Consider the following 288,358-nt stretch of genomic DNA (forward strand, 5'->3'; position numbering starts at 1 on the left):
CGGCAACAAAGAAAACATGCAGTAACTACAGCAACACTAAAAACTGAGAAAAATGGCTTCAAAATATTTTATATGACATACTTATTTTCTCTGAATCTGAAGATAGTTGAGCCAAATCCAACTGTCACAGGTCAGACCACTATAAAAACCTGTAACCTGCAATTGCATGTTAAATAATATTTTTGACTTCAATCAAACCAATTACCTGTAGCTTAGATGTTAGGACATGGAGCACATATTTAGTCTAAAGAGACCCAATTCCAGCAAGACACATACAAAAGCAGCTACAGGACTCTTTGAGAAACAAGATTTTCTGGTCTGATAAAACGTATATTGAACTGTTTGGCCTCAATTCAAACCGTCATGTCTGGAGAAAACTAGGCACCACTCATCATCTGCCCAGTACCATCCCAACAGTGAAACATGGTGATAGCATCATGCAGTGGGGGGGTATTTTTCAGTGGAAGGGGTTGGGGGACTGATCAGGGTTGAAGGAAATCTGAATGCAGCAAAATGCAGAGATATCCTTAATGGAAACCTGGTCCAGAGTGCTCAGGCCAAAGGTTCACCTTCCAACAGTACAATGACCCTAAGTACACATCCACAAAAAACACAAAAGTGGCTTAGGGACTACTCTGTGAATGTCCTTGAGTGGCCCAGCTAGAGCCTGGACTTGAACCCATCGAACATTTCTGGAGAGACCTGAAAATGGCTGTTCAATGTCAATGTTGATGTTTCCATTTTTTCTTTTTAATAAATTTGCAAAGTTTTCAAAAATCTGGTTCCCCTTCTGTCAATCACGCGATGTTGTGTCGATTGTAGTGACACAAGGGGTCTCTTCTGAGAGCCTCACGTACCTCTGAACTTGAACTTGAGTAAAGGCCAATGTCAAGTTGGCATACAGCATTTGCATGCTCTGCCCCGGACATACGGGTATAAAGGGAGCGGGCGAGCGAATGCCAGACAGATTTTTTTCCTCGGTGCCGAACGGTTGTGTGATCAGCGAGCTGTGTGACACACGACTGCTTTGCCCACAACTGCAAGAGAGCTTGCTGTTGGATCAGACGGCGCATTCCAGCGGCTTTCTCCTCTTTGCACGCCGTGCAGACTCTGCCCCTGGGCACTTTGACAGTGCTTCTTTTATAAAAGAGTTGACTTCTTTTATGTTATGTTTGTGTATGTTGCTCTTTTACAAGCGAGCGTTGAACGTCCTTTTCAGGACGTATTTTTTTAAAGATGCCCTTCCGCCTCTGTGTAGTTCCTGGATGCAGTCGATTTCTCTCCTCTTCTGATGGTCATACAAGCTGTCTCGTGTGCCTGGGCTGCGAACACACGCAGACAGCGTTTCATGAATGGTTTATGTTCTCAGTGCGAGAACATAGCCATGGCAACATTGCGGTCTCTGCTTTCTTTTCTCATGAGAGAGAGCCACTTCAGCCGCACCCTGTTTCGTTCCTTCTTCCCATGGGATTGAGGACGACCCGGCTGGCATTGAAGGCGATTCGGGGATGATGCCAGGCTCGGTTTTGCCGGGTAAAACCCCACGAACCGCCTGCCCCCCGGCACGCATGCTTGCTTCCGTACGAGCTCGGGATTAGTGCTGCTCGCCGGCATTCTCCTTCGAGCCCCCGGAATTGGATGACGATTTTGCCGCTGCATCGGAGAGCGTCACAGCGGCATCTGATGCTGATGACTCACCTGGGCTGCCACCTTCGGGTCCTGAAAACCTCTGCCACCCCTCACGGCTACTCGAAAGGTTCTGCGGGCCAGGGCACCACTCATAGCCGAGGAACAGGTCACCTTGGTGGCTCCTTATTGGCCCACCTGGACCTGGTTCTCGGATCTTACGCTCCTCGCGACAGCACCTCCCTGGCAAATTCCCCTGAGGAAGGACCTCCTTTCTCAGGGACGGGGTACCCTCTGGCACCCGCACCCAGACCTCTGGAATCTCCACGTCTGGCCGCAGATTAAGCGGAGGAATTCACAGCCAGACCCACCACTAATTGAGTGCTCCGTGTTGGGCTTGGGCTCCACAGGCATAATTCCCGCTTCAGGCAACTCCATGTGACGTATTATCTGCTGTACTGTCCCCCCACTGGCAGGACCCGCATCTCCCTGGGGCAGTCCTTGCTACCCCCGGTCGCCGTGTCTGTAGCAACTCCTCCCTTGTCAGGCAGGATCTACCAGCGCACCAGAAAACCACGGGTGGCTTGACTATATATATATATATATATATATATATATATATATATATATATATATATACTATATATATACATATATATATATATATATATATACATATATATATATATATATATATATACATATATATATATATATATATATATATATATATATATATATATATATATATATATATATATATATATATATATATATATATATATATATGTTACCAATTTCTATATACTGCATATCTAAAATAATTTAGTCAGGTATTGTGTTATGTTAAAATGTGCTTCATGTAGTAACATGTAAACTATCTGCTTTTTTAAATTAAAAATAATTGAATATGATCGAAATCAACCTGTTTACATTAAGTTATTCCAACAAAAGTATTTTTTAAGGTTAGATCAGGTAGAAATAGATCCTTAATTTAAAAAATTACCCCTTTTACAGTGCAGGCTATAGGAATTCTAATGCTTTCTGGTAAATTAAATTCTGTGTGCTCCCTTTGTAATTTGACCTAATATTTGGTATTGTAGCAGCATAAAGTTGATTCTGGACTTAATTATTATAAAAATATATATCTTATAAAGCTATGTTCATCTTGCACTAAACATTCTGTCCTCCTCACTTTTAAAATGATTGCTGCACCCCACAGACTAGACCACCATGGAAATACATGTTGGTTTGAACTATGACTTAAACTGTTAAATCTAAAATAAATATACATTTCTTATTTATGAGTATTTCTACCCTACAAGAGATTTGTATTGCATCAAACAGTAAATATACAGATGGACTGTCTTGAAGCAGATTGTCTGAGAAAACAAGCGATAATGCATCTTGTACTTGTCAAGGTACATGTGTAATTTTTCAGTGCAGCATGTTTACTTTCTTTCTGTCAACATAGATTGGCATGTAATCTATCATTTGTTTCACACTTCATCATTGGGCCACATTTCAGTATGTGTTCGCCAGACTTGTTCATTCTGTAGTACAGTGTGTATACTGTGGGACTTGAGGATGTTTGGCTCTAATCATTTCTTCACTTCACCAGTTTCTCTCAAAGGAATCACATTCTTTTCGAAGTTCAAGTGATTCAATGTGCCCAGATGTGGAATACCCAAGCAGCCTGCATCCTCTTGATAGATAAGCAGGTCACAAGCAGGTCACAAGATCTCCTGGTTTGTTATGCCCATTGGCTTTTTTGGACCTGATTTGCTTCCTGATTCAATGTTGGGAGTAACAAGTTACAAATGGAAAACACAGTAATGCAACATGTTACATTTGAACATTAAATGTATTTAATCTGATTACATTTAATTAAATGAATAAAATGACATTACTTGGATCACAAATGTATTGTTAAAACAATAATATTAATTAAGTTGAATGCATTTTAAAATGAACTATGTTCCTATAAGTAATTCTATTTGCATTGCAGTGCCAGCTAATGAGCATGTGCTCTAACGAACCACCGTGACAAGCAGATGTGTGCCTGTGCAGTACAAAATGTCATTTGCAAGGTAAATACCTTTCAGGATCAATGTTATGCTAATATGGATTGTGAACTTAAAAAGACATTTGAGTGTTTAGAGTATGTCTTTACAATCGCAGACAGTTGGACTAGTCATAATAAAAGCTTCCTTGGGATGACAGTCCACTGGATTAACCTAGTGATTTTTAGCCATGAAAAATGTGCCATAGCCTGTAAAATAATTAAGGGAAGGCATACATTTGATGTGATTGTAAGCAAAATAGAACAGATGCATTCAATATTTGGACTGTCAGGTAAAGTCACAGCGACAGTTACAGATAATAGATCAAATTTCATTAAAGCCTTCAGAATGCATAAATCTGCTGAAATTACAGAATCGGTTTATGATAACGAATCTGATAATGATTAAGGGACATCACAAATGTCATCCAGGCTCTTTTCTCTGATTCAGAATTACCCATCACCTGATCTGTGCTTCACACATGCTTAACGTGATTTTGCATTTTGATGTAGATAAATGGCTAATGGTCATTGTACTATAAAAGCACACTGTATCAGAACTAAAAACTTTCTCCTCACTGCAAAAAGAGCATTTGTTGAAACCAAACTGCCCAAATGAGTGGTTCTCTGCTTCCTCCACATTGTGATGTCACACTATGGTAGACATTTGCATCTGACCATTTCCACAACAACAAACCAATGCCTACTTTAACTTATCACTTCCGTAGCCTGCCCACCAACTGTGAGCGGTGAGATGGCAAATAGAAAGAGTTGGTAAGTCAAGAGCAGAGAGCCAATAATGACAGTGGGCATTTGTCAGGTCTTAGAGGAGAAGCAGCACCAAAACGGAGCCTGTGTTTCTGACACTGGGTGAACCTCAGGGAAAATAAATGTAAAAAAATATCATATCTGAAGATCTGAAGATACTTCACACACATCTGAATATACTACAGTTTTCATTGTTAGGCATGTTTCAGATATGAAAGTTAAGTTGCATTTTTAGAATGCGTTGGATCTTTCTTTAGTCAAGTTGATGACTTTGTCATGTTGCTGTAATTTTGTTGTTGTTTACAGTCGATACTAAAGTAGGCCACTTAAAGAACTAATAGAGTTTCACATTTGTATTTTTCGCAGGTTTGATGAATATTACAAAGTAACTAAAAATAATTAGTAATCTGATTATTATTATAAATCATATTATAAGATTAAATGTGTAATTTGGTCAAGATGACACTGTTTGTTTCTAGTTTAGTGAAAATGGTAAAACACACAACATTTTTTTTGCATTGTTTGTTATGAGTAGGGCTGGGAACCGAGAACCAGTTCTTCTTCAGAACCGGGTCCAATCTTTACAAAATACGATTATATTGTATTTATATATATATATTAGACCAAATAGTTTTTCTAAAAATTAATATCCACAGTGTCTTGCAATCAAATTGTTTATTATGTTTCCAGGAGTGTTGGTAATTCATGTTTTTGAGACCCTACAGACATTACATCAAAATTTTGCATAAATAATTCTGATTCAAAGTAATGGCCAGCATCATCAATCACTGCCAACCATGTTAAAATAAAATTATACATAATAAATTCTGAATCTATGAACTGATTGCCATTTTTTCTAATGTATGCCAAATACGTTAATCTGCAGCCTAAAAATGAACTTTTGACTGGATGTAGGAGTGAATGCTCTTGGCAGCATAGTAAAGTTCTAGGATGCTCTCTTGCTCCCTAATTAGAGAATGATTTACCCTCCAGTGTGTTGTCTATCTGCACTGGTTTCAGAACAGTTTGAAATGCTCCTGATTTTCATCTTTAATCCATATAAAGCCTCTGAAATCACAAGTTTCCAGCCTTTGAATGCATCCATTGATTCTCAATGTGATAATAAATGAGTCTATATTACACCTACGTGGTAATTGTGTTTAGCAGTGTGCCATTTTACGATTAATAGATAAAAAATTTTAAATGCCATATCAGATGAAACTAGAGACTCTACTCTTTTGACTCAAACGGGTTTAAATGTAAAAAATGTATGAGGTTTCTTACCAGATGTAGTTTTGTTGCCATTTCTCCAAAAGAATAACTGGTTTTGCACCATGTTGCTTACAGTCAAAAGTTGTATCCTTAAATGACAGCCTAGATTCTCCTTAACTAAGATGAAATTAAATTATGTAAGTCCACGCGTGAGACTAAGTAGAATTTTTTTTCAAATGAATTGTCTTTACTGTAATTCTTGATCAATTTAAAGCATCCACAGTGACTAAAATGTTCTTTATATAATAAAATATTCTATCCCAAACATAAACATTTCAGTGTTTCTAAACTTTAAATGGGTTTGCTTATGTAACCGGCTTAAAAATGCTAAAAAGTTAAAGCATGTATTGTTATGCCTTTCACCAAAATGAACGTTTTCATTATATATTTAATGACGTTTGGGGGACATCTGTTGGTAAGTTTATGTAATTAGTGGGTGATTCACCTTTAATATGAAGTCAGTCATCTCCTCCCAGCAAACAGATTGTTCTCATGCTGGGAGGAAAGAGATACATTTCCCGTGCTCTGGCAAATGTCGTTTTCTAATGACAAAAGTAATTTACAATTTTTTTTGTTACTGATGATTTCAGAATATATTGATGTTGTACAAAAATATACAAGTCGATTTTTATTCTATGTGACAAATTGTATTAGATATTAAAGAGTAATTCGCCCTCCATGTGCACAGATAGTCAGCCATACGGGCTAGCATATCATTCTACTACTTTTAATGAGTGACCCTTTTATGTGATTTTATATTTCTAGATGTTTGTGTGGATGCCCATGTGTCACCAATGTACAGAGGGACATGGTTTTATGTTTGTTTCAGATTAAAAGACACAATGCACGAGAATGCAGTTCCTCATCTCTGTCTGTTGATTTGAGCTCCACAAGATGAGGCGCTTTACACTTACTGTATGTGTAGTCTTATTAAACATTTTTCAAACAACCTTCACCCCTGGAATCTACGCCCCTGATCAACACCCTCACTACCAATTTCCTTGATCTATGACAACACCACATAATCCACATACACTTAACACACCCACATTATTTAGCTTTAATCTTCTTTTTGCTTAATGATATATATGGAGCTCAACAGTGACATTTTATCTTTAGTGCGGAAGAGTAAATTAATGTTTAACCAAAAATGTCTGCACACCTTAAAGCATTGTGTACTTTGTGTACCATTGTGTATATTTGTACATTTGAATGATTTTGATTACTTACATTTTAACCAAAGTGTAGTCTACAGGAAAGTGCACTTGGATTTGAGTGGCCTGCCCAATAGTGAGCATTTTGCCCCATTTGTCTGTTTATTTTATGTGTGTGTGTGTGTGTGTGTGTGTGTGTGTGTGTGTGTGTGTGTGTGTGTGTGTGTGTGTGTGTGTGTGTGTGCGTGTGTGCGTGTGTGTGTGTGTGTGACAGAGACAGAGGTTGATTAATTAGTGTAGAAGCTTTTGCTTACTTGACAAATTGTAATTACAATGTTCAAGTTTTAGAAGTCTAAGGACTTTTCTGGCTTTGCTGGACTGAAGGTCATAGTTCTTATCTTATATAACATCAGAATATGGCACTGACATATTAGACTAGCATGACGGAGATTACTTGGTTGTGACATTTTTGCATTATTCATGCACTTCAGTCAAAAATATAAATAAATAAAATTAAATTAAAAAATGCTGTAAATTTGCTGCAGGTGATTTCATTTGTGAATACAATGTGGGGCATCATCAAAGTTAATGGTTTAAATTAATAAACCTTTTACCTTGAGTGAAATTAACGCTGTGGTAGGGATAATTACATTTTACAACTTTCATTCAAGCAGCCTGGTATATTAATGGACAAAATAAAAATGTATGAGATTTTCATTGTTCTTTTGTCCTTGCCATTTAACCATAAATATATAATCTAAAGAGTGTGAAGGATTGAAAATTAAAAAAGAAACTAATTTCTGTGTTACAACCACTGATCTATATATATATACAGTATATAGATCAGTGGTTACAACCCTTATTCCTTTGTGAAAACAGTCATCTTACATTCCAGAGAGTGGAACTGGTTGAGGTGTTTGTGTACTGGGACAAATTGTATCAACTTGAATACAGTTAAAGGTCATCTGCTGATTGGTCAGTTTAAAAGATATCAGGTCTGTTGGTGGTCACATGGTCAAGGAAAGGATAAAATAGTTTTGTAACTTGTACTCTGAGCTTTATGCCTCTTCCTCTTTCTCTTTTCTCTGACTCTTCTCTCTGGGCTTTGTTCTTGGGTGACAGTTAAAAGCCATCCGGTCTAGACTTTAGCTCTCTCACTCTTTCTATCCTCCATTCTCTTACACTCAGGTACTGTGCATACGAGTTTCATATACATTTCTAATTTGTAACTATTATACCTAAATTGTAACCAACCTGTTACACATTTCCTTTTAATACATGTGTAGTTTTTCTCACTGTGTAGACTATATATTTTTAAGTGCTCCATATTGCATTACAATAAGGTAGTAGTAGGGTTCTAAACAACGCTCTCCCATATTATTACCTATTTTAACTGCACTTATTTCCATCATTGGTATAAGTAGCAGAAGGTGGTAATAGACAAGAAATGCAAAGTTTTATTCCATCTCGCTGTTAACATTTCTTCAGTCTCCTCAGCATTCCAACAGCTTGAACCACCGTAGTTTGAAAAACCCACCTTACAAGTGCAAAGCAGTGTTTTCCAAAACTGTACTACTAAATACAGTAGATGAACTTTAGTTTATTTTAGTTATCTCTAATTTATGCTGTTTCTCATATCACAAGTTCTCTGTGAGCAGTGTCATCTTTCAATATAGTTAATGTGTCTAAGTGTCTAACTGCTGTTCCATCTGCAAACATGCCCTGACTGCTGTTTTTCTGGTTCTTTAGCAGAGAGTGCAAGTGACATCACAGGGGGCTGAGAGTACATATGATGTCCTGGAGGACAGAGAAAGAGAGAGTGTTGTGAGCGCATGCAAGTTTACGTTCACATCTGCAGCCTCACTCTTGTCTAAGTGTCCAGACATGCCATTAGTGGCGGAAGCACAACTGATTAATTAAGTCATTAGGCAACTGCATGAAGGGATCTCCAGAAAACATTTAATTATGCTTTTTTTTCCCCCCCTTTCCTCACTGTAATATACAGGTGATTCTCATAAGTAGTAACAGATTACATGTAACCTGGATTACATAATCAGATTACAAAACATGTAATTCGATTAAATTACATTTTAAAGTACTCTTAATCAGATTAATGTAACTTCATTATGGATTAAATTATATTAATATTATTTATCAACAAAGGCATTCAATTGTTGAAAATGTATTGTTCCCTTTCATTTTTCTCCTTTTTAAAATTTTAATTATCCTACAGATGATATTCGTTCAGTATATCTTGAATTCTGAATTTAATTCTGGAATTCCACACATAGATTCTAACCACCAACCATCAATACACTTAAGATTTTATTTTTTTAAGCTAATTGCTTTTGTACTTGGCTTAAAAAATGTACATTAATGCTCTATGCTTTTAATGTTAGTTCAAAAATATTACTGGGCTTATCTGTTAACACACATAGATATCCAAAATTGCTGAACAAAGAACATGTTATGTTGGCAGGCCCAGTTCCAGATCAAAATCACTAAGGGTGCTTCTAAAAATAGTCGGGGTGTATATAAAGTGTAGATGTATCGTAAATATACATTTGTTAAATATACTAAATCATGTTTAAATGATACTAAAACAACGTAAATAAAAAAAATTTGTTAATGTACATAACGTCTAGGTTATGGATGTAACCTCCATTCCCTGATGGAGGGAACGAGACGTTGTGTTGGAGAAGCGACACTAGGGGTCTCTCTTGAGCACCGAATATGCCTCTGATCTATGAAAAAAGGCCAATGAGAAGTTGGAAGACAGTATTTGCTTACCCCGCCCCCGGACATACGGGTACAAAGGCGAGGATATACTATGAGTTCATTCAGGATTTTTCTGAGGAGCCGGAAATGGTCCGGCCACTACAGTGGCTCAGCTCAGCGACGTGGCCGGGAGGACACAACGTCTCGTTCCCTCCATCAGGGAACGGAGGTTACATCCGTAACCTACACGTTCCCTGTCTGTCGCTCTCTCGACGTTGTGTCGTAGAAGCGACACTAGGGGTCCAATTTAAATCATGCCATGCACTGAGCCGTGTACGTGTTCTGCTGACACAGGAGCGGGCAGGTATTTTACGTGCACAGGCAATCAGCTGTGTCAGACTGCAAGTACCCTTCCCCAATGCCCCAAAAAAGTAGTCGGAATCCTTCTGGTTACCCTAGACAGGGGAACAAGGCAACACTTGCCAACCTGGGAATGGGCCGAGCCTGGCTGGGATAGAGCAGTAAACGGCCAGGGCCCTTACATGCATCAAGGGAAGGGGGTTTTACCCAGTTTCCTATTGATACCCTGCAGAGACCACACCTGCCCGAAAGGGGAGGTAAGAGGGGTGAATACGTCACATGGGTTTTTAGGCGACATGTGGAAAGTGGTGCAGTGGTAGATCCAGCCTCAAGGAGGGGGGAGTTACTACAACATGGCAACCGGAGGGCAGCCGGGGACCGCCTAAGGAAAACGTGGGTCCAATTTTGTAAGGGGACCGTACCGCGGATAATACACACAGGGGGAGTCCACGTAGGAGTCCTTGACCTGTGGAGAACCTAATCCAGTACAGGCTAGCTTAAGTACACGTAGTGGAGTGGGTTGGCAAGTTCTTCCGCTGAACTGCAGACCCAAAAAGAATTTGGGAGGAATCGTCCAGGGATCCTAGTGAGTGGGATCTCCTGGGAGAGGAAGCGCACAGTTTTACCTCTGCCGAGGGAAAGGGAGCTGGGAGCAAGCGATCCACCTGGCCAGTTTGTCAGCGTGCCACGAAGTTCTACCGGCTCAGACCTGAGAAGACAGGGGACGAAACTGACTCAACCCGGAGATTGTAAAATCTCGCAAAGGTATTAGTTGTTGCCCAACCCGCAGCTCTGCATATGTCTGCCAGGGAGGTACCCCTGGCCAGTGCCCACGAGGACGCAACACTTCTTGTTGAGTGTGCTCGGACCCGCAAGGGGGGGGGGCACGGCCTGGGTGTGCTAGGCCAATGACATGGCATCCACGACCCAGTAGGAAAGCCTCTGTTTGGAGACAGCGTTCCCTTTCCGCTGTCCACCAAAGCAGACAAAGAGCTGCTCAGAGCATCTAAAGCTCTGCGTGCGGTCCAAATATGTGCGCAAGGCACGTACCGGACACAGCAACGAAGGGGCTGGGTCTGCCTCCTCCCGGGGAAGTGCTTGCAGGTTCACTACCTGGTCTCTAAAGGGTGTGGTAGGAACCTTGGGAACATAGCCTGGTCGCGGTCTTAGGATCACATATGTGTCTGCCGGACCGAACTCCAGGCAAATGTCGCTGACAGAGAACGCTTGCAGGTCAGCGCGATCAGCAGGGCCGTCTTTAGGGAGAGGGCCCTGAGTCCAGCAGATTCTAGCAGCTCGAAGGGGATCTCTGAAGACCGGCGAGGACCACCGAGAGATCCTAGGAGGGGAACAGGCTTGGCCAGGAGGGATTTAACCTCCGAGCGCCTCTTAGGAACCTGATGACTAAGTCGTGCTTACCCAGAGATTTGCCATCTACAGGGTCGTGGTGAGCTGCGATAGCGTCAACATACACCTTCAAGGTGTATGTAGGAATAAGAGCACTGACCTAACTGCGCACCTCTGTGGGTCTTCAGCCCGGGAAGAACACCAATTTGCGAACAGGCTCCAATTTAGGGCGTAAAGTTGCCTGGTAGAAGGGGCCCTGGCTTGGTTGATCGTGTCTACGACAGTAGGTGGTAGACCAGCTAGATCTTCCACGTCCCGTCCAGGGGCCAGACGTGGAGGTTCCAGAGGTTGCTCGTCTCGGGACTTGAGTCTGAAGCCAGTGCTGAAGCGGTCTCATATGCATCATATGAGTGGTGGTGGTGTAGTGGTCTAATCACATAACTTGTAATCTGATAATCAGAAGGACACTGGTTCAAGCCCCACAGCCACCACCATTGTGTCCTTGAGCAAGGCACTTAACTCCAGGTTGCTCCAGGGGGATTGTCCCTGTAATAAGTGCACTGTAAGTCGCTTTGGATAAAAGCGTCTGCCAAATGCATAAATGTAAATGTAATGTAAATGCATCAACCCCAACCGCGCGACCACCACAGAGGATGCCATATGCCCCAGGAGCCTCTGGAAGAGTTTTAAAGGGACCGTTGTGCCTGGCCTGAAATTGGCAAGGCATCTCAGCACTGACTGCACACATTTGTTTGTGAGGCATGCTGACATTGAGACTGAGTCTAACTCCATCCCGAGAAAAGAGATGCTCTGAACCGGGTCGAGCTTGCTCTTTTCGCAGTTGACCTGAAGCCCCAAGCGGCTGAGGTGCCTGAGCACCTGGTCTTTGTGAGCGCATAGTAGCTCTTGTGAGTGGGCCAGAATGAGCCAGTCATCGAGGTAACTGAGTATGCGGATGCCAGCCACTCGGAGCGGGGCAAGAGCTGCCTCTGCAACTTTCGTGAAGATGCAAGGGGACAGAGACATGCCGAAGGGTAGGACTTTGTACTGATACGCCTGGCCGTCGAACGCGAACCATAGAAAGGGTCAGTGTCCAGGTAGAATTGTGTCCTTCAGGTCTACCGCTGTGAACCAATCTAGATGCCGGACACAAGTTAAGATGTGTTTTTGCGTGAGCATTTTGAACGGGAGTTTGAGCAAAGCCCGGTTGAAAACTCGCAAGTCCAAGATCGGTCGTAAGCCTGTAGAAACCCTTCTTCATTTCAGTTGGAGGGACAGGCTCTATCGCGTCTTTGAGTAAAAGAGTAGCGATTTCCGCATGCAGGGATTTGGCATGTTCGCTGTGTAGTGCAGTAAAGCAGATGCCCGCGATGAGGGGGGCCTGGCAAACTTAATTGCGTTACCGAGTCAGATGGTCTGGGCCAGTCAGTGTGACGGGTTGTGATGTGAAAGCCACGCATCCAATCTCCGTGCTAGGGGCACCAAAGGGACGAGTATTTTTGACGTACCCTGCTGGGCTTCGCAGTGGGGCAGAGCAGGTAGTATGGCATCGGGAGGCAAGGGTGCGTCCCAAGGCTCTAGTGCTGAGAAAAGACTCAAAGCACTTACCTTGCTCCACACACCCGGTAGGGGGCGGGTTAGCGACTGATTAGGAGGTCCAGTGAACTCGTCGCAACCGTCCGGCCGGGGAACAGTCGTGGGGCTGAAGGCGGGAGGTCCGCTTCCAGCATGCCGGGACTGTTGAGATCTGGTGGCAGAGTGCCGTGAGAACGGCATTTGCGGGCCAGGTGACCCAGAGACAAAGGAAATAGCTCTATTATTGAGAATTTGGGTACCGCAGCCCCGTCTAGGAGGGTGGCAAATGAAATTAATTCAACAAAATTTTCTCCTCCCGGCCCTCCACTGGGGGATGGAGTGGTCTTAACATCTCCGGAGCTACTATCTCGGGCTCTGGGTCGAACATCTCAGGAGCGCTTGGGAGCCTTCCGGGTCCTCGAGGGGGTCGATGAGACGGGGGGCGTCTGCTTCCTGCTGGGCTCTCGACGCGTGGGCTGAGAGCTGGGCCCAGGTTGAGGCGCAGCAGACTTTCTTCGCAGGGGGACGCCCTCAGCGAGCAGACAGGGAAGCACATATAAGGAGAAAAGCTGAGACCCTAAAACTGATCCATGTGGCACTCCATACTTAACTTTTGTTTGATTCGACAATTTTTCATTTACACAGACAAAGTGGTAGCAGTCTGCTAAATAGGACCTATACCATGCTAATGCAAGTCCACAAATGCCAACATAATTCTCAAGCCTATTCAAGAGAATGTCATGATCTATGGTGTTGAAGGCAGCACTGAGATCTAAAAGCACTAGAAGAGAAATGCAGCCACAAACAGATGATTTGTAACTCCGATAAGTGCAGTCTCTGTACTGTTATAGGGCCTAAATCCTGAATGAAATTGTTCACATATTCAATTTCTCTGTAGAAATTAACATGGTTGGGAGGACACTACCTTTTCTAGTATTTTCAACATAAACGGGAGATTTGAAATTGGTCTATAATTAGCCAATTTGCCAGGATCAAGCTGTGGCTTCTTAATAAGCAGTTTGATGACCATTTGAAAGTTTGTCCTAACATGTCCTAAAGATAGCGAGGAGTTAATAATATTAAGAAGAGGTTCAAAGATTACAGGGAATACCTCTTTTAAGAGCATAGTTGGTATTGGATCTAACAGGATGTTGTGGCTTTTGATGTTTCAATAAGTTTGTTTACTCTTCATGATCCACGACAGCAAAGGATTGTAGTTGCTTGTGAGGAAAATTATGAGATACTGTTTTCTGTGCAACTGTGACAAACGATGCATAAATCCAATGTTGTTTCTGATTATTTCAATTTTATCAGTAAATAAATTAATGGAGTCATTACTATTGTGCTGCAATGGCTTTATGAGTGTAGAGTATCCAGGTCAGGTTTGGGGAATGTACAATTAATTTTAAATGATCGTAATCAATGATTAATCATACGGTGTGAACCAGATAACAATACATACAAAAACGCCCCAAAAAGGGCTTATATAATCCAAGAGTCTGCTTCAAATATATATAGATAATTAAACACAATGAATTATAATTAATTAGGAATATACATTATATGCAGACAGGCTGTATTAATTTTAATAACACCTTAATGGAATTGACCCGTGGGCTACCGCAATCAGTCAGTTCGTCCAGCGAACTGCTTTGCTAAATACTCCTGATCAATTCTCTTGAAGGTTTATTCTTAGTTATAAGCTAACTCATCAAAGCACGTTAACTTACTTTGATAATATCAGCTCGTAGCTTTAGATCGCACATTAAAGAGGCTTTGTTTTATGACCAACACACACAGACAACCAAGCGTATAATTGGGTTTAATACAAAGAACTAGGATATATCACAAACTTAACAAACATTTAACATATAATAAACATAAAATAAACAAAATAAACACAGTAAGGGAAATTAAAGAATTATTAGAGGTATGGCAAACTTATTTCAACAATTAACCCTTTGGAGCCAGCGAGGAAATTACACACTGTGATGCATTTGAATTTCAGTGGAATAATACTTGCAAAATGGACCTATGTGTGGCTGAGCAAGGCTGCGTGGATGTCGCGTCTCCGTGGCGTCCTTGAGATGGGCTTTTCTGTCGGTGTTTCCAGAGCGTGGATTTGAAACTCACTTGGAGAGAGAGTTGAAGGGTTGTTCCGAAAAGTTTGAAGCGTCTTAGGAGTAACTGTTGAATAGTTGACAAGTGTTCCGGAGGGTTGCAGAAGATCGGGGGAAGAGAGAAGTTGAAGTAAGAGGAAAGAGGGTAAGAAAAAAAAAGAAGTTGGGAGCAGCCAAGAAGAGGGAAGATAAGAGAGCGAAGGGCCAGTGTGGATGCAATTTATAACCTTAGAAAACGTGTCCCACCTCTCATTGGCTCGACCAATAAGAAGGGTGGAAGTTCCAGGCGGGAATTTGGTTTATTGCTCTTTGTTCTAAGGGTGCTCCTTGTTGTGCATCTTGGAGGGGTGGTAGCCAATGAAGAAACTAGGAAATATTCTTGTAATACTAATATGTTGTTGTTATCGACATATCATGTACACAGTCATTTCAATCTTCAAAATACCAAGTTATAGAGACCAAATATGCCACACATATGATTTCGGTTAACCATAGTATGCAAAGTCTGAAACATTAACCCATTAGAGTTTGCAAGAAAACATAGACCAAACAACATAAAGGGAAATCATGAGATGGAACATTAGATACATGTCAATACATTTATTACATGGATATATATATATAGAATATATAGGATTAAAAGGGTTCATTTCTCCTCAGTAAGAATTAAGTGAGAATCAGCAATCTCTGCACATTCCTTTGGAGGTCGTAAAAGTCTCGCTTATTTTGGGCATGAGATGGTCCCTTTGTCCCGTCAAGGCTCATTTGCATGACCGGGTCCGGCTTTGGCTTGAATAACTCAAAAGATGGTAAAACATAGCAGAATACAATTCTAAGGTAATCTTATATTTATATTCAGCTAGGACAAGTCGTAAGGTTTAATTTGATACCAAGAAATGTGTATTTAGTACACTTAAAAGTGGATGTACACTCTTAGGCTATTAAATATAAGGCCTCAGAGTTTAAACTATACAACAAAACAAATTTCAACTAGTTTTGATCTAACATCAGAAATACACAACATATTAAACATATTTTCTTCAAAATAAGCATTTCTGGGTTTTACATGAAAGACACAACTTTTTGTCACTTTTCACATGTCTTTTCTCACATGGTAAAACACAAGGATTTGGGGTGTCACATGTGCAGGGGTTTTTAGAAAGCACCACGAGGATTCTCTGTCCATAGCTGGAGTGTCTCTCTGTCAATAGCGCATTGTACTCAACAGACTAGCTGGTGCCATTTCAGTGATCTTACAGGGGGTTCTTTGTGTTCATGAATCTGATGGGTTAATGATTATCCTTCATACGCTACATGAGTTTGCTAAAATATGCTGACCATGCAGCTTTTAGTGCCTGTCTGTAGCTACAGACACTATACTTCCATGCACCGCGAAATACATCTAATGTTGTATTCTTCTACTTCCATTTTCCAAGCTGCTCTCTTGAGAACATGAGTGTGATAATTTTACCATGTTGAGGGACTTTTTCTTTATTTATTGTTTTAATCTAAGTAGGGAGACACTATCAAGAGTGCTAGAGAAGACTGCATTTATATTTTCTGTTATTACTTCAACTTCTAGACATTTTATGATTTACTAAGTATATGAGATAAATCTAGAAGATTATTAGTGAAGCTATCGTTAGTGGTCAAATAAATAGTTCTACCTGAATGATAGTGTGGTGTAGATTGAGCAACATTAGCTGATCGCAGCATACAAGAGACGAGGTAATTATCTGAGATGTCATCGCTCTTCGGCAGAATTTCTTTAGTATCAATATCAACTCCATATGACAGAATTGTTATGATTATGGAGATGAGTTGGTCCTGTCACATTTTGTCTGACTCCAAGAGAGTTGAGAATATTGATAAATGTTAATCCCAATGTGTCATTTTCATAATCTGTGTGAACATTGAATTCACCAACAATTAAAGCTCTATCTATATTAACTAATAGATATGATAGAAAATTTGCAAATTCACCAAGGAAATCCGAATACGGCCTGGGTGATCTATTTACTGTAGCAAGCAAGACAGACTACAAAGATTTTTTAATTGTATTTGACGGTGTCACATTAAGCATTATTAGTTCAAAAGACTTATATTCTGACCTCTGAGTAACACCAAAAACGTCACTGTAAATTGTAGCAACACCTTCTCCTCCACCCTTCAGATGAGGCTAGTGTTTATAACAATAACCTGGGGGAGTAGATTAATTTAAATGAATATATTAATCTGATTAAGCCAGGTTTTTGTCAAACAGAATGTATCCAAACTATGATCTGTACTAATTTAATTTAAATGTATCTACCTTTATACATCTTATATTTTATTATATTTTATTTTATTTTTTATTTTCAAGTTTTACCATAATAATTTTTTTTTCTATATTATTTACGGAAGGGTTTGTGTAATGAGGCTGTGTGAGGTGGTACATAAGAAAAAAGGTTAGGACACAGTAGCCACTTGTGACAATGGTCATAGATTATTTTATTTTTAGAGAGGGTGCCCATTTTTAGAGGTCGTGTTATTGACACTTAATGGTTTTCGAAGGCTCGATTTGCATCCACATCTACTGCTGATGTGTGTACTGTTCTTTTTTAATCTGCCAAGATAATAAATGTCACCAAAAGGATAAAACCACAGACATGTTTCACTTAAGCTCTCTCTCTCTCTCTCTCTCTCTCTCTCTCTCTCTCTCTCTCTCTCTCTCTCTCTCACACACACACACACACACACACACAAACACAAACACACACACACACACTCTCTCTCCTCTCCTGTGTGTGAAAGTAAGAGAGAGAGAGAATCTGAGCACTGGGCATTCCCTCGCATTCCACTTGACAGATCTTCACGGTGAAACATAGTGCTCCTTGTTGTGAGTGGACAAAATACATTTCTCCTCAGTGCTTGAGAAGGAAGGATTCATCACGAGACACAATGCAGGTGAGTAATCGATCTTATCACCTTTATTGTTAACGACTGTCTTTTTCTAAATAAAAAAAAAAAAAAAACATTGTGGCTTCAAGAATCATAACAAACGTTTGCATTTAAAAAGATAAGCTAAAAATAATTATTACTGTTTTCTATATCATCATTCGCACGGGACTGTACAGTATAGTTGTGATGAAGTTACATCATTTCAGTGGAATTGTAGATCGCGCTGATGCGCGCCAGTCCTTGGTGCGCGAGAGGTCGTCGTGTCAATATGGGTCATGTGTTATTATGTGTAATATACAGTGTACTGTATACAGTTTGGGCAGTGACGACTGACTCCATCCACTTAAAGACCTCCACAGAATAGTGATGTTTTGTGCTCTTTAAATAGTCTGCTGTAATACTCGTGGGTAAATAAAAAATAGAAATGACAGGGCAAGCTCTTTTAGTGAAGATAAAAAGAGAGTTAGAGACCAAAAGTTGCGAAACATACGACTAGGTCGAATAAGGGCGTGTAAATTTAGAGAGCATCCGCTCTCGAGCATGAAGATAAGAGGCTTATTCCCAAATTGTATGTTTTTTTTTTCCTGGGTTTTTTCTTATTTTCATCGCCTCTTAGATTTGGTAACCATATTGAACTTTCTAAGCCAATGGAGCAAACTGTACAGATTATGTTCCTCAGAGCTTTGGGCTTCATGTATTGGCTGATATGATGAATGGGTTGCTTCAAGTGTATTTATTAGCTGATGTGTTTTGAACCTTGCTGTGATGGCTTCTAACTGTGAGAATCCCTTGCATGGAATATTTGACATTTATATGGTTCAGTAATTTGTTTATATCAGCTTTTAAATAATTGTGAAGATTAAATCCTGTCCTTAGTTTGACAAATGAGCGTTGGTCTAATATGTAATAACTACATGTGCTCATTGTGCTCTGTTGATATTAAACACAGCACTTTTTTTTCTTTCTTTTTTTTTTTTTGTACTTTCTTTTTTATTTTATTTTTTGATTATTTGAAATAGCTCTGTTGTTTGGAGGGTACAGAAATGTTCATGCCATGTCATGGTTCAATGCCATGTTCACCAAACACCACTGTTCATGTTTTTTTTTTTTTTTTTTTGCTTTGTTCCTGTGTACAGTCAAGTTTCAGATTTGAGAATAAATAGAATTTTAGAGGTAAAACGACTGCAGTCATTGGTTAAAAATGTAATGCCTTTTTTAAATACAAAGTTTATGTGGCACTGTCAAAATAATATTAGTAATGACACAAAGGTTCTTGATAATCAAAACCTCTTTATTATGTGTCCGTAGATATCATCAAAGTGCATGTCATGGCCATGGTGTCTTCAATTACAGACTATGGAAAGCAAACACTTTTCAGCTATTCACACCAATCAATTGGTATAGATTAGTTTCTTTCATTAAGGGTAATTCAGTGTATATATATATATATATATATATATATATATATATATATATATATATATATATACATACACTGGTGGCCAAAGTTTTGGAATAATTTACAGATTTTGCTCTTATGGGAAGAAATTGGTACTCTATTCATCAAAGTGGCATTCAACTGATCACAATATATAGTTAGGACATTGATAACGTGAAAAATGGTCATTACAATTTGAAAAAAATTCAGAACTTCTTAAAATTCTTCAAACAGTTCTCATCAAAAATCCTCAATGTGCAGCAATGAAAGCTTTGTAGATCCTTGACATTCTAGCTGTGAGTTTGTCCAGATACTCAGGTGACATTTCACCTCACGTTTCCTGTAGCACTTGGTCCTGTCACATTTTGTCTGACTCCAAGAGAGTTGAGAATATTGATAAATGTTAATCCCAATGTGTCATTTTCATAATCTGTGTGAACATTGAATTCACCAACAATTAAAGCTCTATCTATATTAACTAATAGATATGATAGAAAATTTGCAAATTCACCAAGGAAATCCGAATACGGCCTGGGTGATCTATTTACTGTAGCAAGCAAGACAGACTACAAAGATTTTTTAATTGTATCTGACGGTGTCACATTAAGCATTATTAGTTCAAAAGACTTATATTCTGACCTCTGAGTAACACCAAAAACGTCACTGTAAATTGTAGCAACACCTTCTCCTCCACCCTTCAGATGAGGCTAGTGTTTATAACAATAACCTGGGGAGTAGATTAATTTAAATGAATATATTAATCTGATTAAGCCAGGTTTTTGTCAAACAGAATGTATCCAAACTATGATCTGTACTAATTTAATTTAAATGTATCTACCTTTATACATCTTATATTTTATTATATTTTATTTTATTTTTTATTTTCAAGTTTTACCATAATAATTTTTTTTTCTATATTATTTACGGAAGGGTTTGTGTTTGGTACTTGAGCCTTTAATGAGGCTGTGTGAGGTGGTACATAAGAAAAAGGTTAGGACACAGTAGCCAATTCCCGAGCAACAGGCCATGGAAAATTACATAAAAGAAGCCCTTAAACAGGGCTACATCTGCCCATCAACATCATAAGTCACATCCAGCTTCTTCTTTGTCGGTCCGACCTTGCATCGACTACCGTGCACTCAGTAATATCACCATGAAGTTCTGGTACCCATTGCCCTTTGTTCCTGTGGCCCTGGAACTACTTAGAGAGGCCAAAATCAAACTCAATCTTCGCTGTGCATATAACTCGATCCGTATCCGAGAAGGTGATGAGTGGAAAACGAATCGGTTACCTAACGTAACCTCGGTTCTCTCTAGATGAGGGAACGAGTATTGCGTAAGCTAGCTTACGCTACGGGAAAGATTCATCTTTTCTGAGATATTGAAGCCAAAAAATTATCCTTAATTTTGTATCATTTGTCAACGCAGTGCAGCAACTGCAGACCTTGAGCGGGCTAGCTAGCGAGCTCATTGGTTGCTCTGCGGCAACAGCTGCAGCCTATAGACGAACTTGGGCGAACTCGCGTCCAATGAGAGGCGTCCGCGCGCTCACTGCATCAAAGCCCGCCAAAATGGGCGTGACTTGAGTGCATATAAGCGTAGTTTGTAGGCTGGAACCCTGGTTTTCATTGACTGAAGCGAAAAGTCGCTCGTGGCGCGAGCACGGCCGGCTACGCAATACTCGTTCCCTCATCTAACCTACCTCACCGAGGTTACGTTAGGTAACCGATACGTTCTCTTACGAGAGGTTCTCTCGTATTGCGTAAGCTAGCTTACGCTACGGGAACCCATTGTCAACGCCGTGCGCGCCAAGCATCCACTGCATGAGCCCCGGGGTGGGGGACCCGGGGAGCCCTTGTGAGTGGGGAAATAATATTTGGCCGGCAAGAGTGCGGGCCAGTGTGTGTGTAATACATAAGCACATAGTGGGAAGGGAATGACAGAGCGGCGGTGCCGGTCTGTGTGGAATGAGTCCCATCAGTGCAGCTCACCAGGGGAGCTGTAGCGTATTAAACCGCTAGTAGTTTTGCCTGCAGGGCGGGCACTTCCAGATTGTAAAATCTGACAAAGGTGGAGGGGGAAGCCCAGCCCGCTGCCACACATATGTCGTGAATGGAAATCCCGCTGGACCATGCCCACGATTAGGCCATGCCTCTAGTGGAGTGAGCCCTAATGCCCAACGGGCATGGCAGGTCTTTTGACGCGTATGCGGCAGCAATAGCGTCCACTATCCATCTAGACAGTGTCTGTTTCGAGGCGGCGAGACCTTTGGTGTGCCCTCCGAACGAAACGAAAAGCTGCTCAGAGCGTCTGAAAGAGGCGGAGCGCGGAGTATACAATCTCAGTGCTCTGACTGGGCAAAGGAGATTGGCGTCGCGTTAAGCTATCGGATGCTGGCAGCGCCGATAGGGAAATGACCTGTGCTCTGAAAGGAGTACCGATCACCTTGGGAACATAGCCGTGTCTAGGCTTTAATATGACCTTGGAGTCACTTGGTCCGAACTCAAGACACGCAGCGCTGACAGACAGCGCGTGAAGGTCTCCACACGTTTGACTGATGACAGAGCAGTCAGAAAAGCGGTTTTGAGTGAAAGGTATTTCAAATCCACGGATTGAAGCGGTTCGAAAGGGGGCTTTCATAGTTTCGAGAACTATAGAAAGATCCCAGATAGGAACCGATGGGAGCGTGGGGTTCATCCTTCTAGCTCCCTTGAGGAAGCGGATGACCAGCTCGTTTTTTCCCAGTGACTGGCCGTGCAGGGGTTCGGCGAACGCCGCCACATACACTTTGAGCGTGGATGGGGATCTGCCCTTATCCAGCAGCTCTTGTAAAAACACGAGCAGCGACGACACCCCACATGTCCTTGGGTCCAGGTCTCTGTCGGTGCACCATTTTGAAAACACAGACCATTTTGACGCATAGAGTCTTCTCCTGGAAGGGGCTCTAGCGTGTATGATGGTGTTTATTACCCCTTCTGGCAGAGCAACGGGTAGTCGTTGATCACCCACGCATGCAGCGCCCAGCGCTCTGGGTGGGGATGCCAGATCGTGCCGCGAGCTTGAGAGAGGAGATCTGCTCTCACTGGGATGGGCCACGGCGCTGTCAGTGACAGCTGCGTAAGCTCCGGGAACCATGTCTGATTCTCCCAACGCGGGGCTATGAGGAGCACCGAGTGACACGTTTCCCTGATCCTCTGCATTACCTGTGGCAATAGCGAGATGGAAGGGAAGGCGTAAAGCGGGCGGTTGGGCCAGTCCTGGGCCAGCGCGTCCTCGCTCGAGAAAAATATTGGGCAGTGAGAGTTCTCTTCTGACGCAAAGAGGTCTATCTCTGCTCTGCCGAATATCGCCATAACTTCTGGACTGTTTGAGCGTGCAGGGACCATTCCCCTGGAGGAATTTTGTCTCTGGACAGTCTGTCTGGGCCATCGTTCAGGTGGCCTGGCACGTGCGTCGCCCTCAGCAAGCGCAGGTGGCACTGGGACCAACTCAGTATGCGTTTCGTCAGATGGAAGAGGTTCCTGGATCTGACACCGCCCTGACGGTTTAGGTAGGATACCACAGATCTGTTGTCCGAACGGACCAGGATGTGGTGACCCTGAATGACCGGGAGAAACGCGCTAGCGCTGCATCGACCGCTATCATTTCCAGACAATTTATGTGAAGGAGCTTTTCCTGAACTGACCATAGGCCGAAAACCGGAGAGCCCTCGCAGACCGCGCCCCAACCCGTGTTGGATGTGTCTGTTGAGATGACTTTTCGGCGAGATACAGCTCCCATCGTCACTCCCCGCTGATACCATTCGACCACTGTCCAGGGCTGCAGAGCTGAAATACAGGTCTGAGTCACCTTGATCGGCTGGCGGCCTGTGGCCCAAGCCCGGCGAGACGCGCGGGTGTTTAGCCAATGCTGAAGCGGGCGCATGCGCAGTAAACCCAGCTGAAGTACTGCTGCGGCTGAGACCATGTAACCTAGCACTCTCTGAACTTTTTTCAGAGGCATGAGGCTGTTCATCTGAAAGGACGCGGCTAGTCGCTGAACACGGCGTGCGCGCTGTGTAGATAAGCGAGCCGTCATTGCCACGGAGTCTAGTTCTATTCCAAGGAAGGAAATTGCCTGACTGGGCTGTAGTGAGCTCTTGGTCCAATTGTCTGGCTCCGGCGAGGCATTCGCTTCTATCACCGGTTCTGGCAGCCTTTGGGAGCGGCGCTTTTTCCTGCGCGGCGGAACGGAAGGCGGCGCGGCGGCTTCGGTTCTGAGCGCCTGAGTCGAGCCCGCAGGGTCGACATCGAAGCTCCTCGCAGAGGTCGCATCCGCCTTCAGCGAGGGCGAGCTCTGCATGCCCCAGTCCCAGGCAGAGAGCGCATATGATGTGGCGGTCTCCGGCGCTGAGAGGGGCGCGCATGAAGCGCTAAGTGGTGCGAGGCATCTTAAAAAGACGCTCATTACTCTTTTGTGAAGTTCGTTAAGAACTAGCTTGCTCTAAAAAAGGATACGTCGCCGGATGGCGTAGCTCGCAGGATGGCTGAAGGTGGCGGAGACGGCCGGCTTCTTCGAGCGCTGTCCAAGCTTGCTAGATGCCCCTCGAACGTCAACGTGGCTTCCAGTTCAGAGATGCGAAGAGCTTCGCTGAAGAGATGAAAATCAGGGTTCCAGACTACGAACTACGCTTATATGCACTCTAGCCATGCCCATTTTGGCGGGCTTTGATGCAGTGAGCGCGCGGACGCCTCTCATTGGACGCGAGTTCGCCCAAGTTGGTCTATAGGCTGCAGCAGTTGCCGCAGAGCAACCAATGAGCTCGCTAGCTAGCCCGCTCAAGGTCTGCAGTTGCTGCACTGCGTTGACAAATGATACAAAATTAAGGATAATTTTTTGGCTTCAATATCTCAGAAAAGATGAATCTTTCCCATAGCGTAAGCTAGCTTACGCAATACGAGAGAACCTCTCGTTAGAGAACCGCATTTATCACTTCCAGCAGCCACTACAAATATCAAGTTATGCCATATGGACTGGTAAATGCCCCCACAGTCTTCCAGTCCTACATGAACCAGATCTACAAGATGTTCTCCACCATTTAATCCTGGTGTACATTGACGATATACTCATCTACTCCCCATCTTTTGAGGAACATGTCCGTCATGTAAGGCTGGTCCTGCAATGCCTTCAAGATCATTCTCTGTACCTGAAACCTGAGAAGTGTCTCCTTCACCAACCATCCATTCAGTTTTTAGGATACATCAACGGTCCCAGTAGAAGTCGATGCCTCCACCACTTGAGTTGGAGCCGTACTTTCTCAGCATCAGGGTGACCCCCCCAAATTACATCCATGTGCATTCTATTGAAAGAAGATATCTCCAGCGGAAAGAAATTCCGATGTTGGTAATAGAGAATTGTGCCAAAAACAAAAAACATCCACTGAGCGGCAGTTCTGTGGACAGAAACGCCTTGTTGATGAGAGAGGTCAACAGAGAATGGCCAGACTGGTTCGAGCTGATAGAAGTTCTACGGTGACTCAGATAACTGCTCTGTACAATTGTAGTGAGCAAAATAGCATCTCAGAATGCACAACATGTTGAACCTTGAAGCACATGGATGGGCTACAACAGCACTAGACCACGTGGAGAATTTTATTTGGACCATAGTGTTCCTAATAAAGTGCTCAGTGAGTACATATAAACATATGTTATGTCAAAACTTCATTACAGCAGTACTTAATAAAAAAAAAAAATGTTTTTATGATCAACGTTCGTTTTTTTTTTTTATTATAAACATCTTGCATATTCTGCTAGGAGTACAATATGTAAATGTTTGAGCAGATCTGTATTGGTGAGTAGTGTTAATGTCATTGAGTCAGTCTCATGTTCTGGTCTTTTGATTCGGGCTCATAAACTAAGCAAACTTTCCTTTGGCCTACTTCACTCGTAACTGAATTGGCGAACTACAGCATACTGTTTGGCTTCGCTTCTCTGAGTTTTGATTAGGCTGTGGTTCTGAATTTTAAGCAAGTTTAAACCTAGAACCTGAATCAGCAGTACATGAAGCACTGAATTAAATTAGAAACATAAATCAGAAAAAGTAGACAGAATACTATGCATTCTGTGTAGGCTTGTGCAGTATAGGCCTGAGGGGTGAATTAATTAATGGGAATGTGTTTAATGTTTGAGTATTTGAGCAAATGAGGTACAATATCTCAGTAAAGGTTTTAATATACAACACATCCTTAATTGACAGAAATGTGCTTGCTTATTTCACATTCAGTGCTTTTTTTTTTTTTTTTTTAAGTTAATGCACTTGATACTCAATTATTAAACAAATGAATATTACAGATCTTGTTATCAAATGTCCCCAACCTCCTTTCTCTACCCCAGGTGGTCTGAGCTTGATGTTTCGTGACAGATATGGCACATGGCCTGGAGGACTTTGAGTTGGGCTTTACCAACCATGATTCACTAATTGTGATAAATATGGCACCGTACTTGGTTCAAACAAAGCAAATGTCACATATCTTCAAGTTACTGCAGAAATCTAAAGCTGAGGCAAATTGCAATGTGCCAATGACGAATATCTCCCCAAGCTTAATCCTCTGTGTGGAGTCTTTCAGTGTAGGAGGACTGACCTTCTGGCTGTTAGCAGCAGAAAAGAAATGGTGCGTGTTCTCCATTGACTCTAACCTGTCCCTGTACACCCATTATCTACAGACCTGTGTGTACAGTTGGGCAGAGAAAGCAAGCCAAAAACATTACTGAAACAGGTTTTTTTTTAGTGTGGCATTCAATAAATGGTGCCCCTCAGAGAGTAGCCATTTACTTTTCATCAGACATGCATAGAGTTCAAAGGGATGTCCGCAAGTGTATTTGCATGTATTCAAAGACATTCTGTCCAAGGGCATAGATTTGCCTTGAACACTGGTGGTATAAATAATGGTACTTGCTTGTTTTGATTATTGGGGGTTAGTATTTATCATTCATTCATTTTATAAAATAGCACTAATTATAACAAAACTCATAATGTTTGTCTTTAAATACACATTGAAATGTCAACATCAATCCAGTAATTACTCCAAATTCTTTGGTTCATTTTAATTTATGACATGACAAAATTAATGACTTGCGGGTCAGTAAGTTTTCGATTCTCTAGTAGAACAGCTTATAACCAGCAAAGTCATTAGTTTGGGAGGAAGTGCTGCATGTTTTGCGGTAGATTCAAAAGAAAAGACTTGTATGGAAATCACATTACACTGGATGTTTTGCACCTCTGATTAAATTGTGGTTTTGCAGTGTTAGCAGGAAAGTCTGTTAGAGTACTTGACAGAAAAATGCACGGTTGGGGACCATTACCAAAACTGAAAGTGATGGAAATCATTTTGGTGTTTATTAATAAAAAAATGGAATCAGTTCTGAATAAGAACTGTGTAAAGCAGTCAATGGAAAGGAGGCGAGAACTGGCTTGACAATATAAATAATAGTATTAATGATAAACTTAACAGACAAACACACACATGACGGACATGTCCGTAAACTATCTCTCTCTCCCGCACAATCCTCCGCAGTTGGCCTTTATCCCTCTCGGAGGCTGATAAGGGACCGGGTGTGTATGATCACGACCCGGCCCCGCCCTCCGCCCTGCCACATTCCTCCCTCGTTCTCTCAGGCAGGAGAGCCCCCGGCATGACGTACACCCCCCCCCCTCTTTCCCTGGGGAGGGGCGTGCCTCTTGCCCCGTCTGCCGGCAGGTCATCCTCGTCTACCTGGACAAGGGAGGGGACAAGGGGAGGGAAACAGAAATAATGAAATAGGGGGTGTACTTCCTGTAACAGTGTAGTACCCCCCAAAAAAAAACACTGTAAAATTTAAATGAGAGGGAAAAGGCCAACGTGGAGCGGCAGTGAGAGAGAGAGAGAGGAGAGAGAGATTTAAAAAAAAAAAAGTTACTCGCCAGTTCTCCGATACGCCGTAGCTTGTTCCTCGGCCACTCCTCCACCATCTAACGGACGACAGCCGCGCCTCTCTGGGCGGATCGGAGGCAGACCTCCAGCCCCTGGTGGACGGAACGACCCGCCGCATTCTTGGGGAACAGAAGGGGTCTACCCCGCCCCTGGCAGCGGTTCTCCCACTCCAGGCGGTCAGCGGCCGTCGTCCGCTTCCAGGCGGCCGGGCTCCTCATCCCCCGGCAGTTGGCCGCGGCTGCTCCGTTGGGGTGAACGGTAGTGGCAAGAACTCTAACACGGTGCATCCCTCCTCCTTCCCGGAATTCGGCACCGGTGTAAAGCAGTCAATGGAAAGGAGGAGGTGAGAACTGGCTTGACAATATAAATAATAGTTTTAATGATAAACTTAACAGACAAACACACACATGACGGACATGTCCGTAAACTATCTCTCTCTCCCGCACAATCCTCCGCAGTCGGCCTTTTTCCCTCTCGGAGGCTTGATTGGCCTGATAAGGGACCGGATGTGTATGATCATGACCCGGCCACGCACTCCGCCCTGCCACAAACTGGTTCTTGGTTCCCAAATCGAATTGCTATGCAATTGCTTGGATGTTCTGGAAGGTTTCTTAGGCATTGCTATGTGGTTGCTTACTGGCCCACATTAAAAGATCCCACCCCTAAGTATTTATGGTATTCTGGTCCATAAAAATGGCTTGGGTCCCTTCTTCAATTTACATCTATGGGATTTTCCCATCCATTTTATCATACGCCAAGACAAAATCACAAGTCTGATTTTCTTAGAAAATAAATAGTACACCTCTCCTTCACATGTCAAACAATTTGAGAGAACATTCATGCTTGTAGCACAAAGGGTGTGGGATGAGTTACACACTGAAATTTAACACTTGGGTTAAGGGATATGTACTCCCGGCCTGAGGCAAAGGTGGGAGGAGTGTGACTAAAAGGAGGGCCGTGTCGTGGCGTAATCAGCCGAGGAGAGTGATAAAGGCAGCCGGATGCAACAGTTTGGGAGGGAGAGAGCCACACGCAGCTGCCTTGTGTGTGTTTGTGTTTTGTCTTTATGTTTTAATTTTACATTAAACCTTTTACCATTTTAACTCTGTCACAGAGGCTGAGCGTATCCATCAGAGAAACGGTGAATCCTGCAGACATAGTTTCAGTCTCTCTGACTGCACAAAGACACACCACTTTCAGAATTTTTACTTATTTAGACAACCTGCTTCATCTTAATGAAATGAATGACATGATATGAATACACCAATAGTTAAATATAAATGTTGATACATGGATCTAAAGTATCGATACATTATTGTGAGATAAAGTGATATATTTAATTGTATCGACACAGCCCTAGGTTTGATAAATAAAAATAGTGACACTTGCCTAAATAAGCACAAGTAATAATTACATAAAAATGGAAGCCTTATCATGTTGGACATTTACTTGGATAAATAAATGGATGAAATCGTTTAGGCATAATAAATGCCTTAGAGCCATTTGTGCGTGCAAACAAGGCACACTAACCAGAACAATTGCTTTCAATGCCCCCCACTGTTTCCTGCAGCGCCTAACAACACAAACACATATACACACTCACACGCACTGTAATAAATACCCTAAATGTGCTCCCCTAGCAGATCTCCACCCTACCCAGACGGGCATATGGAGCTGCCTTCCACCCACTCACAGATGCACCAGCTACATAAAGCACTGAAAATCATGTGCTCTCTCCGCCTCACTCCACCACCACAGAGACAGGCAGCCACAAATAGCATCTCTCCACCTTAACATATTTAGGCAACAGAATGACTCTCCTACTGAATATCAAGGGTTACTGTAGACAAGATATTCCACTATTACTGGAATGTCAAGAAAGACCCTCACTGGAAAGGTCATTACTGCTTGTGTGTGTTAGGTTTGAACTATGGAGCCATTTCTCTTGAGGCAGGAGCAAGCTGAGGCACAAGAATGTTTGAATTTCCTGAAAGAGGAGAGGACACTTTGAAATAAATCCTTGTATCCACCCTCCCTCCTCTTTGTCCCTCTGTTCCCATCTCAGTCTTCTGAATCCTCACCTTGGGAATGGCAGAGCCTCTCTCTCTGTTTTCCATCCAACATTTCAATCAACCACTCATTAGGCTGGCAAAACAATGCCAGACGTCTCTCACTCCAATCAATCTCTGTGATCAGTCAGGATCAGATCTTCTGAAATTTGAAGTTAACCCACGGGATTTAGAGGTTTTCTGTGTTAATTAATTTTGTCTACTGTAATCCTAAAGGACAGGGGCAGAGCAAAATAGACACACACCAAATCAACAGAGTGACTGTTTCGTAAGGGGATTTCACAGGTTGAGAGTGCAGCTATATAACAGGGGAGTACAGTATCAAAACGGCTGATTCTGAGTTGTTTTTCCACCCAGCGCTTACATCTCTTTGGTATTGGAAATTCTGGGAAATAGTCTGAAAAATAAAAATGTTCAAAAGCAAAATTTATGATGACATTTTTTATCCAATTGTAGCCAAGTCAATAGGGGGCGCTGCTGAGGGTATCTGTAGAGGGTGTGATTTCCCTTTAAATATGTCACTTCCTGTGAGAGGAATGGTTGCAGTACCTGAATTGTTTGGCATGGTCACTGGAAGAACAAGCTCTGTTATTTGTTTTAGACGTGAGGTCTAAATGCCCTAATGCTGATAAAGTTTGGCTGGATGAGTGATGGATATTAACTGCTGCTGTACTTGCTGTGGCTTCTGAAGTTAGCCAAAAGGCAACTAAGAATTTGATTTGTCCTGTGCAACTGATCACTGTTTTCCCTACCTTATTTTTGTTATTCATGGTTTTGTGATTTTTTTCATTAATATTGTTTTGTTTAGTTGGCCCACGACTAATCAGTTGTACTTTTTATATGGTTTATTCTGTGAACTATAACCAGGTCATTATCTGTAGCTTTGAGTATAGTAACTGAGGAGGGGATATTCACTCTGATTCATATAAGGTTGGTGTGGAAAGAGATTTTGTGTGTATTTAGTGTGGCATGTAGAAACTTTATAATTTCTTTTGGGGTTTATTGTATTTATTCATTTGTGGTGTGCATTTTCTTTTGAAGTGTTATGTTACCTCCCATAGTTAATTAATTGTATTACCATCTCTCATGCTTACATTTGGCCAGCTTTGAGTGAAAGCAGATGGGACCAGGATCCTTGAATTTAATAAAAAGTGATGCTTTGATTTTATGGTAATGTTGCCTTAAGTTTATTAATTTAATTGGATAGCCGAGCAGGGAACCCTCTAGTGACTTGGGATCTCCTACCCAAACAAAATTGGAGTGGCATAGTCAAGTGCAGTTAAAGAGCGCCTTTATGTGCCTCATCACACAATTTTAATGGTGATTTGAATTGCAATGTAATTGAATTGTAAGCTTAACCAACAGTTCTCAATATTTTGTTCTTTCCGTTCCACGTTATGATGGGGGAGTCCAGGATCAAAATGCTCAGATACTGAGTTGCTTTTCCCACTGCACTCACATCTGATTGGTCCAGGGCATTCTAGGAAGCATTTCTACCTAGCAAAATGCATTTCTGCTAAAGATCTAACTCTTAAAAAGTAATCCCAGGAAAGAGGTTTTTGCATCTGTGTTTATGTTTACGCCTGTTATTGGTTGGGCGGTCCTGAGCCTGAATAGTTAGGATGGTTTACAGAATAGTGCGTGCATGGTATATTAGAAGGATTATATAAGAGAGCCTGGATGCAACAAGGCAAAACACACTTTTGCTTTTGATATCGAGAGAAACACTGTGTCGCTCTCAAGTGGTAACAGATCCCAAGTACAGAGAGTACCAGTGAGAGCAAGAGGAACTGGGAAAATGATATACAGAAAAGGAAACAGGGAGGTTGTTTTTAGGAAACGCACAATACAATGAGAAGGGGAATGAAGGAGAGATGAAGAGATATGGTATCAGACATCAGGCGTGGGAAGACAGGAAGCGAGCATGGGAAGGCAGAGATTGACAGGAAAAGATATTGAGCTAGAAAGGCAGATGGGTTCAGAGCAGGTATCAGGAGAAATGAAAGAGAGAAAAATGGATAGATAAACACAGCAGAAGATGAGATTATGAGATAGAGAGATTATGTGTAACTTTGAAAACGAGCACAAGATTTCAGATTTCAACACACTTGCTCTCAGTGGTGATATTAATGTGAAAAATGCAACTAAAATATTGATTCTTGATGTAAAATATTTGTGATGTAAAATATCGCAATACTTTGACATATTGATTTTTCTCCTGTCTCCGTTATAAAGCACTGGTTGAGCTGGAGAGACTGAAAGTGAAGATCGAGGAGCAGCAGGTGTGTGAGCTGATTGCTGGGTCTTTCTTTCGTCTCTCTGTCTCAGGGGAGAATGTGCACACGGTGGTCTCAGCTAAAAATAAACTCATCCGTTGTCTCTCTTTCTCTGTGTCTGTGGGACTCATTCGGTAGAGCAAGGGCCCATTGATGAAAGCTGCAATAAGTTAGGACTGGATACTATAAGAGACAGCATATGGCGTATATGGGCTACTCAATGAAAAATGGATGGGAGAAATCATAACACTCAATATGGTTTCTGTATGAAAAGAAGCCACATGTTTTTAGCAAAGAAGCAACATTTATGTAATGGTATCATATTTAATTGGTGATTTGGCATTAGAGTTGGGAACCAAGAATAGGTTCTTGTTCAGAATCGATCCATTTATAAAAAATAAAAAAAATTAAAAAACGTGAATTCAGTGATTTTCATGATTTTTGGATCAGTTTACAGTTGTTGAACTGTATGCGGACGTGGCACTGTGCTAAATTATAATGACTGTGGTAAAATATTATGACAGTGTTTCCTGCGCTACCACTGCCACTATGCTATTGAATCAGCAGTGCAAAACATATAGTTTGAGCAGTTTAGGCCGTTTAGGCCAGTTTAGTAATGACTCTTATGAGATGGTTCTTTTTAATCTACAGCGCTTCCTACTGAACAAATAAATTTTACCTGCTTGTTCTTTTTAGTGATTCTAGGACCCTGTTTACACCTGGTATTAAGATGCATTTGGGGTGATCTGTCACAGCGTTAAATACAGAATTAAATGGAGTGCAAAACGTGTGATCGGATCGCAAAAACATCATGCATGTGATCACATCATATTTGAGGTGTAATAAATTGGCTAATCCGTCCTGTATGCATCCCAGACAGCAGTGAAGCACCACCCTTCACCTTTCAGTCAACCACTGGGCTAAAAGACGAGTTTAAACTTTGCTTGTTACGAGCAGTTTTAAAAGGAAATAACCGTGAAATCTGAAAAAGCTAATACATATACAACCACTTCATGGATGTTCTACAGTATGTCTGAGATCAACATAAGAAAAGTTTCTTATGACTTTTTTACAGTGTATCATCATGCAGTAGCACACTGACATAGTGATTTATGTATTTCATCATGAAATCAAAGACTCTCACATTTAAGTGACCAGATGTGAACAGCGATGTGTCTCGTCTGAACACCCGAGACGCATCTTTATACCAGCTGTAAACAGTGTCTACAACGTACTGAACCACAAGTCATTAATTTCATCAGGTCTGACTTGAAATGAACCAAGAATTCAAAGAAATTATAAGATGGTTGTTGATATGGCGTGTGTTTAAAAATACACTTTATGAGTTTTGTTGTAATTAGTGATATTTTTTTTTTATTTATTAATGAATAAAATAATAGAAAGTCTAGAAAGAATCTATTCTTCAAAAATATGGAAGTATCTCATTTGTTAACAGACTGCTTAGGCCAGTAAAAGCAATAATAATTAGAAATTCTTATTTCTAATTATTTATTTTGAAATGAACTTAAGAAAATAGCTGCCTCGGGGCATTACCAAGATGCCCACAGAGGATACTTGTGTCTCTGCAGAATGCAGTGTCTCTTGCAGTTTCCCAATCGTGGAGTGTTTTCAAATGGGGATGAGTTTTTTCAACCGCTTTACATGATTTGCCTACATTGAGATTCCCTACTTTCATTGGATTGTTGAGAAACGGTCATCCTGGTTTGAAAACACCCACAGATTGGGAAATGTGTCCGACCAACATCCATGAATGAATTACATTGTCCAATGCTCAGAAGTTGACTTTTAAAGAAACAAAATGACAATACTCATGTTAGTGTTGCTGGTGTTCAATTGTCAAAAAATTAATCTCCTAGCAACACATTGTGGAGGATAAAAGATGCTATGCAATAGTAGCGTTTGTTTTGAAGTTGTACAATTATCAACAGAGAAGATTGTTTATCATGATTCACATACCTGATTTTGTTCATGTTCACTAAACAGGTGTAATTATCACAATATAATGTTGGAACTCAGTAATTCATTTAATTTGCTTAAAAGTGAATCATTAACTGTGTGCATCTCACTGGGTGCCACAGCTCTAAATTGACATCATACACCCACATTTCAGCTAAATCTGAGCTGTAGATTTTTTTTAATTAGAAGTCTGACTGTGGCATTTTATTAAAATTTTTCAAGTAGGAATTAGAAAATTCTGACTTTGTAAGTTAAATGAAACAGCATAATCAAACCATAACAAACCTCTCTGCCCGTCATGTTATTAAATGTTATCAAATTATATGACAATTATATGATTAGATCCTTTTAAAATAGTTAAGCTGAGGGACAAGCTCTTATATAACAGTACTGTAGATCAGAAAGCCCTTGACCTGTACTGAATAATTGATTCATCCAACAGCATTCCTTCCTCTATAACTCTCTCTTTTTCACTCTCTCAGACTCTCTTATCCTTTCTCAGTGGTTAAAGTGGAAGTCACAGCAGCCCTTTTAAAACTTTAGCCTAAGGCTGGTCTTGAGTTGAGGGGCTGTGGTGAGTTAAGATGGAACATAAAAGCCTACCTCATCTCACAAGCTACATTGACTGGTAACACCTGGTGGAATAGAGGTATCACTTCCCATCTTCCCTCCCACATTCTTGTCCCTCCTCACCCCATCTTTATTTTTTTTAAAAGCAAACTGACACATGGTTACTACGGATGGTTGGCATCTCCACTCAAGGACAAGGGTGCAGGGCACAAGATCCCTTAAATCCACATGCTATGACTGTAGATCTGTACTGGATGATTATATTCGACATAACACCTTACACAATATATTATACAGTATATATTAAGCTTGGGATCAATGCCTTTTACACACATCGATAATTTGAATATTTTCCAGATGATTAACGATGTATTTATGGATTTTCAGATATAAATAGGGCTGCACGTTGCAAAATAGTATTTATCTCTTCAGACATATTTTTCAACACAACTTTAATGAAGTGTGAGCGGCCGGGTAAATCAAAGTGGTCGCACACAGATGTGCATGGTGGACGACATGGTGTGGTATAAACGTAGAAAAATTTATAAAGTTCTACAAATATATGCACAAACCGCAAACGCTCAGCGTCAAAATTCTGTAGTGCCACGGAGCGCAACACACATAGTTTTCCATTAAATTAGACCCAAATCATTATAAAAGGACAAAGATTATTTACTCTAGCCATCACAGGATGATCTATTGTGAACATAAATCTTTCATATAGCCTACACAATGTATTTTCAGTTACAAGTATGTCATTTTGTGGTTTTACAGCTTGAATAAAAGACCTTTTCAAGGCTACATACAGAGAAATTGCTAAATTAACGTTGCCATTTAAAATCGTTCAGTTTGTGCAGTTACACAAGTTTCACTAAAGTGCAAACCATCACCATCACTTTGTTCATTCTTGAAGAAGTACCAACATTTGGACTACTGTCTCATGTGTAACTTCAGCTTGTAGAGTGTGTGTGCTTTAGTAAATGGTATATCACGCTCTTCTGGTCTCCCAACGCTATTAAACTTAAATTGAGGCCAACTGAGTTTATTGGAAAGAAAGCAAATTGGGCTTCTAATTTAAATGTCAGCTAATATTTAATATATCGATGCATCAAAAATATACAGATAAAATAACGTGCCGATCAATAATTAATGTTTCAATATTTTATGATATCCCTGATATATATATATATATATATATATATATATATATATATATATACAGTGCAGTATACACACAAGATATAGTCCCTGACATGTAAACCTAGCAAGTGCTAAGGTTCATAGTTGGTCTCTATTGGTGTACACAGGTGAACATGTGTTTTGTGTCATAGCTGTAACTGTATTGTGTATTTAAGCTTAGCTGGAATGCTGAATTGCATTCAATAGTCAGGATCTAAACTATCAATTTTATAATTTACTGTAACTCCAGGCAATGGACACATTCTCTATGGAAAGGGAAACCTTCCTTATGCTTCTCTAAGTCTTATCTGTAGTTCTTCTTGGAGAGGCAGACTCAAGGGCAGAGAGCTTTATGCATGTTTGATGGTGTTTTAGTGGAGCAGAAGGTCCTAGCATTTGGTTCTGCCTCCCCAGAACATGTGTGGCTCCATTCTCATTAATTATGCAGTCTTATTCAGTATTTAATCTATCTGTGATCAATACTAAGTACTGGTTACACCGGGAGGTTAAAGAGCATTGTGTGTGAGTTAGTCCTGGATTTTGAAATGTGTGGTTATGTTCAGAATACTGTACTACCATTCTATTTATACAGTTTGTAGCATGCAGTAGGTTTGCTGTAGACCATATCAACATTTACTTTATGAATGGAATACATGGATGACATTCACCATTTGCCACAATGAGCTGTGTACAACAGAGCTCACTGCTCACCCAACATTTCCAATGTAATGAATGAACCGGAAATAATATCAGACAAGAATTTTTTTTTAATCTTTTTTTTTTTTTTTTACTATTTGATCACTGCCAAGAGTTAAAGGGTTAGTTCATCCAAAACTGAAAATTCCTTAGCTCTGTAGGTCCATACAATGCAAGTGAATGGTGATCAGACCCTTGAAGCTCCAAAAATCACATAAAGGCCACATAAAAGTTATACATAAGACTTAAATGTATATCTTCAGAAGTGATATGACAGAAGTGGGTGAGAAACAGGTCAATATTTGAAATATCAAAGTGTGAAAGTGAAAGTGGAGATTGTGACAGGTTCTTAGCTCTCTAGTAAAGGAGGAAGGGGGAGCTGGATAAACAATCCACATGAGTCTTTATTTCTATTCACTACAGTATTTTCATCACTGTTTGCTTTTCAGCACAACATGCACACACCCAGTTTTGTGTGTCTCTCTCTGCTCCGGCAGACCGGACTTCACTTTTAAATCCCTCTCAGCTCTCACTGCAAACACAAACAGCTGTTAGAGATAATTTCCCACAGGTGTCAATCCTTACCGCTCTTCCTTTCCAGGCCTCGATCTCCACAGACATCGCTCAGCCACGGCCCATCACCACAAATATTTATAGCAAAATAGGACTTAAATATTCCCACTTATATTTCTCACCCAAACTTATAAACAAAAATCATGTAAAGTGGTGAGGTCATGTGACAACTGTGTAGCATACTACAGATTATCGTTACATAATGTTTACTGCTACACATTCTTTCTTTTTTTAAATAAGAGGCAGGGGTGGTTGATGCCGGGGCATTTTTAGCACATTGCTATGGTTACTAGGGTATTCGGAGTACTTGATAGGGAATTTTAAGGTGGTTGCTAGGGTGTTCTGGGGTTGCTAGGTTGTTTCTTACTGGACCAAGTCAGAAGGGCCCACTATCATGTCTCTATTTTATTTTGGTCCCTAGATACACCATGTGGCCAAAAGTTTGTAGACACCCAAATACCACACCTATATGTGCTTTTTTAGCATTTCATTTGGGTTTGGCTCACTGTCGGCTTTCCAGTTCATCTCAAAAGTGTTCAGTGCTTTTCAAATCTGGTGTTTGTGCAACTTTATCCATAACAGACTACGTAAACCATTTCTTTATGGACTGAAGTGACAATGAAACGGGCCCCGTCCCAAACTGTTGCCACAAAGTTGGAAACACAGTTCTCTAGAGTGTAAAGGAAATAAAGACCTAGCAAAACATTTCAGTTACAAGGGGGTGTCCACTTACTTTTGGCCATGCGGTGTATAGGGCTGGGTATCGAGTTCGATACATTTTAGGCACCGACCGAATTGCCTCTAAAATATCGAGTATCAAAAAATATCTTGTCTTTGGTAGCAAATTTCGATACCTAAGGGGTTAATCTCATCAACGTCAGTGATAAGCATGTAGCATGCTAGATGTGCCCAAATCTAAAAGTGCCGGTGATTGGCTGTGTTTAGGCATCAAGGAAAAACACTAGTTTTACGTCAGAGGGCTCACACGTGAAGTGGTAGTGTGTATGCGTCCCAAAACTCATAGATGTAAAAGATGTGGAAAAGATCAAAAGTGTGGCTACATTGCACCAGGATCGATGCCAACAGCGTGCGATGCAATATTTGCAACAAAATTATTGCTGCCAAGACCGGCAACGCGACAAATCTGATGAAGCACTTGACAGTGCATGGAATTAACTTAAGAGCATGTTACTCTTGGCTGGTAACGTGCATGTAAAATGGATAGAAATAGCATTTTAGCTTAGCGTAAAGCTAACAATTTACACAAGGTTTATTTCTATTTCTTCTGCTCCAAACTTACTTCAAACGTACTTCTCTGTCTGCTCGTATGAATGTAAAACATCATAAGAAAGTGTTTCACCACAGTTCAAATGCACTTTGGATCGCATCATTTATATGGATAAATGTTTTCCATCTGAAAGGACTAAATATTAAATGAAACGAAAGACAAAAAAATCCAAAGGAATCTCTTCAGTAATCAAAATACCTTTTGAATGTAACTGTATTATAATTACCAATTATTTAAATTGTAACTGTAGTGGACAATAGTTACTTATATTTTGTATTTTAAATACATAATCCCTTACATGTATTCTGTTACTCCCCAACCCTGCATGTACATTTAATTAGGATCTTCAAAGAGAGTTAACATTTTTTAAAAAGGAGTCACAGACAGAGCCTAGTAAAGTAAGGTGTAATAAACTCTTGAGGGACAAGCACACACTGAGAAAAATTGTTGCCAGTGAAAAGTACAAGGTACATTTACAGATGCAGATTCACCCTCTACTTCGCATTGATCTGTAAGGTAAGTATACGTCAATTACATTTTTGCTGGGAGGGGCTGTCCCATTTTCCACAGGCAGGAATCTGGTCACCCGATTATGTTGGCTCTACACTAACAGATTCAAAACAACCTGTTTTGGCCGAGGGTGTCACACATAATGGCTGTTTTGCTGAGATCTCTCTCTCTCTTCATTCAGAGGTATGACACACTTGCCTATTAAAAATGGTGGAAGGGTGACACACACATAACGACTCACCGCAACTATCTCTCTCTGCCAAAATAATGCTGCATTCCATTTGTCTCTGAAGTCAGAGCTTGCGACTCGGATCAACGTCATATCCCTTAAAGAAAATGATAAATCACAGTTGGATGTGTTCCATTTACACACAACACGGCAAGTCGGAAAAAAGTACAGAGAGCTACAAAATATTTATGCCCTTCACCTAAGAGACCTCGAGGAAGAAAACAGAAAGCAGAGAAGGTATGTTAATGTTTTCGCATATTTGATTGTATCAAAACATTTTAACCACGTTTTAACCAGCGGTGTCCTATGGAAGTTCAAATGTATAATTGCAATATAAACTTGCCTAACTGGGATTATGTGTAACATATATTTTAGTACACAATCACAAAACTTTACTATATTCCGAATTAATGTTCTCTAACGTTATGGATAACTTGTTAAATCATGATAACAGGAGTAAAGTAGCCCTTGACTTCTTAAACCAAAATGCTCGATAAATTGTTAAATCTTTAGATTTGTTAATAAAGCTGTGTAAGATAGTAACCTCCCTTTGTATAGCCCTTGGATCTGCTGAAATTGATAACAAAACAATAGTCTAACACCAAAAACTTTTGAATGTGTTTTCCGTTACAATTTCCTGCTCACATTTCTGCTCAGTTTGTAACGTTAGGCAGTGTTGTAGCAACATCAAAAATTGTTCTTGTAGCAGTAGCGATCGTTGTTGTTAGCAGCAGCGACCTAGCCAATTTTTTCTGTACCAGTTTATAAACGCATTACGCGCTAATTCGGGCATAACAGGATCGTAGCAGCATGCCTATAGGCAATGTATTGTGTATACGATTTACTATTTACTGGGCACAGAAAAGACAAAAGTGCTAAAAAACACTTTAAAACCACAGCATATTTACAGTTGATGCTCTTCACAGCCATCTTGCTTTCTGAACTCGGGGTCCCCTGAGTTCGTCCGAGTATCTGAGTAAGAATTCCAACATCGGGGGGGCTTTCCATTTGTCAGTTCTGGTCTCGGAACTCAGAAAATAACTCGTGGCTCTGACTTCGGAGACAAATGGAATGCACGATAACAACATGAGTGAAATTGCAATGCAATAAAGTGATTTGGGGCGATTTTGGGACCCGTAGCTTGCTTGATTATGAAACAGGCTAAAATAGTTACAATGCTGCACTTTCTTCATGGTTCGGTAGGCTTTCACAAGGTTATATTTTAAAATGCAACAAAATGGTAAAATGTCTGTCAAGTTTAGTTTTATTCATCATTAGTTGCTTTTGCTTTATTTCTGCAGAATGACAGAATCACTATGGATTTTAATCAGTGTTTGTGATTTATATGCTGCTGAGTGTGATAAAAAAAAAAAAGAAGTTAAGATCAGTTTGTCCAAAAAAAAAAAAACTTGTGTCTTTTCTGTGCTTGAGGCGATTACCTCAACAGGGAGTCAAATGACGGTCATGTGATTAACACCTCCCGCTGAGAGGTGCCAATGGGTGCTCTGTATCCCTCTGCCTGGCCGGTGATTATGTTCATGAAACTAAACTCAGCTAGTGTTAAGCCAGCTTTAGTCTGATCACTTAGAAAAGTGATAACTAGGGTCAGTCAATTAAAATGTTTTAATCAAATTAATTACATGGTATGCCGATTAATTAATCAAATTAATCACATACATAAATATTTGCTTAGAAAGCCCCTCAATTATTATTTAATAGATAATGATAAAAATATTTATAAATAGTTAGACAGATGTGACCTTCGGGAATATACGATTTTTCACGGATCACCGCATTGTTGTCGCATCTTTTAAGACCCATTTGAACTCTTCATGAATGAATCGCTCAAAAAATATGATCGCAGACCTAACCCTTGCGTTGAATTTCCAAACCGCTGTGTCAGTTATGAGGCAAATAAAGATCTACTGATTATTTTACAGCTTATGAACAAGACAACCATGAAAAATCTAACAGGATGAATGGGACCCCAGCTGTTTGTGAAACATAATGCATGCTTATAAACTTATGCTTTTGCATTTACTTTGAATGCAGTAAGTCACTTGTTCAATCGAAATTGACTGTAATTAAGTTTGAATAGGATGATATTTATTTAGTATGTGAACCAATAATTCAAATTCAAGGCAGCCCTGGCATGCCAAATAGCACTGAGCTGGCTCTGAGGAGGAAAAGAACAACACTGTGCTATGCGCTAATTTCTTTTTTATTATACATCCTCACCTTTACAAAAATGTATATATTTTGACAAAATGTCACAGTTTCACATGAAATAATCTAAAGGTTGAATCTATTAGACCTAATTTTATATCAACAGTGGCAGTTGTAGTTAAAGTTTCAAGATGTGTTTCAGCTAGTATTTCTTTTTTCATAAATATTATAATTTGTTGTTATTATTACTATTATTTAAGACTAGCTACACTGACCTAACCATGGTAATGAGGAGCCTTTCCTCCTTTGTAATATGTATAATCTGTTTGAATTATGTTTGAAATTAGGAAACAAATGGGATAATAATGGGCTCATATAAGTAAATATGCTCTTCAATTTGTAAAAGGGGGAGAGAAATCTTCCTGTAGATTTTGAGACATTTGATATTAACAAAAATAATGTCACTTGATGCATGTCCTTGTACTTGAAAACCGTGAACAAAACGGTTTTCAAGTACAACAAAAGGAAATGCAACCCACATTAAATACAGGCTACATTTTTACTATGGTCCTGAAGCAAAACCAGTTGAGAACCACTGCAATAGACTGTATACTCGGGTATACTTGGTGTACTCAAGGTTAACACCTTTGAATACTTGGCATTTAAATTGTCCCTCACCCCTTCTTGTAATTCTTGTTTACCGACCTGCATGACAGAAATGAATTAATTGTTGACTATTGTTTGTGCACTCTCCCCTGCTGTAATACTGCTTGGTGATTTTGCACAACATGTCAGTTTTCCCACGCACTCAGTGGTCACACTTTGGACCTGGTTTGTACCTCTGGCTTAAATGAGTTCACTGTCTCTGGTTCTCTTTTGGGTGTGTCCAATCACTCGTTTATTGAATTCAGGTGTAAATTACCCCTTTGCTTGCCAACTCAGAAAACTGCAATATCATTCAGAAATCTTAAGACTATTGATCAAAATTCTGCCTGCAAATACATAAGAATTCAAGGTCACTTAGGTCCTCTGATCAGATGATTTTGACCATTCACAAGTCTCAGTTAAAGCTAAGAGGTGATCATGTTTTTGCAGTTGCTGCCCCGAAGCTTTAGAACAGTTTGCCCCTGCACATAAGAATGGCTCCTCCTTTATCTATGTAAAGTTTTTAATTGTGCTTTATAAATACATTGTTGTTGTTGTTACTCCCCAGCATCACTGATCTTACCTGTCCCAATGAGATTCTTTCTAGTTATAACACAGACATCTACATTGCACTGAACTCTCATGCGCCCATCCCCGTGGTTTAATTCTGATCTCCATGCTCAAAAACAGCCTGTCATCGCCTTGAATGCCTCTACAGGAAAACTGGTCAAACTGTCCGTTCCATTGCCTACACTGACCGCCTTCAGATGTACAGAGCAGCATTAAACAATGCCTGCTCAGTATATTGGTCCTTAGTTATTCACAATTCTATTAATAGGCCTAAAGCAATATTTAACAAACTCAGCCTACCTCTGTTATTACTGGGTCTTCAGACCTTTGCACCTCTTTCCTGCACTTCTTTAAGAACAAAATTGACATCTATAAATTCTTTCTTTCTATACTGTAGTTCCTCTGCCTTTTTTCATTGACCTTCAAACTGATCTTCCTGCCACCACTTATTCCGACACCCACCACCCCATCAGCAATAAATGAATTAAACAAAAATTCTAACTCTCACTTTGACCCTGCTCCTATTTAACTGCTCAAACACTCTCTGTCTTTAACATCAACACCTATGTACCTCTCTCTTAATTAATATGAATTTCTGTATGGAACCCGTCTCGTTGCTGCTGCTGTCACTGCTGCTGTCACCCCAGTCCTAAAAAAACCTTGTCTGGACCCATCTGAAATCAATAACTACCACCCTTTCTCAAACCTCCCCTTCCTTTCCATATTGCTGGAAAAGCTATTGCTTCACAGTTACACTCCCACCTTACTACAAACAAAAAATCCATCCTTTACATAGCACAGAGACTGCACTAATTAAAGTTACTAATGACCTGCTAATTGTTGCTGATTCTGGTGAACTCATAATGCTTGTCCTATTATGGGGCTTTTCCACTGCACGGTACAACTCAACTCGACTCTGCTCACTTTTTGGGGGTATTCCACTATGGATAGTACCTGGTACCTGACACTTTTTTTAGTACCACCTTGGTTGAGGTTCCAAGCGAGCCGAGCCGATACTAAATGTGACGTCAAAATCCTGCAGATCACTGATTGGTCAGGGAGAATCATCACTGCCAGCATCACTGGATTTCTGAGACGCGACAGCAACCCGCTAGTTTTAAAGTTGGCAACAGCGATAACAGTATAATTTATTCACGCGACTTTCGAATTGTCTCAGCTGTTGGTTGCACAATACAAAATATTTTCTTAAATATTCGACCTAATTAACTACATATTTACATATTGTTTTTAAAATAATATTGTGCTGAAGAATCGTTTTCTTTTACATAATCTGCTTCCATAATCATTGAATTGTAAGTCAGGATTACAATGCTTTTGGGAAACGAGGCCCAGGTAAGTTGCTATACATATACTGACTTTTAATTTACTTGATCAGGAACATTCTCTTTCAACCGTTGCTCTGCCATGACAGTAGTTGACTTGAAAGAGAAAACTCATCGTAGAAGCAGACAGTAAGCACTAATTTCGCAATTGCGCCCCCTGTCATAATTATGAGAATGCAATGCGATGGTAAGAAGGTAGTCAGCACTTTTTGTCCTCAGGTAGTAGGAGGTAAGAATGAACAAACAGCTGAAGTCTCAGGAAAGGCAAGCATATTAAAAGGCATTTAATGGCTGTTATCTTCTTGAGAGAAACAAGGATGAATGTTCTCAAATGAAGAGAGTAAAAGAAGATAACAGTACATTGAGAACTTAACAAATTCCCTGTTGTTTACTATAGCATTTGCTATAAATTACCTTGTAATAAATTTGTGGAATCATTTCAGTCCTTCATCTTTCATTATTACTGAATTTCTCACTTTTCCCACTTTCTTTCTATCTCTGTATCTTTCTTTCTCTCCCTCCCCAAAACAGTGTACTCCTTGTTTTAGCATTTTAATTATTGTCATTCTTTGATAATTCCATTTATATATGTATATTTTTTAATGCTGAATGATGTTTTTAATAATTGGCATAACAAAAAACACAGTCTCTCTCTTTCTCTTCTTTCTCTCCCTCCAGAATGAATTGCACAGAAATAGCTATAAAAAAAATTTCCCTTTCCGAAGTGGTTTCATATCATCTCTATATATCCCAATAACCCTCCATTATCCCTGTCGTTTCCCCTCTCATTCATTTTCTTCACTCCTCTGCTCCTTCTTCCCTTTCTTTTATTGAATTTCTGTGCTCATTATGCTAATTGCCATCAATGTATCAAAGAACAAATCCAGTCCAGGATTTATTTTCTTTATTTTACTCCTTATACTTCTGCTCGTTCTCTCTCTCTCTCTCTCTCTCTCTCTCTCTCTCTCTCTCTCTCTCTCTCTCTCTTGCACGCTTTCTATTTACAGTTCAGCTTGGTGGGAGTGTTTGGTCAGACCATTTACACTACTCTATTTGCCCCCCCTGTATTTCTCATTCTTTGTTCCTGTCCTTTATTAAAAACAAACGTTGCTCAACCTCTCCTAGTCTCTTTTATCTTGTCCCTCGTTTACACGGGGATGTGTTCCGCATTCCGTCAGTATTCCGGGTGTCTTCAGAAGTGCATCAGAGCCGTCAGACACTGCTAGATCAATAATCATTGTGTAATTAAACAGTGCGTGTGCTTATGTGCAAACACGTAACTAGACACATGTCTTTGCATGATGGAATGAATGGATGTGTACAAACTGAACAGTGTGTGCGTTAGTTTTTGTGTGTGTGGGTGAGATGAAGAGCCAGAGTCAGACAGTGTTGGGTCAATTAGAGGGATATAGAGAGATTATCATTGGCAAGTAGTATTACTATTATCCCATGACTGAGGCATCATGGGAAGGGTTAGAAAAGAAAGGCCCACACATTTTTATGTGTTCACCTCCATTGACAATTTGGCTGATTTCAAATTCAAATGAGCTATATTGGCATGACTGTGTTGTAGCACAATGTTGCCAAAGCATAATAAATATGTAGTACAGTGGTTCATGGGTTGCTACTAGGAGTGTAAAAAGTATTGTATCATCTTGTATTGTCTGATATAATGCTCACAATTCAATACCATATGTATCGTAAGAGCAATATAGTGTAATTAAAACCAAGCAGCACAACATTGAGAGCTGCGAAAAAAAACCTCATCTGTCACTTGGTAGAAGCTAATTCAATTTGGCAAATGCGAACATGAACAGGTTGCCTGACATGACCTCATCCTGTTGTTGGGCCTGTCTGGGTTCATAAAGAAAAAACAGTTTAGACCTCTGATCAAGTTCACGCACATTAAAAAAAAACCTTATAATAATTTTTGGAGAATAAAGATAAATCAGTGTGTGCACACGTTTTCATGCTATCTGTAAGATTGGAAAGATCTCACGGGAAGGGAAACTTTCAAATCGTATTATTTGTTAATTCAGCAGAACAGATATGATGCAAATGTGCCACTTTATTCCAATTTGAAGACATTCTAATACCCAAATTACCATTTTTGTCAGACACCCAGACATTAATCTGAAAGACACTCTTAATTCCGACTTCATAGACCTTATGTGGTGGGAATTTAGCCGATTATGTTCACTGTCAAGATTGAAAGACTCCCCCACCCCCACCCCCTTTCCAACGTCTCACTGCAGCAGCTGGCTGATGTGTTATTTTTCCTGACAGTCCTTCTCTCACCTGGTATTTAGCTCTGCTTCTTGTGATTGTGTTTTGATCTGGCTAATGCTGCTTCGTATTTACAGCATAACCTAAACCAACCTCTCTTTTGTGTGCAATGTGTGTGCTTTCCACTGGAAAACCCTCTCAGACTGATGATGTGCTCTTTTGTAAGTTTATGGAGAACGAGGCAGCTCTCCAAACTCTACCTGCCATGCTTTTGTGTGTGCATGTAAAAGAGGCTTTTGTGTTATAATTTCCTGCTCTCTCTCTCTCTCTCTCTCTCTCTCAGACACACTCTCTCTCTTTCTGCTCCTGTGCCGATCTTTTATTGATGGAGTTTTTATAGAGTTGGAGGCTAAATAATTGAGTGCTGAGCAAGATGTATGAAAGGAGCTCTGCTGAGCGGGAATGAGGAAAAGTACAGTACGTGTCATGGGGATTCCTTTAGTAAAAAAAAGCCCTTCCTGTTTTTTAGAGCATGATGGTGACAGTTGTATTATTGTGTGGTAGTCTGCACTGCACACTCAGGTTGCATGAGAGGGGTTTTCGATTTAGACTGTTTTTTGGATTGCTGTATTGGGTTTGGAATAGAAACTGGAAGTGCCCTGATTGCCAAAATCTGCCATTCATAACTTTAAAGGCAATAGCTTTCAGACATACATATCTCTGGGCTTAAATCAAAGCAATTTTAAGACATAATTTTCAATAACTTTTTTAAATTATACCACTCAGTAAGACATTACAGCATCATTTTCTGTAAAGCTAGTTTGAAACAATGTGTTTTGTGCAAAGCACTGTACAAATAATAATTACTTTTCTTGACTTAAACATATAGAGAAGAATAGAACAGCTTAGAATAGAATAGATCAGAATAGAGCTAATAGAATATAATATAATTTGTATGGACTTAATGAAATGTAGTTCTGAAACAGAATAGAATAGGTGAGAATAGATCACAAAAAATTTTATAGAATATATCAGAATTCAACTGATATAATATATTAGAATAGAATAGATCAGAATAGAACTGACAGAGCAGCATATAAAAGAATAGAATATAACTAATAAAATAGAACAGATCAGAGCGGATTAAAATACAATAGATCTGAATATATTAGATCAGAATAGAGCTGATAGAGTAGAATAGAATAAAATAAAATAGAACAGAATGAATACTGTCAATTGATTAAGATATTAATTAAATTATTTTCCATGGTTAATCGCTATTAATCAGATTTTGAAAGTGCTGAAATTTGACATATGATATATATATATATATATATATATATATATATATATATATATATATATATATATATATATATATACTTCTTTTCCTGTCAAAAGGCATTTATATGTATGTTTTAGGAAAGAAAACAAACCATTATGTAACAATGTGATGCTTTATTAACATTTTCCAAACAAAGCGTTTCATAGTATAAAGACAGAAATGCACTAAAATATCACCAGTTCAAGTAACACTAAGCATTCCCCAAAGTGTAAGTGGTATGTTGACTAACTGACAAAATTAGACACCCATGCGTATTCACTGCAAGGGCCGCTAAATCTCTTAATCTCACATCCTCCACAATATTAATCATGGCCACCCACTTCGCTACAGCAATTGTGAAGGTGCATTTACATGATTCACCTTTTGAACTCCACATGAAAGCACTTGCAGAAAATGTCTTGTTTTCCTTTTAGCACTGGCACTGACCATGTAATGATTCTTTATCCAAATTGTCTGGTCAGCCTAGCAGGTCATGTGGATTCGGTAACATTTTTATGAATTGGTGGAAATATTATTCTGAATTATTTGATGAATTGTTCTTTATGGTATGATTTCTGGTCTCCAGGTGTCTTCGCCAAAATTCTTAGGTCAAATCCCTCTTCAACGTTTAGGTCATTCTCGTATAACTATATAATATATGCATAGTATATATGAATAATTTTTAACTGTCATAAGGAATGTTCCGGATTCAATACAAGTTAAGCTCAATTGAAAGCATTTGTGGCATAATGTTGATTACCACAAAAATGTATTTAGACTCCTTCCTCCTTTTCTTTAAAAAAAAAAGCTAAAATCTTGGTTTCAGTGAGGTTCATAAAATGGAAGTGAATGTTTTTACGTTAAAATACTCACTTTTTCAACAATATAACTACAAGACATAGAGGACATTAGTGTGATAAATTCGCTTACTTACCTTTTCTGTGTAAAGTTATAGACAATTTTACTACTTCATTACCATGATGATGTAATGTCCACAAACCCTAAAACCCTAAAACTAGAGTAAAAATGTACAGCTTATATAGTAACTTTACAGCTCAAATAATACACAAGTTTTAACAGAAGAATCAATGCAAGTATGCAGACGGATCATCTTGTGTCATACGTAACTGATTGTGTCATAGGCTGCCAGTGATGTGATGCTGTCAGTGTGGCTCTTCATCAAGTTTAGTTTTAAAGGGTAACTAAACCCCTGCTCAGAGTCTGACTCCACCCACTAGCAATATTTGAAAATATATTTCAAAATATTAGAGGGGATAGAGGGGACGAACCGCTGGGGCGGGTGCACCTGAGACCCGTAGTGACGGATTAATTGACAGCTGCTGTCAGACTCTAAAATGGAGAGTGACTGTAGTGACGCAAAGTAGCTTTGCCACGGAGCGGTCTTTTGAAGTCGAGGACTTTTCTCCCCACCTTCACCTGAAGTGGAGGAGGGTGAATTGTCTGTGGACACAGGGCCGGAGCCATATCAATTCGAGCCGCTGGCTCAAACTGCGGTTTTATCTCCCGCATCGCGATCGGCATCCGACGATGCTAGCGAAGCAGCCGCGCAAGGGAGAATGGGGTCAGTGTCTAGCTCGTACCAAGGGCGTGGTGAGCTGGAACCTGCTTACGTCAGCTCTCACCGCTTACGTCACGAACTACCGCAAACAGCCAATAGGAAAATTCAACTGCAGTAGCCACCGTTCAACCTGAAGAGGGCAGCACTCAGACGTTTTTACAACATATATTGTAGAATTAAAACACTTTATACACAAATGTCAAAAAAACTACTTGAATCAATGACCAGTACTAATAAAGCCCCATTCTTACAGATCATTAACTAAAAAAAGTTGGTTTAGGGTTTAGTTACCCTTTAAATTCTGATATGAAACACTTCTAGATGGTTGTTTTCATAAATACATATTTGAAGTTTTGTGAAAATATATAGGCTTATTTACCCTCATGATAATTTGTCATATTTTTTCCTTAAGAAAATGAAGGCTTATTTTATTCATATAAACAACCCGGGGACTATGCAAGCTAATTTTAGATTCATTGGCTGATGTAAACCACATTTATTCATTTTTCCAACACAACAGCACGAATAGCTAATGTAGATAAAAGTTATTTAAAAGTTATTTAAAAATTTATTTTTAATATGTACAGAACATTTGTGACATCATTCTGTTTATAAAACATTTGTTAGGACATTTGTGCCAAGTGTTGAGAGTGGTAACTAGAAAAATTGCAAGTTAATGTCATCCAAGTGTAAGTGATGTCATGAAAAAAACGACTCTTTTCACAGCAATACAATCTGAATTATTTACTATGTTTTGTCCATATATACTGTTTGTATTATTTACCATATGCAGTATTTAAATGTAATAATATTAGCAGGAAATGCTCTTTTATTTGATGATCTCATATTTTAACATGAACGTATAGCAAGATTGCATTAGCAAAGTGAAAGGAAATAAACTCTGACATGCTTTCCCTCTTTCTCCCAGGAGGATGGCAAGGTGGTGGATGGCAGTCTGTTGGGTGAGGCCAATGGGGTGGAGCCTGGCACAGGCCGACAGAAGGAGAGTGGCAAATGGCAGAAGCCACGCTTCACACGGAAAGCCCTCATGAGGTGCTGCCTGGTCAAATGGATTATCGCCAGCACCGGACCTAAAGAGCAAGGTGAGACAGGGAGAGGAGGAGAGCGTTTTAGAAACCCAAAGGAAAGTCCCACAGATGGAATGTTCAAAAAATAATAATCATTCTTCATTTGCAAGGTTTGCGCATATGTAGCGGGCATGTCTACATAATTGATTGTGTAGTTCCTCAAGAGCAGCTTGGGACTATATGCCTTACTCAAGGGCTACAATAAAAATAGGAGATCTCTGTAACACTCTAGCTTAGAGATCATATGATAATCATATATCCTTGTATGCATGTTTTAATTATCTGTAACTGCATTCATAGTTACGCTTTATACAGTTTAATTAGGCTAATGAAGAAGCAGGTTGTTTAACAAGCACAAACTCTGAAATCACTTATTTGTGTGACCAGATCTGCTTATACGAGGTGTTGTAGTAGACTAAACTGAAGCGAACTGCTTAAGATAGATTGTTTCAGGGCTGATTCCTGCAACTGCGCACATTTGGCGCAGTTACAAACAGGTTCAAATACTGATGCATTGCAATGTATTGAATCGTGACATGTAATGCATTGTTTTTATTGCACATCTATTGTAACGTATTTTGATGTAACCTGAATTAGGGTTTGAATTTACAAACCAAGATGCGTATCTACTACACTAAAACCATTCACTTAAAGGGATACTTCACCCATAAATTACATTTTTCTCATTTACTCACCTTCATGCCATCCCAGATGTTTATGACTTTCTTCTGCTGAACACAAACAAAGATGTTTTGAAGAATATCTCAGCTCTGTGTGCCCATACAATGCAAATTAATGGGTATAAAACTTTTCAACCTCCAAAAAGCACATAAAGGCGGCATAAAAGTAATCCATAAGACTCCAGTGGTTAAATCCATGTCTTCAGAATTGATAAGATAGGTGTGGGTGAGAAACTGATCAATATTTAAGTCCTTTTATACTATAAATTCCCCTCCATGCCTAGCAGGTGGTGATATACACAAATAATGTGAATCGCCAAAAACAAGAAGATTGTGAAAGTGGAGATTTATTGTAAAAAAGGAAAGAAAGTAAGAAAGTCATACACATATGGGATTGAATGAGGGTGAGTAAATGATGAGATCATTTTCATTTCCGTGAACTATCCCTTTAAGGTGGTATTTGTAAACAAGTTGTCAACCGTGGCCATGTGACCCCATAAGCATTATTCTATTGCTGAATAAGTTAAATTTAAGGGTGATTTTAAAACTAAGTGTTTGGGAAACAACTGCTATTCTTCATTTGTTGAAATGTTTTGAGTTTTGTTAAGAGTTGGTGTTAAAGGACAAATAAAAGCCGTGCAATAAATTGAATTACAGTCTGAGAGACATGCAAGTGACATATAGAGAAGGGAAAGCTTATTTTAAATGTAGAAGTGGGTAGCTTACTTTAAAATATACTGCCAAAATGTTGAAAAGACACAGCCTGTTTTTTCCTGGTTAGTGCTGGTCTGTTCAACAGGCCAAGCATCAGAAGAACTGGACACCACTACTGCTGGTCTGATCTTTTTTTTTTTTTTTTTTTTTTTTTTATTGCAAATTAACAAAAGAGTAACACATACAAGGGAGTGAGACACATATACAATACAGAAGAGAGAAAAGCACAAAAACAAAAACAACGAGATACAAAACAGCCCAACACAGTCATCGATAAAGTGATGTATGTAGACAGATGAGATCCTTTCTGTGACGCAAGTATAGAAGGTAGTATCAGTATATTTTTAGTGAGGGTATTAATCACCCCAACAATCACAACAATAACAGCAATATATTAATATTAGTGGTGATAGTAGTAATGATGACATTTATAATGATAATTCATGACAATAATAGGAGCATTAGCTCTAGCAATCTATAATAATAATAGTGACAATAGTATTAATAGTATTAATAACAATACATTTAGGTCAGTCAATAATGTCACCGTACCTGCTCTAAACTCTAGGTCAGGGGGCTGATCCACAACTGCCAGTGAGCTCCACACAGATACCGACACCTCTCCTCTATTCAATATTCCGATTCCCCCTCACCGCCGCCAGCGACACCCAACCCCCGTAGTTAAGCTTCTAGGCTCCATTGAGGTGTCCTCTTTATATAAAAAAAAAAAAAAAAAAGGCACGCCGGGGCACCATAACAGGCACCTCCACACCAAGCTCCCTTAGTCTGTTTGTGACCTGATGTAACCAAATGTTATAGGTGGTTGGCCCTCTTACCCCCTTCCTTTCTTTTTTTTTTTTTTTTTTCCCTTTTCTTTTTTCTTTTTTTTTTTTTCTTTTTTTCCTCTCTTTTCCTTTTCTTCTTTTTCCTTTTCCCTTTTTTCCCCTTCCATGGCTTTGAGCAAGGTGTGCACTGGTTAGCTCCCCAGCCAGAGACACCACATCCAACCCAGGTATCAAATCAATGATTCTTTAACACGAGGGTGGGATCTGGCCAGACGCAGTGAAAGGGAAGGGCCAGTCAGTCCAATCACTGATTCTGTAATGATTAGCCAACAGGATATGCCAGTTGCACCCACCAACAGCACCTAGAACAGACGCCCGACCCAGACCATTTATATTTCTAACAAAATTTTATACATATTTATACGTAATATTTTCTGAATTGTCATTTATATAGAAGAGAGAGGAAGGGAAGACTAATCATTCTATAATAATAATAATAATAATAATAATAGTATCAATATCATCATCCCTACTACCACCATCTTTGATAAAAAAAAAAAAAAAAAAAATAGCAATAGTATGCAGATTTTAAATAAAATAAAAGTACAATTTATCGAACATTATACATATACATGTATACATACATACATATGCACACACATACACATACAAGCATGTATACATACACACATACCTACATATACATACACACGCATACATACATCTACACACATATAAAAATATACATACACACACATACATACAAATAGATACATATACATATATATATAAAGTACATCTATACTGAATAATTGTAGTACTGTACAGTAATGATATTACTGTAATATCATCAGTAGTGTGGTTGGGAGAATGCGTTGGTCCGGTTCCAGGTTATTGATTTATATGAAGATGAGTTAGGAATGGTTTCCAGATATCAAGAAATGTAGATATAATATTCTTGTTAGTGTATGTTAGTTTTTCTAATGTGATGTACTCTATTAGAAGATTATTCCAGTGATTAATATGTATACAGTTTTTGGACTTCCAGTTTTGCAAAATTACTTTCTTGGCGATAGTTAGAGAGATGAGGAGGGGGTTTTTGTATTTGATTGGGAGATTATCAACTTCCATGCAGTTATTAAGTAAACAGAGTGACGGAGATGGAGGGATTCCACAACCCATGATAACTGAGAGGTTTGTGGTCACTGATATCCAAAATGAGTGAACTGATTGACAGGTCCATAGGGCATGAAAATAGTCATCTGTGCTCCCCAGTGTGCACTGTGAACAAATGTCTGTGTCCCTCAAGCCCATTATAAACATCTTTCTTTCGGTGATGTGAATCCTGTGAATAATCTTGAACTGTATGAGCTGTAGGTTAGTATTATTAGTCATTGAAAATGTGTTGTTACAGATTTCCTTCCAGAGGTCGGTGTTGGGTGAGAAGGCTAAGTCTTTTTCCCATTTATTCATGGGTATTATAATTGTCGTATCATTATTTAATATAAGTTTATGTAGTTTAGATATTAGTTTGTTGGTATTAGTGATTTTCATTAAGTCTTCCATTAACTGAGAGGGATGAAGTGGGTTATTAATTATGTTAATCTTGGATTTAACTATGGATTTAATTTGTTGATATTGTAGAAAATGTTCTCCCCAAGACCGTACCTCTGGACTAATATTTTAAATGATACTAATTGGTTGTTTTCAAATAAGTGATGGAGATGAGTGATTCCTTTTTGTTTCCAAGATGGAAAATTGATCGATTTATTGCATAATTGAAAATCAGGGTTGAACCAAATGGGGGTGTATCTACATGATGTTAGTGGTGAATTATTAATTTTGTTTACTTTCCACCAGGCTGTCAGAGTTGATGCAATTGTAATATTATTAAAATAGAGCATTTTCTTAATTGATTTTGGTAGAAAGGCAAGGTCTGAAACTGAAGTATCTTTGCAATGGTTTTGTTCTAATGGTCTGATCTAATACATGACGACCTCTCGTCACTAAATCAAAGCACCTCAATCTGTAAATGAGACCCCAGGCTGCGTGTAACTCCCTCTGTTGGGTCTTTACCTCAGGAGGGTGATATTGATCAAACAAGGAAGACATTGATAAAACAAGGAAGACATTTCTCTGTTTATCAATGACACGGCACAGGGAATAGATTTAGGTTGATTCAATTTTGGTCGATCAGTGTTGTCAATATCTTCTTGTAAGCTAACGCTATGCGGCTCCTTAATGTGATGCTATCAAAATAGAGAGGTTAAAGCCAAGCTTCTAGAAAGTATTCAGCTGTCTGTTTCAACTTTGTTTGCTTTTAATTACTGTAGCATTGTTGGCTCTGAATACCAACAGTAGTCTTGCTTTTGTAGGGTAACGGTGTCATGGCAGTTTAGGTAGGATATACCTGCTTATTTAAAGGAAAAGTTTTCTTCTTTCTTCATAATTTACTCACCCTCATGTATCCGGGTTTGACATTAGTAGTGCTCCATTGGTTCTCAAGGGTCTTGCAACCAAATATGGCATGGCAAGTTTGAATATGCGGAAGTGCGAATGAGATTTATACGATGCCCCTAGAGGACGTGGTGGGAGTGTTTTTCAGAAATAATGACACTTAATGCATTCCCTAACAATACGTTTTGCATTCCCTCGCAATACTTTCGTGTGCCCTCGCAATAGTTTGTGTTCCTTCGCAATATGTTTTGCATTCCCTCGCAATAACTTTTGCCTTTCCTTGCACGTTTTATGTGCCTTTGCAATATTTTGCATTCCTCACAATATTTTTGCCTGTCCTCACAATAGTTTTGTGTTCCCTCATGATATATTTACCACGGTTTTACAACAGTTACCATATTTTTACCTTGATATTCATAATAATACCATAGTAGTAATACAGGAAAACGAAAACTATGGAAATAAAAATATTTTGGTTATTATGTTTTTTACTACAAATATAAAACCACAACCACAAGACTAACCATGGTTACTATATGGATACAGTATACTACAGTAAAACCATGGTTTCTTCCAAAAATAATCAATCAATCTAAAAACATGGTTAGCCTACAACAGTCATGGTTACTGCAAATACTACAAATAGGTTACTACCAGGGTTGGGAGAGTTACTTTAAAATTAAACAGATTACCGAATACATGCTGTAAAATATAATTTTTAATATATTCCATTAGATTACTCATAGTCAGTAAAATAATCTATTTTAAATACTTTGGATTACTTCTTCAGCACTGGCAGATTCTATAAACATGTGAAAAACATGAAAAAACTCCCAATACAGTGAAACCAAAGACACTTATATAAAAATACATTCTAAAAATACAAGGCCTAAATATATTATGTAGTGTAGCTTCTCAAGTAAATTTATTTTAAAGATTTATATTACATTTATTTTTTACAGGGACAAAATAGAAAAATTGAGATGAAGAGTAATATTTTTGCACTAATATCAAAGGTCTTACTAGAGGATCTAAAGAGGATTTTCTTGATAGAATTCATTATAAAATATAACCGCGACTGGAAACAGGTGCATCTAATGGTTAAAAATAACATTTTAACTATGCTCAATGTTCACATGGCAATTTACACAATTAAAAGAGTGTCCACAACAATATCTTCTCCTGATCATTTGTGGATTCTGATCATAGATTGAGGCAGAAAACCTATTATTTGTAGCTTTCTATATGATGCTACAGGCTACATTGGTTAGTATTTCTCATATAAGAATCCTTTATTCTTGTAAAAATACCCAAACAGCACAGACAACCATATGGTCTTGTAATTGTGTACTGTTCTTATATTTTATCTGACAAAGCGTTTCTAACTATTTTTTGTGCTAGATTCTCTGGCGTCAGATCCACCTTTTCACTCATGAGAGCGCCTTCAGTCTTCTCGTATGAATGTAACACATCATAAGGAAAATGTTTCACTTTACCCACTCTTCAAATGCATCTCATTCATTTAAAAGCATTATTTCCATCTGAAAGGACTAAATATAAAATTAAACAAATGACAATTAAATGCAAAGTAATATCTTCAGTAATCAAAAACGTTTGAAAGTAACTGTATTCTGATTACCAGCGATATTGTAACTAGTGGAATACAGTTACTTATATTTTGTATTTTAAATGTATTAGCCGTTACATGTATTCCGTTACTCCCCAACCCTGGTTACTAAAGCCTACAATATTACCATAGTAAAACCATGTTTCAGCCAAACAAAAAAACATGGAACTGTCATGGTTATATATAGTAAAGCCATGCAGTCACCTTAATTATACTATGGTATTTGTATAGTAAAACCAGAATAACTACAAAATTATTATTTTTATTACCATAGTTTTTGTTTTCCTATACTTACACTATGGTTTCAAATATGGTTACTGTAGTAAAACCATGATACATTTATTTCAACGGTACTCAAAAATGATTTCCAGGGAATACAAAACGTATTATAAGGTTACGCAAACTATTGCGAGGGCACACATAACTATTTCAGAAAAATTATTTGTTTTGTGTCTTTAAAAGACAGTCAGTTCAGTGAAGTGATCTGGATATCACTGTATATTTACTCTCTGTAAAATGCATGACATTCATTTGTTTCATTATGTTCATCTGTTCCTTCATTAAATGTGAATGGCTTTTGCTAGGTTCTCTCAGAAGTAACTGATCATGAATTGTTAAAACTGTTAATGGCAATGATTCAGAGATGTTCAAACATTTCATAATATCTTCTGTCACCATTCTTTGACTACCTCCGTATGATAGTTGACATCCCTATGATAGTCAACCTGGGAAATCTTTGCTTTTTACAGTATTGAGCTGCTTCCATCTAGTGGTTAAATACAGAAACATCCATGTCTAATGCATTAGCTCATATGAAACAAAGGCATCAAGGTTGTAACATGTAACATTGTGCATATAAAATAAGAAAACATTTGGGAGAAGAATGATTTTCTCCATGTTGTATTAAGAATCTTTGAGCTTTATAGCTTATATTTTACATGATATGCATTTAACATTATGCTGTATTTAATAGAGAATGCTGAAAGAATGCAGAGAATCGCTGATGAGGGCTTTGGAAGATATGAGAAGAGAGACAGAGAGGATGTGACACTGAGTTCATGGCATCATTAAAAGAAAGTGGAAATCAGAGATTGTCTTGCAAACGGGAAATCAGAGAGGGGTGTATGATGAGTGAAACATGAGATGTAGGATGAGAATTGTCTCAGATTCTGTCTCAGAATGAGGCTGGTGACCTTATATCTACAGATATAGAGGTCTAGGATGATGTCTCCAATATGAGAAAAGAGATTCTTTGATTTATTGTGACTATATGTGCTAGTATCAGTAAACAAAACTACATGAAATCATTTTCAATAACTGAAATTAAAATAGAAAATAATATTACTGGAATATGGAAAGTAAAGTAACATACATTTCCATGACTCCAACGCTAACTACATAAAAGAATAATTACAACATATGAATTGTATTTCGTGATACACTGTATATTATAAAATTTGAAACAGCAAAGGGATAGTTCACCCAAAAATGAAAATGCTCTCATCATTTACTCCCCCTCATGCCATTCCAGATGTGTATGACTTTCTTCTGCTGAACACAAACAAAGATTTTAAGAAGAATTTCTCAGCTCTGTCCACACAATGCAAGGGAATGGTGTCCAAAACGTTGAAGCTCCAAAAAGCACATAAAGGCAGTATAAAAGTGGTCCATATTACTCCAGTGGTTTAATCCATGTCTTCTGAAGTGATCTAATTGGTTTTGGGTGAGAACAGATCAAAATGTGACTCGTTTTACACTATAAATCTTGACATCTGCAGTCTCTTTGGTGATCAAGATTTCAAACATTTCTAGCGCCATCTAGCTCTGTCCATGCTTCAAGCACTAGGAAGAGTAATCAAGCTTGAAATCATGATTGTGCCTATAGACTGCAAAGGAAAATTGTACAGTGAAATTTGTTTTATATTTTGGTCTGGTTTTACCCAGAACCAAATGGATCGCTTCAGAAGACATGGATTAAAACCCTGGAGTCTTATTAATTTTATGCTGCCTTTATGTGCTTTTTTGAAGCTTCAACGTTTTGGTCACCATTCTCTTGCATTGTATGGACCTACAGAGCTGAGAAATTCTTCTAAAAATCTTCATTTGTGCTCTGCAGAAGAAAGAAAGTCACACATCTGGGATACCATGAGGGTGAGTAAATGATGAGAGAATCATCATTTTTGGGTGAACAATCTCTTTAAATTTAAATTACATCAGTTAATATATTAAAATTTAGCAAGTCATAGTAAAACAAATGTGAGAATAAAACTTAATTTAAAGGTCAAATTGAAAATAAAATAGAAATACATTCAAATTTAAAAACTAAAATATGTAAAAACTATATAACTGTTCATGCATTATGTGAAACTTGAGCATTCTGCTTATTCACTTTTTCCTCTCTCCTCTCTTTGTCTCTTTTCCTCTCTCCCTCTCTTTGTCTCTTTTCTCTCTCTCTCTCTCTCTCTCTCTCTCTGACACACCAAATCATAGCTGACTAAAGTTCCTACAGTAGGTAGGTTTCAGGATATCATCAGATATACACAATTCTCTGTCAGAATCCTTTTTTTTTGTTTTTTTACCAGTTTTAAATGAGCTGAGAGAACCTCACTCACTGTTTGGTTTGGATTTCTATCCACGTCTGGATCGGCAGGTGTCGTATTATCCAGATAACAAATCAGCGGTGTGTTCTACATTCATTTACATTAAGCCTTGTTTGCCCTGTGCAAAAAACCCTCCATCTCTGGATGCAAGGATAGCTTAGTTTTGTTCGTTCTTCGACAAACAAAAGGATAAAGTCTAATAATCAGATGAATCACTGCCAGCAACCCCAAGGAAACTCCACATCTGAAGTGTGATACAGACGTCATGAATATTCAGGCTTGCATTTGAGCTTAATCCTTTTGTGATTTGGGTACTGACGGAAAATTTGTGGAAGACGTTTGGAGGACTCGCAGAGTGGCTGTCATTGTTTTCCAGAGAAGACGTCTTCTGAAGTGTTTAGTGTTCTGATGATAGTTTAAAGAGAGTGAGGTGCTCTAACAGATGTTTGTGTGAGTTAGTTTTGCTCGGCAGCAATAAAGTAAGACTTTTTGTTCGAGAGACAGTATTGAAGGACAGAAGTCATGGATGCAGTCAGCAACTGTAAGGATGAGTGTCAGAAGGAGTTGGCCAGCATGCTGAGCTGCTTTTTCGGCTTGGTCACCGGCTCTTTTGAACAAGGTACTGCCTTTGCTATCCAGCTTGCACACTCCCCATTCTTAAAAACATTACATTTATGACATTACTGCAAAAAAAGATAGATTTTTTCTAGAGACAGAAACACTGATTATCAATTGACTTTCACAAAACTCTGCTGATATTGCGATTTGTATTTCTTTTCTTCCATAGGCGAATGACTCTCTACAGTTATGCTGTAATGTTTCAATGTCACGCTGTGTCTATGAGTGTGTGTGTGTCTTTGAGTGTAACAAGAGCCCTTTAACTTTCACTATGTACCAAAACATTGCTCTGTCTCACTGATGGTCAAAGGACAGATTCATGTTTAAATGCTCAAGGCGAAGACTTCCATGTGAATAATTCAATCACTCATGTTCAGTTTGTCCTCTGTTTTTGTTGGCACTGCTGAGAAGATGGGTGTATCCGATTACAAAGTAATTAGTTACTGTAATCTAATTACATTGTATTCAAAAAAAGCAGTGTGACGCATAACAAAATTTAAACATTTTGTAATCAGATTACAGTTACTGGCTTTAGATTAATTACTTTTAAGTACATTACTTGTGCTAAAGTAATAGGTATAATACATTTAAAATATGAATTTGTAGAAAAACACTTTAATAGGAATAGTGATTTAGAAAGTAACTTAAAAGTTATATAATTAGTAATGTGATAACTTTTTAGATTAAGTAAAAGTAAAGTAAAAAAATAAAAATGAATTATTAACATTAAGCCAATTACATATGCATTTAAAATGACAGTCTTTCCCTTTTTTTGAGAGCGCCCCTCCCCCCAAAACAGCAAATCATATATGTTGTTCATGTCTCTGATATGGTATACTAAAGCCTATAGGCTATTTTAAAAAAGACAAACCTTTTTTAAGTCCTGCCAGAATGTTCTGTCTGTATAGGACATATATAAGCACAGGAATGAAAAAAAATTATTGGGTAATTCTATACGATAATTCTATACGATAATTCTATACGATATTATTCTTCCAAATATGTAAAAACGATATCTACATTATGGACAAAAATTTGAGACTCTGCTGATTTGTCTATTTCTCTTTCTCATTAATTCTTCACCAAACTCATTTTTTCCCTCTCTGTTTTGTGTTCCCTTTGGGACATGCCCTCTGCTTTCTGAACTCCCAATAGCAGTCTATCAAGTCAGAACTGTGATCATGTACTGATCCATTAGCTAAACATGATTATGTCTTCCATTGTTAGGCTACTGTGAGTGCCAATGTACACCAGAGAGTCTATTTCATTTACATTTTTGCTCATTTAAAGAGAAATATGAACTTTAGTTCAGGAGGGAATGAATCATTATTAACCTCCATAAAAGAACAGAGCAATCGTTCAACAGAAAATGTAAGTCACCTTTAAAATCGCACACCTTGGTGTTTCTGAGCTCTTTATAGGTCAGGATCATGAGTGGGAAAATCTCTGGCTTATTTAATTGGAAATAGCATACAAATGAAAACGGCTTTTAAAAGGCTTCTCCGGTGACATAAAGAGGTCCTAGTTTCATCTCAAGATTGTACTATAACATTTTACTCCAAAGGTACCAGAGTCATGGACAATGTCAAAAGGTTTTCTGGATCTGTTTGAAGGTGTTACAAGCTGTTTTACACTGATAAACTGCACACAAAATACTGTTAAATTGTGTTTATCTGCAAGTATCTGCTTGATAAACAGTATTCTCTTGACAGTATCCAGGTCGACAGGTTTATTTTAGGTTGAGGGGACAGGAAAGGAAATCGCAGTGTCAAGAGGGACGGTGCAGGTTATGCAGTATAATATGATCATAAGTCTGCTAAGCATTTATATATCCCTTAAATAGTCAGAACAATTTGATCTGTCCTCTCACATTTCAGTGGCCTTCAGCCAGGTCAGCCAACGAGGGCACAATGAGGAGAGAGACTTGTGACTGTTGTTAATGCATCGCAATTAGACATTGATGCACTAGCCTGTCGCTTAAAAGGGGAAAGTATCATCATTACATTGATTCCATGTGTTGTTTCATGTGTTGGCACTTGTGCTAGTAGTCTAATTTAAATTTGTTGACACACAGAAGAGTATGGTCATTTTATTTTATTAATCTTTTTTGTTTTATTTGATTGTATTGTATTTACTGTGGTATGGCACGCAACAATGTGTTTGTTTGCACAAATAATCACCTCAGTAATGTGCTTCAAACAATGCTTTTATATCTTTCAAAACTTCAGTTCCATGAACTTTGCAAACTTTGGCAAAAATTAAAGAATTATTTCTCATGGGTGCTCATTAGCCTGGTAACCTCTAAACCAGTGGTTCTCATCTGGTTTTGCTTCAGGACCCAAATTTTAGATTGGACATCAAGTTCAAGTGGCAACCCAACATTGCATTACATTTGTAAAAAGTCCTTAAGATCCTATATTAATTATTAGCATGAACTGCATAGGCCCAATATTCTACGGCATTGGAAATTGACAATGTCATATCTTTATTTTTTAAGAGCAAAGTTGCTAACATCTTTACTTGATCCTAACTCAAAGCTGACCTTGTTCAAAATGGCGCTCTCAATATGTATTTGCAGTCTTGTGGTTTTGAAGTCTAGAAATATCTTCTTTCCTGCTTGTGAATGGTGATGCAAGTTTAGCTCATGATCACTATCAGAACAGCAAACTCCACCATTAAATTCCAAAGAGTTCCTTTAAAGCTGCACTACACTAGATTTTTTTGGTTTGCAATTAATACAAGTTGATTATTGATTGACTACATAAAAAAATCAATGTTCAAAACCCTGTCCATTTCTTACCCCAATTCACTATGATGAACCTAAAATAACAGTTTTTTATTTTGGCATGAATTAAGGCATGAATTCGCAGGCTTATGTCATTCGTTCTTGCGTGTTTACATCATGTCCGGAAGCTCAAAAAATAAGTCTCGCTCGTGTTGGCTTTGGAAGCTTTGGTGGTTCAGTTATCTATTTGGTGAAGTTGTTTACTTGCTGTAATGCTTGGATGTGTTTTCTGGTAGGATTGTTCAAGGTTATATTTGTTGCCATGCCTTAATGAATCAAACATTATTTGGGGGATATTGTGTTTACTGATCACGATGCGTTTAATAGGCTACGATTACTGGTGAAGATACAGTAACATGTTTACTAATATTCATGACTTCTGAGTATTTTATAAAATTTTGTATGTTTACATGGACACATAAAGCAGCTTTTTGCAAGAAAGTAGCATTCCAGTTTACATGCACTGTATAAGTGGCATACTCTTTACTCCTGTATACATGCGGCTCAGTCTGTAAACTGCTTTCTCCACAGCAACGTAATTTCCCTACAACACTTGTGTAAATCACAAGCATGGTATCTGAGGAAGACTTCACTATTTTATTCCCTGTTGCTTTGCTTCATTTCCACAATTGTACCTGTTTTTCTTTCCATCGTGAGCTACAGTGGAATTGCGCTGCAATGGGGGGGTTCCCTCTTATGTCAAACTCTGGGATTCCCCAATGTACCAGCCCATATATGAGAACATGAGGGACCGTTGGTTTTTTACATTGGTGTGTATAAATGGATATAGTTTAAAGTGTATGTGCTATTCCTTCTGTACTTCATGCTTTGTTGACTTGTTGGGCTCATCCTATGACTTTGGTTCTCCAGTTTCTTCAGGCATATGCACACTCTTTAAAAATCTGTCAGAATCTGTCAGAATGCTGCTTTTTGCCTTTACATGACCACATTAAGCAATTAAACAATTGAATAATCATATAAAATAAATGAGAGCGTTGTTTATCTTCCACAAAGCAAGTCATATTTCAGTTATACTGTTTAAATGAATAACATAATATCAACATGAAAATAGCACATTATTGATTTGCTGGTGAAGATCAATGATTACAGGCAAAGCAGGAAATGTCAAACCATGAATTTCACCCGCCAGAAGAGCAATGCCGCGTAAACTGTTTTTTTCCAAGTTTCTTGCAACGTAGGTTTTAACCACAGATGTCACTAGACATCTAGCTAAAGAAGATCATTTTTTAGGGATAATTTTCAATCAGTCCACCAATAATTTGTGCAGTAAAGCTGCTTTGTAACGATGTGTGTTAAGAAAAGTGCTATACAAATAAAAATGACTTGCCTTGACCTGGCTAGAGAGCCCAAAGTTCGGTATTGCAGCTTTAACCCTTTCATATGTACCATCACACATATGTGACAATTAATAACTGGCCCCTGCAGAGTAGCGTCACACATATGTCAGATACAAGCTTTCTCTTGTTGCACTGAGAAAACATCATTCATATTTGCACAAATATTGAATCATACTGTCTTTTACATTTACATTTATGCATTTGGCAGATGCTTTTATCCAAATCGACTTACAGTGCACTTTTTACAGGGACAATCCCCCTGGAGCAACCTGGAGTTAAGTGCCTTGTTCAAGGACACAATGGTGGTGGCTGTGGGGATCGAACTGACAACCTTCTGCTTAACAGTTTAGTGCTTTAGCCCACTATGCCACCACCACTCCTTTTCAAGCATATGATACATTTATTTTATCCAAATGGTCACCAAAGAACCACAATAAAAAGTTTACTCCCAGTCAGCATGGTGCGGAGATATTCCTAACTATTACCTAGAAAAGATGTGGTTTCTACTCTTTTGTGTGAGGTAATGTCTCAGTGGTCTCAGTTATATGTGAATGTGTTGCTGGTGTGGTTCCTGTAGCAGGCTATAATGGGATGATGGCTACGCTCTCTTTTGAGGTGCGTCGGCGTTTTTCTCTTCCTGTCTGATTGTCGGCACAGCATGGCTCGCTATCATCGCTCAGGTAATGCAGAGCTCATCATAAACTTAAAGCTGTGTCTGCTGTCTGTACTTTGTCACTTTACTCATTTAAAACGGCTGTACTTACATGTAGAGCCTGCATCTTGAATTTGATGGGAAGCAACAAGCTAAAAGATAGCACTCACATTGGGCAGTTTACAGAATGTGTTTATTATTAGTTTACAATTGTTAATTCAATATATTATACAAATATATAGCTGAATTGCAAGTGCAAATTGATTATTCTTTATTTAGGCACTTTTGACTGCTTGAAATAAAAATAATTTAACTCCTTCAAATAGTGTTTAGCCTATGTATACCACATGTCCTGGAATAAAGAACTGATCATTGCCTTGATCAACCATAAGTCAATGTTTCTGAGTGATTATGTGGATTTGTTTTTTAGAGAAAAATTTGGGTAAGCCTTGGACTTCCTAACAGAGATGTCATTTTCTTTCTTTCCTCAGATTTTAATTGATACAGTTGTCTATAGAGACTATCTATTTTATGCATTTATTTATTAGAATTAATAGACTTGTCAGTTAAAAAACTAATAAATAAACAGGTATCCTGATATAGCTATTTAAATTGTATTACGTGTAATTTCCCGATTGTCCTGCAGGTGACTGTCACCTTAAAATGCTCTTAGCGCTTTACAATTACGTCGAGCACATGAAAATCTATGAACATATTCAAGTTCTACTTAAGTTAAAATGTCTCTAGGAAATGGGCCACAAAACAGAGATGTCAATTATATCAGCATAGCCTTATTATGCTTTTGAGGAACGAGGTAATGGTAATCACATAATAAAGGTACTCTTCTAGAATCTTGAAATTTGGGTTATTACATTTTTCAATCTTAAAACTGTCTCTCTACTGTACTATTAGATACTATCAATTGTTCTCTAAAATGCTTGGTGTAATGAGGACAGCAAATATTCGTTATATATTTGCAATATATATAGAAAATGTGGACATAAATACCAAATTAATTTAAAATATTACAAATGTAAACTCTAAACACTTAAAAATTAGGAAAAAGTTATTAAAAACACATTAAAATAGTTTGATGATATTAAAAACGTATCGGTTACCTAACGTAACCTCGGTTCTCTCTAGATGAGGGAACGAGTATTGCGTAAGCTAGCTTACGCTACGGGAAAGATTCATCTTTTCTGAGATATTGAAGCCAAAAAATTATCCTTAATTTTTGTATCCATTGTCAACGCAGTGCGGCAGCTGCAGACCTTGAGCGGGCTATGTAACGAGCTCATAGGTTGCTCTGCGGCAACTGCTGCAGCCTATAGACGAGCTTGGGCGAACTCGCATCCAATGAGAGGCGTCCGCGCGCTCACTGCATCAAAGCCCGCCAAAATGGGCGTGACTAGAGTGCATATAAGCGTAGTTCGTAGGCTGGAACCCTGGCCGACAGAGCGGCGGTGCCGGTCTGTGTGGAATGTGACCCATCAGTGCAGCTCACCAGGGGAGCTGTAGCTTATTAAACCGCTAGTAGTTTTGCCTGCAGAGCGGGCACTTCCATATTGTAAAATCTGACAAAGGTGGAGGGGGAAGTCCATTCCGCTGCCACACATATGTCGTGAATGGAAATCCCGCTGGACCATGCCCACGAGGATGCCATGCCTCTAGTGGAGTGAGCCCTAATGCCCAACGGGCATGGCAGGTCTTTGTGCGCGTATGCAGCAGCAATAGCGTCCACTATCCATCTAGATAGTGTCTGTTTCGAGGCGCGAGACCTTTGGTGCGCCCTCGAGCGAAACAAAAAGCTGCTCAAAGCGTCTGAAAGCGGCGGGCGCGCAGTATACAATCTCAGTGCTCTGACCGGGCAAAGGAGATTGGCATCGCGTTCAGCTATCGGTGCTGGCAGCGCCGATAGGAAACGACCTGTGCTCTGAAAGGAGTACCGATCACCTTGAGAACATAGCCGTGTCTAGGCTTTAAAATGACCTTGGAGTCACTTGGTCCAAACTCAAGACACGCAGCGCTGACAGACAGCGCGTGAAGGTCTCCCACACGTTTGACTGATGACAGGGCAGTCAGAAAAGCGGTTTTGAGTGAAAGGTATTTCAAATCCACGGATTGAAGTGGTTCGAAAGGGGGCTTTCATAGTTTGAGAACTATAGAAAGATCCCAGATAGGAACCGATGGGAGCGCGGGGTTCATCCTTCTAGCTCCCCTGAGGAAGCGGATGACCAGCTCGTTTTACCCCATGACTGGCCGTGCAGGGGTTCAGCGAGCGCCGCAACGGCCGCCACATACACTTTGAGCGTGGATGGGGATCTGCCCTTATCCAGCAGCTCTTGTAGGAATACTGAGCAGCGACGACACCCCACATGTCCGCGGGTCCAGGTCTCTGTCGGTGCACCATTTTGAGAACACAGACCATTTTGGCGCATAGAGTCTTCTTGTGGAAGGGGCTCTAGCGTGTATGATGGTGTTTATTACTCCTTCTGGCAGAGCGACGGGTAGTCGTTGATCACCCACGCATGCAGCCCAGTGCTCTGGGTGGGGATGCCAGATTGTGCCGCGAGCTTGAGAGAGGAGATCTGCTCTCACTGGGATGGGCCACGCGCTGTCAGTGACAGCTGCGTAAGCTCCGGGAACCATGTCTGATTCTCCCAACGCGGGGCTATGAGGAGCACCGAGTGGCGCGTTTCCCTGATCCTCTGCATTACCTGTGGCAATAGCGAGATGGGAGGGAAGGCGTAAAGCGGCGTCTGGGCCTGTCCTGGGCCAGCGCGTCCTCGCTTTCGAGAAAAATATTGTGCAGTGAGAGTTCTCTTTGGGCGCAAAGAGGTCTATCTCTGCTCTGCCGAATAGGTGCCATAACGTCTGGACTGTTTGGCGTGCAGGGACCATTCCCTGGGGAATATTGTCTCTGGACAGTCTGTCCGGGCCGTCGTTCAGGTGGCCTGGCGCGTCGCGTCGCCCTCAGCGGCGCAGGTGGCACTGGGACCAACTCAGTATGCGTTTAGATCAGATGGAAGAGGTTCCTGGATCTGACACCGCCCTGGCGGTTTAGGTAGGATACCACAGATCTGTTGTCCGAGCGGACCAGGGCGTGGTGACCCTGAATGACCGGGAGAAAGCGCCGCGGCGTGCTCGACCGCTATCATTTCCAGACAATTTATGTGAAGGAGCTTTTCCTGAACTGACCATAGGCCGAAACCGGAGAGCCCTCGCGGACCGCGCCCCAACCCGTGTTGGGCGGCGTCTGTCGAGATGACTTTCGGCGAGATACAGCTCCATTGTCACTCCCGCTGATACCATTCGGCCACTGTCCAGGGCTGCAGAGCTGATATACAGGTCTGAGTCACCTTGATGAGCTGGCGGCCTGTGGCCCAAGCCCGGCGAGCGCGGGTGTTTAGCCAATGCTGAAGCGGGCATGTGCAGTAAACCCAGCTGAAGTACTGCTGCGGCTGAGGCCATGTAACCTAGCACTCTCTGGAATTTCTTCAGAGCGTGAGGTTGTTCATCTGAAAAGATGCGACTAGTCAGCTGAACACGGCGGCTGTGTAGATAAGCGAGCCGTCATTGCCACGGAGTCTAGTTCTATTCCAAGGAAGGAAATTGTCTGACTGGGCTGTAGTGAGCTCTTGGTCCAATTGACTGCAAGACCCAAACTGTTCAGATGGCTGAGGAGAACTGCTCTGTGAGACAGAAGCTCCATATGTGACTGTGCCATAATCAGCCAGTCGTCCAAATAGTTCAAAATTCGCAAACCCTGACTCCACAGGGGTGCGGCGCCGCATCCATGCACTTCGTGAAAGTACGAGGTGCTAAGGACAGGCGAACAGGAGGACGGTGTATTGATAAACCTGGCCGTCGAGCGAATCTCAAGAATGGCCTGTGACGGGGATTTATCTGAATCTGAAAGTATGCATCTTTCAGATCGAGAGAAATAAACCAGTCCCTCTAGGCACATCTTGCGAGGAGTTTCCTGATTGTAAGCATTTTGAGCGGTCTTTTTGCAAGCACCTTGTTCAAAACCCTGAGATCTAATATGGGTCTGAGGCCGCCGTCTTTCTTGGGAACAAGAAAATAACGGCTGTAAAGCCCGACTTCAGCTCAGAGAGGGTGGCACTTTCTCTATGGCCCTTTTGCACAGAAGGCTTGCTATTTCTGAGCGAAGCATGCACGCTGCTTCCGTGTTCACAGTGGTTTCGAGCAGCTCTGAAGCGAGGAGGCGGCGATCGAACTGTAGCAAATAGCCCTGTTGTATTGTGCTTAACACCCACTTGGATATCCCTGGAATAGCTTCCCACGCTTTGAAGCGTAGCGCTAGAGGGTGAATGGCCAATTCAGCTCTGATTGCCGCACACAGAGCTGAACAAAATGTGTGGCGCGTTTAGTGTGTTCATGCATGATTGCTCGCAGACAGCATGAACAGGCTGTTTTGTGAGTGACTTCCGATTGGAATGAATGGGGAAAGAGTCACATCTGTTACGTGATCGCTAAGCATAGTCATGGGCACGGGACTTACACACAGAGGAATGTTTGCTGGCCGTGTAACAGAGCGGGCAGAGAATGGAGCGACGCTGCGTATTCGGTGAGCGCATTTATTGACTCTAGCGCTCGGCGGTTCAGTAACCGCTTTATGTGGCGTGCTCTGGTGGGGACACGAGACATGCAGTGCTTGTGTGCAGAAGTAAACGCTGGATTGTGGGCACATTTTCTACACATAGGGCTGGTGCGTGTGACAGAGCGGCCAGAGAATGGAGCGTACGACGCATTTGTGAGCGCCTTCATTGACTCTGGCGCTTCGGCGGTTCAGTAACAGCTTTATGAGGCGTGCTCTGATAGGGGCACGGGATGTGTTATGCTTGTGTGTAGAGGCGAACACTGGGTTGTGGGCACATTTTCTACACATAAGACATGTTTGCTCTTTACAAGATTTATTTGAATTGCCGTGAAAGCGGCGTTTGAGTCTGAGCAAGCGGGCAGTGTCACCGGCTTGTTGGCTGCTAAATTCACCACTGTAGTAGCCTGAGAGAAGGGGACTGACAGGGGCAAAGCTTTGACGGTGGTCCGGCCGGCGGGACTGAGCCGTCGTTTGTTCAACAAAGTTAGGAAGACTCGGTTGCTCTGGTTTCAGCGTTACCTTAAATCGAGGCCAGCGGGGCGGCGGTCTGCGGCGGCTGTCTGGCGCTGATCGAGGCGGCCGCCCTGTCGGCGCTGAGAAGTCTGAGATAGTTGAGCTGGGCGCTGTGAAGAGGCTCGTGCAGGAGGCTGATCACATGAGAGGCCTGCAGAGGAGCTAAGCGAACAAGGCAGAAAGAGATTCATGGCTTGTGTGGCTTTTGGACCTCTGAAAACCGGTCAATGATACCACTCACCGCGGAGCCGAAGAGACCGGATGGAGAGGCGGTGCGTTGAGGAACGTGAAGCTCTGCTTCTCCCATGTCGGCTAGCGTTAACCACAGATGTCTCTCGGTCACAGTCAGCTGGCCATGCACTTCCCTATAGTTTGGACTGCAGCTTTGGTAGCTGGAGGGCGAGGTCCGTAGCACTCCGTATGTCTGCAACCGCCTCTGGATGCCTACTTTCCTCATCCCACTCCCGCAGAAGGTCCGCTTGGAGGATCTGTAGGGCGGCCATAGAGTGCAGAGCAGATGCAGCTTGGCGGGCGGCGGAATAAGCGGCCAACACAGGCGGAAGTTGCTCTGCAGGCCTTAGGCGGGAGCACTGGTTTAGACCGCCATCTCGTGGAGGCGGGCAAAGGTGTGCTGCTACCGCATCCTCGACCGGAGGGATGGAAGCGTAGCCCTTCTCAGTGGTGCCGTCCACGAAGCAAGAGAGGTGGAGGCGTGGGATCGGACCCTGGCCGAGAAAGCGCGTTCCATGATTTGGAAGCTCGGCGTGGAGTTCGGCAGGAAGGGAGCGGCCGGGTAGCGATTGCTGCGTGGCGGCGGCTCTGTAGAAAGCAGCCGTCAAGTCTGTTGGGGGCCTGCTCAAGGGCGGTGACCACTCGAGCCCGAGGCGGTCGACGGCCTGTGTGAGGAGGCGTGTTAGTTCCCGCCGACTCGGCGCGGGTCCTGCTGGATTCCTGGGCCGAGGAGGAGCGTGTGAGCCTGACCACTCCTCGCTGTCGAAGCCATGATGGAACAGCCCTTATCCTCCGCTTCTTCGTCCGAGATGGCAGCAGAGCATGCTCGCGCTGCAAGGGCGATGCTTTCGAGGATGGGCTCGGCGAGGCAATCGCTTCTACCATTGTTTCCGGCAGCCTTTGAGGCGCGCTTTTTCTCTTGCGGCTGAACGGAAGGCGGGCGGCTTCGGTCCTGGCGCTGAGTCGAGCCCGCAGGGTCGACATCGGCAGCTCCTCGCAGAGATCGCATCCGCCGGCGGGCGAGCTCTGCATGCCCCAGTCCCAGGCAGAGGCGCCAGATGATGTGGCGGTCTCCGGTGCTGAGAGAGCGCGGCATGAGGCGCAAGTGGGCGAGGCATCTTAAAAAGACGCTTCGTACTCTTTTGTGAAGTTCTTAAGAACTAGCTTGCTTTTAAAAAGTATACGTCGCCGGATGGCGTAGCTCGCAGGACGGCTGAAGGTGGCTGAGGCGGCCGGCTTCTTCGAGCTGTCCACGCTTGCTTGATGCCCCTCGAGCGGCGCGCGCCTTCTAGTTCAGTGATGCGAAGAGCTTCGCTGAAGAGATGAAAATCAGGGTTCCAGCCTACGAACTACGCTTATATGCACTCTAGTCACGCCCATTTTGGCGGGCTTTGATGCAGTGAGCCTGGGCGCCTCTCATTGGATCTGAGTTAAGCCCAAGCTCGATCTATAGGCTGCAGCAGTTGCCGCAGAGCAACCTATGAGCTCAGCTAGATAGCCCGCTCAAGGTCTGCAGCTGCCGCACTGCGTTGACAATGGATACAAAAATTAAGGATAATTTTTTGGCTTCAATATCTCAGAAAAGATGAATCTTTCCCGTAGCGTAAGCTAGCTTACGCAATACGAGAGAACCTCTCGTAAGAGAACTATACTTTAAAAGTATAATTTTTTTTAAGCATTTTTTCTTTCAACTTATTATAAGGGTCAAAACGTCCCCCTACTTCACGAATCACCGCAAAAAGAAATTCATTTTTTTACCATTTTTAAATACAGATTTATGGGTCATAATAGATATTTGATTGGGTGATATCCAAGCTTGTGTTTGAAAGTGTTTGTGTCCTGAGGCTGTAAATACTTTAATAGATGGCTGGAAACTGAGTCCTCCCTTGATGGAGACTCTCATAGACTGACTGTCTGTCTGTGGCGGAGGGGTCTAGACCTTGGTAGATGGAGCTCATCCTAATACTGTCATTTTCTTGGAGGGGTGCTGAAGATGAGTCATGCCCAGCCTAAAAACGAGAGCTGAGTATCAGTTGACTGTAACAGATTTGAATACAGTAATACACAATTAATCCTTCAATTCCTTAAAGTTTCTAGCTTATGTAACCCTGGTGATTTTCCCCTAAAAGTTAAGCGGGAGTTATTTAAGACCCTTTCTAATAATGTTTTTTGGGTACTAAGTTAATATTTCTTTACAATGTGTAAATGGGATCTGCTCCCTAAGAGCTCAGGTACGTCATTTCTGAGAGGGAAGAGGGTGCTACATAAAGTGGTGGCCCGTACGGGGATTTTTCTTTTTCTTTCACCCTAGTTTTAATAGATAACCCAGAAACTCTCTTATTATATTAACATAGTTCTGTTTTAACCCTTCTTGAAGTGATGGATTTGAGTGGAAACCCTGAGCTTCGAACAGAACTGACCTCATGGTGCAAAGATGCTGTGGTGGATGAAACTCATGCCATTTTGCTGGTAGGGGTTCCTGCTGAAGCTGATGTAGCCTATATTGAGGATGTAGCTCAAACAGTGAAAGCTTGGGGAAGGGTAAGTGTAAGAGCTACCAAAGTAGGTGTTAGCCCAGATACTTTAAAAGTCTTATGTGAGTGTCGGGAAGCTGTTAACCCATTGACCGTCCCACCAGTATTGCTGCCTGATGAGGGGGGAGATCCCTGGAGGTTGGTAATAGTTCAGGAGTGTGACACATCTCCTGCAAAGTTTGCAGAAAAGATGGCAGGATTTGCAATCCTTAGTTTCTCCTTCCAGTCACAGTGCTGGTTCTCCTGAGTTGATAATTCGGGCTGTGGGGGACCTGTTGGACAAAATGGGCAGACAGACCACTACAGTAGTGCATATAGACGATTACGTACTTTTTCTGGTTCTGTTCCAACACCGTCAGGAGAGGAAAATATGGAGAACTGGATGGACCAAGCTCGCATGATGATCACAGAGTGCGAGTGTTCTGAGAAAGAGAAGAGAAGAAGAATAGTGGAGAGCTTAAAGGGGCCTGCTCTTGATATTGTCAAAGCCGTGAGGTTTTCTAGTCCTGAAGCTGAAGCTCTACAGTATCTAGAAGCTTTAGAAAGTACTTTCGGAACCTCGGAATCAGGCGAAGATTTATACTTTGCTTTCCGTCTTCTCCGCCAGTGTCCTGGTGAAGCACTGTCTGATTTCCTCCGCAGAGTAGAGAAATCATTAACCAAAGTGTTACAAAGAGGTGGACTGTCCCCACAGATGGTGGATAGAGTGAGAGTAGAGCAATTGATTAGAGGAGAGGTTGAGTCAGACCTGATGCTTCTACAGTTAAGGCTGCGAGAGAGAAAAACGCAACCACCTACCTTCTTAGCTCTGTTAAATGAGATCAGAGAAGCAGAAGAGGGTGAAGCCGCCAGACAGAAAATCAGAACTACAGTAAAGACAGTCCCAAGTCAGGAACAAAAACTCAGCTTTGCAGTTGTAAGGGAGTTAAGAGCAGAAATCCAAGCCTTAAAAACCTGATTAAGGGATGAATCTCCCAAAATTTCCAATGCTCCCTGGATGCTGGAGTAAAAATCTAAGCCCACTAACAAAAGTGTGGAGACACCACAAGGTGAAATCGAAGCCCTGAAACAACAAATACAACAGTTGCAGCAGCAGATAGGAGTAATGAAGGTAGGCTATGGTTTGCCAGTAGACCAAGCTCAACAACAGCAACCCAAACCTGTTTCTGCTCAGTCAAGGACCAGATCTTCCACCGATTGGGAAGATTTCTTCTGTTACCGGTGTAGGGAAGATGGGCACATCGCCACAAAATGTAAAGCTCATGAGAATCTTACTTTGGTTATTCAGAAACTGGTCCGTTCACTAAGGAAGGCGAAGAGTGGAAGGTATGATGCCTCAGGAGACAGTTCTAAGGCTGGGACACATGATTGTTATTCTGCAAGAAGTCATGTTGATGTCGCAGGAGCAAACTGTCTTCCAAAAGGACTGGTGGGTCCCTCCTCCACTGTTTCAGTGACGATAAATGGACATCCATGCAAAGCGCTGCTAGACAGTGGGTCTCAGGTAACAATTGTTTTTGACTCATGGTACTCCAAATACCTATCTGAGGTGCCGTTACAGCCTCTTCATGGACTCTCTATTTGGGGATTGAGCTCCTCAAGCTACCTGTACAAGGGGTACATAGTGATTGATGCCTCATTTCCTGCTTTTTTTACTGGAGTGGAAGAGTCGATCTCCATTCTAGCATTGGTTTGTCCTGAGCCCCAAGGGTTTCAGCAAGTCCCTGTGATAATTGGGACGAATTCCAGTTTTTTTGGAAGATTAGCTGCATTGAGTGGAGACCCTAATACACCTTATGTGTTGCATGCCTTAAGGATCCAGTCGAACTACTCTGATATTTGCTTAACCGAAAAGCCAGAAGCAAGGGTCAAATGGGTGGGGCCCCGTGCTCTTATTGTTCCTCCGAGAGGTGAGGTATATGCAAACTGTAAGATGGAGTATGAAAAAACGTTGAAGAAGGACATTTTTGTAGTTGAAGCTACGGCTGATGACCAATTACCTGCGGGACTATTCATTCCCCCTGTGGTGCTGCCTTTCTCAGCTATAAACATGGACACCTTTCAGCTGCCTGTGCATAATGAAACATCCAAAGAGGTTGCTGTACCTCCTGGCACTGTCCTTGCTCACATGTTTCCAACTGATGCTGTCACCGAGACTTGCAGAGAGAGAAGCATATCGAAGAAAATCGACCCAGACTTGTTTAACTTTGGCACGTCTGTCATTCCTGTTGAATGGGAAAAAAGGTTACGGCAAAAGCTGTCTGAAAGGATCAATGTGTTCTCGCTTGAGGAGTGGGACGTTGGATTGGCAAAGGGTGTGAAACATCACATTCAATTAAATGACCCCAGACCATTCAGAGAGAGATCCCGTCATATAACTCCTGCCGACATTGATGATGTGCGTCAACACATAAAGGACCTGCTGGCAACGGGCATAATAAAAGAGTCTCGAAGTCCTTACGCATCCCCCATTGTGATTGCTAGAAAGAAAAATGGAAGTGTGAGGATGTGCATTGACTATCGAACACTTAACAGTCGAACTATTCCTGACCAGTATACAACCCTGAGAATAGATGATGTGTTGGATTGCTTGTCTGGTAGCAGATGGTTTACAGTATTAGACTTGCGAAGTGGTTACTATCAGGTCGAGATGGCAGAGGAGAGCAAGGACAAAACTGCATTCATATGTCCATTAGGGTTTTATCAGTTTGAGCGCATGCCACAGGGAGTTACTGGAGCTCCTGCTACGTTCCAGCGGCTCATGGAAAAGGTAGTAGGAGACATGCATTTACTACAGGTTATTGTTTACCTGGATGATTTGATTGTGTTCGGTCGTAAGCTGGAAGAACACAAAGAGAGACTCTTCAAAGTGCTTGACCGTCTTGAGAAGTTTTGGGTTAAAAGTGTCCATCGACAAATGCCAGTTTTGTCAAAAGGAAGTAAAGTACTTGGGACATATTGTTTCTGATTCTGGAATTGCCCCAGACCCAGAGAAAGTGGAAGCAGTCATCCGCTGGAAAATGCCGACTGATCTCAAGTCCTTGCGGTCTTTTTTAGGATTTTGTGGGTTTTACCGGTGCTTTATTAAGAATTATTCCGCAATTGTGAGACCACTGACAGACCTCACCAAAGGTTATCCACCAGTGAAAGGGAAAAGAGACACTGCTTCAATAGGGAAGTATTTCAAGGAGACTGAACCCTTTGGTGAATGCTGGAATCAAGCATGTACAGAGGCATTTAGGAAGATTGTTCACTGCCTTACTAATGCCCCAGTCTTGGCTTTTGCGGATTCTACTAATTCTGCTTCATGTTGACGCCAGTTTGAATGGTTTGGGTGCAGTCCTGAATCAAGAATACCCGGAGGGGTTGCGTCCAGTGGCTTATGCAAGCTGAAAGTTGAGTTCTACCAAGCAGCGTTATCCTACACACCAACTGGAGTTCCTGGCTCTCAAGTGGGCAGTAGTTGATAAGTTGTATGGTGTCAAGTTTGTTGTGAGAACTGATAATAATCCACTCACCTACATCTTGATGAGTGCCAAGTTGAATGCCACTGGACATCGATGGCTAGCTGCATTAGCCACTTATGATTTTAGCTTACAATACAAGCCAGGAAAACAAAATGTGGATGCGGATGTACTGTCTCGATATCCTTCCAACAAGGAGTCTGATGATTAGGCAGAGATACCACAGACAGCAGTAAAGGCTGTATGTAATCTAACCAGTTCGACCCTAGGTGATGGTTCTCCTTCAAGGTTGTTAGACCAACTCTGTGTCTCTCCCCAAAGTATCCCAACGATGTATGCTTGTCCTGCCCAGCTTGTAACTGGTCAAATGGGGAGTGGTGGACTAACGAAGATCTAAGGTCAGCTCAGGAGCAAGACCCCGTGATTGCTCCAGTAAAAAAAGAAGTGGCTTCAAACAAAGTGCTTACTATGCCCAAAAGCTCAAATCCAGCTGTGACACTGTTACAACGACAAAGTCAAAAATTAACCATCAGAGACAATCTTCTCCAGAGAGTAACCACAGACCAAGATGGAAAAGAACGATGGCAAATGGTTTTACCTGAGAAGTTCCATCTTCAGGTAATGAAATCCTTGCATGATGATGCAGGTCACTTGGGGTGGAGCGGACAGTTGAACTGCTAAGAGATAGGTTCTACTGGCCTAAAATGAACCAGGACATTGAGCGGTATGTAAAGACTTGTGGAAGGTGTGTGGCCAGGAAAACTTTACCACAGAGGTCATCACCGTTGAATCGCATCACTAGCAGTGGGCCTTTAGACCTAGTATGTATGGATTTCCTCTCCATAGAACCTGATTCAAAAGGGATTGCAAATGTCCTGGTAATAACGGATCATTTTACACGTTATGCTCAAGCCTTTCCCACAAAGTATCAAAGAGCTGTGACCGTGGCCAAGGTTCTGTGCAAGAAATTTTTTGTGCACTATGGTTTGCCCGCACGAATACATTCTGATCAAGGCCGAGACTTTGAGAGCCGTCTCATTAAGGAGCTTCTGGGGATGTTGGGGATCAGAAAATCCCGAACCTCACCTTACCATCCGCAGGGTGACCCTCAACCTGAGCGATTCAATCGCACCCTTCTTTCAATGTTGGGTACCCTTGATCCTGTAAAGAAAGCAAAATGGAGCCAACATATTAGCCAGCTGGTACATGCTTATAATTGTACCAAGAACGAAGCAACAGGTTACTCGCCATACTATCTCTTGTTTGGACGGGAGGCTCGTCTACCTGTGGATCTTTGCTTTGGTACTTCACCTGATGGAGATAATGAAGTAACATATCAGCAGTGTAGCGACTGGGGGAATCAATGAAGGAATCATTAACTCGGCAGGTTCCGAACAAACAAGAACTTACTGTTGAAACTCCCCTAATTACTGAAATAGAGCCAACTAGTCTCCACAAGCACAATAAATGTATTGACAAAGAGACAATGAACCATTGACAGAGAACCGCATGTGACATCCGCATGCTCACCACGTGCTTATCGTGTGGACCGGAAGGGGGAAACTTTTGAACGTAAAAATGTGTGTCTTTCTTATAAAGCCTAAAAGGGCTTAGTTTTAATGAAATATGTTGAAATCCCTGTGTGCTATGTATTTTGGTGTAGATCAAAATTAGTAGAATTGTTTAGTAGTGTAGGAGAACTCATTATATCTAATAAGAGGCTTTATATTTAATAGCCTGAGTGTAAGAATGTTAAACCCACTTTTAAAGGTACCAAATATACCTTTCTTGGTATCAAATTAAACCTTACGATTTGTCCGAGCTGAATTCGAATATAAGATCTCTGTAGAATGATATTACGCGATGTTTTACTATCTTTTGAGTCATTCAGCCCAAAATCTCTTACTGTCATAAACATGCAAATGAGCCTTGACTAAAGGAATCATTCTCCTGTCCCAATGGAAGGAGAATTTTACGACCTCCAAAGGAATGTTCAGAGAAGTGCTGACCCTCACTTCATTCTCTTACTGAGAAAGAGAAATGAACCCTGTTAATCCTATATATATATTCTATATATCCATGTGATAAATATTGACATGTATCTAATGTGCCATCTCACATTTTCCCTTAAATGTGCTTGATCTATGTTTTCTTGCAAACTAATGGGTTAATGTTTCAGACTTTGCATACTATGGTTAACCGAAATCATATGTGTGGCATATTTGGTCTCTATAACTTGGTATTTTGAAGATCAAAATGACTGTGTACATGATATGTCGATAACAACAACATATTAGTATTACAAGTATATTTCCTAGTTTCTTTCTTGCTCATGCAATGAGAAATGTGAGAACAAAGAGCAATAAACCAACTTCCCGCCTGGAACCCAAACCCTTCTCATTGGTCGATCCAATGAGAGGTGGGACATGTTTCCTAAGGTTATAAATGCTCTTAGCTCTCGTCTCTTATCTCTCTCTTATCTTAGCCCTCTCTTAGCCCTCTCTTGTCTCTTATCTCTTGCTTTCTGGTTCTCTGAGCCTTGTGCTCTCTTACTCTCTTGGGCCTTCCGGAGAAGTCCTAATGAAGATGATGCTGAACTAGAGGGCCCCCAAGGACTCCCAAGCATGTGCCAGGCTACGGCCTTGACTTTCCATTCACCAAAGATTCTCTGACTCCCACTGGTTCTCTCTCATCAAGACAACATCATCAAAGATCAACTGGAGCCTCAACAAATTGCATCAGGACAGTTTAATTCAAATGGGACATGCAAGTATCAAACTTAGTCTCATTATTTGATACATTAAGTATCCTTAACCCCTTTCTAAAAAGGGCGTGTCAGAACTAATATGATGGTTTGCTCAGGCTGTTGATCTGCTGAACTTCAAACAATGCTATAACTTCTTGCCTTCCTGTATTCTGCTTCAGCCCTCTTTCCCTTGGTAAACTGTATGAATGTATGTATATGTATGTTAGAGTAGTTTAAATGTTTAGTCTAGTTAATAAAGTCTTGTTCATGTCACATGTAAAGTTGTCTGTGTCTCAAGCTCATATCTAAAGTCACTAATCATAGAGTTTGACTACTTGCTCTTAATACTTAGTAAGAAAGACATTTCCCTTGCCCCGAAATGTACATTTCTATTAATTAATTAATTAATTAATAACCAAAATTGAGTGTTCACGGGATGAACCGAGTATTTGGTTGTAATGTTAATGTAGCTACATCAAGTTAACCCGATTAACTGATCCAAATATTCATAATCGATTCTAACAAGTTATGATTGATTATTAATATTTCATAGAGCTGATTCGCTACCTAATGGTGGAAGAATGTAGAGCTGATTCGCTACAGCAGTATGTGGAAAGAATGAGGCATGAACTTTGAGAAGCTTACCAATTAGCAGAGGACACTTCTTTGAAAAATCATCAAAGGAATAAACAACATTATGACAAGAGAGTGAAACCTCAAATGCTGGAAAAAGGAGATCGTGTTTTCATTCGAAACCTGGCTCAAACAGGAAAGCATAAATTGGAGGACAGGTGGAATTCCATGCCTTACATTGTAGTGGAGAGGTTAAGGAACTTACCTGTATATAAGCTAAGACAGGAGACAGGAACTGGACGAGTGAGGACTCTCCACAGAGATCACCTGTTGCTGATTGGAGACAGTGTGAGAATTCCTGCTCCGAGTGGTGGAGGAGAAGACATAAGACCTCCAGTAACTAGAGCCCAATCTGTAACGAAAAAAAGTAAGAGAAAAAGTAGCTACTACGAATGAACACCACAGTGTGGAAACGTCTTCAGAGAGCGATGATGATATTTGCTACCATGTGCCAGACCGAGGTGGAATGCAGTTCATGCCACTGCACACCTTATTGACTGAACTTGCTGGTGAGGAAGTTGTGCACAGTGCTGATGGAAGTAGAACTCCGAAAGACAATGTGACTGAAGAAAGTCTGGAAGAGAATATGAGAGAGAGTTCCTATTCAAACCCTGAAATGGAAGTGGAGGAGTTACCAAAAGAGAAAGTTCAGGTCAGCAACATTCCAACCGTGGAGATAGCATCTACTGATAGTCGTTCAAAGAGAACCGTGAAACCGGTCATGAAGCTCAGTTACGATAGTCTCGGCAAGCCTTCAGATAGACCTTTATCTATTGTGTACAAGGGTATGGCCATCCATCTTGGAAACTCTCCGGAGAAGGAAAACGATTGTGATACCTTGTGGTGTCATCCACTGGCCCAGTGTGCTAAGTGTAGCAAAGTAAACTCTAATTCAGCTATAATGGCCACAATACAGATTTGAGTTTGACTTTCCCTGTAATCTCATAGGGACATGAGAATTTTAGAGGAAGGAGAGTGTAACCCTGGTGATTTTCCCCTAAAAGTTAAGCGGGAGTTATTTAAGACCCTTTCTAATAATGTTTTTTGGGTACTAAGTTAATATTTCTTTACAATGTGTAAATGGGATCTGCGCCCTAAGAGCTCAGGTACGTCATTTCTGAGAGGGAAGAGGGTGCTACACTTATAAAGTATAAGTATCATTAAAGACTATTTTCCGTCTTACCGTTGTGTTTTCTGTGCCACCATCTGGATTAAAAAGTTTGAAAAAGAGCAATTACTATTCTTTGCATTAACTAAGATGGAAGGTAATAAGTGTGTGTGTGTGTGTGTGTGTGTGTGTGTGTGTGTGCGTGCGTGCGTGCGTGTGTGTGGCCAAAATTTTCAAGCTTGTCTTTTACCTGTTTTATAAGTTTGTCTGCATCTTTTGGAGCATTCATAAAGACAGTGATACAAAAACACAATCAGCAAAACAGCACAGATGCAATATTGCACATAACTGATCCACTCTGAAAAAAAAAAAGAATAAATAATCCAATTAATCAGTGTTCCTTCCCATGCTTGCAAACTCATGCCTTTATAAGGCTTAGCATCTTCACCACACAAGTGCTATTTCAGAAGACTATGGATCTTACAGTACAGTAGCCTACTTGAAACACTAACACTCAAACATTAACTGAAAAACGTCTGTACTGATGGTATGTGAAATATTTTGAGCTGAGAATGATTTCTAGAATGTGAGTGAACATACGAATCCTTAAGAACCAAGTGTAATGCGTAGATGGTGGTTGGTTCAAGGGGTAATACACTGGTCCCTCTGTGGTGGGAAACACTTGTGGAAGGACAGCAAATATGGGTAAAAAATGAAAACATGAAATATTAAATCATAATCAAGCAATCAAGTTTTGATAAAAAAGAATTGCTCATATTACTAGCTTAGGTATTCTTTTTAACTGCATACTATTGAAGAAATATTTATTTTCTTGACTGTCCTGAGCAAAGTGCTTTGGATTAAGTGCTCTAGATACTTTAGATTACAATGTACAATGCAATGATACAAAAGCTGGTCTATAAAGCTATCCAAAGCAAGCACAAACACATGCATAAGTGCAGCATTAAATACTTCAGGACCAGTACTTCATTAGGTTTTTTTTATGCTAATTTTTAGACGCTTAGTCAATATCTACTCACTTGCAGCTGGAAATGTGATGCTAAAGAAGCTCTTTGGTACTATAAGGGCTTCCAAGCGTCTTTTCACCTTTGGGTAAAATGAGATACCCCGCCCCAAAGACACCACAGAACTCTTCTTACTTTCTCTTCTCATTTCCAGAGCTAGAAATATACACTGAATTTAGACAAGACTGAAACCTATAAAGAGAAACACTCTTTGTAGAACAGACAGACAGACATACAGACAGACAAATAGATAGATAGATAGATAGATAGACAGACAGACAGACAGACAGACAGACAGACAGACAGACAGACAGACAGATAGATTCTTCTGTTGTTATGTCTCAAAAGCATTCGGTCAGAAATGTTTATTGTCCAATAGAGGGCCCTATCGGACCTTCAAATCATTTGAAGCTAGAAATATACACTGAATTTAGACAAGACTGAAACCTATAAAGAGAAACACTCTTTGTAGAACAGTCAGACAGACAGACAGACAGACAGATAGATAGATAGATAGATAGATAGATAGATAGATAGATAGATAGATAGATAGATAGATAGACAGACAGACAGACAGACAGACAGACAGACAGACAGACAGACAGACAGACAGATAGATTCTTCTGTTGTTATGTCTCAAAAGCATTCGGTCAGAAATGTTTATTGTCCAATAGAGGGCCCTATCGGACCTTCAAATCATTTGAAGCTAGAAATATACACTGAATTTAGACAAGACTGAAACCTATAAAGAGAAACGCTCTTTGTAGAACAGTCAGACAGACAGATAGACAGACAGACAGACAGACAGATAGATAGATAGATAGATAGATAGACAGACAGACAGACAGACAGACAGACAAATAGATAGATAGATAGATAGATAGATAGATAGATAGATAGACAGACAGACAGACAGACAGACAGACAGACAGACAGACAGATAGATTCTTCTGTTGTTATGTCTCAAAAGCATTCGGTCAGAAATGTTTATTGTCCAATAGAGGGCCCTATCGGACCTTCAAATCATTTGAAGCTAGAAATATACACTGAATTTAGACAAGACTGAAACCTATAAAGAGAAACGCTCTTTGTAGAACAGTCAGACAGACAGATAGACAGACAGACAGACAGACAGATAGATAGATACATAGATAGATAGACAGACAGACAGACAGACAGACAGACAGATAGATAGATAGATAGACAGACAGACAGACAGACAGATAGATAGATAGATAGATTCTTCTGTTGTTATGTCTCAAAAGCATTCGGTCAGAAATGTTTATTGTCCAATAGAGGGCCCTATCGGACCTTCAAATCATTTGAAGCTAGAAATATACACTGAATTTAGACAAGACTGAAACCTATAAAGAGAAACGCTCTTTGTAGAACAGTCAGACAGACAGATAGACAGACAGACAGACAGACAGATAGATAGATACATAGATAGATAGACAGACAGACAGACAGACAGACAGATAGATAGATAGATAGATAGACAGACAGACAGACAGACAGACAGACAGACAGACAGATAGATAGATAGATAGATTCTTCTGTTGTTATGTCTCAAAAGCATTCGGTCAGAAATGTTTATTGTCCAATAGAGGGCCCTATCGGACCTTCAAATCATTTGAAGCTAGAAATATACACTGAATTTAGACAAGACTGAAACCTATAAAGAGAAACACTCTTTGTAGAACAGACAGACAGACAGACAGATAGATAGATAGATAGATAGATAGATAGATAGATAGATAGATAGATAGATAGACAGACAGACAGACAGACAGACAGACAGACAGACAGACAGACAGACAGACAGACAGACAGACAGACAGACAGATAGATTCTTCTGTTGTTATGTCTCAAAAGCATTCGGTCAGAAATGTTTATTGTCCAATAGAGGGCCCTATCGGACCTTCAAATCATTTGAAGCTAGAAATATACACTGAATTTAGACAAGACTGAAACCTATAAAGAGAAACACTCTTTGTAGAACAGACAGACAGACAGACAGACAGACAGACAGACAGACAGATAGACAGATAGATAGATAGATAGATAGATAGATAGATAGATAGATAGATAGATAGATAGATAGATAGATAGATTAATTGATTGATTCTACTGTTGTTATGCCTCAAAACATTCACTCAGAAATTTTTATTGTCCAATAGAGGGACCTATCTGTCAGTTTGAATGTGTTTGTTCATGTCTTCAGGTCTTTTATTTTGAAATTTGTTCACTTCTTTGTCTAGTCATGTGATAATCCTGTTCCCACCATGTTTCATGTGTTTTGTTCTCATTGGTTCCTTTGTTTATTTGTCTTGTCTTGTTATTGGTTCATGATTCATTGTCTTGTTATATTGTTATCAGTCTTGTACATTCATTGCTGGTCTTGTTAACTTGCTACCCTTGTCAGAGTATTTATAGCCCTTATGTTTGCCTTTGTCTTTGTTGAGTATTGTTTTGGTGTAGCATTGTCAAGTCAAGTCAAGTCGTTTATGTCTGTTTTGTTTTCACATGGTATTTACGGTTTTTGGATTTCACGTTTGTAAATAAACTGCACTTGGGTTCACATAATTTCATTTTCGTCTGCCTGTCATTGCTAAGACCAAGTTACAGAATACTCGACCTAAACACTATGGACCCAGCAGTTCAGCTCCTGCACTTACGTCAGGGGAATCATCCCCTGTGATAGACAGACAGACGGGAATCGTCCCTCCATGCCATGTCACAGGCACGCCCGAGTCTGCTCCACGGTCCAGGCTGTTAGTTAGTTAGTTAGTCCCAAACAAGCTTTTGAAAAGGAACAATACATTCCTATGCCACTCTTCAAAAGAGTCCTGAAAATTGTCCGAAGGTTTTTTTTTGTTGTTTTTTGTTTTTATTTATTTTTTTTTACAGTTTTTTTTGGACTGCAATGAAACGTGACTGACTAATGGGATATGAGCTTTTTGTCCATTTTTTCCAGGGTTACTGCTGTACAATCTAGCACATTGCTGGTGTTAATCAGCTGGCTGTAAAGCTGTTAGAAACCCATGAAAAATTTAAACTAAATATTTGCAGTTCATGAGCCCAATTTGTACTTTAAACATAAACCCAGTTTGATTTTTATATTATATTATCCAGCACTGAACATTAAAAATAGCACTGATGTTTGGCAATTTGTTTGGACTAGCTTGTAGTAAAATATCGCCGAAAACAAGTTGCAGAACCTCGCTGCTATTTTTATGTCAAGGCTAATATAACACAAAGTATACCTGTAATGTGCTCTTTTTCTCAACATGCACAAGAAACACTGAATTCAATATAAATAAACAATAATGAAATAAAGAAAATACAGTGAGCCTGTTTTATTGTATTTTAATGTAATGCATCATCATATTTATACCTGTTTATCCTTAATGTACATTATCCCACATGTAATTATATCAATGTACCTTGTGTTATATTATCCAGCCATTAAAAAAAGTGAAGTTTGGTTCTGGAGTATTTGGAATATTTTCAGTGAAAAATGTGCAAATATACAGTAAAGAGGGCATATATTTATAGTATATATTTATATTTATAGTTCACCAAAAAAATAAAATTCTCTATTCCTATTCACACCATCGTCCAGCACAGTGGCGCGCAAAGCCCAACTCCCAGCTGATTTCGTTGGTCAACTCAAGCAAGCAGTCACCTAAGAAGGTCGGTTATCTTTGTGTTATTATTAGGCAATTATTTTATGATTTTTAATATACACCTTGGGAAAAAATACAGAGGACCGGACCTTGGTGTCCTCAATGGTTTATACGGTCATGCTTTCATTGTGTGGACACTGCCTAACTGTCTCCCTTTGTGTTCTACAGAGAAAAAAATTATACCGGTTTGGAACAACATGAGGGTTTTTTGGGGGGGTGAACAACCCCTTTACGAATTTTTTATTGAAAAATCCATATTAATTGACCCCTTTTCTGAATATTGTATCAAGACCACTGAGGGTGATTGTTATTTGATATGTAAGCCAACTCTACGTTATCTTTAATTTTCTCTGGAAAATGGACGGAGAGCTAATCAAAAGACATTTGAGTAGAGTAATTATCCTCTGTGGAATTCTGTGGAAACAATCAATGTCCATCCCAGGTTCATACATTTAAAAAAAAAAAATGTATTGTTGTTGTTCTAAAAGATATATTGTCCGTTTGTTCCAGGATGTTTGTCCTTAAAAGGTCGATCCATCACACCTCATTTAAAGAGAGAGAGAGAGAGAGAGAGAGAGAGAGCTCTTAAGGCTGAGGAGTCCAAGAGCAGGGCAAAGTTTGGCCTCAGAGTGCTTATGTATTAGAAATAGGACCAGCTGCCTTATATCAGGTTTCATTTCTATGCGTGCCGAACACGTAGAGGGGGGAGTACAGTGTTTGTATACATAGAGCGATTGCTCTGCCAGACTATACCTGCATAGTAATGGCCATTATGCTGTTTGTTGTGTTGTCGTTTACTGTGAATGGATACTGCGGCAGGGATGGATAAATCCCTGTAGTGCCATTTGTAATTGTAGTGGACCAGATCAATACGCAGGAAGAACACCTGCCTTTCAACACATGAAACGTAAAAGGGGAGTAGGAATTGTTAAACGGGTAGTTCATCCAACATTTTTAATTCTGTCATCATTTACTCACATGTTCCAAAACCCAAATTACTTTCTTCTGTGGAACACAAAAGAAGATGTTAGACAGAATGTTAGCCTCAGTCACGACTCACTTTCATTGCATCCTGATAATGAATGGTGACCAAGGCTGTAAGTCCCTAACATTTTTCCTAACATCTCATCTTGTGTTCCACGGAAGAAAGAAAGTCATACTTGTTTAGAACAACTGAACTGTCCCTTTAAAATTTTATTTGAAAAGGAATATACTTTAAAGTCTATGCATTTGTGCTCTTGACTGATGTTTTCTTAATTATCAAAGAAAGATATTCCAGACTAGTTGCATCATCCTTGCAGATGGTAACAGTGTAGCATTGTTTTCATAAGGTTTCTGTTAAGGTCCAATTAGTTAGTATTAGTATTTTAGTCCATAGTATCTTGTCAGCAAAAGCTTCATGCTTTAGCCCCTGTTAAGATAATGGCATTACTGGAACCTGCCCCATCCTCCTGAAAGCTCGATATTAATTCCTATACACAACAAGCACTTCTACTGATCTCAGCCATATACAGCAGCTTACTGTGAGCATGTATTATAGTATTTAAATTGAGGCATTGGAGAGAAGGAAATGATGAAAATGATTTTTTTTATGTTTTTGATGTTTGTAATATTCTGTAATTCCTTTGTCAAATATCCTAATAAGGTAGTGCTTGTGTAATTATCATAATTTGGAACCATGCCTAAAGGGTTCAAACGAGTCCCCACTTAGAATCCAATAAGATCCTTCCACATGAACTGAAATTAAAATGTTTTACTTAATTCTTTCAGAATTTCAGTTCATCCAGTCGGATTCTCTCATGTGGATTTTTAAATGATTCTAACATGATCTCTTGGTTCCATGTTTGAATTACGATGGCAATTCATTGATATGTGATTTTATGATTTTTATTATGTTCTATAAAATATATATGAATTTTGTATAAACTGAAGTTGTATTACAATGTTCACTTAGTTATCTAAATGAGGACATACCATAGACCTCTAATGTTTTTATACAGTATATATTATTATATAGTTTCTATAGACTAACCATAACCCACACCCTAACCTTAAAAGAAAACTTTTAGAATTTTTGTCATTTTCAAAAAACATTATTTACTTAATTTATATGTCAATTTTACAGATGAGGACATATAAAGTGTATTTTGTCAGATTTAAAGGGGTCATGACATGGGTTTTTTTATTGTATTATTATGTTCCCTTAGGTGCAATTATAGTATTAATATATTTTTTTTTAAGAAAAACTTTTAAAATCTAGTGATTTATGACCTTTTCCCACCCTGTTTCTCATCCTCTGATTCAAACAGTCTGTTTTGGGGGCGTTTCCATTTAAGACTTCAGTGTTAACGCTCACTGTTATGATTGGCTAACGTCAGTGCCTATGTATCAATTATTGACGCTCCCAGCCAGAACAATATGCAAGTAAACTAAGTAAAAACACTGTGATTATTCATAATGAATGAAATTGCGCTTTAAAAAGTAGTTTAAAGTTTAAAATAGATTACTTACAGTTTGCGTCGTCGTTGTTCCCAGAATAGTCGGCACGGACTTATCTTTGAGCCACAGTTTTCTGGCAAAGCCAGCATCATATTGAGATCTGTTCTCAAAACAGTCATCCTTAAAATGTACAGAACAAACGCTTAAGTTAACACTGCCGTGACTGGAACGTCCGCAAAAAATAAACTGCATCCATTTTTCCCTGACGCCTGGATCTTTCGGCAGCTTATTCAGAGGTTTTGTTTGACCACAGCCAGGAACAGCACATCTGTGTGGCATCGTAATTTTCCTGTGCACAAGTAGTCTCTGTCAGAGCTCGCTGTCCATCGACTGAACACTTGTGAGGCGACGGCGATACTGAAATGAGCGTAGTTGTCTTGCGCTTAAATCGTAGTTATCTTGTGCTGGAGGCGGTCATATGCAAACGCTGTTACGCCACTTCTAACCGACACGCCACTTCTAACCATGAATCCAGAACGAGCTGTATTTTGAGCTTGATTAAATAAATGATTCGTTTAGAATGGGGAGGACGTCTTAAAATATTAAACTTGCAGGACGTTTTAATGATACAAAGACCTCTTATATACCAAAAGATCAAGGCAAATTTGGTTTCTCATGTCATGACCCCTTTAACTAACTTATGGGGACAATTTTGTCCCCAAAGTATAGCTAAGTATGTACACACATACACACACAATTTTTGAGTTTTCCTATGCCCCTAATTTCACCTCTGGCATTTGTTATCATGTTTATATGCCTCGAATACGAAATCGATGAATGAACGGGTGTGACGGCATTTAGAACAATATCTTGTCAAAAAGAAGGTGTTTTTGCAGTCGTTTTGGTGGTAATAACAGCTCGCCTCGGCAAACTTGAAGGAAAACTTCTTACCGGCTGCTAAACACCATAATGCTATTGATCCAGGTCATCGGTAGGTGTGACTTGGAGCTCCACCTATTTTAAGGCCTACAGCTCATATTGTTTGTGTTGTTCAGTCAGTTAAGATCAGTCAGCATGAACACACCGGCGTGTAGTGTTATTAGCTAGCTGGTACAAATTTACCACTATCTGTATGATCATTCACTTAGAGACATTTTCCAAGACCATGGCATGTGATTTTTTTATTTAATTAATCTACAACAGGAATACATTTTACTCAAATACTCTCAAGTGCCCATTCCCTCATGTGCCATCTGTAGCGAAAGCCATTCACACATCTGACATTCTTTAGAATGTATTCTGCTTATAACACTCGTTTATACACTCATCTTTGCAAAAGTATCAATTTTATCATAAATTACAGTAACAAAGTGTAACCAGTGCATAGTATAACGTGTTAGCGCATTAGTGTGATGAATCCAGAATGTAAACAAGCCAAATGAATCTTGGAGCAGGATCTACTGCACATGTATTACTTTAAATAGTCATCAAGTGTTTAAAACAACTTACTGGCCTTGTTTGAATTCTACTCATAATATAAGGCATAAAGTGATTGATTACACATTTTAATGTCACTTTAGTTTAGGGTTTACATGTTGTCTTATGCGTCTTCATATTTAAATGCACTTCTAAACGCCTCCCCCAGCGGTTTGGAGGGTGTCTGAATGTTCGCAACCAGTATACCGTTTCTCGGCTGTTTCAAACTTCTTTTTACCCCTGTACGAAGAACAACTTAAATGGAAGTATTATGGGGCCTTTAACAAGAAAAACTTGTGGAGGAGGTAGAGGTATGCAGCCCAACCCGGGCCCGACAGGACCCGAGAACCCAAAAGATTCGGGCAGGGTTTGGGTCAGTTTTTCAAGTAGGACTTCGGGTTCGGGTTCGGGTTGGGTTTGTAATTAATGAAAAAATAAACAGGCTTACTGAACCTATTTCGTGCGCACGCTCTCACTCTCACAGATGCGTGAACGGAAGAGTTAGGGGCCGTTCTCATTGAATGTGTTTTTGCATGCATATGTTCTGTTTTCCCATTGTTTAAACACATGCTAGATGAGTGTCTTTGACATTTGCACCACGTCTTGCATTTTCTTCAGCATCTTGCATAAGACTGGCATATTTTAATGGTAAGTCAATGCTTTTTTTTTTTCCTTCTGCTCTAGTGTACTGAGGGTCTGCCGTGCCTTGTTAAAAATGTGTATGTTTAATGTTTCAATACTGTTATGAATGTTGCCTATATGCTTGAATAAAATATAGCCTATTGCAACCGTACTTGCTAGGAGAAGAAATTAGATAGTACGCAACTTTGGGTTTGGGTTGGGTTCAGGCTTAAAATCTGACAGTATCATTCGGGATGGGTAGGGTCATGCCACACGGTCTCAGATACGGGTCGGGTTGGGGTTTCATTTTAAGGCCATGCAGACCTCTAGGAGGAGGGGAGGTCAGAGATAATAGGATAGATGCTGGCAGTACAAACAGCTACCATTAAGACTTTATTGATCCCTTTATCTAACTGAGCTATTATAGCTCCTCTCCTTTTCCTATACACAGGGAAAAAAAACTTGTCTACTAATGTCTTCTCTTTGGTTGTCCCATTCCATGCAGAGGCCTTGTCCTGTTTCACTTGGGACAGAGGAGAGAGGGAAAGAATGTTTCAGATGGAACAGAAATGTGGATGGATGGAGGCTGGGAAATCGGTAGGGGAGGGCATCCCTGGAATTTGATCCCCCTTGGATCTCTCCCTCTCTCCAGCTTTATGCTCTGTTTGGAAATGTGACTTTTCCCTAGGTCCCCAGGCAGAAAGATAGGAAGAGGGAGAGAGATACAGAGAAAGGTATTGTGGTCAGTGAACTAAAAGTGGTGGTGATAGACGAGCAGAGAGAAAGAAAGACAGAAGGATGGGTGGGATGGACAAAAAGGTGAAGATAAACTGTCCAATGCAGATAATTAGAGGACAAGATAGGGCAAGAGAAGTGAGCAGGGGAGGGAGGGAGAAAGAGCCTGAACTCTACTGTACAAGTTACAGGAAGAGACAGAAGCACTTGATGCTGACAGTGGAAAGCGAAGGAAAAGATGAGGGCGTTTCACTGATGGCACAAACCCTGAGATGGAGCAGAAGAAGACCATCCGCAGTCCTCCCTCCTTTCAGAAATCCGTGTGACTACTCCCAAGATGTAACTCTGAACTTAAGGAGTGATTTTACTAAATTTTGAAGGAGGCCAAAAATTAAGAAGGAAAAAATCTTGGACTTCCCTGCCATGGATTAATGCCCAGTCCTGGTTAAAGGTGGATTTTACAGCTTCTCTAAATCCACGCACGCTATGGATTTTTCTATTTTTTGCAGATTTTCACCTGGTTTAACAGACAGGAGGCTTCTGAATGCTTTGAATGTCCATGTTGTATCCAGCAGGTTGTCCCAGCTTGTCCTTTTCAGATTTTAACACTGTCGCAGTGACAAAGGCAGTGCCAGATGTTGAAACTGCATAAATCTGAATTGAGTATTACTCTAATGACTGCTTCATGGACCATGATTTGAGTTTGAGGCACTAGGGAGTACATTTGTGTCAAATTTCCATGTCAAATCAACATCAAGAAGATCAAAATTCAAGAGCCACTTAGGACTTGTGAAATATGATCATTTCGAATGTGTGTGATTGGGTGTCCAATGTTTTGGTCCATCAAAGTCACAATTCCACATTGTATTTTGATGGATCTAGTGAATTAATTTCTTTAACCTTGTCTCTTGTGCCTCTTATGTTACATCGAAACTTACACCAGTGGATCAACAGCCTTGAATATTGCGAAAGCTGCAGCGTTGCCGCAGTAGTTCTTCATGGCAGAGCTTAAAATGCTCTTGTCTGTTGTTGACACTTGCATATAACATTTGCGGCCAAGAATGGCTTTTACACATCTGGTCTGTGTAAGAGAACTGCAATCCAGCTCTATATTTTATTTGATGGGGCTCTCAAGAAGAATGACCTAACATGGAAAGACTGACTTCTCCTCTCATAACTAAAATAAATGTATCTAGACAGGACTGCTTTTCCCATCTACTTAGAGGTCTACTAGGTTGACGCACTGCCATAAATATCCCCCGATTTTTCCTTTTAATATTAATCTTAGGAAAAGATGAAATTAATTGACACTTTCTTTTGGAGTGCCCCTATGCCTACTACCATGTTATATTGGCCAATATGACTTTGTCCGCACTAGCCAGCCCCTCCTCACTTAGAGATTAATGCTCTCACTTCCATTAGTTCTAGAAGTTCTTGTGCCAAGAGCCTTAAATCATTGCAGCAATGAGTATTCAGGGAATGGAACTTTTTGCCATTGGAGTGGTCATCGTACTTTTCGTGGCTGTTCTCAAGCAGTTCGGCATTCTGGAACCCATGTCGTTGGAAGGTAAGGAGCATTCTAGAATTGAGGTCCTCCCCTTTGTTGTCATGGTGATGTACTCGAACAATGAGACCCGCAGGGCTCATCAGGTGCATTCCCATGATGGAGTCAACAAATCTGATGGTGTTTGACAATGTTTCTCTCTTAGTTTTACATGTTTTAATGTAATAAAACAAAGAACAGATGACTAACAGTTACAATATTTAATAATACTTCATGCAAAAAATTATGGTTCCTACTGTATGACACCAGTTTATTGTAGTTTTCTCAGTTAAATTGGTCCTTGGGGGTTTTGAAGGTCATCTTCCTTAAAGGAAATTCTTTAATGTTGGGAAGAATTGTTGAAGAAAATAATTGTTGAAGAAAAAAGACCAACGACTGCCGATACCGATGCAGATAGTTTGTTGGTTCTGTTTTTATGCAATTATTGATTTTATTTTTTTCAAATCACTGGTAATTTAAATAATAACTTTATTCTCTATGTCTCAGCATGTTTTCCATGTTTCAAGCATCTGGTCTCAGTTATAAAAACAATTAATCAAAAAGCTCAGAATTAACTCACATTAGCTGAATTCTGAATAGCCTCATTTCAGGCTCACTTAAATTAACTGAATTATGAATGATTAAGCTTGTTCCTTTTTAGCTGAAGCAGCCATTGCTTTAGGTTTTACAAACTCATCATATTCCTTGTTATATCAAGCCTTAACCCTCTTGTCATCTTAGGGTCATTTTTGACCCCAGTACAGGTAAAAAATATGTTATAAATACTGCATAATTTTTGGTACTGGAACCAAACATTGTGACTTTGTCAAGACCATCAAAAGAAAAAAGAAAATTGCACAAAATGCAGACTTACCGCTCAAACAGGGTTTGTGCATTATTGCACATATCCACCAGTGTTGCCAACTAGTTTCAATGGAAAGTAGCTAAAGCCTGATCGAAAAGTCGTTAAATGTTGCTAGATGACATCATACGCTAATTAACATATTCGTGCAGTCACGCATCTCATTTGCATTTTGCACAGTCTCCACCCTTTACATGTGTTTGCTTCTCTGTGCTTTCCGTACATACTGTAATACCCTATTAATTCCATATATCTATCAATCACTCAGAGAGAAAGTTAGAAGCGACGGTAACTTTCTTATCTTATTCTCTCACACAGCGTTCATCCATAACAAACCACTATGTGCATATTTACAATAACAAAAAACTGTGTGCATATTTACAAAAATATATGTGCATGTTTAGAAAAAAACTGTGCATGTTTACAAAATGTTTTGCATAAGTGTCTGAATTCAGAGAGTTCAGAAACAGGAATGAACAACCGTTTAAAAATGTCCTGTGATTAAGTGCATGAAAAGAATAAAAATAAACGGTCAAATTAAACTCTTTAAATGTAAAACCAAAGGGGAGCAAATAATACAGATTCATGATTGGTCATTGACAATGCTGTTTGCACATGCGCAGCTCATTCACGTCTATGTCAGCTGCCGTGCGGTCAACTGATTATGCTGCTCCGCTTCTCTGCTCACCTCTTTCTCTGTCAATCTCACTTAACAGAGTAGACGCAGAGAGAGGTGTGCCTCCGAGTCCTGGTAGGAAAGCAAGACCACACGCTCGCGGGGCAGTATTGGCGACTTTCCTCTACAGAAGTAGCTAAGGTTTGACCAAAAATCACTAGATTTGTCGCTATTCGCTTTTTTGAATAAAAGTCGCTAAAGAGGTCTGAAAAGTCGCTAAATCTAGCGACAAAGTCGCTAAGTTGGCAACACTGATGTCCACACACACAACCACTCACAGAGAGAGTATTTTTTTATATGTTTACTATAAAATTACTAAGAAGATTTTTATATGATAGGTTACAAGGACATTGTAAAACATTAGATGGCAGAACTATCTATTACGGCACCTCCCTAAACCCCTGTAACACTGCAACAAATTCGTTTGATGCAGAGTGAAAAATAAAGGTTTATTAAATACAAAAATCCAACATAAAACTCCCACGAGGGGGAAAATTAAATATAAACTACCTCCAAATGGGAAAAAGGGTAATCCAGGCTGGGGCAGGGGGGAACGGGACCGACCAGACTGAAACAGGAACCAGGTGGGGGAAACAGGACCGACAGGGAAGAATGAACACACAAGAAAGGCCGACTGGAAACACTAGCACACAAGACTGAAAACAAGACGAACTGGCACTGGACAGCAAACACAAGGAGTCTAAAATAGAGAGAGAAATGTACAGGTTAACAAGACAGGGTATGTGTGACTAATAGACTAATAATGGGCAAACATGGAGGTGAGGTATGACGTAAGACAGAGAGACACGCGGCGATACAGAAACAAAACAAAGCCACGTGCTCTCACATGACAACAAAACACCCGAATGGCATGAGCGTACATTGCCAAGACAATAAGGCAATATACGCCCATGCCAACTGACAAACAAGACGAGAATGCGTAGCACAAACAAAAAACACACTAAACGAAACCTGAGCGTACATTGCAAGGCAAACGGCATGTGATGCACCCAACAGTTCACAAAAACAAGACAGGACACTTGTGTGAGAGTTCGGCCATACACACCCGACACCTTAGACCGAAGTGAACAAACCTCAGCACAACATGAAGACAGTTCGCGACCAGACCGCGCAATGCAAGTGCGATGCAAGGCGCACCAGTTTTCGCTAGAAAGACAAACTATTGACACGAGTGCATGCTGCCAAGATGACATAAGCGTGTTGCACGTCAATAACACCCACATCAATAACAGACAGACTTAGAGCATGAGTGTCCGGATCCCGACACAGACCAAAACCGAATCAGACAGGAAGTCAGGATCCAGACACCAAGCTCCAGACATGAAACTAGATGGACCGAAGTGCGCACTGCAGGGAATACAACAGAAACCATGCGCTCACACAAAGACAGACAACAAAACACAAGACATGGGACGATGATGCCACGGTCTTGTCGTGACAACATTAGTGGGAAGGAATTGATTTGTTGCAATAGTTGAGCAAAATGGGCCCATTTTGACTGCTGGAAAAGGCAATAGAGATTAATTTGTGAAATAGACCTGTACCGAAATTGTTACTCTAAAATGTACACTGTTAATTCTTTACAAGCGGAATTAATCCCAAATTGTTGTTGTATAGTTAAAATATAAAAAAATGCAAAAATGTATAAACATAAACATAAATTTAGACATCCTTAGCCAATGTTTGCCAAGCTATTAAACTGTTTATTTTATAAAAAAATATATATATATTTAAATTAGGGCTATCAATCGATTCAAATGTTTAATCAAATTAATTACATGGTGTCCCGATTAATTAATCGCGATTAAATCGCACATACAAATATTTGCTGAGAAAGCCCCTCATATAACAATAATTCAATATATAATGATTATACAAATTTATATCAATATATAACTATACATAGTTGTCTTTAAATATAAATAAATTATATATATATCCATCCATCCATCGTCAACCGCTTATCCTGTGTACAGGGTCGCGGGGGGCTGGAGCCTATCCCAGCTAACATTGGGCGAAAGGCGGGGGACACCCTGGACAGGTCGCCAGTCCATCAGATTATATATATATATATATATATATATATATATATATGTCAAATAAAAAAATATTCAGATAATTAAAATGCATTACATTCTTGTAGCAGAAGAGTTAATCATTGATAAGGCCATTCAAAAAGCGTGGTGTGTTGCGTCATAAAAGTAAAATGTTTAGGTCACTGTGTCAAGTTAAATATAGTTTAATACTCAATCTTTAAACACATCTTGAGATCCCTTAGTTCGCACGTTTATGTTGTGTGTCCGCTGAAAAGTTGTTAATGTTTTGTTCACTGTAATAAACTGTGTGTTGCTCACACAGCTGAAATTTCACTTACTGCCCTCTGGAGTATACAGGTGGTACTACAAACTTGAGTCTCTCAGGAAAGCATTGCGATTAAATGCGTTAATATTTTTAACGTGTTATTTTTTGTAAAATGAATCGCACGTTATTAACGTTAAATTGACAGCCCTAATTTAAATATAATGTTACACCATTAATATAAATATTCATATTTATTAATTAATATTAATAATCCCTGTCACTATACACTTTGGGACAACAATAGAACAGATTAGTGCCCTTCTAAAATAATCAGTAATTTGTGCATTTTAAATGGTTTTCAATACGGGTCAAAAATTACCCAAAGGGATAAAGGAGGGTGCTCTTTCTAAAGATAACAGGAGGGTAAAGGACATTCATCAAATTCGTTTTAAAGGGATAGTTCATCACAACATTTTATAAATTCTCTTGTCATTTACTCACCCTAATGCCACCCCAGATGTGTATGACTTTCTTTCTTCTGCAAAACACAAACAAAATATCTCAGCTCTGTAGGTCCACACAATGCAAGAGAATTGGTACCAAAATGATGAAGCTCCAAAAAGCACATAAAGGCAGCATAAGTAATCTATAAGACTCCAGTGGTTAAATATATATCTTCTGAAGTGATAAGTGTGGGTGAGAAACCCAATTCAAAGCAATCCCACAGAAGATACATTTTTCTTTAACGCACTCCTTCACAAGTTGTAGGCTTACTGTCTGATGCATTATTTCATCCCCAATTAAAAGGAAATAATCAGCCCTTATAATCAGCTGTTTTTAAACAACTTTCCGATTAACATGAAGATATGTGCTTTTACACATTTCAAAGTGTACCTTTAGCAATGGAATTGTGTGTATGTTAATTGTCTGTAGGTTTACTCAGCAATACATTACAGATAAAAAATCTGACAAAAGCAGAGAATAACTCAATTATTTCAAATCTCATGTAAAGTGGGTTTTCTTACTAGGAGGAAATACGGCATTTTCTCTCTCAATTTTTCTTCTCTCTCTCTCTCTCTCTCTCTCTCTCTCTCTCTCTTGCACTCTTTGAATCAAAACTCAGTCTAACATTTCCCTTCATTCATTATGTATGCTGTATTGAACAGGCTTTCTTTACGGCTACCTAAAAATGGGTCCGCTGATCTCTGTATTAGGTTCCGAAGGGCACTGTTCATTCCCCTCACACAACCCCTTTTAGACTGACACCCTCCATCACAAGTCTCTGATAATAACCACACAATCATTTCTGACCATAAAGATGAAAGTCAACACCTTCCAATGGTGGCCTGTGCATTTTATGCCTTGGCCTTCAGTGCGATTCATGCCATTAAGAAAACACTGTTTCACAATCAATAAGATACCCATTGCCTATGGACATCATACATTATATCACAGCAAAATATAATGCCAGTTGACATTTTTAAAACACGTCCACGCACAAAAGCCAGAACCAAGAAGGTCTCATACCAGGAAAGAGCTATATTTACGATACAATATTCGTATATTTACGATATAAATGTTGCTTGCAATAATTTGTTTCATAAGGGTATACGGTTACTTAAACTGACACTGAATGCTCCAGCCAGCCAAATTTACACTTAGAATGTTGCTAGAACGATGCAAAAAGCACTTATCAATTTACTTGAAGTGATAATCAGCCCTCCTTTCCTGTTTACATCTTGAGTTTTTAAATCCATAAGGATCTTTCTCAATGGTGATAACGGCATTGACAGACATATACATATTAAAGTATGCTGCCATTAGCAACATGTATTGTACTGTGAGAGTTTTGAGATGAAATCAAAGACCATTTAAATATAATAATAAAACAAATCTTGATATGGCCAAGTGGGATCATTAAACAGCAAAAGGATGTCATTTAATGAAATAGTATACAGTCACATGCATGCCACAGAATGAATTATAGGCTCCGTCCTGCTCTGTCATCTCCTTCACACACACACACACACACACACACACACACACACAAGCAGGCATGCACACAAATGCAACACACACTACTAATGCTTGATCTTCATGTACTGTGTCCAATAGTATCCATCTGCAGAGCCGCAGAGCAGTGTGTTTAGTGTATAATTGGCTGTGAACTCTCAAATTACCGTTTTCACCATTGCAGCTCAGAGATTTCAGATCATGAGTCGCGGGAAGCTTGATATAACGAACCCTTCACAAACAGTAAGAACTTCAAAGGTCTTTCAAAATAAATGTCCTGCTGAAATAAGAGCTCTATTCAACCGGATTTGTGAAATTGAAGACATTACGACAGAAAAATATTACTACTGTATAAAAGTATAACATTCAATGTAGTCGCAATAATACTCATAATAGCAATAATATAATATTAAATGGTTATATGTTTTATATTATTATCTGTAAGCAACATCACAAAATAAAGTGTACTGAATATCAGCATGTTGTGATTCATCCATGGCAGCCTTTTGACTCAGGAAATCAGATTGTTTCATTTAATGTTGTCATTAATACTGTAAAGTACAACTCTGTTGTGCATCTTTTTTTTTTTTTTTACCAGAAATAATATATATTTTATTGTTGAAATATAATTATTGGCTCTGTATTGTTGAAAATAATTATATTTTCATGTGATTAAAGCTGTACAGTATGTATTTGATTGTACACAATTTGATCATAACATTTAATTAAAACATTTAACATGGAATCCAGAAAAATGTAAAAAGAAAAGGCATAATTTGTATCTATAAGACATTATGCAATTCTTTTAGTCAAGTAATTCCAATTCAGTGTAATTTCATCAAAAATCCCATTTTTATTTTTTATTTGTTGCCAAAGTATCGAGTTAGTATCGATACCAAGTTACCAGGGCTGGTATTGTACTGAATCCAATATTTTGATATCGGAGCAATCAGTTATGATCTTTATTTGAGCTGTCCTATTATTTGATCTAATTATAATTATTAACAACAATAGAAATGACAATATTTAAATAACAAATCTGATTTAAGTCTACATGCATCTAGTTAACTTAAACTAAATGGTTATGTTCATTCCATATGAACACACCAAGTTAATTTAACTTAATTACATGTGTTTTAGAGACACCATTGCTCAGTTAAAGCTTACTCAGTCAAATGAGTAGAGGCTTATTGGGGCTTTCAGTGTATAAATCCCATTGCAAAAAATATTTTGGTCACTAAGAGTGTCTCAGGAACCCAGGCCAATTACATAAACATAGCACACATAGAGTACAGTTTCATGCTGAAGAGCCACTTAAAAGTAAAATTTTTCTTCTCTCTCTCTCTCTCAAATATCATTCTGTTTTTTTATTCCATCCCTTACGCCTGAAGTTTACTACCTAAGTTTAATGGTGCAAAGCTCAAATATTTAGTAGTGCGTAAGTTGTGACTTAGTGCCCATTTATGCCACAACTAGGCTAAGTTTTAATTTGTGCACAGCGGGTGCAACTGGCCCCAGGTGGGCAAGGTATTTTCTCATAACAGACAGTTATGCAAATAAACACTTTATCATACTGAAGGGTCTGAGTACCTCATGTAATCTACACATAAATCTTCATCCAGGATTGGCCAGACCACCCAAAAGAACACGTCACCAGCTTACTATTATTAGCCTAATGACATTACAAGCTCTAATCCTGAGCTCTGTATTTCAGGAGGGTGAAGTTTATTTTGGATTTCTGATTAGGTTTCTGGTGTTGTGAATCTAATATGTAATCAGAGATGGTGTTACTGTTAAAAGGGAGCATACAATGATCAATATGGGCCTGTTTCAGTCAGAGTAACATAATAGGAATTTCATCTGTCACCCCTTATTTATTTAGCTTCCATGTCTTTAATTGCTCTTTGTTTTATGTAAGTAGACTATTGCAGTGCATTTCAGCTTGAAGCATAACCACCAGAGGGTGATGTTGATTTAGAAGATTTTAAACTCAGGCAAAGGAAATTGTTATCTCAGTTGTAAATGTGGAGATGGAGGGTGTGGTCCATGTTGAGGTAGGGTCCAAACCCCTTATTCTTTGAAAAAAGGGGTACATTTTAGTAAGGTATTGGGAGTAAAGATCACAAAGTTGCAGCCTGTATGTAACCTGAATTCAATGGATGATACAAGGTTGCAGTTCACATTGTAATCTTTATATATATTATTGCTATTTGTTCAATTTTATAACGTTGTATAATATATTTAAAGTTTAAATTTTCAAGCTTCTAGCCAGTAAAGATAATTGGTTTGTGGATTTCCAGAAGATCTAATCCTTCTGTTATGGCTGTTTGAAAGGAGCTTTTTAAAATGAGGTGTTGTGAGCCCTTTGGTTTAGAAGACCATATTATGTTGATCCCCCATATTGAGGACCCTATACCAGTATATGGATAAATTAATAGTATTGTCTGTAAATCACCATCATTTTACAAAGCCTGAAATAGGCTACAAATAGAACAAAAAGGATTAAGGGCGCCTCATGGGTGTGTGTGTGTGTGTGTGTGTGTGTGTGTGTGTGTGTGTGTGTGTGTGTGTGTGTGTGTGTGCTGTACATACACTGTTAGAAGTGGTGTAAAGAGGTTAATGGGCAAGGAGGCGAGAACCGGCTTGACAATATAAATAATAGTTTAATGAAGGAATAAACGAAAAACACACAAACATAAACACAGAGCAGCTGCCTGTAATTCTCTCTCTCTCGAACTGTTGTCACCAGTCACCTTTATCCCTTGCAACCCCCATCCGGCTGATTGGGGAGTGGGCGTGCATTGTTCCAGCCCGGCCTCGCCCTCCTCCGCTCTACACTCCTCCCGGTGTTCCCTCAGGCCGGAGAACCCCCGGCATGACGTACCCCTCCCCCCATCCTCTCTCTCTTTCCGGAGTCATCCCCACCTTGTTCAACCCGGGAGGAGGCAGGAGGGTAAAAACAGGCCAATATGGAGCGACAGAGAGAAAAACACACACATAAACACAGAGCAGCTGCCTGTAATTCTCTCTGTTTCTCTCGAACCATCGTCACCGGCCGCCTTTATACCTCGCACGCCCCCATCAGGCTGATTGGGGACTGGGCGTACGTTGTTCCAGCCCGGCCAAACACTCCTCTGCTCTACAAGTGGTAACCTAAATTTTTTAACCAAAGGAACTATTTCTAACTGATTTAAGCCTTAAAATTGTTTTGTTCGTGTAACCTAATAATGTCAGGTTGATTCAGTGACTTGAATCAAACAAGTTCATTGATGCTACCATGAAGCAAAGTTGTAGGTTAACATTTTTTTTTTCATGTACATGTGAGCTAGAAGGTACATAAACTATTCCAACATCCTCAAAGACTGAATGCCTATTCTAGACTCATGAAAATCAATAAAATAATAACAATTTTGTCTGGTATCACTGTAAAAAAAAAAAATTGTTGAGCAATGTAAACAAAAAAAAATCAATGCAGTACGATTTTTGAGTTCTCTCAACAACATAATTATCTCTCAACAAACTAATAATTTCAATTGTAGCATTGCTTTTAGTCAATTTGAATTTGTTTGTTTACTAAATGCACAACTCTTGTTGAGAGAACTACTAATTTCTTGTTCAGCCAACTATCAATTCGCAATTTGAGAATTTTCATTTTGTCACCCTTTCAAACTTTCAAAAAATTACTTTCACATGAAGTTAACTGCAATCTTTGCCTCTGAAGAAAGGTATGTCTTGTAAGGCAAGACAATACATACAATTGCTTGACTTAGGTACACAATAGACCTCAAACCTTAAAGCTGAAGTATGTAATTTCTGCGACACTAGCGCCATCGAACGGAATTGCATAAATAACAATGTTTTCAAAACGGCTTTCTGAATACTAATAAATAACTAATAAACCTATGAATGGCTTACTTATAGTTTTCTCTGCATTTTAAGCTGGGATAGAATTAATTATTGAATACTGAAAAAATTACATACTTCAGCTTTAACACACAAACCTCAATAACGGTCACCATCAACAAAACTTAAGTTAAAAGATGAGCTCTTAACATCAACAAAACAATTAACTAACAGTGGCAAAAAAAACTAATAAAAGATAACAGCATAAATAAAGTCAGCAAACAGTTAAAACAAGCCCATAACACTATTTGCATAATTTATTAATATTGCAATGCAAGCTGGGAAATTGCAAATCAGCTAAATTGTTCAATATGAAATTGTTTGTTTGGCTAGTTGGTACAACATAAATTCAAGTAGCCTATAAGGTTGCATTTAAATATAATTGGGTCAAACTTGTCTCCTGAGTGGGTTTCATATTATTATAATTTGAGTCATGGAGGGAGTTTTTTCTCAATTCCCTCTGAAAATTGAAAGAGTGAAAGTTTAATATATGTGAGAAGCATACAGGCAAAGAAACATTGAGAACAAAGATAGGGGACAGTAGTTACCAAAGTTGTGAAACTGTCTACATAAATAGTTTTTTCCAAATTTTATGGACCTTTTGTGTTGGGGGTGGGGATAACAGATGTTTGTCAAAAGTGGATATCTGCCCCTTTTTTTTTACTTCAAAGGATTTACAGGATGTTTCACTTCAAATTGGATTTACAAGATACTAAATATACAGGAGAATTGATGGAGCTTGTGGAATTGTCAGTGAACTCTGTTAATGAAGAGATTACAAATCTGGAGGAACAAGTGTGTTCAGACTTGCTCTGAAAATGTGTTGAGGGACACAGCGTGAAGATGAGTGTGAGATGGGAGACAGAAGGGTTACAGACAGTGGGCATCGTCTGCCTGGTCATTATGTTTCTCAAACTTATGCATCTGCTTGGACTCATAGACATAACTGAAACAGGTGAGAGAGAAAGAAAGAAACATTGAGCGAGAGAGAGAATTATCAACTTGACGTAACGACTTGTTTTATCCCTATTTTTTATATTATCTGAAGATTTGAAAATTTAACATTTACTTGACCTTAAAGAATATTCCAGGTTCAATATAATTTGCATGAGCTCTACTGACATGCTGTTGATTGCAAGATAATTTTGACTAAAATTGTTGTGTTGACTGAAATGCAGTTAGATTGAAACTCTATGGGTCAATTGTTGTACGTTCATATACAGTTAGTGCAAAACTGTCAACACATTTTTTGTTTCTACAACAACAGCACTTTATAGGTGCTATCAATTAAACTTAACTTGTTTTTAACCTTGAATATTGATTTATTCCCTCTAATTCTCTTAGTTTTTGATAAGTGTGTGTGACATTTTATTTATCTTTTGTTCCTTAAATCATCACAGATTTGGCATTGTTTCTCTACCTCCATTATCGTTTCACTGACCATCAATATACAGTATATTATGATTATGCACTTGTTTACTATTGTTCTCTTTTTTCTTCTCTCACTTTCTCTCCCTGACCCGCTCTGTCCTCTTGTGCCTCCCTATCCCACTCTTTGTCTGTTTGTGTAAAGATGGTGAGTATAGACACCTGATCTAGTTGAGTTTTATCCTCTTGTTTCCTTCTATCTTTCTCCTATTATTTTTATGGAGTACTTTCTTTAATTATGTGATTGATGCAAGCTGATATCCAAAATGGAAAACCTGGATACAGTTCATTAGCTGGGGGGGGTATAAACAGCAATAGTACTGTCATATTCCCTGTTGTCTTTTCATTTGTGTAAAAGTGAATTAAACCCAGTTGTCGTAGCACCTCTAGTGTTCATTTCACCAGGAAACGGCAGCAAAACGTAGAAACTGGCACGTAAAACTCAGATTACAAGTAACATTCATTCTGTGAGACTAGGTTGCATATTTTACTCTGCCCTTTTTTTATTTAACCAAGAAATTGCATAAGACAGTTGGTGTTAAACAGATACAAAGTCTAATTTTGTTCCATTTTCAGAATCAGAATCAGAATGAGCTTTTTTGTCAAGTATGCTTACACAAGGAATTTGTCATGGTGACAGGAGCTTCCAGTGCAAGACAATGCAACACATATACATACATACAAACATATACATTTAAATATATATACATATAGTGACATATTAAATAAGAAAAAACAGATAAAAAAAAGTTAAATATACAATAGCGCAATAATGTTGTTAGAATATTTTATATACAAATTATACAGTTATGTGCAGGTGATGTAATGTACTGAAGAACTTCTTAAGTCTTCAGTACATTACTATTTGTTGACTTAAGTCAACAAATACTATCCTTGCACAAGTCCCTGGTCTGTCTAGATGTTGAAGTATGTAATGCAGTCCCATATTGACTGCATCATCCACAGACCTGTTTGCTCTATATGCAAATATAAGGGGATACAGAAAGGGTTTAGTGATGTCCTTCAGATGGGCCAACACCAGTGGCAATGATTTCATGACCACAGACATCAGATAACTCTTTACAGTCCTTACTACAGGGTTAGCTTATTTTAGTTTCTGCCTGTAGGTCAGAAGAATATGAACCAGACAGTGAGAAGAGAGTCCTAAATCTGCATGTGGGACAGAGTGATATGCATCCTTTATTGTTGTGTAGCAGTGATCCAGTGTATTTCTTTCTCTGGTGTTGTTGCTCTGTGTCTGTGATGTGATCAGCCAGCTGTTGCAGCGCTGCGTTCACACACGAATGTTTAGGATTATAGACACTCACAAGAATACACGAGGAAAACTTCCGCGGCAAGTAGAAAATCTTACAGTTTATGAAGAGCGCTTCTAAATTAGGACAGCACATTTTCTTCAGTGTTGTTACATCTGTACACAAACATCCGTTGACTTAATAACACGTTCCCCCGCCTCTCGTTTTCCCTATTAACTCTGTGGTGCGATCCACTCTGAACAGCTGCAAGACCGGTAGATGTAATGCACTGTCCGGAATGGCTTCACTCAGCCAGATTTCTGTGAAGCAAATTGCAGCAGAATTAGCAAAGTCCTTATTTTTTATAGGTGAGGAGAAGTAATTTGTCCATTTTGTTAGAAAGAGAGCAGAGATTCGATAGATGGATGCTTGGCAGCGTGGTTCGAAAGCCACGCTGTCGGAGCTTGACCAGCACGCCAGTTCGCTCCCCATGTTTGAGTCTTTTAGCACGCTTGTACAGCACCGCAGTTCTTCCGACTAAAATGTCCTACAGAATATCCGAATAATCAAAAACCGGTAAAAGATTGTCTGCCGTGTGCTGCCGAATATTCAGCAGCTCGTCTCTGGTAAAACTGATCAGAAATAAATGACTAAACACAGAACAAGCAAACAAAAACAGCAAAAGAACTGTAGAGCTCCGTACCGAGGCGGTCATCCACGGTGCGGTCATCCCCCCCAGTTCAAACACTGCCTGTCTATCAAACCTCCAGTTCTCTCTTTTCCACTTCCTTCTCGTCTACAACTCTTGTGCTAACTCTCTCTTGATTTCACTCCTTTTCCTCTTTTCTCTCACCCCTCGCAACCATGGTATCCCACTATAAAATGCTCTTTCACCCCATTTTGTCCTGCATCCCATACACCCACCTCCTTCCCTTTTCTCCCTTGCTCTCTCTCTTTGCTTCCCCCTTTCTCTCTCTCTATTGTTTTGCTCTTTCTCCAACATAGAGGGTAGTGACAGTGACCTCGAGCTGTCGGCGGTGAGACATCAGCCTGAGGGTCTGGAACAGCTGCAGTCTCAGACCAAATTCACCAAGAAGGAGCTGCAGTCACTCTACAGGGGCTTTAAAAATGTGAGCATCTACTAAACAGCTGGGAGAGATAAGGGTTTAGAGCTGAGGAATTTAAGTATTTATTTGTTCAATTATTTCCTTTTTTGTTGATCGATAAATCTATCCAGGCTGCATTTACTTTACTAGATGTACTGAATTATTTGAATGCGTGTTTGATACTGAATTTGAAGCCACGTCTCAATTATATTCTGCCATTGGTATGAGCCAGAATTTGCCACTTCAACAAACAGAGCAATGTTTTGAAAGAGCCACAGTGTTTACATGTTTCAGGGAACTCAACCTATGAATGGCTCTTATATTGATTTATAGTTGTCTCTGCTGCATATTAAACTGAGATAACATTGATAAAATGACACACTTTATCTTTAAAATTTTGACATTAAGGGAACAGTTCTCCCAAAAAAAAAAATCTCTCATAATTTACTCACCCTCATGCCATCAAAGAAATGTATGATTTTCTTTCTTCTGTTGAACACAAATTAAGATTTCTAAAAAATTATCTCAGCTCTTTTGGTCCATACAAGTTAATAGGTACAAAAACGTTGAAGCTCCAAAAAAAGCACATAAAGGCAGCATAAATGTAGTCAACAGGACTCCAGTGGTTAGGTCTAAATGTTTTAGAAGAGATTATTTTAGGGGAAAAACAAATCAGTCCTTTTTTTGCTATAAATCTCCTCTTTTACTTTCACATTGTTTTTTTATTTTTGGTTATTTGCATTCTTTGTGCATATTGCCACTTACTGGGCAGGGAGGATAATTTATATTTAAAATGTACTTAATATTTATATGTTTCTCACCCACACCTATCATATTACTTCTGAAGACATGGATTAAACTACTGGAGTTCTATGGATTATTATATGCTGCCTTTATGTTCTTTTTGGAGCTTCAAAATTTTGGTACCCATTCACTTGCATTGTGAGGAAAAATCTTCATTGGGTTCAGCAGAAGAAAGAAAGTCATACATATCTTGGATGGCATGAGGGTGAGAAGAAAATGGGAGAAGTTTCATTTTTGGATAAACTATCCTTTTTAGACATTAAAGGAATTGTTCACACCAAAAATTCAAATGTATCTAAAATTGAAAGGGATGTTTCACCCATAAATGAAAATTCTCTCATCATTTACTCACCCTCATGCCATCCCAGGTGTGTATGATTTTCTTTCTTCTGCTAAACACATTTGAAGGAAAATAGAAAAATATCTTAGCTCAGTAGGTACTTAAAATTCAAGTGGATGGTCATTAGACCTTTGAATCTCCAAAAAGAAAAGACAGTCAGTATAAACATTATCCCATACGAGTCCAGTGGTTAAATTAATGTCTTCTAAATTGAAACAGTCACATTTTTTCTTTCTTTTTTTACTTCTCCACTTTTTCTCCCCAATTTGGAATACCCAATTTCCAATGCACTTTAAGTCCTCATGGTGGTGTAGTGACTTGCCTCAATCCGGGTGTCGGAGGATAAATCTCAGTTACCTCTGCATCTGAGACCATCAATCCACGCATCTTATCACGTGGCTTGTGCATTACCGCAGAGACATGGTACGTGTGGCAGCTTAACGCTATTCTCCGCGGCATCCATGCACAACTCACCACACGTCCCACCGAGAACAAACCACATTATAGCGACCACAAGGAGGTTACCCCATGTGACTCTACCCTCCCTAGCAACCAGGCTAATTTGGTTGCTTAGGAGACCTGCTGGCGTCACTCAGCACACCCTGGATTCAAACTCGCGACTCCAGGGGTGGAGTCAACATCTTTACTCGATGAGCTACCACCCCACCCCCCCAAACAGTCACTTTTGCTACTAAAAAAGATAAACATTTAAGTACTTTTTAACTATAAATCATCGCTTCCGTTCAGCAGCAGGATGCGCACACGATGTTATCACATTGGCATGTTTATGCGAGAACAGACGTACATGCGATACAGCTAGAAGAGCAACGCTATTTACAACTGAGTAGGAGGAGCACTGTACAGAAGCTTTGCTGGTTTTAGTTTAGATTTCTGTATTTGTGTCTGTTTGTTTACTCACAATGGTTTGTCTGGTCATCCTGGATTCCCAACCGAGAGAGAAACTTGAGATGACATCTATAACATGCCAATGCAAATACGCCTCACGAGACTTTATGAATTCTGTCCTCTCATGAATGCACATATGGCTGCTGACCGGAAGAGTTGATTTTTAGTTCAAATGTACTTAATTGTGGATCTTTTTCACAGCAAAAGCAATCATTTTGCTTTAGAAGACATATGTCCTATGCATGACGTCATTCACATCTGGGATGGCATGAGGGTGATTAAATGATGAGGGAATAAACATTTTTGGGTGAAATATACCTGTAAATAAAATAGATATAAATTAAATTGAAGTCATCATTTACAACCCCCATATTGTTCCATACCTATATTACTTCCTTTCTTATGAGGAACACATGAAGAGGTGTTTTAATGAATATCATGGCCCATCTTCACAATACAATGACAGTAAATATTGCTTCTCTATGCTCAATACGACAACCCAAAATGGAGTTTGGGACGACTTGATTGTAAGTAAAAGAAAATAGTTGGGATCAAGTTGAAACTTTGTTTATATTAGTAGCAGTATAGTATTGTAGGGCAGTTTTTTTCTCTTCAAAGCAAATTAGCACAATGCACTTATTTAAAGCCTTCAGTGTGACACAGTGAGAATTAGTCCATTATCTGTTTAATTAGATGTTTAATGAGATATCCCTCTTTTTCCATTTCAGGAGTGCCCAAGTGGTTTGGTCGATGAAGAAACTTTCAAGACCATCTACTCTCAGTTCTTTCCCCAAGGGGGTAAAGAACACTCAGCAATACGTGTTTATCACATAAACAATCAATGTTGTTGATTAACTTCTTTTAAATTGAAATTCAACTTGCTGACCTGTTCTCTATCATTCCTTCAGATGCTACCACATATGCCCATTTCCTGTTTAACGCATTTGACCTTGACAGAATTGGCTCAATTCGTTTTGAGGTGAGTTAAATTTCCTTGCACTAAACCTTTCTTTATCAGCCTCAGTTTTTATATCTGCATTGTCGACTCTGCACTCTGACCCTGTTGCTCCCTGTGGCAGGACTTTGTGATTGGTCTGTCAGTGTTGCTGAGAGGAACAGTCACTGAAAAACTCAACTGGGCTTTCAACCTTTATGACATCAACAAGGATGGATACATCACTAAAGAGGTGCTCGCTGAACCTTTATGCCAACATGATCCAGAGATTCGGTCACTAGTACTTTTCAAGTGTATTAACTGCGTGCGTTTGTGTGTGTCTAGGAGATGCTGCTAATCATGAAGTCAATCTATGATATGATGGGCAGGTACACCTACCCCAGTGTGAGAGATGAAGCTCCATCTGAACATGTGGAGAAGTTCTTCCAGGTACCAATAGGATGTTAATTTATTATGTGGACACAGCTGATCAAAATACACTGTTTTAATAGTGTGCTTAGGTCTTCTACGTTCTTTAACTCTCTTATAGAAAATGGACAGGAATCGAGATGGTGTGGTCACTATTGAGGAGTTTATTGAGACCTGTCAGAAAGTAAGTTGCTGTTACCATTTTCTCACAGAGATATCTCCAATGCATTAAAGTAATAGTGCACCCAAAATGAAAATTCCTTCATCATTAAATTTTTTCTATGTAATGCAGAGGTTTAACAGAATGTCAGAGGACTGTTTTTAATATGAGGACTAGAGTCTAGCTCCAAAAAAAGACCAAGCAAAATAAAAATAGTTCCCTTCCACCATAACTCTCAAACATTATTAATTTCAAATATGGCGCATCAACACACATTGGGTCAGGTTTGACCACAATGATGTGAGATCAAATGACGTTTGACATCAAACCTGACTCAGTGTGTCTACATGTACCATATTTGAATTGAACACATGTGCGAATTAGATTTTAGAATTAGAGTGGACCAATTATTCATAAATTAGTATACTTGTTTCCTGTGTTGGCAAAACTACTTTTAAAATGTAGCTTCCCAAGTTACAACCTACTCATAACTTAAAATAATAAAGAGTAGTTTTATTCAAAGTTACTCTTTGAATAAAGTAGCTAGTTACACTTCAAACTACTTACAAAAGGTATCTAACTACTGTACTTTAAAGCTATTTAAAGAACATATTTTTAGATATATAACAATTGGTATACAATAAGATGTTTCACAAAAAGATGGTAAGATAAGATGGTTATTTATATTTACATCTTTAGCTTTAGTTGGTCAATATGAAAAATAAATTTGAGACTCCCAAACATTGCTTTTGCAAACATAGAAATAGAATAGAAAACAGGGAGCCCTGCAACAGATGGCATGACCCCCAAAAAAAGACCCCCACTGAACATCGAGTCATTACATAAAGTGACAGAAGTAATTGAGACAGCCGAAATAGATAGAGGAACTGTGGTGAATTCTCCAAGAAGCTTGGAACATCCTATCTGCTAACAACCAAGAACAACTGTGTCCAGGTGTACCTAGGATAATTGGTGCTGTATTGAAGGAAAGGGTGGTCACACCAAATGTTGATTTAACTTTTTTATGTTAACAGGACTTTGTATGACATTAATTGATAAATGAAAACTATTTATGTCATTATTTTTGAAGACATCCTCAATATGCAACATTTTTCACAAGTGCCAAAAACCTTCGCAAAGCACTGTATTTTTAATTAGGGTGACATTCCCTTACAAAAATTTACCCTGATATTACTACAGTTACCATATTTTAACCATGGTATTTGTAGTTAAACCATAGTAACCAGAGAACATGGTTACTACAGTCTTGATTACTACAATATTACTAGTAAAAGTTTAATTTTCATAAGACAAAAGCAAATAAGGTGACCATTAAATTGAACATATATTTTAACATACACTAATTAACTAGAAAACACCATATTTAATTTAACTGAATCAAAATATAGTGAAAAAACAATCATTAACAATCATGCCATGGTCCAAATAATTGAGATCACATTTTCCCCATTCTGATGGTTGATGTGAACACTAACTGAAGCTCCTGACCCGTATCTGCCTGAAATTATGCACTGCACTGCTGCCACACGATTGGCTGATTCGATAATTGCATGGCTGATTGTTGGTTTTTATAAGTTCAACATAGCAAAATCCAATTATTTTTGCGTGCCCCCTGGAACCTGCTCACATACCCCTGTGGTACGTACACGTACCCCTGGTTGAGAATCACTTACTGCAACAAGTTAATTAACATAAACCATCTAAAAGTACCGACTCTATAAAATTAATCAAAGTTTCCAACACTTTTATTAGGAAATCGTTTATTTTAACTGGTTAATTTACATGAACTGATTCATGTAAATGATTTGGATTGCCCAGCGCTACGTACAGTATGAGAGAGAGGACAGTTTAGGTGAATGTGTTTGATTACTCCTTAGGCTCCATTGCAGAGTTCTCAAAACAATGTGACAAATTGACTGTGTTATGACACGTCACTGCTACTCATTAGAAAATGTAGCTGGTTACTGGAAATGATACACTACTACTTTCACATCACTGAAAAATGCAGTTAATTCAGTTGCATTGCTAGTTAACTACTCCCCAGCACTGATTGTTTTTTTGTTTTTCTCCATTGCAGGATGAAAACATCATGAACTCCATGCAGCTCTTTGAAAATGTAATATAGAATGTGAGTGGAACAATCTCAAACTAAAAGAAACCTTTGATGTCCCAAACCAGTTCTTTCCACATGTCTATATACCAAACTAGCACAGCAGTCACTCTCTGTCCTGTCCTGTAGCACTACTCCTATGCCTGCTGCACCCTGTAGAATCTTATAGACCAACTCATAGCCTACTGTATGGGCTCACAGTTTGTACTTCACAGCAGGACTGCTTTAAAAAGACTAGACTGAACAGCTGAAATCCCTCCTGTTGCCAAATACTGGCAATCGTGTGATGGAACTTTTGGATTAGAATGACCAAATGTATCACTGGTTGATGTATTCCAATTAAGTCTTCAACATACCTATGGGAACCATGACCACCCTGGTCTGCTTTCTTCTGCCTTATGAATGACAGATAGGACAAGACTCAACCTTCCAGATACCATAGATTTTAAAGTAAGTCCAGTAATTATGGATTTCAAGGGACCCAAATGAACCTTTTAGCACTGGCAATTTGAAGCACATCGGAAACTACACAAGCAGTGAAAAAACATAATATTCACCAAAAACCTAAATAAATGTGATGAAAAAATACCTGAAGCATGCCTGTCCAAATATGTGAGATATTAGTGATTTTCTTGCATGGAGACTGACAACGTTGTACATATTCTTCCTTGTAAGCCAGTAGGTCCCACTGAAGACTGTAAGCAACCTAAAGAAACTGTGTGCGTGAAGTAGCATTGTGTACCCTTGTTTATAAATTATGCTCAATCCTGTATTGCACATATCAGTGGGGCCAGGATGATTTGTTTGGTCACATTTGATTCTTGCACAGAAATGAGGTATATAGAAAGTTATATTTAAAATATATGCATTTTAGGAAGTCTGCTTTAAAATTTGAGTAATTATAGAAGTATGTTTGATTTATTTTAAGGAATGTAATTGTCAAGGAGTGTCAAGTGGAATGCAGGGTTTGGGCACGAACTAAAAATAACACCCAGTTTATTAATAATGTGGTTTACAAATGTAATCAAAGTCATTTGGATTTTGTTATATATAGGTTATATTTGAAACAGACTGGTATAAATATATCAGAGTTTTTATTTATATTTAGTGTGGTAAAACTTTACAGTAAGGTTCCATTTTTTTACATTAGTTAATTCATTAGGAATCATGAACTAACAATGCACAATATATATTTTCACAACATTTATTCATCTTTGTTAATGCTAGTTCATTAAAAATGCAATTGTTCATTTTTAGTTCATGTACATTCAAACTGCATTAATTAATGTTAACATATACACATTTTGATTTTAAAAATATATTACTATATGAAGAAATTAACATTAACCAATATGAATAAATGCTGTAAATGTATTGTTCATTGCTAGTTCATCTTAACTAATGTAAACAAAGGGGACCTTAGTGTAAAGTGTTACCTTTATTGTTTTGGTTATGCCCACAAATTGTTTTTGAAAAGATAATGTTTCATTTTGGGTTCCTAGTGTCATGGTTAACCTGGAAATATCATGACATTTTTAAATTGTGATTTCCAGACCTGGAAAAGTTGTGGAAATGAATAACATCTGGGAATTTTGGAAAAGTCATTGGACTTCCAGTAGTGAAATATACATGTTTCTAGTTATCCTCAGTTCTGAAAAAATGCATTGGCTAGAAATTGTTCTTTGTGAGAGCAATCTATATAAAATGATATATTTTTTAAAATCCTTATTAATTCATCAAAAATGATTGAAAATCATGGAAATTCATTGGTAATATTATGCAGGATCCCTGGTCTATGCTTTCATGAAGAAAAGTGCTGAAGCATACAAAATGGGTTATTCACTTTCTCATCCTTAAGACTATTGTATGAACAGGAATGTGTGTAATCTATTATGATTTATTTATTAATACTTCCACCTATCCAAACTTAATGAGACGTAATTATAAGTGATTGATTTCTAAATTGATTCCCCCAATTATTAAAAACACTGTGGCTCACATTCCACATTGCTCAATTTGTTGGAGTGCCGACATAGTACATTGGCTTAATCAATTGCACGAGTTTAATGGATATGTAAAGGGATTAATGGAAAGGAGGAGGCGAGAACCGGCTTGATGATATAAATAATAGTTTTAATATAAAACTGAACCAAAAGACACAAACACACACATATGATAGACAGCTGCCCGTAAAAGCTCTCTCTCTCTGTCACACCACCATCCACAGTCGGCCTTTATCCCTCTCGGAGGCTTGTTTAGCCTGATAAGGGGCCGGGTGTGTAGAATCACGACCCGGCCCCGCCCTCCGCCCTGTCACAGTATAGTCCACTAAAAAATACAAAATCGGTCATCATTTACTCACCCACATGCCATCCCAGATGTGTTTGACTTCTTCTGCAGAACACAAATTAGGATTTTAAGAAGAATATTTCAGCTCTGTTGGTCTATACCATGCAAATGAATGGTGACCAGACCTTTCAAGCTCCAAAAAGAACATAAAAGCAGCATAAAAGTAATCCATATGACTACATTGGTTAAATCCACCCATTTCCAATTATGTCTCTTTTATGTTCATTTGCAGTTTACTTTGTTAAATACACTTTCAGTAGCAACACAAAATTGTAAATGCTCTCATTTGATTTATTCTGTATTTGTTTGGTTGGAGTTTCATGTAGATCCATTGAATAAAAGATACACTAGTCTTGATCAAAATTATTTCCATTTACTTTGAAGCAAATAATTTAATTGTTTTACTCCCCACAATGAGTGCCAGGCTTGACACTTGACAGTGTGTTTATGTAAGTCTGATGCATCTTGTCTGTATTTTGTCCATTTCCCATCATATTCTTTCTTATTTTCCAACAGAACTGTGAATAACAATAGAGCATGAAACTGTCCAAAACATTTCAGAACATTTAAAATAAGTCTAGAATCAAAAGCGCACAAACCCACTAATCTACTGAACATGCAAGAAATTAGCATCACAGATTATTGCAGAGTGATCTACTTATTAAGGCCATTGAGCTCTTACACAACTAAGAAGACATTGTGAACAAATCTATTTGGGTCTAGTTCTAGTTTATCATGAAGGCACTTTTGCCAACTGGGATAATTTCCCCATCTGTTTAGCCTAAGGTTTGCTTCTCACTTGCTGCTATTTCCAGTTGTGACGTCACATACTGTGTACATTTATTCTGAGCAGAAATACATTTATTGATCAATGCTTAATATACAGTAGCTTGAGCGCAGATAATGCAGAGGACACATGTAGTGTCACATCTGTTGTGCTGCTTCGTCAATACATGAGCATTATGATTGGTACTTAACACATTACTTGATTAATGAAGATGTTTTATGTCACTTAGGTTTGTAGAATATATTGTAAATAATAATAGTGATGGGATTGAATTGACTTTAAATCACTCAGACAATACCATTGATAGTTTCCAGTTGAAACACCAATAATTTTCTCTCTTAAAGGACAGAATCTATAGATGGCAAGTCTTGTATGTCCTACAACAAGCAGTGCCATCAACAAACATTTTTGGCACCTTATTCATACGCGAAATTGTAGTTGTGTACCAAGTTATGTATTATCACGGACAGCGCCTGACATAAAAAACATTAATACATTACTCCAAATCCAATTTTGTTCATATTTCAATCATTACAACCTTTCTCACACTTCTGTTACAAAACCTGACATCATCAGACAATGACAACCTCCACCAATTTACCTCAGATGGCTTTTTAATCTGGGATCATAGGATTACATGTTACTGGCAATCAAGTGTCTGTAAACACATACAGGTCTGTTAAACAACCCAAAAAAACGATTTTTAAACTATTAAAATTCAACATTTAATGTTGACAAAACCGTTCACTATACGTAAAACATCGATGGCATTGTTTCAGCGTTAAAAGTTGCCTTTTAGTTATATTGTTTTTTCATATTGTTTGAAGTATCTCTCACAAACAAGTGCTTATTGTGGATCTAATGAAACTACTGCAAAAACTTCTACTATACTGGATGTTTAACAACTATTGTCCATAAACACCAACAGAGGGCAGTATAAAGTAATAAAGGAGTGCTGACGTTTTGAGAGAACTGTAAGTGCTTCATCACATGTTGTCCACGTAAAAAAAAAAAAAAAAAACTCTATGACTGTGTCTTTTCTTTTCTGCAGCTACTAAAGACAATTTAGTGTATTTTTTCCCCACACCTTTAACCAGGTATATATTTGCAAACTCATTGAGATTTGTAATAGATGTATTCACTGTCTGAACTCTTTAACCCTTCATTGAGAGCTCAGCAAACCTCAATGTAACATATAGAATAAAGAAGACACCAGATTGCATCTCTTGTCTCCTCAATAGCCCTCTGTTTAGCCAAGATAACAGTCGTTCAGTGACCTCCCTGTGCAGATGACTGCATTACTGTTTCTACAAGTTGGACAGTTTGTAAGTATGCTAAGGAGGTATTTTCCTTGTAGGTTAACTTTAACTTAATGTATTTATTTATTATTATTATTATTATTATTATTATTATTATTATTATTATTATTATTATGATTTAATGATATACTGGATACCCATCCTCAAAACTTTTTAGACATACTTAATATTGATCATAATAATTGTACTTGTGATTCAGAAGTCAAATCAACAGATAATTTATTTTCTATTGTTTATACAGTAGGGGAATATGGGAGAAGATGCCCTCCTTAAGAACAGTGTGAATTAAAGATTAATTTAGCATGTACGGGATCACCATGAATCACCATTCAACATATAATTTGGGGAAATAAATGGGAAAAATTGCTAATTTAGTTTTATATCGCACAAAATCAAAAATCGTGAAAGTGGGCATCTTGCCACAGTACTGGGGTAATATGACCCCACTACCTGGGGCAAACGTATCCCAGCTGTCATTTGATTTTTACAGATATATAAAATACATCTGAAATCATTTTTAATAATACATTTTTTAAGTGCGTGTTTTCGAGTGTGTTGTTACTGTACAATACTAAATAAAATATCCTAAATGTATGCATTTTGACAATCTAGTTTAATAAGTGAAAAGGATGGACAAATCAAGTAACAGAATGCAAATTGGCTTAAAATCTCAGTAAGTTCATTAATTAAGTTTAACAGAAATGGTATAACCTTTAGTATAATACTATAAAAGAAATCGGTCGGTTTTAGCGTTTGTGAATATTTTGAGTTTTTTATTGATAAATGTAAGAACAAAATGTATCATATATTAATTAATAATAAATTAATAATAAATGAATAACATATATATGTTTATATTAAAATTTTATTAATTTACTGTTAATTTATTATTAATAATTTAAATAACACCTATGATCAGAGCTGCATTTTTTCTTATGAACAAATTCTGGAACCTAACAATATATATATATATATATATATATATATATATATATATATCGGAAAATGCAGCTGTGATCATAGGTGCTATTTCATAATGAATTGGTGACTTTTGTGAATGTGGGTCAATTAAGTAATGACGCAGTACAGACTGATGACCGCTAGGGGCAGAGTAGCTGAGGAGGGGCATAAACGGCCTTTACTGAGGCTTAGGGCGCCATTTTTACCGTTAAAACACAGAACATCGGGAGATATGGGAGTCATGTGATATAGACAGGGGGCGTGTGAAGGAGGTTACAGTATGCGAGCTTAAGAAAACTCTGGGCGGGCACGGAACGGCAAAAGCGATGACCGAGATTCTGCGTCATCACTTCCGAAAAATTGTATTGGCCTAGAGTCACCAGAAAGGTGGGCCGTGATGTCAGAGATTGTTTTTGACGTGTTGAAAATGGCGTCCGATTGTTGGACGACTGATCGAATTGGAAGGGCGGTTGAGCACGACTGCTCCGTGAATGGATCAGAGGTAGGTGGCTGGAATAATATGGATTATGATGGAGAAGATGAAGAAAGGGAAGAAAGTAGGGGACGGATGAGTGACAAAAGAACCAAAGGGAATAAAAGAGTCAGGAATGAGAAAGATAATGATACAGAAAGTGAAGTAGAGGGGCAAGGTATGGTTCAAAAAGAAAGAGAGGAAAAGTATGTAGTCATAATAAGATTTAATGAAAAGAATCAGGGGAGTATGAAGAAAGTTAGCCCACTAGTGCTAACATCAACTCTGGCAAACAAGATAGGGGATATCGAATATGCAAAGGTTCTAAATGATGGCAATTTATTGGTGAGATGTGCTGATGCAGTGCAAATGGAAAAAGCGCTAAAAGTTAAAGAGATAGGAAAATGCAAGGTGGAAAATACGGGAAGGGTAGGAACTCGGATGGGAGGTGGAAACATAGGAGTGATAACGGGGGTGCCAATAAGTATTAGCATGGAAGAATTAAAAAGGAATATTAAAGGAGGGAAAGTACTTAATGTACAAAGATTGAAATCAGCAAAGGAAGGAGTGATGAGAGATAGTGAATCGGTGTCAGTAGAATTTGAAGGAGAACATGTTCCAAAGAAAGTATTCTTGGGTTTTATGAGTTATCCAGTCAGGATGTTTGTACCAAAGCCGATGAGGTGCTTTAACTGCCAGAGATTTGGGCACACAGCAAAGAATTGTAATAGGCAGAGAAGGTGTGCTAGATGTGGAGGAGACCATGAATATGGGAAGTGTGGTACAGGGATTCCACCAAAATGTTGCAGTTGTGGAGGTGCCCACAACGTGGCATATGGAGGGTGTGAAATTATGAGACGGGAGACTAATATTCAAAAGATAATAGTGGAGAAAAGGATATCCTATGCTGAAGCTGTAAGAGTGTCAAAAGAGAGGGTAGATGTAATGAGAGAGCCAGAAGTTGTGGAAGAACAAGTACAATATCAAAGAACCAATGAAAGAATGTACAGGTGAAACTCGAAAAATTAGAATATCATGCAAAAGTTCATTAATTTCAGTAATTCAACTTAAAAGGTGAAACTAATATATTATATAGACTCATTACAAGCAAAGTAAGATATTTCAAGCCTTTATTTGATATAATTTTGATGATTATGGCTTACAGCTTATGAAAACCCCAAATTCAGAATCTCAGAAAATTAGAATATTGTGAAAAGGTTCAGTATTGTAGGCTCAAAGTGTCACATTTTAATCAGCTAAACACCTGCAAAGGGTTCCTGAGCCTTTAAATGGTCTCTCAGTCTGGTTCAGTTGAATTCACAATCATGGGGAAGACTGCTGACCTGACAGTTGTGCAGAAAACCATCATTGACACCCTCCACAAGGAGGGAAAGCCTCAAAAGGTAATTGCAAAAGAAGTTGGATGTTCTCAAAGTGCTGTATCAAAGCACATTAATAGAAAGTTAAGTGGAAGGGAAAAGTGTGGAAGAAAAAGTTGCACAAGCAGCAGGGATGACCGTAGCCTGGAGAGGATTGTCAGGAAAAGGCCATTCAAATGTGTGGGGAGCTTCACAAGGAGTGGACTGAGGCTGGAGTTACTGCATCAAGAGCCACCACACACAGACGGGTCCTGGACATGGGCTTCAAATGTCAAACGTCTTACCTGGGCTAAAGAAAAAAAGAACTGGTCTGTTGCTCAGTGGTCCAAAGTCCTCTTTTCTGATGAGAGCAAATTTTGCATCTCATCTGGAAACCAAGGTCCCAGAGTCTAGAGGAAGAATGGAGAGGCACACAATCCAAGATGCTTGAAGTCCAGTGTGAAGTTTCCACAGTCTGTGTTGGTTTGGGGAGCCATGTCATTGGCTGGTGTTGGTCCACTGTGCTTTATTAAGTCCAGAGTCAACGCAGCCGTCTACCGGGACATTTTAGAGCACTTCATGCTACCTTCAGCAGACAAGCTTTATGGAGATGCTGACTTCATTTTCCAGCAGGACCTGGCACCTGCCCACACTGCCAAAAGTACCAAAACCTGGTTCAATGACCATGGTATTACTGTGCTTGATTGGCCAGCAAACTCGCCTGACCTGAACCCCATAGAGAATCTATGGGGCATTGCCAAGAGAAAGATTGAGACATGAGACCAAACAATGAAGAAGAGCTGAAGGCCGCTATTGAAGCATCTTGCTCTTCCATAACACCTCAGCAGTGCCACAGGCTGATAGCATCCATGCCACGCCGCATTGAGGCAGTAATTAATGCAAAAGGGGCCCAAACCAAGTACTGAGTACATATGCATGATTATACTTTTCAGAGGGCCGACATTTCTGTATTTAAAATCTTTTTTTTTATTGATTTCATGTAATATTCTAATTTTCTGAGATTCTGAATTTGGGGTTTTCATAAGCTGTAAGCCATAATCATCAAAATTATATCAAATAAAGGCTTGAAATATCTTACTTTGCTTGTAATGAGTCTATATAATATATTAGTTTCACCTTTTAAGTTGAATTACTGAAATTAATGAACTTTTGCACGATATTCTAATTTTTCGAGTTTCACCTGTATGTGGGAAAAAGAGATCTAGTTACATTCATAGCAGGGGTGATTAATAGCACTGCAGAAGTTAAATCAAAAAATGAAAAAATCCAGTTGATAGTTAAAGCTGCAGTTAATCATTTAGGACTGGTAGGACTGACGTGGGAAGAAGTAAGAGAGAACCTTACTATTCAGTCAAGTCAAGAAGCGTCATGGGTTGGTTAATCATTTTAATGGTATTTCTTTTACAATGGAATGCTAGAAGCTTAATGGCGAATGGTCAAGAATTTAAGCATTTCATAAATGAATTGGAAGAGAAACCAGATGTGATGTGTATACAGGAAACTTGGCTGAAACCAAGTCTTGATTTTGTAATTCATGGATACACTGTGATTAGGAAAGATAGGATTGATGGAGGAGGAGGTGGGTGTGCAACATTTATAAAGCTTGGATTGACTTATAGGTTAATAGAAATGGGAGATGAGCAGGAATATATAGCGGTGGAGGTGTGGGAAAGAGGGGAGGGGATAAGTGTTATTAACTACTATAACCCATGTAAAAGGTTGATGATTGATAATTTATTAAGTATTCAAGGTCAGGATAGACAAAAAGTAATTTGGTGTGCAGACTTTAATGCTCATAGCCCTGTGTGGGGGGGGGAGGACAAACAGATGCAAATGGTAAGATAATTGAAGAATTGATGGATGAAAGAGAATTGGTCAGTCTGAATGATGGAAGGGGAACTAGGGTAAATTTAGAAACAGGAATGGAATCTGCATTAGACTTAACATTAGTGTCTAACACTTTGGCTGGAAATACTAGATGGGAGGTATGGCAAACAACTACACTGGGTAGTGATCACTACCCAGTTTTATGCAGAGTAGGTGGGAGGGAAGAAATAAGGGTAGAAGAAAGGATCCCAAAGTGGATATTTGGGAAAGCAGACTGGGATCAATTCAAGAGGATGAGTGAAGAAATAATGACTAGGATTGAAACAGCAGGAAGTATAGAGGAGATAAATAACCAAGTTACGTCAGCAATCATAATGGCAGCGGTAGAAGCTATTCCTAAGGGGAAAAACAGAGGTAATCGGAAATTGGTGCCTTGGTGGAATGAAGAGTGTCAAAAGGCAGTGAGGAAAAGAAATAAAGCATTTAAACTAGTAAAGAGGGATCACAATATGCAGTCATTAATTCAGTATAAAAAAGCGCAGGCAGAAGTGAGAAGAACTATTCAGCAGGCAAAGAGGGCAAGTTGGAGTAAATTTTGTGATGAAATTGGAAGGTCAACACCGGTGAGTAAGGTATGGTCTATGAGAAAGAGGATGGGTGGAGATAGGAGACAGTGGGAGTACCCAGTATTGACATTAGAGGAGGAGATAGGTGTCACCAATCTGGAAAAGGCAGAAATAATGGCAAAGTCGTTTACAAAGATACACAGTTCAGAAAATTTATCAGAAGAAGAGAGAAGGAGAAGGTCAGTAACTTTAAATCAAAATATGCATGCGTTAAATAGGAAGGAAGAGACTGGTAGTGTCATTGATGAGCCTTTTTCTCTGGCGGAATTGGTTAGAGCGATTAAAAGAGCAAAGCCTACTTCTCCAGGAAAGGATCAGGTGTGTTATGTAATGTTAAAACATCTTGGTGAAAGATCACTATTTAAGTTACTGGAACTTTTTAACAAGATATGGAAGGAGGGAAAACTGCCAGTTGCATGGAAAGAAGCAGTAGTGATTCCAATTAGGAAACCTGGCAAAGATCCAAGTAAACCCATAAGTTATAGACCAATTGCCTTAACATCTAACTTGTGTAAGATAATGGAGAGGATGATAACAGAGAGATTGTCGTATGAAATGGAGAAAAGAGGATTACTGGTAAGTTATCAGAGTGGTTTTAGGAAGGGAAGGAACACAATGAATTCAGTAGTGAGATTAGAGACTGAAATAAGAAGGGCACAAGCAATTAAAGAGACTGTAGTTGCAGTATTCTTTGATATTGAAAAGGCTTATGATATGTTGTGGAAGGAGGGGCTATTAATCAAGTTAGATAAAATAGGTATAGGTGGGAATTTGTTTAACTGGATAAAAGATTTTCTGTTTGGTAGGAAAATTCAAGTGAGAATAGGGGCAGAAGTGTCAAGTCAATATGAGGTTGGGAATGGGACTCCTCAAGGAAGTGTGATAAGTCCTTTGTTATTTATTATAATGATAAATGATGTCTTTGCAAATGTTTCAGAAGACATTCATTGTTTGCAGATGATGGGGCTATGTGGAAAAGAGGAAGGAATATAGAGTACACAATTAGGAAGGTACAGAAAGCAATTGATAAAGTGGTAGAATGGGCTTATGACTGGGGATTTAGGTTCTCAATAGAAAAGACTCAGACAGTTTTTTTTTACCAAGAAAAGAATTCAGGAAGAAGTTAAGCTAATGATGTATGGGAGAGAGTTGGAGAGGGTAAGTTCCATTAAGTTTTTGGGAGTGATTTTAGATGCAAGGTTGACGTTTGCAGAACATATAAAGAAAATGGAAGACAAGTGCAAAAAAGTAATTAATGTGATGAGATGTTTGACAGGAAGAGAGTGGGGAGCCAGTCGGTCATCGCTTAAGAGTATATATGTGGCTCTGATAAGATCAGTGTTGGATTATGGTAGTATAGTGGTTGGGTCTGCAGCTAAGTCTCTTTTAATGAGGCTGGAGGTTATTCAGAATCAGGCTTTAAGAATCTGCTGTGGTGCTTTTAAAACGTCTTCAGTACCTGCCATACTAGTGGAAATGGGAGAACTGCCACTGGAATTAAGAAGGAATCAATTGATGGCAAATTACTGGGCTGGATTGCAGGGCCATAATGACTCGCATCCCACTAAAGCAGTATTGCAGGATTGCTGGGAAAATGGAAGAAAGTTAAAGGAAAACTTTGGTCGGATTGGAAATAATGTAGCAAAAGAGTTAGAAGTATTTAATCTTAGAATAAGCCCTACGGTAGTTTTTCCAGAGATTGCCCCTTGGAAGATGACATGGCCTGAAGTAGACTGGTATGTGCTTGAGGAAAAAAGGAAGGAAAGGAAGAAGTTAATCTGAAAAGTATATTTAATATCAGAGTAGGTGGAAACTATAATGAATTTATTCAGATTTATACGGATGGTGCAAAAAACCAGAGACGGAAGAAACAGGGTTTGGGGTGGCAATTCCAGGGAAAGAAGTAGAAATGAGTATAAAAACATCTAATAATTTAGGGGTATATTCTGTAGAGATGTTGGCAATTTTAAGTGCTTTGCAATGGGTGGAAAAGGTAAGACAGGAAAAGGTTTTAATATGCTCTGATTCTTTATCAGTCTTGGCAAGTTTAAGGTCATTCCATTCAAAAGCTCGGCAAGATATCCTGTATGAAGTACTTCAATTAAACACAAGATTAAGTCATATGGGATGTCAGGTTAAATTTATGTGGGTTCCAGCACATGTTGGTATTACAGGTAATGAGATGGCAGATAGGCTGGCTAAAAGGGCGCTAACAAAAGGGAATGTAGAAATGCAGGTTAATATTAGTAAAGCAGAGGTTAAAAGCATAATTTGGGAGAAAATAAATAAAAGGTGGCAAGAGAGGTGGGATAGAGAGAAGAAAGGGAGGCACTTATACCAAATTCAGAGAAATGTAAAAGAGGATAGGGTGGGAAGTGGGAATAGGAGAGAAGAGGCTGTGATGACGAGGTTAAGGTTGGGACACTGTTCAGCTGAACAAAACACTAAAGATGATAGGGAAGCACCAGACAGGGTTGTGTGAGGGATGTCAAGAAGAGGAGACAGTGGAGCACATAATTATGAGGTGTAGGAGATATGAAATGCAGAGGCAGGTGATGAAGAATAAGTTGAGGCAGATTGGGGTGCAAGAGATTACATTAAAAGGGTTATTAAGAGCAGTAAATGGGACACAGAATAGAATATTGATGACTTTTTTAAGGGAGGCGGGAGTTTTCAATAGGATTTAATTGATAAATAAAGTTTGTTGTTTGTGTGAGTGTTTATTTGAAGGGAATTAAGGTTATGTAAGTGTAGGAAAGAGAATGGACACAGAGGTTTTGTACTTATAGTATCTGATCCACACTCCGGAGCAGAGGGGGCGGTAATGCACCAAAAAGCTGGATGCCAACCGCCGTTAAATTGGAAAGAAGAAGAAGAAGAAGAAGAAGAGATTGTTTTGAGCATGCGTTGAAATGCCACAGTCCCCCGTGTTCGTTGTTTGTATGTCCGTGTGTGTGTGCTATATAACAGAAGAAACAAAAAAAATATTTTTGTGAGGGAATGTCGCTCATCTTGTGTTTACTCTCTGCAGTGATATAGTAGGACACGCGCTACAGCTAAATCTGGTATAGAAAGGCAGGAACAGTACAGAAGGTGAAATTACAGAAGAGGACATCGTTTTTTTTCTTCCTGAAAAGGTGAGCTATAAAGACTGTTTATGTTTTATGCGACAAGCGGTGTACTTTAAAGCATACATGTATATCTAGTAGATATAATAGCGCTAGGAAATGTTCTTCTATTCGCATCCCATCGGTATTCCAGTGGCGCAGATGTGATGTGATGAAATCCTGCTTATAACTGCGTTTAACAGATTTTTTTTTCTTTTTTCTCTCTCTCTAAAAGTTATGTTAGCGCTGTTATAACAACATTTATTGTCTTTTCTTGGTCGGTTCAGACATATAGGGCACCATTTTGAGATATGGATGGCAGTACTGGCGTGTCACTATTAAAGGGTAACTAAACCCTAAACCAACTTTTTTTAGTTAATGATCTGTAAGCATGGGGCTTTATTAGTACTGGTCATTGATTCAAGTAATTGTTTTGACATTTGTGTATAAAGTGTTTTAATTCTACAATATATGGTGTAAAAACGTCTGAGTGCTGCCCTCTTCAGGTTGAACGGTGGCTACTGCAGTTGAATTTTCCTATTGGCTGTTTGCGGTACTTCGTGACGTAAGCGGTGACAGCTGACGTAAGCAGGTTCCAGCTCACCACGCCCTTGGTACGAGCTACCACGCCCATGGCAGTATAAAAACCATCTCGTTTCAGTCAAAACCACTGTAGCGAGTCAGGAGTTGGAATTGCGAGTATTGAAAACGATCAGGATAGAGTATTTTAGCATCTATTTAGCATAGCATTTATATAGTTATTTAGATTATTTCGTGTAGCCTAGGTAGTTAATTAGCATATTTGTTAGTGTAGTATTGTTAGAAGCATAGTTAGTTAGTAGCATAGTATTGTGTCAGTTAGGATAGCTTCAGCACTGCTGGACTGTATTGCTTTCCATATAGACTTGGAAATTAGGCGCCAGGGGTTGCACGTCCTTGTTCTGGAAGACCGCGAGTTCCCGCCTAGAGCTGTAGGAGTGTGCAAACTGCATTTTACGCGGGATTGCTTCTCCAACGCAATGGAGGTGGAAATGGGCTTCTCCAAACAACTTCAGCTGAGCGACGCAGTGCCAAACACTGCTCCTCCTGCATGGACTCCACCACCTCAGCGGCGTCTTGAGGTGAGTGATCATATATATTTGAATCACAATTTATGGTTAGGCTAAAGTTAATCCTCTGGGGCCGACAAGCGGCGTGTTCACGATGCGGGAGTGTTAAGCGTATTGCACCCTTATACATTGTATTACGGTATTGACTACCTGTATAGTTTTATTTGGAGGTATACGGTTTTGTACATGATGACGTTACGCTTTACGTCACATTCTTCTAAGTTGAGAGAACAGCTAACTGATGTTATGTTCAAGTGAAGCTTGCTAAATAAAAATCCTGCTAAAAGGATAAACATCACTGAACAGCGTTTAGTTTGTTTTTCCTGCGCAGTGAAGGTGAATGCGCTTCGGATGCTCAACAGGGAGTTAAAACCGCAGTTTGAGCCAGCGGCTCGAATTGATATGGCTCCGGTCCTGTGTCCACAGACAATTCACCCTCCTCCACTTCAGGTGAAGGTGGGGGAGAAAGGTAATCGACTTCAAAAGCCCGCTCCGTGGCAAAGCTACTTGTGTCACTCCAGTCACTCTCCATTTTAGAGTCTGACAGCAGCTGTCAATTAATCTGTCACTACGGGTCTCAGGTGCACGCCCCCCCACCCCCCCCCCCACCCGCTCATCCCCGCCCTCGGTTCGTCCCCTCTATCCCCGCTGGGGTCTGCTCACTTTTCGAGCATTTTTCAAATATTGCTAGTGGGTGGAGTCAGACTCTGAGCAGGGGTTTAGTTACCCTTTAAATGCTGAGGCACTGCCTCTTTTAAAGAACCACGTGCCATTTTAAATATGTATTTTCTTATTTCTCATTCTAAGCTAATATAGCTTCTGGTTTGACTTTTAATGGCAGCCCAAATGGCTGATGCTTTGAATCACTTTATTAAGGTGTGATAAAGCTCCACGTTTAACTTAATGAAGGACAGATTTGTACGCAGTAGAGATATAACTGATTATTTAATTGCTGCATTTTTTCAGATCAACCAGGATATACTGGTATTTTGCCTGTAGTGTATCCATCAGTGTGGTGATATCATCCTTGAAACACTCATTCCTAACTTTGTTGACTAAATAATGGCTAGAGGCTTGTTTTTGTGACCATTTCTTTGATATGGATATTAAATTTAGTGCTAATGTGATAGGTGGGGTGAGAAGTGGCTAACATAACATTGTTGCTGGTTTATGCCTGTTCATACCAGCCTCACTCGTGCCTGACGTCATAAATGACTCATGTGATGCCACCTTGACATTGAAAGTGTTTTGCCTGGTTGTCATGGAGATGGTGTAGACTAGTGTGTAAAGATCAGATTGGATAACTGAAAGATTGTTGATTCATATTACTCAATTCCTTATAAATAAATGTTCTGGAAATTGCTTTGGATAAAGTCAACAGTGAAATGACAAATTGGTAAGTGTCAGGGCACCAACGAAAGTGACTTCTGGTGACTAAAGGAAAAGGAACCTTCTGGTTATGCATACCTAAGCATAAGGATAAACATGGAGGGGGTTATCACTTTGGAGGAAGCAAAATTTGTACTACTAAGCAGTAACAACAATCTACAACAATCTCGCCTAAATATCACAGGGGCTAATTTTTTTAATTCTTACCTTGTTTTATCCAGATGTAATGATTTTTAAAGTATGCAGCCTAATTGTGACCTTTCTCTTTAGTAGGCATTTGACAGTATCAAATTTTCACATTACGATAATTGCTGAAGCTTTTATCACAGTATATGTTACTATCACGCTATTTAAGTACAGTACAAAAACAGTTTGAAAGGTAAACCAACTTGATTTATTTTTCTTTTAATAACAAGTTTAATTACTTTTTTCAATACCAAACTGTCCTTTTAAATGAACAGATTAATTTACAAAGAAAATAACCCTGAACATTTAAAAAACTACCATACATGGATACATAGCCAAATATAACATGATGTCTTAAAGGGATAGTTCACCCAAAAATGAAAATTCTCATCATTTATTTAGGGCTGGGGCGGTATGGATTTTTTCTAACCGCGGTTGAAAAGCAAGATATTCCCGCGGTATAGCGGCTTTAGATAAAGACTTTAAATATTGTCACCTACATCCGAAGAAAAAAAACGAGCACAATTTTAAATAGTCAAATTTTCATCAAGCAGTAATTTGGCATGAACTAATCACTGTATAGATTTCCTTATTTAAGATTATTCTCAGATACATTCGCATTGAATATGGGTCAGACATGATTTTGACCACTTTATTAAGTTTTGTTTTGTAGAAAGCCTTTCTTTAACTTAAAATTTCGTTTTGTATAAATTGTATCTTAATTTTAATCACAGTTTCATTAACTAATTGCCTGGAATTAATAAATAAGAAGCAAATATAGCAGACATATAATCAGCAGCAGGACGTGGAAGCGCCGATGCGATCTCTTCTTGCGTGAGCTCTCTCATAAATGAACCGAAACTCGGCGGCTAGGCCTATTGCCTCACAGACATGAGAAATAAATAGAAATCTTAAAATGCATTTTAAACAAAATTCAAAACAAAATGATAAAATTTTAGGCTACAGTAGCCTAGTAGTCAGGTTTGCCGATGTGCGTTACTATTTATTTATTTATTTTTATCCCTGTGCGTCAATCGGAAACGGACTTCACTGCTGATATTCTGGGGATACAACATAGCCAATAGGCTATAGCCTACTAGGGACTTTAGCCTTTGAAATATCTTTGTTGCATTGGCTCAGTCTCCTTTCTAGAACAGCCAAGAGCTTTCTAGCCTCGCGGCAGCAGCATCTTGCATCGCTCAGACCTTAAAACAGTCACCGCCAGCGGATGCGTTTTGAAAATTTATCAAAAAGCGTTGGTGCGGACAGATGAGTTTTGTGATGCGGTTGCGGATTAAATAATAATAGCCCATCCGCGCATCTCTAATACAAATGGAATGTTATTATGTGTCATGGAACATTGCGCTCCCCAACTCGCTGAAAGGTCGGATTTGCTCCATATTTTGATAAGTTTTGTTTAGAAAACCTTGAATCCATGTAGGCTAATATCATTAGACATAATCCATATCATTAGAATCAATGAATCCATGTCATTAGACACAACGTGCACACATGTGCAGGCCAATGTTTTTTTTGTTTTTGTTTTTTTGCGGTGACGACGGTGACAAGCTCAGACCCGCGGTTGGAGTCACGTGACCGCGGTATTGCGGTAATGCGGTAACCGTCCCAGCCCTACATTTATTCATGTAGGGCTGAAACGACTAGTCGACGTTATCGACAACGTCAACAAAAAAAATTGTCAGCAAAATGTTTTTTTGTCGAATAGTTGTTTGATCTCATTTAATGTAACATGATATCACATTAAACTGCAATGATGACGCTCGAGAGCAGCACTTCAGCTCACGACTGACTGAAGAGAGGAAGAAAACACCGCTCACAGACACACTCTAAACTTTCCAAACAGCTTCAGGTGATGTAGATCACAAAGTATGAAGGAATTATAATGCAAAAATACAAAGTAAGTAAATACAGAAGCACTCTTTTTGTGGAATAAGTGGAGCTGGATCTGTCGCTCCACTGAAGCAAATCTTGCGTGTCTAGCGTCTTTAAAGGAAACACCCCGGCATTACATTTTAAATGCAGTTATATTTATTTATAGCGTTATTAAAGTTCAAATAATATGGAAGCAAATCATGTAAACAACTACAAATCTGAAACTGTAATTTCTCTATGCGGTCAGCGCCTCTTCTATGAATTGCACGAATGTCCCTAATCCGATCTATGGGGGTGCGTGCTCATTCCTCGAGCACGCACACTTGCTGCAGGTAAATTATAACATTATGGCTGGTGACTTATTGAATCATAATACAGTTGAAATCAGAAGTTTACATACACCTTAGCCAAATACATTTTTACTCAAAAATGTTCACAATTCCTGACATTTAATTGTAGAAATCACTACTATATTTTTAGAATGTGAAATGTCAGAATAATAGTAGAGAGAATTATTTATTTAATCTTTTATTTCTTTCATCACATTCCCAGTGGGACAGAAGTTCACATACACTTTGTTAGTATTTAGTAGCATTGCCTTTAAATTGTTTAACTTGGGTCAAATGTTTTGGGTAGCCTTCCACAAGTTTCTCACAATATGTTGCTTGAATTTTGGCCCATTCCTCCAGACAGAACTGGTGTAACTAAGTCAGGTTTGTAGGCCTTCTTGCTCGCACTTGGTTTTTCAGTTCTGCCCACAAATTTTCTATCGGATTGAGGTCAGGGCTTTGTGATGGCCACTCCAATACTGCTGTCCTTAAGCAATTTTGCCACAAATTTTTAGGTATGCTTGGGGTCATTGTCCATTTGAAAGACCCATTTGCCAACAAGATTTAACTTCCTGGCTGATGTCTTGAGATGTTGCTTCAATATAGCCACATCATTTTCCTTCCTTTTGTGAAGTACACCTGTCCCTCCTGCAACAAATCACCCCATGCTTCACGGTTGAGATGGTGTTCTTCAGCTTACAAGCCTCACCCATTTTCTTCCAAGCATAAGGGTTAGTTCAAACAGTTCAATTTTTGTTTCATCAGACCAGAGGACATCTCTCCAAAAAGTAAGATCGTCATACCCATGTGCACTTGCAAACTGTAGTTTGGCTTTTGTTATGGTGGTTTTGGAGCAGTGGATTTTTCCTTGCTGAGCAGCCTTTCAGGTTATGTCGATATAGGACTTATTTTACTGTGGATGTAGAGGCTCGTCTACCTGTTTCCTCCAAGGTCCTTTGCTGTTATTCTGAGATTGATTTGCATTTTATGCACCAAACTACGTTCATCTCTAGGAACCTGAATGTGTCTCCTTCCTGAACATTATGATGGCTGCACGGTCCCATGGTGTTTATACTTGCGTACTATTGTTTATACAGATGAATGTTGTACTTTCAGGCATTTGGAAATTGCTCCCAAAGATGAACCAGACTTGTGGAGGTCAACAATTGTATTTTCTGAGGTCTTTGCTGATTTCTTTTGATTTTCCCATGATGTAAAACAAAGAGGCACTGAGGTTGAAATAGATCCACAGTTACACCTCCAGTTGACTCCAATTAGCCTATCAGATTGGCTAATTGCCTAAAGGCTTGACATAATTTTCTGGAATTTTCCAAGCTGCTTAAAGGCACAGTTAACTTGGTGTATGTAAATTTCTGACCCACTGGAATTGTGATGTAGTCAATTATAAGTGAAGCAATCTGTCTGTAAATAACTGTTGGAAAAATAACTTGTCATGCACAAAGTAGATGTCCTAAATGACTTGCCAAAACTATAGTTTGTTAATATAAAATCTGTGGAGTGGTTTAAAAATGAGTTTTATTGACTTCAATTATCAGATCGGAGCCAACATGGGCATTTTTTAACTGATCGGGGATCGGCAGTCAGCCCGATCACCTTACTTTGATCATTTACGTCAGCAACCCCATGGCTAAAATGTCAGCAGTGTGGAAATATTTTAAACTAGAAAGCGAAAACTGTTCAACATCCGTATCTGCAATACGATCATTTCGTGAGGCGGTAGCAATAAAGCTGCATTCAAAATTACCAGTTTGATACAACATCTTAAAACTAAGCATGCAACGGAATACGGCGAGTTCACCAAAACAACATGGGAAAAGGCAGCTGCGCCGAAGCAACAAACACTGGACAAAACTTTTAAAAGGAAGGAAAAATATCCTTGAGAGAGCGAAATGGCCAAAAAGATTACTGAGAAAGTGGTTTAATTCGTAGCTTTGGACAACCAGCCCATCTCTGTGGTAGAGAAGATTTTGGATCCCCACTATGCCCTGCTGTCTCAACACTAAATTTCAGACACTGCCTTACCTGAGCTGTACAGTCAGGTTTGTGACGACATAAGAGGTGATTTAAAACATAATGTGACTGCTTTTAGGTTTACAACAGACATTTGGAGCTCTGACATATGCCCCATGTTATTGCTCAGCCTCTCTGCATACTGGATTGATTCCTCCTCTTTCGAGTTTAAGCGTGCAGTATTGCATGCACACCAGTTTCGTGGAACTTATACAGCCGAGCATGTAAGACAGGGCATCGAGGAGATGCTGAACACTTTGTTTACTTGGTTATTTTTGTAAACAAACAAAAAAAACAGTCTGCAGCTCTATCTAGGCAAAATACAAATGCGCGTGGATGATTTTTTGATGAGAAATCTTTGAAGTACTTTAAACAAAAAAATTAAAATTGTAATTGTCATTTTTCATGTTATTAATGTCCTTACTATACATTGTGATCAGTTGAATGCATCTTTGGTGAATAAAGTATACATTTCTTTCCATAAGAGCAAAATCTGTACATTATTCCAAACATTTTCCTGCCAGTGTATATAAGTAGGTTAATTGCAGGGTGTGACTCAAAGAATGTACTTACAAATATACTGAACTTCTCCCTCTATCTTTCTCCCTCATGATGGCCAAAATATTGTTGAAAAATAATTTAGACAGATATTAATTTAATTATTACTGCAAACAATCAATTCCTCTTTATCTCTGTCCTTAAAGGTTACATAAAAAAATGTGTATCTTTTCAATTTTGAAACGTTAAAAATAAAATGCCTGTTTTTACTAGAGGTGTAAAAGTTCTTGTATTAAAAAAAAACTGTACTGTTTACCACACACATTTCCATCGTGGTTCATCTTGTGTTTAATGACACATCTGGGGTATACGGTTTGATGAAGAAAACACAGCATCAAATAGAAATAGGCACGGATAACCTCCGATAATGCACCTGTATGGCTTTGTAGATGGATATGCTCTGCCTGTGTCTCGTGCGAATCAACTTTCTACAGAGTAGTTGTACAATTAATGGTTAGTATGTTAAATCAGTTAATGACATCGCAGTTCAGCATGTGTTGGTGTGTAGTTGAAAATGGCAAGCAGAAGAAGATAAGTCGCTGAGAGAGAGCCTCCTACGTCAAAGTCTGCTGTCTGGTAACATTCTCAATTTGCAGTAATTTACAACAGAGATGGTCAAAAAACATTGACAAAACAGTCTCTGTTTGCAGATATTACTTAACACGAGTGCCATTTACTCATGGTAATACATCGTATATGATTACAATTTACTACGTTATCACTCAGGTACAAATAGCAGGTAAGCCCGAAACTGCATGCACTCAGTGCTAATTCGGACAGACTTGGGTGTGATTTGGGTGTTTGTTGCAAAAGATTTCCTACTCCATTGATTAAGATTTGAAATTTCACGTATGATTAAAACACTAGAGCCGTGTTACAATATCCTTTAAATGAATACTAGAAGTGGTATTCCTTCTGAAGTGATGTAGAGTTTCCGAATGTTGAATATATTTTGAGTTGAGGTTGAAATTATTTTTTTTGTCTATGTATTAAGCATAATAATGCAGTTAAATTGATTTTTTTGACATTTTATTTTTTTCTAAAATTCAGTTAAATTATTTTCGTAATTCAGTTTTTTCTGATTTATTTTCATCTGTTTTGGATTTTTAGTTTTTAACCCATTTTTACTTTAAACAATTGCAATATGTCAATATTTTTGTATTCAAACTGTGGATACATTCAGGATCATGTAAACTCTCAAGTGTAAGTTCCCTTCCGAGGGAACTCTCACTGCGTCGTTGAAAACGACTCTTTGGGGAACGCTCCTTAGCGTGCACCTCTGAATTATGAATGAAACTATTCCAATCTTGATTGGTGTTGCGTCATGACGTAACATGTGACGGCATAACCGGATGCGTAAAAGTGACGCCGGCACACAAACACATTAGCTTTCGCTCTTCAGCAAGCGCTCTGTGTATTGTTTGTCTTATTTGGTGTTGTTTGTCTGATTTAAAAATATTATGGCCACCCAACAGTTCATGAAGTGCGTGCACCCCTGCCCTCGTTTCATTACGGGTAGGGACATGCACGCTTTATGTGTGAATTGTTTGGGAGCGCAGCACGCACAGGCAGCTCTCTAGGGATCTGCCTGTGAAAGTTGTGAAGCACTACCCATGAGAGTGCTGCGCTCCCGGTTGGCGTGCTTTGATGATCACGGTCAGGCTCGCGTTCCCCACGGATCTGGTCCGCGTCTGTTGAGGCAGCCGGCGGTTGAGATCGTGGGGTTACGCAGCGGATCTTGCAGATGAGAATGAGACTGCTGCGGCACTTTCTCTTTTGTGGATCCGAGCCTACTGTGAGTGGTGCAGAAGCCCGCGTCGTGGCTTCTTCTGCCCACGATCAGGTCCCAATGCTTGAGCTCTCTGCTTCCGAGGAAGTGGATATGCTCAGCATTGATCGCGGACGACCGTGAGTCAAGCACGCCAGTTTTCGACCAAGCTTATGAGGAGCTGATTGAGGTTGTGACGCGTGCGTGGCCAGACTTGATATCAGCTGGCCACAAAATGAGCAGGAAACGCAAGTTGAAAGACAAATTAGACTAGCGTTTCCTGCAGCACAGATCACAACCTCAGCGCCGGGGTTTGCCGTTTTTCCCCGATCTCCACAAAAAAAATATATAAATATATATCTCGAGATCTTGGGGTAAACCGCATTCGTCCCGTGTCTCCAGCCCCAGTGTGGTGATTACAGACGATGTTTTGGGGGCACGGGATATGGGCTAAAACCCCGGCGCTGCCTAGTAAGCCCTGCAGGGATACATCTGCTTTAATAAGTAGGGCTTACATGGCGGCAGGTTGGGCTGGTTCTTGCCTGCACTCAATGGCTATTGGCCGCTCTATGGCAGCTATGGTGGCCACAGAGAGGCATCTGTGGCTGAATTTATCGGGGATAAAGGAAAAGGTTAGATCTTTTCTGCTTGATGCTTCCCCCGTAAGGTAAGTCTAAATCAAATCGGGCAAGCAGATTAGCCCCAGCCATCAGTCAGATCCTCGCACCACAGAGTTCCCCCCCCCCGCTGCAGAGCAACCGAGGTTGTTATCGCAGCGGCGTCCTCAGGGAATCGGTGTTGGTTTCCCGCCGTCTCTGACGCTTCGGGCCACATCAATTTCCAGCGAACGCACACCGTGCCGTTCGTGTCAAAAAAAAGTATCCATTGTGGTCACAAGAACCGTATCGACTAAATCCTGCCGGTCTCTCGCTTCAGGAAGTCGAGAACAGTGCTCGGGAAACACCCGAGACCAGCCTCGAGAGGCTGGTTCCCTTAGTAGAAGCTTCGGGAAGGAGGTCCTACCAAGGTGGTAGAACCTCGGAGGGCTGTCCCCGCTGCAGCGCAACCGAGGTTGCTCTGCTAGCGGAGTCCTCAGGAAATCGGTGTCGGTTCCGCCGTCTCTGGCGCCTCGGGCCACATCAATTTCCAGCGGATGCACGCCGTGCCGTTAGGTGTCAAAAAATATAAATAAAAAAAAAACAAGCATCAATTGTGGTCACAAGAACCGTATCGACTAAATCCTGCCGGTCTCTCGCTTCAGGAAGTCGAGAGCGGTGCTCGAAAAACACCGAGACCAGCCTCGAGAGGCTGGTTCCCTTAGTAGATTTTGTAGAGGCATGGAATCATCTTCCCAACATATCTGCATGGGTCCTGCATATAATAAAATCAGGGTACAGACTGCAGTTCGGGCACCGCCCCCAAATTCTCTGGGGTGGTGCAGACTACAGTGGTTCGGAGCAGACTCAGGTGATGGAACAAGAAGTGCAACCTCTGCTGCTAAAGGAGGCCATAGAACGTGTTCCTCATGCAGACAGGGAGTCCGGATTTTACAGCCGGTACTTTATAGTTCCAAAAAAGGATAGGGGGTTGAGGCCGATTTTAGATCTCAGAGTTTTGAACCGGCCTTTGAGGAGGTTCAGGTTCAAAATGCTTACTATTCCTTCCATCGTGAGCCAGATCAGATCCGAGGACTGGTTTGTCACGATAGCTCTAAAAGACGCCTATTTTCATGTATCCATCCTTCCACGTCACAGGAGGTTCCTGAGGTTCGCTTTCGGGGGCGAAGCTTACCAATATCGGGTTCTTCCGTTCGGCCTAGCACTCTCCCCGCACATTCACCAAATGTATGGATGCAGCTCCTGCTCCTCTGAGACTTCAGGGCATCCGCATACTGAATTATATCGACGATTGGCTCATTCTGACCCAGTCTCGAGAAATGGCGGTTCGGCATCGAGATGTAGATCCTTGGCCACATTCGAAGTTTGGGGTTGAGACTCAACACAAAAAAGAGTGTGTTACAACCATCCCAGTGCACAACGTTTCTGGGTGTTGGAACTTCGATTACGATGCAGGCACGCATGTCTCCTGCACGTGTCGAGTCCGTTCTGGTGATGGTGTCGGGTTAAAGCTAGGCCAGGCCATCACTGTAAAGCAGTTTCTAAGACTGCTGGGCCTCATGGCAGCGGCATCCAACTTTATACCTTTGGGCCTTCTACACATGAGGCCCCTCCAGTGGTGGCTGAAAGCCAAGGGGTTTTTCCCCAAGGGGAATCCATTTCAGTAAAATCAGAGTAGCAGCGCAGATGCCTTCGTTCTCTGCTAATATGGAAGAAACCTTGGTTCCTGTCCCAAGGGCCAGTGTTGGGAGCGTCATGTCACGGGAAACCGTTTCGACAGGCGCCTCCCTCACTGGCTGGAGCGCGGTCATGGGCGGCAGCTTTGCCAGGGGTCTGTGGCAGGACCATCATCATTCTTGGCACATAAACTGTCTAGAGATGTTGGCTGTGTTCAGGGCTCTGAGGAGCTTCCTTCCAGACATCTAAGGTTACCATGTCCTAGTATGTTCGGACAATACATCAGTGGTAGCTTATCTGAACCGACAAGGGGGACTCAGATCAGCCCTCTGTGCAGACCGGAGCATCAGATAATTTCTTTGGTCCCAAGGGAAAATACTGTCTATCAGAGCATGTATGTTCGGGGGTTCAGAATCAGGGAGCAGACAGCCTGTCGAGGCAGGGGCTGAGGCCGGGGAATGGAGACTTCATCCAGAGGTGGTGAAGTTGATATGGGACAAATTTGGACCATCGAAAGTGGATCTATTGGCGTCTCGAGAGGCGTCCCACTGTCCATTTTGGTTCTCCGTTCACCTCCAGCCCCACTGGGGTTGGATGCCATGGTACAAGCCTGGCCGAGGCTTCAGCCTGTACGCATTTCCCCGATCGCTCTGCTCCGGGAGTCCTGGAAAGGGTCTGCCAAGAGGGCATCAGTCTACTTCTGGTTGCCCGATGTGGCCGGCCAGTATGGTTCTTAGACATAATCTCACTCCTGATAGCTCCACCATGGCAGATTCCTCTGAGGAGGGATCTGTTGTCTCAGGCAGGGGGCACAGTTTTCCACCCTCGTCCAGAGCTGTGGAAACTGTGGGTCTGGCCCCTGAGGGGGTTCAGTACCTAAATGCTGGTCTATCAGCAGGGGTGGTTGAAACCATACTTAACTCTAGGGCTCCGTCTACTAGGAGATTATATGGCCTCAAGTGGAATGTGTTCTCCACTTGGTGTAGAGAACATGAAGTAGATCCAGTTAACTGCCCGGTGGCTTCAGTTCTGGAGTTTCTTCAAGATCGTTTCTCTCGTGGTCTCTCCCTTCCACACTTAAGGTGTGCGTGGCTGCCATTGCGGCTTTCCATGCACCATTGAGTGCTGGGCCTCTGGGGATGCACCAGCTGGTCATTCGTTTTCTCCGTGGTACATGGAGGATGAGACCGACAACTAGGTCCAGGGTTCCTGCCTGGGACCTGGCGGTGGTTCTCGAAGGGTTATCCCTGGCCCCCTTGAACCCCTTCAGTCGGCCTCGCCCAAGGACCTGGCGTTCAAGATGGCTTTTCTCTTAGCTATTACCTCTCTAAAGAAGGTGGGAGATCTTCAAGCCCTGGCAGTAACACCAGCTTGCTTGGAGTTTGCCCCTGGCGGAGTTAAAGCCATTCTGCACCCGAGACCTGGCTTTGTGCCTAAGGTGTCTTCTAACACGGCACGGTCTCACGGTCCTGCAGGCATTCATCCTCCACCTCATGTGTCGGCAGAAGAAGAGAGGCTCCATTTGCTCTGCCCTGTCAGAGCTTTGGCGTTACCTCGAGAGGTCCTCTTCTTGGAGGAGGTCGGACCAACTGTTAGTGTGTTTTGGGTCACCTAAGAAGGGGCTCCTGCTTCGAAACAAACCATTACTAATTGGATTGTTCAGGCTATTATCTCGGCCTATAAGGTCGCAATTTGCCTTCACCTTTGGCCATAAGGGCTCATTCAACTAGAGGCATGGCGTCCTCTAGGGCTCTCTTATCGGGAGTGCCCCTCCAGGAGATCTGTGAGGCAGCCGATTGGGCTACCCCGCACACTTTCATCAGGTTTTCTGCACCTCCCTAGTACGCCTGGCGCGCGTGTGCTCTTGTCCTAGCTGAGTGCCTGAGTTCAGTTTCACTCTAGGGCAGGCCTTTTTCGGTAGCGTGGCCTAGTGGGCATTCGTTCCCCAAAGAGTGGTTTTCAACGGCGCAGTCGCGAGTTCCCTCGGAAGGAGCGTCTCGGGTTATGACTATAACCCTTGTTCCCTGAGAAGGAGCGAGACACTGCGTCGTCCTGCCATGCCCCTCAATGCCTGAGAGCGGCTTGCTTCATCGGTAGGCTAATGTGTTTGTGTGCCGGCGTCACTTTTATGCATCCGGTTATGCCGTCACATGTTACGTCATGACGCAACACCAATCAAGATTGGAATAGTTTCATTCATAATTCAGAGGCGTACGCTAAGGAGCGTTCCCCAAAGAGTCGTTTTCAACGACGCAGTGTCTCGTTCCCTTCTCAGGGAACAAGGGTTATAGTCATAACCCGAGATGTTCTCAGGGCAAAAATATAATTCGTACCAGAGAATAAAATAAATGAAATTGCAATAATTAGCCTGTAGGCCAAATAAAATATACCCATTTTAATTTAGTTCAAATTAAAGTATTTTCTGGTGGCTCCATGCCCTATGTTAATGTTATTAATTCATTTTAAACATGTGCTGCTTTCTTGGACATTTCCCATCTTTCACAGACATCTCCATTGAAGTACATGATGATAAGGCGCTTGGTGTTGAGCTCAGTAAGAGACTCTCTCTTGTCAATGAGTGTCTTTTACTTGCTGAAGCTCCTTTCACAGTCAACTGAACTGACTGGAAAATACTTGTAGGACATTGCCATTTCTGCAAACCTTTGAAATCGTTGGCTTGTGCCTTTCCAGTAGTCAGCAAGGTCCAGGGAAGTTAAGAGGGCTTCATTTCGGACACAATGTTGATATGCAGCCCACTCCTCACTGAGCTCTGGAGATGGGCTCTTCAGAGCCCACAGAGTACCATAAGCCGCAATATACCTCTCCATCGCAGGTGCCTGTCTGGGATCAAACACTCTGATGATTTTATTAATTGTCTCTGGTAGGATGGACATCCCAGTGCATTTGCTGCTACATTATCCAGTATACTAGTTAATAATACATTGTTTCTTAATAAGCTGTACATTTTATATTGAAATAATAGTTAGAGGTTTGTGTTTCTTTACATATTAAAGAGTGCTCCCAATTAGTTCCACACAAAAATGTAGATATTTTATTCTGAACCGATTATGCAAAAAAACACTGGTATCGGATGATACTGAGAGTTTCATTATCGGAATCAGATCGGAATAGAAAAACTAGTATCAGCGCACCCCTTGTTTAAATCACAGTTTTTATGGTCGTTTGCAGCATTACATCATCAATGCCGTGAAGTTGTAAAATTGGATATCATTTTACACAGAAAAGATTAGTAAGTGCTTTTAATGCACTAAAATCATTTTAACACACACTAGGTGTTTACATTTTGTGGGTATACTCTTAACACAGTTTGTATTTTAAGGCTCACAGATTGGCCCCATTTACTTTCATTGTAAGTGCTGTAAGACTCGGTGTAACCCAGATTTGTGCTTTTTATAAAGGAAAGGAGGAGCAAGTCAAAATAATGTTTGTGGTAATCAACATTATGCCACAAATGCTGTCGATCGAGCTTAACTTGTATTGAAACCGGAATATTCCACTAGATCTACTTAAGTTTAATCATTTGAAATATTGACTTATACTACACATGAATAACTAATATATATATTGGCATTATATTCATGATGTTAGTCAGAGGGGAACTGGTGCCCACAGTGAGTCTGGTTTCTCCCAAGGTTATTTTTCTCCATTAACCAACATCTTATGTTCTATTATTTATTTAGGTTTATTAATGATTGATGCCTTTTTATATTTTTCCATTGACCAATTATAGTTATTTATTTTGCATGAGTGGCAGTTACATTACATACATTACATGGGCCTCACAACGGCTGATTAAAATATGGTATTAGTGGAAGTTAAAATAGTTGGTTCTAAAGCTGCTCCAAAATGTGATGTCTACAATCTTGTTCTCATTGAGCACCTCGTTTTTATTGTGCCACATGTCCTGCGATCTTTAGGTTGATACACACCTCTAGATACACACCTCTGGCTGTGCTGCAGTAAATTGCGTTCTGCAATATGGGTCAGTCTGGATTAAAACCTTCACTCTTCTGCTCTCAGAAGCTCTTCAGATTCCTCAAATGCTCCCTTCTCATAGGGTCACTGTTGTGTTTAATTAAAGCCCATAGAAGAGACCTCATGGATGTTTAAAATTCTAAAAGAATTCCTCATCTCTTTCTGTTCTCTGTAAATTCATTGGTTTGCCCTGATGTCCCCTACAGAGGTGAGCTGTGATGTATTAAACCTCCCCGCTCCATGCCCAGGGTAGCAGTCCCAAGATATCAGGCTCCTACGGTGCTCCAGTATTGTCACTAAGCTACGTACACCACAGAGAGGGTGAATTTAACAGCATATTTGTGTAAATTACCTAGTATGGAAGAATGTGTTGTCATGGGAATAGAAAGGTAATTCTCTTGATGGGAAGCCAAGCATGTAGCTTAAAGGATTAGTTTACCCCAAGAATGAAAAATATGCCATAATTTACTCTCTCATGTTGCTCAAAATCTGGTGGCCCTTCACTTTCATTGTGTGGAAAACAAATGCTATGAAAGTAAATCTGAGACTAACATTGTGTCTAACATCTCCTGTGTTTCATAACAAAGAAAGTCATATGGGTTTGGGAAAAATATGAGATGGAAAATGAAAAAAGATGACTGGGAATATTAAGTAAAATCATTCAGCCTGATCTGATTCTGAGCTAGTGTTGTCACGGTACCAAAATTTCAGTGAATTTTCCAGTACCAGTGAAATTTCACGGTATTCGATACCATTTTCGGTACCAAAGCAAAAACGGTCTACTAAACAACACTCTTTTATTAACAAAGTCTACAAAACATTAGCAGCAGAACTAAGAACAAAAATATGCCATTGAGCAACACTAATTTAAATATATATAATTTTTTTTTAATTATATCAAAACTGAACAATGTATGCTTCAAGTATTTTTGAACACTTATATAAGATTTGCTTCAACTTTTGCAACTTTTAATTTAAGTTTTTACCAAGTACTAAAAAAACAAAACCTAAATAAACAAGCACACAATAGAATGAATAAAAAACAATTTCCAAACTAATGTGCAAAGTACTCTCTTATTAATAAAGCTGCATATTGCCATTTTTCTTCATGATAAGAAATGCACAGTGACATATAGATATTATGATTAAATAAGTTCTAATCTAGCTGCATTAAGCGCGCACGAGGGATGAGTTCCCTCGAGGCAGAGTCTCTCTCAGCCAGGTGCAGTTTCAATCTCTCCCCCTTAGATCGGGACATTCGCGCAACTTATAGAAGAGGTGCCGACCACACAGAGAAATGCCAGTTTCTGAGTTTATAGTTATTAACATGAGCTGCTTCTGTATTATTTGAAATTGAAGTCATTCCCTAATACTTTGGGATCTACATAATATAAACTGTGAAAGTCTAAACTCACCTGCTTTATTTGCTTGAATAAATCAGGGTGTCTGTCTTTCATGTGCTTAATTTCCTGCTTTCATCAGAAAATTGCGAAAGCAGTGTTTACGAATAGGTTTTTGTTGATCTGTGATGTTTCCCTTTTCATCAGCCTCAAATGACTTGGCTTTTTCCACTTTTCATTTCGACAAGATTCAGTTGAGACACTGCAGCAGCAGCTACTTTGCTTGCCGCAATCTTTTGCTTGTTGTGAGCGTTTGAATGTTCCCGCCTCTGCATGGGTACCGGGTACCCCAGTACCTTCAGAAATTCTGGTATCGTAAATAATATTTTGTTGAGTACCAACTTGGTACCGGTATTTTTGACAACACTAATCTGAGCAAAGCTCATAAAGAGGAAGTTTGTCATATGAATGCTGAGTTTGTGGCAGCTGATGGGTTTTTATAGTCACGAGTGATGTTCATCTAAATCTAATGACCTTTTCCCTAGATTAGTAGAATATAGTAGATTATCAATTATATAGTTGATGCCTTTGCTATTATTATGTGGTACGGTGCCCAAACCTTTGACTATTTAAAAAAAATAAATAAATAAAAACTCCATATGACAATTTCATTTTAATTTCAAGACAGATACATACTATTTACTACTCAAAATACTTATATATATATATATATATATGTATATATTGGAAAAATTGAGGGGTATTTTAGTCTAATTTTGTCTCATTTGAAATTAAAATGAAATTGTCATTTGGAATTTTTTTTTTTTTTTTTTTCAAATAGTCAAAGGTTTGGGCACCTACTTATTTTTTATTATATAATAATTAAATAATAGCAAAGGCATCAACTATATAATAGCACAAAGTATGGTAATTATGTAGTGACAAAAATGTTAAACAAATCAAAATGGTCTGATATTTTAGCTTCTTCAAAGTAGCTACCTTTTGACTAGATTATAGTCCTGCACACTCTAGACATTCAAATTCATGATGTGCCAGCTGATACTTTTTAAGAGTATTGAACGAGTTCTCGGCACTTGATGGCTACTTTTCTGTCACTATCCATTCCAAATCATCCATTAAAAAAAAAAAAAAATCAGTTATGTAATACATACTGTATGGAGGCACAACAACGCTCACTAAGCGCTTTATTAGGAACACCTGTGCACCTACTTATTCATGCAGTTATCTAATCAGCCAGTCATGTGGCAGAGGTGAAATGCATAAAATTATGCAGATATGGGTCAGGAGCTTTAGTTATTGTTCACATCAACCATCAGTAATCTCAACTGTGGCATGATTGTTGGTGCCAGATGGGCTGGTTTGAGTATTTCTGTAATAGGCTTGCCAAAGTATATGCTGTTACCAGTTACACTAAGTACATAAGACGACACCGGTGCAAAATTTTATACAGGTAAAATGGGTAAACATTATGAAAGAAACAGAATTAAGGACATCAGTTCCTGTATCAACAGCCAAATGAATAAAAAAATGCTAAAAGTCACCTATTGTGTTTGCAACTCTTAAATAAACCTAAATGTTCTTTTTCAAAATAACTGTGAACGCACACTTACAGAAGACAATACTTTTAGTTGACAGCAACAACTGTGTGTGGCAGGACGCGGTTTGCCCTGTATTTTAGCGACTTGCACGCACCCTAATGTGTTGTCAATTTAGACAAATTGACATGAAGCACAGACACTTTCAGTGTGAATTGGAGATGCATCCAGCTGCATACTCCTATCTTGTTCAACTATTGGTGAGTTGTGTGAGATAACACGGATGCTACATGTGACCGAAGTGGCTGCGGTGGAAAGATCAAGTAAGATCAAATCCATTCTGGGCATGTCTTCTTTCATGTTTCCTTCAAAAGCAGGAGAATTTCATCAAATGTATAGCATTCGAGTGCAATATAATTGTTTCCCATTATTGTGATTAAATAAAAACATAAACCAGTAAAAACATATTCACAACATAATATGGAGAGACTCAAATGAGGATTGAGGATTTATTTTTCTATAAAAATAAAAAAACAAAAACATTATTAACATGCACAAAGATGGTGTCCCTAAAATGCCAAATTTATTTTTAGTGATATCATTTTAGCATGTTAGTTAAATACTATAAACGTATGAGCCCAATTTTAAATGGAGAATGCTTTTCGTTGAGCTTTAAAACTGGAAAAGGCATATTAATGATGGGGAAGAAGAACCCTTAATGGAAAAAATGACTTTGATTGGATTACAATGGAGCCTACTTGCTCCATTGATTTGTTCTTTTGGGAAAGGTAGTGTTTATTAGAAGGAAACGTGGATATAATTTTTTTTGTTCTTTCTCCCTGTTCATAGCCTTTTCCATTAAGCCTATTTGTTGGGGCTGTTTGCAACTAATGCATATTTGCGTCCGTCAGCGCTATTTTTCGATGTAATTACGTTCTAGTTGGACCTCTTTGACCGCTGACAGCGTGACAGTTTATAAATAACTTCAAAATGCATCTCAATACATCTTCATTCTGCTTGTTGCGTCTTGCGTAGTTTTAGCTCAAGGGCGCGTTCGGCATTAATTCCATTATCGTAATGAACAAATGTATGATTCCCGTGAAAGAGTGCATCTCCTCTGGAAGTCTGAAATGGTGCAGAATGAAGTGACAACAGCAAATACGTGTTTAACTTCACCCATATGGCTATTTGTGATTTGTATTACATTAACAATGCATCATGACACTGTTTTCATTTATGATAGGTTTGAGGAAACGGGTAAAAGCGTATGGCTCTTAATGGTGCCTTATCTTTATAAATGTTTGCAGATTTTCATTTTGAGGAAGCTGTAAAAAGTTCACGCATAGTCCAAGGAGAGACAAATCTCTACTCTTGATTGCAAGTCAGCACACACACATACATAATCTCTCCCATGTTCACACATGAGATGAGCCTTCAATGTCAGAGTACTTTTAAACAGACTTCACATAACCTGACACAGTAGGATGTTTTATCTGATATCTGAGAGATTAATGTTTGTCTGATATACTGTAGTTATTATTAAGAGTGATTTAAGAGTCATTTCAGTTCACATAAACTGATACAGAAAAATATCAAATTGAGGTTCAGCCCAAATTATTGTTTATTTTTAAAGGAGATTACATATCTTGACTTAGCCCAAGTTTGATATGTAAGAAGAAATATCATCAATTAAAACAAGTTTTATGGTGAAATAATTTTTTTGGAATATTTTGGCCTCTTGGGCAATTTTCCTCCAAAGCCTGCATGTTTGGGATTCTTAAAGCAAATTGGCACATTTCAACAGATCATTCCTGTCAGGGATAGTAGTGTGTGTTGCATAGATTTTTCTTTGGTGTAGACTTGAAAGTACCCACTAAAAAAGTACCAAAAAGAACAATTGTTTTGCCGTTAGGGCTGAAACGATTAGTCAACGTTATCGACAACGTCAAACATTGTCATTGTAGAATAGTCGTTTGATCTAATTTAATGTAACGTGAGATCGTATGAAACTCCAAAGATGGCGCACGGAAGCAGCACTGCCTTACTGAGGAGAGGAGAAGAATTATACAGCTCACAGTCCAGATGCACTCTAAACTTTCCAAATTATGAGGGACTTATAATGCAAAAATACAAAGTAAATACAGAAGCACACTCTTGTGAAATAAGTGGAGCTGGAGCTGCCTCACCGCTGAAGCAAAACTTGCTTGTCGAGCATCTTTAAAGGAAACATCTTACATCTTAAATGCAGTTATATTTAATGCATTATAGCTTTATTAATGTTCAAATAATATGGAAACGATCATGTAAACAACTACAAACTCTGAAACTGGCATTTTTCTGTGCAGTCAGCACCTCTTCTATGAATTGCATGAATGTCCCGATCTAAGGGGGAGAGATTGAAACCGCATCCAGCTGATGCACACGCTCATCCATCGAGCACACACGCTTAATGCAGCTAGATTTTAACGTGATGACTCGTGACTTATTGAATCATAATATATGTGTCGCTGTGCATTTCTTATTGTGAAGAAAATTGGCAATATGCAGTTTTATTAATAAGGGAGAGTGTGAGTTAAAGATGGATTAAAGTGAACAGAAAGGAGAGAGAGGGTAATCTTCGCCCCATTATACACTGCAAAACAAGACAAAAACACTTGATAACAGTAGGATTTGTTTGCAGTAAATTTCTTTACTGAATTAAACGTAGATAATTTTTTCCTCTTTATTGTTAGTAAGCACGTTTAATACAACCTTTAAGTCGGGACACAAGCAGAATATTCGGTTAAGAGATAATGATTAATCATTGCGATTATCGCCGAATAATCGCTGTAATAATCATTAGATTAATCGGTTATCAAAAATAATCGTTAGTTGCAGCCCTAATTGTCATGTTTTTTGAACATGTTAATGCCATGGTTTTTAAGACATGTACCATGGTAAAACCACGGTATTCTTTAAAGTAACTATCCATCCGTTCAGCTTCTAAAGCCCCTTGTCCCATTGATGGCTAGAATGCGCTCCAGCGCTAATCGCTACCCTCAAGTAGCACTTGAGCCCATTCCAGCCATCTCGGGCCGAAGGCAGGGAAACACCCCGGACAGGCGGCCAGTCCATCATGGGGCTTAAAGTAACTAGTAACATGTAAATACCATGGAAGAAGAGTCGGTAATCCATGGAAGATCCATGGACTTAACATCTGAAACTACCATTGTACCACCACAGTAATGTTTTGTAAGAATCTGGACACACAGATGAGGAATTTCTATGCCCAGCTGTTCTTCTAAATATGAAGAACATTTTCTCAAAATATTTTTTTTTCTCAAGATCTCTCTGAATAGCAGAGATTTCATCATTAAGGCTGCCAATGACTGAAATAAGCTGCTTGTGTCTGTGGCGTGGTGTCTCTAGGTTTAACCATTTAAACATCAGAAGGGTATAATTATCAGATAATGGTTTCATTCAGGGTGAACAAAATGAAGTGTATGAATTAGACACGAGTCAACAGTGCGGTGACATATGACGTACATTTTCTTTCAGTCAAATACATATTTGTGGTCTTAATTTGTAATTTTGTTAAATGTCACAAATTGACATGCGCCTCAAGTCATCCTTAAAATCCCCTTTTCTGGTTCTATAAAGCTGTTATGAGTTTGTTGGTTTATCTTGTTTCAGAAATTGTTTCCCAGTGAGTAGGGGATCATCTGTGGGTTTAAGGTTTCTAATTTGAAGTTCAAGATTGGTATTATAAACACACCTTAACTCAGTTAATTAAATATTTTTGTGGTTCAGAGTTTTGCCTCCTCCCCAGGGTGTCTTCAGTTCTTCCAAGAGTTTTGTGGGTGCTTTGGGGATGCTGAAAGTCTGGCTGATGGTTTTTGTGTTCTTTGAATTGTTGTTTAGACAGCCGCTGTGTAATGTAATGCAGAGGGTGGAAGCGTTGATACCGGGTCACGAGAACGTTCTGGTAAAAAAATTCTGTGCAGCACTGATACGCCCTTTATAAGGGCACTGTCCAATTTACATAAAATACGTGATTTTCAGAAAACATCTGTTCCACTCACTATAGATGAAGTTACTTTTTACAAACAAATGATCTGCCCTGCCCTTTACTGGTTCTTTTGTTGCCCAGAAAAGAACTGCTGTCTATGGATGCTTCGCTCAAATTGTGCTGAAACTGCCCAAAAATTGCAGTTCCCTCCATCAGGGACCAGAGGTTACGAAAGTAACCAGGACATTTTTTCCAACATGATCACACAGGAAATTGACATGTTGCTTCCAAAAGTTCATGTGCCCTAAAATCAACCCCATACTGCCAAATTACTAACAAATGCCATACCCCATATTTGCATCCTTATAACTGTGGTCACCTTTTCATCTAGCACTACTGATGGTGAGCAACCTCTGAGACATGGGTTCTGGTCCCATGGGAACCAGGACTTAATCACGTTTACATAAACAATGGTGAGCATGATTTGGAGGTTTCTCAGGTGAAGAGTGTGATTTTGGTGCACTACTAGTGACCCCAAACAGAGTTGCACAAATCATTGTTTGGTCAAACAAAATAGACCCACCTCAATCTCACACTATTAGTTGAGCCAATGAGTGCATTTACATGCACACTGATATAAAAAATCAGCTTGTTCAAAAACTCACAAGAAACACAAGAAAACCACGTTAACATAATTTTTTTTAAATCATCTGATTGTTTTGTGCATGTCAAAACTTATACACGCATCCACAACTAAACCTCCAAATATATTATCTTATTTTAAAATTCAGACAAAGCAAGAAAACCGTTTTTACATGACATTTTAAATTATCTTATTGCTTTCTCCTTTTGATATCTAAACCTAAACGGGTATACAAACAACACTTTCTCACATTGGATAAGTCAGTAAGAATGCCGGTAAACGTGTTTACATGCAACGCAAAATTGGGATAATGGGCAGAAATCTATGCGTGCTGATCTGTGTATGCTTTAACTTTTTATTACCTATACCCAGATAAAGGAAAAGCATTAAGGCATTACGTGTCCTTGGTGTCGGTGTAAGATTGTGCTTGTAAACACGCTTGGCTAAAGTCACACTTTATATTAGGTTAGTAAACTAACATTAAATACATACAAGACTATGTATTTACTGTGTAACTACATGTTTTTCTGCAAAATGCCCACATTTGCTGTTACTGAGGTTGAGGCACAGTTAGGTTTAGGATTAGGGGTTAGACTTGGGGGGCTTTCACACTAGCACTTTTGGTGCGCACCCCGGTTCGAATGACGTCAGAGTTCGGTTCGTTTGGATGATGTGGACGCTGTCTTCCGAACTCGGGTGCGCACCCGCGAACCGTACTCTTAAAAAGGTGGTCTGGGGTACGGTTCATGTGAACTCCAGTACGGTTCGCTGCTGATATGAACGCAATCAAACCAAACCGCGGAAGTGAACCGCTATTGATGACGTATAATGTGGTCGTCAGTCTCGCACGCGTCACTTTCAAAATGAGCGGAAAGGGTTTAATTCCGTGCGTGCGTGCGTGTGTGTGTGTGTATATACACTTACCTTGACGAAAAGCGGGATTGACGCACACGCACTGCAAGCAGAGAGATGATTTCTGCTTGCCTTCGCAAAAATTGTCTTCGGCGAACAGCCCGCTGTCTTTTGAACGATTTCAGTATTTTTGCGGCAGACAGACGCAAGTGTGTTTCTGTATCTTGATGTTGAAAACAAAACCAAAGGTTATAAAAAAGAACAACAAATGTGAACCGAGCAAGTCTGTTCATTGAATTTTGACGCGTTTTCATTTCGCGGTTATCAAGCAACACGATTACGCACCAGCTGCAGCTTGATGACGCAAGCGTACCGCGGTTCGGATACAAATATATAATGTGAACACAGTCCATCGGGGGGAGGGGGGAACTCGGGTTCGGAACAGGCAATCGAACCAAGTGTGAAAGCCCCCTTAGGTTTTGGGGTAGGAGTTGGTTTAGGGTTCTGGGTAAAGTTAACAGTGTAACTACAAATGTAATAAATGCAAGTACATTTTACATTGATGCATTTCGCAGACACTTATATCCAAAGCAACTTACAGTGCACTTATTACAGGGCATATCCCCTGGAGCAACCTGGCGTTAAGTGCCTTGCTCAAGGACACAATTGTGGTGGTTGTGGGGAACCATCGACCTTCTGATTACCAGTTATGTGCTCTAGCCCACTACGCCACCACCACTCCCACAAAGTACTTTAAATGTTAGTACAATGCAACAACATGTACAGTATGCACATAATAAGTACATTGTATAAAACAGTTAAGTGCATAGTAGTTAAAGCCACCTAATTTAAAGTGTGTCAGTTTTTTTTATGTTGGGCCCAGTCCATTCAAACAAACAGATTGCAATTCCGTTTGGTGCTGACGGTGTTACAGAATTTTCATACTTAACCTTTTAGAAAAATGTGAATCTCATTGATATTCATTTCAATGGATTGACTCCTAGAATATTGAAACACACTCTGATCAGAATTTCTATTAAATATAGAGAAATTTTAATGGTAATTAACTCCTTTCTTGTCTAACTTTTTGTCCACCCTTATTCCTTTACCTCATATTTCCTCTTGTCTTCCATAACTCTCTCTTTCCCATTCTCTCTATATCCCTCTTTTCTCCCAGTTTAAAACCTCCAACACAGATGCTTCTGGCCACCATGATTGGTGGGATTGATGTGTGAACTAGGTAATCTTTTCCTTACTGTCCCCAGCTGCACTTGGCTTTGCCCTCTGATGCTTGATTTCCACATAAAAATCAATACACTTAAACAAGCACAGATATCCACTATCTGCGCAGTAGGTTTCTGCACATGAACTCTACACATGGCTCTAATTATGTGAAAGCATAATTGTTAATTTTTTTTTTTCTTTTGCTGTTCAAGCAAACGAGTAAGCAAAAATGTAATTTGCTGTGGCCCCCCTTTCACTGGCAATCAAGTTAGCCAACTATGATGACTTCTGCTTAGTGGCTCACGGACGTGTGAAATGGGTCAATGGAGAAGGGTTGGCACTCCTATGAACATGGAATATTTAATTTTTAATCGTTCTCTCATTAAAGAGGAAAAACCGTTGTTACAAACGTGCACATACATGATGAGGTAAAACCATCCAAAATGCATTTAAACGAGCAAACTCTGACATTGGTATGGTATCCATTAAGGCTGCACAATTGATTTAGTCAAGACTGAAAACGCAATATGGTCTAGTGCAATTATTAAACCTTGACAATAGACTTACTCAATAGACTACATTCAGCAATTCAGTTAGCATTGTGTAAGCCAGTGGCACCATCTAGCAGGTGGGTAAGGCAATATTTATTATCCATAAAACCACAATAGAACTTAAAAGGGTGCTTTGTTCCTTTTGGTAACTTTTTATATTTCCTTGATGTGGTTGACATTCCGTAGAATTGCCCAACATGTGCATAATATGAATTTGTTATGTTCTATCATCATAAACAGTACAATCATAAACATCTTTTTATCTCCTATTTATCTTTTATAGTGGCTCTCCTTTAAAATCATGTTCAACAGATCCAATCCATGTTCTGTTGAAATAATTTATTTTTAGAACAATAAAAAGCTTTTGTGCCTCTTTGTACATTTTTAAAACACAATTTATGAGCAAAACTGTGATCTGATGACAAAATAAGGTAAGTGTCAAAATATCTTTATCGACCAATAGGTTTTTGATTAAATCAGTATCGGCCAAATATGTTCATATTATTGCATCTCTAGTCCAATTATATGTATATTGGTCATAATGCACTGTTTTGATTTATATAAGGGGAATGAAGTGACTTTGGTTTTAGTGGACTGATGGCAACCAGGAATCATACAAGTGTTACATTTGCCAAGCACTTGGAATATGTACAACCAAAAGCTATCTCCAAGTAATGTTAAAGCTGGCTCGTGTGGTGGTCTGATTCCAGGATTTTGTGGATGTAGACAGCTCATAGATAGCAGGCAGATGTGATTTGTGCAAGAGTTCAAGGGTGTAGCGAGCACATGGTCGATAGGGTGAGGGACGCAGCTGTTGGTGGTGCGGACACGTCTAATCAGCAACATTAATGGGGAAAAGTGCTGGTCCAAGGCCACAAGAAAAGTAAACAGGACTTGATGGATACCAAAATAAACAACATCTTCTGATAAAGTGTGCTGGCCTTCCCAATCACGCTCTCTCTCTCTGTCTTTTTTATTTCTGCCTTTCAATCAATTACTTTTTTTTTAATCAAACTGAAAACATTATTACTCTAACAAACATCTTCAGATTGATCTAAATTATATGTTCACTCAAAAGGTATATCTGTTATAATGTTCTTTGATTACAGATAGGGCTGCCCCTGATAGTTGGCCAACCCTTAGTCAATGAGAAGAGTCTTGGTCAACCAAGTTTTGATTGGTCAATTGGATTATTTTTTTTGTTATTTTAACTAAACATTCAAATGAAAATGGAAAAAAATGCATTGTTCAACTTTTTGAAAGATGGTTTTACAACAGTTGTGAACATCTCTCTGGCAAAGAAGCTTCATCTGTGCATTTTCTACCAGTCGGGTATTTGGTTATCCAGGAAAATATATAATGTGTGTGAAATAGATAAATTTTGTTCCCTCCTTCACTATATATCTATATCTCAGGATCTGTGAATATTCTTGCTTTAGTGATTTTACATTGAAAATTAAATGTATTTATAAAAAAAAAAAAAACGAATAGCTTAAATCAAACACATTTCAAAATTCAAACTGCACTGCAAATGAAACGAAAAAGCAATTAAAATAATGAAGTGATAAAAGAATAATAAATATATACACCTTTCCATTTACCGTCTAAACATGCAAGCGGAAAATTACTTACACAAATAAAGACACAAAAACGATTATAAATGTAAAAATAATAATTATAATGATGATAATAATCACTGAAATATAAATCATGGTTTGAGGTGAATGTGTTTTTTTACTATTTTATATTGTTTGTATTATTTTACTGGCTGCAGAGTTGCATTCACAATAAACTGCAAAAAAAGTGAACTGAACTCAAAGCACCTCCTGACTTGAGATGTCTGAGGTCATTTACAGCACTCCTAGACAATACTGTTTTTGCAACAAAAAAATCAGAAGACAGAAACAAAAGAGTGAGAACCTTTTAGATGACCGTGTTCCATGAAACGGCACACCTCCATACAAACAGCGGGTCATACATGCGCACAGATGTATTTCTGTCTTCTGTTCTTAATAATATAATAAAATGAGTTTCTTCAAGCACATGTCTGTGTTGCAAATTGCTAATTATTTTTAATATTAATTTGATGATAATAATAATAATAATAATAATAATTTAATACATTAATGGGAAAAGTAGTCAAATATCATCTTGACGTGGTCAAAGGCATCAGCTATTTGCAATCACTCTGACCATCATCGATCCAAGAGATCCTCGTCTGTCGGCACAACCCTAATGTGCATTTCTGTCCTGTAATTTAACAAAATGTTCAGACAGTCTCCTTGCTGGTTTTTCTGGCACATTCAGAATCATCAGAGATTTTGGTGGTGTCGCTGTGGCTCGCTTTGTGCGTGTGCTTGTAAAAATTATATTTTAAAGGCTCATTATTACGGTTTAGTATGTCTCTGTAATGTAGAACAGTGTTAGCAATGTTACTTATAACATTCTTTCTCAGCCCTGGATCTCATTTTTGTTTTTTATTACTTAATTCATTTGTCAGTTCATTCTGCCTGCCAAGATTTGTTTGGTTTGGTTTCTTTGAAATGCCTCATTGCAGTGAATGAAGTACATGCACAGAGCTAGTGGTCAACCAGTATCTTGAAAGCAGTGTGGTCAATGGCAGAAATAGTGTACTTGATACAACTGAATGATAATAAATACTGTAGATTATACCAATGTCACACAAAATTGCTGAAAGTACATTTCATGAAAATGTACTTTTAAGTAGAAATTTACACAGAAATATTGAAAAATATGCATTATCAAAGAGGAAGGCTCCCAGTACATTTTGAGGGCTGGTTCGGTTAAAATAGCCGAAAACAGGCAGATTAGTCAGCCTGGCCAATGTTTGAATTGTTTAAATTTGCATTCATTCACTTCAAAGATGCTTTTATCCAAAGATGCATTCAAGGGTTTTTATTCTTAGACTTTTTATTAGTTTGTATGTTCCCAGGGAATCAAACCAAGGCTGTGGCATTACTAGCACTGTGCTCTTCCAGATTTGCTACATGTTTAGCAGTTAAACTACCATATTTATTAAAATATCTTATTATTATATGATTACTTTGTTGATGCTTGAGAGACTTGCGGTGAATTAATCATATAATTGAAGTAGTCATGAATAATATTGCTCTGTTTTTCACCTCAGATGACCTGGCCAGCCAATCAGTGGACCATGAGAGTGTGCTGATGGTCAAAGCCACAGTGTTTCTACCAGAGCTAGAGAGGGAGTGGAGGACAGGAGCAGAGGAAGAGGGAAAGGCAGAAGAGGAGAGCAGAGGAATGGGTGTTGGTAAAAACACCACCTCCAAATCCATGGACTCCACAACAGAGCCTGGCAAATATGAGGAGGAGAGCAAACACAGTGCACACTTCTACCCCATCCCAGTGAGTGTGTGTGTGTGTGTGTGTGTGTGTGTGTGTGTGTGTGTGTGTGTGTGTGTGTGTGTGTGTGGTTTACTAGGATTTTTTTTTTTAGGCTACAAACTGGTAATTACAAGGGTATTATGCTATATATGTCGTGTCATATATAGCATAATATGTGGTGCTATACATATTCTTGTGTCCCCATAATTCAGATCACTTAAAAATAAAAACATACAAAACTATGTTTTTTTTTTTATGTAAAAATTAAGATTTCAGCAGCATATATGCACAGTCATATGTATACCTTAAGGCAGAACAGTGTGGTATGCAAACTTCTACTTTAAATATGTGGAATTCAAAGGCTAGCTTTCTAGATTTGTTTATATATTCAAATATAATTTAAACCACCAAGAATGAGAAGTGCTTTGAGACTCAAATTGTGAATCTAATTATACAGTGTATGTTTGTAAACTTCATCCACATGATTTGTGAGACCTAACATGTTTTTTTTGTTAACGTCCCTGGAAAACTTATTTCAAAAGCAAAATAACTAAAGATCAGAACAGTATGAAATTACCCACTGCTGGCTCTCGCAGCTGTGTGCATGTATTGTTGTCAAGTCTGCATGCATATACACTCACTGAGCTATTTATTTGAAACACAATAGTCCTAATAAAATGCCCGACGTGGTCTTCTGCTGTTGTAGCCCATCTGCCTCAAGTTTCAATATGTTGTGCATTCTGAGATGCTATTCTGCTCACTACAATTGTACAAAGTGGTTTTCTGAGTTACTGTAGCCTTTCTGCCAGCTCGAACCAGTCTGGCCATTCTCCGTTGACCTCTCTCATCAACAAGACTTTCGTTTTTTTTGTTTTTGGCACCATTCCAAGTAAACTCTAGAGACTGATGTGCGTGAAAATCCCAGGAGATCAGAAGTTACAGAAATACTCATACCAGCCCTTCTGGCCCCAACAATTGGTCTAAATCACTGAGATCACATTTTTTCCCCCATTCTGATGGTTGATGTGAACATTAACTGAAGCTCCTGACTCATATCTGCATGCTTTTATGCATTGCACTGCTGCCACACGATTGGCTGATTAGATAATCACATGACTATGTAGGTGTACATCTGTTCTTAATAATGTAATTACATGATGTACTAATTCATTAATCACATATCAATATTTATTGGGAAAATCACCCAAATAAAGATATTTCAAAGACATTACTTTATTGTAGTTGACTAGTAAAGCTTTGAATAGACATTACAAAAAGTGTCTTAAGTCAGGATATTATTTCCATATTATTCAACATAAGCTTGGCCTACAGTTCACAGAAATCGAATTTGCAATATATTGTATATGGGGTATATTTAAGGGCTGTTCACACAGAACACACTCTTGTATTCCATCTACTTTTTTATAGTTTATAGATGGACATATTTAGTTTTGCATGACATGAGTTCTGCAGTTTAAAGGCAGAGTCCATACTAATGCACATTCTTTGAAAACGCATTAGATTTGCTATGTTTTCGGCTCTCATCCACACTAAAATTGTTTTCTTCCACCAAAGAAATGCTGAGTGTTTAGAAAATTGCTGGATACTCTGGAAACCGATGACAGTAGGAATGTGAAAATGAAGTTTTCAAATTAAACCGATTTGACCAAAAATGCACTGTCAAATTTTTGTTTCAATTGACAGCCCTAATGTTTAAACACTAAAAAGCTTGTTTCGTATGACATGGAGTGCTATAATAGATTATCCTGAATGTGTGCAAGTGTATCTGTGTGCGATTGTGTTTTTAGAGGCCCTTATTCTACTTTTTTCTTATCTTTCCACAGACATGTCTATTTATCAGTCAGCCCTCTATGGTCGGTGCTCTAATCTCTCTGAAATAACATATGTTTACTTAATCTGTAACCTTATCTGTTCATGTGTTTTTAAGAGGACATTCGTGCCAGGACTGTGTCACCACTATCTTATTTCCCTTACTCATTACCAGCACTCCCTTAAAGACAATCACAAAAGAAAAAAACTCTTATAGCGCACACCTGGATTATTTCAAATTGGAGTGAAGCATGTTCCTTTTTATTTCTGCTACAGTGTTTAAAGCATTTAAAATATTAATTTCTTTCTGATTTGTCGGTTATTTTTCATGTGAAGCATGTCATTCATTTCTATATTAGATGGATAAATTATAATGTCTCTTATCCCGATTTTCTGTGCAGACACAACTAAAATAAACGATTAGTAAATTGACTTCCCAAAAAGTGTGAACAACACGTGGCTCTGTGTGCTTTCAAAACATTGCTCTTTTTTTTTTGAGCTATCATACTTGTCAGCTTTTGGCTCAACGTGTTGTGTGAGTTTTGGGCAGGATACTGTGATTGTAATTCACCTGTAAAATGGGTGTTCAGGCTATTCCAGTGGTAAAGCTTTAGCAAAGAATATCTTTTCACGAAAAGTAGCCTCTACTACTGTCATGTATACCTCAGAGAGCTACAAAGGGTTGTTCTAAAATAGAGAGTATTTATTCAACACAATCATGCATATTCATATTTCAGAAGACAAAGAATCAACTAAATGATTGGCTAAGTATAAAAAGTGATTACCATAGAACCTCTCTTCACCTTTCAAGGACTGGTTTCTGTCCTGAAATGCTCTGTTCTTCATCCACACTAGTCTTCCTCAGCACATTCCATAATAATGTTTTCCACTCTTCGGATATGTCTTCTGATAAGACACAGTTCTCTGCCTCCCTTTCCCTCTCTGACCTTGGCAGAGATGGCTATGCAAAGAAAGTTCAGTTGACTTAGCTACAGAAAGGAAAATGTGGTTTGGTTCATTTACAGAAAGCAATTTAAAATGAATAAGAAATAATAGAAGAGAAAAAAACCAAAGGATAATAAGGATGAATAACAATTGAATTGTCACATTCCTTTCTTTGGTCCTGTTTGTTCAAATTCAAATAGATTAACAAAATTATTAGTATTTAAAAACAGAATAACATATCAAATTATTGTTTTTAACTCAAATGATTAAAATTGTTGTCATCAGGATATGGAAAAAGATCAGGGTAGTCTTCATCGCAGTAGGTGTCTGATATAGTTTTGGTTAAAGACATATGTTGACCTTGGACATCAAAATTAACCAGATTTGATAATTTGTGTTTTGAATACATTGAATCATAGATCAGTTTCATTTCAATTGATCACTCAAAAGCTGGACAGTGAGATGTCTGAGTCTCACTTAGAACAGCTTGGTGAATGTCCAAACAGTCTGCACCACCACCACGTCCTGGGTGATTCTTCCTCTTTTTGTTTGGATCTGTGTTGATCAACAATTTCAGGGCCCCCTCAATTTTCCAGACCCTTGTCGAAATTTTGAAAAGCCTGGTGCGTGCTTGTGTCTTTTAATCATATCAACCACACCTCCCTTAGATATATTGTCCGCACCATTAGTCAACTTAGCCATAAATGGAAAAACTGAATTTGGTAAGGCTGGTTTATTTTCAGTCAATCCCAGTTCCTGTGGCAGAATAAATCCTGCAGTTTGTACGCCAGACGATTAGTTCTTCCTAGGACAGCTGTCCGTAATTCTCTCTCTCTTGAACTTTCGTCACCGGCAACCTTTTATCCCTCACATCCCATCAGGCTGATTGGGGACCTGGCATGCATTGTTCCATTCCGGCCCGGCCCTCCTCCGCTCTATAGTGGTAAATCTGTCGATTTTTGCTGCTGCTTTTGTAGCCATGTTGGCACTGGCATCTGAAATCCAATCAGAATCACGAGTATGTACTCTGCATTTGCATACTTACAAAGACTGGGTGAGGGGAAACAAAAGGTTAATTATAAGTGTTTTGTGCGCTATCAGTTCTCCAGAAGAAGTCACAGAACCACAATGTTTGTGTAGTATGCCAGTATCATGTAAAGTGCGGAAAGCATAATTACTGTCTGTGAAGACAGTAAGGCATTTTCGTTCAGCAAAACTGCATGCATGTGTGAGTGCAAACAATTCAGCCACTTAGGCTGAAAGAGATGATGGTAATCTAAAACTTTCCACAACAGTATGTGAGTCCCAAACAGCATAAGCAAATGAGGGAGACCCATCGGATAGCCTCAAACTAGATCCGTCTACAAAACAAATTCAGTCTGTATTGGTATCAGGCAAGTCAGACAGGTCAGTCCTCTGTTTCTAATACTATCTAATACTGTTAGGCAATCATGGGTGTAAAACCGTATGTGTGTTAGGATTTAAATTAAACTGTCACTTTTTACGGCATTAATGTAAGGAAATTTATAATGGAATTAGTCGTGTTTGACAACCATTATAAGAAAGATTAATGACTAATAATTTGATTTTGTCTGAATAAAAGTCTCCACCATTAAAATTGTAATACAATTACTCATTGTATCTGCTCAAAATTTGTATTGTAAGGAATTATCTTTAATAAGGGAATTATGATTAATTCACTTATTGGAGTAATATTATTCTCATGGCTTATTGAAAATAATATCATAAATATTTTATGTATAGCTTTGGGGACAAATTGATCTAAAATAATCAATTGATGAGATTATCAAAATATACCACAGTCAAATTATCTTTGCATACAAACAAGACTTTATTGATAATCTAAACATAAAACTAATCTAACACATACAAACATGAAACAGGTTGGTGAGTAAAGTGAACAGAGTAGCTTGACTGGAAATTATCTATACAGAGAAAATGAACTTTGAGTCTGTAGACAATGCCTTGGGAACCATTGATACTTAATTCAGTCTAACTCAATTTGCAAACGGGTAACTCTAATAATGTTTGGGAGAACCAGCACTTTCAGCAAAGTCTGGAGATGTACTTCCGTTTCCATGCGTTGCTTGGTACTTTGGCTGTGTCAATAGAAAGTTCTGGTTGTTCCAGCGATGTTATGATGTCTGTTGCTTCGATGGATGATGAGGCGGGCTTTGAAGCGAGGCCTTCCACATGGAAGACTCGCAGCTCCTGTCACGTATGTACGTCATGGTGCAGAGAAGAGCTATATCGGAACCTATGCTCCGATCTTTCTAGGACTTCAAAATTGCATGGAACTTGAGCGCACCAGGGCGAGGCTGCAAGCCACGAGGGCAAAAGCACAGAGCTGCAGAGAAAGTGAAGAATGGAGAAGAGAGCCGAAGAAGACGGCATTCTTCCTTGGTACAAGAGTTTTCGCGTTGACAGAGGCCGCACCCCAAAGGTGTCCTGAGCCAATCAGAAGTGACTTTTCGGAGCCACGTGGTAATTTGTCTGTCCCTCCTTCTGAGGTGTTTACAAACCTGATTACAAATCTTAATGGTTAATTAATTGGTTTTACAACATCAATAATAAAAGATTAATGATTTTAATCATTGATTTTTCAGTTATAAGTGATTACAAATCACTACACATATTTTAAAAGGTACATCAGGCTATACTCATTAATTGTTCAGTTATAAAACTGATCACCGATCATAACATTATTTTCAGAATGATCTAGCAAGGCTAGGTATTTTGTACATTTTGGTCCAAACATGTAGATTCTGTGCATTTTATAGGGATAACTCAGCAAAGTACTGTGACTTTGTGTGAAATGTTGCTGAGATGTCTTGGAATTAGAAACATGCAGACATGAGGGTCTCACAAGGAAGCCTTCTTTAGCACTGTTTGGAAGTTCAGGAGGTCATGCTGAGTCTGCCCCATGTCACTATCCTGTGGGTTGAGGGCCTTTTCTGAACAATGGAGACTTTTTTTTTATTCTTGCTGTTTTAGCAGAATGGTTGGTCTCCTTGACCAGCCATTTGGCATTGTTAATTATCTCAAAGCAACAACCTAAAGGGAGCCCAAGAGGGGACTCCCCTAGGAGAGTGTGATCTTGGACAAGTCTCCTTTGTTTGCTTCATTGGCCAGATGTGGTTCATCTAATTTAGCTTGGCCATGCCAGATTTAGGGTGCATTTTGACACCTCTTAGTTTTATGGCTTTGAGGAATTTACAGTGTGGATTGTAGGGCTTCTGTATTATTCTCCTAATACTTGTCCTGCCTTCAATCACTACATGGGGAATGCCGTTATCTGCAGATGGTAATAGTGTAGCCGGATTTAGAGTGTTGCAACAATGTATAGTGACATTTTGCAAAAAGAAAATATTCTGATATTTTTAGAATCTAGCATTAGACAAATGCATAGTGCATGCCAAAGCAATCATTTTATGCACATCATATGGAATGTAAACTTCCAACAGATGCATGGCAACCAAATCTGGGGAGGCTAACACAGCCTCTGTGGTGGCTGTAGGGACCACGAATAACCATTTCTAAACATTTAGAAAAGTAAGCTAAAGGCTTCCATTTTTCACCATGCGATTTGTGTTAATACAGCAGACATGAACCCATTGTTCTCATGTACATACAATCTGAAAGGTTTACTATAGTCAGGATTTGCTAAACAGGGAGGAGACAGTAAAGCAATTTTGAGACTTTCAAAGGCAGAATCGGCTTCTGGTGTCCATTTAAACTAAATCATGCATTTGTAGCGAATGGATATGAACCAAATCAGAAAGTGGTTGTGACAATTCAGAAGTATCCAAGCTCAACAGTAAATGCCTAAAAACGACATGACTTGTTTCTTTGTTCTCAGTTTAGGTAATGAGGAGATAACACAAACTTGGGATGGATCGATTTGATGGCCGTCATGAGAAATGATATGACTCGATTGCAATTTGTCACATGTACACTTATGGCCATTTTCAGCAAAAAGAGTAGCAAAGCCTAGCAAAAACAAGCAGGGTTCTTCACTAGGGCTTGCCAAAAGCAAATCGTCAACATAAATCAAAATTGCTCTTCCAGCTAGAGTTTTGAAAGTTTCAAGACCACGCAGCAATTGAGCCATAAAAACGTTGGGGAGTCGGTATACCCTGTGGCATGACGATCCACTGATATCTTTTATTAGAGCAGAACGAAAACCAGTAACGGCTGTCCGGATGTACCAAAATCATGAAAAATACATTTGCCAAATCAATTACAGAAAATGATTGGAGTCTGGCGGAACTGTAGAAAGAATGGTCACAGGATTGGGTACAATCAGGGCTGAGGGGAACATGGCTTCGTTTACCAAGCGTTAATCCTGGACCATTCTGTATTTGCCATTTTTTCTTTACTCCCAAAAGAGGACTAGAGACTGGGGAAAGTGTACACAAAGAAATGGTGCCTTTGTCCAAACAAGAATCAAGGATCTCTGTCAGAACTTTATTTAAACTTCTTTAGAAAGCGAGCATTGAACTCTATATGGTCTATGATTTAATTTTGGAACCACCTGCAGGTGTCGTGCGTTTTTCTTTAGCCCAGATTTTGGGGTATGTTGTCCAAAAAGAAAGTACATTGTTATAACTGTCTGTTATTTCTGAATGATAATTTTTCTCTTGTCTGGAACAAGTAGCATTAGCAATCATATATGTATGTAAATATATATATATATATATATGCATGCAAGTAGGAAATATGAGTAACTTGTGTGAGAGTGAAAAATTTATTTCACGTCTTATTTTCCAATCTCTACATGCCTTCTATATAAAAGTTTGCATGTTTTTCCATTCTCCTCCATTTTTTTCTGAGAACTATGGGGTGTGACTTAGTTGAAAAAGTGTTCAAATTTGAAAGCTGTACAGCAATGCCCATGTATTTAACCCCCAGAAATATGTCTCCTAAAATCAAACATTCACCACGCCCAGGGAACCAATATTTTTCATAGGACAGATGTGAGCCCGTTTGGGAGAATAGACTGGTACAATGCAAGAATTGTGATAACTCCCCATCAGTTAAATACTATGTTGCATACAGCTATTGATGAACATGGTGTTCAGTTTCACGAATAAAAACAGCTGGAAATGGTCTGTTATGAGTAAAGGTCAATTTCAGGGCTTGTAATTTGCAAGCCATGGTCTGAGCAATCAATTTAAATATTCAGTTGTCCTAACAGATCTCTTCCCATTCGATTTACTGGACAGTGCTTTGGCTGGAGGAACCTGTGTTTGAGTGATTTTATTTCCCAATTTTGCAGCTATTGGTTCAGAAAATATTCAGTGAGTGGAAGACCAGAGGTGCCTATGGTTATAATCGAATCTGAGCTGGGTTTGAGGCAAAGAGCCCTTTGACAACACTGAACAGGTGGCACCAGTATCGACAAAAAAACATGATATTTTTACCACAAACAGAAAGCTCAATGTATGATTTATTTTTTCAAGTCATGGGTCAATTTTTGGGCTATAAGTATATATTGACTTTCATTTTCACATTGTTTACCAGTCCACTCTCCCTCCTCATCCTATGTTTTGGATTATTCACTAAGAGTCTTGGGAGATTTTTTTCCTGAACTACTTTATTATCATCAGCTTCATTGTTCTGTGGATAATCTTTAGCTAAAAGGCAGTATTGGCCGCAATTAAAACGTTACCTCGGCCTCTGCCTAGTCCTCGTCCCTGTCCTCCATGTCCAACACATTTCCGCTGGCCGTTAAACTGTCCCCCTTGATAATTGTTCAGCTGTGCCATCTGAAATTAATTCTGAGCCTTAGACGGTTTGTCATGTAGGATAGGTTCAGCGTGTTTGGAATGGCCAAGAAACTCCTGTGGATTCTTGTTCTGCCATACTATGCAACTGATTTTTGCCATTAGCAATCTTTTTATCTAGTCTTTTTGCTATAAATTTTCTGGTGTACTGAGACCTGTCGACTTAGTCATTCAGTCCAAAGTGATCCTTGACGGTCTGGACAACTCAATCCATGTAAATATCCACTTTCTCTCTGGGCTTCTGTATGCAGTTATTAATTTTGTCACAGGAAATTCCACTCTTATACAATCCATGAGTTGTGTCCAGTAGTTGGGGTGGTGGTCAGGGTCGTTCACCTCGTGGATTCCATGGGTGTGTTGGATCATTACGTAGACCTTATCATTTCAGTCTGAAAACACAAGCCATCACTTTAGTCCATTCCGGGTTGGTCAATTTGATCATGTCGTCTAGAGTCTCTAAATACATTGTTCGATGTTGGTTTTTGGGCTTGTAATATCCTTAACAATGGAGTCCAATTCAGCCAGCTCAAGTGGACAGTACACATACATTGTTGCTGGCTGACCATCCTGCCCCACCTGTGGGTTTGGAAAATGGACCAATGCCATTTGTATCTTTTCTTCATCAGGTTTGAAAAAGTCGTCACTAGCCTCATCATTGTCATCTTCATTTTTCTTGATTTGGATTTGGAGGCATAATGGTCTTTACTGGGTCTCTCCTTTCTGTACTGTGACATCTAGGCACTTTAGCTCTAGTTTGAGAAGGGACTGGTTCTTTTTTCATGGTATCTCTTGGATCCGCTGGCTGAGAGGATGAAGCCCCAGTGACATCAGCTGAGGAGGATTAGCTCGTGGATGAGGATTAAGACAGACTCACAGCAGCATCAAAATCATCTTTCTTTTGTCCCTAATAATATTGAATGTTTTTTCTGTCTATTTTCACCTAAAAGTATTTTCTTAGCCTAATTTTCCCACTTTGTAAATTAATTCCAATCTATTCCACCTCCCCTGCTCTGCAGTAAACACCTACACACTCCAAACTTTGCCTTTTTGACTTATGCCCTTTGTCCATTTATGACATAGCTTTACTTGTTTTTTTTTATCTATTTCTCCATACGCTTTTTCCATTTCTCTCAAAGGTCCTTTGATCTTTGAGGAACCAATTCGATATATATATATGTTTTTAATAAAATCTATATATATATATATATATATATATATATATATTATTTTATATATATATATAATTTTTTTCTATAGAGCTCTTCTGAGGGCCTTCTTACAACTTATTATGTCTACTAAGAAGGTTGCGAGCTACATAATAGAAATTATCCTAGTAAAGTCATGTACTTTATAGCTTTATGCAACTGTGAACTCTTTAGTTCACCAGGAGTCCCCCTGGGACTCCCCTCTAATCAGAACTATCTCTGTAAAACTTTATGCAACTATGTTCACTTAAAAGTTGACTCCTTTCCTTTGCTTAATTTTTCAAGTAGCAAAATATATAAAATCAACTCACTGGTTCGATGGTTCCATCGCTCAGCGTGAGCAACTGCTTTAGCTAAGTGTCTCCTTTCCAGAGAAATCCACTCAGATTTGGTCTAGTTTTCATCAGTCACTCTGAGATGTTGGAGCCTACCCAGGGATGCCAAGAATGTGATGGAAATGTACCTGTAAACAGAATCCGGCCACTCCAGTGGTAAAGCTTAAGCAAAGAAAATCTTTATTCACGAGCCCATGTAGCCTCTCCTACTACCAAGTATCTACAAAGGGTTGTTCTAAAATAGTATTTATTCAACACAATCATGCATATTAATTTTTCAGAAGACAAAGAATCAACTAAATGATTGGCTAAGTATTAAAAGTGATTACCATAGAACCTCCTATCTCTCTTCACTTTACAAGGACTGGTTTCTGTCCTGAAATGCTCTATTTTTCATCCACACTAGTCTTCCTCATCACATTCCTTAATATGTTTTTCACTCTTAAGATATGTCCTCTGATAAGACGCAGTTCTCTGCCTCCCTCCCTCTGCCTTAGCAGACATGGCCATACAAAGAAACTTCAGTTGACTTAGATAAATGGTTTCTCTTGTGTAGCTAAGCATTTGAACATGTTTGGTTCCTTTACAGAAAGTAATTTACAGTTAATAAGAAATTCTAGAAAAGAAACAAAGCATAATGAGGATTAAGAAAAATTTATTTCCCACACTACCTGTTTGTTTAAACGACATTATTTTAGCAATAATGTTTGCTGCTAGATCTGCACAAATTTCACAGTTCATCTTTAATGTAGACACTTTTATCCTGTAAATATTTGTGAGTCATATAATGATTGTTTGGTCTTGTTTAAAAGACCATATGAATCTTCTAACTTGTGTGATGTCATGAGAAACAACAAAAACCCAATTTGTAAATCATCTAAAATAAATCTTTGTTTCAGTAAACTGTGCCTTAAGGGACAGTTCATCAAAAAAAAAAAATATAATTTACTAACCCTCATATCATCCCAGATGTGTATGACTTTCTTCTGCTGAACACAAAGGAAGATTTTTTAGAAGAAGATCTCAGCTCTGTATGTCCATACAATGCAAGTGAACTGTGACCAGCCCTTTTGAAGCTCCAAAAATGAGATAAAGTCAGTATAATGTCCAGTTGGTTTTGTGTGAGAACAGACCTAAATATATATATAATATTTTTTTCACTGTACATCCTGCCATTGCAATCTCTAGGCAAGATCATGATTTTAAGCTCATTTACACTTCCTAGTGCTTGATGCATGCGCAGAGTGCTGGATGAATCGGAATGAGAATCAGACTGAGCTTTATTCCCAAGTATGCTTACACATACTAGGAATTTGTCTTGGTGACAGAAGTTTCCAGTGCACACACAATACAACAACAAGACATAGATAATAGAATACAAATAAAAGTAAGTTAAAATGGCTCTATAGGATGTGTAATCAAGCTTGAAATCATTATCACCAAGGAGAATGCTGTCAAGATTTATAGTGTAAAAATTAGTTATATTTTGTTCTGTTATCACCCAAAACCAACTTGATCACTTCAGAAGACATTGATTTAAACCACTGTAGTCTGATGGATTACTTTTATGCTGCCATTAAATGCTTTTTGGCGCTTCAAAGGTCTGGTCACCATTCACTTGCATTGTATGGACCTACAGAGCTGAGATGGTCTTCGTTTGTGTTCTGCAGAAGAAAGAAATTCATTCACATCTTAGATGGCATGAGGGTGAGTAAATGATGAGCGAATCGTCTTTTTTGGGTGAAAGAACCCTTTAAATTCAAAGTGTGATACTGCCTGGCCCTTACCCTGAAATTTAATAGGAATAAATGTCCTGGAGTTCAGTGGATTGATAAGTCTCGCCAGCATGGGGGTCTAATGTCATGACTCACGAGGTTGAATGGTAAAATTATGCGCTTGTCACTGAACCCCTGGCATTTGAATTTGGCAAAGAGAAATAAGGCAAAGCTACTGTAAGCATAGCCACCTAAGTGCCATACCCACCTACATGTTGTTTGTTTTCTTAAGAAATGCCCAAATCCACTTGTATAGTTTTGTTATTTGATAGCAACAACACTATATGCAAGCAGTTTCAATTGCATTTGTTTTATTTATTGGTAAATGTGGTCCGTTTGCTTATGTGTCTGTGTTTGACAGGTTGTTAATGGTGTTGCTCAGACCCCTGGAGATCAAGACACAGAGGACACTGAGCTCATGGCCATTTACGCCAAAGACAGCCAGACAGAGGACAAGGTGAGTTTTTAATGGCATCTATCAGACCCTGTTTATACCGTTTATGTAAATTTTTATACAAAGTCTCTTGGCCTGAGTATTTGCAGTGACCCTCTTTTCAATAGATCTCAGATATTCAGCCTGCTTACTCACTGTACACACCCCCAGACTCTCAAATGTCTGTGGTTCATAGGATACAAAACCCATCTAAGGGTTAAGACCTGTGCTGTAATAGCTCTGTCATTATGACTCTGCACTTTTTCTCCCTAGCTCTCTATGGGGGAATTTTGAGGTCACAGCAACCAATGGAATTTCCTTTGTTTGCTTCAAACACTACAATGCTGATGCAATACATGCATTTTCCCTCCCTCCCTCTCTGTCTCTGTCTTTCAGTCTCTGATTCTAGCTTTACACTAATATCGGTCAGTCATGTGAGTTACTGGACTGTTAATCCAGACTTGCATTGTCTGCAAGGCAATGGAAGACTTTAGAACATTGTCTGTACAACAAAAATTACTGTAGTAAGGGACTGCCTGAGGCTTATCTTGCTGCATCTCAGAATAACATTTTCAAAGGAGGCAAGAATTTTATACTACAATTGAACACTCACATTATGCACACACACACACAAGGCTTCACAATGACTTTGAATGGTTTAGACAAAATGTTTGCCTTTTGTCAGTACTTTCGAGAGATAACCTTATGTTTTTACATGGACCAATCATTGTACTGTTTAAGCTTTCATTAACTGGAGTTTTCCCATTACGACAGATAGTTGGGATCACTATTATATTAATATCATTTGTCAGTTGTGAACATTAGATTTGATTTTACCAAACTAAATAGCTTCAGTTCATTTTCAGTGTAAATGTATTTAGAAGCACTGATTTCATGCTGATGCGGTTTTGAATCCAGCAGTTTGTGTGTAAATGTGTGTGCATGCACTGTTGCTGTTTATAGATTACTGTTCTGACTCGAGTTTCTTTGGAAAAGAGATTGGTTACCATAGCAACAGCCAAGAGCTTGACTCCCATTTGTCTTGTGTTTCCTTTCCTCCAGTGCTCCATATCAGAGACGGAGGACAGTGCATACAGCGTAGACGCCACGAGAATGGATATGATATACACCATAGAGGACACGCCACCTTGGTACCTGTGTGTGTTCCTGGGTTTACAGGTACAAGCCAGGACTTTACAGCTGTGACTCAACTTTACAGCTTTGGCTAGACTTTTACTGCTGTGACCCAAGACTTTATAGCAATTACTCTAGAATTAACTGCTGTGACTTTAGACTTTACAGCTATGACTCCAGACTGTACAGCTATGACTCTAGACTGTACAGCTGTGACTCTAGACTGTACAGCTGTGACTCTAGACTTTACAGCTATGACTCTAGACTGTACAGCTGTGACTCTAGACTGTACAGCTGTGACTGTAGACTGTACAGCTGTGACTCTAGACTGTACAGCTGTGACTCTAGACTGTACAGCTGTGACACTAGACTGTACAGCTGTGACTCTAGACTGTACAGCTGTGACTCTAGACTTTACAGCTATGACTCTAGACTGTACAGCTGTGACTCTAGACTGTACAGCTGTGACTCTAGACTGTACAGCTGTGACTCTAGACTTTACAGCTATGACTCTAGACTTTACTGTGCGCGCGATAAAGATGGATTGAAGTGAACAGAAAGGTGAGAGAGGGTAGTCTTCGCCCCATTATACACTGCAACAAAATACGTTTATGATTTGTTTTGGCTTGTTTTCCAATAATTAATATATAAAACTAATTTAAAACGATGTACATTTTCTTTAGCAGCTATACTGCAGAAGAAAACATTTTTATCTGAGAATGTTGAATATAATATTTTAAAATATTGGTATTTTTAATATCTAAAAATCCTTTTAAAAAAAGTTGCATTCACACGAGAAGCAGCATATAAGATATTTAGACTTGCTTTTAGAGAACAGATCTTGAACGTAAGTATATTTTGGCTTCACTGCACTCGCAGAAGTATAACCAATTGAAAAATACACGTATATACAACATACACTTATATTTAAGATACATCCTCTTAAAGCAAGTCTAAATATCTAATATTTTGCTCCTCAAGTGTTAAGGATTTTTAGACAATTTTAAATGGAAAACAAGAAAAAACACTTGATAATAATAGTTTTTACAGTGAATTCCCCTTTTATTCAGTGAATTTTAGAGGTATTTTTAAAAGATAATTTTTTTTCCTCTATTGTTAGTAAGCACGTTTATTACAACCCTTTTAAGTCTGGACACAAGCAGAATAATCGGTTAAGAGCTAATGATTAATCATGCAATAATCGCTGAATAGTTTAATAATTGTTCTAATAATCATTAGATTAATCGATTAGCAAAATAATCGTTAGTTGCAGCCATACTGTAGACATTTACAGCTGTAGCACTGGACTTTTACAAATATGGTTTGACTTTTTCCTCTGTGATTAGACTTTTACCACTATGGCTCTAGACTTTACAGCCATTGCTGCTGAAAAGACCAGCTTATCCAGCATGCAAATCCCATTCTGGTCTAGGCTGGTTTATACTTGTTAGTTCTGGTTTAATGCTGGTCAATCTGGTGGACCAGCAGTGCCATGGTTTTCAACTGCAAAACCTTGCTTGTGAAGCTGGTTGTACAGTATGGTCTTCTGATGAAGCTGGTTAAGCTACTTTAAAAGCCTGGTGGGGGCCTAAACACCAGAGTTACATGTTGGGGGACCAGCACCCAAAACACAATTTAAGCTGGGGACCAGCAATGGTCTTTTGGTCTTTTCATCAGGGATGACTCAAGAATTTCTAATAGTGACTCAAGGTTTTTTTATGGTTTTTTCAATGTTTTGATAATGCTAACATTCAGAATTTCACAAGCAGTAGCCCATGTACTCTACAGATATTGTAGGCAATATGGTACAATATAACTATAAGCTTGAGTAGGATTTGATGTTCTCAATCTTATTCAGATGGGACCCTAAAAAGACGTTGAATGTTTTTCTCTTTCTTAACTTTTTCTCCTCAGCACTACCTTACCTGCTTCAGTGGAACTATCGCTGTGCCCTTCCTGCTGGCAGAGGCCATGTGTGTGGGTTATGACCCGTGGGTCACCAGTCAGCTGATCGGCACCATTTTCTTCTGTGTGGGCATCACCACTCTGCTGCAGACCACCCTCGGCTGTCGGTAAGTGCGTGTGCGTGCGTGCGTGTGTGTGCATGTGCGTGTGTGTGCGTGTGCGTGTGTGGATTTTTTTGGGAGGCCTGAACTCTTGGACCTGTCCAGTACATTGGTATCATAGCTACAGAAAAATGTATCTAAATGACAGAAATCATGTTGAACCATGTGATAAGTCTTAATAGGGCTGAGATTCTTATCTCTAAAACTTTATTTTCAAAAATGTAAAAAAAACTTACTGATATATTTCTGTTTTATCTGAATTTGTAACTGTGTACATTAAGCATAAACACACAAGTAGTAGACACTGCATGTTGTGTGTTAGTGTGACTGAGTGTGTAGGTGTTGATATAGGCTATGTATACATGTACACCAATACTCTGATTATTGCAATAATCTCTTTAAAAATAACTTGGTATAAGGAAAATTAGTCAGTCGGTTTGTGATTCTTTTTGACTGATTTAATAAAAGAACCACTTCAAAAGAGTAATTTTTGACTACACTGGATGCGCTGTCTGTTTTGATTCACTAAAAAAATCTGTTCATAAGAGTCATTTGTTTGTTGGACTACACTGGTTGCTCTGTCTTTGATTTACTTAAATTAATCGGTTTATAAGAGCCATTTGTGTGTGAATCGTGAATACTCACGATTGATGTTGTTGTGTTTCTCCCGTGAGCACAAACTCATTTCAAAGACGTGTTTCCTTCCCATTCATTTGCTGTCTTTTTGTCTCCTCAACATTCAATTCAGACTGCTAACAGTGATATGTCAGCTGAGATGTGTGAAGGACACTCAAACATTGGACAATTATTTTACTTTTGTTAATTTTCTCACAGCCTGGATGGAGGATAGTTCCTTGGAACTCAATATTAGCAAAACCAAGGAAATGTGCTGTGGTGCTGACATGGCACACATGATTTAAGACTTTGTTACTTAACGGAGATGAATAAGAGCAGGTGGGATCCTTTAAATATCTTGGAACAGAGATTGACTCCAATTTTACCTTTTGATAAACACTCAGACAGTATTTTTAAAAAGGCTTACCAATGCTTAAGTTTATTGAGAAAATTGAGATCACTGATTGAATCTGTACTCACTTTTAACATTGTATCTTGTTTTAATTATTTAAATGTCAAAAACAAGAACAAACTGACAAGAATTATAAAACTAGCTGGTAAAATGATTGTAAAGCAACAAATTCCACTCTAATCTTTACATTGTGGCAGTCAAAAGGAAAGCTTCTGTTATTACATTGGACATTTCCCACCACCTTCATGATTAGATTTAGGTACTTCCATCTGGCAGATGATATAAGGTACCTCTAGTGAAAAAGGCTAAGTATAATAGACTTTTATCCCTACTGCAATTTAAATTTTAAATAGGTTCTTAAGATAAATATAAATGTATATTATTATTATTATTATTATTGGTCTTGTCTTATTGTTATATTGTTTGTTTGAGCCCCCATGGGTTTGGACAATAAATTTTTTTTAATTGAATCGCATTATGAGGGTGCATGTAAACATAGCCATTGATTATGTTCAGTGTGTTCACTTCTGTCTTGGCCTATTAGCATACTACTTGAGTTTTGCAGGTGCTGATTCTACTTAACCAGTGCTTCGGTCCACAACATTCTGAAAAAGCAGTAGTAAAAATAATTAGATCTACAACATTCTGCTCTTTCAGCTCCGGGAAAAGAATAGTGGTGAATCTCAGCTGTCCTATGGCTCGTTGTCCTATTTTAATTAGAACAATGCGGTGCTTATGGGACATTTATCAGCAAAACTGTGTGTCAAAGATAAAAATTATTGCCTGCTTACAGTATGATGCAAGAGTATTATTAGCACCTCGTTGTGATAGATGCTTGTTGAATTCTGTCACTTTTGTTCATGAGTTGGGCGGGCAAGTTAGAATAAGCATGGGATTAGCCAAGAACACCAAATTCTTTTAGGTTATCAGTGCCAGCAAGAGTTAGGCTTGTTTTTCCTTTTGTCTGTCTGTGCATGTACTACTAGGAGGTTGGTGTGATCACATGGTGAAACATCTTACTATTATGCCTAGAGCTAGGCAGTATGATTTATATTCTGTGCAACGATACACATTTTGTGTATCTTTCTCTGTGTTATTTAATACATATATTAAAATTTTAAAAAATTTATTGAAACATGAAAAACATAAACACAAGACATTTCTAAATTCAAATTGCACGAAACGAAAAACAATTTGTATAGCGCTCTTAACAACATTCTTTTCAAATCAGCTTTACAGGAGATCATGCATTAACAAAAACGAAAGCAAAAGCAAAAAATGAATCTGTAATATCTATAGAGTCTTAGGGTGGTCATTGTGTAGTTTGATTGAATATGATTGTAAGTTGTGTATAGAAATTAATTAATTAATATATGTATTAATTACCCAGTGATCAAACTTTTTTGACAACTGTGGCAAGGAACACAAAACTCCATAAGATGTTTCTTAATGGAGAAAAATAACCTTGGGAGAAACCAGACTCACTGTGGGGGCCAGTTCCCCTCTGGATAACATCATGAATATAATGCCAGTATTAGTTATTTATGTGAAGTGCAAGTCATGGTTTGCATTTGTAAATTAAGCGTTGAGGTCCAGTTGTTTAAAAAGAAAAAAAAAGAATAGATTTTTTATGAATTTTTTGATTTAATGACTAATGTCTTTGAAGTCCATCCTGGATTAACTGCAGAAGTTCACATTGATGCATTGTCCTTAGTTGACTGATGAAAGATTTGTTGGCAGTTAAATAATAGTCTATGTATTCCATTTCAAGAGTGTAGTCCATCAGTAGACAAAGGTGATGCAGGCAGAGATTCTCATCTGGTGATCTATATATACTGTAGCAAGGGCAATTGTTTGTATCTGATGGTGTCATATGAAACATTATTAGTTCAAAAGACTTAAACTTATATCCTGCCGTCTGAATAACACCATAAACTTCACTGTAAATTGTATCAACACCTCCTCCTCGACCCTTCAAACGAGGCTCATGCTTATAACTATATTGTAACACCGTTAAAAATGGGCAAGGAGGAGGCGAGAACCGGCTTGTCAACATAAATCATAATTTAATGAGAACTTAAACCAAAAGCATAAACAAACACACACATGACGGACATGCCCGTAATTCTCTCTCTCTCTCGAACCATCGTCACCGGCCGCCTTTATCCCTCGCGCGCCTCATCAGGCTGATTGGGGACTGGGCACGCGATATTCTGACCCGGCCCCGCCCCCCTCCGTGCCACAAATATATATATTCATCTGGTTTTAGCCATGTTTCAGTCAAACAGAGCGCATCCAACCTATCTTTAATAATACCATTTTAAATTAGTGCTTTGTAGAAAGAGATCTAATGTTTAGTAGCCCTACCTTTAATAGGATGCTTCAATTATTTAAAAAAATATATTTTTCTAAATGATTTAGTGAGTTTTATATTATATTTTTTTTATATGTGTTTAGGATGTTGTTTATTATTTATTTATTTAACAAATTAATTACATACATTAATTACATCTAACCATGTGTTTTTGTTTTTTTTAAACCTGTGATTAACATGATCTTACTAATACCATAGTTAAACACTGGATACTATGCATGAACAATGGTAAATTGTCATAAATGCAATATTAGTATGTAGCGGAGTTAAAATAGCCCTTGATAAATTAGTTGTTAATGTAAATTTTGCTGCTCAACTCAAAATCAATGCTTTATTTTAAAATGTGCATTTCTATGTGACAAACATTCAGCATTAATATTGTTAACTGCATTTGTGATTTAAAAAAAAATATATATATATTTTGGTAAAAGTCTTAACACTTCACCGTGGACCTTGACACCAAACCCTGACTACGGCCCTGCGTGCAGCATAGTCTGTTTAACATGCATGTACTCTTGTAGAAGGACAGAGCGCTAGTTTTATTCCCACTGTAAAAAAGCAAATGCATTTTCTTTCATTAATTTGCCTTTAGAGTTGAAGCGCCGAATGAGAAATAATAAACTTTGTTAAACTCTTATTATACACGTGCCTAGAAATTACGAGCTGCTCCGTATCCAAAATGTGACTATACATTTAAGTGATGTTTCAAAATGTAAACATTAATTCGACATGATAATTGCGTTTGATATGAAAAGAATCAAAGCCGCTATTATTATCAGAGCTGTTCAGCTGCAGGGTGAAGATGAATATTTAAAGGTCTTCTTCATTTCAACCTCATAAAACACCTGCTACATGTCTCATTTCTGGACCGTACAGGTTTTTTTGTTTTTGTGCTTTGTGCATCAGGCTGAGTTGGTCTTGTTTGGGTTGTCTGGTTTTATGTTTATATCCACATTCTTTATTCCTAGATTAGGCATATGTACCTACTGTATATTACACAGTCACAAACAATTTAGTAGCAAGTCTCCTCTCTCAGGGATTCACAAACAATTTAGTAGCAAGTCTCCGCTCTCAGGGATTCATATGTTTATTACACTCAGCCAATAATCAAATCTTTAACTCCGTGACTAAATCTTTGATCCTGTGTGTGAAAACACTACACTTGGCCAAATGTTTCATTACAGCATGACTAAACGGGTGTCCAAAAACACATAATCTCCTCCACTGCTGGGGCCAGTGAAACTTTTGGCAGGGCCAGTAAATATCTGAAGCACTGGCCCAACTGCAAATCCTTAACGTTGAGCCCTGCAATAATAATAATACAAATAAATAAGCCTAATAAATTCCCTTGTGTTCCCAAAATATTGCTGCCAAATCTGTTCTTATTGAATTTGTGTTTGCATTGCGTTTTGGTTGCTGCCTAAAGGAAATCCATTAAAACTCAATTTTAGGTGAATGTGTCTTGCATTACTTTTGTCTTTATTACTATATTACTGAACCTGCAGAATTTAATTCACAATGCATGCTAACTTAGTGGAAATAATGCAAACTAAACTAACAGCACCTCCTGAGATGATCGGAGATAATTGTTCTTGCAAATAGTTTTCAGACGAATGAAACGGGAAAAAAAGAGTGAAAACTCTTTACATGCACTTGTTCCACATGACAGGCTCGTGCTGCACGCCTCAACAAACAGAGAATCAGACACGAACATTGATGGCTTTTCTATTGTCGGTTCTTAAAAATATAAATGTTGTTTTTGAATAAATGAGTGTTTTTCCTCTTCCTCTTTTTGCCACATTGTTGTTTCCTCCTTTTAGTCACTTATTCCCACTTTCTCGAATATTTTCATCTAGAGCACAGTACATTCCCCTATTCCAGTCATTCTCCTCTTCTCTCTCTCTCTAAAGAGAATGTAACCCAGTAGCCAAGTTTATGTGCTAATTGAAATACTTTTCAGTCGTTTTATTTTCAGGCCGTTTGTACTGTTGTTCCACTAGGTTTTAATCAAACGGTTTCCAGCCACAAGACAATGTTTTTGTGTTCTAGGAGCTTTTAGCTACTGTACACATTCTTTCGGCCTATTACATTTTTTGAGAGCCGCTTTCCTGAGATATGGACCATCAGCCTGGTGTTTTTGTTTTTTTTAACAGCTCTCTTTGTCTCAGTGACGCCCAACCCGCTTAGATGCACGAGGTTGACCACATTTTATTATGAAATGGAAAAAGAGTAAAGAAGTGGAAGAGAAAATTATATGGGGATTTCAAAGTGTTTTTGTGGTGCAAGAGCTGTTTTTGTTGGAACAAAGTCAACCTCACAGTTGTGTCTGTACCAAGAGGTCTGTGGGAAATGGGCCAACTCCGTTTTAGCTGGGATATTTTGTGGATCTTTATGTTTTCAAATGAAGGCCTTTAGCTCTTATAGCACTACAATTTGGTCAGCACACTTGCTATGTGGGGTGGCTTACGATGTCCATTGATGTTTTGCTGCTGTATCGGTGCAGATTAGTCTAATTTGATGTTGCAATACAGTTTTACAAGCTGTCAGGTGTAAAACCCCCAATGAGGAAGTACAAGGTGAAATGGCAACAGAACTCCCTTTTATTTAACTTATAAATTATATGGTTCAGACAGGTCTTTTCTGGCACAGCTTATGGGGTTGGGGAGGGAAGGAATTTGTGAAGGTATGTCAGTCACTTCTATTATGGATATAAATCTCCCTCTTAGTCGATTCATATCATTAAAGCATTTAGCCTCGGCCTGGTCTTTGTGTTCTTTAGTTGTGGCTTTGCCCTCATTATCAGACACCCATTTGATGCAAATTGACTCATATGATCCCTCCATTCTGACGTCACATACATCTGGCTCATGCTGTCTCCACGGAAACGTAAGCAAGTGACCCAAAAAAAAAGGAAACAAGCTCATTCAGGAAAGGACATGGCAAGTGCTGATGTTAGCCGTGAGTCACTGTTTGAAATGATCTGTATGTGTTTGTGCTTATTTACCTGTATATATGAACCTGTAAATATGGTTTACATATTGCATAAGTGATTACATGATGCATTCTAATTCTGACTGATGAACAGGTTTGTCTCAGAATACCCAAAATGTCAGGTGCTGTGAACATTCCTTGTCAAAAAGGATAAAGAACTAACGTTTTGACATATACATGTTCACCGTTTACGCAAATGACCGTACATAGTGGAAACTGAAATGTAAAATGTGTTTTGTTTCAATTCTGCTAATATTTGTTTTTTAAACGTTCCTTAGAAGTTGGACTTCATTGTCATAACATGAAATAATACCACTCCTCCCCTCATATTTATTAGTAAATTATCACATCAAGTGTTCTTAAGCAAAGATAGAAGGGTATAGGGAGTAGGGTAGAAAATCTAGGACCTTTTAGCGTTTTTTAGGTAACAGCAGTCTCTATTCAAGCAGAGAGACCTTAAAGCCCACATCAATGACTATATATTTGAGTAGAGTTTGTGGAGACATCTAGTGGCCAGAGCAATGTACTGCAGGCTCACAGGCATGTTTACATGCACAGCAATATGTTGATGACTTCCAAAAATCATCTTATTAAAATCTATAACATAAACCTTTGTTTTCATGAGACTTTATCAGGTTATTCCAGTTTGTTTGTTTTTTTTTTATCTCCTTTTCTCCCAATTTGGAATGCCCAATTCCCACTTATTAGTAGGTTTTTGTTGTGGTGCGGTTACTTGCCTGAATCCAGGTGGCGGAGGATAAGTCTCAGTTGCCTCCACTTCTGAGACTGTCAGTCTGCGCATCTTATCACGTGGCTCGTTGTGCATGACTCCACGGAGACTCGGCATATGAGGCATATGGAGGCTCATGCTATTTTCTGTGATCCACACACAACTTACCCCTCACCCCATTGTGAGTGAGAATCACTAATCGTGACCACAAGGAGGTTACCCCATGTGACACTACCCTCCCTAGCAACCGGGCCAATTTGATTGCTTGGAAGACTTGGCTGGAGTCACTCAGCACACCCTGGATTTGAAATTGCGACTCCAGGGGTGGTAGTCAGCATCAATACTAGCTGAGCTACCCAGGCCCCCAATATTCTCTGTTTTTGATGTCAAAACGTAACAACACTTGCACACATTGGATAAGCCTATAAGACGTTGTTTTTCATGCAATGAAAAAATAGTAATAGGCAAAAATCTACCCGTGTCAAATGTATTGCTTAAACCGTTTATGCCTTATAAAAGAGAACTGATTAGGGTGTTTACAGCATGTTAATGCACACATTGTGTTATTCTAATGAATTGATGACAAAAACTGAGTCATCAAACAAAGTGAAATTTTTCTGAATTTGTCTCGTTCGCATAAATGCTTTCCAGGAATGAGGATGTTGTGGATGTTTGGGTTGGTACAAGCTGTTCTAATGAGATGGATTAATGTGTTTGTTTGTGTGTGTGTGTGTGTGTGTGTGTGTGTGTGTGTGTGTGTGTGTGTGTGTGTGTGTGTGTGTGTGTGTGTGTGTGTGTGTGTGTGTGTGTGTGTGTGTGTGTGTGTGTGTGTGTGTGTGTGTGTGTGTGTGTGTGTGTGTGTGTGTGTTTTACCTCCAGGCTTCCATTATTTCAAGCAAGTGCTTTTGCATTTCTCGCACCAGCAAGAGCCATTCTTTCACTGGATAAATGGAAGTGTAACACAACAGGTACATGTCTCTCACACTCACTCAAACATTTCTGTACATTCTCACTACTAAAACAGTAATGTAACTACCATACTCTCTCTACAGCTTTTACTGTATTAAATGGCACAGAGCTGCATCACACAGAAGACATCTGGTATCCCAGGATACGAGAGGTGTGTTATCTGATTAACACTTTTTATTGATTCACAATTGACACTGAAAAGAAAAACATATATTCATAGAATCAACATTTAATCCCTGTTATTCCCTTTCCCCCTCCCAATTCCCAACCCCACTCTGACCCTCAACAAATATCCCTGTGGTCACACTTGAGTATACACACACGCAGAAAAGAAAAAAAAAGAAATGTATATAAAAAAGAATAATCACACATAAAACTACACTTCTCTCTCCACTGCCCCTCCCCGAGAGCCCTCCAAAATGGCCAAATAGCTGCCCCATTTTTTATTAAATAAATTGAAGTTGCATAGCCTTCTACATGACATTTCATGTGCTGCTACCCTGCCCAGCTCTGTGCACCACTCTTCAAATGAGGGCACTCCAGCTGACTTCCATCCCCTAAACATTATCTGTCTGCCAATCATAACACTGGCTAGGACCCAATTTTGTATGCATTTATCCTCTATATTAATGACCGCCCCATCACCTGAAATAGAGTCTGGGGCAATAAGAAATTTGAGCACCCAATACGTCACATATAAAACTCTGAACCCTCATCCAAAATTATTGGATCTTAACACACCACCAAAGAACATGGGTTGTGTCCCCATCTTCTAATTGTCATCACCAGTAGGTGGGTGTGTCTTTAAGACAAAGCCTATACAATCTAGAGGGGGTCCAATTGTATTGATGTAACATCTTAAATTTCATAAGGCGCACCCTTGCATCTCTAGATGTAGATTTGAGATTTTTTTGAATCATAGCATACAATAACAAGTTTAAATCTTTCTCCCATAATTTTTTGAGAGAAGTTGAAGCTCCATCCCCCAGACTCTGAATTTGCTGGTAGTAATACACTGATGCCTCATGACCTTTTCCAAAAGCAGTAATCACCACTCCCAGAGTATATGCCGCTCTAGGGGGGTGTATGCTACTCCCAAAGATAGTACAGAACAAGTGGCGCAGCTGTAAATACCTGAAGAATTGAGACCCAGTAAACCCAAAATGTTGAACCATATTTTCAAATGATCCTAACACTCCACTCTCATATAGGTCACTGAGTGTATTAACCTCCCTCACAGTCCACTCTGTCCAGCAGAAAGGGGACTTATATAATACATAACTTTGGGTTCAGCCTTATGCTCGAAGCAACATTTAAATAAATGTCAGAATTAAACACTTCTGACACTTTTGTCCGTATCGCGTGCAAATGCGAGAGAATGGGGTTAACTTCTCTGGTTAGTTTGATTGAAAGGCTTTGCAATGGCAAAATATGGGTAAGAACTTCCTGTTCAATACAAAACCAGGGAGGGGCTCTCTCAGGTGGAAGGAACCAATGAGCCAAATGTCTGAGACCGAATGCATAATAATAAAACAAAATCTTGGGAAGGCCTAGCCCACATTTGTCAATCGGCCTATGCAACTTACTAAAATGTAATCTGGGACGATTACCATTCCAAATGAAGGACTTCGCTATGCTATCAAATTGCTTGAAATAAGAGAGGGGGACATCTATAGTTAGAGATTGTAGCAGGTAGTGGAATTTTGGAATCCAATTAATTTTAATAACATTAACCTTTCCAATCATAGATAAATGTAATGAAGCCAATCTGCCCACATCACTCGAAACCTTTTGATTAAAGAGTCAAAATTAACTAAATAAATCACACAAATTTGCTGGGAATAAAATACCTAAATACTTAATGCCCTGTTTGCAAACTGGAAGGCGCCCAACTGAAAAGCCGTTACCGGGCAGTACGCTGTCAATTAACTCTGTATCCTGAGAACTTCGAAAGGAAATAATAATTCTGTGTAGGCAAGGCATAGATCTAGTGGGGTCGGAGACGAATAATAAAATATCTTCTGTGTAAAGCAAAAGCCTATGCGCCACACCTCCCGCCATCACCCCTGGAAAATCATCCTCCTCTCTTATCACGACTGCTAATGGTTCCAGGGCAAGACAGAACAATAATGGGGAAAGAGGTCATCCCTGCCTGATGCCCCTATCCAGAGTAAAATAATCTGAAAGTAATCAATTTGTTTGTACAGCCGCTACCGGGTGTTTATTAAGTAACTTAATCCATTAATCCATCAAATAAAGGAATTTCCGAACCTGTAAATTTCCAAAATCTATCAAATGCCTTTTTGGCATCAAGTGAGATGGCAGCGACCAGAGTCGGACCAGAGTCGGACCAGAGTCGGACCAGAGTCGGACCAGAGTCGGACCAGAGTCGGACCAGAGTCGGACCAGAGTCGGACCAGAGTCGGACCAGAGTCGGACCAGAGTCGGACCTTGATGAAATGCCTAATGTTATCAGAAGAGCTACGACCCAGAATAAACCCCACCTGATCTATATGTCTAAGAGATACATAACTTAATTGGTTAGCCAAAATCTTTGATAATATTTTAACATCTAGCTTGATTAGGGAAATTGGACGTTAACTCTTACACTCACTAGGATTTTTGTCCTTTTTAAGAATCAGACTGATCCGGGCTTGTGTCTTTGGAGGAAGCTTTCCATCCTTTATGATTCCATATAAACTTCTAGCAAAACTGTAGCCAGTTCTGTAGCATACCATCTAAAAAAATATATCTGTTGTTTTCCTTGCTTGCTGCAGACCAATAATTTGCCCCTTCTGAACCGTTACATCTTTTCTACAACCACAGGATACATTTTACAACATGGTGGTTTAAGAAATGAGAAGCTACACACTGCATCAGTTAGGGTTAAAAGAATTGTTTGTATAAATTACAAGGAATGATAAAAAGGATGACCTTAAATTTAAATGAAGTTAAATAAACTACAAAAGTAAATGAAAATAACAAATTGTTCTCTCTGTCTCTTTTTGTTTCTCTCTGTAGATCCAGGGTGCTATCATAGTCTCCTCTATGATAGAGGTGGCCATAGGGGCCTTAGGTTTGCCAGGTGTCTTGTTGAAGTACATTGGTCCACTCACCATCACCCCAACTGTCACTCTGATTGGCCTTTCTGGCTTCCAGGCGGCTGGAGAGAGGGCGGGCAAACACTGGGGCATCGCCATGCTGTGAGTGTGACTCCCACACACATTTGCCTTTTTATGTAACCGAGATCTCTCACTCTACTGAGTCAGCATGCAAACTCTTCTCTGTTTTACACAGAACCATATTCCTGGTGCTGCTGTTCTCTCAGTATGCACGTAACATCCAGTTGCCACTCCCCATTTACAAATCCAAGAAGGGCTGGACTTCTTACCGCCTGCAGCTGTTCAAGATGTTTCCCGTGAGTGTCTAGACAACAGTGCAAGACAAACACATCTGTTAGTTTCATTTTGTGATTGATTGAGAGAGGAGGATTTGGAGGAGGTAAAGTGAAAGGAGTGGTGGATATTTTTGCTGCAGTAAAATGGCAAAAAATATAAATACAAAATTGAAGCAATTAGGGATGTGCAAAATTTCATAAATATATTTTAAATCAGCTAGTCTTTGGGTTGCCTAATCGGTCCAAAGGAAGCCATGTAGAAATAGGCTTGTTTTTTAATTAGCCCTTATTCACGTTATTATGTCAAAAGGATTATCATGATTTTTAGCGACAGCTCCCAGTAGCATGATTTGGTACTTCTGAGACTTGGCAACGGTACCTGGGTCCTCCATAATCCACCATTAGTTCTGATGACAGCCATAATGAACATGCCGTTTCAGAGATTAAGGCTTTTTGGCAAGGTATTTAGTTTTTTTAACTGAAGCGCTCAGACAATGAGATGGCAATGAAAATGAGTCTTGGCGGCAGACAGAGGCAGCTAAAACACACAGATTGATCCTTGATGATTAATCATCAGGTTGCATGCAGCATGCAGTGTTGTTGAGGAGGTTAGAAAACATGACTGACTTTGTGTTGAAGCATTCTGAGATTCTCATCAGCAAGTTGGGTTTCTCTCTCTCTCTCTCTCTCTCTCTCTAGGGGAAAGTTTACGCTTAGTTGCGGGAGCCTCACCTTCCAGGCAAAAAACTGCATCTTTCTGACACTTAAAAAAAAAAAAAAAGGCTAATCTTTGACAAAAAAAAAATTTGATAATGTCAAACTATTAATAATAGAACACTGCAGCCACCTACTGGTAATTACTGTTATACCAGATGACAGCAATCTGCCCATGAGAAATTCTCATATTTTCTTCTTTTTTTCCCAAGTAGATTTTTACTGTAGAAGTTAATACATTTAATTATAAATTAGCTTATTTGCATATGCAAATGTATGGTGAAATTGATAAATGTGTTAAATAAGAAACTTAAAATTCCTAAAGAAGTTCATAATTTTATTGTTTTTAATTCAGGGGAGAAGAACTGTTATAATTTCTTTAAGTTACACCTGTAATGTTTCCATAAAGCAGCCCTGCTTGAACAGAATAGGAAGGTTAAACAAAGAGGCGTAAAGTAATATTAATTGAACAAGTAAGATAATGTCTCTCTATCTTTCTCTGTAGATCATCATGGCGATCTTGGTGTCTTGGTTTCTGTGTTTCATCTTTACGGTGACAGATGTGTTTCCTCCTGAGAAAGACAAGTACGGGTTCTATGCACGCACAGACGCCCGACCGGGCATTTTGGCAGCCGCCCCCTGGTTCAAGATACCCTACCCCTGTGAGTGTGTGTTCATAAAGATTGACCCCAAAAATATTTGTACTCTTAAGCCACATTTAATAATGTATGAAATGAATGTCTTTGCATTGAAAATGGGATTATATAAAACAATGTAAATGTATTTCAGAGAAATAGCTCACACACTTTTCAAGCAAAATGCAATTTTGATAGATTTTGACAATATAAGACAAGTTTTTGGATACTTTCTGGTTGTCAAACTTGTTGTTTCATATGCCACTTGGTTTGATATTTTGTATTTAATGCAATGATATTCTGACATTTTTAACTGTGGCTAAATTGTCCAGAAGTGTCTACTTTTTTGGGACACTATATGTGTGTTCCAGCATTTTAATGCACATGTAACATTATGACTGAGAGCTTGTTTTAAAATATTCCTTTTGAGTAAACAAAAAAGAAACTGATCTGTTGTGTAGTGAATCAGAGGTAGTAGTAAACCTTTATTTGAAAAGTATGTATTCTATGTGCTAAACCTTATTAGATAACCAAACAATGTTTTGTGTGTTGTAGTCCAATGGGGGCTGCCCACAGTGACCGCAGCAGGGGTGATTGGCATGCTCAGTGCTGTGGTTGCCAGTATCATAGAGTCCATTGGAGACTACTACGCATGTGCCCGTCTCTCCTGTGCCCCTCCACCACCTATACATGCCATTAACAGGTATAACACACACACGCACACATACTCTACACTGATTATGTAATATCAATAGAAAGTGATATTAACTCTCATGTGGTGTTCGTGTAATTACGGACCCATTTTGATTTTATTTCTTCAGTAAAAATTGTATCCTTTATCTGAGTGGTACAAGACTTTCTTGACTTTTCCTCCACTAGCTATCAAACACGAACAAAAAAAATCTTGATTCTATAAGTCTAAGTGTTCGTAAAAAAATATCAACAATTGTGCTGATTGGGTCAAAATTGACACACCATAGGAAATGAATGGGAAATACTAAAATACAGAGATTTATTTATTATTATTTTTCCAAAATAAATAAATCAGACACAATGCAGAACGTAACAACACATTAATGAAGGGGTGATACTATAAAACTTCCACAATGCAGAAAACACACTGACACATGCATAAAGGTTTGTTTGATTTATTAGTGATCTCCCATTGACTTCCATTGGTTTCATATCAGGCTAATGATATTTTCTATTTAGGGTGTATTTATGTAGGGTGTAAAAATGGGAAAAGAGGAGGCGGGAACTGGCCAAACAGTCAAAAGAATATTTAATGAAACAAAGACACACAACACAAACCCACCGCTCTTATCCCTCTCCTCGGCTGATTAGCCCAATTGGGGGCCGGGTGTGCGTAGTCACAAGGGCAAGGTGGAGAGATGGTGAGAGAGAAAAAAAACTTGCTCGCCGGTTCCCAGACACACCTCACCTCCTTGATTACTCCACCCTCTGACAGACGACAGTCCCTCCCCGGGCGGACCGGAACAAGTGCTCTGACCCCTGGTGGATAGAAAAGCCCTTAGTGTTTTGGCGGCCGATAGGGAGCCCCCCTGGCAGTGGTTCCAACGCTCCAGGCGGCCGGCAGCGATCCTCTCCTCCCTTGGTGGACGGTCTTGGCTGCTCCTTTGGGTGGATGGCAGTGGCGAGGACTCCACAACTGGACCTCCTTCCCGGGTTTCGCTCCCAATGTAACACAATTAAAAATGGGAAAGGAGGTCAGCGGGAACCAGCAGAATAGTCTAAATAATATTTAATGAAACAAAAAGTCACACAACACAAACGCACATACGGCAGCTGCGTGTGGCTCTCTCTTTCTTGAACTGCCACATCCCGCTACACTTATCCCTTTCCTTGGCAGTTTAGCATGATTAGGGGAAGGGCATGCATTGTCACGGCCCGGCCCCGCCCTCCTCTACACCTAAACCTAACCATCACATATACGTGCGCATCACTAGATTTAAAGAGCAACATCATCGGACCCATTGAGGATCTTTTTTTTTTATGAAGACATTTCGCCCTCACAAGTGTAGACAAACCTGTCTATATATATATATCAAACATACCACACAGGTTGAAGTCTGAGTGTGACCCCTGTATGACAAAGTTTATGCTGGATTTTTGATGTTGGAAATAAATGACAGGTATTATTAATATAACAATTATTCTATCTTTGTAACCCAATCAGATTTGATTATTGCAGCAAGGTCAAGTTTAACAGCACACAGGAGCATTATTGCAAAATATGACACTTCAACTCAAGTGGTTTATGTCAAATTGTAGCATTTTTTTCTATTAGTTTTTATAATGTATAAATATATATCCAATGCATAACTTGTGACAATATCTAGAAGTTAAGTTTGTTAGAACATGAGCTTATAGAGATTAGTCTGTGCAAGGAGTACTGAAGCCATCTACTGAACATATATATTTCATGTAATTATTATTATTATTTTTTATTTTTTTTATTCCAGCAGATGTCACCAGAGACCCCCAATGCATGACAAATTGTGATGTTTTTACACTTTCAATTTACTGAAATTAAGGTTTTTTTATACTAATCTTCAAAAAACGGCTAAAACCACATCTTTTCCAAAAGCACTTAACCGGTCACTTAAAAAAAAAAAAAAAAGAAAAAAAAATTATTTACATTTCTTGTTGCACTTAAATCTGTTTTGTATACTATTATGATGATAGTGAAACTTTGTAATATGGCACTTTTTGTACCCCTGTCTCCCTAAGATGATTCGCTGATGTTCCTCCTCTTTTGTAAGTCGCTTTGGATAAAAGCGTCTGCCAAATGAATAAATGTAAATGTAAAATGTATTGAAATGAAGATTGAAAATCTGCTTATTTTATATGAAAATTAATGGATTAATTTAGTAATTTATAGCTAAATAAGGTAATACCATAATGTATTGTTTTTACTTTAGTAAAATAAGTGTTTTTACTTATCTTTAAAACATTTTTAAAAAGGGATGTATCAGGTCGTGGCCTTTTCTCTCTATGTTTTCTCTCTACAGGTTACTTTTTCATCAGGGGCATTTTAACACCCATTATATGCATCAGGGAAGGTGTTCTTTTCCTTTCCTATTCTTTCAGGGGTAAAAGACCCCACGGAGACCACATCCTGCCCGAAGGGGAGGTTAACATGTGGTAAATATGACACGTGGGCTCACAGCGGCACTCTACAAAGTAGGAGTTGCTGTGTTTGTAGGAGCGACCGGGGCAGAGAGGTCCCTGCCCAAAGGAGACAGCGGGTGTACTGATAGGGAGACCGTACCGCAGAAGATATATCACAGGGGGTTACCGGGGTAACTGGCACATGTACTGGGTCTGACAACAAATTTCTCTGCTGAATTCGCACGCCAGAGAGCAAGGGAGGAATGACATCCAGGATTCACGGGTTCGTGAACTCGCATGGGGGAAGGAGCGCACTTCTTCGCCTCATGGAGGGGAAAGGCGCTATACGCAATCGATGCACCCAGCCAGCTGCCTGTATTCCCAAACTTTCCTGTTCGTACCTGACAAAACACAGGACGAAACCTGCTCAACCCGGAGATTGTAAAGTCTCGTGAAGATGTCTGCTAGAGAGGTGCCAATGAGAATGCCACACTCCTTGTAGAGTGTGCTCGAATTCCCAAAGGGGCGGGCATGGCCTGGTATTCCAAAGTGATGGCATCCACAATCTAGTGGGTAAGCCCCTGTTTGGAGACAGCATTCCCTTTCCGCTGTCCGCCAAAGCAGACAAAGAGCTGCTCAGAGCACCTAAAGCTCTGTGTGCAGTCAAAGTAGATGTGCAAAGCATGCACCAGACACCGCAACGACAAGGCTGGGTCTGCCTCCTCCCAGGGCAGCACTTGCAGGCTGACCACCTGATCCCTGAAGTGGGTTGTGGGAACCTTGGGCACATAGCCCGGTCGGGGTCTCAGGATTACGTGAGAGTCTTCTGGACCAAACTCCAGGCAAGTATTGCTGACAGAGAATGCCTGCAGGGCCTCAACCCTCTTGATGAAAGTGAGCATGGTCACGAGGGCAGCCTTCAACTCGACTGACTCTAGGGGCTCAAGCAGGGCTCTCCGATGGCCCAGAAAGACCACGGAGAGGTATCATGAGGCCTTGGAGGGTTCAACCGCCTGGCACCTCTCATGAACCTGATGGTCAAGTCGTGCTTCCCGAAATACAACGCACCTGGACACTTGCTGTTGGGGGACTCCTGCCCGCAGAAATGCAAGGTCTGTCCAAGGGCTGAACAAGTGGCAGCAGACTGGGAAAAATACATTAGGCTGGCACGGAGTTGAGCTGTCTCATCCCAGAACTAGACCGGAACAAACGCGTGTGCTGGAGAATGAGCTGTCCGCAGGTGATTACCCGGGAAAACAGAACCCATTTGAGCCCCAAAATCACCTCCCGCATCAACTGGGCTGGCCTCTTGACTTTAGGTAAAATTTACATTTACATTTACATTTATGCATTTGGCAGACGCTTTTATCCAAAGCGACTTACAGAGCCCTTATTACAGGGACAATCCCCCCGGAGCAACCTGGAGTTAAGTGCCTTGCTCAAGGACACAATGGTGGTGGCTGTGGGGCTCGAACCAGCATCCTTCTGATTACCAGATTACCAGTTATGTGCTTTAGACCACTACACCACCACCACTCCAGTAAAAGCTCCGGTGCAGGGGATGGCTGAAGTGGCTTTCCCCTGGAAGAAAGAAAGCCGCGACCGCAATGTAGCCATGGTCATGTTCTTGCAATGAGAACATGAGCCATCCAACAATGCTTCCTCAACTTGATTAGGGCCCAGAATGTGAGGCAGCGATTGTGGCCGTCGGAGGTGGAGAGATAATGACAGCACCCGGAAACTACACCTAGACAGAAGGGCATCTTTTAAAAAGACGCGTCTTTAAAAAGACGTTCACATCAATGGGTTTGCTCAATTAGAGAAAATGTACTCTTTTGCAGCAATATATATTCTCTAATCTGCAGCGACCGCTGTAGAAGGAGAGAAAGCCACTGAAATGCGCCGTATATCCAACAGCAATTCGCTTCTTAGAGGTGAATGGACTAGCAGAGGAATTCAGCTCTCTGAACACAACCGCTCGGCTCCAAAGAAAAACTCTGAATGAGTGGTTGTGAGCCAGCTCCTTTTATACCCATTTGTCCAGGGGAGAGGCATGCAAATTCCACTCGCCAATTCTCATTGGCCTTTTCTCAATGATCTGAGGTGTTTGGGGGTCTCAAGTGCGACCCCTAGTGTCACTACATCGACACAACGTTGAGAGTTTATTTTGTTTATTTTGCCCTAATACACTTTAAAAACAGAATTTTGTTCATCTCTCTTTCTCAGAGGGATCTTTATAGAGGGTCTTTCCTGTGTTCTTGATGGTGTCTTTGGGACAGGGAATGGCTCCACATCTTCCAGCCCAAACATCGGTGTACTGGGCATCACAAAAGTATGGTCTTTTCCTGTTCAATCTCTCTTGTTCACACTTGCCTTTTTTGTGTTGACTTTCTACTCACTTAACAACAAAACAATCAAAAACATCATCTTCATCAAATTGATCAAATTGTAAACCAGTCTCACTATCTTTACAATGAACCAGTAAAAATATATACATTTATTCATGGCAATATATTACATACTAGTCGACATTTTATAATTTAACAGATTAATATCATAATTGCTACTGTTTGTTACAAAGTAAAAAATGCAGTAAAGTAAAATAACTTGAGCAAGAGAGCAAGGTAAAAATGCATATAATAGTAGTACATAACCAGGATTAAAATATTAACATTTAACAAATTACATTGATGGAGTACTGTCCTTTTGATTGGTTGGTTTCTCCTCTCTTTATGCTCCGATTGGGCAGGTGGGCAGTAGGCGGGTCATTCAATATGGTGCAGCTCTGATGCTGTTACTGGGAATGGTGGGTAAATTCAGCGCTCTTTTCGCTTCATTGCCGGACCCAGTTCTGGGAGCGCTGTTCTGCACATTGTTTGGCATGATCACCGCCGTTGGCCTTTCCAACCTGCAATTTGTGGACCTCAACTCTTCCCGCAACCTGTTTGTCCTTGGCTTCTCCATTTTCTTTGGCCTGGTCCTGCCCAGCTACCTCAAAGATAATCCCCTAGTCACCGGTAGAATATATAAACACACACTTACCACAGATGAAATGAATGATGATTGCATGACTCTTGAGGAACCAGTGAGAAACCTTGTTTTTTTTTTTTTCTTTGTAGGTGTAGTGCAGATGGACCAGGTGCTGAATGTTCTCCTTACAACTGCCATGTTCGTTGGAGGTTCTGTGGCATTTGTGTTAGACAATACTATTCCTGGTAGGTGCAAATCTCACAATAATGATTAGTCAGGAGAGGAAGATGTTGTATTTGTTTTCATAACATACTTTTTCATTTGTTGTCTTCCATCTTGTTGGTCATGTTGTTTCCTGTTGTAAAGGGTTCCCACAGTCAAATAGAAACTGAGAAATATCAGGGAATTGTTTATTAAATTGTATGAAAATCTTCATGAAAAAATCTTGGAAATTTCGATAGTAAATATACACTTTTTATAGTTATGATCTCCTTTGAAATATTTTATTGGATAAATTGATTCTTTTCAATTAGTCCGTTCACACATCGATTAGAGAATCAATCTGAATCAAAATTATCCTTAAAAATCCTTATCCAAAAATTACAAATGAAAAAGTCATGGAAATGAATTGTTCAAAACATGTGGAAAACCCGATTGTAAAGTTTCTTCTTTTTAACACTCTGATTTAAGGCACTCCAGAGGAAAGGGGGATCCGTAAGATGAATCGTGGAAGCAGCAGATCTAAACGGGACGGAATGGAATCTTACGACCTTCCTTTTGGTATGAACTTCCTGCGCCGCCATCGCATCTTCCAGTACGTCCCAATCAGCCCCACTTTCACGGGCTACCAATGGAGTGTTCTCACCCATAGCTGCCATGAGCGGAGCAAAAGGAGAGAGGATGACATTCCAGCAAAACCAGAACTGGGAGATAGTGGGGTATAGTTTTAGCCCCAGTAGATTTTAGGTGGGAGATATAATGGTCACTGCAAAACTTTCATTTCTACCCAGTAGGTTAAACCCCAGGCCACTGCTGTTTTAGTTCTTTAGTAAACAGACAACTACAGTTTTCTTCCCACAGTCCTTTAAAAACTCTGGAACTTTTGGTCAACTCAAGAGGTTGCCAACACTAAGGTTTTTTTTCTAGCTGTTGAAAAGACTGTTGCTAATACTTTGACTGCACAACAGCTTGAAATTTTATTTTAAGGTGTCTCCATGACAACACTGAATAGATGCAATTCGGGTAGCACTAGTTTATCTATTTATTTGTGTGTGTGGTAGGACAGGAGAACAGAGACTGATCGATGAAAATTATATTATAAAATCTACCAACTTTGAGACATCAGTGTTCCTTTTTTAGTGGACCTGCACTGTGCTGATTGGATATGCTACAATTGGAATTTACAAGTACGAATGAATATTGACCACTGTCTTACATATGGAAGTATTTTAATGACAAATGCCTTTAAAAAAAAAGTACACTGAATTGCACTTCATGAAAAATAAATGCATTACATTAACAGTGCAATGCAATTTTATATGGTTGTGTATATAGGGATGTCCCGATACCATTTTTTGGAATACGAGTACTTTTTTGCCAGATTTTATTTTTTATTAATTCCATATCAATGGTTTCATTTTTATCATTATGCATTCATTAAAACTTTAAACAAAATGTTTTATTTGTTTTTATCAAATAAAGTGCTTTTATACAGAACCTCAGAGCACAATCCAAAATATTTATTATTTTTGTCAAATAAAGCGCTGCTTAACAGGGCATCATGGATGTGAGATATTGCTTAAATATATTACATTTACTATTGATTTATTATTAGTAGTATCACAGTGATTATTACATAGCAATACAGTAGTGATCTATTTCGTTTGTATGTTTTTCGCTTTAAATTGAGCTTTTATTTTGGCTGAGCTTTTATTTTGAACCGTTTCTATGTTACAACGGTAGCTTCTCAATCTGGTCAAACTGGTCGCTGCGTGACTCAAAGTGATTATTAAACCGAAAACGGCTGCTATTTAATTAAATATGTAGTCTGTATGTGCCTCATGCTAAAAAGTGAATTAGCGCTCTGCTCGCTATCATCTGCTACAAACAAGGAGCGCGGTGCTCGTTAATGTGTTTTCCATGTCAGTCAAGGATCTCTAAAAGGGATGAGCACTTTGTGTCTACATGCCAGCTTTTGCAATTTAATATTCCCACTAGGACATAACGTGATTTTAATTGTGCGCTGAATGTTTGCAGAATTACATTCGTACGTCAGATGGTATTGGTTTTTAGTATCGAAGCATTTTTACGAGCACCAATACAAGTATATCTGCACGGTGTCTGACCCAATTCCGATACCATTATCGATATCGGGATAGTTGTATATTTGAATTGGGGAAAAAATGTGCGTGCCGATGCATAAAGTTAACTGAATATGAATTTGGAAGGTCAATATTTATGATTGAATTTTTAATGATGAAATATTGTGACATGTTTTCAATTGAAATATTCATAGTTTCGATATACAACCAAATGAAATTGCATCCCTAAAGAAATGCAAAAGCACTGATTATTTTTCTAATTCACAATGCTTTTTTTTTTCTTCAAAGACATTTGTCATTAAAATACTTCCATACTCACACCTCCACATTATCAAGTGTGCACACAAACACATGCTCACACTTGCTTAATGCACATCACTGGCTGGGATCCTATTAATGCAAGCAGCTTATTAAAGTTAAATTGTAATGCAAGGTTAATGTGCTTTATGTTTGAATTGCACTGCTTGTTAAAGCAAGAATTAACGCACAAAATGAAGTCAAACCTACTTTGCTCGTTCCTAATTTAACTTCCAGTGTCTTGCTTCCAAAAATCAAACTTTGTTGTGTCCAAGTACCTAGATTATGTCCATATGTCTTAAAATATGGAAAATTATTTACTTATACAAAATGTATGTAATTTGTTTTATGCAGGAATGACGTAGTAAATGGAAATAGTTCTTTTTATCGATTAGTGCTGCTATTTTGATAAATGGCTAATGTTGACTGAGTGCAAAATGGCATTTTAATACTGAAGTTAAGAAAGATATCACCTGGTTATACATTTTTCTTATCAGCAGTAAGAAATGTAATTTCTGCCACTTCAAAATGCAGATGTTCCACAGGAATGCAAAAGGCTGAATGATGATAGCTATGCAGCAGGTTAAACAATATGAAAAAGCAATGAATGTATAATCGGCGTATGGTTTGCAAAAGAAGGTAGACTGGAAGAGAAGGAAAGAATAGCTTGAAAAGCTCCATTTATGGACTATTTTCAAACCACATGGATCTTCCATCTGTATAATCCTGTCCAGTACGCCAAGTTTCTGATCTGTCCTTCAATTGATAAAGGTGACACTGCTCATATGTGGTAGTTTGTGGGCACAGAGAGGAAAAGAATGTTGGCGATGGGCATTTTGTGACTTGCTCTCCAACTGTACAAATCCTATTATACAGCATTAGCACAATCTATTCTTAATTTTTTTTCTATTACTATTTTCTCATGTTTTGTTTACAGGCTTTTTATGTGGCTTTTATTAAAAACATCTGTACAAAAACAATGCTAATATGTACAATATCAGCAATTGTTAAAACGCCTTCAAATTCCATAGAAGATTTCAGTCAGCTACTTTTAAACGGACTGCTGTTTGATGACATCAGGGGGTGTGAATGAGCCAAATATGTGCAAAAGTTTCAATTATGTGCATAAGTGCTTTGATAACCTTAGATTTTCACAGCACTTATAATCTACTTATGCCACCTGATGGTTATATCTGTACCAGAGGCTTACACCCTCAGACTTAATCCTCTTGGGATGCAGTTTCTTTTTATTTATGTATTTATTTATTTATTTATATGTAGTATGTCTACTAACTTTGTATACATTCTTTTGCTGCCTGCACAGCTTGGAAAAAAAAAGAAAAAGAAAAAATAGCTCATTTAATCTGTTAGATTATGCTTGCCAGCTTGATGGAATGAGAAATTGCAATTTTATATGAACACAGTTCCAAGATTTGCAACATACCTGGTGCTTCCTAATTGTGTCATTCCGAGAAATGTTTGCGATATTTTATTTCTTTCCATAAAATGCATTCTCTCTCATTCTATCTGACCTGTAATGCAGCCTTCGGAACTAATTAGCCAGTTTTTGGTTTATTTTGTATTTGTTTCTAACAGAAAATTTTATTAATGCAAGGACCATTTTACTTGGTAACTCAGTGTTATGCCTGTTGTTTTGTTTTCAGCCTTATTTTCAGATTTTTACAAAGGTTCTGCGATCTTATGTCGTAGAATATTGGGAGAGTGTACTCTTAAGTAATAGTATTTGGGACCTGAAAAGCCAGATCTGAGATATGGTGCTGTACACAAGGTGATGGTAAATCACTTATTGTTAACTGGAACTTGCAACAGGGTGCTGCAGTATTGAGTAGAATCAGATGTACAATCCAGTTCACTCAAAGTCAATACATGCATTTGATACTGTAAGCATTGGAGGTAGTCAAAAATCAATGACTACTAGTACATTTTGTTCCCAAAATGAATCCTATTTTACAACAATCAGCACTCCTGAGTGTAATTAATTGTCTGAGATGCTTTATCCAAAGTAAAAGCAACTAAGAAAGCCACCCATCTCTCAGCATCTATAGTGCTTGCCAGTGTGTCAGTCCTAATCTAACAATTTGCTCCCCTCAAACTGTTTATTATGTTATTGAATGCAGAATATGACTCAAATGGACCTTCTAATGAAGACCTCTCACTTCCTGTGCCATTTTATTATCAAAGTTGATTTTATTGACCAATTTTTAGCATCTGTCTTTGCCCCAAATTCACAATTATTAGGGCTTAATGCTTTATTGATGCTAAATATGGTTTTGATAAGAGAATATTGTGGTATAACAAGATGATTGGATGAAACTCAGTATCCGCTTGGATTAAGAAAGGTTGTGATTGGTCTTAATAACATGGTTGAAGAGAGTTTAATAAAAAAAAAGAAAAGCCCTTCAGTTTTTTGAGGGGGACATATCTGAAGAATATACTTAGTCTATCTGAAATGTACAATATCTTTTCAAATATGTTTATTCTTGTTTTTTTATACATTATTTTGTGTTTTTACAGACAAAAGATGTTTATAAAAAAAGAACGCATATAATCTTGAATCATCATGCTGCAGATCGCACCATTTTGTTAAATTTTTATTTGAGTAAATCTAATTCTCTCTTCTTCTTTTGTCTTTTTTAAATCCATAGTTTTGTTAGCTAGATCTTTTTCATATTGTATTTTTCTAACATTGCTTCCTGTTCATGTTAATAGTAGTATAAATTGACAAAGAGGTGAAATTATAAATCTATGAATATATATGTATATATGTATTGAATTAAGTACAGATTGTGCTATATTCCTGTTAGTAGCAACAGCAGAAATTGTTCCTTGTTCCTAAAAATATTTAATAAAATGTTTCGGAGCAAATCATGAAGTTTCGTCTTGTTCTTTGTGTGTCTGTGATGTATTTAAATGAGCAAAATGATACAAAGATTTTGCTTCGATGTTTTAACCATGTGTCAAAGATAAATCAAACATTTGTGGATAACCAAAACTTAAGACCAGTGAGTCTCAAACTTTGCACACCAAGTCCCAGAGCTGCTATTGTTACCTCAAGGGTCTATTTTACTTGAATTAACCCATACATTTTTTTTTGAAGAAGAGCCATTTTTTCAGTAATCTTGCATGTTCCAAGTTATTCCAATTTTAATAAGACAAATCAATAATTACAACAAGCTAAAGGTACTTTCAGAGTCAGACAGGAATAACGATCTATTCACAATAAAAACAGAGTAAGACAATGCTAAACTTTTCTGAAGTAATCCGGAAGTATATCATTAAAATTCTGAATTGAAGACTTTAGTCTACGTTACAACATTCTAAATCAGTAAACCAAATTATATATAATTGTAAACAGCTTTAAGATCCCCTTTTTATTGTCACTCAATAGGGAAAATTAAATATTATTCAATACAATAAAAGTACGCATAAAATGTATTCGATTATAAGAATGCCAAAATAAAATAGGGGAAGAGTAAATTATATATCATATCAAGCATACGAAAAAGTAATTAATAACAGAGACTTAAATGGGATCATATACTACTGATATATATATATATATATATATATATATATATATATATATATATAAACTATATGAATATTAAATTGGTAACACACACACACACATATATATATGGGCCAGGTTTCCATTAAAGATATCTCTGTATTTTGCTGTGTTCAACTTTCCTTCAACCCTGACCAGCCCCCCAGTACTTGCCTGACCGACCCCCCAACCCCCTACAGCATGATGCCATCACCACCATGCTTCACCATTGGGATAGTATTGCACGGGTGATGAGCAGTGCCTGGTTTCCTCCAGACATGATGCTTGGAAGTGAGGACAAACAGTTCAATCTTCGTTTCATCAGACCAGAGAATCTTGTTTCTCATTGTCTGAGAGTCCTTTAGGTGTTTTTTTTTTTTTTTTTTTTTGCTAATTCCAAGTGGGCTTTCATGTGACTTGCCCTAAGGAGAGGCTTCTGTCTGAACACACTGCCATAAATCCCAGATCGGTGGAGTGTTGCAGTGATGGTTGTCCATCTGCAAGTTTCTCACATCTCCACACATGATCTCTGGAGCTCAACCAGAGTGACCATTGGGTTCTTGGTCACCTCTCTTATTTAGGCCCCTCTCCCCCTAATTCTCAGTTTGGCTGGGTGGCCAGCTCTAGTAAGAGCCCTGGTTGTTACAAACTTCTTCCATTTAAGAATTATGGAGGCTACTGTGCTCTTGGGAACCTTCAAGTCTAGTCAAGTCATTTTTATTTGTATAGCCCTTTTCACAACACGCATCGTTTCAAAGCAGCTTTACAGAAAATCATGCATAAACAGAAAACGAATGTCTTAGAGTCATCATTGTGTAGTTTGATTAAATATGATTGTAAATTGTGTATCAAAATGCAATAATAATTCTATTTATAACCCCAGTGAGTAAGCTGAAGGTGACTTTCAAGGAACACCAAACTCCATAAGATGTTGGTTAATGGTGAAAAATAACCTTGGGAGAAACCAGACTCACCGTGGGGGCCAGTTCCCCTATGGCTAACATCATGCATATAATGCCAATATTACTTATTTATGAACAGTGTATGTCATGGTTTAAAATGTATAAAATAAGTAACTTTTTAGGGCCAGTATTTAAAAAAATATTTTGCATGATGTGTAAGATTAATGAAGAACTTTGACGTTCATCCTGGATTAACTGTAAAAGTTCACATAGAGACATTGTCCTTTGTTAGTTGGCTGATGAAGTCTTTTGTTGGCAATTAATTGATAGTCTATGTATTCCATTTTAAGAGTGCATCATTAGACCGAGGTGTTGCAGGCAGAGATCAGTGAGGTGTACCACAGTTAAACTGGCAGGTAATTTCGGTGAGGTCTACCATAAGTCCAATGTTCAGGCAATGGCATATATGAAGTATACCATGTCTTATGGTTGGAGTTGGCATCAGTTCATCCTCTGAAGTCCATCGTAATAGACTGAAGTGATGTTTGGCTGGCACCGGCTGCAGTTAGTCATCATCACTCAGAGACACGTAGCAGTGGAGTCTGACACGAAGCAGGAATGGAGCTGGATCTGGCCAGCTCTGGTAACCTTGGGATATGAATCAAAGGAAACAAATAGATGCCATTCAATTTGCTGCAGAGTTATAAGTCATGATAAATGTTTCTGGTTTCGGCATACCTAAATAAAGCAGCCTAATTGTGAGTTGAAGGATAAATTAGGTGTATGACTGGCTAAATAGATTCATTTTTAGTCTAGACTTAATCTCAGTGAGTGTGTCTGTGTCCTGAACAGTGTTAAGGAGACTATTCCATAGATTTGGAGCCAAATAGGTAAAGTATCTACCTCCTTTTGTTGATTTTGATATTCTAGGAACTATTAACAGGCCAGAATTTTGCAATCGTAATGAACGTAATGGAATATAGTGTGGTAGGTAGAAGGTCACTTAAGTACTGCGTAGCTAGATCATTCAAAGCTTTGTACGTAGTTAACAGAATTTTAAAATAATATGAAATTGAACAGGTAGTCAATGTAAAATGATAAAATGGGGCTAATGTGATCAGATGTGTTGTAACTTAGTAATATTTCTGAGGTGGAAGAATGCTGTTCTACAAACATTGGATATTTGAGATTTAGATTGGTATCAAATATAACACATACAGTAAGTTCTTCGCTGTAGAAGACGATGTAACAGTACAAATTATATTTGAGTGTATTATTTTTAGATGTTTTTGGTCCAATATTTAGTACCTCTCTTTTGTCGGAATTGAGTAGAAGGACATCCAATTTTTTATTTCATTGATACACTCTGCTAATTGTATGATTATGAAATTTCATCTGCGTTTTAAGAAATATAACGTTGGGTATCTTTGGCATAACAGTGGAAACTTATTCCATGATTCCTGATAATATCTCCTTAAGGAAAGAATATGCAGTATAAGGAGAAAAGCAGAAGCCCTAAAACTGATCCCTGTGGCACTCCATACTTAACTTTTGTTTGATTTGAAAATTCCTCGTTTTCATAGACAATGTGGTAGCAGTCTGCTAAATCCAATAATGCCAACATAATTCTGCAGCCTATTCAAGTGAATGTCATGATCAAAGCACTAGAAGAGAAATGGGTAACACTTTATAATAATGGTCCATCAGTAATAGGTAATTATGCAGGAATAATGCAGGACAAATGAGTAGTACTACACTAACACTTTAGTTACTGCTATTAACTAATATGGAAACACAATTAACTAATCAGTAAGTAAAAGTGAACTGATGGCTGAGATAGTTCACTGTTAGGTAATCAAAAACTACTGAATTATATTTGCCTCATTGAGAACTATTGTGAGTGTAAAAACATTTTAAAGGTGACCCAGAGAATTGCGATGCACCTGAGCTAAATTTCAAGTGCCCTAGCAAAGTGCCTGAATACTTCAGTCAATATGATATTTCAGTTTTTATTTTTAACAAATTTGTAAAATTACAAAATCAGGTTTCTGTCATTAGGGGTTATGAGTGTAGAAAAAAATATTTAAAGCATTTTAGCATAAGGGGTCTGAATAATTTTTGAATGCTATATATATATATATATATATATATATATATATATATATATATATATATATATATTAAAACTAATATATATATTAATTTTAAGTGGGTCATGCACACAGCACCAAAATCTTATAAAACCATCAAACACGAGTTTTGGTTGCCCATTTCTAAGAAGGGGTACAAAAGCTATAATGTAAATCCTAACATCTCTATGAACACGTGAAAAGGGGTGTTTAATAGCACTTTACACCATAAATAAAACATATGGCAAGCTAATCATCAAGTCCCAAAGAAAAGTTTTACAGTCCTAGCAACTACCTTGAGCTGAGACATTAGCAGACATGAAAAAATATCATTCCAAAATCTGTCACTGGCAAAATGATGTTCAATAGAAGACAGTTGTTGAAAGTGTATATGTATTACTTTTTTAGGCACCTCCAAAGTAAGAGACAACATTTCATTCATTGTACAATCTACAATGATTTTTTAAAATCATTTAATTAATCAAATCAAGTAATTCCTAGTTCAGTATAAAGAAGCTCTTAGTACACTGTGCATACATACTGTATACTTAAAGGTGCATTAAAAAAGTTTAAGTCCTAAGGACATGAATTGTGATTTTGCTAAATATGTAGGAAATCATGACCACTTATATTAAAATGAAGACTCCAGTCATATCAGTAACCTTATAAAAGCAGTTTTATTCTACATGGAGAGGGTCCACACATGGGGGCGGCCATGTTAGAATCACATGACCAGCCGAATACTACTCGCTTAATCTCAGTAACTGTCCTGTTATTTGACACTTTCACTCACTGATTAAAGTAATCATGGCTGACTGTGAGTACTACATTTCTACAATGGCATCTGAAATTTAAAACTATTGATTTTAAATTATGCTGCATCCAAGCCACTAGATGTCAGTGTAAGTCCAAGATGACACAAGGATAAAAGTTACTAAGTACACAATTAAAGAAATTGAACAAATGCACACATTCTCTTTTCAATTTTGGGATTCCTATCTTTTGAATTGTGAACCCTAAACTTTATAAGTATTTAATTAAAAAAATCAAAACAAACACATTAATATTTCAACATTTACAACTGTATAAACTAGCTATACTAGTGTATCTAGTATCCAAAACTCTTAATCGCCTTTAATATAGCATTATTATGTATATAGTTTGAAACACCCATGTAAACATTTGATTTTGAGACTATTGCTGTCTTTTTCATACTGTACTGGGCTATTGTTTTGAGGATTCCCTACAGTACTAAACGCATATGTTCTCCATCACTAAAGGAGCAGTGCGAACAAAGGGGCGTCAAGAGAGCGCGCTGAATGGCTGAACTGCTATCTGAGGTCTGTAACAACAGATGGGGTATTCCTCCTCAGACGCCCCTCTAAAGCCCCGATTGTTCCCGATGTGTGCACAGAGAAGCTCGAACCGGTCCGAGTTGGAGTAAGCGAGAGCTGGATCGGAGCATTACATCGCGGATCGTAGATTTGTTCAGTCTTGGCTGGACACGTAGATCCATAGATACAATTAAAAACTCTCCAAAATCTGATCTGAGAAAAGTGCGTCGTGACATCGGACATCTGGGGAGCAGAGATCAGCGCGCGTGGTGAGAGGGGTGGGTTGTTTGTGTGCAGTGTCTCAAAAATGCATTCATGTATATGTGATGTGTTACTCAATTGTCAAAACTAGAGATGCAGAGATGTTGATATATATACCCGTCGCTGTATTATACTGTCATTTGTTTGCAACTTTGTATCATAATGTGTAATATGAACAGTTGTTGACTATTTACATTCTTTGAGAATGTCTTACTGGAAATGTAATCTAATATTCAGGCGTCAGATTACGTTACCGCCTGTGCGCTATTGTCAAGTTTATATGCCACAGTGTTTAACATTTAGTGTTATTTATCTAAAAAAAAAAATCCTTTGGAAGAAGTGAGTCGTCTTTGAGTTCTCGGTGTTACCAATGGGAAAGTAACTGTGCACTGAACTGACTCGCCTAGTCGCCTGTCATCATGTCTTGTGAGATTACATAACGGGTCTTGCCTTGTAGCCAAATCATCTTAAAGGAATAGTTCACCCCAAAAATGTACTCACCCACGTGACTTTACTAACTCGTACGATGTTTCTTATGTGGAAGACAAAATGAACTGTTCATGCTGCTCTTTTCCATGCAGCCTAATAAAAGTCACCAGGTGCTGTCAAGCTCAATAAACAACATACAAGTACCATACAAGTATCATAGAAGTCTTCTGAAGTTATGTGATATCTTTGTGTGAGGAACAGACTAAAATATACGTTTTGTGTGAGGAGCAGGCCTAAATATAATTATTTGTAGGGTTGTGAATCAATTAAACATTTTAAACTAAATAATCACACAGTTTTCTGTGATTAATCATGGAACATGATACATTACAACAAACATTAAAAAAAATGTAAAATACTTTTTTAGGTATAAATCTTTGATACAAGTATGCATGCCAGAAAATTAAAAGTGGGACTACATACCTGTGTTCTGGTGGTTTACAGTGGACTAAAAAGACCTTTCTCTCCCACACCTGGCTCACCGCTTGCTGGTGAAGTCTCCATTCTCTGCACAATAAATCCGCTTTCACGTTTATAAAGCTGGGGACATTCGTTGCACATAATGAACAAGCATGCGCTGCTCCACACAGTCAGTTTCTGTGCTAGGATATGCAGTTGAGTTGAGTGTGTACCTCCTGAAAATTGAAATGTTAACCACAGGAAGTGTGGGGGGGGATGGGCATTAGTGAAGGTTCAGGAAGTAAAACAGAATGGATACTGCATTAATAGCGTAATTTTTTTAACGGTTAAATAAAAACTTTTAATCGTTATTAAGCGTTACATTTCCAAGCCCTAATTATTTACAATACATCTAGCCCTCTACCATAAGTTTAAAATTGTATTTGCACTTTTCATTTTGTTGCATGGAAAAGAGCAGCCTGGACATTTCACGTTTCTTTTTTTGTTCCAAAGAAGGCAACAACAAAAGATTTGGAACGGACAGAAGGGTGAGTAAATGATGGCAAAATTTCATTTTTGTGTGAACTACTTCATTAACAGTGATACTTACATCTTCATATGAGTGACTTTGTGGTAAACTCTCAGCACAGGCGAGGCAACATTGCCTGAGTCCCTGTCTCTCTTTGATTTTGCAAACAAAACAATTGGGTCCCACTTTATATTAAGTGTATTTTATTACTATGTACTAATATTAAAATGCACACAACACAAATACTTATTGTATAACTACATGCTGTTCTGCAAAATTCTCACAAGATTCACATTTGCTGCTATTGAGGTTAAGGTACGGCTAGGTTTAGGGATACGGTTAGGATTTAGGATAAGGGTTGGTCAGGTTAACAGTGTAACTACAGATTTAATTAAACGCAGGTACTTTAAATGTAAGTACAATGCAACAACACATATTTACATCATAAGTACATTGTGTCAAGTGCTTAAGTACATAGTATTGAAAGACACTTAATATGAAGTGGGTCCAACAACTGTATCTTTTCATTTTTGTAAACTAAACAACAAAGGCATTTCAGTACTGCCTTCAAATTTAAGTTACTCATTACCAGACTGACTTTAATGATGCCACAGATGCAATGTAAATTTAAAGCACATTTGGGCATCACATTTTCCATTCTGCATATTGTGAAGTAGCGGTGTTCTGTCTTCTGTCTCATATTTCATAACTCCTTGGAGTCGCAGATACACACAGCAGCAGCCATCAGCAAACACCACGACAACTGTGATTGAGCAAGCTGGTAAATGCATGAAAGGAGGGAAGGAAGAAGAAGGGAAGAGGGAGCAGACGCATGACTTTTGATATTGTTGGAAAAAGCTTGTTGTTGGTCAGTCAAGTGTTTTCCAGGTTGCCTTGGCGATTTAAACAATAGCCGAGCTAAAGTGTTTGTGAGGAGATGCTGGTTGGGGGAGGTGAGGGAATGGAGTGTTGCTGCATTACTTTCATTGTGCAAGTATTTGTGTGTGTGATGGATGAAGGCCAGGAAACAGCAAGGGGAGATCTTTGCTTTAGCGGTTGCTTTGGAATTGGATACCAAGAGGGAACTTTCAAATCAGCGGGAAGAATGGGATGGAGCAGTGGCGATTGTTGTATTAAAGTCATTGCAAACAATAGAATTGATGAACATAAAATAATCCAGATAGAATTTATTATTGAACACAAGCAAATACACAAAGAAAGAGATGTTCATCGACAGAGAATGGAAGGTCACTGTTTGGTTAGTTATGTGTGTTAGAGTGGTTTATGCATAGACCACAGCTTCCATCCTGTCTGTACCACTTCCAAACCCTGTTCCCTCCAAATTAACATATGTGCCTAGACAACACACCACCAGCCCATCAGACAGTCTGTGCTTTACAAACATGTAATTATTCCTAATTAGTGACTTACGTAGATGTTATTATGCAGAGTTGATCTTTGGGAGGTATGGAGGATAAAATAGTTACAAGTGTCCAAAACACTGTGTTTAAAAATAGTCCTCTTTTTCATTCATTTTTCATAGACTTCCCTGACATATTAAATGGTAGAGTGTACAGTTGCCTAAGCGTGGAAAAGTACATGGTTCACAAGACGTGGTGCTCAAGTAGTTTGACTTCTGTTTCATTGAAAATATTGAAAAAGTAGAGCAAGATTGTGTTGCAAATGAACTTTAATTTTAGTAATATGAATAAATGTATAATTGTATAACCAAACATTGATTAAAGAAGCGATTAAAGGAATAGAAAGATTCACCCAAAAAAAAAAAAATAAAAAAATCTAAATTCTGTCATAATTTACTCTCATGTTGTCCCAAACCTGTGTAACTTTCTTTCTTATGTGGAACACAAAAGGAACATTTTTATTGAATATCCATTCCATCTATTTAAAATAATGGCAGTTGATTGTGGCTCATTTTAAAGCTTAAAAAGCACCAAAATGTATCATAACAGTAGTCAATGCAGCTTGTGTATCATATTCCAAGTCTCCTGAAGGCATATGATTTAAGTGATAAAGATAAAGTATTTTTATTTAAAATATTGACGTACATTGCATATTCATAAGCGCTATGAGAGACGCTTGTTAACAGTGGCATGAGTGTTCACTCGAGAATGTGCATTGTTTTAGTGCTAAAATATAATAAATATCTCATAAATAAGTGGGCCACTGTGAACAATCCTCTCTTATAACTCGCATGTGCGCATGAACAGACTTTCACTGAAAAATTACTTACATTTTGGGGGTTTTCTCAATCGGATGTCTTCAAAAGACTTGGAATATGATGCATGAGTCACATGGATTACATTTATGATACATTTAGGTGCTTTTTTAAGCTTTGAAGTTATAATAAAGTCATAAAGGCTTGGAATGACATGAGGATGAGTAAACTATGACAGAATTGAAACTTTTTGTGTGAACTATTCCTTTAAAGTTTGGCGTGAAAGCAGAGAAGGTTAAATAAGATCACATGGTATTGTGACATACGTTTCAGTCAGTCCCAACTTTCGCTCTTTGTTGGGACATGATGGTACATGCAGCTACTCTATATTTTCCAAAACAAGAGAATCTCTTTAAGCGTTAAATCACTTTTTTTCCCCCTCATGGTTCTCCTGTTTTTTCTATTCGGGGTGTCTTGGATTGACGTTTTTAAAGAGCTGTTTTCTACCTTACAACTTTTTGTGATGAATATAGTACACTAAAGTGCTTGCTCTCCTCTAATCAACACCTGACAGCTCTTATGGCCCATTATCCATTGATGTGTATCAAAAACTAAATAGCTCTTATATTGATCATCTGTAGATCTAACATGACTATATTTAGTATATGAAATATTAATGTCTTAATAAGCTGCTCTGGGTCGATTGGTATTGAATATTTCATCATCTCATGAATGAGCGTAGCGGGTGTTGAGAAAGATGTGGGAGGGGCCCGTACATGATCACACACACACACTCTAACATTATACTTACTTAAATGGGCACACTGGGTCAGGAGATGGTGGTGTCGATAAGAAAACATGCCCGTACAAAAGAGAGACCCTGTTGTTTGCTTGTGGGATAATGATCTTGTGGAAGGGTTATCATGTTGGTGTTTTGTCATGGACTGAATGGGGCCATTACCGGTTCCCTTTGGGGTTCACTTGGACTGCACCTGTGCTCTGATTGTGTATGTACTTTCTTAATGTTTAGAGACATTCAAAGATGTCCTTAATTAGTAGAAAAGTTTTCTCTAATGCCTCTAAAATAAAATGTTCAGCATTTTTATGGTTAGGGTTTGTCTACAGTAAAAATATTTAGCTTATATAAAAAGTATATAGCTTGTCCCCATTTAGATAAGCTAAGTAAATGTGTGTGTATAGGAATAGATAGTATAGCCCTTGAGTTTTATGTGCTTATATTGATATGTTTGCTAAGTTGTTAGTGTTGGTATTTAATAAGAGTGGATGTGTGTCTACACTCATTGTTTACTTTATAAGGGACACTATGGTCCTAATAAAGTGCCCGCCGTGGTCTTCTGCTATTGTAGCCCATATGCCTCAAGGTTTCGACGTGTTGTGCATTCTGAGATGATATTCTGCTCACTACAATTGTACAGAGTGGTTATCTGAGTTACTGTAGCCTTTCTGTCAGCTCAAACCAGTCTGGTCATTCTCAATTGACCTCTCTCATTTCCATCCGCAGAACTGCTGCTCACTGGATGTTTTTTTTTGTTTTTGGCACCATTCTGAGTAAACTCTAGAGACTGTTGTGCTTGAAAATCCCAGGAGATCAGAAGCTACAGAAATACTCAAACCAGCCCATCTGGCACCAACAGTCATGCCATGGTCCAAATCACTGAGATCATATTATTTCCCCATTCTGATGGTTGATGTGAACATTAACTTAAGCTCATGACAGTATCTGCGTGATTTTATGCATTTCACTGCTGCCACACGATTGGCTGATTAGTTAATCGCTGAATAAGTAGATGTACTATTTCTATATTAAAGGTGTTCCTAATAAAGTGCTCAGTAAGTGTTTATGTCTATGCGTTTAGATATCTGTGAACTTGAGACAAGAGAGAGAAGGGGAGGATACAGGGAGAAAGGCAGGCAACTAAACACCAATGTGACATTAGGGAAGTCAGAGGCTTGAAAGCCTCATGTCAGTTCCAAATCAGAAAGAGGAAGCATGTAGGAGAGCGAAGCACTTTAAATCTGTGTGTAACATGAGTTCACCGCTTACCAAGGCTTTATAAAGTACCAGGCAAAAGACCCCTGTTTCCATCAAAGTAAGGTAATATCCATTCAGATACGTTTATTTACGTTTAATTCAAGAAACCACAGAATATACAGATATATTAGTGGAACTGTTTACTTGTTCTGTCTGTTGATTGATTGCTGGATATTTAAATCAGTGTCCTGCCATAAAATGGGATTGTTTATAGAATTTCAGATGAAGTGGAATAAATACATGAAGGTTAACACAACATTATTGGCATGATTCTCAACAATTACAATATTACCAAAGCATATACAGTATCACCATAGACAAAAAGAAAACATATAAGGTGAAATATATAGAGGACCATTTTTTTATTTCCAGAGATTTTTCATTGTTTTTTCATTATTTGTGACTGTATATGCATAGCTCCAAAAACCTGATGTTTGTGAAAATGAAATGACAGACTGGGCTGATCGAGTCATAGCAGTGTCTCACTAACACTTTCAGTTCCTTCAAAATGCACATTAGGCTCAGCTAATTAAGGCATCTGTTTAAAAAAAAAAAATTGTAAATCTTGTTAAAGATCTGGTTTGAATCGAGGCGTTTGGTTTGAAGCGTTGTCACTAATGTTGAGTAACTGTAACAGCAGAGAAACAGCACCCCTGTTGTCATGCACCTGTCTTCGTCTCCGGAAGTTTCTGTGAAGCCCATTCAGCTGGCTAGGAAGGAAGCCTTGAGTAGCACAGTTGGCAATGTGCCGGGGAACCTCCAAACAGGAGTATATTTGTCAGCGACTGTTAAGTGTGTTTAGTCTGGTGTTACAATGTTTTTTATGGTCAGTGTGTGTGCTTGTGTGTGTACTTGTGTGTGTGTGTAGAGATGTAAAAAGCTGTTTTACTTTTTTGTACTTTATATCATCACTAACTATCATTTGAGTTGACATGAGACTATTTCAAATAAACTTTTTAGCATTAAAGAATTCATACTCTGAAGAAAAACATCAGACTAACCACATGACCATTGAAAAATATATAGACTTTTAGGAAGTAGATGAATGACCTGAATGGTTTGATATAAAAAGTTCAAAGTTATTAAAAAAAAATGTTGGTTCATTTTAAAATAATATTATTTAACCCTTTAAGCTCGGATGGATGAGCAAAGAAATTATTGTCAAAATGTTAATAATTACAGTCTTGACCAACACAAAATAGGTATTGTTTGAAGATGCTCTTCTTTTCAGTGCATATAGGCATGATGGCTAAACTGAACAAGTGCTTTGAAATGATCAGTTTTGATAATATTTTTATAATTTTGCACTATACTTATTGTTGTAATTAGTAAAATCATCAAATAGCCATGTGTTATATGTTGTTGGAAAGCTCTCAAAGAGTAGAATACATCCAAAAATAAAACAAAATTAAATATCATATACCATTACATAGAGGAGGCGATTATCTTTCAAACAAGCCCACACACACAATGCTTAGATCATTAGATAATTGGCATGAAGCACAATGTGCACATAGCATCTGGCTAGCTGGCATCTTGCAATCTGGGTGAAAACATGTTAGCTTTCCTGGATCAAATGACGTCATCGGAAATTATGTTGCATAACGTAACACTAAACCAATTGGACTGAGTTCAGATCGGTGCAAAAATCATCCATATTTGGGCAGAGAGACATGTGATTGTTGATTGTTTCATATGGCCACCAGGAGATGGAGACAAGTACATGACACAGACTCAATGACGACTCAAATGACACAGAATGAAACTCATTCTGTGAAATCTCATTACTAAAATAATGTCTGCATGCTATGCAAACCTTTAGTCATTGTTGTGTTTGCATGTGTAATTAGTTCTTTTTTTTATTTGTTTTGAGAGGCATTTGGACACTAAGAGAAGTTCTATTACGAGAGGTTCTCTCGTATTGCGTAAGCTAGCTTACGCTACGGGAAAGATTCATCTTTTCTGAGATATTGAAGCCAAAAAATTATCCTTAATTTTGTATCCATTGTCAACGCAGTGCAGCAACTGCATAACTTGAGCGGGCTAGCTAGCGAGCTCATAGGTTGCTCTGCGGCAACTGCTGCAGCCTATAGACGAACTTGAGTGAACTTGCCTCCAATGACAGGCGCCCGCGCCGTCACTGCATCAAAGCCCGCCAAAATGGGCATGGCTAGAGTGCATATAAGCGTAAGTTCATAGGCTGGAACCCTGATTTTCATCTATTCAGCGAAGCTCTTCGAATCTCTGAACTGCAGAAGTCGCGTCACCGTTCGAGGGGCATCTAGCAAGCTTGGACAGCGCTCGAAGAAGCCGGCCGTCTTCGCCACCTTCAGCCATCCTGCGAGCTACGCCATCCGGCGACGTATCCTTTTTAGAGCAAGCAAGTTCCTCAGCGAACTTCACAAAAAGAGCAACGAGCGTCTTTTTTAAGATGCCTCGCACCACCTGCGCCTCATGCGGCGCCCATCTCAGCGCCGGAGACCGCCACCTCATCTGCGCTCTCTGCCTGGGACTGGAACATGCAGAGCTCGCCCTCGCTGACGGCGGATGCGACCTCTGCAAGGAGCTTCCGATGTCGACCCTGCGGGCTCGACTCGAAGCACTCAAAACCGAAGCCGACGTGCCGCCTTTCGTTTCGCCGCGCAGAAAGAAGCGCCGCTCCCAAAGGCTGCCGGAACCGGTGTTAGAAGCGACTACCTCGCCGGAGCCTCTCCCTCGAGCCTCGCTTTCAACCTCCCCGTCCTCCCGGGACGCGCAGTTGCCGCCGAGCGGCCGCACTGTTGCCATCTCGGATGACGAGGCGGAGGATAAGGGCTGCTGTTCCATCATGGCTTCGGACAGCGAGGAGTGGTCAGGCTCCCAAGCCTCCTCCTCGGCCCAGGAATCCAGCAGGACCCGCGCCGGAGTCGAGGAAGAACTAACACGCCTCCTCACACAGGCCGTTGACCGCCTCGGGCTCGAGTGGTCACCGCCCTCTGAGCAGGCTCCCAACAGACTCGACGGCTGCTTTCTTCAGAGCCGTCGCCGCGCGGCGCCCGTGGCCCGGGCCGCGCCCTTCCTGCCGGAACTCCACGCCGAGCTCTCTAAATCGTGGAACGCGCCTCTCTTGGCCAGGAACCGATCCCACGTCTCCACCTCTCTTGCTCTGGTGGACGGCGCCACCGAGAGGGGCTACTCTTCCATCCCCCCGGTCGAGGATTCGGTAGCAGCACACCTTTGCCTGCCCTCCGCGAGATGGCGATCTAAGCCAGTGCTCCCGTCTAAGGCCTGCAGAACTACTTCCGCCTGTGTTGGCCGCCGGCCGGCCAAGCCGCATCTGCTCTGCATTCCATGGCCGTTTTACAGATCCTCCAAGCGGACCTTCTCCGAGAATGGGATGAGAAAGGCAGGCACCCAGAGGCTGTTTCAGATCTAAGGAGCGCGACGGATCTCGCCCTTCGCACCACCAAAGCTGCAGCTTAAGCCCTAGGGAAGTGCATGGCCGCGCTGACTGTGACCGAGAGACACCTATGGGTAACACTGGCCGATATGGGAGAAGCTGAGCGCTCCACGTTCCTCAACGCGCCGCTCTCTCCGTCCGGTCTCTTCGGTTCCGCGGTGAGTGGCATTGTTGACCATTTTTCGGAAGTCCAGAAAGACACCCAAGCCATGAATCTCTTCCTGCCTCGTCGCGCTAGCTCCTTTGCAGGCCACCCACGTGACCAGCCTCCTGCACGTGCCTCTTCACAGCTCAGCAAAGCCAGACTTCTCAGCGTCGACAGGGCGGCCGCCCTAGAACGCGCTCAGACAGCCGCCGCAGACCGCCGCCCCCCCGCGGGCCTCGGCCTAAGATTGCGTTGAAACCTGAGCAACCGAAGTCCTCCTAGCTTTGTTAAGGAAACGACGGCTCAGTCCCGCCCTGGCCGGACCACCGTCAAAGCTTCGCCCCCTGTCAGTCCCCTTCTCTCAGGCTACTGCAGTGGTGGATTCAGCAGCCAACAAGCCGGTGATACTGCCCGCTTGCCTGCACTCAAATGCCGTTTTCACGGCGACCCAAAGAAATCTTGTGAAAACCAAACATGCCTTATGTGTAGAAAATGTGCCCACAATCCAGTGTTCATCCCTACACACAAGCATTACACTTCCCGTGTCCCTATCAGAGCCCACTCACATAAAACAGGCACAGCCAGCTCGAGTGTTAGAGTCAATAAACGCGCCCACGAATCCATGCGCGCGCCCCTTCTCTGCCCGCTCTGTCACACGGCCAGCAAACACCTCTCTGTATGTAAGTCCCATGCCCGTGACTATGCTCGCGCATCACTTCACAGATGTGACTCTTTCCCCATTCACTTCAATCGGGAAGTCACTCACAGAACAGCCTGTCCCTGCTGTCTGCGAGCAGTCATGCATAAGCACAGTAAGCGCGCTCACACATTCTGTTCAGCTCGCTGTGTGCGGCAATCAGGGCGACTTGGCCATTCACCCTCTAGCGTTACGCTTCAAAGCGTGGAAAGCTATCCCAGGGATATCCAAATGGGTGTTAAGCACAATAAAACAGGGTTATTTGCTACAGTTCGCCGCCCTCCCCGCTTCAGAGCGCGGCTCGAAACTACTGTGAACACGGAAGCAGCCTGCATGCTTCGTTCAGAAATAGCAAACCTTCTGTGCAAAAGGGCCATAGAGAGAGTGCCACCTTCTCTGAGCGAGTCGGGGTTTTACAGCCGTTATTTTATTGTCCCCAAGAAAGACGGCGGCCTCAGACCAATATTAGATCTCAGGGTTTTGAACAAGGTGCTCGCAAAGAGACCGTTCAAAATGCTTACAATCAGGAAACTCCTCGCGCATGTGCGCCAGGGGGACTGGTTTATTTCTCTCGATCTGAAAGATGCCTACTTTCAGATTCAGATAAATCCCCGTCACAGGCCATTCTTGAGATTCGCCTTCAACGGCCAGGTTTATCAATACACCGTCCTTCCGTTCGGCCTGTCTTTAGCACCCCGTACTTTCACGAAGTGCATGGATGGACACCCCTGCGGAGTCAGGGCTTGCGAATTCTGAACTATTTGGACGATTGGCTGATTTTGGCACAGTCACATACGGAGCTTCTGTCTCACAGGACAGTTCTCCTCAGTCATCTGAACAGTTTGGGTCTTGCAGTCAATTGGACCAAGAGCTCACTACAGCCCAGTCAGGCAATTTCCTTCCTTGGAATAGAACTAGACTCCATGGCGATGACGGCTCGCTTATCTACACAGCGCGCGCCGTGTTCAGCGACTAGCCGCGTCCTTTCAGATGAACAGCCTCACGCCTCTGAAAAAATTTCAGAGAATGCTAGGTTACATGGCCTCAGCCGCAGCAGTACTTCAGCTGGGCTTACTGTGCATGCGCCCGCTTCAGCATTGGCTAAACACCCACGCGTCTCGCCGGGCTTGGGCCACGGGCCGCCAGCCGATCAGAGTGACTCAGACCTGTATCTCAGCTCTGCAGCCCTGGGCAGTGGCCGAATGGTATCAGCGGGGAGTGACGATGGGAGCTGTATCTCGCCGAAAAGTCATCTCGACAGATGCGTCCAACACGGGTTGGGGCGCGGTCTGCGAGGGCTCTCCGGTTTTTGGCCTATGGTCAGTTCAGGAAAAGCTCCTTCACATAAATTGTCTGGAAATGATAGCGGTCGAGTACGCGCTCGTGCGCTTCCTCCCGGTCATTCAGGGTCACCACGTCCTGGTCCGTTCGGACAACAGATCTGTGATATCCTATCTAAACCGTCAGGGCGGTGTCAGATCCAGGAACCTCTTCCATCTGACAAAACGCATACTGAGTTGGTCCCAGTGCCACCTGCGCTCGCTGAGGGCGACGCACGTGCCAGGCCACCTGAACGACGGCCCAGACAGACTGTCCAGAGACAATATTTCCCCAGGGGAATGGTCCCTGCACGGTCAAACAGTCCAGAAGTTATGGAGCATATTCGGCAGAGCAGAGATAGACCTCTTTGCGTCAGAAGAGAACTCTCACTGCCCAGTATTTTTCTCGAAAAGCGAGGACGCGCTGGCCCAGAACTGGCCCAACCGCCCGCTTTACGCCTTCCCTCCCGTCTCGCTATTGCCACAGGTAATACAGAGGATCAGGGAAACGCGTCACTCGGTGCTCCTCATAGCCCCACGCTGGGAGAATCAGACATGGTTCCCGGAGCTTACGCAGCTGTCACTGACAGCCCGTGGCCCATTCCAGTGAGAGCAGATCTCCTCTCTCAAGCTCGCGGCACGATCTGGCATCCCCACCCAGGGCGCTGCACGCGTGGGTGATCAACGACTACCCGTCGCTTTGCCAGAAGGAGTAATAAACACTATCATACACGCTAGAACCCCTTCCACGAGAAGACTCTATGCGTCCAAATGGTCTGTGTTTTCAAAATGGTGCACCGACAGAGACCTGGACCCACGGACATGTGGGGTGTCGTCGCTGCTTGTGTTTTTACAAGAGTTGCTGGATAAGGGCAGATCCCCATCCACGCTCAAAGTGTACGTGGCGACCATCGCGGCGTTCGCTGAACCCCTGCACGGCCAGTCACTGGGAAAAAACAAGCTGGTCATCCGCTTCCTCAGGGGAGCTAGAAGGATGAACCCCCCGGGCCCCCCTTCGGTTCCTATCTGGGATCTTTCCGTAGTTCTCGAAGCTATGAAAGCCTCCCCTTTCGAACCGCTTCAATCCGTGGATTTGAAATACCTTTCACTCAAAACCGTTTTTCTGACTGCCCTGTCATCAGTTAAACGTGTGGGAGACCTTCACGCGCTGTCTGTCAGCGCTGCGTGTCTTGAGTTTGGACCAAGTGACTCCAAGGTCATTTTAAAGCCTAGACACGGCTATGTCCCCAAGGTGATCGGTACTCCTTTCAGAGCACAAATTATTTCCCTATCGGCGCTGCCAGCATCCGATAGCGAACGCGGCGCCAATCTCCTTTGCCCAGTCAGAGCACTGAGATTGTATACTGCGCGCTCCGCCTCTTTCAGACGCTCTGAGCAGCTTTTCGTTTCGTTCGGAGGGCGCACCAAAGGTTTCGCCGCCTCGAAACAGACACTGTCTAGATGGATAGTGGACGCTATTGCTGCCGCATACGCGTCAAAAGACCTGCCATGCCCGTTAGGCATTAGGGCTCACTCCACTAGAGGCATGGCCTCCTCGTCGGCATGGTCCAGCGGGATTTCCATTCACGACATATGTGTGGCAGCGGGCTGGGCTTCCCCCTCCACCTTTGTCAGATTTTACAATCTGGAAGTGCCCGCCCTGCAGGCGAAACTACTAGCGGTTTAATACGCTACAGCTCCCCTGGTGAGCTGCACTGATGGGACACATTCCACACAGACCGGCACCGCCGCTCTGTCTTTTCCTTCCCACTATGTGCTTATGTATTACACACACACTGGCCCGCACTCTTGCCGGCCAAATGTTATTTCCCCACTCACAAGGGCTCCCCCGGGTCACCCCCACCCCCGGGGCTCATGCAGTGGATGCTTGGCGCGCACGGCGTTGACAATGGGTTCCCGTAGCGTAAGCTAGCTTACGCAATACGAGAGAACCTCTCGTAAGAGAACGAATCGGTTACCTTACGTAACCTCGGTTCTCTCTAGAAGAGGGAACGAGTATTGCGTAGCCGGCCGTGCTCGCGCCACGAGCGATTTTCGCTTCATTCAATGAAAATCAGGGTTCCAGCCTACGAACTTACGCTTATATGCACTCTAGCCACGGCCATTTTGGCGGGCTTTGATGCAGTGACGGCGCGGGCACCTGTCATTGGACGCAAGTTCACTCAAGTTCGTCTATAGGCTGCAGCAGTTGCCGCAGAGCAACCTATGAGCTCGCTAGCTAGCCTGCTCAAGGTATGCAGTTGCTGCACTGCGTTGACAATGGATACAAAATTAAGGATAATTTTTTGGCTTCAATATCTCAGAAAAGATGAATCTTTCCCGTAGCGTAAGCTAGCTTACGCAATACTCGTTCCCTCTTCTAGAGAGAACCGAAGTTACGTAAGGTAACCGATTCGTTTTTGTACATTAGGATAAATTATTTTTGTAATGCTATAACGTTTGATTGCTTTGTTGATTCAACACAAAACTTTACCGTTTCAGTTGACATGATTGGAAACAAAACAAAAGCACTTTTTCGGAGCCACCATATTTACTCCCAGAGATAATGTCAAATAAGAGAAATAAGAATTGTTGTTGTTGTTTTCAGCAGTTTCTTAGGCTGAGAGTCTCAGAATTTACCATAAACTATATCATGAAAAAATTTAAAAGCAATAAGCCTTTCATTTTGGGTATCCCACTGAAACAGGAAATCTTTAAAAACACTCTCAGAGCTTAAAGGGTTAATGATTAGTTTAAAAGTGTATTTCCTAATATATATTATATAATTTCCTATTATGAAAATTATTTCATTGTTTATTCATCCTCAATGTTGTTCCAAACACAATGAGATAAAACTTGTTAGACTTGTTAGATGGGCAAATTTTCAGTGAATAACAACTTGAAATTATGTTTTACCCTTAAACAAATGTATTGCATGTTTTCAGAAGACTTGGAATATAGCATCCATATCATTTGGTGTACTTTTATTGAGGTTTTTTGATTTGGAGCTTTATTGACCTTGGCCACTATATGCTTTTTTGCATGGACAAGAGCAGAGTTAACATTCTTCCATAGTAGAAAGAAAACATATGGGTTTGGAACTACTTGAGGTTAATGATGACAAAATTTATTTTATGTGTGTACTGTCCCTTTAAAAGAATCTTTCCATTATATTGTTTCTTATTTGCAGCTTTGGCCCTGGAAATCTTGTGTGGATGTCCTTTATCCTAGTTATTGTATTTTGTCTATTCTTGTCACATCCTCATGAATATTTTCTTTTAACGACAGTATGACTCATAGACGTTGGCTGCACGTGGGTGGGTTTGCATGATATTAGAACCGGAATCTGTCTATTGTCAAGAGATATCTAAAATACATGAGATAGTCTGATAGAGGGACGTGAGATATGTATAAAAGCTTTGTTTTTTTAAGGGATTGTTACTTTGTTTTCTTATCCTCCCTCTTGCTCTGACCTAGATACTGATGAGTTAATTCTTTGATGTTAAATAAAGAAACAGATCAGAATATTCATCATCTTTCTGTCTGTGTTCTTCTCCCTAATCCTCTCTCTAGAGTTCTTCCATGCAGTCGTGACTGGGACATAATGGATGACAGGAATGATGGAGTGCGAGTTGGAGAGAACAAATTTATCAGCAAGTGAGTATAATGAGCTTTTAAAATCACTCCATGAACATCTGAACAGAATTGATGACTTTTATTGTCCTGTAACCTCTTACATGCTGTGATAATGCATACACTATTGTGTTGTACATGACCTCTTAAGTTCATATCTGAAACCAAATAGGACACGAGGTATGAAGGAATAGGTGTGCAACTTAAAAATATGAATCAATTTATTAATTTGAAAATAAAGCTGACCATAAATCATTTTACAAATAAAAAAATATATTTATATTGATTTAAAACATATATAATGTAAACATTTTAACATGTCATATACAATTACATATAACAATACAATAGTCCCGCCCCCTAACCATACCATTGGTTGAGGGAAGTTTTGGGGTGGGTCTAAGCAGGTCCCTCAAATCAAACACAGAAATGTGCAAAATATCAGCACAGAGTGCTTGTTTAGAGTTTTCGAGAAAATTAAGCTATGAATGGCTTACTTATAAGTTGTCTCTGCATATTAAGATGGGATAGAAGAAAGTATTTTAACACTAAAAAAGTTGCACACTTCAGCTAAAAATATGCAGAGTAAACTATAAGTAAGCCATTCGTGTGAACACTTTGGCACTCTGACACTTCAAAAGCATTTCGAGTATTTTGGCTGGCCCCATTCATAACAATATTAGCTCAACCATTGCTGTGAGTTTGGGGGCGGGCTTGTCAACCAATGGCAGATTGTGGGAAGTGTTCGGGAAACCTGTTTGTCTTAAAGAGAAAACTAGTGCATTATTTTTGTAATTCTGTTTGGTGATGATAGTAGCACAGATATCACACTCTCTAAAAAACATTGTGCAGTTAGCTTTCTTTATCCATTTGCAAACTCAGTTAAAACGTTATTGCATAAAAACTGTCTGATTCTGTCCATTTTTTATTTATTTATTCAGAATAAATGAAAAGTAGGAATTCAAAATAAAATTATTTTATTAAAATGAATGAGGATGAACTTTAAAAACTTAGTAGACAAAATTATGAAGTTTTAAATAGGGCTGTCGATTTAACACGTTAATTCAGTGCGATTAATTTGACTAAAAATAACGCGTTAAAAAAATTAACGCAATTAATCGCAATGACCGCACTGATATGGAAGATTCCTGAGGAATGCAAGCTTGTAGTACCACCTATTTACTCCAGAGGGCAGTGTTGCAATGCGCAGTTTATACAGTGAAGAAAACAACCTTCAGCAGCAACAACACAAACATGCGTTACATTCTTGTGTTCAAAACACTTGATGGAGTGCAAATCCGAACTAAGAGATCTCAAGATATGTTCTAAGTATTAAACTATATTTAACTTGACACAGTGACCTAAACATTGTATGTTTATGATGCAACGCACCCGAGACGCTACACAAGCATGTCTGACGCAGGTGTAAATTGACGGGTCCTTAAACAAGCCCTCAAAATAAATCTTGAACTGATTGACAAATTCACTTGTGTAATGATTGCTGTGAACTGTATGCCAATGATTGACTTATGATCAATAATATTATGGTAGAAAACAATACATTGTATTCTAAAGCCGCTTTTTGAATTTTCTTATCAATGATTAACTCTTCTGCTACAGGAATGTAATGCATTTTAATTATCTGAATATATATATATATATGTTTTTGTTTTTTGTAATATTTAAAGATAACTAGGTATAATTATTTCATCATTATATATTGAATTATTGTTTTGGCTTTCTCAGCAAATATTTGTATATGCAATTAATCGCGATTAATTAATCGGAACACCGTGTAATTAATTCGATAAAAAAATGTAATCGATTGACAGCCCTAGTTTTAAACAATACAGCAACTGCATCTGCTTTAACCAATATTATATTTAGCAAAGTTAAAGTGTTTGTTCACCCAAAAATGAAGATTCTCTCATTATTTACTCATCCTCATGCCATCCCAGATGTGTATGAATTTCATTCTTCTGCAGAACACAAAGAAGAGTATCTCAACTCTGTATGTTCAGGCCTTTGACGCTCCAAAAAGCACAGACCTTTGTTTTATACCATAAATCTCCACTTTCACTTCCACTTTCAAAATGTGAAAGAATGTGAAAGTGAATGTGGAGATTTATAGTAAAAATTGACTGAAATGTTGACCTGTTTCTCAACCACACTTATCACTTCAGAAGACTAAACCACTTAATTTAGGATTAAACCACTGGAATGTTATGGACTACTTTTATGCTGCCTTTATTAGATATTTGGACCTTGAAAAGTCTGGTAATCATTCACTTCCATTGTATGGACCTACAGAGAGCTGAAATATTCTTCTAAAAATCTTTGTGTTCTGCAGTTTAACAGCTGACGGAAGTGACGGTTCAAGCGCGCGTGATGTGTTGCCGCCAGCTTTAGCGTGTTAGCCAACCTTATTTCAACAATTGTATTGACATTTGCCATACATAGTGCAAGGGGTGGAGTTACCTGGCTGTTATAAAATACATTACAATATAGCCTTACGACATAAATTCCTAATATGTGCCTTACTTTGAAGCTTATAACAATGATGATAATTCTCTTCAATTGCTGGTCCAGTTCTTAATGGCAAAATTGGCTCGACCAAGTAATCCGTAAAGGAAGATGAATGAATTGAATCTGCTATAGCGAGCAGCCCCCCCTGTTGGTCAAAATAAACAGCACACGGTAGGCTGTAGGGCTTTCTTGCAATGTAATAATATTTTACCATGAATGCTGTCTTGAACGCTCTGAAAAATGGGGAAATTTCCGGGAACTGCTCCAGCTTCCGGCAACACATCTGGTCACCCTACCATCACCCCAAGCTGTGTTACTATTTACGATGTTTAAGATACAAGTGTTGAACTGAGGTTGGCTAATGCGCTAAAGCTAGCAGCAACACATCACATGCGTTTGAACTGTCTCTTCCGTGATGTGTATAACTTGTATACTTAAAGTACACTTCTTTTTGCTGCATTTTCAGTGTAAAAATATACTATTCATGCCACTTACACTACAAAATGAAGGAGAATATTGCAAAAGTGTGCAGTTTGGGGATGTACCTATACTTTTGCAAGGAATACTTTTTTTGAGGACAGCTGATCCCTGTTGATCAGAAGATGCAACAAATGAACTTTAAGACACTACTGTATGCCTCACACAATATGTTTTCCTTTTTACATATTATTTATACATTTTTAATATTAAAGAAATTGTTGATGGTTCAATATAAGACTTTTTTCCCTTCACAGGAGAAGTGTTCTCTCTCATTTAAAGACCTACAATCTGTACTATGATGGAAAGACCCTGCAGCTACGACACAGAGAAGTAAGAAAGAAACACCAGTTTTTTCACTCTCCAACCAAACATACCCTTTCAGTGAAAGGTGGGGTAGTGTTTGACCCCTTCTGTGCCTTCTCAATTATTCACTGTTCTGTGAGGAGTAATAACTGCCTGTGACTGTAGGGGATGTGCGTGCTAGTGTGGGGGTGATCAGACGGTCTGCTTTTGTGTCTGCTGTTTACTCGGGTGCTTTCGCAGTACATGTGCCAAATTACTGTCAAATTTACAATGGCTGTATTTCTCATTTATAGCTCTCATTTATTATAAGTATAAGTATATATAATATATGTAAGCAAAATGGTGGTTTGTCTGTTATTTATTGTGAACCTATCAAGGATTCTCTTCTGGTCTGAGACAGATCAGTTATGTATTGTCACATGTTTTGTTTGTGTTAACTAACTCACTGCCCTTTCATGAGAGGTCATGGTTTGTTATACAGCTTTCTGGAACACTTCAAATATATAGAATAATGACCTAAACTGTATATTTGACCATTGTCCCTGGCAGCCAATCTCCCACAATGTGCTAGTCCCATATGTCTCGTAGCAATCCATGCTCTTTCTTCTTACAAATTGCAAATATTTCAACTCAGATCAACATTTCATGTCCATTTATTTACTTATTTGGTGGGTAGCCATGCAGTAACAGGGATAATGTACAGTCAAACAGTCATTATAGCAAAATAAACTCTACAAGACCCCTCTACAATTGTTTTTTTGCAATAATGACCAACTGACTGCACATTATCCCTTACATATTTATGTATTCTCCCTGCAGGAAGAAGGGGAGTTGGTCATAGAAGGACTCCTCAATATCTCGTGGGGTTTGCGTCGACCAATCAGACTTCAGATGCAGGATGATCATGAGCGAATCAGGCCACCTCCCTCCTCTACCTCCTGGCACTCGGGCTGCAACCTAGACAACCAGAGGTCGGACAATGGACCAAACACACACACACACATGCACTCACACACAGACATAATCACACATATATATTTAAATCAAGTCATTAACATGCTTCATAGAGTATTGTATTCATTCTCGTATTGTATGGAGAAACTATACCAAAGATTTCAATCAGCAAGAAATAATTCAAAGTACTGAATTTGTATTTATTTAACTTCACTTCATTAAACATAATGTAAAGTTGTTTAATTAGTACTTATTCTGCAGTTTATCAACTATAGTCTATAACAACATTATCATCATCGTCATCATCACTTATAAGCTCAGTTCTTTATAAATGCTTTAAACTGAAGTAACCTTGATAACACAGCAGCACAGATGCTGAGAGCCTTGTTTCCTATGTGTGTTGCCATAGCAACTCTATCTTTGTGATGACTATGCGTTGCACATTCCACCAGTTAAAATGATTTTGATATATTGTGATATAAATATTGCAAAGAATGGCAGCTATCCATAGCTGAACAGTCCAACAGAAATGTTGTGTGAAGCACCTACAGGGTTCGGTAAACAGAATGAAAGCCTTTAGAAACAGAGCACTCCAGGCATTGATTTGGGCCAGAATGGTCTTGATCGTGTTATCTTAACAGTTTGTTCCCAGAATCTCTTCCTTTTTTAGGCCAGAATATGTTCATTAGCTTGTCATAATAGGCTTACTGTAGCCTTTCTGTCAGCTCGGACCATTCTGGTCATTCTCCGTTGACCTCTCTGATTTCTGTCTGCAGAACTGCCGCTCACTGGATGTTTTTGGTATTTGGCACCATTCTGAGTAAACTCTAGAGCTGGGGTTGGGAACCTTTTTTCACTAAGGAGCAAATTTTTTTTTCATTTTTTTTTTTGGTTGATGCATTTTTTCGAAAGAGCCATAGCACAAACTAATAATTTACTATATGACAACAGGTGGAAAATTTCTAATAGCCTACAAATGAAGAACTAAAGACAACAATAAATGTAAAGATAATATTAATAATAATAATAATGACTAATAAATAGGCATAATAAATTCCCTTGTGTTCCCAAAGAAAATGCTGCTAAATGTGTGTTATTATCGAATGTGTTTGTATTGCGCTTTGGTAAAAGAGTTCAGTTTACAGCTGCCTAAAGAAAAGAAAATATAACTACATTTTAGGTTCAAGGTTGTATTATTTTATGATTGAATCACTTTCATCTTTGTTTAATGCACACGCACACACACACATATATAAATATATATATATGGAATTCAACTGATCACAATGTATAGTCAGGACATTAATAACGTAAAAAATTACAATTTGAAAAAACTACTTCAAAGATTCCTCCTCAAACAATCCTCCACACGCAGCAATGACAGCTTTGTAGATTCTTGACATTCAAGCTGTCAGATTGTCCAGATACTCAGGTGACATTTCACCCCACACTTCCTGTAGCACTTGCCATAGATGTGGCTGTGTTGTCGGGCACTTCTCACTCACCTTACAGTCTAGCAGATCCCATAAAAGCTCAATGGGTTTAAGATCCATAACACTCTTTTCCAATTATCTGTTGTCCAATGTCTGTGTCTTTGCCCACTCGAACCTTTTCTTTTTGTTTTTGTGTTTCAAAAGTGTCTTTTGGTCTCTCCGCTCTGGTGATCAGCTGTGTCTGTCAGTTCCTCGATCTCGCCTAAAAACTCAAGGTGATAGAGCTTTTGCGGTGGCAGCCCCTAGACTTTGGAATGAGCTTCCATTGGTCATAAAATTATCTCCGTCTCTATTCTCTTTCCAGGGGGCCTTAAAAACGTATTTATTTTCCCTAGCTTTTAGTTAATTGCATTATAAATTGTACTAGGTCAATTTTATCATATCCTGTTTTATTGGTTTTAAATGTTTGTTGCATTCTTAAGCTGTATGTATGTATGTATTTATTTTTTGTAACTCCATGTACAGCACTTTGGTACCCAGTGTGGTTTTTGAAAGTGCTCTATAAATAAAAATCAGTTGAAATCACGTTTAGATTTTATTTATTGCACTGCTGCCACACGATTGGCTGATTAGATAATCACATGAATAAGTAGGTGTAAAGGTGTACCTAATAAAGTGCTCAGTGAGTGTACATGGTACTTTTCGAGAATGGCCATTTTACCACCAATTTTCACTACAATTATAAATTACCTGCTCTAAACTAAGTGGCGCTATAACCATAGAATTTCAAAAGGTAAAGGCTTAATGCCTCAAAGCTCTTTCTCGCAAGTTTAACTACATTAAAAGAGGTTGTTGTGAAATGGAGACAGATTTTAAATCTGTTATGGCAAGTAAAATTTAGTGTTCACAAGGATGCTCATGCATTGGAGGCTTGTTTGTTTAAATGTATTAATTTACCTTTCTGTAGGGACAATTATTATTCTCTTATTTTATTCCTGTGCAAAGACATTTGGAGTGAGCTAAAGCTGTCAATCATAAATAGCCATTAGAATCCACATAAGATTGCAATTTGAAGTTACCAACACTCGCTGGTATTTTGAAGTACGTTTGAGCAGAATAGTTGGTTATAATGTCATAGTGTAAACTGTTGTTACATTTAGCTTTCTATGCTAATCTAACACTATGTATAAACTTTACCGGTAATGTCCTTATTATGACAAGAAAACACTTGAATATCTTAAAATTTGTTCATAAAAACAGTGTTAGCAGTATGACTTGTAAAGCGATAATTGCTAGAAGCATTTGCAATCACATGGTTGAATATTTTGGCCCTAAGAATGCCAGTCAAGATTGCCAAAACATTTAAATAAGAGCAAAACAGTTTAATAACAAAGTTTACATGTTAAAGACTACCTACTACTACAGGTTTAACCATGGCATAAAATTCTGTTATTGTTGTCAAGATTTCAGCAAGTTGCAAAATCAAAGGTTTTCAACATTCTCAACTTAAAGGGATAGTTGACCCAAAAATGGAAATGATCTCATCATTTACTTACCCTCATGCCAATTCCAGATGTGTATGACTTTCTTTCTTCTGCTGAACACAAATGAAGATTTCTAGAAGAATATCTCAGCTCTGTAGGTCCATACTTGGAAGTTTTTTTAGCAAAATGTTGAACCTCCAAAAGGCGCATAAAGGAAGCATTAAAGTAAACCATTTGACTCTAGTGGTTATATCCATGTCTTTAGAAGCTATATGATAGGTGTGGGTGAGAAACAGCTCAATAGTTAAGTCTATTCCACTCTAATTTCCACTTTCAAACAGCCCTCCTAAGCACTCTTCTCTCCTAAGAGTTCTTCATCGTTTGTTTTTCGCATTCTTAGTGCATATTGCAATGTACTGGGCAAGGACGAGAATTTCTAGTAAAAAAGGACTAAATATTTATCTGTTTCTCGCCCACACCTATCATATCACTTCTGAAGACATGGATATAACCACTAGAGTCAAATGGTTTACTTTAATGCTTCCTTTATGCGCCTTTTGGAGGTTCAACATTTTGCTAAAAAAACTTCCAAGTATGGACCTACAGAGCTGAGATATTCTTCTAGAAATCTTCATTTGTGTTCAGCAGAAGAAAGAAAGTCATAATCATTTGGATTACTTTTATGCATCCTTTATGTGCTTTTTGGAGCTTCACATATTTGAACCCTGTTGACCTGCATTGTATGGACTTACAGAGCTGAAATATTCTTCTAAAAATATTTGTTTGTGTTCAGCAGAAGAAAGTAGTAAATTATGAGAATTTCCCTTTTTGGGTGAACTATTATTAAAATGTACAAATGGTGAAATACCATAAACATATCTGCCAGCTCTCACAATTCAGATATACTCATTTCATTCACAATGTGCAGATCATAAAGTTGTTTACAATTCTTTAAGAGTCTTAGTTTTGCAGGGCTTTAAAATTAGATGTCCCAATCCACTTTTTGTTAAATGGAGCATCTGTGCAAAATGAACTTGTTTACCGCCATCATAAACTATAATAAACACATAGATTCTGAACTTCCTCTATTGTTTTGCAATGTAGATTGTGATTTTCTTAATTTTTATGTTGTGACAGCAGTTTTATGTTCATCTTTATTCATTCCCCAGCCAGGAGGGTCAGACACAGGCTCCACCTCAGATGGAGGTCACGCCCCCAGAGGACCAATCAAACAACGGCACAACACAAGAACATGAAGAAGAAGAGGAAGAAGGTATAGCTTGTAATTAAGCAATATATAATGTGTATTCCTGTCTCTTCTTTATGATTTAGTCATCCCTCCTCATCTTCTCTTTTGTCTTTCTGACAGATGGATGTGACATCTCTTCTCAGCTTCTTAGAACAAAAAGTGATGCTGGTGTACTGAGACGGCACACAAGGCGGTCTCTTAGCGACCAACGACGAATCAGAAGGCACAGATTTTCCATCAATGGTCACTTCTACAATCACAAGGTAATCAATTGTGTGTGTGATTGTTTGAGCATAAGTTCCATCTCAGTCATGTGATCTTTTCCTCTCTCTAATGCTCATGTTCAGACAGCTGTTTTTACGCCTGCATATGGATCTGTAACGAACGTCAGGATTAACAGCTGTATGACCACGCCACAGGTGTTGCGAGTCTTACTGAACAAGTTTAAGATTGAGAACAGCCCAGATGACTTCGCCCTCTACCTCGTTCATACCAGCGGAGGTCAGCTGCTTTCTCCTCAGTGTCTTCTGGTTTGAATAAATGACTTGACTGTAAAACACTGAATCACCCTCTAGTGGACAAAGAACAACATAACTAAAACACAAGTGACTGCTAAAAGGCAAGCATCACGATTGCCATTGTTCATTGTCTGAAACACTGTTTGTGCTATGGACATAAATGATACCTCAAATAATGTGGCTTGTTAAAGAAAGATCTGCTTTTCATTTTCTAAGCCATCTTACTTGTGATTTTTTTTGGGTTGGATGGTAAAACGGGGGGTAAAATCCAATATAGAAGGAGGGAACCAAGCCATATCAAGAGACTTGGGAAGAATATTTTGATTTGGACCAATGAGCAAACACTTATAATACCCTAGCAAACACATTGCAATGCAATAAAAACACTCAGAATACATAAGACAACCACTAAGTAACTCCATGGCAACCACCCACAACACATTTGTTTTGTGGCAGTGGGTTTTGCATGGGAAAACACCACTCACATTTTCTTCAGAAATCCCACAATAGTTGCCCATGACCTTTCACAATTATACTTTTGGCCCGTTTAAAATCATAAATTGACTTTCATTAAATAAACAGAAAATGTAAAAATCTGGTTTCATATGTACTTGCATGTGCTTTGTATTAAAAACGTGAGAAATATTTTATTTATGTGTTTCAGAGCGTGTTCAGTTGAAGCGTACAGACTACCCGCTAGTGGTAAGAATACTTCAGGGACCATGTGAGCAGGTCTGCAAGATATTTCTCATGGAGCAAGACCTGGGAGAGGAAATCCCATATGAAGTAAGTGTGTGTGGGGGTAATATTCTAAAACCCCAAGATTAAAAGTTTGGCAATACTCAAATATACAGGTATGAAGTTCACACAACTGACTGTAGTTACGCTCTACTGCACCAGGTGGCACAATACATCAAATTTGAGATGCCCGTTCTGCAGAGCTTCATCACAAAACTGAAGGAAGAGGAGGAGAGGGAGGTGCAGAAGTTGAGAAGCAGGTATTTTTTACACCATTCATACAGGATTGCCACTTTGGCCCTGTAAAATTCCTGAACACATAATCAATGACCGAAAAACATATTGCTGGCCATCACACAAGAAATAAAACATGATTTATGATTCTTTAGGCTACTCCTTGTTTGATATGGAAATTACAGCATATATAGCACACATTTTAATCAAATAACATCTTATACAGTCCAAAAAATATTTTAGCCCATTTTTAGATACACCTTTAAATTTCATAACAAAATTCCCAAATTCTTTTCCTGGTGCTCAAAACACTACACGCTGAGGACATCTGCTGGTGAAATGCATGTGAATGTTATACAAAATCAGTGACAATGACGAAATATATCGTAAATTACTGGCATATATAATTGTAGTCTTCCTACTAATACAATATTTCTGTTTATTTCATAAAAGTACATTTATTATTTTATTTGTGTACATAAGTATAATTGTGAAAGGTCATGGGCAACTATTGTGGGATTTGAATTTATAATATACCTTGAGTTGTAAAGTCTAGAGCTTTGACCGCTATCCTGCTTGGGATTAGGGATATATATATATATATATATATATATATATATATATATATATATATATATATATATATATATATATATATATTTTTTTTTTTTTTAAGTTTTTTTTTAAGTTTTTTTATTACAGTATATGTTTGGTAGGACATTTCAGGTGATTGGAAAAAAAAAGTTTAAATCACTGACTGACAGCAAGCCCAAGCTTGTTTGAATCAGTCTAGTTTTCTGAACCAAATTTCATTATAAAACTGACTCAGGATCAGCCACCAGTGTTGGGCAAGCTACTCATAAAAATTTGCAAGCTAATCTACCAACTACTCAACAGAAAAATGTGTTAAGCTAAGCTAATAGCTACACTCAAAGTACCATTTTACTACCATGGTAATTTGATATATGATTACCATATTCAGATACTATTGTATTTATATATGGCACTTCAAGGTAATAAAAAAAAAATACCATGGTACTTCGCTATATGATTATATTTAAATACCATTGTATTAACATTAACATGGTGCTCCCAGGTAATGATATATGTCCAAAACACTTGGTAATACCATGGTACTTTTTGATGTATTTTTGAGTAGGCTAATACCTGTTTTGATACTCTTTTGGTTGACGGCAACGACCATGGAGGTCACATTCTCCCCTACACTGTGGGTTATGGCGGGAACTCCAGGCCGCTACCGACGCCCATGCTCGCCACGGTAAATGAGCCAGCACCCATGCCCGCCACTGTAAACGGGCCAACGCCTAAGCCCGCCATGATAATCGAGCCAGCGTTGCAAGCCTCGCCCATCCCAGAGCCAGCGTTGCAAGCTGTGTCCGTCCCAGAGCCAACGCCTGTAGCCTCAACCGTCCCAGAGCCAACACCTGTAGCCTTGACCGTTCCAGCAATAATGCTCCCTGCTGTTCAGAATAGAAGGAAAAGGACTCCTACTCCCCAGTCGATGCTAGCACTTACATCCATGGAGGCAGCTCCCCAGTCACTGTCTGTGCTCTTGTCCTCGGTCCTTAGCTCCCACCCTGCCATGGCTCCTTCGTCCAAGCCTCCCACAGCTCCACCCCTTGAGCCTTCCGTGGCTTCGCCTTCCATAGCTCCAGCCCCTCGGACATCTCCTGGCTCCGCCTTCCTTGACTCTGCCCGTCGAGCCTCTCCTGGCTCCACCTGCATTCATCAAACCTCTCCTGGCTCCACTTGTCTTCGTAGAACCCTCCACGGCTCCGCCTTTAACACGACTCAGCCTTCTCCTACTCCTGTTGCTCCGTTTCCGGATCCGCATTTGGCCCTTCTTCCTCCGCTGGTTCTGTCCAGCACGATGGCCCTTTCTCCTCTGCTGGCTCAACCCAGGACATTAGCTCCTCCTCCTCCTGATCAGCCAGTCCCCCCCAAGTCACCATTTCAACCATCACCCCCTGTGACATCTCGGACAAGGGGAATTTCCAACCCTGTTCATGCCCTGTGGCCTCCTTCCAGGTCTCCTGACCCTGACCCAGTCCCTGCCCTGTGGTCACATCCCTGGCCTCCTGATCATCCACAGACTCCTCCCTGTACTCCTGATCTCCTGCAGACTCCTCCCTGGCCACCGTCCGCCAATTCCTCGTGATCATCCTCCTGGATCCTTCCCTGTCATCTGTTTCCTCCTCATCCATCTTTGGGCACCAATAGTCAGGGGGGGGGTTCTGTCACGGATCCACTGGACTCCCTCTCTCACTCAACAATCTGCTCTCTCTCCCTCACTGCTGACACAGCGCTCACTCTCCCCTGAAGTTTTGATTACACGCACCTGCTCATCATTTAGTGAATAATCAAGGACTGTTTTTATACCTAGCCCTCACACACACTGTCTGTTCTCGGCAATGTTTTCCCAGAGACTACGAACTTCCTAGTTTTGTCTAACTTAACTGTTAATATACTTACCTTGTTATTGTTCTCCTTGTCTGTGTTTCTTGTTGATTCATCCTCCGTTTATCCTCCAGTGTTTGGACTCTCCTATGTCGTTTAAATTCCCTGCAAATATCAAAAGACTGTTGTGAGTTAACTATTCATCTGTACATCGCAATATATCGCTGTCTGGATATTACTCACCTGCTGTCTGCCTCACCACTGTATCTGGATTGACTCGCCTGTTATTTTCATCACTGCTTCATTCACCTGTTTAATAAACCCTGTGATTGAGTCCATATTCCTGGCTCTGTGAGTCACTCTGTGACAGCTGCATACATGTTAAACTTAATAAAGACCTTCATCATCACTGGCAAATGGATGCATTTGCAGGTTTTGTTTCCATTGATTGATTGTAGATCCACTGCAATAAGCGTTATCTTTATTTTCAGTATTTAAAAATATTCCATGAATGTGTTGGCAAGTGAGAGCACGCACAAATGATTCAACAGATGCGCATTAGCTTTCTGAGTTATTCAGATTGAATCGCAAACACTTTCAGATTTCTTATTAATTGTAAAGAACTGACACAAATGAGTGATTCATTTGTGAACGGACATCTGTAGTTCTGATACAAAACTGGTGATAGTAAACACCGGGTACAAGGCATATGATAGCGGTATAGCTTTTGTCAATGCTACGCCGCTACCATGTCAAAAATATAGCTAAGCTACTGAAAAGCTACTTGATTTAATAACTAGCGAAGCTACCGTCTCGCTACTCAGAAATGTAGTTAATCTAGTAGCTTTGTTATTTGTAGCAAAGCAAGCTGCTACCCATCACTATCAGCCACTCATTTGAGTTTCCATTTTCCATCCAAGGTTACATTTTTACTTCACTGGCAGTTAGGTTGGTGTTTGGGATGGGGGTAGAGTTGATCAAATATGCATTCCTCTCACTGTATTACATAATTTACAACTAAATACAACTTGCTGTACAACGCACTTTCTTCTTTGTACATCTTTGGAGCTTACATGCGCCGAAATGCTCAAAACACTCCCAGCTTCAGCCACTGGGGGCAGTCCTTTGAATTTCAATATGCAACGGCCGAGTTTAGCTGAAGAACTTTCAACCTACTGTTGCCAAATTTACAGTGAGATAAGTCTGGATTTGAAACAGAAGGTTTATACATTTTTCAGTACTTTATGAAACACATTTTATTTCCCTCATAAATAACATTATTTATCTTTAACATTTAATAATCTCTCTCTCTCTCTCTCTCTCTCTCTCTGCTCTCTCTCTCTCTCTCTCTCTCTCTCTCTTTCTATCAATAGATACAAGTACCTGCGATGTATTATTGAGAAACAGCTGCAGTGTTTGCCAGAGGGTTCCACCTGTATGTGAAGAGCACGTCACATCTCCACATCTTTCAGCACTCAATCTCTGTATCTCAGAGCACATGTACCCTCTTCACGTTAATGAAAGGGCTTCTAGAGAGAATTTCTTTAGCATTTTCCATCCTAAATGATAACAAGTCTAAACCACTAATATGCATTGATATTTGCTCAGATTATGACATTTTGCTGACCAATGAAAATGGATGGTACAGCTTGTAATATAAAATTTTTTAAAATATTTGTTCCCTATATTCTTTGCATGATTTGGTGCTATAGCGAATCACATACAGGTACAATAAAATAAAAGCACATTTCACAAAACCAGGGTATTTCTATATCCAGTTATGACTGTAAATGGAAATTATAATGACAAGCACAAAGTAACTGTGACAAGTGATTTCTAGTATATTTGGTTTGTTAAGCCCATTTTTTAGAAAATCTCTATGGAGGCATTATAGATCAATCACTTTATTATGTTGGATGTATTCAGAAGATTCAGTGGTCTGAGCCAAACTGTTGTACCACTAAAGCTGCCTAAACAGAAAAACATTGTATAAATGTGGCATTTACTGCATATAGCAAATGAGCGGATTGCAACACTTTGAATCTTTCTGAAGTGTCTGTTTTATAAATAGATGGACGTAAAAGACTGTGAATTTAAAGGAAGATTGAGCATAGTATGATCAACAAAGAGGATGTAGACCATGAACATTGTTTGAACGTGAATGCTGTTGGGATGTTTGTGTTGAGGTAGTGTGATTAGTATGTACGTTTGGGTACCTGAATAGGACAGCACACTTGTAGTTGCTAAAAAAAGGGGGTTCATTTTTTATTTTGACATGTATTATTTACACCTACAGTGTGACTGGTCTCTGTGTTGTCATACTTCATGTGTTAAAATACTTATGAAGTTTGATATCTGGCATGCCTGTAGTCTATTTTATAATGATACTGATTGTAAAGTGAGAATATGATGACAATTATATTTAAATAAAATGTTATCATCATGTGCACTTGTGTCCTGTATTGTATATCAGCGAAATGTGTGTTAGTATACACAAACATTTTATTTTTGTGGTGAAGTAAATATAATGTAGCAGAAATGTACTTACTAGTACATTGAATAAGTTAGTTTAAGCATGAACTTGAAAATAATAAATAAATTCTTCAGTTGTACTTGTAAAAATGAATGCTGTAGCTTATAAGTAAATATTATTTATGATTGCTTGTTATCTTTACAATGCATCATGATTCAGTCCTAAATGAGAAAATCTGGTCATATTTATTTGCTTATCTGTGTAAATTTTAAGTTAAAGTAAATTTTACTTAAAGGGGTCATGACATGAGAAACCAAATTTGCCTTGATCTTTTGGTATATAAGAGGTCTTTGTATCATTAAAACGTCCTGCAAGTTTAATATTTTAAGACGTCCTCCCCATTCTAAACGAATCATTTATTTAATCAAGCTCAAAATACAGCTCGTTCTGGATTCATGGTTAGAAGTGACGTGACGGTTAGAAGTGACGTACCAGCGTTTGCATATGACCGCCTCCAGCACAAGATAACTACGCTTTAAGCGCAAGACAACTACGCTCATTTCAGTATCGCCGTCGCCTCACAAGTGTTCAGTCGATGGACAGCGAGCTCTGACAGAGACTACTTGTGCACAGGAAAATTACAATGCCACACAGATGTGCTGTTCCTGGCTGTGGTCAAACAAAACCTCTGAATAAGCTGCCGAAAGATCCAGACGTCAGGGAAAAATGGATGCAGTTTATTTGCAGTTTATGGATGCAGTGACGTCCCAGTCACGGCAGTGTTAACTTAAGCGTTTGTTCTGTACATTTTAAGGATGACTGTTTTGACAACAAATCTCAATATGATGCTGGCTTTGCCAGAAAACTGTTGCTCAAAGATAAGTCCGTGCCGACTATTCTGGGAACAACGACGACGCAAACTGTAAGTAATCTATTTTAAACTTTAAACTACTTTTTAATGCGCAATTTCATTCATTATGAATAATCACAGTGTTTTTACTTAGTTTACTTGCATATTGTTCTGGCTGGGGGCGTCAATAATTGATACATAGGCACTGACGTTAGCCAATCATAACAGTGGGCGTTAACACTGAAGTCTTAAATGGAAAACGCCCCCAAAACAGACTGTTTGAATCAGAGGATGAGAAACAGGGTGGGAAAAGGTCATAAATCACTAGATTTTAAAAGTTTTTCTTAAAAAAAAAAATATATTAATACTATAATTGCACCTAAGGGAACATAATAATACAATAAAAAAAACCATGTCATGACCCCTTTAAAATTCAAAGTTGATTTACACCGTTTTGCAGTTCATTTTCCACTCAAAATTATCTGTTCGTGATCTTAAAAATGATCTGTTGATTGTTTTTTGTTTTGTGCACCAAGTTTTTCAGGTCTGCGTGCGCAGCTCTGAATCTTACTAATGACTAAGTATGTTAAAGTACTGTAAATGGTAGGTTCTTTGAACTTGTCATCTGTTAGCCAATCACCTCGAACACATGTAATATGTGAAAACAGTCGCTCACATGGTGATGGTCTTTTGATGTGTAATCGGATAGCCAATCAACTTACGTACACTCCATTTGCCTAACTATTTAAATGTGCTCAGTTTCACTGCATACCCTCCTCCTCGCCAGCTCCACTTGTCTAGATCTGCTACATGGGGATTATATTTATTTATATTTGTGCAGCAGCAGTATATCTATAACTCAGTATAACTCAGTTTGTTGGTGTATTTTTTACCAATAGCAAGTCTCTGTACTTGCAGCAGAAGCGTAGCAGATCTAGTCTGCCAAAATCAATATTATATCAGTAGGGTTGGGAGGGGTACTTTTGTTTTCCTCTACAGATTACAGAATACATGCTGTAAAATGTAATTTGTAACGTATTCCATTAGATTACTCAAGGTCAGTAATGTATTTTAAATACTTTGGATTACTTCTTCTGCACTGGTAGATTTTTTTCACTTGTTTTGTCTATAAAAACTCTGCCAGTACAGTAAGACAAAATACACATGTTAAAAATACATTCTCTGAAAAACCTAAATATCTTATGCAGTGTTGTTTCTAAAATAAGATAAATCAAATTTACAAAAACAAAAGTTCTATATTTTAACAGGAAAGCAATACAAAAATTATTATCAAGAATATGATTTGTGCCCTTATATCAAAGGTCTTACTAGAAAAAAGAAATTATGATAAAAAAATATGATAGTGTCTGTAACATGTGCATGTAAAATGGCTAGAAATAGCATTTTAGCTTAGCATAAAGCTGACAATTTACACAAGGTTTATTTCTTTTTCTTCTGCTCCAAACTCTGTCTGCTCGTATGAATGTAACACATCGTAAGAAAGTGTTTCACCACTGTTCAAATGCACTTTGGATCACATCATTTATATATATAAATGTTTCCACCTGAAAGGACTAAATATTAAATGAAACAAATGATTATACAATGCAAAGGAGTTTCTTTCGTAATCAAAATACTTTTTGAATTTGACTGTATTCTAATTACCAATTATTTAAATTGTAACTGTAGTGGAATACAGTAGCTTATATTTTGTATTTTAAAAACGCCATCCCGTTACATGTATTGCGCTACTCCCCAACACAGCCTATCAATATGTCATAACAGCATTAACATGCTAAATCATTCTGAGAGTTGTGGTGACTGAACTCTAGAGTGTGATACAAATCCAGAGCAGACTTGTGCTAAAATGAAGGGGTTCATGACAGTTTAAGTTTGTAGCATCGCTATTTATAGTTAACTATTCCTTTGTGTAGCTGGTAGTAATGTACATTCCTGGTGTGTATATGTATATATATCTGAATATGTCCATTATTTCTTAGCTGCACAGTCTGCCAACACAACAAAATCATTGCTTAAATCTCAAAACTACTTCAGTCTTTCACTTGATTGACTATAAATCCTCTCATCGATTACCTAACCACAATCTTTAAGATCATGGAGAGACACTGTAAGTCCCACAATGACATTATGTCATATGCAATGACCCCAAAGCCTAAACACGTATGTCCTGGTAAATCCATAGACTCTCTTAATCCTGTTGATGGATTAGATCAATGCTCTGATCCTATGTCAGTGAGAAAAACGTAGGTTTATTCCACTCAACCAATCACAGAATGAGAGAGATCAGGAGCAGCCAGTTAATGTCTCCGTATACGTGCTCATGTTTGAGTTTTGTCTCATACTGTCCTCCATTCAAGCACAGCAGGCTAGACAGGAGGACAAAACCTGGACATCTGAACCTTAGAAGATTTTCCTATAGACACTCAATGTAAGTTAATCCATCCTCTTTTGGAGTGTTCGTTCTTCTAAAGATGCTCAAATGTATTTTCACCATATTTAATAAGTTAAAACATAACTACTCAATTTGTTTTCAGGTCACTTTATTTTAAAGTGTTTATTCTACTGTGTATTTAAAAAAAGTACTGAGTTAAACAAATAAATGTTGGTTACCACAAAAAAACGGATTTCATTTTGCTACTCATTTGTTATTAAATTATTATTTAAAAGTTGTTGCAGTAAGGCACTTACAATAGAAGTGAATGTGGCCAGTCCATAAAAAATGTATATAAAATATTAAAAATATTAAATAAAATTGCTTCCAATTTTACAACTTCGTTGTTATTAAAACAAAACCCTGTAATCTTGGTATTTGATGTACATTTCATACAGATTAGCTTCTTCACATCTTCTGGCTATGCTTTTGAAACAATGTGTATTAGCTTTAATCGACTGGCCCCATTCACTTCTATTGTAAGTGCATCATTTTAACTGTGATTAGGGACAAATAAATTTTTTTTTTTGTGGAAATCAACATTATGCCTCAAAAGCTGTTAAATGAGCTTAACTTGTATTGAACCCGGAAAATGCTTATATATAAGATTAATGCTAGTATATACACATAGAGAACAACACAGTGTTAAACTGAGCAGGGGCTAGAATTTTTTTAAGAGAGTTCATTTTAGCCAGACACTGAACTAAAACAGATTATGCCTCTATAACTGCCTTATCAGCGCACAGACTGTTGGCCTAGTTTGTGAAAAGATAATGCATTGCTCCTTTCAATGCCTAATTGTAGATAAAGTAACATACTGATATTAAATAATTAATAATGGAGGGATAGGTCTCACTGGATATTTTTAGACAGTAAAACAGAACCCATATAAAAAAAATCTGCAATAAAATACATTTGTCTAAATAAGATACAGGTCAGAGACTATATCTTAAATAATAATAATAAATGGTTTACAACTTTGGCCAATAGTTTTTCTCTTCTCTTATTCTCACTAAATTTGGTCAGATTTATTCTTTAAAAGACACACAAGAAAAAAAGTGCCAATGGGGTGAGGAAAAACTACTTGTATTTTCTTTCGGAATGTCGCCTCTTACACATATTTATCTTGTTTAAAGAATGTTTATAGATACTTCTACTGGGAAACAAGACAAAACTAATATTTTCTTTTCAATACACATCTTAGTAAATTAGACCTAAAAATCACAGATCTCTTGTGACAGATCAGACAAAGACTTATGTCTCAAGTACACATTCTGTCCCCATGAGATTATTTTATGTTATGTTGTACATTTGCACCATGCATATTCCTGGATTTAACCTCTGACCCGTCATGCTTTCACAGAATCTCCCAGCATGTTCTCAAAATGTAAAATCGTCTCGTTTACCTGCCTTTTGCTCCTGACAACGCTGTTTCCAGTGGTCTGGTCGCGTCGGGGCGGGGGCTTTGGCCGTGGCGGGGGCAACAGAAATGGAGGATGGGGTGGCTCCAATCGTGGAGGCTGGGGTGGAGGGGCTGGCCAGCCCTACCATGTTCCTCCCGTCCATACTGGAGGTTCCTCTGGATCTAGTGCTGGGAGGGTAGCAGGGGCCGCAGCTGCTGGAGCTCTGGGAGGCATGCTGATAGGTCAAGGCTTGAGCTCTATGGCCCGACCTGGATATGGGTACGGAGGATACGGAGGATATGGACATGGGTATGGGCATGGCTACCCCAGGTATGGAGCAGGACATGGGGGTGGGTATTCAGGAGATCTCAATGCAGGGGAGTTCCGAAATGAGACCGATATGGAATATTACATGGGAGCGGCGTCAGTTGGACCCATTTACAGTTGTGTTACAGTCCTGGGACCTGTGATGACATTCTTACTTGGGCAATATCTGTCATAGGGGTGCTTTGGCACAGGGCTTTGAACCTGCTCTTACCTGGACACTTCTATTTTTTCTATCAATATCTGGCAGATGCCGTATTAAATTATGGGCTAAATGTAAATAAAAAGCACAATTAGAAGTCATTTCATAGGGTATTCATTTTGCTCTGTATATGATCTCTCCCCTAAAGATTTCTGTAAAATTGACAACACAAAAACAGGGTTACATTTACATTTGTTTGATTGGCAAACAAGGCTTATGGTAAAATCACATTAAACTATCATGAGCGTTGAGGACAAATCTTGTTAAACAGCTCAAATGCTCTCTACCTCACATTACCCAGGCTCTTTAACAAGCACCCGAATCTGTTAAGATCTCATTGCTTTTGCTTTTACAACCTCTTTAGATGTGTTAATCAGTATGCATGTTTATTTTTGTACTGCTAGAATAATTTGATATTCTATCATAATCACTTGACTTTGTAATTTTCAAATCCAGGTCAGTAATACTGTCTATTGTCTGTGTAAACAACAGTAGTAAACAAGGCAGACAAAGTCTAACTAGCAGTAAATTCTAAAATATTAATAAGAGAAAATGTGGTTTGTTTTAGATTCAATTAAAATTCAATTAGAGTCAAAATTCCAAGCTCCCAGAATGTTTACGTATATGTATAGATATGATAATATTTGATGGATAACACTGGACTAATCAGACCTGTGAATTATACTGACTGCTGTAATGGATGGGATTATTTCTAGGATGACAGTCACAGTGTTATGTAAAGCACTTCACAGATGGCAAATATATCCATATAGAGCACTGAATCACAGAAGGTACAGTACCTATTAGATGCATTGATCACTCTTACTGAGCTCATCTGCCAGCTTCCCTGTCTGTAAACTAAAGGAAAGTGATATGGAGAAAGTGAAACAGATCTAGACGTCGCAGTCTAGTCCTCATAAGAAAACAACAGATGGCAAAGCAATCTTGGAATATTCTGGGTTCAATACAAGTTAAGCTCAATTGACAGCATTTGTGGCATAATGCTGATTACCACAAAAACAATTTTGACTCATCAAGGTTACAGTGGAAGTCAATGTGGCTTGTACTTTTATAAAAACACTTCCATTAATTCTTCTGTTAAAACTCATGTAGTATTTGAGCTGTAAAGTTGTTTAATTTGTAATTTTTACACTCGTTTTAGGGTTTATTGACATTATGTCACCACGGCAATGAAGTTTTAAAATAGGCAATAACTTCACACAGAAAAGGTAAGTAATCATCTTAACACACATATTGTATATGTCTTGTGGCTATACTTTTGAAATAGTGAGTATTTTAATGTTTACAGATTTTTTAAAAGGAGAGGCCAGTCAAATGTATTTATTTTTTGTGGTAAGCAACATTATGCCACAAATGCTGTTGATAAAGCTTAACTTGCACTGAACTGGGAATTTTCCTTTAATGCACATATTGAAACAGTTGAGAGACATATTAGAATCGGAAGCACATGGTGTTGGTTGCCAGATATTGAGATTACAACTGGTAATAACTTCACACTGTATATACAGTTTAAATGGAAACCTGCACATCAAATATTTCGGCAGCCTTTAGAAACAGCGTGAATCTTATGAAGAAGAGAATGAAAATTAGATTTTTAATTTAATAAAAAAAATGTTTTTTTTTTCTTTTCTTTTGATTTTGGGCTGAAATATAACTCGGACATGCTTTGTGTGATTCACCTAACCTTGATATTCCTAAGCAATTCAAACAAAGACAAGTGAGAAATAGCTGACACAGCAAGAGTAAGTTCACAAAGTAAGTTACACCTAATTAACCAAATGAAACTGTGTATATAACATATTACTATTTTTTAAAGGAATAGTTATATATAAAAATATTTTCTTTCTTCTGTGGAATACAAACATAGATTCTGTAGCTCATATAAATCATAAAAACACCTGGGAGACTGCAGATGGAAGATTTACAATAAAAAAGGAGATTTGTTTTGGTCTGTTCTCATCCAGAACCGATCGTATCTACTTCAGAAGACATGGATTAACTGTATAGATTTCCTTTATGCTGCTTTTATGTCCTTTTTGGGGCTTGGAAGTGTCGGACCCCATTGATTTCCATTCCATGGATATACTCAAATCATATCTCCATCAAAATATCTTTGTTTGTGTTCAGCAAAAGATAGTCATATGACTTTGAGACAGCATAAATGAGTAAATGATGAGAGAATTATAATTTTTGGGTGAACTGTCCCTTTATAACCATACGACAACTTATATGACTTCATATCTATGTATAGAATAGCTCATTTTTCTTTTCTTTAACCTTAAAAAAATTAATAACACCACATCTTTAAATTACTGTTATATACACTCACTAAGCACTTTATTAGGACCAGCTGTACATCTAGTACTTCTTCATGCGATTATCTAATCAGCCAATCCTGTGGCAGCAGTGATATGCATAAAATCATGCAGATATGGGTCAGGAGCTTCAGTTAATGTTCACATCAACCAACAGAAAAAATGGGGAAATAATATGATCTCAGTGATTTGGACCGTGGCATGATTGTTGGTACCAGACGGAGTGGTTTGAGTATTTCTGTAGCTTCTGATCTCCTGGGATTTTCAAGAACAACAGTCTCTAGAGTTTACTCAGAATGGTGCCAAAAACAAAAAAAAACATCCATTGAGCAGCAGTTCTGCAGATGGAAATAAGAGAGGTCAATTGAGAATGACCAGACTGGTTTGAGCTGACAGAAAGGCTACAGTAACTCAGATAACCACTCTGTACAATTGTAGTGAGCATCTCAGAATGCACAACACATCGAACCTTGAGACAGATAGGGTACTTTATCAAGACCGAAGTGTTCCTAATAAAGTGCTCAGTGAGTGCATATCAATAGTCAAGTTATTAATACAAGCAAGAGGAACAGTGCAATAAAAGTCACCTCTTTGAGACATCTGTCCTTTAATTTCTGCAGATGTTTAATAAGGAGCAGCAGGATTCTTGACATTTTCCTGTAGATATGTCAGTGAGAAGGAAAGAAAGAAGATTCCAGTTCTACAGGAGTGCTTATGAATGAATATGAGTAGATATGAATATGCATCAGAGCACATTAAATCAGCAGGCAATGACAAGATTTGGCAATATGATGCACTTTGACAACAGAGTGGAACATAAATTACAAAAAGAAGACACCGAAAGTCAGATGGTAACGAAAAATAAACATTTGGCATGCTCACAGTTCTTTTTGATGGAGGTGAGAAAAAAAAAAAAGAAAAAGAAAAGTATTGTTTACACCATTTTTGTTTTTACAGTGTTGCATAAAAAGCAGCAGGACATACAGTAGCACTTGCTGCCCTTCACGGTCTCTCCATCATTCTCTTAGAAACACATTCATTGTCTCTCTCATTCTTGGACAGTCTGTGCCTAAAACTCTCTTGTTCATTTGCCAGTGTGTGCAGTTGTGTTTGTTAGTTTCAAATCTGTAACGAATTTACGGATATGTTTGTGTTTCATACATTTATAGAACAGCTCTACAGTTATGAGTGTGTTTGTGTACACAGTATGCATGTTTTCACAGTCATATAGAGTTCAGCACATTCTGCATTGGTCTTCCTAATACATCTATGTTTATATATATTTCTATCAGTATTTTAGAGTGTGCATATGTGGGCATTTCTCAGTTTTAAACAGTTCTGTCTGCGCCTGAGCGTTTGCGAACTACCTGCTCCCCATTGACTTGGTCCACAGCGAGGGTTTCCACCTCTGCCTGTGGCCGGGCAGCATCTCCACCCACTGAGGGCAAGTGGTGGATCCTATGTGCCACTCCTATTTGCGCGTTAGAACAGGAATGATGCCCTTCCCGCGCTGGACTATTCCTGGGGCCTGGGGGTACTGGGATGTGGGCAGGACTCAATGGTGCGGGGGGTGTGCCCAAAGATGCAATGGGTGGAATTATAGAAGGGCGTTCCCGGAGCACTGGTTGAGACTCTGCAGTGCCAGCCGGCTCTCTTGTTTGCAGGAAGGGTGTGGGATCTGGCATGGCATCTACAGAATCTCTCAGTACCACCCTACGCCCATCCGTGGCGCCCAATCGATATAGCTCCATGTATTCAGAATGCAGCGGCTGCGAAAGACTTTTGCGCATACGCCTGCGAGGGGTCTCAGGCTGGAGGATGTCCTTATCGTTTCCAGTAGGCACTGGAGTGGCAGGAGGTGTGGGTTTGAAAGAGGCAACAGGGCTGATGGAGGGGCTTACACCAGCAGCACCCCCAGCAAGAAGGCGTTTTTTGGTAGCATGGAGCTGAGAGGTGAGGTAGGCGATGGTGCTGGCTCTCTGCTCTAATTCTCCGGACAGCACTGCCAACTTATGGCTCTTCAGCTTTAGCTCATCCAGGTACTTCTTCTCTCGCTCACGGATGGTGTTCTCCAGCACAGAGATCATGGCGTTCTTCTGCTCCAGATCCCGCAGTAGCTCTGTGTTTTCCTGCTCTTTAGCCTTCAGCTGAGCCTCCAGCTCCTCACAGCGCTGATGCAGTTCTCTGCAGCGAGCCTCGCCGTCATCTGAGAGAGAAAAAGATGTTACATAAAAAATATTAAAGCCTGCCTGGTTTCAATTATCTAGAATGGTGGTTCTCAGCCTTTTTGACTGCAAGGCCCCCCATTGTCTGATAAAATATTCAAAAAGTATAGCCACTGGAGCTCATTGGAAAAAGGGGTAACAAAAATTCTTGAAAAAAGACAAATCCAAGGCACTCATGTGATATGAATTAAAAAGCCATTACTTAACTGGGCTAAAACATCTAAACTGGCCAACACATTTCAGCTGAAATGTGTACAATGTGTTTCACTGATGTACAATTCCCTAGTACAAAGAGGAAAAATATGCCTGTATACTCTTGGCCATCAGTGAAAACATCATCAGCTGAACAAGAGGGAGTGACTCACAAACTAGCTGCAAGGTTGCCAAACACTCAGATGAAGCAAAAAATACATACATATACTGTATGTTAATTCATCTGTATGAAATATTCATTGACTGAGATACAAAATAATCCTAATTGTGATATACATACCTCGATTTTCAGAAATCCAACGGACTGTAATACAATCCTCAGAGCCAACAGCTTTCATCTGCCTTGGTTGAATAAAAATATACCATATGGCCAGTTTCAGACTGATTTTGAATTTCAGTTGAATGATATGTCTCAAAGATTTCAGAAAAGAGGATATGACTCACAGACTCTTCCACTTGCCACTGAAAGGGTCAGATCTATTAACAGAGAGCAACTACTTAAGAAAAAAAGTTTACTGATATTTTCATACACTCAATTAAGTCTTTCATCCATTGTACTTCTTCCTATATAGTCTATAAATTGGAGTGTGAATTTGACCATTTTTACATTTTTACATTTAGATGTTGTTCACAGTTAAATAAAGGCTTTTTAATATAAAGCTGGTGCCTTGGATTTTTCTTTTCTCAATAAAGACAAGTTGTTAAAGGGAGTTGTTGAATTAAAATAAGAATTATAATGTCAACTTGATTTTTTGTTGGATTATAATAACTATATAAAAATTATACATTTATTTAAGGGTTATTTTAGTCCACCCAAAAATAAAAAAATCTCTCACCCTTATGCCATCCCCGATATGTATGGCTTTCATACACAAATTAAAATTTTAGAAGAATTTCTCAACTTTGTACTGTACTGTAGTTCATATGATGCAAGTGAAAGGTGACCAAAACCCCAAAAGCTCCACAGAGGAGATAAATTCAACATAAAAATAATCCATTAGAGTTTTAAAGAAACAGTGTTTTAATCCACGTCTTCTGGAATGATCCAGTTGGATTTGGGTGAGAACAGACCAAAATATAAATCTCTTGTAACTTTTTACTGTACATCTTGACAGCAGTCTCCTTAGCGATCATGATTTAATGGACCTACAGAGATGAAATATTCTTCTAAACGTTTCCTTTGTGTTTGGCAGAAGAGAGTCATACACATCTTGGATGGCATGAGGGTGAGTAAAAGTTCAGAGAATTTGCATTTTTGAGTGAACTATCCATTTAATTGCTTTAAGATCCCTTGGAAGTGTGCTGAGGCCCCTTAGTGGGCCCCAGCCCCTTGTTTGAGAACCATTGATGTAGGACACATTCATTAGAGCTTGAAACATACAGTAACCAAGCAAATATTGAGTAACTACAAAGCTTATTTCTTGGCAGATATTATTTATACATTTATAATTACTTTTCTCCATTTAATTCTCTCATCATTTACTCACCCTCATGCCATCCTAGATGTGTATGACTTTCTTCCTTCTGCTGAAGAAGAATACGTCAGCTCTGTAGGTCCATACAATGCAAGTGAATGGTGACCAGACATTTGAAGCTTGAAAAACCACATAAAACCAGCATAAAAGTAATCCATATGAATCCAGTGATTTAATCTTTGTCTTCAGAAGTGATATGTTAGGAGTAGGTGAAAAACAGATAAACATTTAAGTAGTTTTTACTATAAATGTCTACTTTCAAATTCTGAAAGAGAAAGTGGAGATTTATACTTAAATAGTAATCTATTTAACACACAAAAAGATTACATCACTTTAGAAGACATATAGTAATCCACTGGAGTCGTATGGATTACATTTATGCTTTCTTTATGTGATTTTTGGAGTATCAAAGATCTACAACCCCAATTCCGAAAAAGTTGGGACAATATAAAAAATGCAAATAAAAACAAAAATGAGTGATTTGTAAATTATGTTCACCCTTTGCTATATTGAAAGCACAACAACTACACATTATATGATGCTTTTCCTTGTGAATTTCAAAGTTTTTTATTTCAAATAAGATTATTGCAACATGCTCCCAGGTTTACCACTATGAAATATCACTATTTCTTATAATAACATTTATTAAGCATTTGTGCACTGAAGACACAAGTTTGTTAAGTTTAAAAGTGGAATTTTCCCCCAGTCATCCATTATGTAGATCTTCAGATGCACAACTGTATGGGGTCTTTGTTGCCGTATGGTGTGCTTCTTAATGCGCCACACATTCTCAATTGGAGATGGGCAGGACTGCAGGCAGGCCAATCTAGCACCCGCACTCTCTGCTTACACATGCATGCATTTGAAATCCAGGCAGTATGTAGTTTGAAGTTGTCCTGCTGGAAAATGCCATGACGTCCCTGGAAAAGATGGTGCTGGATGGCAGTATATGTTGCTCCAAAATTTGTACATATCTGTCTGCATTAATGGTGCCCTCACAGATGTGCAAGTCACCCATGCCACGGGCACTGACACACCTCTGGCCTATACAGACACTGGCTTTTGGACCTGACACTAATAACAGCTTGGATGGCCCTTTTCCTCTTTGGCCCTGATAACATGATGGCTTTGTTTTTCAAAAACATTTTTAATGTGGACTCTTTGGACCGGTTCCACTGTTTTACTTTCCATCTAAGATGAGACCGAGCCCAGAGAAGTCGGCAGCACTTCTGGACAGTGTTGATGTTGGGCTTCTGCTTTGCATAGTACTTGCATGTGTGGATGCATCGGTGAATAGTGTATACAAACAAAGTTTTACTAAAGTTATCCAAAGAAAATGTTCATTATATCCATTACTGATGTATGATGTTTTTTAAGACAGTGATGTCTGGGGGATCAGAGATCACACGCATTCAGAAGTGGTTTTCGTCTTGCCCTTTACACACTGAGATTTAACCAGATTCCTTGAATCCTTTAACTATATTGTGCACTGTAGAGGGTGAAATGCCCCAAATCCTTCCAATTTGTCTTTGGGGAACATTGTTCTCAAAGTGCTGGATTATTTGCTGAAACATCTGTTGGCAAATTGACAAATCTTGAATGAGCCTCCAAAAACAGTCTAGGCTGTTTTTGGAGGCTCATTATATACTATGACACGATTACCTCACCTGTTTAACATCTCTGGTTTCACATCGCCTTGTTATATTAACTCGTCAAATTTTTATTAGTCTTAAATGGTCCCTGCCTCAATTTATTTGGAGCGTGCTGCAATCCTCTGATTTGAAATTACTGTACATTTTCAAAAAACAATGAAATTCACAAGGAAAAACATCATATCATGTGTAGTGGTAGTGCTTTCATTATTGGGTGAATATAATTTACAAATCACTCCTTTTTATTTTTATTACCATTTTTCATACTGTCCCAACTTTTTGGGAATTGGGGTTGTATTCACCTTTCATTTGCAACGTATGGACCTACAGAGCTGTGATATTCTTCTAAATATCTTTGTTTGTGTTCAGCAGAAGAAAGAAATTATAATAGAAATGATAATAGAATTTTCATTTTTGGGTGAACTATTCCTTTATGAAATTACTAATGGTGTGTGAAACAAGTTATTTTCCAATGCAGCAAATCTCTCAGTCCACCCTGCAGATCTGATGTTAATTTCTGACAAAGTATTATAGGAACAGCTCATGTAGATTAGCTCAGCATAGATTTTATTGATTTGTCCATAAATTTAGATGAGTATATATACACATTGTAATTGCATGGATACATTTGAAGCATCTGTGCTGTACTCAAATAGAATAAAAACACTGTTCTTAAAATGGAAACGTATATAAGGCTAACTAATATCAGCTGTATATGTGTAAAAGACATGAGCATGGAAGCAAAGCAGGGTGGGGCTGAGATGGTAGAAGACAGTACGCAGACTTACAGGGCAGGGTAGTGAAGGGCAGAGAAGAGAGAGAGAGAGAGAGAGAGAGAGAGAGAGCGAGAGAGAGATAACCAATCTTCTGTTACCGTGAAGGTTGAGGGAATATCAGTGTCCCGCTTTACTGACCTTCAGAGTGAAACGGTCTAAAAAATGTCTGCCTCTCTTAAATGTAAGTTTAGTGTGCTTTAATGGCATGATGGAAATTACACATTTGTATTGCCAAAGCAATGCAAAATAAGTCACATAAAAAGGACAAATGGGGTAATAAAGTAAAATAAAATAAACGTGCAGAGGAAAACTTTAGAAAATAACAATCAGCAAATGTAACGAAAATATCTTCACATTTAACAAATCTCTCTCTCTCTCTCTCTCTCTACTCACACACACACACACACACACACACACACACACACACATGCTTGTATATATGGTTTATGAGGACTTTCCATAGACATACTGGTTTTTATACTGAGCTAACTATATTTTCTATCCCCTAAACCTAACCCTCACAGAAACCTTCTGCATTTAATGGCAGATATTCGTATTAAAAGCGTCCTGTCCACTACACCTGATCAATCAGGGTCTCAGTTCCATGTGATCTCTCTAATAGTTATTAAATTGTACATGCAGAATTGAGCTCATTCATGTGAGTGACTCATGTCTCTCTCGCTTTCCCTGACCGGCACATTACCACTTAGCAATGGCCACACCAGCTAATGAGGTCACCATCAAAATCACACACAAACCAGGTCAGACAGCATAATACATCCAAAAATCACACTCCAGCACATTTAGCTGAGGTCAAACTGACAGCTTAAGTATGAGAGAGCATTTTCATTTGAAAATGTAATATGTGATTCTTCTCAACAATAATGTTGCATGTGCCATGGTAGAGAAACATTATGTTTAACAAGAGAGTGCATGTACTTTTTAAAGTAAATTATTGTTAAAATTACCATAAAAAACAATAATCGGGCATTCCCAGAATTCCCTGTGTGACCCATTACATTTCATTATATTTTATGGGAATAGTTATGTTTAATCTTATTTTTAATATCAGTTACGTACTTTAGGTTGTTCTGTTTTATATTTGATGTAATTTAGTTAATGTTTACTGTATTATTTAAATCTCATATGTGTTACCCTGATGGTGTTAAGTGTTTGTGTGAGTGACTCTGAGCACTATCTCTACATGTTTATTGGTCATTACATGTCACCATGTGCTCTTCTATAATTTTTAAAGGCGATTAACAATAACTTATAAAGTAAAAAGCAGAATTTTACAGTTTCAGAAGGTTACATCCTAGTTATATATAGCAAATAAATGTATGACTTTTTTTACTGTAACTTTAACAGATAATTTATTTTACAGTGCCAGCATGACAATTACAATAGTTTTAAACTATAAAATTTACAGGCTGTTCTGTAAAGTTGCTTACATTTTTACTGTATTGTTTTACATAATTATTCTGGCAACCAGTTGTAAAAACAACAGGATTTATTTTTTTTTACAGTGTAGGCCTAATGAGCTGTTTCAATGGGCATCTTGTCTAATGAGTATAAACCATCTGTGTGGAGGCCTCAACAATGTGCAGCATCTACTCTAGTATATTTTAAAGGGGCAGTTTTTTTTCTTCTGCTGAACACAAACAAATATTTTTAGAAGAATAATTCAGTTCTGTATGTCCATACAATGCAAGTGAATGGTGGCTAGAACTTTGAAGGTCCAAAAAGCATATGAAGGCAGTATAAAAGTAATCCATCAGACTTTGATAGTTTAATCCATATCTTCAGAAGCAATATGACAAGTGTGGGTTAGAAACAGATCAATTTAAGTCTTTTTTTAACCATAAATCTCCACTTTCACTTTTATATTCTACTTTTCTTCTCGGCGATTCCCAGTTTTTGTACATATCACCACCAACTGGACAGGGAGGTGAATTTATTGGGAAAAAAAGTTGATCAAATGTTGATCTTTTTCTCACCCACACCTATAATATAGCTTCTGAACATATGGATTTAATCCCTGGAGTCATATGGATTACTTTTATGCTGACTTTGTGTGCATTTTGGAGCTAAACATTTTGGTAACCATTCGCTTGCATTGTATGGACCAACAGAGCTTAGATATACTTCTACAAATCTTTGGTTGTGTTCAGCAATAGAAAGAAAGTCATACACATCTGGGATGGCATGAGGGTGAGTAAATGATGAGAGAATTTAAATCTTTGGGTGAATTATTTCTTTAAAGAGCTGGTTTTAAAGGAATAGTTGACACAAAATGAAAATTCTGACATTATATACTCACCCTCAAGTTGTTGCAAACCATTTTTACTTTCTTCTGTGGACCACAAAAGGAGATGTTTGATAGAACGTTAAGGACTGACAGTCTAAGTCAACATTTGTTTTCATTGTATGGAAAAAAGATTTAATGAAAGTCATTCTTTTTAAAGAAATCATATGGGTTTGTAACAACAAATGATGAGTAAATGATGACAGAATTTTCATTTTTGCCTAAACTGTCTGGTATTTATAGAAGCCTTTCATGTCAATTGTGAATGGAATTCAATATGAAAAAAGCTTTTCAATGGTCGATAGTACTCTCTCTCACATATCATGGCTATTGTTAGGAACCTGAGTATGTGGATCTAGTTGAGACTGTGGTGCTGTCAGCAGGTTGCAGATGACGCATTACCCTTTTGCATTAGTGCTGTAGCGTAGCCATTGATAATCTCATTTCCTGTGCTGGACTGTAATCTGGCTCACATCAGCCACATACAACAACAACACAAACAACAACAGCCTGTTTAAACACACAGACACAAAAAATCCTAAATATGAAACAAATTAATTATATTGTATTATTACACAGCTATCTGGAATACTTGATTCTGATTGGCCAATCATAGCATTCTGCTGTCAAATACATTTGTACAATGATTGCTAAACTTAAAAATTGTCTTAGACAACCGATTTCCTACATTACAGTAGTGCTAGATTCACATCTCTCCTATTACTCCATGGTGATACTTTCCAATTTCTTACTTCTAACATAATAAATAATTTAAACTCAAATCAATATTTCATTTCAAGGAATTAATTTTTTATTTTTCTTGACAAGTAGCTGTGTAATAACATATAGTGTCAAAACAAACAAGACCACTAAGTTAATGACCAGCTGACCGTACATTATCCTATACACATCTATATTCACAACAGTTCCAGACAAGCAAAGAACTTGGGATGTCTTATAACTGTCTTGAAAACTGCAGAGTCCGGTTTTGTGGTATGCCTGGATACTGCATGTTGATGGGAACTGCCTTGTGCATTCAGAGGTGGAAATGTCTCTTTAGTGCATTGTGTGTATTTGGGCTGAGATTTAAAGGCTAACATATATTAAACACTTTAGGAGGGTGAATGGGTGGAAAACAGAGAGAGAAGAAGGGAAATGCCAGGTCTTGTGCACAGTGGGGGTCTGTGTGTGTGTGTTTGCTGGGTGGGTAACTACTGGTTGCCAGGTTATAAGACATGGTGTGGTGGTATATGCGCATTGAGGGACACTGTTCTCACTTTCTTTCATTACGGAAACAAAAAAGTATTATTTTTAACCTGCTGCAAATTTAGCAAAGAGTGACAACAAGACATCAGCAGATAAATAAAGAGACTGACAGACAAAACAAGTGACAATTTAATTAGCTCATTTAGCACTCAAATGAGTGCTGATTTACTGAGTACACTACACCTGTGATTCAGACATAGACAAGACGGCAGAGATAATGACAACAATCGTGCAGAACAACATGATTGCCACTGAAGTTTTGTTCTCAACAATTATAAAAGCAAAAAGTTAATATGAAGTAACTTATATATTATATATAATATGGGCTGTATTTTGTGTATTTTTGCTCTGCAAATTAAAATAGTTCCAATGAAACCAAAGCAGTATCAACCATTGTAACGCAGGGACTGGCAGCCTGAAAGCAGCGGAAAGTAGTGAACACAGCTACCTGGTCTCATAGAATCACATTACTATACCTACACTTTTGCAAAATGATATTTACATGACGTGTTGTACATTTCGCAGCAGTTCCTGGTGAAATAAACGAGAAACTATTATGGGATCAAAATCCCGTCAAAAGTATTGCAGTCACAGATCCAAAAATATAAGCATGAATAAAAATAATAAGTGTGAATCAAAAAATAAAAAGCGCAGATAATAAATAAGGGTAAAATACATAAAAAGTGCAGATCAAAATAATAAGCACAGATCAAAATAATTAGCGCAGAGCGAAAAAACCTTTCAAACAAAATCATGTAAATAATATTGAGCAGCAGCCGTCAGTTGCATTGGAGAACTAGAACTAGTGGACCAATAGGGATGCAAAAAGCCCCCTGATTTACATGAAACTCTACTCACAAGTTTTGGAAAACCAAGCGCGGAACTTGGAAACAAAAGCAAAGAAAAATACAAAATAGCGTACAAAAAAAGAAAATACGAGCAAAATTGTCAGCGAGCACAAAAAAACAGTAATATAACCAAGGAAATCATGATTTTGTTTGCAATCCTGATGATTTTGCTTAATTTTTTCTGTTGTTTTTTTTGCATAGTTTAAATGTTTATATATTTTGATTCACGCTTATTATTTTTGGATCCGTGACCGCAATACTTTTGAAGGGATTTTGATCCCATAAACCATAGTAATAACATTTAGACCACGTCCACTCTAATGCATTTTCAAACGAAAATGTATTAGTTTGGACGTGATCTAAGGCCCAGTTTTTACCTGCTATTAAGATGCGTTTTGGGGTGATCTAATCACATGTGGTCAGGTCTAAACGGAGTCTAAAATGTTTTGTGATCGGATAACAAAATACACATACAAATGTGGCCAAAAACGCATGCGTCCACATCTCATTTGAGGTTTAAACGCTAATCCATCCTGTATACGTCCCACCAGCAGTGAAGCACCACCCCTCAACTGTCAATCAACTGTAGCGCTAAAACAAGAGTTTAAAGTTTGCTGTTTATGAGCAGCTTTAAAAGGAAATAACTGTCCGATCAGAACATTTTAAAAAGCAGATACATACACAATCACGAGAGCTTCACGAATCTTCTTCAGTGTGTCTGATATCAACACTGATGAGAAGCATGAACACCCGAAGCTCCTTTAATACAGGTAATACACTAAAATAATAATAATTCTGCTTGACTTGTTGCATTTGTGCTTAGATTACATTTCAACCGCATCTGGGAGAAACAGCGCAGCATTGAATTTTTTTATTTTTTTTTGGTGCTTTCTTTGTCTTTTCTGATTTGTTGTGCTTTAATATCAAGCAGTAACACAGTGACAGAGTGATTGATGTATGTCGTCATAAAACAGAGACCCTCCCCTCCAAATCCAAACACAAGTGGTGACTTGAGATGCATTTAAGTGACCAGGTGTAAACAGTGACGTGTCTCACCTGACCACATGTGATCGGATCACCCGAGACGCATCGTAATGCCAGGTGGAAATAGGGTCTAAAATCGTTGTAATGCTGCAATATGTACAAGTCACGGAAATATCATTTTCGCTACGTTTTGGCCTTCCGTCCACACTGAGACAACAAGCTTTTTTGAAAATGCCCTCCCTAGTGGAGACATTTGTAAAAGGCATCTTCACATTTTATTAGATTATCTAATTAGATATTACATATCTGAAAATGATGACATATTTGTTGGTCATGAGCACAGTCATGAGATCCATTCAACCCAAAACAATCAAGATGGCAACCTACAAGTAAACACTAAAGCGTCCAAGTACTACTACAATAAATATCAGCACTTTCAGAATGCTACTCAGAAATAATAATAGCATTTCTGCATGTTTCCATTTGTCTGTCATCTGCGTTCCTATATTCCTAAGTAGTATGTCCATCTGTCTGTCTGTCTGTCTAGCTGTCAGAGATTTTTTTAAACAGGTGGATAGTTCATTGACATCCCCTTTGACAGCATTCTAGCAACAACAAACACATAGTTGAGCCCCTTTGCATAACTGCTTTGTTTGGACCCCATGTACTGTTCATGTGAACACATACACACATGTATAAAATGTGCGTGAGAAATCTTACCGCCTGGATCAGAGCTCCTCATTGTCAGCTCATATGTCAAGTCTGTGAAAGGAAAGAGAGGAGGGAGGGAGTGAGTGGACAGAGCAACAAAAGGACAGAAAGAGTGAGGGAGAGAGAAAGAGAGAGGGAGAGGGAGAGAGAGAGAGAGAGAGATCAAATATTAGGCTGGTAGCACAGAGCATCACACTACCTTTAATGACAACATTGAAGATCACATGACAGAAGACATCGGAGGAGAGCAAGAGAGTGACAGCAAAAACAGACAGATACAGAAACATAAGAGAGGACCACAAATGAGTCAAATGAGGATAAAAGAGCATGTGGAACATTAAAGACAACATAAAACTGCCTTCACAACGCATTTAAATGTCATAATCTGACGTATTTCCAAGTAACAACATACTCAGTGGGAAACAAAGAAAGATAGGACAATATGTAAGGACTCAAGGCTTATTTTATCCTAAAGATGTTTCTTTTACGAGAATTACAATCTGACTGTTCATTATCCCACTTAATACACAGCAACTTCAAAATAAGTGAATGGACATGAAATACTGATTTGAGTTTAAATTATTTTACTATATGTGAAGAGATAAAAGTGATACGAGACACATGAAACTAGTACAACTACAGAATGTAGGAAATTGGTTGCCTGTGACAACGGTCAAATATCCTATTGAACTTATTGTACAGTCATTACACAATACAATATTTTCATGCAGAGTGCTGCGATTGACCAATCAGCATTAAGTATTTAAGAGAGTTGTGTAATAATATCAGTTAATATTATTTTCCCTGCCCATGATGCCTTGATTACGTCAGCGGAAAAAGAAAAGTTGCTTTAAAGGCAAAGAGAGTTATAATGAATGATTAATAAAACATTTCTTTAGAATAACTGATGAACACTGATGAACAGGGACATTTATTAAGAAAGTAAACAGGGGTCACTTCTGATTTAATGTTGTTTTTTAATAGAGAAAAAGACCAAGACCAAAAATGTTAGAGAAAATGGCCATGGAGAGGCAGCTTTAGATGAGGATCAAGCCATATAGAATGAGAATTATTGTATTTTCACAGGCCCAGTAATAATCCTTGTGGAACCGTTTTACACTATCAAAACATGGAGAGGTGACCTGGTGACAGGACTATATTAAAGGGATAGTTCATCCAAAAAATGAAAATTAAGATGATCTTTTCTCAGCTCTGTAGGTCCATACAATGCCAGTGGTTAAATATATGTCTTAAGAAGCGATTTGAAAGGTGTGGGTGACAAACAAATCAATATGTAATCCTTTTTTTACTTTAAATCTCCACTTTCACTTTCACATTCTGAAAGTAAAAGTGGAGATTTATAGTAAGAAAAAAGGATTAAAATATTGATCTGTTTCTCACCCAAAGTGATTGCATCATTTTGCTTACATCGTATGGACCAAATGTCCTCACAAAGATAATAAAACCTACACTGAAATCACCTACACTCTGAGGATCAGCCAACAGTCCTCATGAGGAAAACGGCTTAATAAATAACCTAAATAATGTCTTAAAATGTAAAAATGAAGAAAGGTCTGTGTGAGGTTTTTGTTTAAGGGTTGGGGGATATAAAATATCATTACATCAGTAAAAACAAATATTAGAAGTCAATGAAAAGTCCCCAGCATGATCGAAAAACCAATGTATATACTGTATATTGTACTTGTGCTGTTCTGCTCAAGTGGCAGTCATTATGTGATGGTCACTCAGTATGCTGGCATGTATGTGTGTGTGTACCTGTACATTGCTGTTGTAGGCGGCGGATCTCAGCGTGAAGGCCCTTCAGTGTGTTGGCTTGGTCTTGCTGCAGGAACAGCAGGTTCTTTTGCGCGCTGTGCAGTTGATTCTCCAAGGTCACACTCACAGAGGCCATGATGATGATACAAATTCACACTCACATGTACAAATCAACTCACTCACACACGCACTAGCCGAGTATACCTGTGAACACAAGTATAGAAAATACTTATCACATATACCGAAAAGTGAAAGGGGCTACATACAGTAAATGAAAGTCAATGGTGACTAACGTTCATCTCCTTTTGTGTTCTAAGAAAGTCTTATGGGTTTGGAACAACATGATGGTTCATAAATGAGGACAGAATTTGTAGGTGAACCATCCTTTTAAGTAACCTCTAAATCACACAGCAAATTATATGCCATTGTATCGTGTCATTTTAATCAAATGATAATGTAAACTGCTCTTCAGAAAGCTGACTGAACACACACATTTAACCTAAAGTGGAATATAAGTGACAGTACACATAAACTCCTTTTAAACAACACATAAAGTAAAGACACTGCTGGATAGAGCTTTACTCAGATGCAAGGTATGCTCAGGGACAAATGCATAGCTGACGCAATGGAGTGCCAGTCATAGTGAGGTCAGCAGAATGCCACACTCAATTCTTACACGCACTCACAAACACAAATACATTCCAGAAATTAAATTATGTTTACTCCAGATGTCACAGTCGCTTCCCCGAATCATCATCCATCTGTATGAAAGGACAAAGGGCTATGTTTAGCTAATGACACCACCATGCCTTTCAGATGAGGTCTGCATACTGTATGTGGAGGTATTGATTTCAGGTGGTCAAAGCAAGAGCACGAGTTGGTTTCAGACCCTGCACAGCTTAGGGATCATCCCGTCTGGATGCTCAGGTCAAATCATACATTTTGCATCAGTTTTTTCTCTGAGGTCCACTTATCGACTTTTTAATGCTAGTCAAGATTTCTTTTGCACAAAAACTGTGGTAATTTATGTTTTTGTGTCTTTTTTGGGCCCCTTCCATTTTTCATGTGCCGGTACATCTCTCGCACAGTGCATGTGATGCAAATTTCGTCGACAGCACAATCTGCATGGACTGTCTACGTGCAAGTCAAGTCAAGTCAAGTCAAGTGGTTTTTATTGTCGTTTCAACCATATACAGTTAGTACAGTACACAGCAAAACGAGACAACGTTCCTCCAGGACCATGGTGCTACATAAAAACAACAAAGGACCAACACAGGACCACATGAGACTACACAACGAAATAAAATACCTATATAAAATACCTATATATACCTATATAAAGTGCACGTGCAAACATGTGCAAAAAGTACGGGACAGTACAACAAATTTCTGACAATGAACAGGACAATAGACAAAGTGCAACGCCGACCAGTACTCAGTAGTGCAAAAAGATGACAGTTTCTAAAAAAAAATAAAAAAATAAAAACAAACATAACATACTATGAGATAGTGTTCTATGCACATAGCAGTTATTGAGGTAGCAGACAGTTATAAAGTGACAGTAATTAAAGTGCAACTCAGGACATGTGTGTGTGTGTGTGTGTCAAACCAGTCTCTGAGTATTGAGGAGTCTGATGGCTTGGGGGAAGAAGCTGTTAAACAGTCTGGCCGTGAGGGCGCGAATGCTTCGGTACCTCTTGCCAGACGGCAGGAGGGTAAAGAGTTTGTGTGAGGGGTGTGTGGGGTCGTCCACAATGCTGGTTGCTTTGCGGATACAGTGTTTTTTGTAAATGTCTTTGATGGAGGGAAGAGAGACCCCAATAATCTTCTCAGCTGTCCTCACTATCCTCTGCAGGGCTTTGCGGTCCGAAATGGTGCAAGTCCCAAACCAGGCAGTGATGCAGCTGCTCAGGATACTCTCAATAGTCCCTCTATAGAATGTAGTGAGGATGGTGGGTGGGAGATGTGCTTTCCTCAGCCTTCGAAGAAAGTAGAGACGCTGCTGGGCTTTCTTGGTGATAGAGCTGGTGTTGAGGGACCAGGTGAGGTTCTCCGCCAGGTGAACACCAAGGAATTTGGTGCTCTTGACGATCTCCACAGAGGAGCCGTCGATGTTCAGCGGAGTGTGTTCACCTTGTGCTCTCCTAAAGTCAACAACCATCTCTTTTGTTTTGTCCACATTCAGAGACAGATTGTTGGCTCTACACCAGTCTGTCAGCCGCTGCACCTCCTCTCTGTATGCTGACTCGTCGTTCTTGCTGATGAGACCCACCACGGTCGTGTCATCGGCGAACTTGACGATGTGGTTCGAGCTGTGCATTGCTGCACAGTCGTGAGTCAGCAGAGTGAACAGCAGTGGACTGAGCACACAGCCCTGGGGGGCCCCAGTGCTCAGTGTGGTGGTGGTGGAGATGCTGTTCCCGATCCGGACTGACTGAGGTCTCCCAGTCAGGAAGTCCAGGATCCAGTTGCAGAGGGAGGTGTCCAGGCCCAGCAGGTTCAGCTTTCCAATCAGGTGCTGGGGAATGATTGTGTTGAATGCTGAGCTGAAATCTATGAACAGCATTCGAATGTATGAGTCCTTATTGTCTAGGTGGGTGAGGGCCAGATGGAGGGTTGTGGCGATGGCATCGTCCGTTGAACGGTTTGAACGATACGCAAACTGCAGTGGTTCTAGTGAGGGGGCAGCTGGCTCTTTATGTGCCTCATGACGAGCCTCTCGAAGCACTTCATGATGATGGGTGTAAGTGCGACGGGACGGTAGTCATTGAGGCAGGACACTGAAGACTTCTTTGGCATGGGGATGATGGTGGTGGCCTTGAAGCACGTTGGAACGACAGCGCTGCTCAGAGAGATGTTGAAGATGTCTGTAAGAACATCTGCTAGCTGGTCTGCACATCCTCTGAGCACTCTGCCAGGAATGTTGTCTGGTCCAGCAGCCTTCTGTGGGTTGACTCTACATAGAGTTTTCCTCACATCTGCAGTCAAGTTTTTCTAAATATGCAGAAAGTCCATGTCTTTGTGCATCATCAATAGCCACATTTCCACTATCGGGCCAAATGAGGGCGTGCATGCTAGTGCGTGCCAGGGCAAGCTGCGTTCACTCTGTCACTACCAGGGCTTCATCGTGATGCCTTGGGGCTTTCTCGGGCCCAATGGCCGTTGGCCCGCTGATTACCCTTGGGCCAAACTCCGCCAAACTTCCCAGGTTGCAAAAATAAAAAAATTGCAGGTAAATCCGTTAAAACACATAATGGACTAAGTGGTGTCCAAACAAATTACTTTCCATGGATCGAGATCATGGACGGTGTGCTGGTACATTGTCCCACTGTTAGTGGAGCTGACAGTGAGATACAGTCAGTGAGTTGTCAACGCTAACTTATTTGCTAGCTAGCTAATGTTTACAAATGATATAAACTCGATAGTCTAGATAACTAGATAACATGATACCTCAGCTTGAGCTTACTTCTAGCTTGTGAAATGGGCGGGGTGTGTGATCTTATCACCAGGGTAGCGGGTTAATGGTGGGTTTTAGGGCAACGCTGCTGGGCTATTTACCAGATGGTGGGAATGCAGGTTTTTTTATTTTGCTCTTGCGGCTCGAGGTCCGAGGCTATTGGCTCTGGGTGGCCAGTTGATAGCCCTGGCTCGCTCTGGCCTGATAGTGGAAAGCGGCTATTGAGGCTTTATGCCATATTCAAATTCATTATAATTGTCAACTGAGGGTGCTATTTTGCTACAGTTGTGTTTGACAACCATGAGAACACACACTTATGCTGCTTTTCTGCTCAACGTCAGCCTCAACAGTATCTTTGATGTGCAGGGTTCTGGAAAGAGTGGGCGTGGCTAATTCAACAGCTCAGTCTCGTGGAAGCAAGAACGGAATATCTTTTACAACACCTTTAAAGCTAAAGTATGTCATTTCTGCAACACTTGCGCTACCGAATGGAATTGCAAAAATGTATAATGTTTTCAAAACATCTTCCTGAATATGCCCCTCATCTATTGTTGTTAGACATCTTCTGTTGTCAGATAGTCCCGCTCCTAACTCATGCCATTGGTTGACTAACATTGTTGGTGTGGGGTCTAAACAGGCCTCTTAAAACAAACAGAAACTTTTATAGTGCCACAAACACAGTTTACATTTTTCAAGAAAATTTATCTATGAATGGCTTACTTATAGTTGTCTCTGTGTATTGAGCTGGGATAGGAGAAAGCATTTTATTTAAAAGCTTTAATTTGTAAAGGTTATTGGTTGCACGAAATTGAGATAACAAAATTTTGAATGTATGTTATGAGTTGAAAATACTTATTATTATGTATTGTCAAAACAGCTCTACTATATTCAGGTCCAGCTGTAGCTTAACATAAAGGGTGTATATATTTGTGTCAACTCCCTTCCTTGTGATACAATCACAAATAATTACCACATGTACAATTAAAGAGAATTAAGTTCTTCAGAACAAGGTTTACTTTTGTTAGAAGGAACACTAATCTAATGGTGACTTCAATCAAAACACCATAATTGAACACAAAACAAAATTGGTAACGCAGAACTCTTACCACAACTATAACCCTTTGTAATTACCAACAACATTGCTTGAGAACGCATTGAGCTGTTTCCGTCTCTCATCCACAATAAAACTAAAATTTTCTCCACCAAAAATGAACAAAAGGCTCTCAATAACTGCATAATTTGGAAAACAATGATGTTAGGAAACTGTAAAAGGGAGTTTTTAAACTTAAACGGATCAGCGCAGACGTGGCCATAGTTTACGATGCTGCATCCATCAATAAAAGCCTCTTTGGAAAGTCTGGATGGTGACAGGTGCTCAAAACAATCCATGCTTAGTTCTAATATGTTACCTTTTTGGAATGGGGAATTTTTTTTTTTTAGAGTACAACTCCTAAAAAAATATATTTTGGCCCACCTAGTACCCACTCCTTTAAACCTTTTTATACCAGTACTTAACGTACTTCTACGTTGAAAATGTTTTCTTCATTTACCAGAAGGAAAAATTTAATAACATACAGTAATAATGTACCCCTGTGACTTAAGAAAAAGTGTGCTCATAATTTTCTCGGCATTTTGAATTATTAAAAGAGAATCTTGTTGTCTCCACAGTCTTAAGCCAGACTCTCTCCTTTGGGTGCACTTACATCCAGGAAGAGGAGAGAGAGAGACAGAGATAAGGGAATAATGGGGGTCCAGACAGCTTATGGTGCATTCGTTTTGGTATATTGCAAAAAGGAGAGAACAATCACCCTAAAATGGTAGAGTTGTTGATTATAGGATGGAAACAGACGCATTACACACTCTCACGCTGACAGATTAACCACAGCCCTCTTGAAGCCAGATACAACAAAGACTAGCTATAAAATCAACAATAGCAGCCTGGAATCTTTTTAAATGCAAAGAAAGCAAAACACTGTATGTTTCTGGAAGGAAATCATTCAAAAGAATCATATGGATGTTTTGAAAAGGGACAGTCTAACTAAAAAGAGGTAAGAGACAGCCATAGAGTAAGTGGAACTCATGAAAAGCATATGAGCATGAAAGAGTAATGTCAGGCTATGATCACGCTGAGTGCGGCAAAAAGAAGACAGTTAGTTGACTCTGCCCCTCTCTTTTATTAATTTACTTGCTCTCTTCTCTTCTCGTGTGTCTCTTCGCTTTTCTTCTTTCCTTCTTGTTTTCTGTTCACTTAGGTTATATGTTGCCTCACATGAGGATGTAAACATGAAGTATGTGAAGATTCTTGGATGCAAAGAAAAGCATTGACACAAGCCAGGGATGAATATAAGAATTGTCCCTTTTCATTCATTAAGAAGGAATGAAATTAATTTAAATGAAAATGAATTTAAAGGAATATTCCAGGTTCAATACAAGTTAAGATAAATCTACAACATTTGTGGCATACTGTTGATTACCACATAAATGTATTTTCGACTGGTCCCTCCTTTTCTTTAAAATAAGCAAATATCTTTGTCACAGTGAGGCACTTACAATGGAAGTGAATAGGGCCAATCTGTAAACATTAAAATACTCACTGGGTCTGTTCCAAAACGTAGTGAGCTGCCTCATTGTCTCCTGCCTACATAGGCAGCAGAGTTTCCGCTAGAAACAAATGGTGCCGGTCAAAGTGACCGGCAGAGGTTTCTTTTTACGGACATTTTGATGATATGCCGGTCAAATATATCGCCTCTTAATTAGTCAAGTTGAGGAAAACTGGAGGCAGTCTATGTAACTTAAAAAATGACACAATCAGGCCGTATAGAATGCAACATATTATTAGCTTAACTTTCAAATAGACGAAAAAAAAAAACATGAACGTCCGATTGGCGTCAATCAACGCCAATTGTTTTTTTACTGTGGTTTCACACACATTCACTTTTTGAAACATTGAGGCACGGATGTACCTAATACAAATAAATAAAACATCTCCAGTTAACTAGCAGATCATTCATTTAGTCCGTTATTAAATAAGAGATCTAGCGCTAAAATCTGTTGTTTTTTAAATCAAGCGAGCGCTCGTGTCCGCTGCTATCAGTTGCATAGATGACGCGCTGCGCGAGTTGCGCAATCTTCACTAGGACGCGCGTTTCAATCTATCGCCGTTGCGGAGACTCTCTATTAATTCCGGTGAAATCACAAAATAAAATGCACACAAACGTGTCCCTGCTTGATATAGACTGTAACCATGCACTGATGAACATAGGCTATTCAGTTTTGATGATAGAGAAAAAAACTGCACGAATGCGCGGATTAGAAGCACTGATCTATCTATAATTAGATGTTCCTGATTCACCATCGTCTGGCCTCTGAAAAAAGCTTTTAAAGCTAGTCTGCCTGGGCCTGGCCATATTTGAAACGTCTCACTCAATCGTTCGTTGTTTAGGTCTATATTGCAGCCGTTTTAGGCGTGCGCTTTATTTGAAATGCAGCATGCGATGTTGTTTCATAACTTTCAAACGATAGAGCCTGTTCCTTTATAACACAGCAAGAGATCGGTGTATTTTTGCTTTAGCCTATACATTTTAGGCTTATTCTCAAATTCAGATTGTGTTAGGGGGACGGGATTATTAGGCAATTTTAATCGGACAATTTGACCGGAGAGATTTAATTCTGTCGGACATCTAATTTTTTTACCGGCCAATGTCCGGTAATTACCGGACAACGGAAACCCTGGCAGCTGTCTTCTGTGGGAGCATCAAAATAGATGATACAGGTGTCTGGATCACAGAAGTCAGTTATGCTGTTCAGTTCCGCCAAAGTGTGTCAAATAACAGCGGTCTTATGCTGCATAATCTGAGTGCTCAGAACCGGCCCGCAAGATCAGAACTACAAGAGCAAATTGAGTTCAGCATTACTGGAATGATGCCTCATAAAGAACAGAAATGAATAGCGCTCATCATGCACAACTCGACTCGCAACTGATTTCAGTACAGATAATGCAAGATGAATAACGCGATACTCCAATGGCCATAGATACTCATAGTACACTCACAGTTTGGGTAAATTTGTCAGTTTTCTATAATAAATAAAAAAAATGTTTTAATGATCATTTTCATTATTGATTATTGAAGTATATTTATAATGGAAATTTCTCTTGCTTGGTCCACCATCTTGGAAACGTTTTTCCACCACATACATCACAGTGCATTCTGGGATCATCTACCCGGGGAAGGGTACATATGATGCTACCTTAGAATTTGGCCAAAACAAGGTATTTTACATGGCAGTATAATTAAGATACTTACCTTCTGGAACAGACTTTGCATCAGGAGTTAAAAATGCTGCCTCAAAAGGGAGCTCAATAGGGTTTAGAACAGACTCTCTGTTTCAAAAGTATATCCACAAGATGTAAACAATATGCATGCTAATATGATTTGAGTGTGATAAAATTGCTTACTAACCTTTTCTGTGTAAAGTTATATCCAATTTTAAAATGTTGTTGCCATTGCAATGTAACACCGTAAACCCTAAAACAACCATAAAAAAAGATTATTAAAACAACTTTACAGCTCAAGTAATGGATGAGTTTTAACAGAATAATTAATTTAAGTGCTTTTATAAAATTATAAGCTTCACATTTCTGCCTTTAACCCCTCCAAACATTTGCCCCATTAACTTCCATTGTAAGTTCCTCACAGTATCCTTGATTGTTTTTTTTTAAAGAAAAGGAGAAACAAGTCGAAAATATTTTTTGTGATAATCAACATTATCCATAAATGCTGTCCATTGAGCTTAACTTGAATTGAACTCGGAAAATTCCTTCAGTCACTCAATGGAAGTTTTGCAACATTACATAAATAATTGTATCATTAAAAATGTAATGAATGTTGTATGGCTGGCTCTATTTTGAAGGCTTTGGGCTTGAGGATGAAGCGGTCTATAAAATCAAAGTTAATCTTTATTAAATATTATGCAATACAGAATACATAAACTAAATAAAAATAAAAGATGGTATTTCAAACATTGATTTTTATTAACTATATCATTATTATTAAATATTACACTTACAGGAGTCAGCTTATATGTAGGCTATTTCTTTCCATTTTAGTTCTACTTTAAAGGAATATTCCTGGTTCAATACAAGTTAAGCTCAATCGACAGCATTTGTGGCATAATATTGATTACCACAAAAAATAATTTTGTCTTTTCTTTAAAAAAGCAATGGTTACAGTGAGGCACTTACAATGGAAGTGAATGGGGCTAATTTTTGGAGGGTTTAAAGACAGAAATGTGAAGCTTATTATTTTATAAATGCACTTACATTAATTCTTCTGTTGAAACGCGTGTATAATTTGAGCTATAAAGTTGTTTAAATCATAATTTTAGGGTTTTAAGTTTTTCAATTGTATGCCGTTACGTCGCAATGGCAATGCAGTTGTAAAAAAATTTATAACTTTACCCAGAAAAGGTTAGTGAGTGATTTTATCACACTAAAATCATGTTAACATGCATATTGTTTATATCTTGTGACTATACTTTTAAAAAAGTGAGCATTTGAATGTTTGAATGTTTATTGTAAGTGCTTCTATGGAACCCAGTTTTTTGCTTTATTAAAGAAAAGGAGGGAAGAGTCTAAATACATTTTTGAAGTAAGCAACATTATGCAACAAATGCTGTCATTTGAATATTCCTTTAAATTCAGATTCAAATGACAATACTAAATCCTGTTTGCTACCTCAATTCACATTCAGTTCAATTCAGGAATTGAACTGGAATTTAAAAAGTATTCTCAATTCAATTCTGAATGATGCACAACCGTGACGCAAACAGGTGAACACTATACAACTCCATATGACTCAGATACACACATTCTGATGAGGAATAATTTCTAAAATCTCTCTTGTTACACAGTACATGTCCCACTTACAACATCAGCTGGGTGTCATCAATAAGACATTCTGATCTTTCGTCTAATGATTTACAGAGAGAATGACTTTTCTGGTGATGCTGAAGATGGCTGCTACATAACAAAAGACATTGAATGATGACCTCCATTGCTCAAAGATGGAACGTGGGAGACAATGTGGCTCCATGGAGAAGACACAAAACTCTGAATAATTTATGAATAATAAAAAGTGAAGGACATTAAGGAGTATGTATGCTATGATAAGCAGTACCAATATTACAATACAGGAGGGGAGTGATGGTATCACCATTCACATGAGCACTTCCTGAAACAAGAAAGCTTCTCGACATCATTACAATGACATCATCAACTTTGAAATGCCAAAATGTATCATGGGGTATTAAGATATGATAAATAGACAATTCTCTTTAAAGCATGTTCTCATTTTCACAAAACATGTATGCTAACACTTTTTTAACTACACACATTTTATATTGCTAAAATGGCACATGAATGTAATTTCTTGATAAATATGACCATTATTCAAGTCTTTGGCATAGGAGGCGACCTACCTGGCATCTTCATAATCAAATCTATAAATTCACATGAGATATCAAAAGTTAATCTTAATAGTAATGACCAAATTATAACACATTTACTTATAAATCAATGTGGCAACATTATCTAGGTATTAAAGTGGTCAATAACAGAGTGCACCCCCATCACCATCTGTATCCTGTATTCATCTGCTTACCGTAAATTAACTTGACTGAGAGCGCTTTGCCGTTTAATCACAGGCCCTGGAAGTATTGACAATCCTTCAGGAGTGATATTCCACAGCATACGTAAAGTCTCACTCTCTCAGTCCTCTTTTAGGAGCCATTTGTGAGCTGGTAGACATCTAACAGTGCTGATTCTGACATTTGCACTGATTTGACTGATATTGGTCCCTACAGTCAGAGGGTGAGCCTCCCCCGCCCTGCTCCATATACAACAGACAAAGAATCCCCCTGACATCAGTACTCAACTCTGTTTTCCCTGCTGTCTCTCTTGTGTCTGCATCTCAGCATCCCTTAACAGCTCTCTGTCTTGCCCTCCAAATTCTCTGTCTCCCTCTCTCACTTTAATAATCAATGAGCTTTAGCATTAGAGGAGACTCTAAAACACTAGTTATATCCTGGTCTTGATCAGACACATACAACCAACATCCAGTGCTTTGGAGAGGACCAACCCTATAGTGTCACACCCACCACGTATGATGTAAGCTAGTAAGATGACATGATGCACTGTACAGTGACAACAACTGTAGGTTAATGCCAACTCCAAGCTATTATTGTAGATGTTTCTTTATTTCGATTATTATAGAATAAACCACTTATTATAAAAGCTTGGGCATATATGGAAAAAAAGCAAGGTGGGACTTTCGTGGCAACATCTGACTGGCCAAAGCACATCAACACAAGCACGTGAGGATGAGCAGGATCATAAACAGCACCTGCATTGCGGACAGTGCACCAACCATCGACAAAAAACTACCGTAAAATGTAAATGATTGAAGTAAAATTAATTAAAAAGATTATAAAACACAAGACTATGTCTGTTATTCAAACCCAAGCTTTACTGAGAGACTGTGAGCGTTGCAAAAACGAAAGCACGTGCCCAAAACAATGCTAATAGCCAAGTAAACGCAACACACTTTAATTTACACTAATATAAAAACTACAACGAAAATTATGAATCAAATAAAGGTTGACAGCTAATAAAAAGGAATTTGTGTACTAAATATTAATAAGATAACAACGTTACAATGTATAGATTATTCCTTTTTAAATCGGCAAAACTATATATATATATATATATATATATATATATATATATATATATATAAACAGTACTTTTATCATTTTCATAATTCTAGATAAATGATCTGAAAAACAAAGCGCACCAGTATAGGACTCTCATGGCATCCCATACCAGCAACCGATATCGCAAAGTGTTGCTTCACAGTTGTTTTGTGTCCATAATGTGTTCAATGACAACAACAAAAGAAAAAAAAAACATTAAAAATAACATCCATGTTCACCATCATCTCTAATTACTGTCACAACTGCAGACATATTTATAGGCCACAGAGTTGATTATTGCTGTCATCTCACTGAAAATACGCAACAAAACAACAGCCATTGTAAAAACAAACAAACAGTTTTTGCACACTTAATACATGTGCGACATTATTGTTAACAAATTCAACAACATCTAAATGAATTTCATTAGCCCCATTTTTTTAAAATCATCTATTGTGTCTGGTAGTCAGCGCCCAGAAGTGGAGCAGGTGCAGCCGAGGATGCGTCCAGCCCCTCTGCCCGCAATAAACCGGGAGCGAAACCCAAAGCGGCCAGGCCGACACCTACCTGAAACACACGCTGAGATAGAGCAGATGTCAAATAGAGATGGGTTTGTTTGTGTTGTCTGGAGGTCGACGAATGGAAAGCTTTGCGGTTCTCCTCGGTGGGGCAGAGAGAAGCTCTCTCTCACTCTCATTCTCTCTCTCTCTCTCTCTCTCTCTCTCTCTCTCTCTCTCTCTCCCTCTCTCTCTCGCTCTCTTCTCCCGGAGATACAACACTAAATAAAGCGGTGCATGCTGGGAAACTGAGGAAAACGCGCGCGCAGGTGACGGATTGTTTACTGTTATTCTCTGAAGCGTCGGTGGTATATGGAACGATAGTTTTTTTTACTGAAGCATCATCACCATAGTAACAAACAGGATAACGCTCAGCGCGCGGCTGGCGCGAGACTCATGTTTTGAATTTCAGACAGTTTGGCAACCAGTGAAAATAGTACATTTATATATATAAATGTATAGGCTGTCATTCGATTTTTAATCAAATTAATGACATGGTTTCCTGATTAATTAATCGCAATTAATCACATCTACAAATATTTGCTGAGAAAGCCCCTCGTATAACAATAATTCAATATATAGTGATGAAATAATTATACATAGTTATCTTTAAATATTAAAAAATATATATATATATATATATATATATATATATATATATATATATATATATATATATATATATATATATGTATATATATATATATATATATATATATATATATATATATATATGTATAATATGAGCCAGTTGGTGACGTAAAGTGAATCCATTAGTCATTGTTCATATAGAACAGCCTACGTGATCGCTTGTATTACCACTATGTTACTTAAGCTAGGACATTGTTTTAAATGGCTTTAAATAAACAATTTCAGGATTAAGGCTCATCGCAGCTGAGAGACACAACAGACGAAGTTGAGGCGCTTACCGAGTTTCCACATTGGATACACACTGTTTAAAATGGCGGAGGACATCCCTGTTTCTATAGTGAATGACTCTACCACGAAATAGGGAGAAATACCCCTGCTTGGACGCTATTTTTCCACTGAGAAAGCTAACCTTCAGAACGCTGACAGAATCTCTGCTTGGGAGTGGCAACAGGTGATCGCACATGCTCTGTCTCTCTCTCTCTCTCTCTCTCTCTCTCTCGTGTGTGTGTGTGTGTGTGTGTGTGCAAGTGTGCACGTGCGAGAACAGCGAAGTTGGTGTGAGTGAGAGTGTTTCTGAGTGAGTTTCTACTTTCTTATATATATTTTTTTCTTTAGTATTATTGAGTTGGATAAAAGTTGTAGTTTTGGAGTGGGGTTGTTGTGGGATTTTGGCTGAATTTTGTCAGCATGCTCTGAACAATGGAGACAAACGTGGGAGATTTCCAGGGGATGACTATCAGGCATGGTTGTAAAGTTATGACTGATGCCTCTGTCTCGGTGGAAGATTGTTTATTAGCGGTGAGCTCTGTAGTCGGTGGAGTAAATATTACATCTGCATCACGCATGAACAAGGCCATCTGAAATTCAGATGGTAGATACTTTGATTGAGAATGGGTTAACAATCAAAGACACATTAGTGCCTGTTTTGCCATTGTCAAATCCAACGAAAAAATTGTTCTTGCAAACGTTCCACCGTTTGTAAGAAGTGAAAAATTAGAGGAAATACTTCGGAGGTATGGTAAGCTAAGCCCTATTAAGATGATTCCGCTTAGTTGTAAGAATTCTGAACTGAAACATGTAATGTCGTTCAGATGCCAAGCGATTGTGATTTTTAATTCTCAGAGTGAAGCTCTGAATTTATCTGTAAAGCTTAAACTTGATGGTAAAGATTATACAATTTTCATCAGTTCGGAGACAATGAAATGCTTTGTGTGTGGAGGTTTTGGTCATGTTAGGCAGAACTGCCCTAACAGGAATGGAATGAATCTAAATAATGCAGCTACCGCTGTTAATGTAGAAAATAGCAGCCTAGCAAGTGGTAGTGAGGTAAATGCGGCAGGTGTAATGTCGGAGATGTCGTCAACTGTTGAGAGCCTAACACCAAGTACTTCGAATGAGGTGAGTGTGGGGTCAGACAACTCAAAAGATGCTTCCGTAAAAGCAGTCCAGGTGACTGGTGTAAGCAGTGAAAAGAATGTTTTAAAGTTGAATCAGGCCTCTGTGAAGTGCAGGTAGAAAATGACTGCGATACACACAGTGAAGTAAATCAGACACAACCTACTAAGACAGTAAATACACAGGACATGAGTAGTCAAAGTGTAGAAGAAGAAAATTCTCAAGATTTGAGTATATACACACAAAGTGAAGATTCTGACATTGACTATGAAGATATAGGGAGCAAACTGGATGAGAATAATTTGACTGTATCAAGTGCACAGACACAGTTTACTGTTGAGGGTAGGCACAAACTTTATTCAGTTAAGCAAATTAATGACTTTCTTGATTGTACTAAAGGACTTTGTAAGATTGAGACTTTCTTTCCTGATTTGAGTTTGTTTTTGGCATCTGGCACAGCAGCAATGAGAAAAGCTTCTTTTGATGAGCTTGATAAGCCTAAAAGATATCTCAAGAAGATTCTGAGCAATGTGAGAAGTTCTTTGAATGGTAAAAAATGTATAGTATAGTCATGAAAGACTTCATTTTTCTTTTCTTTTTATTTCTTTTTTTTTTCTTCTAGCATCGTGGCACCTTTAAGTTTTGGCTCTTTAAATATTATTGGGTGCCGTGATGCTGTGAAAAGATCGTCTCTTTTTGATTATATTATTATGAAGAATGGTAGTGTAGTAATCAGACACAATGGCAGAGTGAATGGAATGGATAGGTTGTTTTAAGTCATGATTCCAGTAGCAGTGCAGGAGTGGCTATTCTTTTTGGATCTGAATTTAAAGAACAACACAAGAGTGTTTTTGATCTCCTTCTGGGAAGAATGGAAAGAGTAGATGTTACTTTACATGGTCTTAATTTCTCACTCTTTAATGTATATGGCGCTAATATTGGGACAGAACGTACCTTTTTCTTTGGAAAACTTAACACAGCAGGGTCAGATTATTGTATTGGCTGGAAATTTTAACTGTACTTTAGATCACACATTAGATAGGAATCATGAAGAACCAGCAGAGGCTTTTAGAAAATTAATAATGTATTATGATTTTGTTGATATTTGGAGAGAAGCATTTCCTAATATAAAACAATATACATGGTTAAAAGTAAATTCTAATATGGTTTCTGCAGCAAGGCTTGACAGAATTAATGTACAAAGAAGTGCTAGTGGAATTTTTTTTTAATAGTTGCATTACTCCCACTTATTTATCAGACCATCACAATGTCTGACACTGTCACTTCAGCACAAAGCACTTTTAATTGTCCTTACTGGCGTTTCAGTAATAGGCTGTTATAGGATCATAATTTTTTGCATGCTTTTACACTTTTCTGGGAGGAATGGAGAGAGAGAAAAACTCAATGGTATAAGTCAATGGTGGGACATTGGTAAAGTTCAAGTAAAACGTTTCTGTCAGAAGTATTCTGCACATAACAGGATTATTCTTGAAAACAAAATGACATCTTGAACAAGATATTTTGCAGTTGAACATTGAAGAGTATGATGAAAGTACTGCTGAAGTTTTGGAAACAAGAAAAATACTTCACCGGAACCTTCTAGAAGAAAAAGCCAAAGAGACTCTTTTTAGGGTTTAGAGGTTTATGTCTTTTAATTGTGTGGATTCTTCAACATCCTTCTTTTTCAATTTGGAGAAGAAAAGTGCTGATAGGAAAACTTTTAGTTGTATGAAACTTCCAGAAGAGAGGGAAACGACTGAAGAACATGAGATAATTGCTTATGTTTTGCAGTTTTATTAAAATCTCTATAGAGCGGAACCATGTGATAGAGATATAACAGACACACTTCTCCGAGATCTACCTCATCTGACGATAAAAGATCATTCTAAACTTGATCAACCATTGCATATGAACAAATTGACTGCAGCCATTAAAGATCTGTCTTCAGGCAAGGCTCCGTGTTTGGATGGATTTACTGCAGAATTCTATAAGCAATTTTGACCAGACATTGGAAAAGACTTGTTCTCAGTTTTTTAGAGTGTTTTGATAGAGGCACTTTACCAGTGAGTCTACAGAGAGCAGCGATTACCCTGTTACCCAAGAAAGATGATCTTGGGATATAAGAAACTGGCTGGCCGCCAGTGTGTCTCTGCTTGGAATTGATTATAAGATACTGTCCAAAGCATTAACCAACAGATTAAAACTTTACATATCTAAATTAATTCACGCTGACCAGTCATATTGTATTCATAAACGCACAATATTTGATCATTTGTTTTTAATGCGTGATCTGATTTCTTTTGCCTGGTTATTTCACATACCCGGATAGGTATTCTAAAGTGAAGAAGGAACGATGTGATGTTGCCAATATTATAATTGTTCAAGCAAAATTAACAATTTGGAAAACTTGCAGACTTGCACTTGAAGGACGAATTATTAATGTTATAAATCTTTTTAAAGCATTAGTGGAATCAAAAAGAATGGTAGAATATGTTTTTTATAGAACTACAGGAAACATGGTTGAGTTTGTGCATAAATGCTGTGTAAATACTGGCTTGCTTGTACTTTGTGAAGATGAGTCTTTATCATTTAATTGATAATTATTTTTGAATATGTTTGTTGCTGTTGTTATTTCTTTGTTTTTTATATAGTGTGAAGTGTGTGATGATTGATTAAAGACATTTTAAACCTCTCTCTCTCTCTCTCTGTCTCTCTCTCTCTCTATCACACACACACACACAAAGACACGTAGACACGCACACACCCATCAATCCATACTTGTTTATCCAATAACTTGATAAACAGCACAAGCCGTGATACTATTTCTGAAGTGAACTTTTTGAATTACTAATGAAGGCTTGGACGCATCATTTGTTTTGAACCAGCAACGGCAGATTATGATCCGTAGCGTAATAAAGTAGTTCCATGCACAAATTCGTTTTTATGATCTTACTCGGATTTTCCTAATTTTTTTACATTTTCTTGTTCATTGAACTGTTGTATATAAGCAATATCACACTCACAAACGTACTATATGGCCCTATATCAGCACTGTTGTAATTACCTACGGCACTCGGCCTGTGGCCTCGTGCCTGTGGCTGAATCACAGCAGTGCTGATGTAGGGCCATATAGCACTCTTACTCGTGTGATATTACTTAAATATATATATTTCGCAAGTGAATTTGTCAATCAGTTCGAGATTTATTATGAGGGCTTGGTTAAGGACCCATCAATGTACACCTGCGTAAACAGATGTTTGTGTGGCTTTGAATTTAGTTCGAATTAGATCAAATTTGCGCTCCATCAAGTGTTTTGAATGCAAGAATGTAATGCATGTTTCTGTTGTTCTGCCTACTGAAGGGTTGTTTTGTTTTTGTATAAACTGCATGTTGCCATACAGCTGAAGTTTCACTTACTTCCCTCTGGAGTAAACAGGTGGTCCTACAAGATTGCATTTCTCAGGAATCTTCCTTATTGCAGTCCGGGGGCATTGCGATTAATTGCATTAACTTGTAATAATTCATGAACGCGTTAAATCGGCATCCCAAATATATATACAGTGGGTACGGAAAGTATTCAGACCCCCTTAAATTTTTCACTCTTTGTTATATTGCAGCCATTTGCTAAAATCATTTAAGTTCATTTTTTTTCCTCATTATTGTACACACAGCATCCCATATTGACAGAAAAACACAGAATTGTTGACATTTTTGCACATTTATTAAAAAAGAAAAACTGAAAAATCACATGGTCCTAAGTATTCAGACCCTTTGCTGTGACACCCATACATTTAACTCAGGTGCTGTCCATTTCTTCTGATCATCCTTGAGATGGTTCTACACCTTCAATTGAGTCCAGCTGTGTTTGATTATACTGATTGGACTTGATTAGGAAAGCCACACACCTGTCTATATAAGACCTTACAGCTCACAGTGCATGTCAGAGCAAATGAGAATCATGAGGTCAAAGGAACTGCCTGAAGAGCTCAGAGACAGAGTTGTGGCAAGGCACAGATCTGGCCACGGTAACAAAAAAAATTCTGCTGCCCTTAAGGTTCATAAGAGCACAGTGGCCTCCATAATCCTTAAATGGAAGACGTTTGGGACGACCAGAACACTTCCTAGAGCTGGCTGTCCGGCCAAACTGAGCTATCGGGGGAGAAGAGCCTTGGTGAGAGAGGTAAAGAAGAACCCAAAGATGCAGTCGGGAGATGGGAGAAAGTTGTAGTAAGTTAACCATCACTGCAGCCATCCACCAGTCGGGGCTTTATGGCAGAGTGGCCCGACAGAAGCCTCTCCTCAGTGCAAGACACATGAAAGCCTGCATGGAGTTTGCTAAAAAACACCTGAAGGACTCCAAGATGGTGATAAATAAGATTCTCTGGTCTGATGAGACCAAGATAGAACTTTTTGGCCTTAATTCTAAGCGGTATGTGTGGAGAAAACCAGGCACTGCTCATCACCTGTCCAATACAGTCTCAACAGTGAAGCATGGTGGTGGCAGCATCATGCTGTGGGGGTGTTTTTCAGCTGCAGGGACAGGACGACTGGTTGCAATAGAGGGAAAGATGAATGCGGTCAAGTACAGGGATATCCTGGACGAAAACCTTCTCCAGAGTGCTCTGGACCTCAGACTGGGCCGAAGGTTCACCTTCCAACAAGACAATGACCCTAAGCACACCGCTAAAATAACGAAGGAGTGGCTTCACAACAACTTTGTGACTGTTCTTGAATGGCCCAGCCAGAGCCCTGACTTAAACCCAATTGAGCATCTCTGGAGACACCTGAAAATGGCTGTCCACCAACGTTTACCATCCAACCTGACAGAACTGGAGAGGATCTGCAAGGAGGAATGGCAGAGGATACCCAAATCCAGATGTGAAAAACTTGTTGTATCTTTCCCAAAAAGACTCATGGCTGTATTAGATCAAAAGGGTGCTTCTACTAAATACTGAACAAAGGGTCTGAATACTTAGGACCATGTGATATTTAAGTTTTTCTTTTTTAATAAATGTGCAAAAATGTCAACAATTCTGTGTTTTTCTGTCAATATGGGGTGCTGTGTGTACAATAATGAGGAAAAAAATGAACTTAAATGATTTTAGCAAATGGCTGCAATATAACAAAGAGTGAAAAATTTAAGGGGGTCTGAATACTTTCCGTACCCACTGTATATATATGTGTGTATATATATATATGTATGTATGTTCAAACCTTGTTTGCTCACTTTCTGTCTGCTGTAATAAATTATATCCCCATTCTTCCACAGAAGTGTTTTCATTAATGATTGTATTTATTACTTATTATAATATAACATATCATCATAATGTTCAAAAACCAAATTTGGTAATTCATACAGTTCAGTGACATTTCGGTCACCAGTACAAGTTGTGGTATTATATTGTTCAATTGCATGAGATTGCGATTTTAATAGGCTTAGTTATTTATAGGGTAGAACAGGGCTGCACTAAACACTAAATAGCAAGAAAAACTACAGTACCTGTTTGTCAGTATATACTGCACAATGTTCCTGATCTATCAGATCGTTGCAATGTCTAAAGTTCCAATATTTAATTATTTAAAATGTTGCAAATTTGTGTAGCTAATGAGAACCTCTGAAATCATAACGTCTCGATTACTGTCATAACCTCTGTTCCCTGATGGAGGGAACGAGACTTTGTGTTGATGTAGTGACACTAGGGGTCACTCTTGAGAGCCCCGAAACACCTCAGTCTTTGAGAAAAGGCCAATGGGAATTGATGAGTGGAATTTGCATGCCACTCCCCTGGACATATGGTTATAAAAGGAGATGGAATGCCTTGACAATGTGGGTATGGTGAACACAACACAAAAGGAAACAAAAGATGTACCTTCCGGCCATCCACCGGAGGATGGAGTGGCCTGGGTACCAGCTCTGTAGTGGACATCTCTCTCCCTGGATCATCAGTCTCATTGGCGCCCCTTTCCGGGTCCTCATGCCCCTTCCGGGTCCTCATGCCAGGCTTTGAGGTGGGGCATCCACTTCCTGAGGGGGGCTCTATGCTGGGGCTGTGAACTGGGCTCGGGCTGTGGCGCAGTTACCTGGGCTTTTGCCGCCACAGGGGGACGCCCTTGGCAAACAGATGAGATACAGGATCATGAGCTGTGCCAGGGCAAGATATGCTGTATAGCCTCCATCTGCTTCTTCACCGCTAAGAACTGCTGGGCAAAGTCCTCAACGGTGTCTTCAAATAGGCCGATCTGGGAGATGGGTGCGTTGAGAAAGCTTTGTTGGCGTCCCTCATCTCAGCCAGATTCAGTCACAGGTGGCACTCCTGGACCACCATTGTGGATATCGCCTGCCCGAGTGCTCACGTCGTGACCTTCGTCACCTGGAGGGCAAGATCGGACGCCAAGCGCAGCTCCTGCAGCACATCGGGATCCAGACTACCCACGTGTAGCTGTTTGAGTGCCTTGGTCTGGTGTATTGCAGGAGGGCCATGGCATGCTGGGCAGAGGCGGCCTGTCCAGCAGCACTAGGCTTTGGTCGCCAGAGACGACGTAGTCCTACAGGTCCTGGAGGGGAGTGGCGGACGATCCACCAGGTGGTGGAGTTTTGCGGGCATAGGTGCAACACGACTGCCTTATCCACCTGAGGGACATCCACATACCCGTGGGCTGCCCCGTGGTCGAGGGTAGTGAGAGCAGATGAATCTGGATGTCGTTTTTGGACAGCAAAAGGTGCCCTCCACGACTTCAGTTCGTCAGTTCGTTGTGCACTTCTGGGAAGAAAGGGACCGGGGGGCGTGGCTGTGAGCAGCACCCTGAACCCAGGAACCAATCATCTAGCCGTGAGGGCTCAGGGGAAGATGGAGGGTTCCAGTCCAACCCACTACTCGCAGCGGCCTGGGCAAGCATATCGGTCAGCTCTGCGTCGGCCTCAGACTGGGAGGGCCGACCCAAAGGTGGCAGCCCAGTCGAGTCCTCGGTATCTGACATCGCCAGTGTGCTCTCCGATGCAGCGATCGAGAACTCAGCCTGGTTGCAAGCCCCCAAAAGGGATGTTAAGCTGGCCATGAGGCGATCTGGTCTCATCTTGGAACTCAACAGGGGCAAATGAGCGTGCTGGGTAACGGGAGGTCTGCGTGGATTTAGCCAGCCAGACCGCACCCATTGAACTCCCCAAATCGCCTCCAGCACCAGCCGGGCCGGCCTCATACCTGTAGGTATAAGGCGCAGTTTGGGGGGTGGCTTGAGTGGCTTTCCCCTGGAAGAAGGAAAGCCGTGACCACAACATTGCCATGGTCATATTCTCGCAATGAGAACATGAACCATCCACAAACGCTGCCTCAGTGTGATCACTGCCCAGACATATGAGACAGCACCCGTGGCCGTTGGAGAGATAATGACTACATCCAGAAATCACACAAAGACGGAAAGGCGTCTTTATAAATATGCGTCTTTAAAAAGAGGTTCACTTCAATGTGTTTGCTCTTAAAGAGGAAATATACTCTCTTAGTTGCAATGTCGAAGCACCCAGGGGCGTAATCTGCACTAGGTGTGCAGAAGGAGCGAAAGCCGCTGGAATGCGCCGTATATCCAACAGCATACGCTTCTTCGAGGTGAATGGAACAGCAGCAGTATTCAGCTCGCTTATACACAACCGCTTGGCTCCGAAGAAAAAATCTGAATGAGAGTGGGAATTCCTTCTCCTTTTATACCCGTATGTCCAGGGGAGTGGCATGCAAATTCCACTCGCCAATTCCCATTGACCTTTTCTCAAAGATTGAGGTGTTTTGGGGCTCTCAAGAGTGACCCCTAGTGTCACTACATCAACACAATATCGAGTGAGTGACAGAAAGGGAACAATTATTATTTGTATTAAATATATTAAATAAATTTCTTCTTGTGACAAATGTTCAAAGTGGGCTCTCGCTGACTGATCCAATCTCGGAAGAGATTGATTTGTTTATAAAATGCATGAGAATGAAATGAATTTAAAATAAGCATGAAATGGTTAGCCTTTTTCTGAAGTGGTTAATTTGTATAAGCATTATCTAAATTTGTTACTCAGAAAAGCATCTGGCTGTCTCAAAAGTACTTGCCTGCCATTACAAATTTTGCCCTATAACTGTTGTCTTTATATTTACACAATATCACTATAATCCCCCTGGGGACCTTCAAGTGTGGGGTAAAAGACTCCCTTGGCCCTTTAAAAAAATAAAAACAATAATAATTAAATAATTGAATTAAAAACAAACTTATTATTTATTTTCAAACAAATGAGGTTCCTCCTTTAATTTTCTATCAAAATAAAGACATTTTTTCAAGCTTGATACACTTGTGTCAAGAAATAAAGCCATTTTTCCTTAAGGTGTGCCTTTAGAACCATTGTATACCTATTACACACTACCGTGGGCATAAACGTTACATTGTGTAATTTCCTCAAGTCCCTAGAGCTGCACGTCAAACATCTTTGACAAAAATAAATGCTAAATCATATGATTTCTATATTTGCCCCATACAATTAAGAGTTTAGTGTTACATTCTCTCACTAAAATGTGTTCATTTGTGGTAAATGTGTAATTTTAACAAAAAAAATTTAACACACAGAAAAACACAGGTTTTCTGTGTGTCCCTTGATTTATTGCACACCCTGTTATGTCATGATACCATGAACTTTCATTGAAGATATATGTTAGGAAATAATATCAGACACAGGATGTGTAACTCAGCCATTCTGCAAAATTGCTTTGAGTTATTTGAAGTTTATAACTCTATGGTTTTATTTATGTTTTCCTTTGTTGTGGCATTAGTCATATGTGGTCAAACATAACATGTCCACCACATTATGGGGAGATTTATAACACTGAATGTCCACACCATTATTGTCGACACTGCCCATTTAACTGGATGGACATTTTTATTTTTTTGTCACCTTGATCAGTATGACTAATAAAATCTTTCAAATGTAACTTTTAATGTGAAACATAAAGATGTGTATGAAAAGTATGTTTTATTTTTCAAAAATTTCAAAGCCGAGATATCAAGATTGTAGGAATGACTAAAAATGTCACTTCTATGTCATTAACAAACATTATGCACATTCAAAGATAAATTTATTAATAAAACTAATAAAGTTTGTTAAATATATTATATATAGGCTATTAATGTACATTTTCCCCTCAACTTTTCCCTATTACGGTTTCAAGTAGGGCCATAATCAAAATAGACACCCCTCCCCCAATATTCAGATTAATGATTGACCCATATGTGTTTTTCAGTCATTCATTATTAAAAGCGTACATTTGGTCCTCCAGACTTGAATCTGGTAACATTCTTCAAGCACAGTCCTTCAGTCCGTTCTCGAAGATTGTACACCATATTGATCTTGACCCTCATATAATAGGCTACTTTTTATTCATGTCTAATGTTCTCAGTAATAACACTTTTTTTTTTTTTTTGTCAATTAGCCTTTACTTCCCTAGTCTGCCCACTTTAAAGTGAATGCATTCCTTGGTATCATTCTTTGCTATTTAAGATGCAAAGTAATATTAGATTTTGCCCACTATATGAACAGTTTGAGGTTTGTTTTAGCTGGTATCTGATCATGAGAACATGAGGAGTGTCTGCTGGCCAAGATATAAACTCTAGGATTAGCCAAATTATAACTGCCTTCAAGTGCAGGCTCGAAACCAACCAAGAGGAAAATTCCACAACAAAACCAATTTGTTTGACTAAAGCCTGGAAACACAAATCAGTCTTTCGCAGTCAGAGTTCTTTTCATCTAAAAACCTAGTTATTTGAAAATGTACAAGCAGTTATGTGGCCTATGGTGTAGCAAATAATTTTTGAGACATGTAAAATCTTTTCTTAGGGGTAATCTAGTGGGGGACTATACAGTATTTATTACTGTACTGTTCTAAACTTTAATCCTTAAATGCATGGGAATATCACCAAACACTCTTACATAATCTGGTCTTTATAGACCTGGCACGTATATATATATATATATATATATATCACAAATGGATCAACAAAATGTCCAGATAGTGTAACATCTTCAAAATATTTTCAAAACAATTAGAAATGTATAGAATAAAATGTATTTTTATATATTTTAATGTTTTATTTTTCATATATCAAAAAGAAAAGCAACAAATCAGTGCAAATCTAAAACAAGATTGATTATTTTCACACTAGAAATTCTATAAAAAAAAAAAATGGCTGTCAAAAACATATTGAGCAACACACAACTCATAATCCACACATAAAATCCACATATATATTTTTCTCATTCACTTATTGAGTCTAAACAGACGGACAACTGATATAATTTCAGAAGTACACCCAAATGTCAATAACCATATCATACATTTCATGTGTTGTACTTGCTATAGTTTACTTCCATGTTGTTTCTTCAATAAATAGCAATGACAAATATAAATCAAGTAAATAACTGAAACAACTGTGCCACCTCAAGTAAGAAATAACATGTATAATATGTATGTGTACACGCATATGGAATATACATAATTCACCATTGTTGTTAATTCATTGTTGCACTGAAAATATATGTGATATAATACTTGTATGAATATAGTATTCATTCCTCTTATAATAAAAAAATAGATATCATGTCATAGTAAACTTTTATAGATTTGAAATAATCATCAAAACAATTATTTATGGAAGTGCAAATAGTGTGTGTTACACTATTCATAAGAGAACGTTTGAGGAATACTAAAGAGGTTTGGGCTCTGATGGCATCTGATGGAAACTGATGTCTGACTTCATTGCACAGTTTCATGGATGTGACCAAGTGTTGGGCAAGAACTACCAGTACAAAGACTGTCCATAAGAGAGCAGTGTTTTATTATTTCACTGGATCTTTTTGACTCATACCTGCTTTGATATCAGAATACACTCCTTTTCTGGATGCAACTGACAAGTAAATATTCACTTTATATTAAATTTCACTTACATGCCTTTTCAGAGACTTATAGACAGACAGACACAGCACAGTTAGACCTGAGTGACAATAAGAGTGTTGTCTTTTGGTTTGTGTCATGTTCCCTAAGATGTTAACTACAAAATGAACTTATAGTTGGATAGCAATGCGTAAGAATGTGTAGCTCAATCTTGTCTCATGAACTTTGTGTTGGTCATCAGTCAGTTGGCCTAACTGCTTTACAAAGCAGTCTTTTAGACTTTGGATGTTTAATTTCATTTAGTACAATCATAATATTTAACCAATTTTTGACAGCGGCTGTAGAACATAAGTCCATAAGGTGATTCACTCAGTCACTTGTTACAACCGATGTCTGCAACTACCAGCTGTAGCCATGTTAATGCCCTTGTAGAAATAAATCACCACCATGTTCAGATTCCATTTACAGTTTATCTTTACAAAATGAATGGTGGCTATTCCCTGAGTCCAAACCCTCAAAGCCCTCTACTGAACGCCCAAGGCAGAGAACAGAACTCTTTCTGTACTTCTCTCTCCTTCTCTTTCACTCTCTCCACCACACACAAACAGACCACTCTTCCCAAAATTACATTTGGCACAGTGAATTCCACAGCGGCCCAGCTACTGGGTAAAGTGATATGAACCAAACAAGAAATCAATTTTCAGAACCATTCAAAAAGAAAAGGTTGAGACTCGAGGACAGTCTCAAATAAAAGGCAGTAGGTCGGCTGTTATTGTTAGGAAGCTCACTTTAATCTTTACTGAGCTTTCACTTAGTCTGCTGACCTGGATTCAATTCTTCTCATTTCTTTATTTTTAGGGTGTCTGGCACAAAGCCCAGAATCAGGAAAAGTGAGAGGATTGAGAGAGCAAAAGAGAGAAAGATGAACGGGGTGGTTGAGGGCACAACCCTATCCCAGTGCAAGTCTTTCACCATCAGTGGTGAAAGCAGCCTCTTCCATTGAAACACAGACCTTATTCAGGTTTTTCTTTTACTTTGCGTCTTTTGAGTTATTTATGTTTAATAACAGGTAGCTATAAAAGTTCATAGAGGGGAAGGAGGACTCCCCAAATAAAACAGGCAGACCACAGTAAAAAGCCATCCAGAGGAAATCAGTCTACTGTTTCAAAACACACTGAATCAAACTAGGGCAAACGTGTGTAACGTGGGGCAACACTTAACACACACATCACTTTCAACCAAATTACATTTTATAAAAACGGATGCCTGTAAATGCATTTAGTCTCTTCAACGACCTGAAGTGATTTCCAGACCTTTTGGCACTGTTTTGCAAGAGTGTCTCAGTCCAACTATCATCAGCTATTCTAACCATGCAAAAAATTCACTGTACAGTCAATTCTAACTTATCCAGTGGAAGAGACTCTGGTCAAAGTATTTTAGAAAGTTAAAATAAGTGTCTTCCACTGTCAGTGAACAAAGTATACATTTTAGATCGATGGATCACTGAACATTCAGCCTAGTTCAATGGAAGTAAAAAGTCATATGGGGTTGGAGCAAGACGAGGGTGAATAAATAATGACAGAATTTAAATTTTTGGATGTATTATCCTTTTAAGAGTAACATTTTTTAAACAGTCATTAACCATTTGGATTGTTTGTTGTGTCTATTCAGAAACAAGCAAGCACACACAAACACACACACACACACACACACACACACACACACACACACACACACACACACACACACACACACACACACACACACACACACATTTCCAAACCAAAGCCAGCAATTTCCTCCAACAGGCAGGAAGTCTCATAAATGTGTGAATGTTATTTATTGCTCGCTCACTCAGTAGATTCCGAAATGAGAAATGAAACGAGTTACGAGTGCCACAGCACCGCAAGGAAGAAGGAAACCCATTGCTCTGTGAAACAGTGGCCCCTGTGCACACCATACCTGTAAAAATCTACAAACCCACCAGTGTTTAATTATAAGTGCCAGGCCAGAAATTAGGTCAGGTGTGTTTTAGTTTCACAAGAAGCAAGTAGGAAGAATGAACTTTAAAAAGCAAATCGGTGTCTGCATCTGAATTTGCATCCTGTCAGAGTATGCACTACATTTGATGAAGAACATGCTTCTCTGCCATTCAAAAAGTATGCTCTTTATGTATGCTTGTGAGTAGTATGAGATTTATAAATATATGTTAGGAGTTTCACCAAAATGAATTCACAAATAAATATAAATATTATTTACAAATATATATTTTTAACTCACAAACACAACTCTTTCCAACATTCATTTGTGTATCACGTGCATTTATTTGTGGATCGCTTCCTGTGCATTTGTGGATCGCTTCACGCATTTGTTGATTTTGAAACAAATCTAGCATCAAGACTTGCACGCAAATCTACAAATAGGTGGACTCCACCCATCGTCTACTCAAGTCAATCAGATAACGGCCACATTACTCGGGCCAATCGTATCACGTTCTATCTTCAACTAGTCATGCCTCGTTTTACTATCAGGGCAGGATCAGTGTCATAGATCTCAAGAGCATGGAATCAAGCACTTACAGATAAGCTCCAAGGTTGCAAAATCTTAAAGAAAAGGATGCCATCAGAGGAATACTGTGGCTTAAGGTTTGTATCATTTTCTCTCTGTTATGAACATGTGTAGTGTATTGTTTACTTAATTTTTTTTAAACTCCTTACATTTATTTGTGGATCTGATTCAATTTATTTGTGAACCAACTTTTTATTTGCAAATCTCTTTCCATTTGTATGTTAATATGAAACAAATTTAACCGAAAAATGTACCGAAAAATTGACATAATACCAACAACTGTAAAAATAATCTTGTGGCGAGCAGGTCGGGGCCGAGCGGCGTTTCGAGGCTGGGAATATAAGTGGTCATGTCCCAGTGAGGGGCGGTGGGAGTATTTAAGGAGAGGAGACAGTAGCAGACGGGGAGAGAGAGACATACAGAGCTGTGTCGGAGGCTGTGCCAGGATTTTGCACAGGTGGTTCCGGGAGGGTACATTGATCAGTCTGTGATGGCACTGAAATTCTGTCTGACCGGAGGGTAGTGTGAGTGTTGTCTGACCTGGGGGGCAGTGTGAGCATTATATCTTCTGACTGGGGGAGTCACTGCCGTCTGGCAGGAGCCGGAGGAACCGCTGCCGACCACCAGGAAGTGGAGGAACCGTCGCCATCCACCAGGGGATGGGAGACTCGCTCCCATCTGCTGGGAGGTGGAGGATCTGCTGCCATCCCCCAGGGGATAGAGAAGCCGCTGAGGACCGGGTGGGTGGCGTGCCCGCGGGAGCCGTAGAAGAGCGTATCTCTCTCTCTCCTCTCTCTCTCTCTGTCTCTCCTGTTTGCTCTTTTCCTCTCCCCCTTCCTCCCCTCATCTCTCTCAGGAGGTGGGGAGGACCATCGGGTGACAGAACGACCAGAAGGGGAACGTCTCCCCTCCAGAGATGGGAGGGGGAGTAAGCCAGTCTGGATGGCACCCCAACCTGAATTGGGCAATGGAGGACTGTGATGAAGAGGAGGTTGTGGCTGGGCCAGGAGGATACATGCCCCGGTGTTGAGTTGCCTAATCAGTGGGTGGGAGATAAGGGAAGAGCCAGGGATGCCAGAGAGAGAGAGAGCACAAGCGGCCGCTGCTGTGTGTGTGTATTTTTATGTTGCTGTGTTTTCAGTTTTGTTGATTGTTTTTTTTTTCATTCAGCGTTTTGAATGTGATGCCTCTTCAGCTTCCATTGCATTATTGAATAGTGTGTCTAATGGATGCACACTTCAGAATCTCGCTGGATGTAGTAGGTCATCCAGGTATTTCTCACCTACTGTTTTATGAATACTGAGGATTCAGACACCTTTATTCACTAACATACTGCTTTTGGCATACTATATAATAGGGAATTATGCATATTCAGATTGAGCCGATAAGTGTTTATTCAACAGAATATGTGTGAATGGGTCCTGTCTGGCTGATCTGGATTGGATGGTGTTAAGGTATGGATCCAGTGCTGGTAAAAAGCTCAGAAACCCAATCCTATGGATGCAGCAACACTTTATGGCCCTCATTCTGACATGCTGCCAACACCAACCATTTTCAGGCAGTAATAGTCTTAGTTATTATATTGTAGTTGGCAAAGCTGATCACCCTAATTTAATTTTCCAAGAGTTTTTATCCTCCCTTTCATTTATAAAAGGGAAGTCATAATCACTTTTAGATCAAACTGAAAATGTCATTTATTTGATTATTTCATAGTGAGCAAGGCTGCCAATGTATTCACAGTCTGAATAAAATTACTGATTTCAGCAAACCATGCTCCACAATAGAGTTTTTGAATCTGGCTGCACTCATTACTGTAGAGCTTGAAGTAGATGTTGAAATTGACCTGCTCAGTCAAGTGCACCATAAAATAACTGACTGTTTAATATTGTTCACTTGCCAAGAGAAAAACTACTCTCAGAAAGCCAGAATGGAGCATTTGTTTTGGAATGATGGCAATATGTAAACACAATCTCTATGAGCATCTTACACTGTAAAAAGTGCTAACTTGCATTTTTTAGGTTAATCCAGCTAACAGTTTTTTGTTCCCAAAATGTTCTGGGAACAGATTGTTTTGGTTATAAAATAAAACCTAAAAATAACCATTAGCTAATGTACTGTATAAATCCTTATTAGATTGTCCTAATAACCTGCTTGCTGTTAGGAATTGGCTTCCAAAAACAGCCAAACGGAAACCATAAACTAATGTTTGTATTTGCTAGGTATTCAACCTTTAAATTAGTTTTGTGGGTGTAACCTAAATTATTCAGGCAGATTCAGTGATGTTAAATAATAATTTCAGTTTGAATGAAACCAGTAAATTATAGGGATAGTTCACCCAAAAATAAAAGCTCTCTCATCATTTACTCACCCTCATGCCATCTCAGACGTGTATAAACGTACTGGTTACTTTCGTAACCTCTGTTCCCTGATGGATGGAACAAGACGTTGTGTCGATGTAGTGACACTAGGGGTCGCCCTTGGGAACCCCAAACACCTCTGTTCTTTGAGAAAAGGCCAGTGGGAATATGCGAGTGGAATTTGCATGACACTTCCAAACGGGTATAAAAGGAGCTGGCTCGCAACCACTCATGCAGGTTTTGTGCTGAGGAGCCGAGACAGGGTCCCGGCCATTTCAGCAGGTAGATCAGTGTTGTAGCAGGAGGGACACAATGTCTCGTTCCTTCCATCAGGGAACAGAGGTTACAAAAGGACCAGGACGTTACCTATCTGTCACTCACTCGACGTTGTGTCAATGTAGTGACACTAGGGGTCCCTATACGAAACACCACAACTAGCTGAAATGTGTTACATGGACTGGTGGTGTGAGACGGGTAAACCATTGCGTGCCTCGTAAACAGCGAACCTGGTCATCATGTTACCTCCCCCAATGCTCTTATGAGCCTCGCAAAAAATGGGGACAGGTTGCCCCAGCTGTGCTACTTCTCTTCTTTTTCTCCCCAAAAAAGAATGGAAATCACTGCAGTGTACGCATCAGGGGGTGTCCACTCCTAAGGGAAAGACACCGCGGAGACCACAGCCTGCCCGAAGGGGAGGCAATTGTGTGGAAATATGTCACATGGTCTTGTCGGCAGTGGTGCATGTGTAGAATTCCCCATGGTAGGTCCTACCCAGAGGGGATGGAGCTCTAAAAACAATGCGACCGATGGCAGAAGGAAGACATGGGTTTACCAATGGGGAAACCGTCTCATGGAAGATACACACACAGGGTTACAAACAGGCAACCAACACATGTGGAGTACCTACCCCAGTACAAGTTCTAATAGCACACATACTGTGCCGGCATCGAGTTTCTCAGCGAACTCACCTGCCATAGGACTTAGGAGGAAGGACATCCAGGGTCCACAACCTCGTGAACATGGCTGGGGGGTAAAAAGCACGCATCTCCCTCTCCAGGAGGGGAAAGGCGCTGTATGCAAATTGTACACCCAACCAGTTGTCCCACTGTTCATACCTGACAACACATGGGATGAAACCAGCTCAACACGGAGATTGTAGAACCTCACAAAGGTTTTGCGTGTTGCCGAGCCTGCTGCTCTGCAGATGTATGCTAAAGAGCTGCTCAGAGTGTGTAAAGCTCTGTGTGCGATCCAAATAGATGCACAAAGGACACACCGGACACAGCAACGACCAGGCTGGGTCTGCCTCCTCTTGGGGCAGCACTTGTAGGTTCACCACCTGATCCTGAAACAGGGTTGTGGGAACCTTGGGCACATAGCCCGGTCTGGGTCTCAGGACCACGTGAGAGAATTCCGGACCGAACTCCAGGCTCATGTTGTTGAGAGAGAATGCCTGTAGTTCTACTACCCTCTTGATGGACGTGAGTGCAGTCAGGAGGGCAGTCTTCAAAGAGACCGCCTTTAGCTTAACTGACTCAAGGGGCTCAAACAGGGCTCCCACAAGCCCAGCAGGACCATGGAGAGATCCCATGAGGGAATGAGGCACGGTCTGGGAGGATTCAATCTCCTCGCACCTGTATGGAACCTGATGATCAGCCTTGGTCAGGGCGTACCAGATTGGGCAGTGGGAGGATTCCCGGGAAGCGAACAGGTCTACCAGCGCTTGACTGAATCGACTCCAAATCAGCTGGACCACCTGGGGTTGGAGTCTCCACTCTCCACTGAGCGTGACCTGCCACGACAGCACATCTTCCACTCAGAATGTGAGTGGCTTGCAACGAATTAAGTCGCTGCTGGCTCCAGAGGAGGAGATGGTGGGTGAGTTGCGACATGTGATGCAAGTGTAAATCACTTGCCGATGACTGTCGGCGTGTTGTCTGTCCGGACTAACACATGCTTTCCCTGGATCAACGACCGAAGCCCCTACAGGGTGAGAAATACTGCCAAAAACTCGAGGCAGTTGATATGCCAACGTAGTTGTGGCCCTGTCCATGTGCCCGCGTCTGTGCACCCATTACACACGTCACCCCAGCCACACTTGGAGGCATCTGTCATAACCACGACGTGCCTGGACACTTGCACTAAGGGGACCCCTGGGGTCCATTTGGAGGAATGGGAGGTCCGTGGGGGGTTAACCTAGGTAGGTAGAAGGACTGAGGCGGGGAACAGCTGGGATGGCTTTCCTTCTGAGGAAGGAAAGCCGTGACCGCAATATTGCCATGGTCATGTTCTCGCAGTGAGAACATGATCATCCACGAACGCTGTCTCCACATGGGCAACACCCAAGCATGTGAGACTGCAATCGTGGCCGTCGGAAGACGAGATGTAATGACCGCAACCAGGATTTACACACAGACAGAAAGGCATCTTTATAAAGACGGTCTCTGTCAGTGCCGCTCTTTTAGAGAAAATATACTCTTTTAATAGCAAGAATATATGTTCTTTTAGGCTGTCGAAGTGCCCAGGGGCATTCTCTGTACTCGATCAGTGCAAGAGGGGGAGAAACCACTGTTATGCGCCGTAAATCCAACAGTATGCAGAGGTGAATGTACCGGCAGAGGAATTTAGCCTCTGAAATACAACCACTCAGTGAGCCAGCTCCTTTTATACCCGTATGTCCGGGAGAGTGGCATGCAAATTCCACTCCCCATTTACCATTGTCCTTTTCTCAAAGATCAGAGGTGTTTGGGGCTCCCAAGGGTGACCCCTAGTGTCAATACATCGACACAACGTCGAGTGAGTGACAGATAGAGAACTTTATTTCTTCTGCTAAACACAAACAAAGATTTTTTGCAGAATATCCCAGCTCTGTAGGTCCATACAATGCAAGTGATTGATGGCCAGAACTTTGAAACTCCAAAAAGCACATAAAGGCAGCATAAAAGTAATTCATACAACTCCAGTGGTTAAATCCATATCTTGTTGTGTAAGTAAAAGTGGATATTTATTGTAAAAAAAAAAATGACTTAAATATTGATCTATTCACCCACACCTATCACACAGCTTCTGAAGACATGGATTTAACCACTGGAGTCATAAGGATTACTTTTATGCTGCCTTTGTGGTTTTTGGACCTTCAAAGTTCTGGCCACAATTCACTTGCATTGTATGGACCTGCAGAGCTGAAATATTCTTCTGCTGTTTGTGTTCAGCAGAAGAGAGAAAATCATACACAACAGGGATGGGATTGAGGGTAAATAAATGATAAGAGAATTTTCAACTTTCCCTTTAAGATGTTACCATGAAGCACATTTTTAAGGTTAACAGTTTTCTCAGTATAGTATGCAAACAGACTCGATGTGGTTCGACATGCACTTCAAGTTTACATGCATCATTACAATTAGGGTGAATTCAGGTAAATTGGCCTACTTTTTGACATTGAGATGCATGTCAAAAGTGGCCAAAATTATCTAAATTCACCCAATATTTATGCTCTTAGTAGACACTTTCTCACCACAGCAGCAACTTACTGTTTAGAAAAGAGTGCATATTGCATTATGGTGACAGATCTATAGTTTTGCTGAATGTATGGGTTCATGTGTTTTTCTCATAAATCAGTGGCAAAATTAGTCAAATAAACACACATTGCAGAATTCAACTCAAGGGGTTAATCCCAACCATTAAGATAAACATTTTCCCCATCAGTACACTCCAAAGGGACATCCGTCTATTTCATTAATACCCCTCATCATGTTCAGACCAGATGTTAAATCATCTCTCTCTGCTGTGGTGAAGTATGGAAAGTATTTGCTTGGTTCCTCTGAGGGCTGTGCAGCTGGAACACACAGGGAGGAAGCAAGAAAGATAGGGAGATAGCACATAAACTCCAGAGATATGAAGCTGAGGAAAAATTTGTAAAAACTGGGCAGTTTCAGGAGTGGACTGCATGCCACCACTGTAATGAGGTGTTAGATAATATATGAGATATCAAACAAAGAGTTCTTCTTAAGTGGTAATGTTCTGTTACTGTACATTATTGAGTGACAGAATGATGGAGCCACAAAATTTGAGAGGAAATTTAGGGCAATAGCAAAACGTTCACTGCTTAGGAACTGATTATGAATATCATATTGAATAGGGCAGTGATACTATACTGGTTTTGCTGGAATTTAAAATTGGATATTAAGTGGCAACCCAACACAGTACAAGATTTGTTTGTCATACAAATGTAAACCAAAAAAATCAAACATCGAAATGTATTACATTAATGTGACAAATAACTGCATAGGCCTAACAGTATGTACATATGTACACTTTTTTTCTAGTAAGACCTTTGATATTAGGGCAAAAATAAATATTAATTTTATAATATTAATAATAAAAAAAAAGTATTCTTGATAATAATTTTGTATTGTTGTCCTGTATAAATATCTAAAAATCCTGAAAACAAGATCAGTTTAATTTACTGTATATTGTTTTAGAGACAACATTGCAGAAGATATTTAGGTTTTTCAGAGCATGTATTTTTAACATGTGTATTTTGTCTTATTGTACTGGCAGAATTTTTATAGTCAAAACAAGTGAAAAAATCTAGGTAGTAATCCGAAGTATTTAGAATACGTTACTGACCTTGAGTGATCTAAAGGAATATGTTACAAATTACATTTTACAGCATGTATTCTTTAATCTGTAGTGGAATCCATTTCAACAGTAACCCTCCCAACCTTGAGTACATGTGAACATGCAAATAAATTAGGGTATGCCTCTATGACTTACCCCACAACTCAAAACTTACACAAATTACACATTGGGTCTTTCAACACAAATAATAGGTAAAGATAAGAACATCTGACAGCACTGTCGGGTCACTAAACCATATTGACTCCCATGTCCAGACCACATATTTCTGCTAGATCCTGGCCTAAACTGACAGATTGGCGTTGTCATTGTTCAAGCTATCCTGTCATCAGCAGAGGCTTACATTTTAAAAAATTCACAAAATATGTTGTTATATGTAATACATCCACACAATCTTTTCCGCTCAGCTTTACTCCAATACACATATTTAGCTTAATGTAGTCTTTTACTCTGCTATACATCAAACATTCTTTTCTGCTCAGTCTTACGCCAATACACAGATTTAGCTAAAAATATGTTGTCTTTTCCTCTGTGGTATACATTTAGACATTCCAGAAACATTAAAACAGCAGTGTTTAAAAATGAGGTAGGGAAACACTCCAGCATTCCTAATATTCAGATGTCCAATCATTTTGCTTTAGTTTTTAACATTGCCTTAACTGGTAATAGCGAATCACATAGTTTTGTACCGTAGCTTAGCAAAAACTGGATTCAGCAAATTTTCCAACCTCTGCATTCACTTTCTTGTCAAGAATTTGCTGTTGGAAATATGAAAGCCCACATACTTTGAGTTATGATCGGAAGGTTTATTCCAACAATTTACATGGATGGTGTGTTTCAGATCACTTGTAAACAGTCCACCCCAGGTGTGTACTGCTAGCCACGCTATAACACATTACAGCTAATTTTCAGCTAGTTGAAGCACTAGATCGCTCTAATCTTGTCTATACAGACATTGTCTGTTTAGTGCATTGGCTGATTCTGTTTTAAAGAGGGAAAAGAGAAAAATGAGACAGTGAAAGTGGATACATAAGTCAAATTTGGAATCATAGCAGATGGGATTTTGCAAAAGATGACATTCTTTTGCTCGTCTGCCAGTTCTGTTAAACTAATGTTAGAGGAGGTGTGGGAGCTTCTAATCCTCCTAGAAAAGATTGTCCTTGCTTGACATACACAGTATTACGGGTTGTTGACATGAAATTCTTTTGGAACGTAGACATGCCCTGCGGTGCTATACTCCATCTGAAACTATTTTAAACCGCATATAGTATTCTTTTACAATTATTTTGCATGAAACTTTCATTACCTCATATTTATTGAGAAATAAAAGTATTTGTACTTCATTTGTGTCACAGCATTACCATTTAAAATGAACTAGTGAAGGCAATAAGCTGATTGAAAATGGGAAAAGTTACAGGACTTCCGTAAGTACCCTTTCCCTTCATTCATTTATAAACATTCCATATAAAAATCTGTGGACTTTTGCTATGTGTCAAGAACCCAAATAAATAAAGATTCTTAGTGCCGAGTTTTATAATGAATATGAAAATGATCCTATAGATGGGAAAGATTATCCAAAATCAGCCCTCTCATAGAGAAATTTTATATATACATGCCCTTTTATTTCAGTGCCTAATATTTCATGAAAGAACCGGAATCTGGCCAAGTTCCCCCTGCGTGGCTCTCCACCTCATGCCATCCCAGATGTGTTTGACTTTCTTTCTTCAGCAGAACACAAACAAAGGTCCATACAATGCAAATGGATGCTGATTAGCACTTTAAAGCTCCAAAAAAGCACAAACAATTGAAGTAAAAGTGATCCATATGACTCCAGTGGTTAAATGAATGTCTTTTAAAGTGATACAATCGCTTTGAGTGAGAAACAGATCAATTGTTTCCTTCCGGTCACTCTCTGACTCCTGTCCACTATGGGACTTGGTTCCCTCTGCCTCTCACATGACATAAGCGCACTGGCAACTTTAAATGAAAACAAAACCAATGAAGCTTGTGAATAGCGTTCTCATATAAACAAATCGAGCTCCACTTCTGGTTGTGTCACGTCAGTTCTCGTGTTAACATGCCAACGTACTTACGTCATGTGAGAGGTGGATGAACCCTGATTTTTAGGTTCCATTAACAACAGGAGCAAAATACAGGAGTAAAGAACCCAATTGAAGAAAAACAAAATCCCAAATTAAAGAATCATTTTAGCATAAAAAGATACCTTAGATGGGTTTTAAATTGAACAATTACAGAATTCATATAATTAAAAACCTTAGGAACCCTTCTTTCTAGTGGCAATTGTTCTTTACAAAACTATCAATCTTTATAGAACCATTTTCTAATAAGAGTAGGGTTGTGTGGTCCACACATTCATCATTACGCTCTATTCTGTCAGTGAAAAGTACTCACCTCATTGCCATATAGAGACTAATTCCAGCATACAGTCATTTCTTTATACAGCTGTCATAACTGTCAATGACTTTGTTGAAATAAAACATACATGACAAAAACTACACACTTAGATTCCGTCAAAGAAACTGAGAGAAATTTGGAATAACACAGACTCCAGCAAATTATTTGGAAACTGGAAAACTACATATGTTATTGTTGATTATAGTTAATGTGTCAGTTGGTGTATTTGGCTTTAAAATGGCCTTTGGCAGCTCTAGGTGAGTGTGTTTGAGTATGTAGGTGGTGAAAAGTATTGTATGTGTACGCTAACAAGAACTGGCAAAGAACTGTGATGAAATGCTGAGCATAAAATAGTGTGCAGTCATTAATTGAATTCTTAAAAAATGATAAAATAGGAATCAATGCAGAGAATGAGTGGTTTGGTCTGATAAGTCGTACATTTTCCCATTGATTATTGGAACATTCCATAGAGTTTTGGAAAGACATGAAATATTTGGGAGCGGTGAGCGTATATTTATAGCAGCTAGAGATCCTTTTGTTTTTTGTTTTTTTGGTCTGAGCAGTATTGGCTGTGAAAACAAATGTTTATAAATGCTTAAATATGCGGGGCCCACAGTTAGTTCCCCTCAACAGGGCCCTGTGACTATGAGGGCCCCCAGCCCTCTTATAGGACTCTTTTGCTTTCCTGTTTGTAATAAAATTTTTGAGCCACTCTTTAACCCTATAATGCCACAGATATCATATTTGATACATGACTTTCTAAAGCTTCTACTTCATCATCATGTGTATGAGATGTCTACTGTCTCCTGGTGAAAGTTATCATGCTCTTCTTGAAGTAGAAGACCTTGTAATATAATTTCCAAAATAGCTACCTTCATATTTTGATGCACTCATCTTTGCTGATTTTGATAAAGTAAAATTAAATTGTTACTGCAATTTCAAAATTAGTATTTATTGAATTTAAGCAACATGTGCTTAAAATGTCATTATTCTAAAGACAAATGGGTTTAAGCAGGTTGAAAAAGTATAATTTTCTGATTATTATATGTTAGGCTTTATATAGCTTTATTCTTTGTATAAAAGGGCTGTTGAACAAAAACATTTATTATACCATTCATTGCTGTGACTGCATGTTTGCCCTACATAAAAACATCAATAAATAAAAAAAATGGTTGGGAAAAGAAGATATTGATATTTTAATTTGTGCGGGACAAAAGTACTGAATAAACAAGTTATGTAAGGTTTGTCAAGTCAAACTAATGTTGGTTTGACAAAACCTTGTCTGAAAGTCAAAAATTGTTTTAGAATTCTTGAAGTTAAAAAATCTTAAAGTAGATTAAAGGGCTTGTGTGTAAGTTTTGACAGCTGAAGTTTGAAATCACAAACATTCTAAAACAGACTTGAGGCTCATTTAAACATTCTGTCAATGTAATGCCCTCTTAGGGATTTTGGCTTAAATGAAACCATCAAAGTGCTTTTTTGATGGGAGAATAATAATGATAGCCAAGCTGTAGAGTTGTTTCAAACCAAATTACCAATAAAGTGACCAAATGACCACTATTTTTGAGCCCCACTTCTTTCAGCCCATTGAAGGTCTCACAATGTAGGGTAAAGTGGATTCTGTAAAGCGTTTCTGAATGGAACGCACCCCATCATTCAGATAAGTTGGAAAATTTAGGGCAGTGTGAGCCAAAACTGCCTGAAAGTTTCACCAAACCCATGCGAAGATGCTTTAGCCTTTAGGAGACTATTTGTTAAATTCTTCAATATTTAAAGTGTTTGATGAACTTAAAATATTCCATAATGGATTATTGTCTCTTTAAATATATGTACGTTTACACAGTAATCACACATTTTGTTACATGCTTTTTTTATGCATCATTTTGAGTTTACGTTATGTTTAACAAATGTTAAAATGGTACTGTCTCTTTAAGAACCGTGGCTTCAGCGAACAGGTTTTGGTTGAGCGGTTCCCCTTCTGTCGCTCTCTCCACGTTGTGTCGGAGAAGCGACACTAGGGGTCTCTCTTGAGCGCCGATATTCACCTCTGATCTATTGAAAAGGGCCAATGGGAGCTGGCAGTCAGTATTTGCATACCCCGCCCCCGGACATACGGGTATTTAAGCGGAGCAAATACGGGAGTTCATTCAGAAAATTTCTTCGGAGCCGATGGTCTGTCTGCAGTTGCTGCGAGTTTACACACCACTATAAAGCGTTCCTGTTTCCTCTGGCGATCTGCATGCTGTTGGATCTTGACGGCGCACAACAGCGGCTTTCTCCTTCACTTTGCACGGCATGCATTGTTGCCCCTGAGCTTCGACAGCGCAGACACACATACACACTGTGTATATTAAAAGAGTTATTTTCCTTAAAAGAGTAAATTTCTCTAACAGAGCAAACACAGCGGCGTTGAGCGTCCTTTTCAGTACGCGTC

General features: G+C 39.1%; 5 protein-coding genes across 15 annotated transcripts; 4 read left to right on the forward strand and 1 right to left on the reverse strand.

Annotated features, from left to right (window-relative positions):
* Nucleotides 1–104,631: 104,631 nt before the first annotated feature.
* Nucleotides 104,632–113,372, forward strand: LOC127620757 (calsenilin-like; the record flags this gene model as incomplete). Its single annotated transcript, XM_052093980.1, has 7 exons — nucleotides 104,632–104,880; nucleotides 107,635–107,704; nucleotides 107,815–107,885; nucleotides 107,986–108,093; nucleotides 108,186–108,290; nucleotides 108,391–108,453; nucleotides 110,528–113,372. Coding segments are annotated over 7 exons (714 nt in total), but the record flags the coding sequence as incomplete, so codon positions are not given.
* A 1,633-nt stretch (nucleotides 113,373–115,005) lies between these two features.
* LOC127620755 (solute carrier family 23 member 2-like) lies at nucleotides 115,006–192,422 on the forward strand. Of its 3 annotated transcripts, none has more exons than XM_052093975.1 (15): nucleotides 115,006–115,021; nucleotides 152,242–152,480; nucleotides 164,718–164,813; nucleotides 165,852–165,968; nucleotides 167,838–167,995; nucleotides 175,991–176,079; nucleotides 176,164–176,231; nucleotides 179,102–179,283; nucleotides 179,378–179,498; nucleotides 180,697–180,853; nucleotides 181,382–181,529; nucleotides 186,185–186,290; nucleotides 186,708–186,975; nucleotides 187,078–187,173; nucleotides 187,619–192,422. In XM_052093975.1, the coding sequence occupies exons 2-15, from the start codon at nucleotides 152,283–152,285 to the stop codon at nucleotides 187,870–187,872; spliced, it is 2,058 nt and encodes a 685-aa protein (XP_051949935.1). In that variant the 5' UTR covers nucleotides 115,006–115,021; nucleotides 152,242–152,282; the 3' UTR covers nucleotides 187,873–192,422. The 3 variants fall into 3 exon arrangements, with proteins under 3 accessions (XP_051949935.1, XP_051949933.1, XP_051949934.1); XM_052093973.1 differs by lacking the exon at nucleotides 115,006–115,021 and adding an exon at nucleotides 123,191–123,416; XM_052093974.1 differs by lacking the exon at nucleotides 115,006–115,021 and adding an exon at nucleotides 124,234–124,507.
* Nucleotides 192,423–197,480: 5,058 nt separating this feature from the next.
* Nucleotides 197,481–227,399, forward strand: rassf2a (Ras association domain family member 2a). Of its 5 annotated transcripts, none has more exons than XM_052095153.1 (10): nucleotides 197,481–197,757; nucleotides 212,560–212,643; nucleotides 215,880–215,955; nucleotides 216,748–216,899; nucleotides 220,969–221,072; nucleotides 221,169–221,311; nucleotides 221,396–221,549; nucleotides 222,231–222,352; nucleotides 222,467–222,564; nucleotides 226,330–227,399. In XM_052095153.1, the coding sequence occupies exons 2-10, from the start codon at nucleotides 212,591–212,593 to the stop codon at nucleotides 226,397–226,399; spliced, it is 972 nt and encodes a 323-aa protein (XP_051951113.1). In that variant the 5' UTR covers nucleotides 197,481–197,757; nucleotides 212,560–212,590; the 3' UTR covers nucleotides 226,400–227,399. The 5 variants fall into 5 exon arrangements, with proteins under 5 accessions (XP_051951113.1, XP_051951112.1, XP_051951111.1 ...); XM_052095152.1 differs by having other exon boundaries at nucleotides 197,481–197,748; XM_052095151.1 differs by lacking the exon at nucleotides 197,481–197,757 and adding an exon at nucleotides 202,217–202,340.
* Nucleotides 227,400–230,583: 3,184 nt separating this feature from the next.
* LOC127620562 (uncharacterized) lies at nucleotides 230,584–233,183 on the forward strand. The gene is made up of 2 exons (XM_052093714.1): nucleotides 230,584–230,728; nucleotides 232,095–233,183. The coding sequence occupies exon 2, from the start codon at nucleotides 232,106–232,108 to the stop codon at nucleotides 232,634–232,636; it is 531 nt and encodes a 176-aa protein (XP_051949674.1). The 5' UTR covers nucleotides 230,584–230,728; nucleotides 232,095–232,105; the 3' UTR covers nucleotides 232,637–233,183.
* Nucleotides 233,184–234,320: 1,137 nt separating this feature from the next.
* Nucleotides 234,321–261,118, reverse strand: LOC127620561 (coiled-coil domain-containing protein 92-like). 5 transcript variants are annotated; one of them, XM_052093710.1, is made up of 5 exons: nucleotides 261,001–261,118; nucleotides 257,145–257,210; nucleotides 249,228–249,431; nucleotides 247,461–247,502; nucleotides 234,323–237,202 (listed from the first exon to the last, which is right to left on the reverse strand). In XM_052093710.1, exons 3-5 carry the CDS (start codon nucleotides 249,361–249,363, stop codon nucleotides 236,325–236,327), a joined length of 1,056 nt encoding a protein of 351 aa, XP_051949670.1. In that variant the 5' UTR covers nucleotides 249,364–249,431; nucleotides 257,145–257,210; nucleotides 261,001–261,118; the 3' UTR covers nucleotides 234,323–236,324. The 5 variants fall into 5 exon arrangements, with proteins under 5 accessions (XP_051949672.1, XP_051949671.1, XP_051949670.1 ...); XM_052093709.1 differs by lacking the exon at nucleotides 261,001–261,118 and adding an exon at nucleotides 258,611–260,325; XM_052093712.1 differs by lacking the exons at nucleotides 257,145–257,210; nucleotides 261,001–261,118 and adding an exon at nucleotides 259,344–260,325 and having other exon boundaries at nucleotides 234,321–237,202.
* Nucleotides 261,119–288,358: the final 27,240 nt, after the last annotated feature.

Source organism: Xyrauchen texanus, chromosome 27, assembly GCF_025860055.1.
Source record: "Xyrauchen texanus isolate HMW12.3.18 chromosome 27, RBS_HiC_50CHRs, whole genome shotgun sequence".
NCBI classification, from domain to species: Eukaryota; Metazoa; Chordata; class Actinopteri; order Cypriniformes; family Catostomidae; genus Xyrauchen; species Xyrauchen texanus.

Coding starts and splice junctions, on each gene's coding strand:
- LOC127620561 (XM_052093712.1), bottom strand. CDS start 249,363: ATGGCCTCTGTGAGTGTGACCTTGGAGAATCAACTGCACAGCGCGCAA. Junction 247,503..249,227: donor CCTACAACAGCAATGTACAG/GTACACACACAC, acceptor TTCCTTTCACAG/ACTTGACATATGAGCTGACA. Junction 237,203..247,460: donor GAGGAGCTCTGATCCAGGCG/GTAAGATTTCTC, acceptor TTTCTCTCTCAG/ATGACGGCGAGGCTCGCTGC.
- rassf2a (XM_052095151.1), top strand. CDS start 202,282: ATGGGGCCATTACCGGTTCCCTTTGGGGTTCACTTGGACTGCACCTGT. Junction 215,956..216,747: donor TGCAGCTACGACACAGAGAA/GTAAGAAAGAAA, acceptor TTCTCCCTGCAG/GAAGAAGGGGAGTTGGTCAT. Junction 221,312..221,395: donor GTCACTTCTACAATCACAAG/GTAATCAATTGT, acceptor GCTCATGTTCAG/ACAGCTGTTTTTACGCCTGC.
- LOC127620755 (XM_052093975.1), top strand. CDS start 152,283: ATGGTCAAAGCCACAGTGTTTCTACCAGAGCTAGAGAGGGAGTGGAGG. Junction 176,080..176,163: donor ATGGAAGTGTAACACAACAG/GTACATGTCTCT, acceptor CTCTCTCTACAG/CTTTTACTGTATTAAATGGC. Junction 186,291..186,707: donor GTGTACTGGGCATCACAAAA/GTATGGTCTTTT, acceptor CCGATTGGGCAG/GTGGGCAGTAGGCGGGTCAT.
- LOC127620562 (XM_052093714.1), top strand. CDS start 232,106: ATGTTCTCAAAATGTAAAATCGTCTCGTTTACCTGCCTTTTGCTCCTG.